Source organism: Salvelinus alpinus, chromosome 17 (assembly GCF_045679555.1).
Source record: "Salvelinus alpinus chromosome 17, SLU_Salpinus.1, whole genome shotgun sequence".
NCBI lineage: Eukaryota > Metazoa > Chordata > Actinopteri > Salmoniformes > Salmonidae > Salvelinus > Salvelinus alpinus.
The window spans coordinates 13,182,955-13,471,312 of record NC_092102.1 but is presented as its reverse complement, the minus strand read 5'-3'; the positions used below and the strand labels follow the sequence as shown (position 1 = coordinate 13,471,312).

General features: G+C 42.6%; 5 protein-coding genes across 9 annotated transcripts; 1 reads left to right on the top strand and 4 right to left on the bottom strand.

Annotated features, from left to right (window-relative positions):
• Positions 1-13,952: 13,952 nt before the first annotated feature.
• Positions 13,953-39,134, bottom strand: LOC139542184 (SLIT-ROBO Rho GTPase-activating protein 3-like). Of its 3 annotated transcripts, none has more exons than XM_071347293.1 (22): positions 38,887-39,134; positions 37,945-38,068; positions 29,513-29,596; positions 28,881-29,052; positions 28,443-28,608; positions 28,126-28,188; positions 27,598-27,936; positions 25,014-25,235; positions 24,819-24,920; positions 24,413-24,646; positions 24,150-24,234; positions 23,705-23,732; positions 23,494-23,593; positions 23,348-23,408; positions 23,156-23,233; positions 22,486-22,614; positions 22,236-22,341; positions 21,278-21,505; positions 21,133-21,170; positions 20,815-20,971; positions 15,412-15,460; positions 13,953-15,160 (listed from the first exon to the last, which is right to left on the bottom strand). In XM_071347293.1, the coding sequence occupies exons 3-22, from the start codon at positions 29,571-29,573 to the stop codon at positions 14,996-14,998; spliced, it is 2,583 nt and encodes an 860-aa protein (XP_071203394.1). In that variant the 5' UTR covers positions 29,574-29,596; positions 37,945-38,068; positions 38,887-39,134; the 3' UTR covers positions 13,953-14,995. The 3 variants fall into 3 exon arrangements, with proteins under 3 accessions (XP_071203394.1, XP_071203395.1, XP_071203393.1); XM_071347294.1 differs by lacking the exons at positions 37,945-38,068; positions 38,887-39,134 and adding an exon at positions 35,248-35,434 and having other exon boundaries at positions 27,598-27,726; positions 27,832-27,936; XM_071347292.1 differs by lacking the exons at positions 37,945-38,068; positions 38,887-39,134 and adding an exon at positions 35,248-35,435.
• An 895-nt stretch (positions 39,135-40,029) lies between these two features.
• LOC139542183 (N-alpha-acetyltransferase 10-like) lies at positions 40,030-43,112 on the bottom strand. The gene is made up of 8 exons (XM_071347291.1): positions 42,927-43,112; positions 42,434-42,532; positions 42,126-42,184; positions 41,996-42,041; positions 41,701-41,816; positions 41,379-41,423; positions 41,028-41,111; positions 40,030-40,644 (listed from the first exon to the last, which is right to left on the bottom strand). Exons 1-8 carry the CDS (start codon positions 42,945-42,947, stop codon positions 40,458-40,460), a joined length of 657 nt encoding a protein of 218 aa, XP_071203392.1. The 5' UTR covers positions 42,948-43,112; the 3' UTR covers positions 40,030-40,457.
• Positions 43,113-65,799: 22,687 nt separating this feature from the next.
• Positions 65,800-85,280, top strand: LOC139542181 (ceramide kinase-like). The gene is made up of 13 exons (XM_071347290.1): positions 65,800-66,292; positions 67,558-67,656; positions 68,784-68,921; positions 69,271-69,399; positions 69,606-69,669; positions 69,950-70,095; positions 70,319-70,393; positions 71,071-71,223; positions 74,687-74,792; positions 81,031-81,134; positions 81,422-81,618; positions 81,826-82,112; positions 84,802-85,280. The coding sequence occupies exons 1-13, from the start codon at positions 66,166-66,168 to the stop codon at positions 84,920-84,922; spliced, it is 1,746 nt and encodes a 581-aa protein (XP_071203391.1). The 5' UTR covers positions 65,800-66,165; the 3' UTR covers positions 84,923-85,280.
• A 23,514-nt stretch (positions 85,281-108,794) lies between these two features.
• On the bottom strand, positions 108,795-128,812 carry galnt6 (UDP-N-acetyl-alpha-D-galactosamine:polypeptide N-acetylgalactosaminyltransferase 6 (GalNAc-T6)). 2 transcript variants are annotated; one of them, XM_071347288.1, is made up of 12 exons: positions 128,597-128,812; positions 124,519-124,753; positions 122,787-123,070; positions 122,181-122,353; positions 118,719-118,868; positions 117,310-117,544; positions 116,924-117,041; positions 116,077-116,277; positions 113,364-113,495; positions 112,794-112,895; positions 112,223-112,381; positions 108,795-109,638 (listed from the first exon to the last, which is right to left on the bottom strand). In XM_071347288.1, exons 2-12 carry the CDS (start codon positions 124,723-124,725, stop codon positions 109,525-109,527), a joined length of 1,875 nt encoding a protein of 624 aa, XP_071203389.1. In that variant the 5' UTR covers positions 124,726-124,753; positions 128,597-128,812; the 3' UTR covers positions 108,795-109,524. The 2 variants fall into 2 exon arrangements, with proteins under 2 accessions (XP_071203389.1, XP_071203390.1); XM_071347289.1 differs by lacking the exon at positions 128,597-128,812 and adding an exon at positions 128,007-128,110.
• Positions 128,813-135,475: 6,663 nt separating this feature from the next.
• On the bottom strand, positions 135,476-223,209 carry LOC139542179 (adenylate cyclase type 6-like). Of its 2 annotated transcripts, none has more exons than XM_071347287.1 (23): positions 222,961-223,209; positions 216,183-216,322; positions 214,875-215,817; positions 157,140-157,289; positions 156,725-156,846; positions 155,604-155,715; positions 155,226-155,353; positions 154,816-154,974; positions 154,314-154,455; positions 153,842-153,979; positions 151,772-151,800; positions 150,704-150,851; positions 150,332-150,429; positions 149,944-150,031; positions 149,583-149,699; positions 149,159-149,317; positions 148,875-149,050; positions 148,481-148,549; positions 146,843-146,975; positions 145,345-145,608; positions 141,912-142,116; positions 141,410-141,534; positions 135,476-138,457 (listed from the first exon to the last, which is right to left on the bottom strand). In XM_071347287.1, exons 3-23 carry the CDS (start codon positions 215,814-215,816, stop codon positions 138,320-138,322), a joined length of 3,642 nt encoding a protein of 1,213 aa, XP_071203388.1. In that variant the 5' UTR covers position 215,817; positions 216,183-216,322; positions 222,961-223,209; the 3' UTR covers positions 135,476-138,319. The 2 variants fall into 2 exon arrangements, with proteins under 2 accessions (XP_071203388.1, XP_071203387.1); XM_071347286.1 differs by having other exon boundaries at positions 214,875-215,820; positions 222,961-223,155.
• Positions 223,210-288,358: the final 65,149 nt, after the last annotated feature.

The window sequence follows — 288,358 nt, the reverse complement described above, 5'->3', positions numbered from 1 at the left end:
TGTACTGTAGTAAGACAGATAGACTCAACATCAGGTATGTACTGTAGTAAGACAGATAGCCTCAACATCAGGTATGTACTGTAGTAAGACAGATAGACTCAACATCAGGTATGTACTGTAGTAAGACAGATAGCCTCAACATCAGGTATGTACTGTAGTAAGACAGATAGCCTCAACATCAGGTATGTACTGTAGTAAGACAGATAGACTCAACATCAGGTATGTACTGTAGTAAGACAGATAGCCTCAACATCAGGTATGTATTGTAGTAAGACAGATAGCCTCAACATCAGGTATGTACTGTAGTAAGACAGATAGGTAAGATGGATAGCCTTCACAGCAGGTAATGTTAATATAATAAGTGGTCTGAATCATCTTAGCACCAGATCACAGCAGGTGTGGACCAGAACTCCCCTTTTAAAGTGTCTCTCTACTACAATTACTACTGTACACTGCTATTCATTTAACCATGTACTGGCCTGGCTTGGCCTGGCTCCTCTTTGGTGCTGGGTCACAGCAGGTATGTGCTGTAGTAAAACAGATAGCCTGTCACAAGAAAGCTTTCTTTCTTTCTTTTTGTTTACAATACTTGAAAGTGTTCATTTGGAAAGTATTCAGACCTCATTCTAAAATTGATTTTAATATTTTTTCCCCTCATCAATCTACACACAATACCCCACAATGACAAAGCGAAATCTGCTTTTTTTTCTTCAAATTTATAAAAAATAGGCCCACAGTTCAATTTCAGAATAAGGCTGTAACGTAACAAAATGTGGAACAAACCAAGGGGTCTGAATAGTTTCAGAATGCACTGCATATACCACCTGTAAAGTATATATGGAGTGTTCAACCAACTCTCCCTCCAGAACCATTAGTCCACGTGTTGAAACTATTTCATATTGTGGTGTTCAAGTTATACTCACAACTGTTTTATTTGTACCTTTTTTCTTGCAGGCATTTGGTCCATCCTTGCCTATAGTGAAGCCAAAACAGTGTAATGTGTTATGCTGTATATATTTCTTTATTATGTGTTATGGACTTATTTACAGTGCCTTCGGAAAGTATTCAGACACCTTCACTTTTCCCACATTTTGTTACGTTACAGCCTTATTCCAAAATGTATTAAAAAAATAATAATTCTCATCCATCTACACCCAATACCCCATAATGAAAAAGCAAAAACATTTTGTATTTTTGCTAATATATATTAAAAACTTCTCTGCACTACGGATCCCTTTTACGGGATCATTTTCCTAACCAACCGCTGAATTGCAGGGCGCAAAATATTACTAAAAATATTTATAATCATGCAATCACAAGTGAAATATACCAAAACACAGCGTAGGTTGTTGTTAATCCACCTACCGTGTCAGATTTTGAAAATATGCTTTACAGAGAAAGAAATCCAAGCTTTTGTGAGTGTATCAATCAATGCTAGAACAGCTAGCCCCAAATTAGCATGGTCACGAAAGTCAGAAAAGCAATAAAATTAATCGCTTACCTTTGATAATCTTCGGATGTTTGCACTCACGAGACTCCCAGTTACACAATAAATGTTCTTTTTGTTCGATAAATATTACTTTTATAACAAAAAAACGCCATTTGGGTTGCGCGTTATGTTCAGAAAACTACAGCCTCGTTCCGGTGCTGAAAGGCAGAAGAAAATTTCCAAACGTATCAGATTCAAAAATATTACTAAAAATATTTATAATCATGCAATCACAAGTGAAATATACCAAAACACAGCTTAGCTTGTTGTTAATCCACCTATCGTGTCAGATTTTGAAAATATGCTTTGCAACGAAAGCAATCTAAGCTTTTGTGAGTGTATCAATCAATGCTAGAACAGTTAGCCTTATATTAGCTTGGTTAGCTTTTTCACGAAAGTCAGAAAAGCAATTAAATTAATCGCTTACCTTTGATAATCTTCAGATGTTTGCACTCACGAGACTCCCAGTTACACAACAAATGTTATTTTTGTTCGATAAATATTACTTTTATAACAAAAAAACGCCATTTGGGTTCAGAAAACCAAAGCCTCGTTCCGTTCGACGAAAATTCCAAAAAGTATCCGTAATGGTCGTAGAAACATGTCAAATGTTTTTTATAATCAATCCTCAGGTTGTTTTTAACAAACATAATCGATAATATTTAAACCGGACCGTAACCTATTCAATAAGAGAGATAAAGAAAATGGAGAGCTACCCTCTCACGCGCAGGAACTAATCAGAGGACACCTGACTAGTTTTGAAGAATCTCGCTAATTTTTCAAAATAAAAGCCTGAAACTATGTCTAAAGCCTGGTCACAGCCTGAGGAAGCCACTGGAAAAGGAATCTGGTTGATACCCCTTTAAATGGAAGAAAGACGGGCCAGGAAACACAGATTTAAATTTGAAAAAATCACTTCCGGGTTAGATTTTCTCAGGTTTTCGCCTGCAGAATCAGTTTTGTTATACTCACAGACAATATTTTGACAGTTTTGGAAACTTTGGAGTGTTTTCTATCCTAATCTGTAAATTATATGCATATTCTACGATCTGGACCTGAGAAATAGTCCGTTTATCTTGGGAACATTATTATTAAAAAAAATAAAAAAAGAATCTGACCCCTAGCGTCAAGAGGTTAAAAACCCTGAAATATCACATTTACATAAGTATTCAGACCCTTTACTCAGTACTTTGTCGAAGCACCTTTGGTAGCGATTACAGCCTCGAGTCTTCTTGGGTATGATGCTACAAGCTTGGCACACCTATATTTGGGGAGTTTCTCCCATTCTTCTCTGCAGATCCTCTCAAGCTCTGTCAGGTTGGATGGGGAGCGTCGCTGCACAGCTATTTTCAGGTCTCTCCAGAGATGTTAGATCGGGTTCAACTTCGGGCTCTGGCTGGGCAACTCAAAGACATTCAGAGACTTGTCCCGAAGCCACTCCTGCATTGTCTTGACTGTGTGCTTAGGGTCGTTGTCCTGTTGGAAGGTTAACCTTCTCCCCAGTCTGAAGTCCTGAGCGCTCTGGAGCAGGTTTTCATCAAGGATCTCTCTGTACTTTGTTCTGTTCATCTTTCCCTCAATCCTGACTAGTCTCCCAGTCCCTGCCGCTGAAAAACATCCCCACAGCATGATGCTGCCACGACCATGCTTCACCGTAGGGATGGTGCCAGGTTTCCTCCAGACGTGACACTTGACATTCAGGCCAAAGAGTTCAATCTTGGTTTCATCAGACCAGAGAATCTTGTTTCTCATGGTCTTGAGTTCTTTAGTTGACTTTTGGCAAACTCCAAGCGGGCTGTCATGTGCCTGGAAGGGCTTCCGTCTGGCCACTGTACCATAAAGGCCTGATTGATGGAGGGCTGCAGAGATGGTTGTCCTTCTGGAAGGTTCTCCCATCTACACAGAGGAACTGGAGCTCTGTCAGAGTGACCATCGGGTTTTTGGTCACCTCCCTGACCAAGGCCCTTCTCCTCCGATTGCTCAGTTTGGCCGGGCGGCCAGCTCTATGAAGAGTCTTGGTGGTTCTACACTTCTTACATTTAAGAATGATGGAGGCCACTGTGTTCTTGGGGACCTTCAATGCTGCAGACATTTTTTGGTACCCTTCCCCAGATCTGTACCTCGACACAATCCTGTCTCTAAGCTTTACGGACCTCATGGCTTGTTTTTTGCTCTGACATGCACTGTCAACTGTGGGACCTTATATAAACAGGTGTGTGCCTTTCCAAATCATGTCCAATCAATTGAATTTACCACAGGTGGACTCCAATCAAGTTGTAGAAACATCTCAAGGATGATCAATGGAAACAGGATGTACCTGAGCTAAATTTCAAGTCTAATAGCCAAGGGTATGAATACTTATGTAAATAAGGTATTTCTCTTTTTTAAAATTCTAATTCAGTAAAAAATCATTATGGGGTATTGTGTGTAGATTAATGAGGAAAACAATTAATTTAATACATTTTAGAATAAGGCTGTAACTCAACAAAATGTGGAAAAAGTCGAGGTCTGAATACTTTCCGAATGCACTGTATATTAGAGAGATGCTATGAAGATTCTCTTACTGAGATAAAAACTTCAAGCTGTAGTCATAGCAAGAGGAGAAAAATAATCAAAGCTGTGTTTTCAAACACCGGAATGTGAAACGTAATCTACACCTCGATTAGGATGATAGTAATCATCGTTATTTTGTTTAATGATTTTCTATTTGAGCGTAACTATTTCTATATAGCCTACACTTTCTCATTCTGAACTTCTAATGCAAGTGGGCCGGTGTGGCTTTGTGACAATGATCAAGAGCAGCTGCTCACCGATTTGACAGCTCAAACAGAGTTACACCTATGACACATCAGCTATGCGTGTGTCGGCTATCGCCGGTTAACGCTTGATCTGATTGAATCTAGACCTATAGCCTGATGCAATGGAACCAATAGAAAAGTTCAAACTGCAAACCCCGCCCACTCAAGGCAGGCTAAAGCAAACGTTAAAGTAATTACAAAGATTTTGAATAGTTTTTGAACCCAGGTCTGCTACCTTCTCCGTATGTGAGGTCTCATCCAGGTCTCGGGAGTAGCCTACCTCAGCCTACTCGCCTTGTCAGGGGCTTGTCTAGACTGCTATTAGGGAAGAAAATATTGTCACATTAAAAGACCCTTGCAATCCTTCTAATCCTCCCGAAATGAGAGGTTGGACATTTATAGATCAGATTTTCAAAACAAATTCTCAACCAAGTCCAGAATCTAGACATATTTCCACCTCTCCTCCTTTCCTCCTCTCCCTCTGTCTTTCCTCCTCTCCCTCTGTCTTTCCTCCTCTCCCCCTGTCTTTCCTCCTCTCCCTCTGTCTTTCCTCCTCTCCCTCTGTCTTTCCTCCTCTCCCTCTGTCTTTCCTCCTCTCCCTCTGTCTTTCCTCCTCTCCCTCTGTCTTTCCTCCTCTCCCTCTGTCTTTCCTCCCATGGTAGCTGTCTGCAACACAGACCATTCCCCTCACATCACATTCCCCTCTTCTTTTTGATATTTTCCGCTCTCATACTATCCTCCTGGACTCTCTGTCTGTCTTTCTCTCTCTCTCTCTTGCATGTCTGCCCTCCCTCCTCCCTCCCTCATTCTCTCCAGGTGCACCGTTTCTCAAGTGCTTTTGAAGAAAACAGATTTTTCCGTAAATCTACCAGCTGCTCTTGATCATTGTCACAAAGCCACACCGGCCCACTTGCATTAGTTCAGAATGAGAAAGTGTAGGCCATATAGAAATAGTTACGCTCAAATAGAAAATCATTAAACAAAATAACGATGATTACTATCATCCTAATCGAGGTGTAGATTACGTTTCACATTCCGGTGTTTGAAATTATCAACAAAGCTGCATGGGATTTCTCTTAATGGACTCCATGCAGCCAATGGCAATGTCCGGTTTAGGTATAATGACAGGAGACGCTTGTGGATTTGACAGCTCTAACACAGTTCCATCTCCGAACCACCAAAACAACCGCTATGTGGATGTCGGCTAAAGCGGATCTGATTGAATTGAGCCCTTCGTTCAAGCAAGCCCAGTTAAAGTATTTGAAATGATTTCACATAGTATTCGAACTTGGGTCTGCACGAGGTAGTAGATGGGAGACAAGATCATTTATCACAAGACATTTCATCAACGTCCCCAAGGAATGTGGTCTGTTGCTTTAGTAACACCTGGCAGTAAAAGAGTAAAATAAAAATATAACTGGGGGTTTGACTGAATAAGTGGGGGACTGATGGGAGGCGCGGAGCTGGCACCATGCCATGGGGTAATTATGTTGGGATGAAACCACGATGACATCACAGTCATGTTATGTAGGTCATCTCTGTGTGCATTTCTTGATGTAATGCAGCTTTGGCATTTTCCCCTGAATCAAGCCAAGAACCCAGGAGGTAGAACACTTGTGAGGGATGGAGGAGGAGGAAGAGGGAGGAATAGTTTGAAAGAAGGCATAATGGGTACAAATAGAACAAGCATCCCATCAATATCTAATCAATCACCCCCATGCTTCCTTTCGTCCCCCCCTCTCTCCCTCTCCTTCGCTTTCTCTATTTCTCTCTTATTCTCTCTCTCCCCCCTCCTCTCTTCCCCCTCTCTCTACCCTTCTCTTTCTTTTTAGTCTGTCTATACATCCTGCTAATGATCGCTGAAGTTTAACCCCTGATGATTAGCAGCTGCATTTCTCTGTGGTCCGCAGAGGTCTATCCCTTCTAAAGGAAAACAACTCCACCAATTTGACATTAAACCAAACAGAAATAGCACGTAGTTAGTCTAATGCCGCTCTCCCACCGGCTCGCAACCCTCTTAACCGGCCCAGCCAGGAGGCTTTCAGCCAGACATAAAAGCCCAGAGAGAGCTGACTGGGGAACGAGCGGGTGGGGGCGCCCACTCACCCTATGGACGTGATCCAATAACGCCCCAGCTGGTCCAAGCCACCCCCCCAGCTAGCCTCATCTGTTCCCCTAAAAGAACAATGATCACCTAAGTCCTCTGACAGCTCTGATTACCAGCGCCGGGGCACAAGAGGCCAGAGAGCACGGCCCAGTGTAGGATATACACGTGGGATACATTTCCCTGTGTGAGTGCGTGTGTGTGGGTAGGGGTGTGTATGTGTGTGTGTGCGTGTGTATGTGTGTCATCACAACACTGACATGATGATATCAAATTACACTGTGTGTGGCACCTAGATGCAATAGGCATGTAATGTATAGTATGTAGCTAATTACCAAGTTATGACTGTGTGTAATATCAGTGAGGGAACATATAGGATCACTATAGGGGGAAACGCCCGCTTGACCCTCTTGCTCCTGTCCCATAGGGGCTTCCATGGAGCTCAGGAGATAAGAGGAGAGATCTATCTACAGCCAGTGGAAAGAGTGTCCCTAGGTGGTAAGCCCTGGTGGTATCCCTGCTGACACACACACACACACACACACACACACACACACACACACACACACACACACACACACACACACACACACACACACACACACACACACACACACACACACACACACACACACACACACAGAGAGTAGAGAACAAACCCATAAACTCCCTCCCGATGACAACAGCAACAGATAAAGAATCAAACTTCAGTCAGCTGTTTCCTAATCCCATTACTGTACAGTTGATCTGGAGTGGAAGAGTAGTAAAAAGTTATATGTATATATGCCGGGATCCCGTTAACGGGATCGATATGACAACACCCAGTGAAAGTGCAGGGCGCCAAATTCAAAACAACAGAAATCTCATAATTAAAATTCCTCAGACATACAAGTATTTTACACCATTTTAAAGATAAACTTGTTGTTAATCCCACCACAGTGTCCGATTCCAAAAAGGCTTTATGACGAAAGCACAACATCTGATTATGTTAGGTCAGTACCTAGTCACAGAAAAACACAGACATTTTTCCAGCCAAAGAGAGGAGTCACAAAAAGCAGAAATAGAGATAAAATTAATTACTAACCTTTGATGATCTTCATCAGATGACACTCATAGGACTTCATGTTACACAATACATGTATGTTTTGTTCGATAAAGTTCATATTTATATCCAAAAATCTTAGTTTACATTGGCGCGTTATGTTCAGTGATGTTTTGCCTCCAAAACATCCGGTGATTTTGCAGAGAGCCACATCAATTTACAGAAATACTCATAATAAACATTGATAAAAGATACAAGTATTATACATGGAACTTTAGATAAACTTCTCCTTAATGCAACCGCTGTGTCAGATTTCAAAAAAGCTTAACGGAAAAAGCAAACCATGCAATAATCTGAGTACAGCGCTCAGAGCCCAAACAAGACAAAAAGATATCCGCCATATTGTGCAGTCAACAGAAGTCAAAAATAACATTATAAATATTCACTTACCTTTGATGATCTTCATCAGAATGCACTCCCAGGAATCCCAGTTCCACAATAAATGTTTGATTTGTTCCATAAAGTCCATCGTTTATGTCCAAATACCTCCTTTTTTTTGAGCGTTCAGTACACAATCCAAACTCACGACGCGCAGGCAAGTCCATGCGAAAGTTCAGACGAAAAGTCATATTACAGTTCGTAGAAACATGTCAAACGAAGTATAGAATCAATCTTTAGGATGTTTTTAACATAAATCTTCAATAATGTTCCAACCGGAGAATTCCTTTGTCTGTAGAAATGCGATGGAACGCAGGTCTAACTCTCACGCGAACGCGCTTGGTCAGCTCATGGCACTCTGCCAGATCCATGACTCAAAGAGCTCTCATTCCCCCCTCCTTCACAGTAGAAGCATCAAACAAGGTTCTAAAGACTGTTGACATCTAGTGGAAGTGCAATATGACCAATATCCCACTGTATATTCAATAGGCGATGAGTTGAAAAACTACAAACCTCAGATTTCCCACTTCCTGGTTGGATTTTTTCTCAGGTTTTTGCCTGCCATATGAGTTCTGTTATACTCACAGACATCATTCAAACAGTTTTAGAAACTTCAGAGTGTTTTCTATCCAAATCTACTAATAATATGCATATATTAGCAACTGGGTCTGAGTAAGAGGCAGTTTACTCTGGGCACCTTATTCATCCAAGCTACTCAATACTGCCCCCAGCCATAAGAAGTTAACAGACACTTTTATCATAAGCGACTTACAGTACAGCAAGTACATAATTAATTTGACAGCATTGCAGAAAAGTTATCCTGCAACAGTGTGATCGAATTAAAATCCTACATCTGTAGGGCCAAAAATAAAAACTGTACTGCAGCAGACACTAGGAGTTAAGTGATGGAGGGAATAGCTGACCCCTGACGTATTGTAATGTACCTAAACCATATGGCTCTGAACAGGCCTACTAACAGAGCAGCAAATGACTGGAGCCAGCTGTGGTGGGCAAAGGCCTGACCAGACAGCCCGATTGATTACTATCACCTGGAGAGCTGCGTTCTTTGAGTAGTGAGAGAAGATCAAAATTAGAACGAAGGAACACACACACACACACACACACACACACACACACACACACACACACACACACACACACACACACACACACACACACACACACACACACACACACACACACACACACACACACACACACACACACACACACACACACAGGAAGGGAAGAACTGGAACGCAATCACACACACACAGCCATGTGCACAAACAAACTCACACATTCACGCCTACTAATTTATGGCCTGAATATAAGGGAAATGACCTGTACGAACTTGGATTACGATAGATAAACAGAGGGAGAAATGAGGAGATATAGCCGGAGGGTGTCACAAGAGAGCAAGAGTTATGTCAACTAACATCATCATGTTGAATATCATTTCCATATCTCACTGTTAGGGTCAACCTCTAAAACCAACACTTAGTTTGTCATGGAAGAAAGGAGTCGGTTTTCAAATACAAGAGGATGACAGAGACAGGAGGGAGATATGAGGAGAGAGGACTGAGAGAGAGAGAGAGATTGAGAGAGACAGGATATAAATTTGCCACAAGGGTGGGAGAGGACAACGAAGGGTATTTGGGCCTCTGGTCAGACCAAGGAGATGGCCAGAAAGAGCTACAGAGGAGAGAAAGGAAAGCGACAGGAGAGAGCGATGGAAGGCAGAGAGAGAGCGACAAAGGAGAGAGAAAGGAAAGCGACAGGAGAGAGCGATGGAAGGCAGAGAGAGAGATCGACAGAGGGGAGGGAAAGAGTAGGGAAGTCTGTCTGTAATTAATAAAATGGCTGAAATGAAATCCACACTAACCTGCTTGATTTGTTTCCCAGGCAACTCCAGTGGCTCTGCTGAAGGGGTTATGGGCTCAATCCCTGTTGGTCTATTGAATGATAACACATGGAGAGAGCTCGCAACCTTTCCATCAGGTGTCTGTTCTCTTTTAAAGCTCTTTCTCTCTACAGATCATCAAGCATGAGTTCCGACCACATGAATCACATGCTAGCTCCGGCTCAACCACAGGGACATTAGGGGGGAAGATTTATGGGAGAGACAGAGGAAGAGATTGGGGAGAGAGGGTGGTTTAGGGGAAAGAGATGGGAATGAGGGAGGAGAAAGAGGGTAAGAGTGCAGGAGCACGAACCAGCATTAAGAGAGAGGGAGGTACGGGGAGAGAGGAAGGTATGGGGAGAGAGAAGGTATGGGGAGAGAGGGTGGTATAGGGGAAAGAGATAGGAGTGAGGGAGGAGAAAGAGGGAAAGAGTGTGGCAGCATGAACCATCATTAAGAGAGAGGGAGGTACGGGGAGAGAGGAAGGTATGGGGAGATAGAGGGGAGAGGTGGAGAAGGTATGGGGAAGATAGAGGGGAGAAGTGGAGAAGGTATGGGGAGAGGTTGAGAAGGTATGGGGGAGATAGAGGGGAGAAGTGGAGAAGGTATGGGGAGATAGAGGAGAGAGGTGGAGAAGGTATGGGGGAGATAGAGGGGAGGTATGGGGGAGATAGAGGGGAGAGATCGAGGAGGTATGGGGGAGATAGAGGGGAGAGGTCGAGAAGGTATTGGGGAGATAGAAGGGAGAGGTTGAGAAGGTATGGGGGAGATAGATGGGAGAGGCCGAGGAGGTATGGGGAGAGAGAGGGGAGAGGTCGAGAAGGTATTGCGGAGATAGAGGGGAGAGGTGGAGACGGTATGGGGGAGATAGATGGGAGAGGTTGAGAAGGCATGGGGGAGATAGAGGGGAGAGGTTGAGAAGGCATGGGGGAGATAGAGGGGAGAGGTTGAGAAGGCATGGGGGAGATAGAGGGGAGAGGTGGAGAAGGTATGGGGGAGATAGAGGGGAGAGGTGGAGAAGGTATGGGGGAGATAGAGGGGAGAGGTTGAGAAGGCATGGGGGAGATAGAGGGGAGAGGTTGAGAAGGCATGGGGGAGATAGAGGGGAGAGGTTGAGAAGGTATGGGGAGAGAGGGGAGAGGTTGAGAAGGCATGGGGGAGATAGAGGGGAGAGGTTGAGAAGGTATGGGGAGATAGAGGGGAGAGGTTGAGAAGGTATGGGGAGATAGAGGGGAGAGGTGGAGAAGGTATGGGGGAGATAAAGGAGAGAGGTGGAGAAGGTATGGGGGAGATAGAGGGGAGGTATGGGGGAGATAGAGGGGAGAGATCGAGGAGGTATGGGGGAGATAGAGGGGAGAGGTCGAGAAGGTATTGGGGAGATAGAAGGGAGAGATTGAGAAGGTATGGGGGAGATAGAGGGGAGAAGTGGAGAAGGTATGGGGAGAGAGAGGAGAGAGGTGGAGAAGGTATGGGGGAGATAGATGGGAGAGGCCGAGGAGGTATGGGGAGAGAGAGGGGAGAGGTCGAGAAGGTATTGGGGAGATAGAGGGGAGAGGTGGAGAAGGTATGGGGGAGATAGATGGGAGAGGTTGAGAAGGCATGGGGGAGATAGAGGGGAGAGGTTGAGAAGGCATGGGGGAGATAGAGGGGAGAGGTTGAGAAGGCATGGGGGAGATAGAGGGGAGTGGTGGAGAAGGTATGGGGGAGATAGAGGGGAGAGGTGGAGAAGGTATGGGGGAGATAGAGGGGAGAGGTTGAGAAGGCATGGGGGAGATAGAGGGGAGAGGTTGAGAAGGCATGGGGGAGATAGAGGGGAGAGGTTGAGAAGGTATGGGGAGATAGAGGGGAGAGGTGGAGAAGGTATGGGGGAGATAGAGGGGAGAGGTTGAGAAGGCATGGGGGAGATAGAGGGGAGAGGTTGAGAAGGCATGGGGGAGATAGAGGGGAGAGGTTGAGAAGGTATGGGGAGAGGGGAGAGGTTGAGAAGGCATGGGGGAGATAGAGGGGAGAGGTTGAGAAGGTATGGGGAGAGGGGAGAGGTTGAGAAGGTATGGGGAGAGGGGAGAGGTTGAGAAGGTATGGGGAGATAGAGGGGAGAGGTGGAGTTATGGGGGGGATCAGGGGATAGAGCTCAGCGCAGGGAGAACTGACCAGCATTAGGGAAAACAACATGGGAGGTATGGTGGAGAGAGAGCGATGGAGGAGAGGGGGAAGAGGGGGGACTGGGGGAAGGACCGCAGGGAGCATGATGCAGTGATTAAGAGCTTGAGGGAGAACATGGGGAATGTGTTGGGGTGAACAGTCAGAGGGGGGTGAGAGAGTATTGAGCAGAGACATCAATCTAAAATGAAGGAGAGAGAGCAAGAGAGAGAGAGTATTGAGTACATACACACACACACACACACACAAGGAAATTGAGTGGGGTAAGTTTGAGCAAACTGGCCTGGAGAGGATGTACTCATAACATCAATCTTAAACGACAAACGAAAGAAACGCAAAAGAGTGTATAAGCCAACTTCAGGTCTTTGCGGGCCAAATATGTGATGGAGATGGCGATAGAGCCAAAATTCACTGGAGGGTAATTCCCGACCCACTTCACACACCATATATCACTCATCCAGTCCTTCAGTCGCTCCCCAGCGCAGCGCTCCCTATGTACCTTACATTAAATCTTCTTACATGAAATCGCTCCATAAACACGTTTCTTCATTCAATATGCAGATGAATAAATCACAGAGAACAATCTTCCCACAGAATCCAAACAGTTGGGGAATTGGCCAACAGTGGATCTCAGGGGTCAGGGGTCTCTGTCCGTTCTGACTGCATGGAAGAGAAGGACCAAAGGGGCGGAGTGAAAGTGATTGTTTAGACAGTACGTCTGGCCCCGTTGTACACCTGATATACACCATGTTTCAAACAATGGTTGTGATACAACTGAGAGTTTGTCTGTGCAAAAATGATTACACAACCATTGTGCGGTGTCTCGGCGAAGCTTTTGTGAAAAACTCTCTGTTGTATCCCAACTGTTGTGTCGAATGTGTTGTACATCAGTTGTGCAATCTGAGTGTGTATGGAGCCATGATGAATTGGACAGGGGTCTCTGTCCTCTCGGACTGCAGGGCACGAAAGAACCACAGGGGCGGAGTGACTGTGATGGCTGGGACAGTACCTCTGTGTACATTGTGCCGGAAATGTAGCATCTTTCACCAGAACCCGATTTTTCCTGCGATCTAGAGCCATAATCATTATGATTATTCTATATATAAAAAAATATATATATGTCAATTTTTCGGTATAATGAGCTGTCTGTATCCTCCTGACTGGTGGTTCTTTAAAATAAATTTAAAAAAAATAATTATGTGTGTTCAGCTAGCTAGATATTTTTATTTAACTAGGCAAGTCAGTTGAGAACAAATTCTTATTTTCAATGACGGCCTAGGAACAGTGGGTTAACTGCCTTGTTCAGGGGCAGAACGACAGATTTGTACCTTGTCAGCTGGGGGATTTGAACTTGCACCTTTTCAGTTACTAGCCCAACACTCTAACCACTAGGCTACTATCTGCTGCAGATAGTGTTCTGCAGGTTTGCCACATGCCTTGTCTTGACGAAGACTTCCTGCAACGTTTCACAATGTGTTTGTCTTGACGAAGACTTCCTGCAACGTTTCACACTTTCTCTGCTGCTCAAAGTGTTTCAAGCCTGTGCCGTTTCCTAATCCCAAATGCAGATAATTACAGTGTAAGAGTCACAGTGATTACATCATGTCATTTCTCCTTGTCAAACAGCTAATAATGGGATGCATATGTTGTTGGAGCACAGTGTGCTGAAAACAGTGCAGGACATTTCAAGAATGGGACAGACTACAGCTGACCTTTCTGTCCAGCTTCCCATTGACAGCATGACTAGCCCAAACCTAAAAACGGAATCTTCCCAAACCCAAACCCTAACCTAATTTTAACCAATTCAGAAATGAAATATCAGTTGCACGTCAGCCACGTCCCATTAGTTTCCCCCATCTAGAACATACAGTACTCCTACAACATAGGACACAAACATACTGCATCCTCTCTGTGAGTTGGTGTTGCCATCTAGTGAGCAAATGTCTAACTGCAAATATCTTCTCAGTATCCAGTACAATGTGAAGTACAGACCTACAGTAACATGGGAAATTCTGAACTAATTCAACAAAAACATTTATTCAAACAATCATCAGATCCAGAAAACTATATAAAAATAGCAATACAACATTTAAAGGTTCATCGTTATCAGTAGCTCAATGACTCAATCACAGACAGGAGATCTTGCTGGTAAAATGTTAAAATGTACATCTCATCTGATAAAGGTTGTTAGAACATATGTCTTATAGGATCTCAAAGACCATATGGCCGTTGAATGTTCATAATTATAGGCCTACCCAAACATGAACCGTGAACTGACCAAATCAGATAGTGAGCGCTTGTCTTGGTGTTGGCATTGCACACATTGGGCATAGAGGGCCTCCATAGGCCCATAACCACAAGAGCATAGAATACAAACAGCACTGATAATAGTGTACATTCCAAGTCATTGTGGGTAAAATAAGTTATGATATAGCAACTCAAAACCTGCCATTGACTGTGTAGCATTGGCACTGGGGTCACTGGGGTTCTATCAAACACAGCCTGGTCCCAGATACAGATCTGGGATCAGGCTAACCAAAAAAAGGCTTCACAGTGGGAATCAAAACCTGTCTGTCCACTTGCAATAGCAAGAATCCCCTTAATGCATACCATCCAATGCTTTTCAAATCCATGGCGTGGAGTGTGCAAGTGCACACTTTGGGAAAAGTGTGGAGAATATGGACACAGCCCTACAGTGAAAATCAGAGTGGGGGTCATTGGGGTGTGTTGTATCAAACACACGAACAAAAGGCTTCACAGTAGGAGTCAAACCCTTTTGTCTGTGACTGTCCATTCACAGGCTTCACAATGAAGGCTGCTGTCTGAGCAGACTCATACAGTACAGTGAACTGACTGCGGTTCCTGTAACCCAGCCATCTGTAATCCCACTGTCAAAGGCTGCTGTCACAACCTGTCATCCTACACTGTGTCATCTCATCTAAGTCTCTCGTCTCTTTCGTCTCTCTCCTTCCTTTCATACCCTCTCATTCATTTATTCATCCATCTAGCCATTAATTCATTCTGGTCCCCTCTCTCTTTTTACCAGTCCAGTTGGTCAGATCTAAACAGGTCTTTCCCTTCTGCGCCCGACCCCTCCTTTCTTCTGCTCTGGAGGAGGTTGGGAAGAGCGGGATGAGGTGACCGAGGGGGTGGAGGAGGATGGAGGAGGGAATGATTGTCGAGCAATAAGCTCCTTGAAGACAGAGCTCATCTGGCGGCAGACCTCCTGTGAGATGAAAAGAGGGAATACGGGAGGAGAGGAGGGGGACAATGATGAAGGGAAGAAAAAAAGAGAAGAATAGAGGACAGAGATGTTTCTCTTCACTGGACTGGAGTGGACTCCCTCTAGCGTGGTCGCAAACCTCTTATTATGCACGCTTAGTGAGTTCAAAAATGACAACAGTAATTGCAACAGCTGCTGCCGGTAATTACAGAAATAAAATATTAAATATTAGCTTAATGAAAAACATGTCAGACCTTGTCAACCTGAACTGTTCTATCTTCACTGGATGACAGGTCCTGGGCTCTGTGAAAAACAGAGAGAAAGAGAGATGGGAGAGAGAATTTCAGAATTTCAGTTCCCCCGCTTAAGCTTATTTAGGTCACTACAATTTATGACAATGAGTGCTAAAACAATACAACAATAACAAGTCAAAATACCCTGTGAATATCAGAGTAGATGGTACATATTACTACCAAAGTTATGGCTACAGCAGTGGATGCTCCTAAGAGAAGGAAGGGGAGGACCATCCTCCTCAGTGAATTTCATACAAATACAACATTTAAACAGTTATCCTTTTTAGATAAAACTATACTAAATATAATCACATATATAGTCACCAAATAATTGATTAAAACACACTATTTTGCAATGAAGGTCTACAGTAGCCTCAACAGCACTCTGTAGGGTAGCACCATGGTGTAGCCGGTGGACAGCTATTTCCGTCCTCCTCTGGGTACATTGACTTCAATACAAAACCTAGGAGGCATGGTTCTCACCCCCTTCAATAGACTTACACAGTAATTATGATGACAACTTCCGGGGGACATCCTCTAACCGATCAGAGCTCTTGCACATTAATTTAAATGTTGTCCACCCAATCAAAGGATCAGAGAATGAATCTAGTACAGAAAGCATAAGCTACAGCTAGCTAGCACTGCAGTGCATAAAATGTGGTGAGAGGTTGAGTCAAAGAGAGAGAAAGACAATAGTTGAACAGTTAACAAATTAATTTCTTCCTAAATGAAGGAAAAGCGAGAGCGAAAGAGAGATTTCATGAATTTTTTTCACTTTCAGTTTCACTTACTTTGCAAATGCAGCTAGGTAGTTTAGCCTACTCAAACACCCTGCTCAAACAGAGGCTGCTATGAAAGCTAGCTGGCTATGACTATCCAACGCAACACTGTATCTCTTCAAAGTCAAGGTTTTCCTAATTTATTGCCTCTGGGGCCCGCCGTTGTAAGTGCTAAACTGCTTACTGACTGTACACTGTAACGTTACTGCATGATTGTAGCGAGTTTACTAACGAGTTAGTTCTATTATCTATGTTGACTAGGATGTTACTTTAGCTAACATGGTGACAATGATGTAGGCTGTGTGTAGCGGTTATGATATAGTTTGGCTTGGAAAGGTTTATTCGCCTGGTCACATACAGCTGATGTGTTGTGCATTGAAGTCCACAAGCGAAGGGAAAAGGTGAGAGGTGGAGATCACATAGATGCGAGAAGGAATACAATCTGGCTGCTATGAAAGTGAACTGGGTATTCATTCCGCTGATTCTGTTGAAAAACTTTTCTTAAACGGAAGCAAACGGGACAAAATTGGGATAAACATACCTGAATTTGTCCAATAGAAACTCTCGTTTATAATGGTTGGATTAATGATTACACCCTATATCATCTAGACGCAGGCAAGAGTGTGCAAGGCGGTATTGAATGTGTCACTGTCTGTCACCTCAAATTTCCCTCGACCTGTGTGCGACTACGTTGTAAACTTCATTCATAGGCTAGGTTATAGCAACCTCATGATGGGTATAGGGAAAATTTGAGTATCATATAGTAGCCTAAACGTATCACTGTTACATTGAACTGGGTGAATGGAATTTGAATGACAGTCATCCAATATGCTGTAATAGAAAAAAGGCCATGCTCATGAAAAAAATGATTCCTCCCTCATCTTAAACGGCACTGACCGCCACTGGGCTACAATGTGGTTTAAAGTCTCAGTGGTACAGGTACCACAGTAATAGGTGAAATATCTTTGATGGTACTTGTGGTGTTATTTGCATATTGCATCCTGATTGGCCATATACTGTGGGAATGTAGGGGTTCACGAGGAAAGCATATCTCTCTCTCATGTGGCTCGTAATGTGAAGCAACGTGAAGTTAGCAATAAATGTGCCTTCATAAAGATGCACCGTTAGTAGTTATTTTACTCACATACAGACACGTTTGATTACACGACATGGTGTTCGAAGTGGACTAGAACGAGTTACTAACAGAGTTTAGCTTACAGTACCTGGTTGAAAACTTTTGGGAAGAGAATCGAGGAGGCTAATCAGCATGGAAGACATTGCTGGAGAATCTTCACAAATCTATCGAGGAGAACCAGCTAAACACTCTCATGTACTGTATGAGAGAGGACGTTTTGAAGGGTCTAAACCTAAACGAACTCGAGCAAAAACAGTATGGACAAATAAGAGACAGATTTCATGCATTCTTTATTGTGAAAAATAATGTGATCTATGAGCGAGATCGCTTTAACATGTGGAGACCGGGGGAAAATTAAACAGTGGATTATTTTGTCACAGATATGCCCTAGCAGAATATTGCAACTATGGACTTTTGTATGATGAACTAATTAAAGACAGGCTAGTCATTGGGTTAGCAGACGTGCATCTGTCAGAACGTATGCAGCTAGATAAAGATCTCACACTAGAGAGAGTCATTGAGATGGCAAGACTGAAGAAGTGAAACAGCATCAAAGTTGCCTGCGAGGTGACACAGTAACAACAAAAGAGGCATGCTCAGTGGATAGAGTTATGCAGAAAGGCAGCCAGTGGACACAGAAATTCCAGCGTGAGAAAGCTAGCCATGAAAATGCTAATGACAAAAAGCAGTCAGTGTCAAAACTGTGGCAAAATCCCTGCACATCCAAGATCACAGTGTGCAGATAATGAAATAGTGTGTCACTCCTGTGGGGACGAAATGGCATTACCAACGTGTGTGTATGTCATCAAAAGCCCTAAACGAGATTCAAGAAGAAGATGATAGCATTTTCCTAGGAACAATAAAATCAGGAGGTGACCTATGGACGATTGACATTCAAGTGATGAACAGAAATGTGAAATTCAAAACAGACACTTGTGCCGGTGAGACTGTTATCCCATACAATGTGTTCAATCACATTTTCAACGGGAACCAGCAAGCCAGCTCTGCAAAAACCAACAAAACCTCTGCTAGGACCAGGAAGAGCGCCGCTGGATGTGATCAGCGTCACACGTCTGGTTCTAGGAAAGGGAGAAAAGGAGACACTGGAGGAGGTGTATGTCCTCAGAGATCTACACAGCTTTACTAGGCAGACCAGCGATCACAAAGCTTGAGCTAGTTGCTCGACTCCACAACATTGATTTACACACTGAAAAAAAGCTATCCAACGCTGTGCAGCGGTCTTGGCACAGTACAATAACCAAATAACATCAAGCTGAAACCCGGCTGACAAAATTCAAGAATGAGCTAGAGCGCAGGAAAGGTTTTCACCAGAGCGGAGGAGCACACGGACTGGTGCGCCGGCACGGTGGTTGTCCCAAAGAAGAAGAGGGACATGCGGATATGTGTTGATTTCACCAGTCTCAATGAGTCAGTGTGTAGAGAAAAATACATACTTCCAACTGTCGAGCAGAACTTTGGCTCACTAGCCGGGGCGAAGATCTTCCACACTCGAACCGAACATGGGCTTCTGGCAGATCCCGCTAGCCGAGGAGTCAGTTAAGCTAACAACCTTCATCACACCTTTCGTATGTTACTACTTCAACAGTCTGCCTTTTGGCATCGCTTCAGCACCTGAACACTTCCAGAACAGAATGGTGACCGAGGTCACTGAAGGCCAGGAAGGTGTGGTCTGTCACATGGATGATCTGTTGGTCTGGGGCCAAACTCAGGAAGCGCATGATGCAAGACTTCATGCTGCATTGCAGAAGATGGAAAAAGCCGGCTTAACTCTGAACATGGACAAATGTGACCAGTCAAAGGAGGAAGTGAAGTTCCTGGGCCACATTATCTCGGACTAAGGAGTACAGCCCGACCCAACAAAGACAGAGGCTGTCATGAAGTGCGGAGCCATCCAACATCAGCAAGCGACAGAGTTTTCTAGGATTTGTGAACCAACTGTTAAAGTTCATCCCTCTGCTAGCAAAAAAGGACAAACCTTTCAGAGACCTACTCTCAAAGAAAACCATTCAAAGAGCTGAAGGAGGAGCTGACATCCACACCCGTGCTAGCCCTGTACGACCCAAACAAAGAGATCAAAGTGTCAGTCGATGCGTCTTCCTACGGACTAGGAGCAGTGCTGCTGCAGAAGAAGAGCGAGGAATGGAGACCCGTTGCCTACGCTTCCTGGCCTCTCACAACGACCGAGCAGAGATACGCTCAAATGGAAAAAGAAGCCCTGGGGCTGACATTGACATGTGAAAGTTTCAGAGACCTTTTCATCGGTAAACACTTTCAGCTGGAAACTGATCACAAACCGCTCCTGAGCTTTCTGGGGAACCAACCCTTGGACACCCTTCCTCCACCAATCCAACGCTTCAGGATGAGATCTATGAGTTATTCCTACAAGATTGCTCATGTCAGTGGAAAGAGTCTGTGGACTGCAGACACGCTGTCACGTACGCCAGTCAAAGCAAAAGCTACTGCTGCAGAAAAGAAGCACATGGAGAGCACAAATACATATGTGGCTGCCATCATGGAACAGCTTCCAGCGAGTGTTTCCTACACGGACAATCTGAGAGAACAAATCTAAGCCGACAGTGTGTGCTTAAACATCATGACAATGTGTCAGGAAGGATGGTCTGAGTTCAGCGGATGCGAAGGACCGCTGAAACTGTACTGGGCAGAACGAGCTTTTCTCACAGTGCACGACGGTCTTGTGTTTAAAGGAACAAGACTTGTCATTCCATCAGCCTTACAAAATGATGTCCTCACTCCGCAGAAACAGACATCACCTCATCCCTATGGATGGACCTGAGTACCTGAGAACAACAACGCTACGCAGGAGAAGATTCAAGTGTCTTCACCACTCCGACACTCTGCATTGTACCTTTTACACCCAGAGCAAGGTCTGGGCGAGCAATAGGTAAACCTTAAGGACTGGATTTATAAGCCAGAGCATCAAGAACAAAAGACTGAGCTCAAAGTTAAAACAAATAAATCAGATAAAACAACAGCTGTCAAGTTGTTACAGTTCTAACTTACCTGTGGGGTAGATTTGTGTTTAAAGAAATTAGACATTTTGGGTTAAAGTTTACAGAAAATATTTGATGTTCATGACTATGTAGAAACGTTCTAGAATAACTAGGCAGTAACAGACCTACTGACATAAGAGCAAAAATAATCTCTTGAGGTCTATTGAGACAAAGGAAGTCTAATCTTTGTTCTCTGAAAAGGGAAGATGTGGTGTTCTGAATATTGCATCCTGATTGGGCATATGCTAATGAGGGCCTGTGGGAATGTAGCGGTTCGTGAGGAAAGCATCTTTCTCTCTCATGTGGCTTGTAATGTGAAGCAACTTGATGTAAGCAATACATGTGCCTTCATGAAGATACACCGTTAGTAGCTATTTTACTCACATACAGACAAGTTTGATTACACGACAGTACTTACTCTTTGCGTATGTAGCGGGGGGAGCGGGGCCTGCCATGTAGAGCCATGGGGATCTGTATGGTGAACTTTTCTCCAAGGGACACACTCCCACCTGCTGTGGATTGTCTGGAACTGCAGCTGCTATTGGATCGAGATCGCTCTCCCTTTGACTCTGACTCTGGATCACAAAGAGTTATTACATTTTTTTGACTGGGACAATGCACATCAATCAAGATTTCGGTTAATGTTTCTCATAAAGGATAGACGGAAAAACAATATCCCTGTGTCAAATGACTGATTCTCAAACACACATGAAGTTAGCAGCCGGGCCCTTCTCACCTTTACTGAGGATTTCTGAATCCCCTTCTCCCTCCTCACTGCAAAATAAACACAGACAATCAACATCAAGTGTATGTGCCTGAGTATGTGCTTGCGTGTATGTTTGTCTAGGTCGCTGTCCATTTATCTATGTGTTTTCTGTCACCAATCGTCTTGCTCCAGCGTCATGCATTTCTCATACACCGGTCCCTGTAGCTCGGCCGGGCTGGGGAAGATGCTCTCGTGCTGCAAAATGATGCCCTTCACCAGAGAGTTGATCTGAGGCTGCAGAGTAACAACATCCTCATCCTGCAACCCTCGCACCAGACTGGGGCCGAAGCACACGGCTAAGTTATAGGGCTGCATCATGTTCTCATCGCTGTACTGGGATACACTGGGGGAAGAGGGGGGAGATAGAAAGGAGAGCAAAGGGAAAGAGGGAGGGAGGTAGAGCGAGAGTGTGGGAGAGGGAAAAGAGAGAAAGAGACAGATAGAGAGAGAGGGGGAGTGAGGGGAGGGAGAGAGAGTGAGAGAAAGAGAGGTAGGGAGGGAAAGAGAGAAGAAGAGGGGGAAAGAGGGAAGGAGAGAGAAAGAGAGAAAGAGAGAAGAGGGCAAGAAGAATAAGAATAACATAATAAGACAGCTGAAATTTCACAGTTCAAGCTCTTAGTGCTGAACCAAATGGCTCGCTGACCCTTTGAAGAACTCTTTTTGGTTCCAGGTAGAATCCTTTTGGGGTCCATGAAAAATCCTTTCCACAGAGGGTTCTACCTGGAACCAAAAATAATTCTACCTGGAACCAAAAAGGGTTATCCTATGGGGACAGCCGAAGAACCCTTTTGGAACCCTTTTTTTGTAAGTGTAGTGCACAACTTTTGACCAGAGCCTATATAGGGAATAGGGTGCCATTTGGGACGCAACCTAACTGTGTTTTAGAAAAGCGCCTATCTCATCAAATGGCTGCTTCTCTCTTCTTTGAACAGAGGGTTTTCTTTGCAATACTGACATTTGCAAGGGCTTTGTGGTAAGTGTATGGTTAGTTCCTCTTGACAATGACAGTAAAGAAATCCCAAATAAGTGTTTGTTTGTGGACAATGTTTTAGAAATAGAACAAAGATACTTACTGATGGAGGAATGCAAAGAGGTATCTCATGACGATGATGACAGGTGGCGGATAGGAGGAGATGACCGATTTGAGTTTAGCTGCTCTCTCTGTCTCGTTGTCAATCTCTGGAAGGGTTGGGTGCAACAAGGAGAAAGATTAAGGAAAAGCATATGAAAAGCTACCCAATGCACACGCACACACTCAAACAACCCCCACTCCCCACCCTCACACATACATACATACACCCAACCCCCCATGCACACACTTACCTGCGTACTCCAGGAGCTGAGTGGTGCTGTCCTGAGGGAAGAGAGGGTTCTCCAGGGTTCTGAAGTAGAGCTTCAGTATTCCTGCAACTAAGTCCATGTCACACCTGCTGTCTGCCAGGGGGTCCTCTCCTACAGGGAACACCAAGGGCACATTGCCCAACATTATTAATGATCAATACTACAGCACTGGACTACGGCTTCCATAGACACCAGACCTAGGTTAAAATAATATTAACTTTCTATCTAAATACTCTGACTGTTCAATTGAGCCTGCCTGAGCTTGCAGTTTTGGGACTGTACCATTGGTTACATTTACCACAATGCCAGCTTAATCCAGTAAAGACAAATGATCTGAAACAGATACTTTGAACCCAGGTCTGTACTAGATGCAGCTAGAGCAGCAGGCAAGGAGCAGGTTGATGTTTATTGGGATGAATATTGTCCTGGAGGCAGCACTGAGCGGTTTCTGCCAGATGGGCTAGCCGCAAAGTCAAAATTGGCTATATCATATAAAAACAAACAATTAATGTTAGGGTTAGACAAGGTTAGCAGTGTGGTTAAGATTAGGGTTAGGTTTAAAATCCTAGTGACCACCCTGCAGAGCTGCCTCCCGGACAAGATTCATTCCAATAAATGCCAACGTGCAGACAGGGACAGCAGACAGGCCTACCTCTCTCAAACGCATCTCTCAGACTGTTGACCTCGGCCTGAGACCCTGGTACTCTGAAGATACCCTCATGGTGGAGACCTACAGTTTAGGATTGATTGACAGACAGACATGAATACCTTCATAGATACAGTCCATTAGCTGTTTGTAATATACAGTATCAATATGCACCAAACATGCACAATAATGGCTCACCATTGAGGTTGATGAAGCGAATGCAGCTTTCCACAACCACTGGGATCTCTTGGCCCGATGCCTGGGAATATTGGGAGAAGTTTATTGAAATCAGGATACTAAGGAGGAGAATGAGATGTTGACAGACAGCAACAGTAGGCTGGTACCTGTATGAACGAGAGCATGTCTCCAGTGAAGAGTTTGTGGGTGAAATGGATGCTAGGTTGACCCTTCATCCTTACACGAACACACTTCCTGGAGTTTTCTCTACAGGGGGGAGAAGACACACTAGTCAGTTGACTATAAGACAGTGCCCTAAACTGTTATGTTACTCTTATGAGGCAGTCATAAAGGTCTTACAGAGGAATGTAACTCTACCTGGCTTGATGACCATTGGTTGATTCAGCTAGGAAGGGAAGAAAAAGCAACAATTAGGATAGCTGTAACAGCTGTATTATAGGAAATGAAGAGCCAAAATGACACTTGGGCAATTAAGGAACAACAATGAGTGTACTGTATATGAGGCTATACTACAAAGTCATGCCGAACTGTTGTGTGTGTATTCGAGAGCTTGGAACTATAAGGTTCTATCTGAAAAAATAGGATTCTGCCTTTAATGTTCCGAACCCTCATTGGGTTTAAATGGTGTCCGCTATTTTTGTTCTTGTATTCTTTTGAACTTTACAACATAAATTGGGGCATTTAGAGTACTGTATAAGTAGAGACCATTGAACAGAACAAGGCTATGTCAATAACTACATTTGGACAAAAATGCAGATAGAAAGTTATTGTCCCAAGCTTGTAGAAGTGGTTAGTGCTGTACCTTTCTCTACAGCCACTTTAAGCAGATCATGTTTAGCCTGTAGTTTGGATACCAGAGAGCTTTTACAGAGATACTCCTTCACTTTCTGAGAGAAGAATCAAACACAATTCAAAAAAGTCATCATCATCGTCATTGTCATCATCATCATCACCTCCACCGTCATTTCCTTGTATTTCATTTTCATCATTACCGTAACCCCCACTATTATAGTGCACTCCTTTTGGCCTGACCCTTATGTGTAAGTCAGTTTAATAATGACTCACAGTACAGTAGAGGATCTCAGTCTCCTGCAGGTTGGCTCTGCGTCTGGCCAGATTAGGTCTGCTACTGCTGCTGGTCAGGCTTTCATTGCTTCCCCCCTGACCTTGGCTCTGAGACGGGGACTGAAGATGGACCTGGGAGCCCTGGGTCTGGCTGCTGGAGGGTGGAGGATCTAGGTCATCATCACTGATACCTTCCAGCAGGGTAACGCGGGCTGCCCGTAGAGTCTTATCTGCCTAGGAGGGAGAAAGTGTGTAGTGAATATATTGGAATCCATCTTATCCACTACAAGGTCGATTTTAAGCTTTTGAGGGAGTCATGGCCCGGTTACTGTAAAGCATTTTGTGTTGATAACAACAGTTGATAAAGGCTTTATACATTTGATTGATTGGGTGGACTGGACTTTACCTCCTCCGTTTCCTGGGTGAACCCGGTGAGTTTAGATTGTAGCTGTTGGAACCTGGTCTCCATCTCACCCTTAATCTCCTGCTCTGCACTCACCTCAAACACCTGAGAGGAACAGGGACAGGGAATAATCAGGGGATATCAGACAGGTGGGAGCAAAGACATGTGACGTTGAGATACACAACCCACACACCCTACCTGGTCTCCGTCGTGTGGCTGGTAGTGGAAGCGGAGTGGCAGACAGAAGGTGTTGGTGTGTGTCTGTAGCAGGTTGTCTCTGTCCTGACTCTGGTCCAGTCCAGACACAGCACTTTGGAGCTGCTGCAGCCCTACACTCAGGTTCTGCTGACCCCAGGACCGGCTGGACAGGTAGGCCGACAGCACACGGGACAGAGACAGGTGGTAGCCCACATCTGAACACTGAGAGAGACACAGAGAGATGACACTGGGATAAGATGATGTGTTTATGTCGTAGGCAGGGTTGGGGTCAAATCCATTTCAATAGTCAATTCAGGAAGCAAACTGAAAAATGCGAATTGGAATACGTCATGCAGGTCGTTTGAATGGACTTCAAGATTATTTCAAGAAATCCATGAAAATGCGGTCAAATAAGGTACACTACCGGTCAAAATTCTGAGAACACCTACGCATTCAAGGGTTTTTCTTTCTTTATACTAAGAGCGTCTGCTAAATGACTTAAATGTAAATGTAAATGTAGAATAATAGTGACGACATAAAAACTATGAAATGACACATATGGAATCATGTAGAAACCAAAAAAGCGTTAAACAAATCAAAATATATTTTATATTTAACATTCTTCAAACAGCCACCCTTTGCCTTGATGACAGCTTTGCACACTCTTGGCATTCTCTCGTCCAGCTTAACCTGGAATGCAGTCTTGAAGGAGTTCCCACATATGCTGAGCACTTGAGCACTTCGTGGTCCGACTCATCCCACACCATCTCAATTTGGTTGAGGTCGGGGGATTGTGGAGGCCAGGTCATCTGATGCAGCACTCCATCACTCTCCTTCTTAGTAAAATAGCCCTTACACAGCCTGGAGGTGTGTTGAGTCATTGTCCTGTTGAAAAACAAATGACAGCCCCACTAAGCCCAAACCAGATGGGATGGCGTATCGCTGCAGAAGGCTGTGGTAGCCATGCTGGTTAAGTGTGCCTTGAATTCTAAATCAATCACTGACAGGGTCACCAGCAAAGCACCCACACACCATCACACCTCCTCCTCCATGCTTCACGGTGGGAAATACACATGCGGAGATCATCCGTTCACCCACACCATGTCTCACAAAGACACGGCGGTTGTAACCAAAAATCTCCACCAGTCTAATGTCCATTGCTCGAGTTTCTTGGACCAAGCAAGTCTCTTCTTCTTATTGGTGTCCTTTAGTAGTGGTTTCTTTGCATCAATTCGACCATGAAGGCCTGATTCACACAGTCTCCTCTGAACAGTTGATGTTGAGATGTGTCTGTTACTTGGACTCTGTGAAGCATTTATTTGGGCAGTAATTTTGGAGGCTGGTAACACTAATGAACTTATCCTGCAGCAGAGGTAACTCTGGGTCTTCCATTCCTGTGGCGGTCCTCATGAGAGCCAGTTTCATCATAGCCCTTGATGGTTTCTGCGACTGCACCTGAAGAATCTTTCAAAGTTCTTGAAATGTTCTGTATTGACTGACCATGTCTTAAAGTAATGATGGACTGTCATTTCTATTTGCTTATTTGAGCTGTTCTTACCATAATATGGACGTGGTCTTTTATGAAATAGGGCTATCTTCTGGATACCCCCCTACCTTGTCACAACACAACTGATTGGCTCAAACGCATTAAGAAGGAAAGAAATTCCACAAATTAACTTTTAATTGAAATGCATTCCAGGTGACTGCCTCATGAAGCTGGTTGAGAGAATGCCAAGAGTGTGCAAAGCTGTCATCAAGGAAAAGGGGGACTATTTGAAGAATCTCAAATATAAAATATATTTTGTTTTACACTTTTTTGGTTACTACATGATTCCATATGTGTTATTTCATAGTTTTGTTGTCTTCACTATTATTCTACAATGTATAAAATATTAAAAAGAAAGAAAAACCCTTGAATGAGTAGGTGTTCTAAAACTTTGACCGGTAGCGTAAATCTAAAATTATATTTGTGTTTGTGGACAAATTTACTTCTGCCAGACATCTTTTTTGACATTTTTGTGCTGAAGAGCATTGCGTTACATTTTTGCCCATGAAAGGCTATTCAAAAAGCACCCAAAGGTTCAAAACTACTTGCCGGGTCACTTTCATGGCGTTTTTCAGTTTACTTCCTGAATTTAATTAAATTAAATGGACTTGACCCCAACCCTGCTTGTAGATAACATGTTGGATGCACATTGTATTGTAAAGTATTGTAGTAAACCTTGGCTTGTGTGAGCCAGAACGGCTCATAGAAGCAGGAGCCTATCTCTTGTTTCTGTAGTGTGATGTACAAGTACACCCCTTGTACAGGACGCTAGTCTATCGCAGGGCCTTACCCTTAATCTATCTCCTTAATGCTTAGTGCCAGGCCGAGACGCCTCGGATCCCATTTTTACAATCTTTGATATGACTCGGCCGTGGATCAAACTTCCATCTTTCCAATCTCAGGGCAGATACTCTTACCACAAGGCCGCTGAGTTTGCATCATTGCATTGCAGTCATTGTGTATTATGGCTGGTACTTTTCAGTACAATCCAGTGTCTTCCCTATTGGCGCCAGACAGCAGCTGTGAAGCACCACTCACATCTATGAGTGAGGAGATGTCCTGGAGATAGTACTTGTTCATGGAAGCGTTGGCTGCAGCCAGGTTGAGGAGGTAGTCGTTTCGAGCCTTGGTGCACTTCAGCTGAATCTCCTGCACTTTAGACTGTCTCTGGAAACACACATCGGAATGAGCCATTACATGCACGCACGCGCACGCACGCACACACGCGCACACACACACATTTTGAAAAAAGGGATGTGAGCTGTTCTTTACTTTCTCTATCTTCTTAGAAGCGCCTTGTTTCTGTTTCTCTGCTTCCTTCAGCTTTCCCTCTGCAGACACATAATCTGAATGGTACTGGTAGTAGGTCCTCCATGCCTGCAAGCCAGGAGAAACACACAAACATTGAAGCAGACACGCACACACACACACAGAGAACATTCATCAACACGTCATATCATGCAAATACCAAGACGACTACTTTACATCTCACCGTCTCCTATTTTAGAAAATATGCCATACTTTGTTTCATAACTGGTGTCTGTTTCCCACACATGTTGGACTTACTGTCTGTAGCTCTGTGGTGACTTTCAGTAGACCATCCTGTAACTGGGTACAGACATCTTTACTCTGGAAATAAAGAGATCAACCAATACATGTGTTAGATGACTAGAGAATGAAACAGAGGCCGAGGCAAAGATAGAGACAGATTAGAGATGGAGAGAGAGAGAGAGATTAGAGATGGAGATAAAGACAGATTAGAGATGGAGATAGATACAGATTAGACATAGGAATATGACTCCCCAGGACTCCCTGGAAAATAGTGCAAATGTTACTGAGCGGACTATCCTGGCTGAATGAATCAAATGAAGATGGAGCAGTACCCTCTTGGCCAGGCGCTGTGTGATGTCCAGACAGTGAGTAAGGGGCTCGGTTAGGGTGGTCCTACATATTTCACTCAGACCACTGTGGTCTCTGCTCTCCTGTCTGGTCTGAGCCAAGAGCACCAGCCAACACTGGGCCACAGACTGGCCACTACAGGGCTCCTTCCTGAAAGATAGAGGCACAGGGAACGGGCCATGGTTTAAACATAGACATGGTTTAACCATAGAGTTACAAGAATGGAAAATTAAAAAACACTGGTTTTTAGTTCTGGAATAGGCTTAATCTGTGTCTGGGAAACATGTAATTTGTAGAGTGGATTCAGAGACACAAAGACCATCTCAACTCTAGCCTGATCCCAGATCTGTTTGTGACGTCTTGCCAACTCAATGACCATAGGACTAACAGACATAGCACAAACAGAGCTTGGAGCAATTTACCTTTTGATTTTGGAGGTGAACCTCTCGGACAATTTGTCAAGCGAGCGTGCATACTCCCCTTCTATCTCACTGCGTCTACGCAGGTAGTCTGTCAGGTCCTGAAGCTGCTGAGATTTCTGCTCCAATTGCAGGTCCAACACCTTCAACTGGTCCAACAACTGACAACGCACCTCTTGGGGTGGGAGCAGGAGAGTGAGAGAGAGAGAGAGAGAGAGAGAGAGAGAGAGAGAGAGAGAGAGAGAGAGAGAGAGAGAGAGAGAGAGAGAGAGAGGGGAGAAAGAGAGCGTGAGAGCGGTAGAGAGAAAGAAAGAGGGAAGTTGAGAGTGATATACAGAGGGATGCCTCCATTTTGTTTACTGACTGTGAATAGTGAATGAGTTCTACACTTCCATGTCCTGTACATGTAGACCTTCAACCAAATGCTGAAGGTGACGGTTGTGTTGTACCATTGAGTCCAATGTGTTTACAGTCAATAAGCATTTAATATGGACTCAGTCTGTCACTAGACAGATATGCATGGAACTAGAACTATGTTGTACCAACCGGAGGGCGGTGAGAAGAGAAACATTAAAGATGAGCAGTACAGTAGAGTAATGTTAGAGAGTAAAAACAGTAACAAGGATTTCCCTTACCTTTGATTTGTGTGTCATAGTCTAGAACACCCACTTTTCTCAGCTTCACATTTGACGTCATTGTTGCTCTGACAGGGTGAAACCCTGTTGCAAAGAGATGTCAATAATTCCACAAGGTTTTCTGTGATAGTTCAACCTGAAACGTTACAACCAACCTGCTACCTAGTTCCTGGCAAAACCCCTCACTGTACCCATGGTTCTTAGAGAGTATATGTATGTGTGCAGCTAATGACCCCACTTCTGGGACAAAGTCCACTTGATTATTGACCTAACTCTTGAAAACCTTTCTGTCTATACTTGTAGTGTACACTACCCTGCTGCGTCTTGATACAATCTGTTCCAAACACTTTGGAACAACGCTCTGTGACACTCTGTGTTTACAATGCAGACTGACAGACTCCACAGTATCCACGTATTAGAGATAGACTGACTGAGATAGACTGACTGAAATAGAGTGACTGTAAACAGTATTCTCTTACTGCAACACATCTCCTAGTTCAAGCCAGCCTGCCTCTGAAGCGATAGATGCGTAGAAAGCCAGTTGGCATGTAACGCACCGCTCTGCTCGCGCTGCTGCATAACTGTAGTATGCTTTGCAAAAATAGCAGCAGAAACATTTCAGCTGCTCTATAAATAGTACTTTGCCACTGCCACATGGTACACAGCACTGTCACTGAGGGGATGTTTGTTTTACAAGCTACAGGTGGTTTCACTAATAGATTTAGTAACTGTAACCAATGTTCCCTCTAATTATTTTCGGCACTGAGCAAATTTCAGGTCTGCTGAGCGCAAATTGTGTGAAAATTCTATGCGTGAGTTTACTGTGAACACTGATGTACCCACTTTAAGTTACAGTTTTAACAGTGGCCTTGTAGGCTATTTGATCATAATGTAGGCCTACCAAAGTGGCCAACCATCAAAAACAATGGAGAAAATGCATCCCATAACATTTTAACATGGAAATAGCTGTTATTATTCCCATAACATTATAACAGAGGATCAGACACATCGTGCTACTGTACCCTCTGCCTATTGGCTACTTAGCTTAATCAAGTCTGTCTCAAAATACAAAAAAAAAGCTCTAACTGACTCGCTTTTCAAAGATGTCTAGAAATTTACACATTTGTGTTCTTGTAGGAAGCAATCACTCCCCTATTGCTGACTACAAGTGATCTATAACTGGGCTAATAACTCACTAACAAGTAAAGGATATTAACAAAATGTGCACACGCGGCTATATTCAGCTCTCACTTTGATCTCAAAACAAGCGCATCTACTCACGACTGATCTAAACACAGTCCAGTTCAATGTACAGTGCATTCGGAAAATGTTCAGACCCCTTGACTTTTTCTACATTTTGTTACGTTACAACCTTATTCTAAAATTGATTAAATCATTTTCTTCCTCTGTACTTTGCTCCGTTCATCTTTGCTTCGATCCTGACTAGTCTCCCAGTCCCTGCTGCTGAAAACATCCACACAGCATGATGCTGCCACGACCATGCTTCACCATTGGGATGGTTGAGGTTTCCTCCAGGCGTGACGCTTGGCATTCAGGCCAAATAGTTCAATCTTGGTTTCATCAAACCAGAGAATCTTGGTCTGAGTGTCTTAATGTGCCTTTTGGTAAACTCCAAGCGGGCTGTAATGTGTCTTTTACTGAGGAGTGGCTTCCGTCTGGCCAATCTACCATAAAGGCCTGATTGGTGGAGTGCTGCAGAGATGGTTTTCCTTCTGGAAGTTTCTCCCATCTACACAGAGGAACTCTAGAGCTCTGTCGGAGTGACAATGGGGTTACTGGTCACCTCCCTGTCCAAGGCCCTTCTCCCCCGATTGCTCAGTTTGGCTGGAGGGCCAGGTCTAGGAAGTGTCTTGGTGGTTCCAAACTTCTTCCATTTAAGAATGATGGAGGCCACTGTGTTCTTGGGGACATTCAATGTTGCAGAAATGTTTTGGTACGCTTCCCCAGATCTGTGCCTCGACACAATCCTGTCTTGGACCTCTACGGACAATTCCTTCAACCTCATGGCTTGGTTTTTGCTCTGACATGCACTGTTAACTATGGGACCTTATATAGACAGGTGTGTGCCTTTCCAAATCATGTCAAATCAATTGAATTTACCACAGGTGGACTTCAATCAAGTTGTAGAAACGTTCAAGGATGATTAATGGAAACAGGATGCAGCTGAGCTCAATTTCAAGTCTCATAGCAAAGGGTCTGAATACTTATATAAATAAGGTGTTTCTGTTTTTTATTTTTAATAAGTTTGCTAAAATAAAAATAAAAACAGTTTTTACTTTGTCGTTATGGGGTAGTGTGTGTACCCCATCATTTTAGAATAAGGCTGTAATGTAACAAAAAGTGGAAAAAGTCAAAGGGTCTGAATACTTTCTGAAGGCACTGTAAATGGCCACACAGGTCTATGGGCTGAGTAGTGTGTGTCAATGTAATAGAATCCTTCTCCGATGTGTTCTGCCTACAACAAAATCTCTTGCATAGTTTGTTTTGTTTCGGTATGTTGCGTTGAAAGTGGCTAATATTGCATCGATTCGATCACAATTGCCACAGTAAAAGGAAACGTTGATGGTGTTAACAGGGAAAACTTGAGAACAGTGGTCACCAACCTTTTCTGAGTCAAGATCACTTTAAATCAAAATGCAAGCTGAGATCTACTGCTGAGATTTTGTTTTATACATGACTTAAAAAATGTAAGCCTATGCAACATTAACCAATGAAAAACAGTTCTGTAGCAATGAGGTTTGTGAAGTGAGCTATAGGCCCAATATATTATCACCGCATACTGGCTTTGCTTGAATTGCCCTACCAATTGCTGTTCGGGCCATTTTTTCCAATTATTTTTCAAGATTTGAGGTAGACTATATGATCACAACGGTAATAGTGTGATCATATAGTGAGCATACATTTAAATAATTTGCTTTCTATTTTTATTGGGCTAATGGTGCCTGAATCTGATGGTCAGTCTCAGCTGATGGAGAGAGCAGCAGACTGAGGGTTCGCCTCTCATCATCCCTCCGCTCTCTCTTTCCTCCACTGACACTGACCAAAAAGGGACACAGTCTTCCAGCTGATGGAGAAACTCGAGTCACACAGCATTATTTCTGCCTCATGCACACATTCATGTTGTTACTCCTATGAACAGAGAAAGTGAAATATTCCTCAATATTAAAAACGACCCAAGCCTCTAATAATAACAACAACGCAAACATATTGATTCGCCTCCCTACTCATTCATTACTGCTGCAGTGCTTGTTGTAGTGCTGATTGGAAATAGGAAGAATGTGCATTTTATGGCTTATAAAAGTGTTGAATACAAAAGTGTTGACATTGCTGAGTAAGAACTTAAACATGAACTCACTCATAAAAACATCAGATCTTTGCTGTGTTCGTTGACAGTCGCTCTCTAGTCGTGGTTTTAAACGTTTTGACACCTCACAGCATCAACTTTGCTGTAGCTTTCTTTTATGCCTGCTACATTACTGCAGACACGGTCATCTGAGCCATCCTTTGGCCAGAGGAAGTCTTTTAGTGCTCTTGATTTGCTTTCTGGGCCCGCCGGGAAGGCAGCTTGTACCTTCAGACACATGACATGGTTCAAAATGGAACTATGTTTATTGTTGTGTTTTTTACAGAAATGTTTGCCGATCGACTAAGAATGCCTTGGAGATCGACTTTCGATCGTGATCGACCGGTTGGTGACCACTGCTCAAGAAAGTTGAGTGAAGTTCAATCTCCTGTTTCTCTCTGCGGGCTGATATTTCTGCGCGGCAGTCTCGGGGCTACTGCCGCGCACAGACAGACAAGACACAGCACACACAATCCTTCAATTCTAGTTGACATGATTTGCAGATTATATCCGTTTATAAACTATTAACTACAGTTACTGGTTTATGACTATATCATTTCATGACAGTCAGACCCAGCCAGCCAATGTTGCTTTTCTGTTCAATAGCATAGGCCTGGTGTTGTTGGCATAATAGTGATCTGATGATCCAACATCATTTTCCCTTCTTCCTCTTTACGTTGGATCCAGAGTCATTAACTTGTCCAGTGGATGAGAGAAAAGAGAAGTCTTTATGGATTTGTGTTGTTTGTTATTCCTTATGTTAAGTACTGTTAAAGGCCTGAGAGGGGGATCAATTAACTACACTTCAACCTCCATTTATGAAGTTAGTATTATTGGTAGACTAACAGTGAAATGTTTACTGAGAAGCCCTTCCCAACAATGCAGAGGAAAAAAAAAGAGAAATAGAAAAATAATAACATGGGGAATGCGGTTACCTTTAGGGGAATGATTGATTGAGAGCTTAACCAGTCAGTACATGATCACTGCCTGGACTTATGGTTATGAACTGCATTTGAATTGCCCTTCATGAAGTTAGTAGTTCAAATTATTGGCATCTGTCCTGCCTCTCTGTTTCTCTGTTGTCTGTCTATCACATAGAGACACCTCTAGTGATCTTTTGAAAGGGGAAGACAGGGGTGGTGTTTCCTGTGTCAGGGGCACACACACACACACACACACACACACACACACACACACACACACACACACACACACACACACACACACACACACACACACACACACACACACACACACACACACACACACACACACACACACACACACACACACACACACACACACACACACACACACACACACACACACACACACAAACACACACACACACACTGAGGAGCATATTAGGACTCACTTGACCTCCCTAACCAGTCACTTGACTTCTCTCTCTCCGTCCGTTTCATCACTCTCTCACTCTTCACTGGCAACTAACTTCCTCTTCTCTTTTCAAAAAGCATTCTCTTAACTTACAATTCACTTCTACATGTCACACAGCTGTTTTACAGTCTTCCCAATTTCACTCCCTTTCATTTCTTTTAAACAAAACAACTTTTGCCTGTGATTTCTTCAGTCCATCTAGATCGGCATGCCTATAGGTTAATCTATGTATGTGCCTGTAGGTTAGCTATAGGTCTATTGCATCTCCATTTGGAATTTGTAACACATTTCATCTATCTTAATAAAATGCATTTTAGAAAGCAGTTGTTTTTAGAGCTTTGTCACCCTTTCCTTTCTCCTTCTCTCCATTCCTTCACTATGTGATCATCATTGAATCACCCAACAGGAATTGGAGTTTATTGCCATCATCATCAGGACATAGGCAGGGTACCAATTCTTAACTGACATTCACTGGTCAGTTTTAACTGGAAGACCCTTTTGTAGTTGCTGTATCTGATCAAATTTGATTTGATCTAAGGCTCACACTTCGAACACACCGACAGCCTCATTGGGCAAAATGTTACGCAGCATCATCTGGATATGTATGCAACAGAAGTTCAACATTCACATTCTGCTACCATTTTTGTCAAGCCGTCTAAAATGTACGCACCACACCGAACACACTGCAACTGCCTCTGCAACGCAATGCTGCAAGGCAAACGCAGCGTTTCATTGGTAATGAATGTCATAGTTACATGTATTGCCATATGTACTAATTAGGTGTTTCCCAAGTTATGGTCCAACCCCAACCACACATAAAGGTCACAGTGGGGTGAGATACAAATTGAGAAATACAGTATTCATAACTGTCAAACAGTAAATAAACCACATTCACAGGAAGTAGAGAAAAAGTAACCTCACCAAATGTGAAATAAATGGCCTAGTTATTCTGTCATGAAAATGTGATTCTTACCTGGCTGAAATTAGTTTTAATACTCTTCTTTTCCACAGTGAGTAACATTTATCTCCAAACGATAACTTCTCTCCTCCTCCTCCTCCTCCTTACGTTACATACATAAACCTGGGTGCTCTCTCTCTCTGTCACAGACACACACACTCTGTTCTGTTGCCCTCTGACACACTCTCTGAGACATCCTGTGACAGCTTGTGAAAGAGTTGTGAAGAGTGAAAGCTTCTAATTCAAGCCACACCCTCTCCTCCTCATCATCCCCCTCTTCTCCCCTCCCTCGTCATCCATCCACTTTCCCCTATGAGTTCATGTGTATAGAAGTAACACACATAGGCTGAGTAAGAGTAAGCGCTGTCATCTATAATTACCGTATTAAGTCTTACCACCGATCTCTTACTCTGAGTAACTAATATACTTGATGAGAGCATTGCACTTAATTGTGTAACACGTCCTAAAATGGTGGTGCCAAATCCACCCACCATGTCATGACAAAACACATTCATATCATCTCACTGAACGAGTTCTCCACATATAACATGACATAATGCTGATACTATACATGACTAGAGAGCAGTAGTTAGCTAATATTGTTTACCAGAAACAACGGTGCAGAGTGAAGTGACTGTGTTGTCATGCCTTTGCAAGGTGTGAAGATACCAGATAATGAGTGAAAACAGAACTGTATGCTTGTGGTTAAGAGAAGGGAAGAGTTTTACTGAATGTATAAAAAATATTGCTGTACGAGCAGAGAACTTCTTTCTCACTTCTAACTTCCTGTGTATTTCCTTCCCTCCCTTCCAACTAAGACACATTAAATAGCTGACTGTTAACTGAAAGTGGCTTCTAACTGATCTATATTTTGTTTTGACTGTAGTTTTCGGTATAAATGTTATATGGTATAAATGTTGGTTTAAATGTTGACGCATTGCTAAGTTTATTTCTTCCCCTTTCTCAAGAAGTCCAACCTTCTTTAGAGTTTAATTCTAAAACTGTAAGCTATGCAACATTAAACCAATTTTTCCTTTTGTGCACAATTCCATTAATGAAACTTCTCAAAATGCTTTTTATTTCATGAAAGAGAGTAGAGAGTCTTTTTCCAGTTTTCTGAGAAAATGTACAGTACCAGTCAAAGGTTTGGACACACCTACTCATTCCATAGTTTTTATTTTTCTTTCTAAACAAATCAAAATGTATTTTATATTGGCCAGGGTTTCTCTCAACCAGCTTCATGAGGTAGTCACCTGGAATGCATTTCAATGAACAGGTGTGCCTTAATAAAAGTTAATTTGTGGAATTTCTTTCCTTCTTAATGCATTTGAGCCAATCAGTTGTGTGTGACATACTATATACACACATGTGTGTGACGGTGCTATACAGAAGATAACCTTATTTGGTAAAATACCAAGTCCATATTATGGCAAGAACAGCTCAAATAAGCAAAGAGAAATGACAGTCCATCATTACTTTAAGACATGAAGGTCAGTCAATTCGGAAAATTTCAAGAACTTTGAAAGATTCTTCAAGTGCAGTTGCAAAAACCATCAAGTGCTATGATGAAACTGGCTGTCATGAGGACCGCTACAGGAAAGGAAGACCCAGAGTTACCTCTACTGCAGAGGATAAGTTCATTAGAGTTAATAGCCTCAGAACTTGCAGCCCAAATAAATGTTTCACAGAGTTCAAGTAACAGACACATCTCAACATCAACTGTTCAGAGAAGACTGTGTGAATCAGGCCTTCATGGTCAAATTGCTGTAAAGAAACCACTACTAAAGGACACCAATAAGAAGAAGAGACTTTCTTGGGCCAAGAAACACGAGCAATGGACATTAGACCGGTGGAAATCTGTCCTTTCGTCTGATGAGTCCAAATTTGAGATTTTTGGTTCCAACCGCCATGTCTTTGTGAGATGCGGTGTGGGTGAACGGTATTTCCCACCATGAATCATGGAGGAGGAGGTGTGGGGGTGCTTTGCTGGTGACACTGTCAGTGATTTATTTAGAATTCAAGGCACACTTAACCAGCATGGCTACCACAGCATTCTGCAGCGATACGCCATCCCATCTGGTTTGGGCTTAGTGGGACTATCATTTGTTTTTCAACAGGACAATGACCCAACATACGTCCAGGCTGTGTAAGGGCTATTTGACCAAGAAGGAGAGTGATGGAGTGCTGCATCAGATGACCTGGCCTCCACAATCACCCAACCTCAACCCAATTGAGATGGTTTTGGAAGAGTCGGACCACAGAGTAAAGGAAAAGCAGCCAACAAGTGCTCAGCATATGTGGGAACTCATTCAAGACTGTTGGAAAGCATTCCAGGTGAAGCTGGTTGAGAGAATGCCAAGAGTGTCCAAAGCTGTCATCAAGGCAAAGGGTGGCTACTTTGAAGAATCTCAAATATAAAATATATTTCGATTTGTTTAACACTTTTTTGGTTACTTCATGATACCATATGTGCTATTTCATAGTTTTGATGTCTTCACTATTATTCTACTTTGTAGAAAAACCCTTGAATGAGTAGGTGTATCCAAACTTTTGACTGGTACTGTATCTGTTGTTAAAATGTATCTCAGGACATCCTGTTTAAGACATCATGTTGGTGTACTTCAACACCTTGTAGAATGTGAGAGAGATGGTACCACAAGGCAGGCTAAATACAACAGTGTGAGGGTGATAGATGCTTCGGGTATGTGTTACCTTGGTATCAGTTCAGTCTGTGATGTCAATTCTTCTAATGATGATAATGGTGTTACCATGGTATCAGTCCAGTCCTGGAGGTCAATTCTTCTGATGATGTTACCATGGTATCTATCAGTCTGTGCTGTCAATTGTAATGAAGACAGGAACAGAGTTACTGGCTCAGGGGCTCATTTATAAGATCGCAACATTACAGAAAATTCAGATAGAAATGTGTACAACAGAAATGACTGTCAGATAGAATAGTGAATTGTAAGCTCTATATATTACATTTCCATCTGCAACATTTAAAACAGCACTAGTGTGAATCAGGGTTTTCGTTAAGGAAATGTGGCCCTGGACAACAGATTTTAATTTAGCCTACTGGCCATTTGAGAAATTTGCATATCCCATTAGGGCGTCCACCCGCGGTGCTCAGAATGACAGAAATCACATTTAGATTATGGTAATGCATCTTAACAGAACATGCAACTCCCGTAAGGAAGCAGACAGTTTTCAAACTTTTGCCAAAATGCAATTTGCGGAAAAACACCATTCTAAAAAGTGCACCTGATAACGCGGTTCCATATGCGACGGAGATGAAAATCTCTGTTCGAAATTTAGGAAGAGGGAGTCTAAAGATGTCACAACGAGAATGGGTTGCTAATATGACTAGGACTGTGCATTTGGCTTCTGGAAAACGAAAGAAAGTTGATATGAAAAACAATAGAACAGGAGAGAAGTGGCATAGCTGTGGGTCCAATAGGGAACCACTTCTCTCCTGTTCTATTGTTTTTCATATCAACTTTCTTTCGTTTTCCAGAAGCCAAATGCACAGTCCTAGTCATATTAGCAACCCATTCTCGTTGTTGGAAATAAATTTGCCCAAATTATATAATCACTCCTATCTATCTTCTTATTTATGTCTGTGTGTGTGCAAGTAGAAAAAACATGTTGATTCACCCTAGGTCTGCTTCTAGAGAAATGCCAATGCCATCTTCCGCTCTTTCATCTTGATGAAACAAACGGTCTGCTACGGGTGGCAACAATGTCATACTCTTTTTGAGCAGACAGCATCAATCAGGGTGGCTACACACACAGAGACAGAGGGGTGCTGTTTTGCTCGCTCGGATGCTTTATCAGGTGATAAGCGTTCAGCCTCTTGCGAATTGAAAGAAAATTATGAAGCAGAGTTTTTTTCTTGGTCAAGTCTGGCTTCCCTTGGCATCCACGAACAAAAATGTTGAGACAAGAAGGGGAGGAGTATGTGGCGAAGACATAGGAGTCTCCCGCCAATGCTTTCACATTCATTGTTTAATTGTGTGTTTCGTTTACCCTTTCATTTTATTCATATCAATTCTCCATTACATATGTCCCCAGTAGTAAGTGTACCATTAATCACAGTCATTTGGTTACATACAGTACATTTCTGTTAATGCATGTATTAATTACAGTCCTTTACTGTTCTCATTCTGAGTGGAAACGTTGTTTGCAGAGGTCACAACCTGCTACATATGTGAGAAACAAGTTTTGGTTTATTTCATAACTATCATTTACAATATTTGTCAATTTGTTTCATTGTCTTTTGTTTGGAGTGATCCATGTGATTAATGAGTGTCTGTTTTTTTTATCATTTTAATTCATGACAATGATTTGAGAAACAAAAACATTATTGAAATGAAACTGTTCTATGAAAATGTGCATATGAAAATCATAAATGGTACAAGGATAAATTGTAAGCTTCCCCAAAATTGAAACTCGTGTTGCCTATGCAGTCGATAAAATAATTGCCTCCATGTTTAAATGGTCATATTTTGCCTATAGGCTACTTTGAAGCATGGGAAGAAATGCCTCATAACATGAAATAAATATTCAGGTTTCAAACAATTCCGTATGTTTTCGAAATGCATACTGCCTAATTTAGCCAGCTAACTGAAACCCTGGTCTGAATATGCCCCTAGTCTTATTACTAGTTGTAAAGTCTCACTACTGTAAGCGTTGTATGTATTCTACTCACAATAGTACTACCTAGTGGTCATTCTTAGAATTTCAACCTTAAATAGTTGCAATTTCAAACCTAGAAAAAAAGAATGATACTACAAAAAGTATTACTTGAAACTTTTATTTTCAGCATTTTGAAGAATACTTCACAGATCTCATTAAGTCACACCCAAAAACAGAGGTTATATTTTCAAAATGTATTGATTTCATGGGTGAGTGGGGGGTTGAAAACAGTAGTAGTGACAGCATCAAGCCCAAAACAACCTTTATAGAACCAGTTGTGAATTTGAGCTCAACATCAACTTTTCATTCCAGTTGCAAAATAATCTCTTTCAATCACAGTGTATCACTAATGTCGAGAAAGAAATTCTATTTTAGTAAAAAAAATCTATTTGACTTTACGCTGTAAAAGTAACAAAAGTGAATGGAGAAGCTGACTGCCACTGGGTATCATTTTTCCCTTTCTGTGAGATAAAAAGTGTAGTAAGTAACTTTGATGGCGAATTTAAAAATGGCTACTAAAGATGGCTGAGTCATTGTGAATCAGAGGATGAATCTTTGACGTCTGTGCTCTCTGTGGCCTCGCTAACTTCACTGAGGTCTTTGTTCTCTCCTCCGCTGTCCCCCTCTCCCTCTTTCTCCTGGTCACCAGGTGTGGTCGTAGTGGTAGGTGCCTCCTGACCCAGGGCCTTCATTCCTGGCTTCCTCAACTGTGGGACCCATAGACAGAAACAACAGACAAACGGTCAAAATGCAGTTGACAAAAAGGAAAGGTTGACCTTAACCCTCAGGTAAAGAGTGTCTTATGACTGCGTTACGATTCTCTACCCTTCATCCAGAAGTGTGCACTTGTTCACTACAGTTCATGCATTTAAAAGCAAGCACGGCGGGAGGGAGTTTGCACCATACTGCTCACACCAGTCTATTACTTTTAAATCCATGAGGGAGAATAGAATGTAGGACGCACCCCTCGGGAAAAGCGTAAAGAATTGGATCAAAGCGACTGTATGCAAAACACTGGGTGAGTCGAAGGTGGCTGGATTACGCCCATAAAAGCCATGCTGCTGGGTAAAGGGAAAGAGTAAAAAAAATAAAAATTCACCTCATCAGCCATGTGGGCTAGGTCTCTCTTCATGGCATAGGCATCCTCCCCATCTGCATAGTACTTGGGCTCTATTTCACTAATCCTATGAAAGAGAAAGGAAACGATTCACTCAAGTGAGTGAGTGAGAATAGGACCAACAACATATTATACATGTACATTGTATCACTGCAAACAATACCTGGTTAAATAAGGGCAAAAATAAATGCATTTGAATGCAAAGAGTATCATTAGGGAATATGACCCACAGTTCCTGAATAAACATCTGTTTGAATAGACATGGAACATCTATATTTACATATGCATTTGCTTTAAGAGGGTTTGTTTTCACAAGGATAGAAGGAGATCTTACTGGAATTTCAGTGTGTTTGAGTACAGGTGCAAGGCCGCTCGGTTACTGCAGTAGGAGAAAATTAGATGGATGCAATTCAAGTTATTTGTGAACAAACAAATACCATTCAATATACCATTTAAGAATGATCTGAAACGAACAACGTCTCCCTGTATTTAAATTATCTTCTGGCTACACTTCTAGAGAACAGAAGAGTGATATGTATTCAGCATTCCTTTACAACAACTAATGTAGAAATTCTTATCGAAGAGTCATATAAAAGCGACTCGAAATAGAACCATCTCATTGAAGTTCAACACAGATATCCAGCACACTGCACTACCTTTTCCGGACATGAAGTGAGACATATTTGGCGTTGAAGTTTTCAATCATAGCTCGACTGGCTTGGTCCATCAGCTTCTGAGCTAGTCCCAAACGTCTGTGAGAGCGCTTGACAGCCTGAGCGACAGAGACAATCCAAACAGTTGTTAATAATCCTTCCTCAAGCTCAACTAAACAACCTGACAAGTGCTGCAGATGATAGCGTGCGCGCACCCCCCCCCCCCCCCCCCCTCTTCTGCCTCTCCCATATTGATTCAATTAAGTACTACAATGAACAATACAGAACCAAGACTCACCAGGGATGTGATGTGGCCGTGGGGGACATCATCTGGATCCTCCTCCCTGCATACCACATAAAGAGTGAGGGCTTGATAGAGCCTGACAAACAATGGCATGAGATAAGATCTGTAGTTCAGGTATACTCACATCTTGGCCAAAACATATCCCACTATTTTGCCATTCTCATCCTCTGCGATGTAGGAGAGCTGAAAGACGAACAAAGACGAGGTGATGTTAGAGATAGATACACTGAGTCACACAGACATCAGGTAACAACTAACGCTCTGGATAAGAGCGTCTGCTAAATGACTTAAATGTATGTAAATGTAAACTAGGCCTAAATCTAACTCGTCATTCCTTTTGAGTTAGATAAAATTTGTGACGGATTGAATGCCAAACAAAGACTTGAGTCAAGTGGTGATGGAGATGTCTGCTGAAGAGGAAGCCATGTTAACCTGCGGCCAGGACAGTCCGTGGTAGAAGTAGTATTTCATCTGGTAGTTTTCTGGGAGACACAGCAGGTTGCAGTGTTGCATGTTCATAAGGTCCTCCGGCTGAGGAAACAGAACCAGGAATGTCATGTCAATGGTATGGATACTGACTGAAACAATTACATTAACGTTAGTTAGCTAGTACACGTCAGAAAACGGACTACAAGAAGAGATGTCTGGAGTGGAGACACTGATTCAGTCAAAATATCACTATTGACTATAGTAGGCTAACGTTAACTACACTTCAAGTGGCACTTCTCTTGTTTACTTTGTTACTAGTTACCATATAAGCAATCTAGTTAAATAGTAGCTAGCTAAATAGGCTAGTTGGCTCACAGTTGGACATGACATGCATAAGTGGAGCTATCAGGAATCCTTGGATTGTTATTATTAGCGATGGGTGGCTAAGATGGTAAACTAGCACAGTGTTGCATGGTCGACAGTGCTTCTCACTTACCCTTGCGTTGCGAATATTCATGTTTTCTTCGACCGTCACACGTTCAGATTATGACAATTATAAATAATGGAAGTAAAGTGTTCAAGCTATGAACTCCTAACGTTGTCTTAGATTCTGTTTCAGGAGTGTTAGTTAGCTAGTTAAACCGAAGAAGAAGCATGCGCTTAACCGGAAGTGAATGAAAGGTAAGTCCCGCCTCTAGGGTCATGGGTTGAAGGATCCAGCTTCATCTTCGGTAGGGTTTATCGGCGGTTGGCATCTAGCATTATGGTGCATTATCGTCACCTACTGTACTGGAGTGTGAGCCAGATACAAGGAGAAACTACTGTACATCCTTCCTGCCAGCCCCTTTTTACTCTTAAAAAATATAAAATATTTGGGACAATATCTAATGACGTTCTATTCAATATACTCTTTAAACTAATTTCCTGTATGCCCTCTCCCTCATATCAGTTTTTCCCTCTTTCCCTATGATATTGCCCAAGCAATACATGCTCCACGGTCTCGGTTTCCTGGCAATAATCACACTTTTCTGTTGGATGCTTTCCTATCACATTTAAGCACTTATTTAACCGGCTGTGTCCCACCCTTAATATTGTAAAAAATAGCCTCCCCTCTTCTGTCCCTTCCTGCCGTTCTCCCCTCCCCGACTTGCCTCTTTACTTTAAATAAATTAGTATTTATATTCCACTGCTCCTGCCATCTCTGCACCATCACTGTCCATATCAGGCTTTTTGCCTCTCCATTGCTCATTGAAACTACAACATCAACATCCCCACTACTCAGTGCTTGTTTAGCCAGTACATCAACTGCCTCGTTCCCCTCCACCCCCACATGGCTGTGTCCCAAGTAAATCTTATCTGTATACCCATGTGTTTAATCCTGCCATGGGTTTGTAGCACCTCATATAGCAGGTCTTGTCTGCTACGTGATCTAAAGGACTGGAGACTCATTAACACTGCACATGAATCAGAGCAAATAACTACTCTGTCTGGCTTGACTTCCTCCACCCACTGCAAGGCCAACAGTATGGCCATCACATACTTTTTCTTGCCACTGTACCTCCCCACCTGGATAGACTTTCCAAACCAGAAATCCTTTATCCAGTTGTACGTTCTTCCTCCTACCCCCATAATATCAAGCTTGATTAACAACCCCTCCTTCCACATCATATCATACGCCTTCTCCACATAAAAAAAGACAGCTACAAGTCTCCTTGTTCACCTGCGCCTTCCTGACCTCTGCTTCTAAGCAGAGCACTGGGTCCATAGTTCCCCTACCCTTCCTGAACCCACTTGATGTGGCGATACTAGCCCCCTGCTCTCCACGAAGTAAGTTAACCTGTCCGTAATCATACGTTCCATAATCTTACATACATGTGATGTTAAAGCTATTGGCCGATAGCTTGTTGGCCTCGTTGGGTCCTTTACTGGCTTCTGGATTGGTATCACTACTGCCTCCTTCCAACTGCCTGGTAGTTTCCCCTCCTCCCACACTCTGTTGTACAACACCAATACCTTATCCAGTGCCTCATCATTAAGATGGGCCAACATAACATAGCACACCTCATATTTCCAAGGTGAAGTTAACCCAGCCTTACCTATTTCCCTTTTCACCTCTGCCATGGTAAATGGTGCATTCAACGCATAATTTACTTCCTCCCTCCTATCCAGCTCTCCAGTATAATCCTCTCTCGTTCTCCTTCTCCCCCTCTGCCCCTCCTCTGACAAATTTGCCCGAGCTATGCACTTGAACAAATGCTTAGGCCATCACCTCTGCCTTCTCCTCATCTGTTACTACCACATCCTTCCCACTCGTCAACACTGGATAATCCCACTCCCTTCTGACCCCACTCATCCTCTTAATCATCCTCCATACTTCTCCTACAGGTGTCGCCCTTCAATGATGTCATAGACCCGATGCCAACTTTGACCTCTTTGCCTGACGAATAGTTCTCCTCACCAGGGCCTGTTTATACAGAATCAGATGTTGGAAGTTATGCGTCCTTTTCAGTACTCTAAATGCCGTGTTCCTACTCCTCACCATTGCCCCACACACATCCGTCCACCATGGGACTGCTTTCTTCCTCCCTGAACTCTTAGGTATAGTCTCAGTAGCTGCCACCACTAACGCTGTTCTCACCCAGTTATTCATACTATCCACATCCTCTCTCATATCCACCCAAGCCATCACCTGCTCACTCAGCTCCTGACACTGATCCCACTTTGCCCTTCCAAACACCCACCTGCCTCCTTGACCCATTGACACCTCCTCCTCCCTCTGGCCTGCTGTGCATACTATGGGGTAATGATCACTCCATACTGTCGACTCCTCCCATACCTCCCACTCACAGATTCCTGCCATCGCACTAGATACCAGAGTGAGTTCCGAGGCAGACTCTTTCCCTGTGGCTACATCAATCCTGGTCCCTCGGGCCATCATTCAGGCACACCATATCTTTCATTACTATCAGATTGTCCATCACTTGGCCAATTCCATCCATCTGTTTCCCCCCCAGAGCATATTGTGGGCATTGAAATCTCCACACCACATTACTGTACTTCTATCCTGGCCCTCCACCTTCTCCAGCACTTCCAGGTCCAATATCTGACAGGGATTATAGTAGTTCACTACCACTAGCATCCCTCCTCTCAACCACACCTCCACATATTCCTGTTCAATACCTTTGCCTAACATCCTATAGGGAAGTACTTGCTTTATGAGGGTGGCACTCCACCTCCCCACATATCCCTGTATGATAAACTCCACAGTCGGTTTGAGTCATGTTTCCTACACACAAATCACATCAACCTTAGCTGGCATATCTACAATGAACTGCTTGAATTCCTGCCCATTAGCCAACAGGCTTCGAACATTCCATTGTAGTATTACCATCATAACTAAGATCCAGTGATACATGACTCCACCCTCGGCTGATTGAGGTAGTCTCAAACCTCTTCCCATGTCAACCCTGTCATACTCAGACGTCTCCCAGCAGCTTTCACTATTAGCTGAATCCTCTCTGTTTTAGACTCTACTTTAGCAGTGCTATTGATAGCTCCTGCTATGAACGTCACCAGCTTTCTCTTATCAATGTATACCATATCGCCGCCCACCTGCCCCGTAATCCCCCGGTCTAGATGTTCCTACCCATCTCTCCCTTGAACCTGTATCTACCTGGACCAGCCTCACTGCCTCAGCATATGACACCCTTCTCTCCACTCTTACTTGTTGCACCTCCACTGCCTGCTTCATTGCCTCACACCCACAATATGCCACACTATGAGCACCTCCACAGCTGCAGCACTTTGGTTGTACACAATCCCCACATTTCCCATACTCATGCTCCCCTCCACATCTTGCACTTCTCTTTTTCTGTTTACAGGCTGTTGCCATATGCCCAAACCTCTGGCAGTTATAACATCTTAAAGGCGTTGGTACATAAGCCCTCACATAAGCCCTCACATAATAACTCATATATCCTATGGTTACTTTATTTGTCAGTACCCGGTCCTTGAAGTGTAACAAAATAGACGGGCTATCTACCCTAACTCCACCCCTTGTTGCTTGCAATCTTTGAACATCCACTAGAACACCTCCTCTCAAATTGTTGCTTACCTCTTTACTGCTGACACCCACAGGCCTGCTGACACCCATCACCCCTTTAATCCACTGCTTCCCTGCTTTTAAAAAATGTATTTTATTTCACCTTCATTAAAACCAGGTAGGCCAGTTGAGAACAAGTACTCATTTACAACTGCGACCTGGCCAAGATTAAGCAAAGCAGTTCGACACATACAACAACACAGAGTTACACATGGAATAAACAAATATACAGTCAATAATACAGTAGAGAAAAAAAGTCTATATACAGTGTGTGCAAATGAGGTAAGATAAGGGAGGTAAGGCAATAAATAGGCCATAGTGGCGAGGTAATTACGATATACAGTTGAAGTCGGAAGTTTACATATACCTTAGCCAAATACATTTCAACTCAGTTTTTCACAATTCCTGACATTTAATCCTAGTAAAAATTCCATGTCTTAGGTCAGTTAGGATCACCACTTTATTTTAAGAATCTGAAATGTCAGAATAATAGTAGAGAGAATTATTTATTTCAGCTTTCATTTCTTTCATTACATTCCCAATGGGTCAGAAGTTTACATACACTCAAATAGGATTTGGTAACATTGCCTTTAAATTGTTTAACTTGGGTCAAACGTTTCGGGTAGCCTTCCACAAGCTTCCCACAATAAGTTGGGTGAATTGTGGCCCATTCCTCCTGACAGAGCTGGTGTAACTTAGTCAGGTTTGTAGGTCTCCTTGCTCGCACACGCTTTTTCAGTTCTGCCCACACATTTTCTATGGGATTGAGGTCAGGGCTTTGTGATGGCCACTCCAATAACTTGACTTTGTTGTCCCTAAGCCATTTTGCCACAACTTTGGAAGTATGCTTGGGGTCATTGTCCATTTGGAAGACCCATTTGCGACCAAGCTTTAACTTCCTGACTGATCTCTTGAGATGTTGCTTCAATATAGCCACATCATTTTCCTCCCTCATGAAGCCATCTATTTTGTGAAGTGCACCAGTCCCTCCTGCAGCAAAGCACCCCCACAACATGATGCTGCCACCCCCGTGCTTCACGGCTGGGATGGTGTTCTTCGGCTTGCAAGCGTCCCCCTTTTTCCTCCAAACATAACGGTGGTCATTATGGCCCAACAGTTCTATTTTTGTTTCATCAGACCAGAGGACATTTCTCCAAAAAGTACAATCTTTGTCCCCATGTGCAGTTGCAAACCGTAGTCTGGCTTTTTTATGGTGGTTTTGAAGCAGTGGCTTCTTCCTTGCTGAGCGGCCTTTCAGGTTATGTCGATATAGGACTTGTTTTACTGTGAATATAGATACTTTGTACCTGTTTCCTCCAGCATCTTCACAAGGTCCTTTGCTGTTGTTCTGGGATTGATTTGCACTTTTCGCACCAAAGTACGTTAATCTCTAGGAGACAGAACGGCTGCGTGGTCCAATGGCGTTTATACTTGCGTACTATTGTTTGTACAGATGAACATGGTAACTTGAGGCCTTTGGAAATTGCTCCCAGGGATGAAACAGACTTTTGGAGGTCTACAACTTTTTTTCTGAAGTCTTTGCTGATTTCTTTTGATTTCCCAATGATGTCAAGCAAAGAGGCACTGAGTTTGTAGGCCTTGAAATACATCCACAGGTACACCTCCAATTGACTCAAATGATGTCAATTAGCCTATAAGAAGCTGCTAAAGCCATGACATAATTTTCTGGAATTTTCCAAGCTGTTTCAAGGCACAGTACATACACTAATAGTGTATGTAAACTTCTGACCCACTGGAATTGTGATACAGTGAATTATAAGTTAAATAATCTGTCTGTAAACAATTGTTGGAAAAATTACTTGTGTCATGCACAAAGTAGATATCTTAACTTGCCAAAACTATAGTTTGTTAACAAGAAATTTGTGGAATGGTTGAAAAAAATAGTTTTAATGACTTCAACCTAAGTGTATGTAAATGATGTGCAGAAGATGAATGTGCAAGTAGAGATACTGGGGTACAAAGGAGCAAGATAAATAAATAAATACAGTATGGGGATGAGGTAGTTGGATGGGCTATTTACAGATGGCCTATGTACAGGTGCAATGATCTGTGAGCTGCTCTGACAGCTGGTGCTTGAAGTTAGTGAGGGAGATATGAATCTCCAGCTTCAGTGATTTTTGCAGTTCGTTCCAGTCATTGGCAGCAGAGAACTGGAAGGAAAGGCGGCCAAACGAGGAATTGGCTTTGGGGGTGACCAGTGAAATATACCTGCTGGAGTGCGTTCGCGGGTGGGTGCTGCTATGGTGACCAGTGAACTGAGATAAGGTGGGGCTTTACCTAGCAAAGACTTGTAGATGACCTGGAGCCAGTGGGTTTGGCGACGAGTATGAAGTGAGGGCCAGCCAACGAGAGCGCACAGGTTGCAGTCGTTGGTAGTATATGGGGCTTTGGTGACAAAACGGATGGCACTGTGATAGACTGCATCCACTTTGTTGAGTAGAGTGTTGGAGGCTATTTTGTAAATGACATCGCCGAAGTCGAGGATCGGTAGGATAGTCACTTTTACGAGGGTATGTTTGGCAGCATGAGTGAAAGATGCTTTGTTGCGAAATAGGAAGCTGATTCAATATAGGGGGTGCTGTTTCAACGTTAGCATTTATCATCTCCAAATTAAACTGCCTCATACTCAATTCTTGCTCGTACAATATGCATATTATTATTACTATTGGATAGAAAACAATCTCTAGTTTCTAAAACCGTTTGAATTATGTCTGTGGGTGAACCAGAACTCTTTCTACAGCGAAACTCATGACAGGACATGCGAAGCTCTGAAAAATAGTCTCTGATCTCGGATCAGTTGAAAACTCTGTGTGTGCCCTATGGCTTGACATGAACTGCACCCGCCTTCCCCTGGATGTCAGTAACCAATGAGAAGTGGAATGGTGTCTCTACGTGTTTGTCAGAGTTTATAAAAGGGAGTGGAGTGAGATGACCCTTCCTTTTGACGCTCGCCAGGACGCAAGGGAGGACATCAGAATCGCATGCTCAAAAGCTCTCGTTATTGATCAAAGATCTATCCGTCTGTGATTTAGTTCGATATAGGTGTTAGAAACATCATAACGAAGTTATTTGAAACCGATTTATATCAGTTCATGCGAGTATATTGCTATTTTTCTGAATTTCCTTAGTATTGCGTTTGACGATTTGGGCATGTGTGTGCCGTGAAGCTATCGTTAGCTGCTAGTTCTGAAGTTGAGGAGGTCGTTTTACAACAAAGCAACGATACTTTTGGACAAAGGACACATTGCCCAAGATACTGATGGAAGCTCGTCCAAAAGTAAGAGTTATTTATGATTTTATTCCGTATTTATGTGAAAAAATTTAAACGCAGTTGTCGGCCATTTTTTGCGGCACTAGTCTGGCTGTAACTCACAATGTATGTCTTGTAACGTTAATTTTAAAAATCTAAATCAGCGGTTGCATTAATAACCAATGCATCTTTCATTAGCTGTCCAACCTGTATTTTTTTTGTCAATCTAATCGATAAATAATCGTAATCATAGGTGCCTTTCCAAGATGGCGCCGGCCCGAATGCATGCCATGTTTTGACAGATTACATTGCATAACCAAGATTTTTGATGCTAAATATGCACATTTTCGAACAAACTCTATATGCATTGTGTAATATGATGTTACAGGACTGTCATCTGAAGAATTCTGAGAAGGTTAGTGAAAAAATTAATATATTTTGGTGGCGATAACGTTATCGACCCTTTTGGCTTGATTCAATGCTGGGTGATGTTAGCTCATGTGGTATGCTAATATAACGATATATTGTGTTTTCGCTGTAAAACACTTAGAAAATCTGAAACATTGTCTGGATTCACAAGATCTGTGTCTTTCGATTGCTGTATGCTGTGTATTTTTCAGAAATGTTTTAGGATGAGTATTTTGGTAATTGACGTCGGTCTCTGTAATTATTCCGGCTGCTTCCAACGCTATTTCAGATTGCAGCTGCAATGTAGAAATGTGATTTATACCTGAAATATGCACATTTTTCTAAAAAAAACTACCCTATACCATGAATATGTTATCAGACTGTCATCTTATGAAGTTGTTTCTTGGTTAGTGGCTATATATATCTTTATTTAGTCGAATTAGTGATAGCTACTGATGCAGGAAAAAAATGGTGGAGAAAAAAAGTGGTGTCTTTTGCTATCGTGGTTAGCTAATAGATTTACATATTGTGTCTTCCCTGTAAAACATTTTAAAAATCAGAAATGATGGCTGGATTCACAAGATCTGTATCTTTCATCTGGTGTCTTGGACTTTTGATTTAATGATATTTAGATGCTTGTATTTACTTGTGACGCTATGCTAGGCTATGCTAGTCAGCTTTTTTACTGTGGGGGGTGCTCCCGGATCCGGGATGAGTACCAACTAAAAGTTAATGTGGGTCTGGAAGGAGAGTTTATAGTCTAACCAGACACCTAGGTATTTGTAGTTGTCCACATATTCTAAGTCAGAACCGTCCAGAGTAGTGATGCTGGACGTGCGGGCAGGTGCGGGCAGCGACCGGTTGAAGAGCTTGCAATTAAGAGCAGTTGGAGGCCACGGAAGGAGAGTTGTATGGCATTGAAGCTCGTCAGGTGGTTAGGTAGCACAGTGTCCAAAGAAGGGCCAGAAGTATACAGAATGGTGTCGTCTGCGTAGAGGTGGATCAGAGAATCACCAGCAGCAAGAGCGACTGAGGTGCACCCATGACCAGCTCGGAAACCAGATTGCATAGCGGAGAAGGGACGGTGGGATTCGAAATCGTCGGTGATCTGTTTGTTAACTTGGCTTTCGAAGACCATAGAAAGGCAGGGTAGGATAGATATAGGTCTGTAGCAGTTTGGGTCTAGAGTGTCTCCCTCTTTGAAGAGGAGGATGACTGCGGCAGCTTTCCAGTCTTTGGGGATCTCAGACGATACGAAAGAGAGGTTAATTTTTCTGCATCATTTTTGGACAGAAAGTTTCAGATTTTTGCAATGTTACGTAGATGGAAAAAAGCTGTCCTTGAAACAGTCTTGATATGTTCGTCAAAAGAGAGAGTCCTTCACAGTTTTATTTGAGACGAATGTACAACCATCAAGATTAATTGTCAGATTCAACAGAAGATCTCTTTGTTTCTTGGGACCTAGAACAAGCATCTCTGTAGACAATGTGCCACCATCCACTTCCTTATGTCTGAAACACAGGCTTGCAGGGACGGCAATTTTGGGGCTTCACCATTTTTCATCAAAATGTACAGCTGTGTGTCATCCGCATAGCAGTGAAAGTTAACATTATGTTTCTGAATGACATCACCAAGAGGTAAAATATATAGTAAAAACAATAGTGGTCCTAAAACGGAGCCTTGAGGAACACCGAAATTTACAGTTGATCTGTCAGAGGACAAACCATTCACAGAGACAAACTGATATCTTTCCGACAGATAAGATCTAAACCAGGCCAGAACTTGTACGTGTAGACCAATTTGGGTTTCCAATCTCTCCAAAAGAATGTGGTGATCGATGGTATCAAAAGCAGCACTAAGGTCTAGGAGCACGAGGACAGATGCAGAGCCTCGGTCTGACGCCATTAAAAGGTCATTTACCACCTTCACAAGTGCAGTCTCACTGCTATGATGGGGTCTAAAACCAGACTGAAGCGTTTCATATACATTGTTTGTATTCAGGGAGGCAGTGAGTTGCTGCGCAACAGCTTTTTCATTTGTTTTTTAGATGAATGGGAGATTCGATATAGGCCGAAAGTTTTTTATATATATAAGAGGAGTCCGTAATTTGCTTTCTAATGATCATGATCTTTTCCTCAAAGAATATCATGAATGTATCACTGCTGAAGTGAAAACCATCCTCTCTTGGGGAATGCTGCTTTTTAGTTAGCTTTGCGACAGTATCAAAAATAAATTTAGGATTGTTCTTATTTTCCTCAATTAAGTTGGAAAAATAGGATGATCGAGCAGCAGTGAGGGCTCTTCAATACTATACGGTACTGTCTTGCCAAGCTAGTCGGAAGACTTCCAGTTTGGTGTAGCGCCATTTCCGTTCCAATTTTCTGGAAGCTTGCTCTAGAGCTCGGGTATTTTCTGTATACCAGGGAGCTAGTTTCTTATGACAAATGTTTTTTGTTTTTAGGGGTGCCACTGCATCTAGGGTATTGCGCAAGGTTAAATTGAGTTCCTCAGTTAGGTGGTTAACTGATTTTTGTACTCTGACGTCCTTGGGTAGGTGGAGGGAGTCTGGAAGGGCATCTAGGAATCTTTAGGTTGTCCGAGAATTTATAGCTTGACTTTTGATGATCCTTGGTTGGGGTCTGAGTAGAATATTTGTTGCGATTGCAAATGTAATAAAATGGTGGTCCGATCGTCCAGGATTATGAGGAAAAACATTAAGATCCACAACATTTATTCCACGGGACAAAACTAGGTCCAGAGTATGACTGTGGCAGTGAATAGGTCCGGAGACATGTTGAACAAAACCCACTGAGTTGATGCCTCCGAAAGCCTTTTGTAGTGGGTCTGTGGACTTTTCCATGTGAATATTAAAGTCACCCCAAAAAATTATATTATCTGCCATGACTACAAGGTCCGATAGATATTCAGGGAACTCAGTGAGGAACGCTGTATATGGCCCCGGAGGCCTGTAAACAGTAGCTATAAAAAGTGATTGAGTAGGCTGCATAGATTTCATGACTAGAAGCTCAAAAGACAAAAACGTTATTTTTTTATTATCGTAAATGTTAGCAACACCTCCGCATTTTCGGGATGCGTGGGGGATATGGTCACTAGTGTAACCAGGAGGTGAGGCCTCATTTAACACAGTAAATTCATCAGGCTTAAGCCACGTTTCAGTCTGGCCAATCACATCAAGATTATGATCAGTGATTAGTTAATTGACTATAACTGCCTTGGAAGTGAGGGATCTAACATTAAGTAGCCCTATTTTGAGATGTGAGGTATCACAATCTCTTTCAATAATGGCAGGAATGGAGGAGGTCTTTATTCCAGTGAGATTGCTAAGGCGAACACCGCCATGTTTAGTTTTGCCCAACATCCCTTAGCCAATATACCATGGCTAAGGGATGTTCTTAAACACGACACATTGCGGAGTGCCTGGACACAGCCCTTAGCCGTGGTACTGTATGTTGGCCATATACCACAAATCCCCAAGGTGCCTTACCAACGTAATTAGAGCAGTAAAAATAAATGTTTTGTCATACCCGTGGTATACAGTCTGATATACCACGGCTGTTGGCCAATCAGCACTCGAACCAACCAGTTTATAATTTGGGTTAAGTGTCTTGCTCATGGACACAGCAACTATTTTCTCCTACCTTGTTGGCTCAGGTATTGAGTACCACAGTATGAGTCATAATACCCATTAAACCTAGCGGTAAAATCCGGAAATGGTTCCAATAATTTTTCCATCATAGATTTTTCCATAGGGGATTTTAGAACTACTTCATAAGGTCTGTGTTGTGTAGTCTTACCCTGGCTTGGCGTTTTGATAACCACACAAATCTCTCTCGGACTTTCACGTTGCAGGTAAGACCCAAATGCAGACGGTGTTGAAGTAACAATGTTAATTACAGCAACAGGGGCAGGCAAACGACAATCCACAATTGAAAATCCAGAGATAGTGGGGCAGGACGGCAGGCAGGCTCAGGCAGAGGTCGGTAATCCAGAGTAGGGGCAAAGGTACAGGATGTCAGGCAGGGTCAGGGGCAGGCAGAGAGGTCAGGCAGGCGGGCTCAGAGTCAGGACAGGCAAGGTTCAAAACCAGGAGGTTGAGAAAAAGAGAGTGGGGGGGGAAAAGCAGGAGCTGAGACAAAACGCTGGTTGACTTGACAAACAAGACGAACTGGCAACAGACAAACATAGAACACAGGTATAAGTACCCAGGGGAAGATGGGCAACACCTGGAGGGGGGTGGAGACAAGGACAAGGACAGGTGAAACAGATCAGGGCGTTACACAAACGAGTGTACTTTTATCAATATATTCACCAAAAATTAAATGCTAATTAGCCGCTCATGTGGCTGTCATACTCGCAAGCTTTGACGTAATTACTCAAGGCAGGGGGTGGGAAAAATCTCCGCATTTCTCTATGCAAACTCTCATCGACAAGTAGCAAGTAGATATTATAGCCTTTTTAATTTATCGTGTAAATAATTGATAGCTTTTATTTCTTGTGTGTATTCTTGTTTAGCATTTTTCAAATTATCTAACGAGTTACCTTAGCATTTTTTTAAATTATTAGAATGTTTTTAATTACACTGGCCTTTGTTGCTAACAAGCTAACTTCAGGTCTCGCCATCGATCAGAAGCGAGGATGGTTCTGTGCTATGTACTGATTTGTAAACAGTATTCCGATAAGCACACATGCATTTGATCATTTTCTGGCCTCTGTAAGTGACACGAGTCGCTGGAGCTGTGTGATAAAATAAGGCCTTTGCTAGTTGCTAACAAGCTATTTTGGTTAGGCCAAAGATCTGTGGTTAGCTAGATGCTTTTTAAAATTAGCTAGATAACCACCGACAGTAGTTACATGTACAATGCATGCTACCTTTCTTACAAGTAAAGGAAAACCAGCATAGGCTAGCATAATGACTTGTGACCTTTGTGAGCTAGCCAGCTAGTTAACGTTAGCTCACGGTTTGTAGTCATACTTTTTCACGTGGTGACATGCTAGCTAACGTTAGCCTACCAGGGCAAGGATATAGCTACTTAAATTTCACCTGGTGGGCTATCTGGTTAGGCAACTTGTTTGGCTAGTTGGCTACATTAGTTAACGTTAGCTAGCTAACATTGCACCTTCTCATACCGTGGTGTAGTTAGACTTTCCCTACAGGCGATAATCGACATCCACGTCTTCGGCGCCCGGGGAACTGTGGGTTAACTGCCTTGCTCAGGGGCGGAACGAGAGATTTTTACTTAGTTTGGGGATTCGATTCAGCAACCTGACTTGTGGGCTCAATGTTTTCCCATACAAAACAAGGTTTTGTTTCACGAGTGCATCTGTTGTACATGACTAATCAAATGACCTGTGAAGTTAGTTATATATGTCAGCAGGGATGGAAATGAAGCTATCCCAAGGCTAGTACTTTTCAGACTGGGCTAGTAGACAATGTGCAAAACTAGCCTGACACAGCAGTGAAATTTTGCCTTTACAAACATTGCATGCCACAGATTTATGACCTGAATGTTACCTGGGTTAGTATAAATAGTGGTCTGCTGTGCACAAAATCCTTATGTTCCATCCCTGCATGTCAGTCCCTTTCAAACGATCCCCCTATCACTGTTGGTTCTCCTCAGTGATCTGAAGGCTGACAGTTTTTACTTTCCTCTTGAGAATTAGAATCAGAAGTACAATCGTATAACTCCTTTCAATACTTCACCTCTTCAGGCAAATAGTACCTTAGACTGTCCTGATCATCTAGTTGAGCATTCCAGATAATTCTTCCATCCCAGCAGAAATGTCCCACTCACATCAGTGGAAGACCCTCATAGGAGGAAGGGGAGGATCATCCTTAGTGAATTTCATAAAAATTGAAATAGTGGAAAATTAAAAAAGTTATCCTTTTCAGATAAAACTATACTAAATATATTAATGTCACCAAATAATTGAAAACATACTATTTTGCAATGAAGGTATACAGTAGCCTCAACAGCACTCTCTATGGTGGCACCATGGTGTAGCTGGAGGACAGATAGTTTCCATCGTCCTCTGTGTACATTGGGTTCAAAACCTAGGAGGCTCATGGTTCTCACCACCTTCCGGAGAATGTCTATTGAGCTCTTGCAGCATGAACTGACATGTTGTCCACCCAATCAAAGGATCAGAGAATGAATCTAGTTCTGAAAGCATAAGATACAGTGCAGCTAGTTAACACTACAGAGGATAAAATGTGGTGAGTAGTTGACACAGAGAGAGAAAGATAATAGAATAACAGTTTTGAACAAATGTATTTATTTAAAAATGAAGGAGAAGCAAGAGAGAGAGAGAGCTAGCTATATTTTGTTGTATTTTTTTCACTTTCACTTAGCTAGTGAATGCAGCTAGCTAGTTTAGCCTACTCAAACACCCTGTTCAAACAGAGAGGTATGCTATGTTAGCTACCTGCATTCGCTGCTAGAGGGATTCTATGTTAGCTAGACATGGTAAGCTTTTGGTTTTATTAATATATTGCCACGTGGGCCCGCCGCTGTAACTGCTAAACTACTTGCTGACTGTACATGGTATTGCATGATTGTAGCATGTTTACTAACGCGTTAGTTATCGTAGCTATGTTGACTAGCTATGACTTTAGCTAATATGGTGACATTAACGATGTAAGCTGTGTGTAGTGGTTAGTGGTTATGATATGAAGTTTTGGCTTGGAAAAGTTTTTTCGCCTGGTCACAGGCAGCTGATGTGTTGTGGAGTGAAGTCCACAAGCAAAGGTAAAAGGTGAGAGGAGGAGAGCGCGTAGATGCAAGAAGCAATTCTACAATGACCAAAATGATCATGCTGTTTGTATGTGGCTGCTATGAAAGTGAACTGTTTGCATGTGATCAGGGGTGTATTCATTCTGACGATTCTGTTGAAAAACTTTTCTTAAACGGAAGCAAACCGAACAAAACGGGCATAAACATACCTGAATTTGTCCAACATCGAGCCTGTAGACGGTAACAGGTCAGTAACTCATCAAATATGATACAATATTGTGTAAAACATTGAATTTGTAGATGTATCGAAATGTTTACTTAATGTCCCTTTTTCTCCATGTTTTAGATATGAGGCGTGACATGCGGAACGTCAGGCTCACCCCACGAGAAGCAGTGCATGATCAACGCCACCCTCAGCAAGGAGATCTGCTGGAAGTGGTGTACTCTCTCTCTCTCTCTCTTACTCTGGGGGTAAGACGTCATTTAAACATCAAATATATAAATTCCCACTGTGCCCATGATAACATACAATGTGAATTGTGTTGTACTACTGAATGAAACTGTGACCAGCCTTTGTGATTTAACTTATGTTAACTACCGTTGAAGTCGGAAGTTTACAAACACTTAGGTTGGAGTCGTTAACTTGTTTTTCAACCACTCCACAAATTTCTTGTTAACAAACTACAGTTTTGGCAAGCCGGTTAGGACATCTACTTTGTGCATGACACAAGTAATTTTTCCAACAATTGTTTACAGACAGATTATTTCACTTAGAATTCACTGATTCACAATTCCAGTGGGTCAGAAGTTTACATACACTAAGTTGACTGTGCCTTTAAACAACTTGGAAAATTCCAGAAAATTATGTCATGGCTTTAGAAGCTTCTGATAGGCTAATTGACATAATTTGAGTCAATTGGAGGTGTACCTGTGGATGTATTTCAAGTCCTACCTTCAAACTCAGTGCCTCTTTGCTTGACATCATGGGGAAATCAAAAGAAATCAGCCAAGACCTCAAAAAAATAATTGTAGACCTCCACAAGTCTGGTTTATCCTTGGGAGCAATTTCTAAACGCCTGAAGGTACCACGTTCATCTGTACAAACAATAGTACGCAAGTATAAACACCATGGGACCATGCATCCGTCATATCGCTCAGGAAGGAGAAGCATTCTGTCTCCTAGAGATGAACGTGCTTTGGTGCGAAAAGTGCAAATCAATCCCAGAACAACAGCAAAGGACCTTGTGAAGATGCTGGAGGAAATAGGTACATAGGTATCTCTATTAACAGTAAAACGAGCCCTATATCGACATAACCTGAAAGGCCGCTCAGCATGGAAGAAGCCACTGCTCCAAAACCGCCATAAAAAAAGCCAGACTACGGTTTGCAACTGCACATGGGGACAAAGATCATACTTTTTGGAGAAATGTCCTCTGGTCTGATGAAACAAAAATAGAATTGTTTGGCCATAATGACCATCGTTATGTTTGGAGGAAAAAGGGGGAGGCTTGCAAGTCGAAGAACACCATCCCAACCGTGAAGCACGGGGTTGGGAGCATCATGTTGTAGGGGTGCTTTGCTGCAGGAGGGCTGGTGCACTTCACAAAATAGATGGCATCATGAGGAAAGGAACATTTTGTGGATATATTGAAGAAACATCTCAAGACATCAGTCAGGAAGTTAAAGCTTGGTCGCAAATGGGTCTTCCAAATAGACAATGACCCCGAGCATACTTCCTAAGTTTTGGCAAATGGTGTAAGGACAACAAAGTCAATCTATTGGAGTGGCCATCAGAAAGCCCTGACCTCAATCCTATAGAAAATGCGTGGGCAGAACTGAAAAGGTGTGTGCGAGCAAGGAGGCCAACAAACCTGACTCAGTTACACCAGCTCTGTCAGGAGGAATGGGCCAAAATTCACCCAACTTATTGTGGGAAGCTTATGGAAGGCTACCCGAAACGTTTGAATCAAGTTAAGCAATTTCTGGACTCCCCATCCCGGACTCCCCATTCGCGACAACGCCGGAAAAAAAATCCAAATTATATCCATAATGTCCACATAAACATGTCAAACGTTGTTTTTGATCCAACTTCAGCGTGTTTTTCAAATATCTATTCGATAATAAATCAACCGGGACAGTTGGCTTTTCACTAGGGCCGAGAGAAACAATGGCTGCCTTCCACTTTTGCGCAACAATCACTCGGAGAGCCCCCACCTATCCACTTACGCAATGTGTCCTTTCACGCTCATTCTTCAAAATAAAAGCCTGAAACTATGTCTAAAGGCTGTTGACACCTTAGGGAAGACATAGAAAAAGAAGTCTTATTGATATGACTTTACATGGGCAATAGGAATGCATTGGAACAGAGAGGTCTCAAAAAGAGGGCCACTTCTTGGTTGGATTTTTCTCAGGTTTTCGCCTACAATATCAGTTCTGTTTAACTCACAGACAAAATTCTTACAGTTTTGGAAACTTCAGAGTGTTTTATATCCTAATCTGACTATTATATGCATATTCTAGTTTCGGGGGCTGAGAAATAGGCAGTTTCAAATGCGTACGCCTTTTTAGCCAAAAGTGAAAACTGCGCCCCCTAGTTAGAAGAAGAATGCTACCAAAACATCCTAATTGAGTGTATGTAAACTTCTGACCCATTAGGAATGTGATGAAAGAAATAAAAGCTGAAATAAATCATTCTCTCTATTATTATTCAGACATTTCACATTCTTAAAATAATGTGGTGATCCTAACTGACCTAAGACAGGGAATTTGTACTTGGATTAAATGTCAGGAATTGTGAAAACTGAGTTTAAATGTATTTGGCTAAGGTGTATGTAAACTTCCGACTTCAACTGTACATTACTTTAGTTGGCTGTTTTGAGCAAAACTTAAATGTAATATAACCTATTCTAGAAGCCTATTGTTTGTGTATGACCTTTAGTCATTGTTCACTTGTTTTTCAATAATGTCAGGTACGGGCAGGGATGGCTGGGGCCTCAGCAAGTAAAACACAGGGGGTATAAGAAATCATTTGAACATCACACATATAAATTCCCACTGTGCCCATGGTAAAGTTAACAAAATTACTTTAGTTGGCTGCTTTGCGCAAAACTTGTATGTAATATGAACTATTCTAGGAGCCTAGTGTGTGTGTATGAACTATGTGGAATATTTTTGGGAACATTGGCTTCCATGAAAACAGATATTTTTCCTCCTGTCAGTACGAGTCTGTCAGAAGTCGTCACGCTGGATCGGGATGGTGATGGAGGCTTTGGTGGTCCACACAACAAAGAAGCAGGTGTCCCTTCCAATGATGTGGAGCTGACCTTGGACCTGGTGCCAGTAAGGATGGTCTTCACAGAGGCGGTAAGACACTCCCTCCTTGATAGAAATCCTTTGACTTCACTGCCTCTTCAATGGTAAGGTCCCTTGCACCATAGGGACACTTGACCTCCACCACTGCTGTGGTGGCCACCAGACCATCCGGTGAGGCACCAAGGATCCCGGACCCCGGACCCCGTGACCCAAAGCCCTGACTCCTGTACATCCTTCCCTGTAGCCGCTTTGAATGCCTTGATGCCCTCCTCTTCTTTATGTGTCCCACTTTACAGACAAAACCCCATCCAACGACTGTGATATGAGGACCCTTTGTAGCAGCGACGGAGTAACGCGCATGGCCCTAACCACTGATCCATAATTGCTGGCCATCAACCTCCCTCTCCTCATGATGGTGCACTGTCCAACTGTTGCCTGCCATATAGCCTCCTGCTGCTTCCTCCACTCGCATTCTACATTGCGGCCGATATTGTGAACCGCCAAAATAGGCTGCATGACTACACTGATGAGCTCCACAGAGGCATTCACATGTGGTAGAGAGAATCCCCTGGTCACCTATAGAGACCTGCCGAGAGGAAGGATGTTAAGTGCCACATGACTTTCCTTGCATGACTTTGAACACCTTGAAATGCATTTGTTGTAAGAAAGGCTCTATATAAATAAAGTTGGATTTGATTGATGACATTACAGCTGTAGAATATTTAATAAACTGTCATTTTCACACGAGGACAAGTGTAGTTTTTCCCTAAACTTTTAATTAATAACTTGACATATCAATCATATAGTGGGAAGGATCCTATAGATCAAGACTGAATGCATGTACCACTCAGAATAAATAAATACTCTGACTTTGAAGATTTGTCTTTGGTCATGAAACTATACTGAACAAAAATATAAAGGCAACATGTAAAGTGTTGGTTTCATGAGCTGAAACAAAAGATCCCAGAAATGTTCCATATACACAAAAAGCTTATTTCTCTTCTTTTTTTTGCACAAATGTGTATACTTTCCTTTGCCAAGATAATCTGTCCACCTGACAGGTGTGGCATATCAAGAAGCTGATTAAACAGCATGATCATTACACAGGTGCACCTTGTGCTGGGGGCAATAAGAGGCCACTCACTCTAAAATGTGCAGTTTTGTCACACAACAAAATGCAACAGATTTCTCAAGTTTTGAGGGAGCGTGCAATTGGCATGTTGACTGCAGGAATGTCCACCTGAGCTGTTTCCAGAGAATCGTATGTTCATTTCTCTACCATAAGCCGCCTCCAACGTCATTTTAGATAATTTGTCAGTACGTCCAACTGGGTCTCACAACCGCAGACCACGTGTAACCACTCCAGCCCAGGACCTTCACATCCGGCTTCTTTACCTACGGGATCTTCTGTGACCAGCCACCCAGACAGCTGATGAAACAGGAGTATTTCCGTCTGTAATAAAAAGCCATTTTGTTGGGAAAAACTAATTCTGTTTGGCTGGGCCTTGCCCTCAAGTGGGTGGGCCTGCCCAGTCATGTGAAATCCATAGATTAGGGCCTAATTCATTTATTTCAAAGTACTGATTTCCTGATATGAACTGTAACTCAGTAAAATCTGTGAAATTGTTCCATTTATATATATTTTTTAATATTTTGGTTCATTATACAATACTGGCTGGATGTCTAAACAAAGTCAATTCTGAATGTCAATAAAAAAAATTACAACATTCTAAAACAGTTATCACTCATCTATCTGGTATCCAGGGTAATCTGGTTAATGATTATATCATTGATTTAGTGGCTCTTTCCTTGTAGAATGTTGACAGCTGTATAGAACACATTGTAATGCTAAGATGCTCAAACTTACCTTAATAGCTACACTCACCGACACAGGATAAACTTTATCCCTCATGTTGGCCCTGACCAAACCAGCAAGTTGCCCCTCACTATAGCTGGTCTTCTCCACATAGCCAGACTTGTAGTGGTCTTCTCCCCTTTTAATGTTCTTATTCTCATCCGTGAAAAAATGTCATAAGGTCTGAAATAGACACCAAAGTCGACATCCTGTACAAACAATTATCTAGGCTAAGTAATACAAAATAAAAAAAATTATCTACCGCTCTGCTAACTAGCTAGCTAAAGTGTAGTCATTGGCTAGCTAAGACAGAGAAAGGGGACAGAAGAAGTTCAACACTTAATTCAATTAATTTCAATACAGCACATGGATTCATCATGGATTTGGCACTGGTCTCTGATCGCAGTGGTGAAAGAACGGTAGATGACAGTGACGGCTAGAGATGACATGCAGAGCTTCCTGCAGGATTTGTAGTCTTGCTGAGGTCTTCTCTGTTGCTAATTAGCATTTTACATTTTTGGGAGAAAATAAAGGAAAATATATTAATAAAACTCACCTTGTCCGAGAGAGAATTACACGGTTATCAAAACGTCAAACCAAGTTAAGCCTACACCAAACACATACTTCATTTGAAGTGTTTGTAAAATTCACGATGTGAAAAATGAATGGTGGAAAGATGATTGGAACCGTTTCTGTGTTTGACTGCTAGGTTTTATGGGTATTATGAGGTGCCCACTGTAGGGCTCTATTCGAAACAGCAACCTTTAAAGCATCAATACTTCCCACAGCCACAAAGTTAGAATTATGGCTAAACTTGCATATTTCTACAATTTCACTTCTTAAAGGTCGACTTTGGGCAGAAACAAAAAAATAACAACTTTAAACTCTTTACTGATCAACACATCATCATACCAGGTCATGTAAACAAATAAAATATTTAATAAGATAACCAGTTGTAGCTCAATCTTGGGTGCAATGATCACGTTCCCGCACTGACTGACTGTGTGGATGCTCCTTGATTTAACGTTACGTAAGCCAACATGCTACACTAGCAAAGTTATGAATGATATAGCTGTTGGCTATATCAGCACCTACTTAGCGTTCTATGTGCAGCTTCAAATGTCGAACAGAGTTGCACCTCCGTCTGTCATTTTCTTCCCACATGTTTTGCAAGTTGCAATCTGTTTTTTTGTTGATACAGCGTAGTCTTTATATCCGAAAATAATAATTTGGGGTATCATCTTTCCAAGGGCTCCATCTGAATTCACCCGATGACGTTCACTCGGCACTGCCACGCGCAACATTTTCTCAGCTGGCACAATTTGATTGGCTGCTGTTTGATTCAAACTGTAATCTGTTAAATGAAGAGTTGATGCGCTGCACACTTTTTTTAATAGCATAATTTTTCATATTTGGACATGGGGAGGGTATCAAGTTAATGCTCAAGTCCAAGTTAAGTCACGAGTCATTGGTGTTAAAGTCAAAGTCGAGTTGCAAGTCATCATATTTGTGACTCGAGTCTGACTCGAGTCCAAGTCATGTGACTCAAGTCCACACCTCTGCTCTTTCGGCATTTTTTTAAAACTAAGTCGACTAGAGTTCTATTGAACAATATTAATTCAAGCAAATATATGTTATTAGAAAGGCAAATGTTCCAAATGCCATGGAGTGTAAGCTAACAAAGTTTTGCCCTTATTTCTTTTTGTATTAGGCTACACCATTGCATTGATGATAACTGTCTTTTCCAAATGTGTTGTATCGTGTGTATTTGTCTGTCTGTTTATGTATTGTTAAGTACATTGTCCTCAGTTCTTATGGTTGTCTTGTCCTGTCATAAAATTATAATAATCATTAACAAAAATACTGAAATGACTTAAAAGTAACTGATGTTGGCACAAGATGGAGGAAAAGTTGGAGCATAACTAACGAAATTACAGTTAACGAAAATGTACGCTTAATCCAGTATAAACTAATGTATAGAATTTATAATGCAAGAGACAAAATTCACAAATTCTCCAGCACAAAGGCAGAGTCATGTCTTAAGTGTAAAACTAATAATGACTCAATAGTCCATGCTTTCTGGAAATGCTATATGATATAAATATAATCATCTGAACCCTCCTTCTATACAGTCCTTTCCTAAGACTCACTCATCCTTGTTGCACTGGCAGGCACATATGGTAGCAACAGTTGCTACACACTACTTAGGAACAGTAAGAGGAACTACAGAATTCACATGGTAGTCCGTGGTAGTACTAGAGTACAGACGGTCAAATATATTGGCATCAGGGCCGACTCCAGGCATAAGAAACATAACCGGCCCCAACCCCCAATTTTTTGTTTTGTTATTATTATTATCCTTTTGGGGGGAACTCCGTCAGGGTCTCAATTTACCGTTGAGAGTTAGAATAGTAGAATACACAAGTTAGAAATTTGGCTGTGCATCAGCAGTTTTTATCTTGTTTTGTCAATCACTGATAGTCACTCAATCAGCTAAGCAGTTAACAATATTTAGATTGGTAAGTTAGTCTAGCCTGTTATCTAAACTTGTAGTAATCATGGCCAAATACCGACCCTCCAGGGTTTTGTTAGTCACTCTCGCTCAGATAGCATGGCATAAGTCATGGCAAAATGGGTAGAATTGCAGGACATTTGCTTTAAGACTGCGCAAATGTCTCTCTGTCCCATTGCAAAATGAGTAGAATTGCATGAAATTCATTATAAAATTGCTAAATGTTTTCTCTGCCCAATGGCAAAATGTGTAGAATTGCAGAAAATTTTCATTAAAACGGAAAATTTCTCTCCGCTGTCAAGAGCGGGTGCACTAAAGGCTAGAGCAGGCCGTGATTGGTACCGTGGCCCTTTTCTAATGGAGTGCAATGGAGCCAAATGTTGTTTTCTCTTATCAAAACTGGTTGAATTGCTCTTTTTACCCTGTAGGCACCTACAACATTCCACAGGTGAGAAAAATTACACAGTAAACAAGAGAAAGTACAAACAAATTAATTATACTTTTTTGGGAGGGATAAAGAAAATATGCATGTTCCTGCCAGTGATGTGTTTCCACCCACAACAAAAAATCTGTGTGTGATGAAGTAATACACACAAAATGTAATTTTTTGCTTAAGTTTTCATGTACCGTGGTTAATGTAATGGAAATATAGCTATTGAATGTAACAGGGAAAACTGTGTTACCTGGCGCAAGCAGGATGAGCTACCATAAATCAAGTGCAAATCAAAATTCTCCGCAATCTATGCACAATGCTCATTCAAAAATGTTGCTAGCATTGGCAATAATCAGTGCAATACCAGAGTATTATGTTGATTAAAACATATAAATAGGCTTATTAAGTCAACATCATAGGCAACTTCTCAATTCAATGTGCATTCAAGTTCAGACAGTTTAGGCAATAAAGACTAGACCTGGCTTTAGAAAGAAAACAAGGCTTATGAAATGTATTAATTCATACAGAGCATTTAAAAGTGACTAAAGAGTCAAAGGAATCCAATATTTTGACATGACAATTTATGCGAATTAACCTGCAGCACAGGTTTCAACATCCAATCAGAGAGCCTCATGCAAATGTTGCAGACAGGTGAGAGATGGAGGGAGGGATATAAGGAAAACAACATATTTTTTAGAACAGCATTCTACCTGTCACTGACAAACATGTTACTGTAAAGGGAGGGACTTTACAGATACTGAAAAGTTTTGCTGGCGGGTCTAGTTCCCTATCTTTTTGGTCTTATCAGAGCTTTATGGTATCTGAACAACACTTAAGATGTAGGCCATCATTGTAAATAAGAATTTGTTCTTAACTGACTTGCCTAGTTAAATAGAGGTTACATTTAAATAAAAAAGACAACGAGACATTGTTCTCAGAATGGAGCTGTTATCTTGAGAGTTCATCAATTGCATGGAATTATTGGAGTAATGTGTAGAATACGTTGTTTTACCCTTGCCGACATTCTTCTGCGATAGTGAGATAGACAGGATTGTAGTTCTCTATATATGTTTATAGAGATACATGTAGTATGGACGTAGATCCAGTATGGTTGGAGTCCAGTCTATGGGTCGGTAAGAAACGTTACCGGGCAGCACTTACTGGCTGGCACCTCAACTGGACTGAGCTTGATAAGAAGAACCGCGATAAGAAGACCGGTGAGTGCCTTTTATCCTTTTATCGATCACTTTCATCATGCACGGCATCTATGCGACTCGCTCTCTTTTTTAATGCGCACATTTCATTATATACATTTCTTTAAAATAAAAATGTATATAGTGTGTGTCTGTGTTATATAAGTGTGTCTGTGTGTGTGTGTGTGTGTCTGGCTTATATAAGATTTATATAGGATTTTATCTTAAATTGCCTGGTAATAACTGCATAACAATCTCCTTCACTCTGAGATTAAAGGAAATAAAAGGAACACTTGAGTAGCCTCATATAGTATGATTCCATCACACCAGCGTTACCAGTGCTTGTAAGTAGAGCGAATTTGTTCTATGCGCCACTAACAGAAAGTCACCAAACCTGTCTTGGAGACAACATGCAAGTGGAGACTGATATAGACAGGCTACATGTTAGTGGTAAAATGTAAAGAGTTATTTAAACAAACAAAAATAATTAGATCAATTTTGTATGTAAGTTAGTAGGTTAGTAAGTAGTGCGTGTTTTTACCCAAATTTTTGCATAAAGAATTGTATAAACAGACATTATTAGTCACTGTACTCATGAAGAATGTTCCTTTTCCAGTAAAGGTGAATTACAAGTTATACAGCACCAACACGAAACACAACTTACAGATAACTTAACACAGTCAAAACAAAGAAAACACATGCACATGCACATGCACGCACACGCACACAAATCAAGAGTCACAAGAGCATTATTAGGTTAAAGCTTTTTGGGCGACCTGACCAAATGTACATAGAAATATGAGCTATAGATCTGTCATTTTCATTAAAAGCAAGTCTAAGAAGTGGTAGATATGTTCTATGTGCGATATTTCTATGCTTCCCATTCTTAAAGGTGCAATATGTAGAAATTGCTCTGCCATTTCCTGGTTGCTAATATACTAATAGTTTGCCTAATTTCAGTTCATTGTACCATCTAAACCATTGTGAAATATATTTTCAATAAGCACGTGAATTTGGTAGGGTCGCTCAAAAAGTTACCTATTGCAGTACGTTTCGTTTTTTGCTCTTTTACTTTCGGTTTTGTACACCAGCTTCAAACAGCTGAAAATACAACATTTTTGGTTATGTAAAAGTCATTTCACAGCGGTTTAGATGGTAAAATGATTCTCTACACAATTACTGCTTGTTTTGTCACAAATTAAAATTAGGCGAACTAGGCGATTTCTGCATATTGCACCTTTAAAGGCCAAATATCATAATGGTGTGTGTCTGTCTGTCTGTGATCACAGTTTCAGTACCAGTATCTGAGGTTATTGGTGTGGAGGAGGGGCGTGTGCAGGTTCTACCCCAGAGGTCAGTAGCTAAAGACACAGACAGAGAATTCACAGGTGAGTTATGTTACTACCCCAGGTCAGAGACATGAGCGGGGCCAATATTAAACACAATACAAAATCCAACTAAAACAAGTTATTTGTAGGGGGAAAAGTCAGTGAAATGTGCATATAAAGAGTCAATGGGATAATCAGTAACAACAATAATCAAGGGTAAAAAATAACCAGACAATGGACAATAACAATAATAATGGCATAGAGGACATGTGCAGGTTGGTCTGTCAGACACTGTCCCTCATTTTATGGCAGGCAGCAATGTAGGGCGCTGCCAATGCACAGCTCTCTGCGTCTTCCCCCAACAGGACAGGTAACCTATTCTCATCAGAGAGGTCTTTGAAACCTTGAATAAAGATTTCAAATTTGGGGAAATTACACTAATTGTTTTGTCAGGAAATGCAGCTCCATCTCAGGTTCTACTGTGGTGCAGTGGTTGCACAGCCTTTCTTCTACAGGGAGACAGGTTTTCCTGTGTCTATCCTTCTCAATGGCAAGGTTGTGCTCACTGAGCCTGTACTTTGTCAAGGTTTTTCTAAAGGTTCTGATCAGTCAAATGGTTTGCCATGGTGTACTGTCGATTTAGGGCCAGATAGCACAGCATTTTGCTTTGTGCTTGTGTCTCCCAATCGGTAAGGTACTTATATTTTGACTGTGTTGTAATTAGGTTTATTTTGATTGATCTTTCTCGCTCTCTCTCGCTGACTCTCTCAATCGAAAGGGCTTTATTGGCATGGGACACATACTGTATGTTTACATTGCCAAAGCAAGTGAAATAGATAATAAGCAAAAGTTAAATAAACAATCAGAAATGAACCGTAAACATTACACCCACAACATATTATGGCTATGTACAGTGTTGTAACAATGTGCAAATTGTTAAAGTACATAAGGGAAAATAAACATAAATATGGTTTTTATTTTTTCTTCACTGGTTGCCCTTTTCTTGTGACAACAGGTCACAAATCTTGCTGCTGTGATGTCACACTGTGGTATTTCACCTAATAGATATGGGAGTTTATCAAAATTGGATTTGTTTTTAAATTCATTGTGGGTCTATGTATTCTGAGGGAAATCTCTCTCTCTTTCTCCCCCTCTCTCCCCTCCTGACTGTGTGTCCTGTTCTGCAGTGTTCTATGTGAAACGCAGCAGCAGCAGTAGGTCCTATGGGTTGTTATGGCGCCTGGGCAGGACCCAGTTCTGCTGTCCCAGTAGGGACCTCAGAGACCAGTGGATGACCCAGCTGAGGATTGCCCTCAAAACACACAGTAAGGATAACTTCACTTGTCCTGAGATAAGACACCAATTAAATTAAATGTAACAATTCAACCGTATTTATTCCCTTAGGTTTAAAGGCAATGCAAGATCATGTCCTCCAGTATTAATATTGTAGTAGGATGTCCCTTGTGGGCATTCGTACTTATCCACTACATATAATATACTATACAGCCTGACTTTATGGCCCATAGACACAGGCATACTTTTATTTACACATGCTTATGTAGTGTGAATGTCTGCCTTCTGTCGTTTCTCATGTTTCCTCCTCTCTGCCTCTATTTTTCCTTTAAATTTGCTCTCTTACTACCGATCTGTCCATCCTCTCATCTCCTCTCCCAGGCCCCTCTCGTCCTCACAGGTTGTTGGTGTTCATCAACCCGTTTGGAGGAAAGAAACAAGGGAGGCAGATCTATCACTCTCTAGTGGCCCCACTGTTTGAGCTGGCAGGTATCAGCTCTCATGTTGTAGGTGAGACCCATGTGAGACAATAGTAATGCCGACAATCCTGTGACTTACTTAAACTGGTATAACTGGTAGTTAAGTGTATTTTGTCTATAGAAGGCGCATTGAAAGTGCATTGTGTGTTGATATTGGCATGATTATGCTCATACTAACATGGTCTATTGCTGTATTTCTAGTAGTAAAACAAATTCTGATTGTTTTTTGTCATTTAGTGACAGAACGGGCCAACCAGGCGAGAGACCACATACTGAAGAAAGACCTGACTGGTTTCGATGGGTACGTCAGACATTACAATGTTGTCATGTAAACAGTAACACTATGGCAGCCAGTCAGACCCACACAAAACAATCTGTTAATAATATTAAACTGGGGGTATGTCCCAAAAGTCTACTATTTGGCACCCTATTCACTATATAGTGCACTACTTTTGACAAGAGCCCTATGGTGGGTTCTAGTGAAAAGTGGTGCACTGTGTAAGCAATAGGAGGCCATTTCGCACATACCTGGGATTGGATTGAATCACATCACTGACTGTTAATGTTTGTCTCTACCTCAGTGTAGTGTGTGTGGGCGGGGACGGAATTTTCAGTGAGCTGCTGCACGGTGTGATTGGCCGAACACAGCAGGAGGCAGGGCTATCGGAGCATGACCCCTCCCTTAAGCTACAGTCATGTGATCTTCACATTGGCATCATTCCTGCAGGTGAGATAGACATTATTGGTTAAAAATTAAAGCCATTTGGGTGATATAAACATTTCTGACTCAATTTTTTGCATCTCTCCTCACATCTTCTCCCACCTTCTTCTCAAAATTTCAGAAGGAAGTGTATGTTCTCTTCGTGTCCTTCTGAAGTTTTGAGGAGGCGGTGAGGAGGGAGGACACTATAGAGTTGTGTCCGATATGAGTCTGTGTGTTCTCTCCTCAGGCTCTACAGACTGTGTGTGTTTCGCCACTGTGGGAGTCAACGACCCAGTGACCTCTGCTCTGCATATTATCATTGGTGAGATATGATCATAAATGAACACATTTATTAAAACATAATAGCACATTTTAGATGACATTGTAGTTGACTTTGTTATACAGTATCATCTACAACTCTGGTGTTGCTTAAAATCATTTTAGCCAACTTAACAGAATCGCTTTACTGGAGCCATATGCAACCACTTTGGCAGTCATAAGCAGCAACACAATTTTACAAAGGCAGGGTTGTGATGTTCATGCCAATATTCAAAATCATGATCTAAACCAGGGTTGTCAAACATAAGGCTCGCTGGCTGGATCCGGCCCACGAGGGGGTCCAAACCAGCCCGCGGTCGTTTGAGTAAAACATATTTTTTAATAAAATATTTTTTAGGGGAGGGGAAACAAACTCAATATCCTTTAAATTACTAAAACCAAATCGAATCTGTGCAGAAATGATAATTGACCTTACAGTTTGACTGTCCAGCTCGCTAATAATCTCTGAAAGGAAAGCTAGAGAGTCAGGGAATATAGAAAACTCTCAAAATGATGGATAGAGGACTAGTTTTATTTTATTGACTAATATAACGCAATATAACGCATTTTCAGTGCGGCCCTCTGGACCTCGTTGAAGAACAAATGCGGCCCCCAGGGCAAAATGAGTTTGACGCCCCTCTAAACCCTCCTTGTCCTTCACCTTCCCACAAACCATTGCAGGAGACTCTCAGCCTCTGGATGTGTGTTCTGTCCACCATCGCTCGTCTCTGGTGCGTTACTCTGTGTCTCTGGTGGGGTACGGGTTCTATGGTGACGTGCTGGCTGAGAGCGAGAGACACCGCTGGATGGGGCCTCTCAGATATGACTACTCAGGTACATATGTAATGGAAAATTAAAGCAATAATACCCGAGGAGGTTTGCATTCATGTGATTATTGGCACAATGTGATGCGGTCACTATGTATGAGGCGAATGGTCTAATATTGCAGACATATCATAGATGGTGCCTCACAGACAGGACTACTAAGTTAAACTGTATATGGAATGTGACTCAAGTATATGAAATGGAACCTAAAGCAGAGACATGTCATTATATTGAGTTGTTACTGCAATACTTCTTAAAGGGATTGGTAATTCGGGATTTCTTTGAATTGGCTCACGAAACTGCCTCTAACGTCCTTCATACTGGACACAGAGACATTAAAATAGAATCCATGAGTTCATCTGACTCTGGGGAAGTAGATAAAGGGACCCATTGCCAAAATCCATAAGTATCCCTTTAAACACTGTCTGCTAGACCAAGGTGGAGGTCAGAGGGTATTAACTCTCTTACCACAACCTACAAACTAATTACACCTTAAATCAATGTTCAGTCAGAAACAAATATCTCACATCACCTGTGTCCCACATAAACCTGAAATGTCTTTATATGTATCACTACTATCAAGCTCTAAGAAGTAAGTCACGTCTATTATGTCAAGCTGTATCAAGACATAATATTCAAATATATACAGTACCAGTCAAAAGTTAACACACCTACTCATTCCACGGTTTTTCTTTATTTGGACTATTTTCTACATTGTAGAATAATAGTGAAGACATCAAAACTATGAAATAAAATTGCCTTGATGGCAGCTTTGCACCCTCTTGGCATTCTCTCAACCAGCTTCATGAGGAATGCTTTTCCAACAGTCTTGAAGGAGTTCCCACATATGCTGAGCACTTGTTGGCTGCTTTCCCTTCACTCTGCGGTATAACATTTACATTTACATTTAAGTCATTTAGCAGACGCTCTTATCCAGAGCGACTTACAAATTGGTGCATTCACCTTATGATATCCAGTGGAACAACCACTTTACAATAGTGCATCTAACTCTTTTAAGGGGGGGGGGGGGGGGTTAGAGGGATTACTTTATCCTCTCCTAGGTCTTCCTTAAAGAGGTGGGGTTTCAGGTGTCTCCGGAAGGTGGTGATTGACTCCGCTGACCTGGCGTCGTGAGGGAGTTTGTTCCACCATTGGGGTGCCAGAGCAGCGAACAGTTTTGACTGGGCTGAGCGGGAACTGTACTTCCTCAGAGGTAGGGAGGCGAGCAGGCCAGAGGTGGATGAACGCAGTGCCCTTGTTTGGGTGTAGGGCCTGATCAGAGCCTGAAGGTACGGAGGTGCCGTTCCCCTCACAGCTCCGTAGGCAAGCACCATGGTCTTGTAGCGGATGCGAGCTTCAACTGGAAGCCAGTGGAGAGAGCGGAGGAGCGTGGTGACGTGAGAGAACTTGGGAAGGTTGAACACCAGACGGGCTGCGGCGTTCTGGATGAGTTGTAGGGGTTTAATGGCACAGGCAGGGAGCCCAGCCAACAGCGAGTTGCAGTAATCCAGACGGGAGATGACAAGTGCCTGGATTAGGACCTGCGCCGCTTCCTGTGTGAGGCAGGGTCGTACTCTGCGAATGTTGTAGAGCATGAACCTACAGGAACGGGTCACCGCCTTGATGTTAGTTGAGAACGACAGGGTGTTGTCCAGGATCACGCCAAGGTTCTTAGCACTCTGGGAGGAGGACACAATGGAGTTGTCAACCGTGATGGCGAGATCATGGAACGGGCAGTCCTTCCCCGGGAGGAAGAGCAGCTCCGTCTTGCCGAGGTTCAGCTTGATGTGGTGATCCGTCATCCACACTGATATGTCTGCCAGACATGCAGAGATGCGATTCGCCACCTGGTTATCAGAAGGGGGAAAGGAGAAGATTAATTGTGTGTCGTCTGCATAGCAATGATAGGAGAGACCATGTGAGGATATGACAGAGCCAAGTGACTTGGTGTATAGCGAGAATAGGAGAGGGCCTAGAACAGAGCCCTGGGGGACACCAGTGGTGAGAGCACGTGGTGCGGAGACAGATTCTCGCCACGCCACCTGGTAGGAGCGACCTGTCAGGTAGGACGCAATCCAAGCGTGGGCCGCGCCGGAGATGCCCAGCTCGGAGAGGGTGGAGAGGAGGATCTGATGGTTCACAGTATCAAAGGCAGCCGATAGGTCTAGAAGGATGAGAGCAGAGGAGAGAGAGTTAGCTTATAACTCATCCCACCCATCTCAATTGGGTGAGGTCAGGTGATTGTGGAGGCCAGGTCATCTGATGCAGCACTCCCTCACTCTCCTTCTTGATCAAATAACCTTTACACAGCCTGGAGGTGCGTTGGGTCATTGTCCTGTTGAAAAACAAATTATAGTCCCACTAAGCGCACACCAGATGGGATTGTGTATCGCTGCAAAATGCTGTGGTAGACATGTTGGTTAAATGTGCCTTGAAATCTAAATAAATCACTGAGAGTGTCACCAGCAAAGCACCATCACACCTCCTCCTCCATGCTTCACTGTAGGAACCACGCATGCGGAGATAATCCATTCACCTACTCTGCATCTCACAAAGACATGGCAACAAAAAATCTCAAATTTGGACTCATCAGACCAAAGGACAGATTTCCACAGGTCTAATGTCCATTGCTCATGTTTCTTGGTCCAAGCAAGTCTCTTCCTATTATTGGTGTCCTTTAGTAGTGGTTTCTTTGCAGAGATTTGACCATGAAGGCCTGATTCCCGCAGTCTCCTCTGAACACTTGATGTTTTGTCTGTTACTTGAACTCTGTGAAGCATTTATTTGGGCTGCAATCTGAGGTGCAGTTAACTCTAATGAACTTATCCTTTGCAGCAGAGGTAACTCTGGGTCTTCCTTTCCTGTGGCGGTCCTCATGAGAGCCAGTTTCATCATAGCGCTTGATGGTTTTTGCAAATGCACAAATTTTTCACATTGACTGACCTTCATGTCTTAAAGTAACAATGGACTGTCATTTCTCTTTGCTTATTTGAGCTATTCTTGCCATAATATGTACTTTTACCAAATAGAGTTATCTTCTGTGTACCACCCCTACCTTGTCACAAAACAACTGATTGGCTCAAACGCATTTAGAAGGAAAGAAATTCCACAAAGGAACTTTTAACAAGGCACACCTGTTAATTGAAATGCATTCCAGGTGACTACCTCATGAAGCTGGTTGAGAGAATGCCAAAGAGTGTATATTTTGATTTGTTTAACACTTTTTGGGTTACTACATGATTCTATATGTTTTACTTCACTATTAGTCAACAATGTAAAAAATAGTAAAAAAATAAAGAAAAATCCTGGAATGAGTAGGTGTGTCCAAACCTTTGACTGGTACTGTGTATACATGTTACATAATAATTATTAGAGAAAATACATCCTCTCTCCCTCTGTGTGTTTAGGTCTCCATGTGTTAACAGTATGAGTTCGAGACATATGATGGCTGCTAACACCACTCTTCCCCCAGGTGCTATGGTGTACCTAAGTAACAGGAGCTATGCAGGCGTAATTCAGTACCTACCAGCAGACTCCCAGCTCTCCAACCCCAGGGACAATACACGCTGCCTCTCTGGGTAACAACTAACTATATTTCTTAGAGAATAAAGACACTCACTGCCTGGTACAAAGATCCAAAACAACAAACTGGTAGTTACAGCAGATGAGGCTGATCAAGGGATGAAGGAAAGGATGGCCCTCTTTACCTGTTAAAGACGTAGCACATGCTCCTCTGATTGAGAGAGTGCATTCTTGACCGCATATTGATAAGCTCAGCATTAACAACTCACTGATGGTAACAGAGGGGGTTCTGATATCGCTACCTATCTCTGTCATGTTTTGTCTTTGATCATCATGTCTTGTCCCTGTGCTTCCCTCTGCTGGTCTTATTAGGTTCTTTTCCTCTTTCTCTCCTCCTCCCTCTCTCCCTCTCCCGCTCTCTCTCTCTATCGTTCCGTTCCTGCTCCCAGCTGTTTCTCATTCTCCTAACGACCTCATTTACTCTTTCACACCTGTCCCCTATTTTGCCCTCTGATTAGAGTCCCTATTTCTCCCTCTGTTTTCCGCTTCTGTCCTTGTCGGATTCTTGTTTGATGTTTGCTGTTCCTGTGTCCTTGTTCCGCCCTGTCGTGTTTTTGCCTTCTTCAGATGCTGCGTGTGAGCAGGTGTCTATGTCAGCTACGGCCTGTGCCTTCCTGAAGCGACCTGCAGTCTGTGGTCGCGTCTCCTGTCGTTCCTCTCTACTGACGAGAGGATTTCAGTTTCCTGTTTTGGATTTACCTTTGATATATCCAGGAGAATCATTGTTTGTTTGATACTGGAATAAAGACTCTGTTTCTATTACGTCGCTTTTGGGTCCTCATTCACCTGCATAACAGAAGAATCCGACCAAGAATGGACCCAGCGACTACGGATTCTCGCAACACTGCCGTCGAGATCCAGGGAGCAATGCTCGGCAGACACGAGCAGGAATTGTCTGCTGCTCGTCATGCCGTTGAGACCCTGTCCGCTCAGGTCTCCGATCTCTCAGGACAGTTTCAGAGTCTTCGTCTCGTGCCACCAGCTACTTCCTGGTCTTCCGAGTCTCCGGAACCTAGGGTTAATAACCCACCATGTTACTCTGGGCAGCCCACTGAGTGTCGCTCCTTTCTCACCCAGTGTGATATTGTGTTCTCTCTCCAGCCCAACACATACTCAAGAGAGAGAGCTCGGATCGCTTACGTCATATCACTCCTTACTGGTCGGGCTCGGGAGTGGGGCACAGCTATCTGGGAGGCAAGGGCTGAGTGTTCTAACGTTTATCAGAACTTTAAAGAGGAGATGATACGGGTTTTTGATCGTTCAGTTTTTGGGAAGGAGGCTTCCAGGGCCCTGGCTTCCCTATGTCAAGGTGATCGATCCATAACGGATTACTCTATAGAGTTTCGCACTCTTGCTGCATCCAGTGACTGGAACGAGCCGGCGTTGCTCGCTCGTTTTCTGGAGGGACTCCACGCTGAGGTTAAGGATGAGATTCTCTCCCGGGAGGTTCCTTCCAGCGTGGACTCTTTGATTGCACTCGCCATCCGCATAGAACGACGGGTAGATCTTCGTCACCGAGCTCGTGGAAGAGAGCTCGCGTTAACGGTGTTTCCCCTCTCCGCATCTCAACCATCTCCTCCCACCGGCTCAGAGACTGAGCCCATGCAGCTGGGAGGTATTCGCATCTCGACTAAGGAGAGGGAACGGAGAATCACCAACCGCCTTTGCCTTTATTGCGGTTCTGCTGGACATTTTGTCATGTCATGTCCAGTAAAAGCCAGAGCTCATCAGTAAGCGGAGGGCTACTGGTGAGCGCTACTACTCAGGTCTCTCCATCAAGATCCTGTACTACCTTGTCGGTCCATCTACGCTGGACCGGTTCGGCTGCTTCCTGCAGTGCCTTGATAGACTCTGGGGCTGAGGGTTGTTTTATGGACGAAGCATGGGCTCGGAAACATGACATTCCTCTCAGACAGTTAGGGAAGCCCACGCCCATGTTCGCCTTAGATGGTAGTCTTCTCCCCAGTATCAGATGTGAGACACTACCTTTAACCCTCACAGTATCTGGTAACCACAGTGAGACCATTTCCTTTTTGATTTTTCGTTCACCTTTTACACCTGTTGTTTTGGGTCATCCCTGGCTAGTATGTCATAATCCTTCTATTAATTGGGCTAGTAATTCTATCCTATCCTGGAACGTTTCTTGTCATGTGAAGTGTTTAATGTCTGCTATCCCTCCTGTGTCTTCTGTCCCCTCTACTCAGGAGGAACCTGGTGATTTGACAGGAGTGCCGGAGGAATATCATGATCTGCGCACGGTCTTCAGTCGGTCCAGAGCCAGCTCCCTTCCTCCTCACCGGTCGTATGATTGTTGTATTGATCTCCTTCCGGGGACCACTCCCCCTCGGGGTAGACTATACTCTCTGTCGGCTCCCGAACGTAAGGCTCTCGAGGATTATCTGTCTGTTTCTCTCGACGCCGGTACCGTGGTGCCTTCTTCCTCTCCCGCCGGAGCGGGGTTTTTCTTTGTTAAGAAGAAGGACGGTACTCTGCGCCCCTGCGTGGATTATCGAGGGCTGAATGACATAACGGTTAAGAATCGTTATCCGCTTCCCCTTATGTCGTCAGCCTTCGAGATTTTGCAGGGAGCCAGGTTCTTTACTAAGTTGGACCTTCGTAACGCTTACCATCTCGTACGCATCAGAGAGGGGGACGAGTGGAAAACGGCGTTTAACACTCCGTTAGGGCATTTTGAATACCGGGTTCTGCCGTTCGGTCTCGCTAATGCTCCAGCTGTCTTTCAGGCATTAGTTAATGATGTACTGAGAGACATGCTGAACATCTTTGTTTTCGTTTACCTTGACGATATCCTGATTTTTTCACCGTCACTCGAGATTCATGTTCAGCACGTTCGACGTGTACTCCAGCGCCTTTTAGAGAATTGTCTCTACGTGAAGGCTGAGAAGTGCGCCTTTCATGTCTCCTCTGTCACATTTCTCGGTTCTGTTATTTCCGCTGAAGGCATTCAGATGGATCCCGCTAAGGTCCAGGCTGTCAGCGATTGGCCCGTTCCTAAGTCACGTGTCGAGTTGCAGCGCTTTCTCGGTTTCGCTAATTTCTATCGGCGTTTCATTCGTAATTTCGGTCAAGTGGCTGCCCCTCTCACAGCTCTGACTTCTGTCAAGACTTGCTTTAAGTGGTCCGGTTCCGCCCAGGGAGCTTTTGATCTCCTCAAGAAGCGTTTTACATCCGCCCCTATCCTTGTTACTCCTGACGTCACTAGACAATTCATTGTCGAGGTTGACGCTTCAGAGGTGGGCGTGGGAGCCATTCTGTCTCAGTGCTTCCAGTCTGACGATAAGGTCCATCCTTGCGCTTACTTTTCTCATCGCCTGTCGCCATCGGAACGCAACTATGATGTGGGTAACCGCGAACTGCTCGCCATCCGCTTAGCCATAGGCGAATGGCGACAGTGGTTGGAGGGGGCGACCGTTCCTTTTGTCGTTTGGACTGACCATAAGAACCTTGAGTACATCCGTTCTGCCAAACGACTTAATGCACGTCAAGCTCGTTGGGCGTTGTTTTTCGCTCGTTTCGAGTTCGTGATTTCCTATCGTCCGGGAAATAAGAACACCAAGCCTGATGCCTTATCCCGTCTCTTTAGTTCTTCTGTGGCTTCTACCGACCCCGAGGGGATTCTCCCTGAAGGGCGTGTTGTCGGGTTGACTGTCTGGGGAATTGAGAGACAGGTAAAGCAAGCACTCACTCACACTGCGTCGCCGCGCGCTTGTCCTAGTAACCTTCTGTTCGTTCCTGTCTCTACTCGTCTGGCTGTTCTTCAGTGGGCTCACTCTGCCAAGTTAGCTGGCCACCCCGGCGTTCGGGGTACGCTTGCTTCTATTCGCCAGCGGTTTTGGTGGCCTACTCAGGAGCGGGACACGCGCCGTTTCGTGGCTGCTTGTTCGGACTGCGCGCAGACTAAGTCAGGTAACTCTCCTCCTGCCGGTCGTCTCAGACCGCTTCCCATTCCTTCTCGACCATGGTCTCACATCGCCTTAGACTTTATTACCGGTCTGCCTTCGTCTGCGGGGAAGACTGTGATTCTTACGGTTATCGATAGGTTCTCTAAGGCGGCACATTTCATTCCCCTCGCTAAGCTTCCTTCCGCTAAGGAGACGGCACAAATCATCATTGAGAATGTGTTCAGAATTCATGGCCTCCCGTTAGACGCCGTTTCAGACAGAGGTCCGCAATTCACGTCACAGTTTTGGAGGGAGTTCTGTCGTTTGATTGGTGCTTCCGTCAGTCTCTCTTCCGGGTTTCATCCCCAGTCCAACGGTCAAGCAGAAAGGGCCAATCAGTCGATTGGTCGCATATTACGCAGCCTTTCGTTTCGAAACCCTGCGTCTTGGGCAGAACAGCTCCCCTGGGCTGAGTACGCTCACAACTCGCTTCCTTCGTCTGCTACCGGGCTATCTCCGTTTCAGAGTAGTCTTGGGTACCAGCCTCCTCTGTTCTCGTCCCAGCTCGCCGAGTCCAGCGTTCCCTCCGCTCAGGCTTTTGTCCAACGTTGTGAGCGCACCTGGAGGAGGGTCAGGTCTGCACTTTGCCGTTACAGGGCGCAGACTGTGAGAGCCGCCAATAAACGTAGGATTAAGAGTCCTAGGTATTGTCGCGGTCAGAGAGTGTGGCTTTCCACTCGTAACCTTCCCCTTACGACAGCTTCTCGCAAGTTGACTCCGCGGTTCATTGGTCCGTTCCGTGTCTCTCAGGTCGTCAATCCTGTCGCTGTGCGACTGCTTCTTCCACGACATCTTCGTCGCGTCCACCCTGTCTTCCATGTCTCTTGTGTCAAGCCTTTTCTTCGCGCCCCCGTTCGTCTTCCCTCCCCCCCCCCCGTCCTTGTCGAGGGCGCTCCTATTTACAAGGTACGGAAGATCATGGACATGCGTTCTCGGGGACGTGGTCACCAGTACTTAGTGGATTGGGAGGGTTACGGTCCTGAGGAGAGGAGTTGGGTTCCATCTCGGGACGTGCTGGACCGTTCGTTGATTGATGATTTCCTTCGTTGCCGCCAGGGTTCCTCCTCGAGTGCGCCAGGAGGCGCTCGGTGAGTGGGGGGGTACTGTCATGTTTTGTCTTTGATCATCATGTCTTGTCCCTGTGCTTCCCTCTGCTGGTCTTATTAGGTTCTTTTCCTCTTTCTCTCCTCCTCCCTCTCTCCCTCTCCCGCTCTCTCTCTCTATCGTTCCGTTCCTGCTCCCAGCTGTTTCTCATTCTCCTAACGACCTCATTTACTCTTTCACACCTGTCCCCTATTTTGCCCTCTGATTAGAGTCCCTATTTCTCCCTCTGTTTTCCGCTTCTGTCCTTGTCGGATTCTTGTTTGATGTTTGCTGTTCCTGTGTCCTTGTTCCGCCCTGTCGTGTTTTTGCCTTCTTCAGATGCTGCGTGTGAGCAGGTGTCTATGTCAGCTACGGCCTGTGCCTTCCTGAAGCGACCTGCAGTCTGTGGTCGCGTCTCCTGTCGTTCCTCTCTACTGACGAGAGGATTTCAGTTTCCTGTTTTGGATTTACCTTTGATATATCCAGGAGAATCATTGTTTGTTTGATACTGGAATAAAGACTCTGTTTCTATTACGTCGCTTTTGGGTCCTCATTCACCTGCATAACAATCTCAAATATAAGGTCCTGAAAGAAAATAATTGCCTTCGATTTCATGGTACCTCAACCATCCCAGCCCAGTGGAGAGAAACTGTTCTGGGAGCTAGGTTAAATCATCAGAAGGCGAAAGTGACACAGCCTCAATTGCCTCAGTTACAGTCACTTCCACCTGCAACAGAGACCCAGGTGTTGGGTGTACATCTGTACCTTAAGGAGGGCAGTTCCCATGCCAACGTAGAGCAAGCTGATCCGGAAGAAAGGAGAGACAGCACCTCCTTGGGAGAGGATAGAGACGCTGGTGTCTGTGAAAGAAGAGTGTAGCCTACCTCTGTGAAAGACTATACCCAATGTCTTTTGTCTGAAATAACTGCCCCACGGTCTGTGAGGGAGTGTAAGGGACTGTGAGATGCTACAGTACAGGACGCTGGTGTCTTTGACAGACTGTACCTATCTTTTGTATGTGATGGATAGCTACCCCCAAGGGTCTACGAGGGAGTGCGAGTTGATGATACACATATGAATGGAATGTATGGCTGTCAGGAACATGTGCTGTTGTTACATCACTGGGTATATTACACTATACCTATATCATGTGTAAAACAAGTAATAGTTGGTAATCTGTGTGTTCCAGGTGCAGTGTGTGTTCTAATGGCACAGAGAGACTGTTCCCCCACTCTCCAAGTGCTAGTTCCCTCTACAGCTCCCACCTCAGTCAATTCAGCAGCGACACTGAGGGTAAGGCCCTTACAAACAGTCTATAAAAAGTCTACACAGACGACTGTAAAGTCTACACAGTGTACACCCAGTCTACACACATCCGATGTAATGCATGGAGGTGGTTCAATGAACCACACTGTGGTGGTGAGTAACTTTGCCTGAGACCGGAAGTCTTATGTTTGCTCTCAGAGTTAATGCCTAGGCTTTAGCTCAGTGGGCTAACAGTCTTGTGGCATGCAGGAGAGCAGAGTTCAAACCCTGGTGTGTCACAGAACTTCCTCTGCTCTCTCTGCCCCGTGCTGCAGGTGAGTGGGTGAGTGTGGAGGGCCGGTTCAGGGCTGTGTCGCTCACCTGTATGTCCAGCTCCTGTCCTCGCAGTCCCCTGGGCCTGTCCCCCTCCGCACACCTGGCCGATGGGACAGGTGACCTGATCATCGTACGGGACACACACCCCTTAGGGTTCCTCACCTTCCTACACAGACACACCAGCACACAGGACCAGGTGAAGACCACCTCAGCGAGGCCACAAGAAATGTAGCCAGACTAAAAATCCAAACCCTGCAGCCATGATTGCTAGCTACATTTCTATTGTACGTGGACTGGCTTGCCAGGCTTCAAGTACTGCACAGCAGTATAGAAATATCAGTTATCTGAGACAGAAATATTTCAGTAGATGCATAAATTATCTTTCCTATCTGCTGTATTTTAGTTTGACTTGCCGTTCGTGGACGTCCACCGAGTGAAGGCAGTACGCTTTTCTTTCCCTACCGGAGAAGAGAAGGACAAGGATGAAGAGAGGGAGAGAGTGAATGATGGAGGGATGACGGAGGAAGGAAAGAGACCAAGCCGAAGCAGTTCCCACAAGCACCTGGTAGAAAGAGGAGAGGAGCGAGGGCAGAAAGACTTCCTGTGTGGTTTATGCTGCAGTAAGGCTCCTACAGTGTCTGTGTGGAACTGTGACGGAGAGATACTGCCTCACACTGAGATCTCCTGCAGGTAAGGGATGACTCATCAGATCATGTCAATCACTACTTATTGGCTTACCTGACATTAAAGATTCAGTGTACATTTAGTAGTCTGCTTTAGGCATTATCTGGAGACTCTACTAACCCTTTAACCCTCTTGACTCAAAGTCTAGCTCAAACTGTTCAGACTAGACAGACAATTACGTGAAAAGTAACTATTTTGGCATCCTCTCATGTCTGACAAACACGGGGGGCTGACAATAGCCTATCTACCGCATATGTGAACGACCGATAAAGGAGTTATCAGTGGACTGTGACGCAGCCCATGCAAAAAAACAGGAAGTCTCTAGAGTAAACACACAGGGTTTTATAAAATGTGATCTATTATATTAACAAGATGGTAGACTGACCACTCTAAAACAAACAAAGCATTATAAAACTTCTATCCAATAAAATAAGCCTAACCTATCAAAATAGTAATTCACTTTTATCTTGACCAAATTCGACAGTCTCTCATTGGCCTAAAACTCGGAATTTGACCCCTTGCTTAAAATCAAATCAAATTTGATTTGGCTCTTGCTTCATAAACAACAGGTGTAGACTAAACAGTGAAATGCTTATTTACGGGCCCTTTCCAACAATGCATAGAAAGAAAATAGAGAAGTAATAGAAAAGTAGTAACACGTAATAATAAATACACGAGTAACGATAAATTGGCTATATACACGGGGTACTAGTACTGAGTTGACGTACAAGGGTACGATGTAACTTGAGGTAGATATGTACATAAAATTAGGAATAAAGTGACTAGGCAATGTAATGGGCCGTACGCATTACCCTCTGTAGTGCCTTGCAGTCGGATTCCAAGCAGTTGCCATACCAAGCGGTGATGCAGCCAGTCAAGATGCTCTCAATGGTGCAGCTGTAGAATTTTGAGGATCTGAGGGCCCATGCAGAATCTGGTCAGCCTCCTGAGGTTGTAGAGGAGTTGTCGTGCCCTCTTCACGACTGTGTTGGGGTGTGTGGACCGTGATAGATCCTAAGTGATGTGGACACCGAGGAACTTAAATCTCTCGACCCACTCCACCATCAGCTCCTTTGTCTTGCTGACATTGAGGGAAAGGTTGTTGTTCTCTGACCTCCTCCCTATAGGCTGTCTCATCGTCGTCAGTGATAAGGCCTACCACCGTTGTGTCGTCAGCAAACTTAATGATGGTACTCCCTGTTCACCCACCCAGTCATGGTTGAACAGGGTGTACAGGAGGGGACTAAGCACGCACCTCTGAGGGGCCCCCGTGTTAATGGTCAGGGTGGCGGATGTATTGTTGCCTACCCTCACCACCTGAGGGCGGCCCATCTGGAAGTCCAGGATCCAGTTGCAGAGGGAGGTATTCAGTCCCAGGATCCTTAGCATATGATGAGCTTAGAGGGCACTATAGTATTGAACGCTGAGCTGTAGTCAATGAACAGTATTCTCACACAGGTGTTCCTCTTGTCCAGGTGGGAGAGGGCAGTGTGGAATGCAATAGAGATTGCATCATCTGTGGATCTGTTGGGGCGGTATGCCAATTGGAGTGGGTCGAGGGTGTCTGGGTTGATGGTGTTGATGTGAGCCATGACCAGCCTTTCAAAGCATTTCATGGCTACAGATGTGAGTGCTGCAGGGCAAAAGTCATTTAGACAGGTTACCTTGGCGTTCCTGGGCACAGGGACAATGGCGGTCTGCTTGAAACATGTAGTTATTACAGACTGGGTCAGGGAGAGGTTGAAAATGTCAGTGAAGACACTTGCCAGCTGGTCAGCACTTGCTCTGAGTACGCGTCCTGATAATCCATCTGGCCCTGCAGCCCTGTGAATGTTAACCTGTTTAAAGGTCTTACTCACATCGGCTATGGAGAGCGTGATCACACAGTCCTCCGGAACAGCTGGTGCTCTCATGCATGGTTCAGTGTTGCTTGCCTCGAAGCAACAGAAGGAATTTAGCTCGTCTGGTATGTTCACATCACTGGGCAGCTCGCGGCTGGGTTTCCCTTTGCAATCTGTGATAGACAGCGTTGTAGGATTCGATTTTAGTCCTCTATTGATGCTTTGACAGTTTTATTGGCTCGTCAGAGGTCATAGCAGGATTTATTAGAAGCGTCCAGATTAGTGTCTCGCTCCTTGAAAGTAGCAGCTCTAGGGAAGGGATATACCTAGTCAGTTGCACAACTGAGTGCATTAAACCGAAATGTGTCTTCCACATTTAACCCAACCCCACTAGCCTTTAGCTCAGTGCGGATGTTGCCAATCCATGACTTCTGGTTGGGATATGTATGTATAGTCACTGTGGGGACTATGTTGTCGATGCACTTATTAATGAGTCCGGTGACTGATGTGGTAAACTCCTCAATGCCATCGGATGAATCCAGGAACATATTCCAGAATCGCCTCTCCCCTTCTAGTTTTATGTAATAAAACATTATTACGTCAGCACTCTATTGAGGGCACTACTGAGCTGAGCAGAGTTGTATTGCTCTGGCCTGGTAATACATACACCATAGTAGCTGAAATCGTGCTGGAAAGGACTTTGTGAGAAAAAAAATTGGAGCCAGCACAGTATTGTTAGGATCAGCACGATAGTTTGAAGTGTCAATGCCACGTTTTCCAACTCTGACCCTGTCCTCATTTCTCTTGTTGTCCTGTTCCTTCCTTCCTTCCCTCCCTCCCTCCCTCCCTCCCAGGGTTCATGGTCAGCTGGTACGTCTGTATGCCCGGGGCATTGAGGACAGATCAGCCACGCCCACCAGGAAGTGCCAAGACGGACACAGGAACTGCAAAGGGAGATGTGTCCTCAACTACTGAGGAAGGCTGAGTTAGGGTCCGTTCACACTACTTGCAGAGAAAAACACTATGCCAGAGATGACGACATTAATGATTGGTATCAATGATTTTGCCGACCAATGAAATGGCTTCCTTTCTGTTTCCAGTGTAAATATTTCAATACCAAAGTCTTAAGATGGAGATTTGAATTTGAAGGCAGTTCAAGGAATACTTTTTTCTACATAAAATGCCTTGATGCCAGTAGCCTATGACATCTTCTATGACATTGTCTTCTGTAAATGTGTTATGTTCACTTGAGCAGTTTTTTGCAGTTATGAAAATGTTGTACACACAACAATTGAAAACCTAATAAATGTACACACCTTTTTACTATGCAGAATGTTGAGCTTCCACATGATTTATTGTTTATGGTAGAACTGACATCCCTCTGGCTTAACAATGACATTTACCTGAGGAATTTGTGGCTTTGTATGTATACAATAGGACAAACCTGTTTTTCTTGAATCTTAAGATCATCTCCTTGAAGCACAGTGTTGATCTAAGTAGCAGAGAAGCAGGGCAGATGAACCAACAAACAAACATTCCACTCAGTGCGGCTTGATGAATCAGCTATTGTCATTGTTAAGTCAGTAACATACATTTGGGGTCTTTCAGTCCTTCTCCTTCCTCTGGCGCTTCCAGCCCCAGAAGTCAGTCAGTCTGTCTGTGTCTGTTTATTGGTGAAATGACTGGAGCAGTGTGTGTGTGTGTGTGTGTGTTTGCGTGTTGTGTGTGGGCTGTAGAGTGAAGGAATACTCAGAGCTGGGCCATATACCTGGAGAGAGAGGAACAGAAAATGGTGTCAGTCATCAGCCAATCACAGCGGAGCAACTTACGCCTAGACCAAGCCTGGACTGAGTGATAGAAAAATGATACAATGAAAAAAAAATTCAACCTGAGACCTGAGCCTTGGCTCATTTTCTGTGAAGAACGTGTAAAAGAACACATTTTCATTGAGTACACACTGTGCACCCCCTACACATTTATATTACATATGTGGTGTTCGGGTCCACTGTAGCTGAAAATAAGAAAAAAGTTTGTTGTGTGCCCTTGTCTTCCTCCTCCCTGGGCCTGCTGTTTCAACATAGCACCAAGAACCTGTCTGTGTCACGACTTCCTCTGAAGTCGGTCCCTCTCCTTGTTCGGGCGGCGTTCGGCGGTCAACGTCACCTGCCTTCTAGCCATCGCCGATCCACTTTTCATTTTCCATTTGTTTTGTCTTTGTTTTACACACCTGGTTTCAATTCCCCAATTACATGTTCATTATTTAACCCTCTGTTTTCCCCATGGTTTTTGTGCGTGTTTGTTTTATGTATTTCGGTCCTATTGTGTGGGCTTGGTATTACTACATGTATTTTGCCTGCAGAGTTCTGTTTTACTATCCAGGTCTGTTCCCAAACAATTTGAACTTCTACTTTTAAAAATCCACCTCTCTAAAAACAAGTCTCTCACCGTTGCCGCCTGCTATAGACCACCCTCTGCCCCCAGCTGTGCTCTGGACACCATATGTGAACTGATTGCCCCCCATCTATCTTCAGAGCTCGTGCTGCTAGGCGACCTAAATTGGAACATGCTTAACACCCCAGCCATCCTACAATCTAAGCTTGATGCCCTCAATCTCACACAAATTATCAATGAACCTAACAGGTACCACCCCAATTCCGTAAACACGGGTACCCTCATAGATATCATCCTAACCAACTTGCCCTCCAAATACACCTCTGCTGTTTTCAACCAAGATCTCAGCGATCACTGCCTCATTGCCTGCATCCGTAATGGATCAGTGGTCAAACGACCTTCACTCATCACTGTCAAACGCTCCCTGAAACACTACAGCGAGCAGGCCTTTCTAATCGACCTGGCCGAGGTATCCTGGAAGGATATTGATCTCATCCCGTCAGTAGAGGATGCCTGGATATTTTTTTTAAAATGCCTTCCTCACCATCTTGAATAAGCATGCCCCATTCAAGAAATTTAGAACCAGGAACAGATATAGCCCTTGGTTCTCTCCTGACCTGACTGCCCTTAACCAACAGAAAAACATCCTATGGCGTTCTGCATTAGCATCGAGGCTAGCTTTTTCAAGCAGAAATTTGCTTCCTGCAACACAAATTCAAAAAAGTTCTGGGACACTGTAAAGTCCATGGAGAATAAGAACACCTCCTCCCAGCTTCCAACTGCACTGAAGATAGGAAACACTGTCACCACCGACAAATCCACTATAATTGAGAATTTCAATAAGCATTTTTCTACGGCTGGCCATGCTTTCCACCTGGCTACCCCTACCCCGGTCAACAGCACTGCCCTCCCCTCTGCTACTCGCCCAAGCCTTCCCCATTTCTCTTTCTCCCAAATACAGTCAGCTGATGTTCTGAAAGAGCTGCAAAATCTGGACCCTTACAAATCAGCCGGGCTAGATAATCTGGACCCTTTCTTTCTAAAACTATCTGCTGAAATTGTTGCCACCCCTATTACTAGCCTTTTCAACCTCTCTTTCGTGTCGTCTGAGATTCCCAAAGATTGGAAAGCAGCTGCGGTTATCCCCCTCTTCAAAGGGGGGGACACTCTTGACCCTAACAGCTACAGACCTATATCTATCCTACCCTGCCTTTCTAAGGTCTTCGAAAGCCAAGTCAACAAACAGATTACCGACCATTTCGAATCCCACCATACCTTCTCCGCTATGCAATCTGGTTTCAGAGCTGGTCATGGGTGCACCTCAGCCACGCTCTGGTTTCTCTAATGATTGCCTCGCCTGGTTCACCAACTACTTCTCTGATCGAGTTCAGTGTGTCAAATCGGAGGGTCTGTTGTCCGGGCCTCTGGCAGTCTCTATGGGGGTGCCACAGGGTTCAATTCTTGGACCGACTCTCTTCTCTGTATACATCAATGATGTCGCTCTTGGTGCTGGTGATTCTCTGATCCATCTCTACGCAGACGACACTATTCTGTATACTTCTGGCCCTTCTTTTGACACTGTGTTAACAACCCTCCAGGCGAGCTTCAAGGCCATACAACTCTCCTTCCGTGGCCTCCATTTGCTCTTAAATACAAGTAAAACTAAATGCATGCTCTTCAACCGATCGCTGCCTGCACCTGCCCGCCTGTCCAACATCACTACTCTGGACGGCTCTGACTTAGAATATGTGGACAACTACAAATACCTAGGTGTCTGGTTAGACTGTAAACTCTCCTTCCAGACTCACATCAAACATCTCCAATCCAAAGTTAAATCTAGAATTGGCTTCCTATTCCGGAACAAAGCATCCTTCACTCATGCTGCCAAACATACCCTTGTAAAACTGACCATCCTACCAATCCTCGACTTCGGTGATGTCATTTACAAAATAGCCTCCAAAACCCTACTCAATAAATTGGATGCAGTCTATCACAGTGCCATCCGTTTTGTCACCAAAGCCCCATATACTACCCACCACTGCGACCTGTACACTCTCGTTGGCTGGCCCTCGCTTCATACTCGTCGCCAAACCCACTGGCTCCAGGTCATCTACAAGACCCTGCTAGGTAAAGTCCCCCCTTATCTCAGCTCGCTGGTCACCATAGCAGCACCTACCTGTAGCACGCGCTCCAGCAGGTATATCTCTCTGGTCACCCCCAAAACCAATTCTTCCTTTGGCCGCCTCTCCTTCCAGTTCTCTGCTGCCAATGACTGGAACGAACTACAAAAATCTCTGAAACTGGAAACACTTACCTCCCTCACTAGCTTTAAGCACCAGCTGTCAGAGCAGCTCATAGATTACTGCACCTGTACATAGCCCATCTATAATTTAGCCCAAACAACTACCTCTTTACCTACTGTATTTATTTATTTATTTTGCTCCTTTGCACCCCATTATTTTTATCTCTACTTTTTCTATCTCTACTATCTCTACTCTACTTTTTTTTTTTTACTTGCTATATTGTATTTACTTCGCCACCATGGCCTTTTTATATATTTATTTATTTATATATATATTTTGTTTGCCTTCACCTCCCTTATCTCACCTCACTTGCTCATATTGTATATAGACTTATTTTTCACTGTATTATTGACTGTATGTTTGTTTTACTCCATGTGTAACTATGTGTTGTTGTATGTGTCGAACTGCTTTGCTTTATCTTGGCCAGGTCGCAATTGTAAATGAGAACATGTTCTCAATTTGCCTACCTGGTTAAATAAAGGTGAAATAAAAAATAAAATAAATAAAACATTTGGTAATTTTGAGTAAAGTTACTTTTATTAATCATCTCTGCTGTCCTGCGCCTGACTCCTCTGCACCAGCTACACCCAGACCTTTTACAGTCTGTCTGCCTGTCTCCCGCTTTTCTCACACTCTTTATCCTTTGTAGTGTGTGAAACTACAAAATGTCTTGCGGGAACCTGCACAATGTTATTACAATACATTATTTTGTTACATTGTAAAAAATTCTGTATTTTCTCACACTCTACCCCAGCCAGATGCAAATTGGGCAAGGGACACAACAAATACATAGCTTTGCATGTGTGCCTCCTTACCACAATCAATCAGTATGGCAAAAATAATCTCTGCTCAGAGGGCCTTAGAAATAATTTTGTCAGAGAGAGAAGCTAGTGTGGAAGGAGCATCTTCCAATCTGGAAGATTAAGAATTTTCAGAATATGAGGATCATGTCTCTCAATTTGGAGTCTGACTGAGTTGGAAGAAGAGGATGAGATTGACCCTCAGCCAGCCCCAGGACCAGCCCGTCAGCAACCAGCTCATCAGCAGCCTGCAGGAGGAGAAATATGGATGTACATTTTTGGAGGGAAGACGTGTTTTTGGAAGGAGATGGACCAAACTCATTTACATGCATACTTTGGGGTTCTTATCCTTGCTGGTGTTTTTAGATTCAATGGAGAATCCACAGAATGCCTGTGGGATTCGCCAGCGAACTTTTTGCATCCCACAGGGGTTCCCCATTGGATCTAAAAATTGGCAGAGAAATTTTCTGTGCTACAATGTCTCTGTAAAACGTACACATTATTTCCAGGATTATCCGCTTCGATAACTGAGACACCAGACCAGCTCGGCGGCAGAGAGACAAGCTAGCTGCAATCAGGTCAGTGTGGGACAAGTGGTTGGACCGCCTTCCCCTGTTTTACAACCCTGGGCCCAACAGTACAAAAAAACAAGCCAGAGCTACCACTTCAGCTGTTTAATACACAGAACAAGCCTACCAATTACTTTATGTTTGTGTTCATGGCCAACATGCCTCTAGTGTCCTAAGTGCCAAAGAAAGTAAAAAATGTGGTACTCATGAGTATGCTGCATTGGGAAGGGAGAATCTGTGGCCAGGAACATCAAAAACCAGAAATCATAAAGGATTAAAATGCCACAAAAAGAGTGGTGGACAATTTAGACTAGCTGGTGACTGGCTACAGCTGCAAAATAACCACCCTACGCTGGCCACTTGTGATATTCTTCAACATCTTGGACATCTCGGTGTACAACGCGTTTGTCATCTGGATGGTGTTGAACCCAGATTGGAACAGACGGTATCTCCAGAGGAGACGGCTATTTCTCGAGGAGCTGGGCAAGGCATTGGTAAGACCTCAAATCCAGAGGCAACAAATCCCAAGGAGCCCAGCTTCTGCAGCCATTGTGAGGAGGATTCAGAAGGAGGATGCTGGTGCCCCAACCGCCTGACACACCGAACTAACTCCAATTCCGGAAGTAAGTGTGAGTGATGTTGTTGCATCTGTGTGTGTGTGACTCTCCTACCTTGGCCTGTTGTAACTATATATGTGAGTGAGTGAGATGTAAGTAAAATTGTAAGTATTTTCATCGTTCTAGATTGCAGCCAGTAGCAACAAGAAGAAGCGCTGAGATGTGTGTGGACCCAAGAAGGACAGGAAGACACAGTACACATGCATCAAGTCCAAGAAATACATTTGCAACACACACACAGTACAACTATGTCCCTCATGGGATGTGTAGACAAGCCTTAATATGTGTTCAATGGGGCACATTTATAATTTCAATAAAATACTGTATGTAAAATTTGTCCTTCCAATTTGTTCAGTTCAAAGCAATACACATCAATAGTGATAAAAATCTAGTTTCATTTATATTTGTTCAAGATTAAAATGATTTATTCCACCTATGTCTTGATTATTATTGATTTTTGTTTACACAAACAAATACTGCTTTTATTGATAAATGTGATCTAGCAGAGATAAATGGCAAATATTAACCATGTATGCTGTTTATATTGCTTGTAATTGATATGTCAAAAATCTAAGTATGAAGTATTTTTACGTAAATTGTTATGGCTGTATTGTTTTAAAACCCCAATAATGTTGTGGGTCCATCAGACCAGCGAACATTGGGTGAATAACAAAAACATGATCATCACACAAGGGTTAACATTGTCAATCAAACAATTTGTACTTCAGATCTGTACTTTAACTCCTCTCTGTGTTCAATCACTGTCATGGCAAACATGTATGATAATGATAGAATAGTTGGCTACAGCACAGCATGATATAATGCTTATGTGGTAGAGATGAGGGAATCAGTCAGGAGTGTGAGAAATGCATACTCCTGACTGTATAAATAACAGAAGGTACACAAAAGTAACACACATTTCAGATGATCACAGGTGTCTGTAATAATCTCTGGCCCTCTGTGTGGCCTTATCACATGTAAAATATATGAAATTATTGAATAAGATTATTTAAAAATAATAAAAAGAATGACAAAGTTGTAAAACATTGTCCTAAATATAAACAATCAACTTACTGAATACCATTGGTGTTTCATAGGAAGGTTTCATCATGAAATACAAACTTTTATTTATTTTACTATGTCAAGGGGCAGTTTACTATGTCTAGGGGCAGTTGTGAAAAACGTCAATAGTTTGAAGAATGGCAGAGTTAATTGAAAATTATAAAAAAAATGAAATGCTTTTTCATTGATTAGGCTGTTTCCTCTTGAACCATATGGTCTATCTACTAGAAACTCATGGACAATATTGACACAGATATAATAAATTAATACTACATATATATAATTTTTTAGTTATTCAAGTATATATTACCAACGTTACCATAGATTATGTTACTGAAGATTCCGGTAACTTTGGTAAATTACCTGTAGCTTTGCAACCCTAGTAAGTATTACTTATACACCTTACACCTTCCATAGGTGTATGGTATAGGAGGTGTCTTCTCTCCCTCTATGTGATGGAGGAGGGGAGTGAGGATCCTCCAGGCTTCCCTCAGCGGGAAAGGAAGAGGACACAAAAATACAGTTCCCAAAGCTGATGGACCGAGAGACAGACAAATCAAATAAATGTTATTGGTCGCGTTATCGCAGGTGCAGCGAAATCCTTGTGTGTCTAGCTCCAACAGTGAGTAATACCCAGCAATACAAAACAATACACACAAATACAAAAATAAAAAAATAAAGAAATATCAGAACGAGCAATGTCAGAGTCCGTAATATATGTGTCACGACTCCGACCGAAGGTGGCTCCCCTTCCCGATCAGGTGTCGCTCGGCGGTCGTCGTCGCCGGCCTACTAGCTGCCACGGTTTCTTTCTCCCCCTCCTTGTATGTTGATTGATTACACCTGTTATGAGTTGTGGTGATTGGTAGGGCTTTATTAGTCAGCCGGCCCGCCTGTTTCTTTGTGCGGGATTGTTTGGTGTAACATTTGTGTACGTTTGAGACGAACGTGTTTGTTCCTGTTCGTGGGTTTTTGCTATACTGTTTTAGTCCCTGTGTTTGGGGCGTTTGTTTTGTTCGGCACCCAGTGGTTTTGTGAGGTGGCCTGTGTCCGCCGTTTGTGCAATAAAGAGCACTATTTTGAACTCTCTGTTTCCTGCACCTGACTTCAGACCCACGACACCCAGATCGTTACAATATGCAGTATATACAGTGCATTTGGAAAGTATTCAGACACCATTGACTTTTTCCACATTTTGTATCGTTACAGCCTTATTTTAAAATTGATTAAATATTTTATCCCCTCTTCAATCTACACACAATACCCATAATGACCAAGTAAAAACAGGTTTTTCGATTTTTTTTGTTCAAATTTACTACAAATAAAAAACAGAAATACCTTATTTTCATAAGTATTCAGACCCATTGCTATGTGACTCGAAATTGAGCTCAGGTGCATCCTGTTTCCATTGATCATCCTTGAGATGTTTCTACAACTTGATTGGAGTCCACCTGCGGTAAATTCAATTGATTGGACATGATATGGAAAGGCACACACCTGTCTATATAAGGTTCCACGGTTGACAGTGCATGTCAAAGCAAAAACCAAGCCATGAGATTGAAGGAATTGTTTGGGGGCCCCGAGACAGAATTGTGTCGAGGCACAGATCGAGAGAAATCTCTGCAGCATTGAAGGTCTCCAAGAACACAGTGGCCTCCATCATTTTTAAATGGAATAAGTTTGGAACCTCCAAGACTCTTCCTAGAGCTGGCCGCCCGGCCAAACTGAGCAATCAGGGGAGAAGGGCCTTGGTCAGGGAGGAGACCAAGAATCCGATGGTCACTCGGACAGAACCTCAGAGTTCCTCTGTGGAGATGAGAGAAACTTCCAGAAGGACAACCATCACTGCAGCACTCCACCAATCAGGCCTTTATGGTAGAGTGGCCAGACGGAAGCCATTCCTCAGTAAAAGGCACATTACATCCCGACTGGAGTTTGCCAAAAGGCACCTAAAGACTCTCAGACCATGAGAAACAAGATTCTCTGGTCTGATGAGACCAAGATTGAACTCTTTGTCCTGAATGCCAAGCGTCAGGTCTGGAGGAAACGTGGCACCATCCATACGGTGAAGCATGGTGGTGGCAGCATCATACTGTGGGGATGTTTTTCAGCGGCAGGGACTGGGAGACTAGTCAGGATCGAGGGAAAGATGAACGGAGCAAAGCACATAGAGATCCTTGATGAAAACTTGCTCCAGAGCGGTCAGGACCGCAGACTTTATTTTGCCACTGTGTGATTTGTCTTTTTGTTGTCACGGCCTTAATATATATCACGGTGGCGTATGAACGAATGGGTTACAGAGCAAACAACGCAATTATCACAACAGGTTTTAATATGGCTTTTTACTGGCTTGGCTTCCCAGTGATTTTACCCACGCACCACTACTGCAGGGTGGGGTTCATACCTGGTGTTGAAAGCTGAGCTGTAGCTGATGAACAGCATTCTTACACATGCATTCTTCTTGTCCAGGTGGGATAGAGCACAGGGCCAGTGCCAGAACAAATCAGTTGGACGGGCCTTTGATATCTATAGGCGATTAGGGGTGCACGTTTTTTCACGGGATCTCCTATGTGTGCATATACTTTTTTTTTTTAAGACCATAGGCAGCTCGTGAGTTTTAAGTTTGGGGAAGCTTACAATTTATCCTACCATTTCTACCAATCTGCATGACAGTTATGATTATTTTTATGAGCATTTTTGTGAAACAGTTTCATTTCAATAATAACGTTTTAGTTTCTCAAAAGCATTGTCACGTGGTTAATCATAAAAATCTGAAGTAAAATGATACAAATCTTTGCTAAATTAAGGCGAGAACACCAGCCTCTGCCATATGGACACATGAATCCAATGGTGGCTAAAGAAAGGAGCGCAAAAAAACTCAGAGATGGCCTATAGGCCAATGCAACAGCAAGCTTATAACTTCCATCGTCAGCTAAGTAAAATACATAGGCCTAAAGCCAGCAAATAAAGACAGAAATTATCCTGATGAAACATTAATCTCTCTACTCCGCCTCCCTTTGACTTGACCTATTGCTAATGAAACATCAACTGGGTCGGCCAGAAGCTGATTGCCATCAATAAAATGCAATTGTTTTCATTGTCCATAGCTTATGCCTGCCCATACCATAACCCCACCATTGGGCACTCTGTTCACACGGTTGACATCAGAAAACCGCTCGCCCTCATGACGCCATACACGTGGTCTGAAGTTGTGAAACTGCACATTTTAGAATGGCCTTTTAGTGTCCCCAGCACAAGGTGCACCTGTGTAATGATCATGCTATTTAAGCAGTTTCTTGAAATGCCACACCTGTCAGGTGGATGGATTTTCTTGTGAAAGGAGAAATTCTCACCAACAGGGATGTAACCAAATTTGTGCACAAAAGTTGAGAGGAATATGTTTTTTGTGCATATGGAAACTTTCTGGGATCTTTTATCTTAGCTCATGAAACGTTACATGTTGCATTTATATTTCAGTTCAGTGTATATACATAACAGAAATGAATGTCACCAAATGACGGGGTTAACAATACATTTGCTTGGCCTACTGGTGACATATGACCTGAGTGCGTGCATTCTGGAGAGAGTTGCAAAAAAAAAAATTATACTTAAGACACATCATCTTCTCACATATGTTAGATGCTTTTCACTGACAGCCACAACTCAATCAGAATGTTGACATATTTTGAGTCACACAAAATCGTGTGTTCTCTACTCCGACAATTAATCCAAAAATAAAAGTGGAAACCTAATTAGTTTCAAGTAATCTCTCCTCCTTCAGTCGTCTTCTTCTTCAATGGGTTTTAACGGCGGTTGGCCGTACATTGCCTTCAGAAAGTATTCACACCACTTAACTTTTTCAACATTTTGTTGTGTTACAGCCTGAATTTACACAAAATACCCCATAATGTCAAAGTAGATTTAGTTTTTTTAACAAATTATTAAAAGCTAAAACTATTCAACATTTTTGTTATGGCAAGCCTAAATAAGTACAGGAGTAAGAATGTGCTTAACAAGTCACATAATAAGTTGCATGGACTCACTGTGTGCAAAAATAGTAGTTAACATGATTTTTGAATGACTACCCCATCTCTGTACCACACACACAATTATCTGTAAGGTCCATCAGTTGAGACCAGGGACGTTTTCCAATGCCATGCAAAGAGCACCTATTCGTAGATGGGTAAAAATACATCCTTTTCTGACTCAAATTAGATTCCTCCAAGGTTAGTCTGATGTTCAAAATATTTCAAATCGAAATGTTGTGAAATGTAACTTTTAAGTTGCATGTATTTGAAACATCTACATTGGTCATGACTTTCTAATTCTGTCATGGAAATAAATGCATTTCCTGTTACCAAGTCATTTACGGTTTCTATAGTTTTAATTTTCCATGTGGACCAATTTATTGGTGAATTTTGAAAAGCTTTCCAAGGATTGTTCCATAAGGTATTTAGGAAGTGATATTGGTTCTTGTAGAATAGGTTTCATTTTCTTCCATGTTGTTATAGTGTTCTTAATTATAAAGTTGTTCATGTTCTTAGCTTGAGCCTTTGAAAATAGACATGTAAAAAGATTCTGGGGATGAGCATGAGCATCTTCAGTATGTAACCATTGTTCTTCTTTTGTGCATTTAACTATATGCTGCAAGTAAAAGTCTTGCTACCAAAGTCTGGAAGGTTAAAACCATCCGCAGACTTAGGAAGATATAAAACTTTTCATTTTATTCTGTGAATTTTATTTGGCCATATAAAGTCTGTTATGAACGAGTGTACTTTTTTAAAAGAAAGTCTTTGGTGGGGCAATTGGTATTACTGAAAATAAATACAAAAACTTTGGCAGCCATGCCTTTCTTTGGGTCCTGTCTAATTCTTGCTGCAAGCGGTTCAATAGCCAGTGCAAACAGGAGGGGGAGAGGGGACATCCCTGTCTTGTGCCCCTTTCTAAAGCAATTTCCTCAGATAATGTATTATTTGTATATATTTTTGCTTTAGTACATTTATACAACATTTTCTAAAATGTATTATTTCAGATGGAAAGTTGAAAGCTCCCAAAGTTTTGAATAGAAAAGGCCATTCAAAACGGTCGAAAGCAGCTATTATTAATAAATGTACAGTACCAGTCAAAAGTTTGTAAACGCCTACACATTAAAGGGTTTTTCTTTATTTTGACAATTTTCTACATTGTAGAATAATAGTGAAGACATCAAAACTATGAAATAACACATATGGAATCATGTAGTAACCAAAAGAGTGTAAAAAAAAATCGAAATGTATTTTATATTGGGCAGGGTTTCTCTCAACCAGCTTCATGAGTTAGTCACCTGGAAGGCATTTCAATTAACAGGTGTGCCTTGTTAAAAGTTAATTTGTGGAATTTCTTTCTTTCTTAATGCGTTTGAGCCAATCAGTTGTGTTGTGACAAGGTAGGGGTGGTATACAGAAGATAACCCTATTTGGTAAATGACAGAGTCCATATTATGGCAAGAACAGCTCAAATAAGCAAAGAGAAATGACAGACCATCATTACTTTAAGACATGAAGGTCAGTCAATCCAGAAAATTTCATGAGCTTTGAAAGTTTCTTCAAATGCAGTCACAAAAACCATCAAGCGCTATGATGAAACTGGCTCTCATGAGCTCTCACCACAGGAAAGGAAGACCCAGAGTTACCTCTCCTGCAGAGGATAAGTTCATTAGAGTTACCAGCCTCAGAATTGCAGCCCAAATAAATGCTTCACAGAGTTCAAGTAACAGACACATGTCAACATCAACTGTTCAGAGGAGACTGTGTGAATCAGGCCTTCGTGGTCGATTTGATGCAAAGAAAACACTACTATAGGACACCAATAAGAAGAAGAGATGCACTTGGGCCAAGAAACACGGGCATTGGAGATTGGACTGGTGGAAATCTGTCCTTCAACCCAATTCAGATGGTTTGGGAAGAGTTGGACCGCAGAGTGAAAGAAAAGCAGCCAACAAGTGCTCAGCATATGTGGGAACTCCTTCAAGACGGTTGGAAAAGCATTCCAAGTCAAGCTGGTTGAGAGAATGGCAAGAGTGTGCAAAGCTGTTATCAAGGCAAAGGGTGGCTACTTTGAAGAATCTCAAATATAAATATATGTTTTGATTTGTTTAACACTTTTCTGGTCACTACATGATTCCTTATGTGTTATTTCATAGTTTTGATGTCTTCACTATCATTCTACGATGTAGAAAATAGTAAAAATAAAGAAAAACCCTTGAATGAGTGGGTGTCTAAACTTTTGACTGGTACTGGCGTGTCTTGTTTTGTTCTTCCATTTATTTGTGAGGGTCTATTTTTTATAAAAACAATTTGATTGATATGCATCACGTCTGGTAAGACTTCTGCCATTATATTGCTTATAAGCATTGTTATTATTTTGCTGCAATTTATTACATTTACGGGTCTTGTCAAGGCTGTTGGATGAACTGGACCAAGGTGCAACGTTGTGAGCGTACATGTTCTTTATTTAGACAAGATGCCGAACAAAACAATAAACACTACAAAACAAACCGTGAAGCTAAAGGCTATGTGCCCTAAACAAAGTCAACTTCCCACCAAGACAGTTGGAAAAAAGAGATACCTAAGTATGGTTCTCAATCAGAGACAACAATAGACAGCTGCCTCTGATTGAGAACCACACCCGGCCAAACACAAAGAAATAGAAAACATAGAACATAGAATACCCACTCCAACTCACACCCTGACCAAACCAAAATAGAGACATAAAAAGGATCTCTAAGGTCAGGGCGTGACAGCTCTATAATCAGCAGGGGACTCTTCAGATTTTCCTGGTTTTAATATAATTTAAATATCTGTTTGACACATGGAACTAGAAAGTACTGAATTGAGTGACATGTTGTCACGTTCCTGACCTTATTTCCTTTGTCTAGTCTTTGTTTAGTTGGTCAGGACGTGAGCTGGGTGGGTGTAGTCTATGTTATGTGTTTCTTTGTTTAGGTTTGTCTTATTGGCCTGATATGGTTCTCAATCAGAGACAGGTGTTTTACGTTGTCTCTGATTGGGAACCATATTAAGGTAGCCTGTTTTTACTGTTGGTTTGTGGGTGATTGTTCCTGTTCTTGCGTTCATCTGTTTTTGTGTTCTCTAGTTCGGGACTGTAGCTTCGTTGGGTTTTCGTCTGTTTATTGTTTTGTTCATTATTGAAAAAGTATTCTAATAAATATGGATACATACCACGCTGCGCTTTGGTCCTCCTCTCCTTCTACCGACGGAAGCCATTACAGAATCACCCAAAACAAAACGACCAAGCAGCGTGGTAACGGACAGCGGCAGCAGCAGCAATAGCGCTTTATGGAAGAATGGACATGGGAGGACGAGTTAGACGGCAAAGGACCCTGGGCAGAGCCAGGGGAATATCGCCGCCCCAAGGCAGAGCTGGAGGCAGCGAAAGCAGAGAGGCGGCATTATGAGGAGATAGCTCGGCAGCATGATCTGAACTGTGTTACAACTTGGGAAGAGATAGACAGGTGGTCGGTCGACCCAGGGAGCGTGCCGGAGCCCGCTTGGGATTCTATGGAGCAATGTGAGGAGGGATACCGGCGAATGGAGGCAGCACGAGAGACAGCCCAAGACAGCCCAAAACATTTCTTGGGGGGAGGGTAGAGGGGAGTGTGGCGAAGTCAGGTAGGAGACCTGCGCCAACTTCCCGGGCTTACCGTGGAGAGCGAGAGTACGGACAGACACCGTGTTATGCGGAAGAGCGCATGGTGTCTCCTGTACGTGTGCATAGCCCGGTGCGGTACATCCCAGCTCTTCGTATCGGCCGGGCTAGAGTGGGCATCGAGCCAGGTGCCATGAAGCCGGCTCAACGCATCTGGTCTCCAGTGCGTCTCCTCGGGCCAGTGTACATGGCACCAGCCTTACGCATGGTGTCCCCGGTTCGCCAGCACAACCCAGTACGGGTTATTCCACCTCCCCGCACTGGCCTGGCTACGGGGAGCATTCAACCAGGTAAGGTTGGGCAGGCTCGGTGCTCAAGAGCTCCAGTACGCCTTCACGGTCCAGTATATCCGGTGCCACCTCCTCGCCCCAGTCCAGTACCACCAGTGCCAACACCACGCACCAGGCTTCCTGTGCGTCTCCAGAGCCCTGTTCCTCCTCCACGCACTCGCCCTGTGGTGCGTCTCCAGCCCGGTACGACCAGTTCCGGCACCACGCACCAAGCCTCCTGTGCGTCTCCAGAGCCCTGTACGCCCTGTTGCTGCTCCCCGCACTAGCCTTGAGGTGCGTGTCCTTAGCCCGGTACCACCAGTTCCGGCACCACGCACCAGGCCTACTGTGCGCCTCAGCAGGCCAGAGTCTGCCGTCTGCCCAGCGCCGCCTGCGCCGCCTGTCTGCCCGGAGCCGCCAGAGCCGCCCGCCAGTCAGGAGCCGCCTGAGCCGCCCGCCAGTCAGGAGCCGCCTGAGCCGCCCGCCAGTCAGGAGCCGCCTGAGCCGCCCGCCAGTCAGGAGCCGCCTGAGCCGCCCGCCAGTCAGGAGCCGCCTGAGCCGCCCGCCAGTCAGGAGCCGCCTGAGCCGCCCGCCAGTCAGGAGCCGCCTGAGCCGCCCGCCAGTCAGGAGCCGCCTGAGCCGCCCGCCAGTCAGGAGCTGCCTGAGCCGCCATTCAGCCATGAGCTACCCCTCAGTAATGAGCTACCCCTCAGTCATGAGCTACCCCTCAGTCATGAGCTACCCCTCAGTCATGAGCTACCCCTCAGTCATGAGCTACCCCTCAGTCCGGAGCTGCCCCTCAGTCCGGAGCTGCCCCTCAGTCCGGAGCTGCCCCTCAGTCCGGAGCTGCCCCTCTGTCCAGAGGCGCCCATCAGTACAGCGGGGTTATTTTGGAAGGTCGCCATTCCGAGGAGGCCAGGGAAGCGGGGATTAACTATGGTGGGGTGGGGGCCACGTCCAGCGCCAGAGCCGCCACCGTGGATGCCCACCCAGACCCTCCCCTATAGGTTCAGGTTTTGCGGCCGGAGTCCACCCCTGGGGGGGGGGGGGGGGGGTGTACTGTCACGTTCCTGACCTTATTTCCTTTGTTTAGTCTTTGTTTAGTTGGTCAGGACGTGAGCTGGGTGGGTGTAGTCTATGTTATGTGTTTCTTTGTTTAGGTTTGTCTTATTGGCCTGATATGGTTCTCAATCAGAGGCAGGCGTTTTACGTTGTCTCTGATTGGGAACCATATTAAGGTAGCCTGTTTTCACTGTTGGTTTGTGGGTGATTGTTCCTGTTCTTGCGTTCATCTGTTTTTGTGTTCTCTAGTTCGGGACTGTAGCTTCGTTGGGTTTTCGTCTGTTTATTGTTTTGTTCATTATTGAAAAAGTATTCTAATAAATATGGATACATACCACGCTGCGCTTTGGTCCTCCTCTCCTTCTACCGACAGAAGCCATTACACATGTATTGTCATTTCTGTAAATAGGGGGGCTATTTTGTCCAAAAATGTTGAATAGAATTATATGGGAAAGCTATCCATTCCTGGTGCTTTTGTCGGTGCTAAGTTTTAACTATCTAATATTTATTCTTGGGTGATCTCTGTTTTTAGTGATTCTTTTTTGGGTGCTGATAATTGCTTCAGTTCTTCAGTCTAAGAAGGCTATAAGATCTGTCCACTGTTGTTTAATTCTCTTTATATACACTGCCATTCAAAAGTTTGGGGTCTCTTAGAAATGGTCTTGTTTTGGAAAGAAAAGCCAATTTTTGGTCCATTAAAATAACATCAAATTGATCAGAAATACAGTGTAGACATTGTTAATGTTGTTCGCAGCCTGTATCGCAGCCGGCCGCGACTTGGAAACCCAACAGGCGAAGCACTATTGGCCCAGCATCGTCTGGGTTAGGGGAGGGTTTGGCCGGCTGAGATGTTCTTGTCCCATCGCGCTCAAGCGACTCGTTGCGGCCGGGCATGCTGACTACGGTCGCCAGCCGTACGGTGTTTCCTCTAACACATTGGTGCGGCTGGCTTCTAGGTTAAGTGAGCAGTGTGTCAAGAAGCAGTGCGGCTTGGCGGGGTCGTGTTTCAGAGTACGCATTGCTCTCGACCTTCGCCTCTTCCGAGTCTGTATGGGAGTTGCAGCGATGGGACAAGACTGTAACTACCAATTGGATATCATGAAATTGGGGAGAAAAAAGGGGTAATCATTCCCCCTCATCATTCTAAACACAATACACCGTAATGACAAAGCAAAAACAGGTTTAGATTTTTTTGCTAATTTATAAAAAATAAAAAACAGAAATGTACACAAGTATTCAGGCCCTTTACACAGTACTTTGTTGAAGCACCTTTGGCAGCAATTACAGCCTCAAGTCTTCTTGGGTATGACACTTGGCACACCTGTATTTGGGGAGTTTCTCCCATTCTTCTCTGCAGATCCTCTCAAGCTCTGTCAGGTTGGATGGGGAGCGTTGCTGCACCAATATTTTCTGGTCTTTCCAGAGATGTTCGATCAGGTTCAAGTCCGGGCACTGGCTGGGCCACTCAAGGACATTCAGAGACTTTGTTCCCGAAGCCACTTCTGCATTATCTTGGCTGTGTGCTTAGGGTCATTGTCCTGTTGGAAGGAGAACCTTTGCCCCAGTCTGAGGTCCTGGAGCAGGTTTTCATCAAAAATCTCTGCCAGTCCCTGCCGCTGAAAAGTGTCCCCACCGCATAATGCTTCCACCACCATTCTTCACAGTAGGCATGGTCCCAGGTTTCCTCCAGGTGTGATGTTTGGCATTCAGGCAAAATAGTTCAATAATGGTTTCATCAGACCTGAGAATCTTGTTTCTCATGGTCTGAGAGTCTTTAGGTGCCTTTTGGCAAACTCTGAGCAGGTTGTCATGTACCTTTTACTGAGGAATGGTTTCCGTCTGGCCACTCTACCATAAAGGCCTGATTGGTGGAGTGCTGCAGAGATGGTTGTCCTTCTGGAAGGTTCTTCCATCTCCACAGAGGAACTCTGGAGCTCTTTCAGTGTGACCATTGGGTTCTTGGTCACCTCCCTGACCAAGGCCCTTCTCCCCCGATTGCTCAGTTTGGCCGGGCGGCCAGCTCTTGGTGGTTCCAAACGTATTCCATTTGAAGCCACTGTGCTCTTGGGGAGCTTCAATGCTGCAGAAATGTTTTGGTACCCTTCCCCAGATCTGTGCCTCGATGCAATCCTGTCTCGGAGCTCTACGGACAATTCCTTCAATCTCATGGCTTAGTTTTTGCTCTGACATGCACTGTCAACTGTGGGACCTTATAAACAGGTGTGTGCCTTTCTAAATCATGTTAAATCAATTGAAATTACCACAGGTGAACTCCAATCAAGTTGTATAAACATTTCAAGGATGTAAAAAAAATAATATTTAGAATAAGGCTGTAACGTAACAAAATGTGGAAAAAGTTAAGGGGTCTGAATACTTTCCGAATGCACTGTAAATCAAAACTGGATCGTGTTCGGAGATAGATGGGAGGGGTTGAGGGGAGCTGAAAGGTGGGACTAAAAATAACCAAAGAAACCAAGATAACTATTGTAAAATATACTTTGTCCGTAAAATGTATATAGGTTCAGATCTTTTGTGAAACATCACAGCACAGTTGAAAAATATATGAACACTGGTCAAAGAGCAGCCCAACCCCTTACCTCTGAATTTCTACCATCATTAGAATAAACTGCCCACTGGGCACACCACGTCATTTCAACGTAGAGAAGTAGATACGTTGATGAACGAGATTCCAACCTATTTTCAACCACTCAAAAAGACAGCCAAAAGTGTTTTGACATCCCAATGTGTTATCACTATGCTTTCAACCGTTTAAAAAGCACAACATAGTTCAAATAGGAAAACAATGTCTAATATTTTGTTCATACAACAACTTAATGTGTTATCACTGTGCTTCATCTAATAGCACAACCAAATGACCTGGATTGCAGTTAATTGAGATTACATTAAAGTACATGGTGCAAGTGCTCTATCTTATTTTTTATTTTTTATTTAACCTTTATTTAACTAGGCAAGTCAGTTAAGAACAAATTCTTATTTACAATGACGGCCTACCCCGGCCAAACCCTAACGACGCTGCCTTAGACCACTGCGCTACTCGAGAGCCCTGTGGATATTACGTTGAAGATCTGACGTTTCAAAGGTACAAATTCAACATAGACAAACCTTGTATAAAATATGTTGACAATTTGTTGCCGTGATGACAAAATTGTACCCTTAAAACAAGAGTTTACGTTGATTACTTTTTTCTAAATTAAAGGTATTTTCCACATAGATTCCACGGTAACACTTTACTTGACACCCATTGTCATAACCTGTCATAATATGGTCATAACACTGTCATGACCCATATAGTTACACTTGTTGTGATATACAGTGCATTGTGTTATTTTATGGCTGGTTATGACACCTACATAAGAGTGTCAAAACCTTTTTTTTCCTCTGACAAGAAGTTCACTTTCGTGTTATGATGCTGGGTGTCAAGTAAAGTGTTACCGGTTCCACATCACAATATGTTGACAAATTACGTTGAAACAACGCTGATTTAACCACTATGTGCCCGGTGGGTTGAGATGACAAACCTTGACCAGCATTTAGGGGCAGTCATAAATTAGAATGATGTTTCAGAGACTAGGGACATAGAGAAGCAGATTGCTAATAACTAACACAAAACATCTCACCCACCATAGTGTGGGATAAATACTCTCCTTGGCATGATCTCCCTGAATGGATAGAAGTTCAGACAAAAATGTGCTTATAATGTTGTGTTTGAAAGTACTCATATTTTCTGTCTCCTATTGGTGCAGTGAAAAGCATGTACATGACACTGAGTCTGTCACGTGAGCTCAGTCCAATATCCAGCCTACACACTACCTACCTACTGGAGTAAAACTATAAATTTACCTAGTCAACGTGGGGCATGTTGTGAGTAGTGGATATGTGGGTCATTTAGACACAACACTGACGACAGTCAAGAATTGCAGCATTGCAGCAGAGGTATTTTGAAAATGAACCTTTTAATGCACTCAACTGTAGTGAATGAGGATAATCATTTGTGATAGGCAGACTCACATAAGTGGACAAACATTTTAAGTCCTAAACTTCTCTCTTTTTCAGCGCTGGATAAAGGTAGATGCAGCACATTTCAGTCAGTGTGTGCTCACTCCCCCTTCTCCTCTTTACCCTCCCCATCCCCCACTCGGCTTCCTGGCTGTCACCACACTGTGCGGTTATATGTATTCACTGCCACCCACACACCCCCCAAGCAGAGTAGGTCATGCGGTTGCTCTTAAAGCATATCTCAAAGAAACCCTCTCATCAGACAGTGGAATTAGTTCAACAAGTCACTAACTTCCTTTTACATACTGTGAAACCACAGTTATGTTCCAACATTAACACTAGCATACTAGCATACTAGCAATGAAGCAAAATTCTGAGCAGGCAATCAAAGATGTGGTATGCTAATATGGACATTGAATTGTACTTAATGTATCCTATGTATCTGCACTTGCAGAACAGAAGTGAACAGAACATACAGTTGAAGTCAGAAGTTTACATACACCTTAGCCAAATACATTTAAACTCAGTTTTTCACAATTCTTGACATTTAATCCAAAAAATTCCCTGTTTTAGGTCAGTTAGGATCACCACTTTATTTTAAGAATTTGAAATGTCAGAATAATAGTACAGATAATGATTTATTTCAGCTTTTATTTCTTTCATCACATTCCCAGTGGGTCTGAAGTTTACATACACTCAATTAGTATTTGGTAGCATTGCATTTAAATTGTTGAACTTGGGTCAAACATTTCGGGTAGCCTTCCACAAGCTTCCCACAATAAGTTGGGTGAATTTTGGCCCATTTCTCCTGACAGAGCTGGTGTAACGGAATCAGGTTTTCAGGCCTCCTTGCTCGCACACGCTTTTTCAGTTCTGCCCACAAATTCCCAACAGGATTGAGGTCAGGGCTTTGTGATGGCCACTCCCAATACCTTGACTTTGTTGTCCTTAAGCCATTTTGTCCATTTGGAAGACCCATTTGCAACCAAGCTTTAACTTCCTGACTGATGTCTTGAGATGTTGCTTCAATATATCCACCACATTTTCCGTCCTCATGATGCCATCTATTTTGTGAAGTGCACCAGTCCCTCTTGCAGCAAGGCACCCCACAACATGATGCTGCCACCCCCGTGCTTCACGGTTTGGATGGTGTTCTTCGGCTTGCAAGCATCCCTCTTTTTCCTCCAAACATAACGATAGTCATTATGGCCAAACAGTTCTATTTTTGTTTCATCAGACCAGAGGACATTTCTCCAAAAAGTACGATCTTTGTCCCCATGTGCAGTTGCAAACTGTAGTCTGGCTTTTTTATGGTGGTTTTGGAGCAGTGGCTTCTTCCTTGCTGAGCGGCCTTTCAGGTTATGTCGATATAGGACTTGTTTTACTGTGGATATAGATACTTTTGTACCCATATCCTCCAGCATCTTCACAAGGTCCTTTGCTGTTGCTCTGGGATCGATTTGCACTTTTCGCACCAAAGTACATTCATCTCTAGGAGACAGAACGCGTCTCCTTCCTGAGCGGTATGACGGCTGCGTGCTCCCATGGTGTTTATACTTGCATACTATTGTTTGTACAGATGAACGTGGTACCTTCAGGCGTTTGGAAGGATGAACCAGACTTGTGGAGGTCAAATACATTTTTCTGAGGTCTTGGCTGATTTATTTTGATTTTCCCATGTCAAGCAAAGAGGCACTGAGTTTGAAGGTAGGCCTTGAAATACATCCACAGGTACACCTCCAATTGACTCAAATGATGTCAATTAGCCTATCAGAAGCTTCTAAAGCCATGACATAATTTTCTGGAGTTTTCCAATCTGTTTAAAGGCACAGTCAACTTAGTGTATGTAAACTTCTGACCCACTGGAATTGTGATACAGTGAGTCCTAACTGACTTGCCATAACTATAGTTTGTTAACAAGAAATGTGTGAAGTGGTAGAAAAACGAGTTTAATGACTCCAACCTAAGTGTAAGTAAACTTCTGACTTCAACTATACCACAGGAAAAAGGTTCAACATAAACACATGCCCAGACGGACTACTACTTCGCCTGAGTGGCAGTCTATTGTACTATCATACCAACTCTGTCACGCCAATATTGTTGGGAAGAGCACAGATCTGGGACCAGGCTAACTTCAACATTACTCACTGAGGCTCCCAGGATGATGAAGATGTGGGAGTCAGATGGATGGGAGAGCTCTCTTCTCAGCCGTCCAAATACCTCAGAAAGGGTGAGACACTCAGGAACACCACTCATCTCTCTCTCTTGTGTTGTTTCTGCATGGCAAGCTTGGTTCCATCAAACAATAGCAAAAGGAAGACATTTGAGTATGACTACTTTGTGTGTGAACGTACCCTCTTTTTCATTGCCGTCTCACTCTTTCCTCTGTGTTATCCCATTCACTCACAAAGGAGTGCAATTCTGTCATCACTGCACAGCAGAAATTGCAAAGTGAGGTTATGCAAAGAAAGAATGTCTGACTTTGTCACTCAACACATTTCCTTATGAATGTGGTTTCCATACAGTTCAGACTGTGCCAAATGCATTACTGTCATTCAGAGCTCTGCTATAACCTATTGTTATAAATACAGGATATCTTTCTTCTTGTCACTCAACACCCACATTTCCCCTCAGACAAATGTTCAGGGCGTAGCGAATGGAATAGACAGCACTCCATTGAAGATTGCCTTCAATAATTAATCTACTTGATGCGTTTCAGACTATGCTTTATTGTTTTGAAGTCATCTGTGAGGGAGCATGCTGTCATTGTTTATTACTCATTGATTAAATGTTCAGATTGTGACAGGCAAGGCATGAAAGACAACTCCCAATATCTCCACATTTCTACAGGCCTGGTTTGGCAACTATTTTTATTTTTTTAAAACCTTTATTTAACTAGGCAAGTCAGTTATTAAGAACAAAATCTTATTTTCAATGACGGCCTAGGAACAGTGGGTTAACTGCCATGTTCAGCGGCAGAATGACAGATTTTTACCTTGTCAGCTCTGGGATTCGATCTTGCAACCTTTCGGTTACTAGTCCAACGCTCTAACAACTAGGCTACCTGCCGGCCCTTTTCATTTCATCCCAGAAATACATAGGCCTACTCGGTCTTCAACTTCCTTTTTTCAAGCTTAGTTACAGTCGTGGTCTAACGCTTGTCATTTTTGTTGAGTTTACAATTACAGAAATAAATCCATAGCTTTTGTTGAACTTTTTCAAGATTAGTCTCAGTTTCTCATTTGTACTAAGTTTTCATTAACTATCTAAAGGAATGACCTTAACCAAACCACTCCTTGCATAAACATTAATATTGTGCAAAACAAATTGTGACCAAGATATTTATTGACTAGCCTATTCAACAGCTCACTCAGTCACACGGAGGAATGTTTATTATTGTCTTCACTATGTAGGGAATAGGGTGCCATTTGGGACGCCGACAGTCTCTTATCAGCATCTAGCTTCCGATATGAACCAGTGTCTTACCTCCAGAGTAATAAAGTTGGACCAATATCAAGCAGCACTAGCGTCATCGCTGGGGATACCTTAGGAGTGTGCACAACCACACATAATACATACCAGGTGGTGTCAGAGGACGACCCCAAAAAAATGGCAAAGACTCCAGCCACAGACCGTTCTCTCTGCTATCGCACGGCAAGCGGCACCAGTGCACCAAGTCTGGAACCTGAACAGCTTCTACTCCCAAGCCATAAGACTGCTAAATTGCTAATCAAATGGTTACCAGGACTACCTGCATTGACCCTTTTTTGAGTGCATGATGTTAATAAAAAACAAGATCTCTCAAAAGTACTAATTCCATTTCTATCATAAGTTTATAGTAATGCTTTTCATTATCTGAGAATATCTCTTAAAGGTAAAAGCTGAGACAAACATTTATATTTTTGTCATTTAGCAGATGCTCTCCAGAGCAACTTACAGTAAGGTGGTGAGTACATACATTTTTCTACTGGTCCCCCGTGGGAATAAAACCCACAACCCTTGGTGTTGCAAGAGCCATGCTCTACCAACTGAGACACACAGGACCAGTCATTTCACTCGTATGACAAATAAAACTTTATTTTAAAAAATGGACACCTTTCCCTTTGGCAGACATATGCATTGTCACAGAAACAACATTCACTATATCTACATTCATTACCTGACAAGATAAGTTAAGACAAAAAAAAGAGAACGCACTTCTGGGTTGAGGTCCTAGTTGTCTGGAAGAGACCTCCCGCCTGCCACTCCAGGGTCGTGTCCAGTAGGGCACACAGTGGCAAAACGTTTTGCAACAGAAAACTAAGATATGTGTTCTTACTGGATAAGTTTGGGTAGTAGGCCTAAGTTCTCTCTCCGTTTCACTCCATTCCAAAACATTTTCTCCCTACTGAACATGACCCAGGCTGCAGAGTCCACTGTCCACACACTCCACGAGAAGAAACCTTCATTCATGAGTCTCTATTATCATAAATATATAGTTAAAAGTGGTTATCCTGAGATCCTTCACTTAGGTGTGCACTGCCATAGCACAGTCAGCACTCTATATTCAACCTGTCCACTCCACTTAGGTCATCAATGGTCTCCAGTGCAGTATGACTCATGTCCTGTCAGGTTCAGCTAGTACTGGTGCTAGTACTGCCTGCTTGACCCAGAGTCTATAGGTAGATTGGTAGGGTCTATACGTTTGTTAATAGCATCTATGGGTGGGTGGGCTGGCGGGGGGGTCAACGTCTAGTGAAAGCTTCAGTTCTGCTTAAGGTCAGGGGTCGAAGGTTAGGGGTCAACTGAATGCCCAGTGCTGGTTGAGGTCAGCTGCTTCACAGTCGTTCATCACTATCTGGCCCCCTTTCAGGAGTAAGCACTTTCCACTTGGTGGGTTCTTGAGGAGATTCTCCTAGAGAGGGCAGAGGGTTAAAAGTACAGAGTAAGACCATGTACTGCAGTGGGATAACACTGGGTCAGGTATGGACAGATTCGATCTAGAGTGATAACTTCTCTTGTGCGTTGTGAAAGATCGTTAACAGATAGTTACCTAAGCAGATTAAATGTACTTCATTCCGTTTATTCCATCAGTCACACATGCTTTACAAAAGCACTCTTCAAGAATGAGGAGTCTAAAATATTTCTCCTAGCAGATCTAGAAATGTGTATGCGTGTGTGATATACAGTGCCTTCGGGAAAGTATTCGGACCCCTTCACTTTTCCCACATTTTGTTACGTTACAGCCTTATTCTAAAATGGATTAAATTGGGAAAAAAATCCTAATCTACACACAATGACCATTAATGACAAAGCGAAAACAGGTTTTCTAGAAATAAAATACCTTATTTACATAAGTATTCAGACCATTTGCACTCACACATCTGAGCAATCTTTTTTGCAGGTGCATGGTAACAGTTGAACAAGATGAAGGAAAAAGGAAACCGTACACTGCTCTTGATAGTATCACTGATCTTTAATAAGCTTACGTATCGGCCTCACGGCCTTCCTCAGAGCTTTTGTTGAGTTTTTAAAAAAGTGCACCCTTATGTAGACCTAGCCCCACCCACATCCGTTCCACGCATCGAAAGGGGTTGGAGGCGAAGGAAAAACAAATAAGTGCTACCAAATATAACAAAATGCATTAAATAAATATTTGAATAAAGTGTGTAAATAAGACGTATTAAACACGTCTGTAAAACCACAATGAGGACATAGCAAGTTTTCATTAATCATTGGGTACATCGTACGACAAACATCAGAGTAATCTGAAATAGGGACATAATTCATGTTCAAATTCACAACATAACATACATAGGCATTTCATCATTAAGTCCTTTAGGAAATAATGTCTGTAGGATGAAAATCCAAAAACATTCTCCTTTACTCAGAGTATTATTAATATCACCTCTCTGTCTGATATCTTAACTTTCTCTATACCACAAAATCTAAAAAAGGTAGAAATGTCATGCTTTAGGTCATTAAAATGTACTGCGACCCTTTCGATGCGTGGAGCGGATGTGGGTGGGGCTAGGTCTACATAAGGGTGCTCATTTTTTTAAAACTCAAAAGCTTTGACGAAGGCCGTGAGGCCGATCGTAAGCTTATTAAAGATCAGTGATACTCTCAAGAGCATTGTGTGGTTTCCTTTTTCCTTCATTGGTCATCCTTAAAACGTTTCTACAACTTGGGAGTCCACCTGTGGTAAATTCAATTGATTGGACATGATTTGGAAAGGCACACACCTGTCTATATACTGTAAGGTTCCACAGTTGACAGTGCATGTCAGAGCAAAAACAAAGCCATGAGGTCGAAGGAATTGTCCGTAGAACTCCGAGACAGGATTGTGTCAAGGCACAGATCTGGGGAAGTGTATCAAAAAATGCCTGCAGCATTGAAGGTCCCCAAGAACACAGTGGCCTCCATCATTCTTAAATGGAAGAAGTTTGGAACCACCAAGACTCTTCCTAGAGCAGGTCGCCCGGCCAAACTGAGCGATCGGAGGAGAAGGGCTTTGGTCAGGGAGGTGATAAAGAACCCGATGGTCACACTGACAGAGATCCAGAGTTCCTCTGTGGAGATAGGAGAACCATCCTTTATGGCCAAACGAAGCCACTCCTCAGTAAAAGGCACATGACAGCCCGCTTGGAGTTTGCCAAAAGGCACCTAAAGACTCTCAGGCCATGAGAAACAAGATTCTCTGGTCTGATGAAACCAAGATTAAACTCTTTGGCCTGAATGCCAAGCGTCGCATCTTGAGGAAACCTGGCACCATCCCTACAGTGAAGCATGGTGGTGGCAGCATCATGCTGCGAGGATGTTTTTCAGCAGCAGGGTCTGGGAGACTAGTCAGGATCGAGGGAAAGATGAACGGAGCAAAGTATAGAGAGATCCTTGATGAAAACCTGCTCCAGAGCGCTTAGGACCTCTGACTGGGGCAAATGTTTACCTTCCAACAGGACGACAACCCTAAGCACACAGCCAAGACAACACAGGAGTGGCTTCGGGACAAGTCTCTGAATGTCCTTCAGTGGCCCAGCCAGAGCCCGGACTTGAGCCCGATCGAACATCTCTGGAGAGACCTGAAAATAGCTGTGCAGCAACGTTCCCCATCCAACCTTACAGAGCTTGAGAGGATTTGCAGAGAAGAATGGGAGAAATTTCCCAAATTCAGGTGTGCCATGCTTGTAGTGTCATACCCAAGAAGACTCAAGGCTGTAATCACTGCCAAAGGTACTTCAACAAAGTACTGAATAAAGGGTCTGAATAATTACGTACATTTAATTTTAATTTTAATACATTTGCAAAAAATACTAAAAAACAGTTTTTGCTTTGTCATTATGGGTATTGTGTGTAGATTGATGAGGGAAAAAAACGATTTAATCCATTTTAGAATAAGGCTGTAACGTAACAAAATGTGGAAAGAGATGGGATCTGAATACTTCCTGAATGCACTATATATGCGTGCGTGCATGCTTGTCCAGGTGATGCTTCCTTACCTCTGTAAAGAGCCACTCCTGTTGTGGTGCCACGCTAGTCCCTAGTCCCTTTAGTGTACAGAGCTCAATCTTAACCTGGTCTGGCTGGGGGTTGGCCTGTAGACACAGCTGCTTCCCTATGTTGTGACGCAGTTCCTTATGAGACGTGTATTCAAAGTACTGGGGAAACAGCAGGAGAGATAAGCACATGTAGTCAAACATCACTTTCATATGGTGCTGGGGACTTATTATTGGAGATCGTCTAGGTTCACTTGAAAAATAGATGTCACTCTCAATGTGATTTAAATAAAAGTTAAACAAAACTTTGCCTATAAACCTGAATATGAAATTCCAAAATTGACTGAACATACTGTTGTTGAATGCGTATCAATATCAGAATATCCCTCCACACAACCATAGAGTGCAGAGGAGGCTGGTGAGAGGAGCTATAGGAGGACAGCCCATTGTAAGTCAAACATGTGTTTTTCATGTTTGATACCGTTCCATTTATTCCATGCCATTACAAGTGAGACAGTCCTCCTACATATCCTCCCACCAGCCTCCTCTGACAGTGTGAGTGAATGTACAGTACCTGGTTACCCCCCATATTGTGGCACGTGTACATGATCAGTGGCTTCCCTCCTTCATTTTTCTCTCCCACATCCAGACAGCTCTGGGCACCAGAGTTCTTAATCTGCGCGCACACACACTTAACAATGAACACTTATGCATCGCCATCATGTACAGTACTTTCCTAGTCACACTTTATGTAGATGCTCTACAGATGGTCATACTATCAACAAACCATCTGTCGATAAGCAACTGCTTGCTAAGCTTACGGTTAGGTTTAGAATAACGGGTTGGGTTAGGGTTAAGGTTAAGTTTAGGGTTAGTAGATATTTATTTGAAATGTTACTTATAGAGCATCTATCGATGGACTATCCAAAAAAGAAGTGTTACCTCAAATACTTGTAGAGTTTGTTTTGGACTGCCTGGCTAAACCCTGCATTCAGTGAGCAGGATTTGCACTTTTGAGACATTTCTATTATTTTCATGGCAACAGGCAAGCTCAATCATGCACAGCTAAAGAATTTCAAAATACTTAAAAAAGTATTTGAAACCAGGTCTGATAGTTTGTACACCTGAATGGAACAAAACGTACCGCTCCGAACTTGGTAGGGGTGAGGTCTGGCACGAACGCCTCGGGGTAAATAGTATTCAGATACCAGGTGAAGTTCTTACACTGCAGCCTCTCCCTCAGATTCACACGCTCCGAGATGTCACCAAATCCTTTCTGCAACACACACAGAGTAGTGGAAAGGAGTGAGACAGGAACAAGTGACTTGCTCAATCCTGTGCACTGATAGTTAACTTTAAAGTAACTGTCCAGTGAAAATCTGACATTTCTCTAACTCATAACCAAATAATGTTGTTGACTCGTCTGATACTCGTATTTGTGGCCAAAGCATACATTTGAGAAATATATATAAAAAAAAAATATATATATATTTTTTAAATACAAATTTGATGTGTTTTTTTAAAAAGTGTATCTCAAACAGACCATTTAAAAAATGCTTGCAATTTCCTCAGAGTATGATGTCATAATCCTGAGGAGGATGAGCTGGCCAATCAGCGGTCTACTTGCGTGAATATTTAATGACCGGTATACACCTACACCATTCTGTCGTTGGGGTACGTCCACACTATTCCAACACAGAAAAGCTGCTTTTCAACATACTTAATTACCATTTCTTGGAAGGAAAACTGTTATTTCACTCATATTATAAGTAATTAAAGGTCATATTTCATAGAAATCTGGAAAGACTGGACAGCTACTTTAACCCCATATAACGGTAGTCATATCAAATCAAAAAGTATTGGTCGTGTACATAGATTTGCAGATGTTATCACAGGTGCAGCGAAATGCCTGTGTTTCTAGCTCCAACAGTGCAATAATGTAAAAAAGAATACCTAAAAAAACAATGCCACAGATGTCTGAACTTTTGAGGGAGTATGCAATTGACATGCTGACTGCAGGAATGTCCACCAGAGCTGTTGCCAGAGCATTGAATGTTCATTTCTCTACCATAAGCCACCTCCAATGTTGTTTTAGAGAATTTGGCAGTACGTCCAACTGGTTTTACAACCGCAGACCACGTGCATGGGGTCGTGTGGGCGAGCGGTTTGCTGATGAACAGAGTGCCACATGGTGGCGGGGGGGTTATGGTATGGGCAGGCATAAGCTACGGACAATGAACACAATTGCATTTTATCCATGGTAATTTGAATACACAGAGATACTGTGACGAGATCCTGATGCCCATTATGAGGCCCATTTTTTAAAAAGGTATCTGAGACCAACAGATGCATATCTGTATTCCCAGTCATGTGAAATCCATAGAAACCCATGACTGATTTCCTTATATAAACTGTAACTCAGTAAAATCTTAGAAATTGTTGCAGGTTGTGTTTATATTTTTGTTCAGTATCCATGTAATTGATATACATATAATGGTGTGTAAAGACATTATGGACAGTATATGAATAGAAAAAGGTGTGCACAACAGTAGTTACATAGAATGAGCCATGACAAGAATACAGTATATACATACAAAGTGGGTAAAACGTTATTTAAACATTATTAAAAGTGACCAGCGTTCAATGACTATGTACATAGGGCAGTAGTCTCTAAGGTGCAGGGTAGAGTACCAGGTGGTAGCCGGCTAGAACAATGACTAAGGCTAGTGGTGACTGTTTAACAGTTTGATGGCCTGGAGATAGAAGCTGTTTCTTAGTCTCTCGGTCCCAGCTTTGATGTAGCTGTACTGTCTCCGCCTTCTAGATAGTGGCGGGGTGAACAGGCCTTGGCTCGGGTGCTTGATGAGCTTCTTGTCCTTCCTGTGACACCGGGTGCTGTAGATGTCCAGTGATGTGTTAGGCTGACCATACCACCCTCTGGAGAGCCCTAGGTTGGCGGACGGTGCAATTGCTGTACCAGGCGGTGATACAGCCCAACAGGATGCTCTCAATGGTGCATCTGTAGAAGTTTGTGAGGGTCTTAGGGGCCAAGCCAAATTTATTCAGCCTCCTGAGGTTGAAGAGGTATTGTTGCTCCTTCTTCACCACGCTGTCTGTGTGAAGGGACCATTTCAGGTAGTCAGTGATTTGCACGCCAAGGAACTTCAAGCTTTTGACCCTCCGCACTGCGACCCGTCAATGTGGATGGGGGCGTGCTCTCTCTGCTGTCACCTGTAGTCCACAACCAGCATTTTGTTAAGGAAGAGGTTCTTTTCCTGGCGCCACTCAGTCAGGGCTATCACTTCCTCCCTGTGGTCGGTCTCATCATTTTTGGTAATCAGGCCTACCACCGTTGTCGTCAGTAAACTTGATGATTAAGTTGGAGAGATGCATGGCAACGGAGGGGGCTGAGCACGCACCCATGTGGGGGGCCCTGTGTTAGGGATCAGCGTGGCACAAGTGTTGTTGCCTACAGTATATAGGCACTCATAAAAACATATTTATTGTAGTTTAGCCTATTCCAGATAAATAATAATATCTTATAATAAACAGATTGCAGTATGCGCAGGCCGACACATTTTGCACAGTAGTGTGTTGTCTAACAGTTAGCCTTCATTCAGCTTTTCCTTCTGTGTCGAATGAATGTGAGATTACCAAGTCTGGCAACACAAGATTATCTAAAATTATTATGGAACTTGGAGTGAACGAAAACATGCCATGGGCTTAACCCTCTTCTCTCACCACTTGTGACATTTTAGCAGCGTTCTGGTTGCGTCGGTTGTAGATGTTTAATGCACAGCACTATATCGAACAGTACAGTATATGAAACTGTGAGTTGATGGAGAACATAAGCCTACCTCCTTGGCCATCTTGGCAGCGTTGCTGTTGCGTCGGTAGTAGATGTGTTTGTAGTCGTCCATCCAGACCTCTGCGAGTCGTACTTGGTTCCTTGTGATGACCTCAGTACCTTTAGGGAAGGTGTGGGGTGACTTGGTACGGAACACGTGACCCACCACGGAACACGGAATGATCTCCAGCTGGCCGCCACACTGCCACACCTGGGAGAAAGTTTATTGAAGTTAGCTGGCTAACTTAGTGACCTGCTTTGTCAATGGAGGCACAAGGACACCGATTATTCACTGTTGAATTGTATTGATGACATTCTGTGAACACTGTGCGATTCTGTATCAGTTGACAAAGTTAGACAAAGTTGCTTTGACTTCCTAAAAGCCTTTTGGGCTGGTGTTTACATAACATTTGGTGCTGTCTGATTAGGATATATAGGGTCTGTCTCCAAGAGGCCAGATAGACATTTGCTCTGCTTCTGTGCTGGGTGCTGTCTCCTTGTTGCAACTTGTAATAAACCAGATAGATTATTGATTAACTTTACCTACGGCTGTGTTTGTTTTTGTTCACCTGGAAATTCCTACTACAGATATACATGCTCACAAAAACAGGTTAACAGGATTCCTAAGACCTTTTCTGAGATGCTTTGTGGATACAGGCCCAGAGCCATATACAACGTCGAGGTCACATGACACCATTCAACCAATTGAATTTAGGTAATAATCAACTGAATGTCTTTGAGAGAAACCATAATCAGCAAACTCTCTATATATGGCTCTGTTTTAGACTAACTTTAGTATTTGATAGATATTCCTTTATAATAACATTGTTAGAGGAAAGGGAAAAGGGGAAACTAACCCTAAAGGACATCTCCACATTCTCACCCCCCCAGATCTCCATCTTGTCATCGTACGTCCCGATGTGTTCAAAGTACTTCTTGGAGATGGAGAAGAGACCACCGGCAAACGTTGGAGTTCTGAATGAACAGACATGCAGAGGTGAGTAACAGATACTAGATGTCCAATGCAACATTATGGAATATACATAGTCTGATTGCCGACTGGTGATCTGATACATATTTCAAGTGCAGAAATATAACATATGCTGAAATGTAAGATGAAAAAAAATCTGAATATATTGCAAATAACTTCAGCAATCACAGCACTATATTCACTATGTACTCCACTAGCTGTCGGAAGGCAATGTACTCTATGAAACATGTTAGGTGGGTCCTTAGCCCTTACTTGACGGGGTAGGTCTCGTCTTTGCGTCTGTTGCTCTCATGCTCAGGGATGCCTTCCCAGCCAAAGCTGAGGCTCCAGTCAAAGTTCCCTCTGTTGCGGGCCTTAGCGGTGGCTACAGGCTTGTTGAAGGTAAAGTCATTCAGGCTGATGGTAGTGATCTCTGGGCTGACCACGGCTGTTGGCTCCTCTACGATACGAGCCAGCAGGGGCTCCAGCCAGCCATGGAAACACTCACCTGGGGACGGGAGAGGAGGGTAGAGTTCAGCAGGTGTAAAAATATTTCAAAGTACAAGAAGTTGGTAGTTGGTAGTTGGCCAACATTGTGAAGCGTTACAGATTGAGATACAATGAATGGAGCTTAGTTGGCAAACATTGCGGAGTTCAGTTGGCAAACATTTGTGGAGCTGACACCACTCCCAATTCTACACAACAGAAAATCCTGTCTATTCTACACAATACTTTTCTATGTGAACATTGTGTAACGCTGCATCCTCCTGGCCTCAACAGACCCCCAGGATGAGTCCTGAGCATTCTGTCAATGATATGTAATCTGTGGTCACAATTGCCTGACAACATCACATTATGCAAACGCCCTTGTCGGGATGACCCTGGGAATTCACAGTATTTGTGTATGTTTTTGTATATGTTTTATACATTACTGCAAAGCCTTTATCTCCAGTACATTAGTATCTATTGCCTTTCATCTGTATGTATAGCCCTTCATCACTCCACTACTTTGCATATCTCTAAGCATACGTGGGTGGAATGTGGTCATACATCTAGTTCTAGCAGGGAAACCTGAAGAGCAGGTTTCAACTGTTCACTACTTTAAAAAAGAACCGCAGGTAGTAAATATGTTCTAAACATTTATACAAATAAAGTTGTAACACTATGGTTGTAAATGGAATGATCACTTGGGAAACATTTTACCCATTCCACCTATCCTTCCTTGTGGGATAGCAAAAAGGGACGAGGGGGTCAATAAGGAGTTAGTTGTGTTGCTCTGGCCTTGTGAGCTAGCTATTCACAGTGCATCAATCCATCTCCTATCGTATTGTTTGTGCTTTTGAACAGAAAGTACAGTAAAGGTACAGTAGGAGATGGGAGAAGGTCGAGTCAAAGGGCAGAGGGCTGTATTCAAATACATATAGACTCTGGCATACATCTGTGCCATAGGCCACCATACATATATTCCTAGTTGGCTAGCTAGTCACATTGTGCATCCAGAAAGTTAGGTCTCTCCCTGGGTCCCCGAGTATTAATGAATGAATCCATCCATCCCTTGTGGGCTAGTTACTCAAAGTGTGCATTCAGGAAAGTGAGTATATTTCTCTATGTCCCCCTGGCCTCTAGGAGCTTGGCTGTTATCAGGCACTCATTTATTCATCCATCGTGGGCTAGCTACTCACAGTGAGCATCCAGGAAGGTGAGTATCTCTCCCAGGGCTCCCCGGGCCCCCAGGAGCCTGGCAGTGATCAGGCCCTTCCTCTCCTGCTGTCTCACCACCTTCACTATCTTTAGCTGCTTCACGTACTCATCCAGCTGAGTCCCCAGGTGTTCTGGTAGAAAGGAGAAAACACATACCTGTTATGACATTCTTTTCTTAAGGTGAGCTGGAGCATCGGAGGGAATCACTTAAAGGGATAGTTCACCTAAATTACATTGGTTTCCTAACCCTATACGCAGTCTATGGACAAGGTATGATCCTTGCTTTTGGTTTTTGTTTACCTGGCCACTCTTTCAAATCAAAATTGTTTGTATTTGTGGCACAATCCAATGCAAGTCAATGGTGGCATTTTTGTTCTTCATGTACAAACCTATAAGTAACTTAATTCAGTTATACAACCCATTTTCTTAAACCTAAGGATGATTTGGACATTAAGAGAGGAAATGCTAATATGGGTACCATTGACTTGCATTAGATTGTGTCACAAATTCTAAACAACATTTGAAACAGTGGTCAGGTAAACCACAACAAAGCATTGATTACAGTCATACCTTGTCCATAGACTGATTACAGTCATACCTTGTCCATAGACTGATTACAGTCATACCTTGTCCATAGACTGATTACAGTCATACCTTGTCCATAGACTGATTACAGTCATACCTTGTCCATAGACTGATTACAGTCAGACCTTGTCCATAGACTGATTACAGTCATACCTTGTCCATAGACTGATTACAGTCATACCTTGTCCATAGACTGATTACAGTCATACCTTGTCCATAGACTGATTACAGTCATACCTTGTCCATAGACTGATTACAGTCATACCTTGTCCATAGACTGATTACAGTCATACCTTGTCCATAGACTGATTACAGGGTAATGAAACCAATATGTCATTTTGTAATTTGGGTGAACTATGTAAAAACTAGACATCAATTAAACACAAACACGAAGCGTCATGTTTAGTTAGGAACTTGGCTGGCTCTTCAGGTAATACAACATTATTTTCATCAGGTGAGGGTGGAGCGGTTAATGACAGGAGGTCAAGACCAGCATCGCTAGGTAACTGACTAACAGAAAGCAGGGGTGTGTTCAGTGAATGTAATGAATAGAACTGACACAATTCCCAATACTGCCAGACAGTCATATCTGTTCTACATAATACATTGCTTTCTAAACGTGATGGGACAGGACGGTAACAATAGTATTCTCTCTGGTATGCAATCTGGTTTCCGCTCAGGTTATGGATGTGTCACTGCAACCTTAAATGTCCTCAATGATGTCACCATTGCCCTTGATTCTAAGCAATGTTGTGCTGCTATTTTTATTGACTTGGCCAAAGCTTTTGATACAGTAGACCATTCCATTCTTGTGGGCCGGCTAAGGAGTATTGGTGTCTCTGAGGGGTCTTTGGCCTGGTTTGCTAACTACCTCTCTCAAATAGTGCAGTGTATAAAGTCAGACAATCTGCTATCTCAGCCACTGCCTGACACCAAGGGAGTACCCCAAGGCTCAACCCAAGGCCCCGCGGTCTTCTCAATTTACATCAACAACATAGCTCAGGCAGTAGGAAGCTCTCATCCATTTATGTGCAGATGATACAGTCTTATACTCAGCTGGCCCCTCCCCGGATTTTGTGTTAACTGCTCTACCAAAAAGCTTTCTTAGTGTTCAACAAGCTTTCTCTACCCTTAACCTTGTTCTGAACACCTCTAAAACAAAGGTCACATAATTTATAGATCGGCAGGTAAGGAAAATTCTGTTAAAGGTCCCCAAAGCACACACATCCCTGGGTCGCTCGTCTTTTCAGTTCGCTGCAGCTAGCGACTGGAACGACCTGCAACAGACACTCAAACGGGACAGTTTTATCTCAATATCTTCATTCAAAGACTCAATCATGGACACTCTGACAGTTGTGGCTGCTTTGCGTGATGTGTTGTTGTCTCTACCTTCTTGCCCTTTGTGCTGTTGTCTGTGCCCAATAATGTTTGTAACATGTTTTGTGCTGCTACCATGTTGTTATGTTGTGTTGCTACCATGCTGTGTTGTCATGTGTTGCTGCCTTGCTATGTTGTCATCTTAGGTCTCTCTTTATATAGTGTTGTGTTCTCTTTCATGTTGTGATGTGTGTTTTGTCCTATAGTTATATATTTTTTTGTTTTACATTTTTAATCCCAGCCCCTGTCCCCACAGGAGGCCTTTTGCCTTTTGGTAGGCCATCATTATAAATAAGAATTTGTTCTTAACTGACTTGCCTAGGTAAATAAATGTTAAATAAAACCCCCAAAATACAAAAAACCCACATCCAGTTATATTTAGAACAGACAAGACCGTAGAGGTCTGAAATTGTATCACAAGTTTCAGTTTAGTATTAATAACACACACTGTATGCAATGCACTGGCCACAACAGACATTACACTTCTTACACCATGTGATAATGCAGCTAGCTAGTATACAGGCGATTGTTAGAACACAGCGAGAGATTAAACCAAACTATATGGCCAGGAGGTTCCAAGGTCCAGAAGTAGATTTTGAACTAGGTGTCAAAGCACATCCTCTTTTAGTCTTGATTAGTGAAGCAATGCAATTTCTTGTTTCTAAGAACAGTACCCTTAGTTTCAGAATGACTGACGAAACGTTTCGCTGTTGGTGTGCCCTAATGTACAGTTCCCCTTTGCTTTTCCCTTAGCCCATGGTTAGTATCAGGCTCCATTACCTAGACTGGTTGCGTCACCACCTGGTATGGCAACTGCTAGGCATCTGAACGTAAGGAGCTACAGAAGGTGCGTACGGCCCAGTACATCACCGGGGCCAAGCTTCCTGCCATCCAGGACCTATGTAATAGGCAGAGTCAGAGGAAAGCCCATAAAATTGTCAGAGACTCCAGTCACCCAAGTCATAGACTGTTTTCTCTGCTAACGCACGGCAAGCGGTACCGGAGCGCTTGTTTTGTACACCGCTGCTACTCGCTGTTTATTATCTATGCATAGTCACTTCACCCCTACCTACATGTACAAATTACCTCAACTAACCTATACCTTCGCACACTGACTAGGTACCAGTACCCCCTGTATATAGCCTCGTTATTGTGATTTTATTGTGTTACTGTTTATAATTTTTTACTTTAGTTTATTTGGTCAATATTTTCAACTCTTCTTGAACTGCACTGTTGGTTAAGGGCTTGTAATTAAGCATTTCACGGTAAGGTCTACACTTGTTGTATTCGGCGCATGTTTACCTCCCTAATCTTATTGCAAAAAATAAATAAATAAATAAATAAATAAAATACTTTATTTAGAGTCATCATGCCCACGGTACCCATAGAAATAGAATCCCCATTCAAGTCAATGATGCCACAATGGGTAGACTGGTGGCCATTTTGAGTGAACCCATAGAATTGATTTTCTCTGTGCCCACCTGCGGTGCTGGCGTCGTCCACCATGATGATCTCAGTGAGCAGGGCAGCAGGGGAGGTGTGGAGGACACTGTAGACGGTACGCAGCAAGGTGGACCAGGCCTCGTTGTGGAACACTATGATTACACTGGTGGTGGGGAGAGGGGGGCAGCGACGGAACTTACGCTCCACACACCTGGGAAGCAAAGGAAGAGCAAGACACTGTTCGTCATAATGTTGATTAAATAAAGAAAAAGAAACATCTGCAGTAATACAGTAGTAAACAATAGAGAATCTTGCTAATCTAGGACAAGTCTATTGAAAATGCATCTTTGAACAAGACTAGGAAACCACCCCCAAGAACAATACGCTACCCACCCCTCAACCCACCTTTCATCACCATGGTTACAGTTAAGACCGAAATTTTAGGGTGCATCCCAATAATATTTTGTTTCCCCTAAAAATGTGCACTTATTCACTACTTCCCACAAATCTAAAAGCATTATATTAAAATGCTTTTTAAAAAGCATTAAATCCACAATGTTCATTATACCAGTAATTTCCTTTCAAAAACAGTGAACAAGTGCACATTTTGGGATGAAGGAGAGATAATTGGGACATAGTCTTACTCTGGTGGCCGGGTGTCGTCTCCTAGGCTACGGCTGAGGGAGATCCTGTCGGAGGAGAACTGGTTGAAACAGTTAACGGTCATCCCCTTTTCCTTCTCTTTCTCCTCCTCTGGTGTCATGTTCTTTTTCTCGTAGCCCCTCCCGTCGGCCCCAGGCCCTTGGGTGTCCTGTGGGGGCCTCTCCAGGACCGGCTTCAGCTCTGCCTGACTGTAGTGACCTGGAGGACAGTGGCGGTCTGGGGTGGCCTGCTGCTCCTCTATCGAAGGGGGCTGGGGAGCTCCGATCTGGAATCCCAGGTTATTGTTTCTTTATTTTATAATTTTATATCGATTTCTTGTATACTTAACAAAAATATAAACGGAACATGTAAAGTGTTGGTCCCATGTTTCATGAGCTGAAATAAAAGATTCCAGAAATGTTCCATATGCACAAAAAGCTTATTTCTCTTATTTTTTATCTACACATTTGTTTACATCCCTGTTAGTGAGCATTTCTCCTTTGCCAAGATAATCCATCCACCTGACAGGTGTGGCATATCAAGAAGCTGATTAAACAGCATGATCATTACACAGGTGCACCTTGTGCTGGGGCCATTTTGTTTTTAAGTGCAGTTTTGTCACAATGCCACAGATGTCTCAAGTTGAGGGAGTGTGCAATTTGCATGCTGACTGCAGGAATGTCCACCAGAGCCGTTGGCAGAACATTTAAATGTTAATTTATCTACCATAAGCTGCCTCCAACGTCATTTTAGAGAATTTGGCAGTACGTCCAACCGGCCTCACAACTGCAGACCACGTGCAACCACGCGAGTCCAAACTCGGCTTCTTCACCTGCGAGATCGTCTGAGACCATCCACCCGGACAGCTCATGAAACTTTGGGTTTGAACAACCAAAGAATTTCTGCACAAATTGTCAGAAACTGTCTCAGGGAAGCTCATCTGCGTGCTCGTCGTGCTCACCAGGGTCTTGACCTGACTGAAGTTCGGCATTGTAACCGACTTCAGTGGGCAAATGCTCACCTTCGATGGCCACTGGCACGCCGGAGAAGTGTGCTCTTCACGGATTAATCCCGGTTTCATCTGTACTGGGCAGATGGCAGACAGCGTGTATGGCGTTGTGTGGGCGAGCGGTTTGCTGATGTCAACGTTGTGAACAGAGTGTCCCATGGTGGCGGTGGGGTTATGTTATGGGCAGGCATAAGCTACGGACAACGAGCACAATTGCATTTTATTGATGAAAATTTGAATGAGATCCTGAGGCCCATTGTCTTGCATGTTTGGGATGCTCTGGATCGACGTGTATGACAGCTTGTTCCAGTTCCCGACAATATCCACCAACTTCGCGAAGCCATTGAAGAATGAGACAACATTCCACAATCAACAGCCTGATCAAATCTATGCGAAGGAGATGTGTAGCGCTGCATGAGGCAAATGGTGGTTACACACCAGATACTGACTGGTTTTCTGATCCACCCCCCTTACTTATTCTTTTTTTGAAGGTATCTGAGACCAACAGATGCATATCTGTATTCCCAGTCATGTGAGATCCATAGATCAAGGCCTAATGAATACATTTTAATTCACTGATTTCCTTATATGAACTATAACTCAGTAAAATCTTGAATTTGGCATTTATTTTCTTGATCAGTGTATAGTTATAAAACAAACAAAAACAATAAAGGCTGTTCATTTACACCCCCCCCCCCCCACCCACCAAAAGGACCCAGGGGTACCTGGAAGCCTAGGTTGTTGACTGCTCCTCGAACCATCACCAGCACCCGATCCTTGCGTTCCACCAGATCCTGGAACCAGGGGTCCTGGGCAGAGTTGGAGCCGGAGCCCACATCCTTCTGTAGGACCACCAGGACCACCATGAACAGAGTTCCCCCAGCCAGGGCCAGCTTCAGGGGGGACAAGCGCCGACGCAGGAACAGACGCATGGTGGGTCACAATTCAAAATGGCCACCGCTGAGAGAGAGAGAAAGAGAGCGAGCGAAAAGAGAGTTCAGTGTTTCTCCTATATTAAATGTATGCAGCGGCACAACTCTCTATTGATAGGGTTAGCTACACTTCCAGGATTACAAGCTAGCTAGCTAGTTACCTTGGAGGATTTTTTTGTACATATCTTCCTTAGATTCTTATCAGGTACTGTAGTCCGAGAAAACTCCTAAAATGATTTTAAAGCTAGGGTAAAAACTATGGTGGAAAATGATTTAGGGGATATCAATGTTTTGACCCTTGTTGAAACACTCCTCCCAAAACCAATTAGCCTTTTCAATATGTAAACTGATATTTTTAAACTGCGGTGCTTTGTGTTTTATGTTGTAAATGTTTGAAACTGTATGCTGCTTTTTTTTGGCTAGGTCTCTCTTGCAAAATAGGTTTTGAGACTAACCTGGTAAAATAAATTGTCATCCTGGAAGTGTAGTCAACCCTATTACTAGACGTATGTAATAATTGTTAGTTAAGATACAGTAATGTAATGCTAGCTAAATAACTTCTGGCTAATATAGAATTGGCCGGTGATGTCATTTAGGTTTAGGGATCCTAGGGGAAACACTGGAGTTATAAATTAACTGGAGGCATTACATAGTAATAGCAGTGAAGAGCTGGAGTATTTCAGACTATCATTTTCTTAAATAGACACGGGACTCAAACCCTTTTCTGAATAGAACAAAACAAACAGAAAACAGACTCAAATACTTTCTTTACCTGATGCAAAGGTGAATCTATGGAGACTAAGGAGACATTTTAAAACGCTGTTCTACCCAAAACCAGATTACTATAATAACTACATGCCAAATGTCAAAAGATGTGATCCAGTCAGCTCTTCTAAACCAGCATGTACTGTCCCTGTGTACCTAGCCACTCCCATAACACTTCTCTGCTGTCATAGCTACTTTCCCTCCGTCTCCCTCCCTCTCTCCTGAGTCGAGGTGGAGCCCCAGAGGAATAGCCTCACACACACACACATACATACAGAGGGAGCAGAGTGAAAGAACAAACAGAACACACCTCTTGGTAAACAACCTGGAGTATTGCACCTGTATTCACCTTCTCTAGCCAAGAACACACCTGTCATATACCCACCTTTTCCCCTCCTTCCCGGATGCACATGTCAACAGGTTGGCCTTCCCCTGTTGGCTGACTTAGCAGCACCCACATTCACATTAATGAATGCCACCTTACATAGACACAAACACCAGTAGAATGAGTATGACTGGACGGATGACAAACACACCGGACATATTTCGCTCCACAACTAGCCTGAGTCCCAGATCTGTGTCCCACTCATTAGCGCACATTGAAATCAAATGTATCGAAACATTTCGCAATGGAAAACGAAATTAAGCATTTCTCATTTCTTAAGTTCAGGTGGTCCCTCCCCGTGTCAGCCCATTCGCGTCCAGTTAGTTCTTTGTGAATACAACCCAGTTTGTGCTGTCATGTGAACTACATTACGGTCATTCAATGGACCTGGACACACGTCACAAAACAGATCTGGGACTCAGGCTATTTAACAATGTCCTGCTTTATTAAGAGGGGTATCAAATCACAATAAATGATACCCTTAGGTGAACACTGCTTAGGGCCTCAAACTCTTAGTTTGTCATCATTAATTTAAGCCAGTCCTCTCAAGGAAATCCTACCTCCTTCATAATTGATCAAAGACACTCTCATGCTTCCAGAGCCCAACAATGGGCACACAGTTCACTCTCCTTGACTCAAATGTCATCTTAAGTTGACAACCTGTTTGGCTTGTTCCTATACTGGTAACAGACATTGGTAATGTGAAGAAAGGAAAACCGGCAGCTGAGAGGCTTGCTGCCTCAACTCTTTGTAGTTCTACCATATGATATGAAAAATGTTTTCAGAAGAACTTTGAATTAAACGCCTGCCCTTCAATTAAAAATGTCATTAATGTGTAATAATGCCAACAACAAAAAAATGTCCAATGCAGCCCTTCTTATCTCAATATAAAATCATTTCTGGGTAACAACTAAGTATCTTACTGCGATTGTTTTCAATTAAAATGGTCAAAAATAAACTTAATAGCTTCTTAGCAAAGATCAATTTCTGAAAGCAAGAATTTTACTAGGACTGCCTGGGAGTGGTCTGAGCAGGTAGGGAAAAACTGAAAACTAGCTATTATTAGCAGAAAGGTTTGGAAGTCTATTTCTTATTGGTCTATTAACTAATTTACCAGGCAGGCCAAAACTCCATCCCACCAAAACATGCTGAAATTTGAGGCGGTCTTTTCAAACAGCTCTTACACTAATTTGGGCATTATCATGTTTCACAATATTATTCTAACCTCACTGTTTACTTATTTATATAACACAGGAAAATAACATTTGACTGCACTGGGCCTTTAATATTTTGTTGAAAAGTTTATGGACAAACATTTCTATTAGCAAATAATGGATGGAATTTGTACCATAACAATACTCCACTTCAAAGTATTCCCTTTATGGCTATCAGTGAATGCAATGCCAAATATAATCGCACTATGCAGTGAGAATAGGAAGTCCACCCATAAAACTGGTTTACCAGGTGGAGTGACTGATATTTGTGCATCGAACTTTCTCACTCATTTCACGATTAATTAAGGACTATATGTAATCACGGTAGCATCCACATTAATGTAGAAGTGTTAAGAAACATTCTATTCTTATTTACATTTTTTTTTAAGTGACTCAAATGACCAATACATTATTTACCATTAATTTCTATTGGGCACAAAATAATCTGAAACAATCAAAAGAAACAGCAAATGCAGCTAACACATTTCTAGAGTCACAAGCTTGATGTAGGCATTGCGTGTTATGAATATTGGACCAACTACTTAACTTTCTACTACTTTAATACACATACTGTATAATTGAATTTGTCCCAATACTTTTGGTCCCCTAAAATGGGGGGACAATGTACAAAAAGTGATGTACTTTCTAAGCGGATGAAAATCATTTAAAATCCAAAAGTGCTGTCCCAATACTTTTGGAGCTCACTGTATAAGGTCCTTGGACCTTAAAGAGTAAGGGTAGGATATTACGTATGAGTACAATCTTGGGCTAGACAGAAACTACAGAGAGATACGAAGTGAACATCAAAACCGCAACAATGTAACACTACTATACTAAATAGGATTTTGAAAGTAACTAGCTACCGATTAATGGAAGGCAATGTATGCCACGAACTCTACTCCAATGAATTCAATTACCGAAGAAAACGTTGTAGTTTTTAAACGGTCCGTGCCAAAGCGGATCCTTGGAACGTCCTTACCCAATTGAAGCTTAAATGTAAAATGGTTAAGGTTAGGGTATGGGTTAGGGTAGGGACGTCCCAAGGACGCGCATTCCTTGAAACTACTGGCCGTTTAAAAAAAGGTTGCCTCATCAACTAAGAAGATCTTTTTCAGCTCGAGCGTGTAACATGGTGCAATTTAACAGGAAATTGTTTGTGACAAAAATATCAGGAAGTATGAGAGTATGGCCTATTATAAATGACTAGAGTTAGTAAATATAAAAAGTGTTAAAATACAGCTGTCCCTTTGATTTACACAATGACAAAATAACTAATGTATGACAGATAGGATAAAATAGAATCATAACATGTCACGATCTTTATCGTGTATCACAATTTACTTATCTTGATATCCAGTGCCTCACAGGAAATTACAGATAGTTATATGAAAACGTAAAGGCTACATTGTTGCAATATAAATTCACCCTATCTAGTGCAACAATAAATAACACAATTCCTGATAAGATACAAGAGGCACAATGATGCGTTGTCTCCCGAATTTCTTACCTGGGAACCTGTTCACAAATTTGAAGACTGCCTTGCTGTGTCTTTGCGACGCTCTTTATTTAGTAGCGCGAAGGCGATAGATGGACTTAAATATTAACTTCAAAAGGCTTTCACGCAGCGCAAAAAGGATACACTAACACCACCAATGATGTATATATACACCATAGCGCGCCACCATCGCGGCTTCCCCTTTGAACGTAACAGGTGACATTGCTTGAAAGTATTAACTGCAGTCTCCAGGGTCCTAAAGGGAACTGTTTTCGGTCCGACCATTTCAAACAAACATCCCGCTGGGCACAGTTATAACTTCAACGTCTGTTCCACGTTGGTTCAACATAATTTCATTGAAATGACGTGGAAACAACGTTGATTCAACCAGTGTTTTCCTAGTGGGATGGGTTACTCGTTTTTTGCCACCAAGAATATAATATAACATTTGGAGCATAGATTCATTTAAATCCACATCAAAATCACTTTGATTTTCAAGACAATTTCATTTGCTTTTGTCAATGGGAAAAATAATTCACATTGTTTAATTAATGCTCAGCACAGAGTAGTGTGGCCTAAGTTAACACAACCATTACCTCAACAGACTTACATTATTCATGTCAAGAAAGTAAATACTATCTCCACGACCGCTGTCTTGAAACCGTAGAGGGATTTATTCAGTGGCACCCTATTCCCTACATGGTGCAATACTTTTGACCAGGGCCCACAAGGTCAAAAGAAGTGTCCATATAGGGAACAGGGGACCATTTGGGATGCAACCCTCAGACATTGAAAAGATACTCTCAAAAAGAGACATGCTGGGCTCCATCTATCAGATATTGTCAGAAATCTAAATTTTGATCAGAGGCTATTGATTGTCAAGTTGCTTGTGGAAATATGACATCCCAGCAACAACACAATACCAAAACCATGCCCATGTCTCAAATAGCACCCGATTCAATATGAAGTGCACAACTTTCGACCAGAGCCCAATTGACACTGGTAAAAAATAGTGCACTATACAGGGAATAGGGTACCATTTCGGACACATCTAATGTGATATTTAATGTCTAAAATTCAATTGTTAAACAAATTGCTTATGTGGTCTGTCAAAATTATAAATAAATAAACATGGAAACAAATTGTTTTTTGAAAAAAGAACAAGAGACAAAAGTGAAAGTGTGGTCTTTTACTTCCCTCCAGTGGTGCTAGCTAGGTACTTCCGTATGGTGTGTTGAGAACAGAGAAATTGATAGAGATCATTAATTGGAGATAACTCGTTTTTGCTTTGAAATTACCACTGAGGACTTGCATACTTTTAAATTAGTCGACAGAGTTGGACTTCCTATGGGTTAAGGAAGGATCCAGGTCATCAGGAGGGATCAGCCGATTAATTATACTCGTGCGCAAACATTCCATATGTCACGCCTGACCTTAGAGAGCTTTTTATGTCTCTATTTTAGTTTGTCAGGGTGTGATTTGGGTGAGCATTCTATGTTCTTTTTTCTATGTTTTGTATTTCTTTGTTTTGGCCGGGTATGGTTCTCAATCAGGGACAGCTGACTATCGTTGTCTCTGATTGGGAACCATACTTAGGTAGCTTTTCCCCACCGATGCTTTGTTGGTAGTTGTTTTCTGTTTAGTGTTCTTCACCTGACAGGACTGTTTCGGTTTCGTGTATTCTCTTTGTTATTTCTGTTTAAGTGTTCAGTTTCAATAAAAGTCATGAACACTCACCACGCTGTGCTTTGGTCCGATTCCTCCTCATCTTCGTCAGACGAGCGTGACCTAACTACCCACCACCAATGGACCAAGCAGCGTGGTATGGAGGAGCAGAGGGTTCAGGACTCCTGGACATGGGAGGAGATATTGGACGGAAAGGGACCCTGGAGACAGGCTGGGGAATATCGCCGCCCGAAAAAGGAGCTGGAGGCAGCTAAAGCTGAGAGGCGGCGATATGAGGCAAGGCAGCGCAGCAGGCACGAGAGGCAGCCCCCCCAATTTTTTTGGGGGGGAGGCACACGGGGAGATTGGCGGAGTCAGGCGATAGACCTGAGCCAACTCCCCGTGCTTACCGGAAGCAGCGTGGTACTGGTCAGGCACCGTGTTATGCGGTAAAGCGCACGGTGTCTCCAGTGTGCGCTCATAGCCCGGAGCGCTATATGCCAGCCCCCCGCAAGTGCCATGCGAGAGTGGGCATCCAGCCAGGGCGGATTGTGGCAGCTCAGCGCGCTTGGTCTCCGGTGCGCCGTTTCGGCCCAGGGTATCCTGCGCCGGCTCTGCGTACTGTGTCTCCGGGGCGCTGGGACTGCTCAGTTCTTCTTATGCCTGCGCTCCACCCGTGCCGGGCTAAAGTGGGCATTGAGCCAAGTGGAGAGGTGCGAGTGGTAAGCACCAGATCTCCAGTGCTCCCCCACAGCCCGGTTCGACCTGTGCCTACACTCTGGAGGGGCCGGGCTAAAGTGGGCATTCAGCCTGGAGGAGTGGTGCCAAGGCTGCGCACCATAGCTCCAGTGCTCCCCCACAGCCCGGTTCATCCGGTGCCTCCTCTACGCACCAGGCCTCCTGTAGGTCTCTGCGTCTCCTCCCTCCAGAGTCGCCCTCCAGTCCGGACCCTCCAGCGACACCCTCCAGTCCGGAGCCTTCCGAGTCGCCCTCCAGTCCGGAGCCTCCAGCGACGCCCCCCAGTCCGGAGCCTCCAACAAGGGTGCCCAGTCCGGGGCCCACAACGAGGGTGCCCAGTCCGGGGCCTACAATGAGGGTGCCCAGTCCGGGGTCCGCTACGAGGATCCCCAGTCCGGGGCCCGCTACAAGGGTCCCCAGTTCGGTGTCGGCGGCGAGGGTCCCCGCTCTAGAGGCACTACCTAAGTGGGTCTACGTCCCTCACCAGAGCTGCCACCGCGGAGAAATGCCCACCCAGACCCTCCCCTATAGGTTCAGGTTTTGCGGCCGGAGTCCGCACCTTTGGGGGGGGGGGGGGTACTGTCACGCCCTGACCTTAGAGAGCTTTTTATTTCTCTATTTGTGTTTGGTCAGGGTGTGATTTGGGTGGGCATTCTATGTTCTTTTTTCTATGTTTTGTATTTCTTTGTTTTGGCCGGGTATGGTTCTCAATCAGGGACAGCTGACTATCGTTGTCTCTGATTGGGAACCATACTTAGGTAGCTTTTCCCCACCGATGCTTTGTGGGTAGTTGTTTTCTGTTTAGTGTTCTTCACCTGACAGGACTGTTTCGGTATCGTGTATTCTCTTTGTTATTTCTGTTTAAGTGTTCAGTTTCAATAAAAGTCATGAACACTTACCACGCTGCGCTCTGGTCCGATTCCTCCTCATCCGACGACGACACCCGTTACACCATAACATACAGTGCATTTGGAAAGTATTCAGACCTCTTGACTTTTTTCACATTTTGTTATGTTACAGGCTTATTCTAAAATTGATGAAATAGTTTGTTTTCCCCCTCATCAATCTACACATAATACCCCATAATGACAAAGCACAAATAGGTTTTGACATTTTTGCTAATAAATAAATAAATAATAATAAATAAACGGAAATATCACATTAAAATAACTATTCAGACCCTTTACTCAGTACTTTATTGAAGCACCTTTGGCAGCGATTACAGCCTTGAGTGTTCTTGTGTATGACACTACAAGCTTGGCACACCTGTATTTGGGGAGTTTCTCCCATTCTTCTCTGCAGATCCTCTCAAGGTCTGTCAGTTTGGATGGGGAAAGTTGCTGCACAGCTATTTTCAGGTCTCTCCAGTCGGGTTCAAGTCCGGGCTCTGGCTGGGCCACTCAAGGAAATTCAGAAACTTGTCCCGAAGCCACTCCTGCGTTGTCTTGGCTGTGTGCTTAGGGTTGTTGTGCTGTTGGAAGGTTAACCTTCTCCTCAGTCTGAGGTCCTGAGCGCTCTGGAGCAGGTTTTCATCAAGGATCTCTCTGTACTTTGCTCCGTTCATCTTTCCCTCGATCCTGACGAGTCTCCCTGTCCCTGCCTCTGAAAAACATCCCCACAGTATGATGCTGCCACCACCATGCTTCACCATAGGGATGGTGCCAGGTTTCCTCAAAACGTGACGCTTGGCATTCAGGCCAAAGAGTTCAATCTTGGTTTCATCAGACCATAGAATCTTGTTTCTCATGGTCATAGAGTCCTTCAGGTGCCTTTTGGCAAACTCCAAGCGGGCTGTCATGCGCCTTTTACAGAGGAGTGGCTTCCGTCTGGCCACTCTACCATAAAGGCCTGATTGGTGGAGAGCTGCAGAGATGGTTGTCCTTCTGGAAGGCTGTCCCATCTCAACAGAGGAACTCTGGAGTTCTGTCAGATTGACTATCGGGTTCTTGGTCATCTCCCTGACCAAGGCCCTTCTCTCCCAATCGCTCAGTTTGGCCGGGTGGCTAGCTCTAGGAAGAGTTTTGGTGGTTCCAAACTTCTTCCATTTAAGAATGATGGAGGCCACTGTGTTCTTTTGGACCTTCATTGCTGCAGAAATGTTTTGGTACCCTTCCCCAGATCTGTGCCTCGACACAATCATGTCTCAGAGTTCTAGGGACAATTCCTTCGATCTCATGGCTTGGTTTTTTGCTCTGACATGCACTGTCAACTGTGGGACCTTATATAGACAGGTGTGTGCCTTTCCAAATCATGTCCAATCAATTGAATTTACCACAGGTGGACTCCAATCAAGTTGTAGAAATATCTCAAGGATGATCAATGGAAACAGGAAGAACCTGAGCTCAATTTCGAGTCTCATAGCAAAGGGTCTGAATACTTATGTAAATAAGGTATCTGTTTTTTATTTTTAATACATTTGCAAACATTTCTAAAAACGTGTTTTCGCTTTGTCATTATGGTGTATTGTGTGTAGATTGACGAGGATTTCTTTCTTTTTTTAACCCCTTTTAGAATAAGGCTGTAACGTAACAAAATATGGAAAAAGTAAAGGGGTCTGAATACTTCAAACACACTCCCGGTGGTAGTATGCACCCTTTCCGTTTGTTTACCAACTCATTGAAGTAGTAGAAATTGACTACTTCAAAATGGAGATAATCTCAATGGCGCTGCCCATGCCCTCAAAGACGCAATAATGGGACAGATAGAAAGATGTGTCGTCTAACTAAGTCTATGGTTGAGAAATAAAAAGCATACATTATATATACAAAAGTATGTGGACACCACTTCAAATGACTGGATTTGGCTACTTCAGCCACACCCATTGCTGGCAAGTGTATAAAATCGAGCACACAGCCATGCAATTCTCCATAGACAAACATTGGCAGTAGAATGGCCTTACTGAAGAGCACAGTGACTTTCAACATACAGCACCATCATAGGATGCCACCTTTCCAACAAGTCAGTTCGTCAAATTTCTGCCCTGCTAGAGCTGACCCGGACAACTGTAAGTGCTGTTATTGTGAAGTGTAAACGTCTAGGAGCAAAAACGCTCAGCTGAAAAGTGGTAGACCACACAAGCTCACAGAACAGGACCGCCGAGTGCTGAAGTGTTTAAAAAATAGTCTGTCCTCGGTTGCAACACTCACTACCGAGTCCCAAATTGCCTCTGGAAGCAACGTCAGCACAATAACTGTTTGTCAGGAGCTTCATGAAATGGGTTTCCATGGCCGAGCAGCTGCACACAAGCCTAAGATCACAATGCGCAATGCCAAGCGTCGGCTGGAGTGGTGTAAAGCTCACCGCCATTGGACTCTAGAGCAGTGGAAATGTGTTCTCTGGAATGATGAATCACGCTTCACCATCTGGCAGTCCAACAGACTAATCTGGGTTTGGCGGATGCCAGGAGAACGCTTTGTGCCTAAATGCATATTGCCAATTCTAAAGTTTGGTGGAGGAGGAATAACGGTCTGAGGCTGTTCTTCATGGTTCGGGTTAGGCCCCTTAGTTCCAGGGAAGGGAAATCTTAACGCTACGAATGTTCCAACATCTAGTGGAAAGCCTTCCCAGAAGAGTGGAGGCTGTTATAGCAGCAAAGGGGGACCAACTCCATATTAATGCCCATGATTTTGGAATGAGATGTCCGACAAGCACATGTCCACATACTTTTGGCCATGTAGTGTACCTAGGTCTACACTATACCTTTAGGCCTACTCATATCTAGTCTCCATTGTTGGGGTCAATTCCATTTAAATTCCAGTGAATTTAGAAAGTAAACCTTAACTATAATTCCACATTTTCCTCATTGAAAAGTATTGAAGATAATTGGAATTGGATTTTCAGTATACTTCCTGAATTGACTGGAGTTGTAATGGAATTGACTCCCAACCCTACTAGCCCCTATCCACCATCCTGACCACTGTGCCCTCGTTTAGTTTCACTTTAAGGGACAAGTTCACTTTTGTTTGACCAAATCTGTATTTTGGATGTATATGAAATGTTAAAGGGAAAGAAAAGGGAAAGGTGAATACCTAGTCAGTTGTACAACTGAATGCATTCAACTGAAATGTGTCTTCCGCATTTAACCCAACCCCTCTGATTCAGAGAGGTGCGGGGGGCTGCCATAATCGACATCGAAGTGTCCAGACACTTTCTTTTTTTGCAATTTTCACTTGCTTTTAACTTAGCCCACCAGCAATAGACTTCCCATGCTTCTATAACATGCCATTTACATCCAAAACACAGATTGGTAAAAAAAAAAAAAGAAAAGTGAACTTGTCATTTAATCCATATAGTGAAACGGAATGTTAGCTCATGGGATCAGGATCGTGGAACGAGGCTAACTCCCATCCTAAAACCCATCTATTTACATAAAAATTCCTATACAGCTATAGTCTTGTTATTGCAGGTATTATTACTGTATAGTTACATAGGTATAGGGGCGATTTAAGGCATGGTACCCATTATTATGAACATGACATTACCAATAACTTATCCAACTTATTATTTTAATAAAATGTGCATTGCAATGAAACAGCAGAAAAACACACAGGCCTAGATTGCACATTGATTAGGGGAAGACACTGAATAGTAACATAATAATAAATAAATGATCATCAATAACACAAAACAGTAATGTATTGATGTAGTTTTAAGGGGAAATCAAACCATTTAATTTCTTCAATTCTGCTATATTGTTATTTTTGGAATGGAAAAACAAACAAACAGTATTTGTTGGCCTTTCAACTCAAATACAGTAAGAAACTAATGGGAAAAGGATGAAAAAAATGAAAAAAGGGGGAACAAAACAACTTCAATCAGAGAACCATTCCTTCCTACACACAGGTTGATCAGCATCAGCAGGCTCGTGTTCATTAGGCTCGTGTTCACAGTAGGAATCTGTTTTGCCACAAAAAACCTAAACAAGCCATTTCTTATTTGACAAGTTCAGGTACTGTAGTACCTCCCTGTTTCACTTATTTTCTTCCGTTCCTAATGAACATGACATAGGTCGAGGAAGAAGATAGATAGACAGAGACCACAAGTCACCACGGTAGGGCCTACATACTGTAACCTACTCCCTGGTACAGTACAGTGAGCCTCAGTATTGGGGGAATAAGTGGGATCAAGGGACATAAACCTTCATTTCTATTCAATAGCAATAGTACTTCACATAATACAGAAGTAGCTCTTTCCACGTCCCTGTCCTGACCTGGGAGCCTGTATTGGCACCATTAAAACTAGTTTTCTGGTCATTTCTTTCAATAATAAGTAGTAGTTTCACCATAGACATACAGTATATTTTGTACATTCATAAGATGAGTTTCAACTACTCCTTTGGGGGGTAAAGAGCATCTATGTGCCAAATACCAATACTATCGGATGGTGTCAAATACTATGGAGTACAGATACTACCATTACAGTATATGTACCTCTTATTTCAAGTTAACAGCTAGTGTTCAACCAGATAACTTTTGTGTATTCTCCTGTACATGTAACATTGTAGTGTAGGCTATAGGCCCACCGTGTGTAGATTACCACCTCCTTTAAACACAATCCAAAATCAATTTGTGGGTTTTTAGACATTAAGGGTTGGAATGGAATTGTGATCATAATCACAGTAAAATAAAAGGCATGAAGTAAAGGTGATTTAAATCAAATCAACAAACATAAAATCAGGAATGAACACACAACTCCAAAGTATAAGATATAAAAACTACACGCATAAGCCTTGCAGCATCAATTTGGCATTAGTGCGTCCAAAATGGCACCCTATTCCCTATGTAGTACACTACTTTGGACCAGGGGCCATAGGGCTCCGATCAAAAGTAGTGCACTATATAGGGAATAGGGTGTTATTTGGGATGCAAACCCACTTGTCATACAGAATCTTTAAAAACCTCACAGTGAAAAATTATGCCCCTTTAAAGATAAAGAACAGCATACACTTAGCCTCACACGCACACACTTATTTCATATAAAACATCTCACAGCAATGAAAACACTCACTCCGGTACCATGGTAGCAATGCAGTTGTTTGTTTGTCCGTCACTAAAGTTTCTGTTTTGGCTTGTACCAAAAAAATACATCTAGAGAGGGAATGTCATTGATGATACATAGAAAAGAGAAACCACAACCTTATGTGGGTTAGAATTAGCCTGCACACAATAGAGGCCCTGAAAGGAACACAGAAATCCAATCCAAGGCTGCTCTGCTTGTGTGTGGTCTCTCTTCGTTCACAGTGCACAATCAAAGACAAGATTTCTCAGCTCTCTTTTCATATTAGCAAGCATATCAAAGTCAAAAACAATAATGTGTTCGCCGCTATCAAAGACAATGACGTTGTTTTCCGTGGCCCTTGTTGTCAAAAGTGACAAGAAAGAAAAAGCTGAAAAAACAACAGGTTTGCAGTTGTTCCTTCTGCAGTCATGTCAGTTGTTCCATCCGCAGTCATGTCAGTTGTTCCATCCGCAGTCATGTCAGTTGTTCCATCCGCAGTCATGTCAGTTGTTCCATCTGCAGTCATGTCAGTTGTTCCATCCGCAGTCATGTCAGTTGTTCCATCCGCAGTCATGTCAGTTGTTCCATCCGCAGTCATGTCAGTTGTTCCATCCGCAGTCATGTCAGTTGTTCCATCCGCAGTCATGTCAGTTGTTCCATCCGCAGTCATTTCAAACAGAAATTGGTTGATGTGTGTAGAGTCAGTCCCTCATAATAAAACATTTGTTCTTTGGTCATTGTCATCCTTCTCATCCTTGAATATTTCATATAATACATATGTAGTTTTTGTTACAAGGTCGTCATGACAACAACAAAAAATCCTTCCATTTCAGTGAAAAATAAATAATAGCTCCGGATGTGAAGTATTTGTTGTGTAGCTCACAACAAAACAAATATAGCCTTTTGTTCAGTAATTTCCTTCTAAGGCAATAGGTCTTCACTATAATTCGTTAATTATATCTTTCAAGTAGCTTCGTGTCTAAAGCCTTGAAGTGAGAACAAAATTCCTGGTTTGCGTCCCATATGGCACCGTATTCCCTATACAGTGCACTAATTTTAACCAGGGCCCTGGGCCTATACAGGGAGCCATTTGAGACCCAAACCTAAAGTAGTGTGCATAAGAATACATGATTGCACACACACACACACACACACAAACACACACACACACACATTTCCTTCAGGGCTTTGAACTGTTTCTTTTTTTCCCTCATCTCTCTCCCTCCTCTCGCTCTCTTTTCTCACACACTCACTCCCCCCTCTCCCGCTCTCGCTCCCTGTCCATCTCTCTCCTCTTCATGTATTAGCAGCCAGCGGTAGTCCCGTGACCGTCCGTTAACTGCCCTGGGTACCATTGGGACCGCTGGTCAGGAAGTAGGTGGTCATCTCTCCTTTCCCCTTCACCTTGACCAGGCCTCTGTGGTCCAGCTGGTAGCCTTTGTTTACCAGGACATGGTACAGGTCTGTGGTCACCTGGGAAAAGACAACACAAGGACACGGTAAGTGTGTGTGTGCGCGCGCGTGTCATTCGTCACAGAGACACTCCACCTCGTCTCCACAGACAATGTCAGCCACAGCTACACAGCAGCTATCCTATTGTTTTCTGTTCTATCTAGGATGACCAAGGCGCTACACGATGGAAGGAAAAGTATATGATGACAATTGTAGCTGCGGTTGAAGTGGAGAACTTGATATCTGGTTACAATAAATCATAGTTGCAAAATACTGCGCTGCAGTAGGGTTTTATATACAGCAGGTGGCAGCACTGATCATAGAGGACGGAGGAGACACAATCTATATTGCTATATTGAGTTCATCATATACTATGTCATGACGTTGGCCTCTTTGGGTATAGCAAGCCCCATCCCCCTCTCCCTGCCTCCCCCTTGCCTCCTTCAACTAGGCTGCTGTGGTCAGAGAGAGGTCGTAAATTCCTGAGGAGAAGACCCTGCCACATGGCCACACAGTATAAGAGGCAGTGTAAATTTTCATAGAGAACAAAGGAATTTCTTCCACCTCACAGAACTTGAGGTACGAACAAATTTCATGTTCCGGAGAAAGTATAAAAGATCGGTGAAGAATCCAGCTACGAACTGGTCCGTTTGTTACAACTTGAGGAAGCTCATGGGAGACGGTGTGGCCACATTACCATAACGCTGTTTATATAAAAGCCTCAGATATGAGGTTTACATCTAATTGTTGTATAAGATGAATGAGTGAGTATGATACTGTTTGTAGAATTGTGTAATATGATTTTGGACTGTTTAATGAAGGAAAATCCAATTCCCTTTTGATTTGAACTAAATCAGAGGACCGCCCCTGAGCCCAGTTAGGGTCAGGCATCCTGGGACAGCCCCTTTTCTGCAATTCCGAATAAAACCCAACTTTGAGAAATTATCAGGAGACCATGTTTTTCTCCATTAGGAGGGGACGAAAGTTGCAGACCATTGCTGAATGTTTTAATCATACCACGTGGTTAAACTCTTAGACTATCGATACTGACAGAATAAGAACAAGTCTTTGATATTAATTACTAGTCTGCAGCTAGGAATTCGGTATCATTGAACGTGAAGAACGACAACCGCCGAAACATCCATTCTACAACAACATGAATGAATGTCACTCTGAACTATCCACTATAACCACGACAGAGAGAGAGAGACGGACAATTCTACAAAAGAAACAACTTTTCAACAGCGATCAAGAAGACACACTGAGCGTAAATATATATATTGATTGCAATTGTTCCCGAATGAGTGAGCGTTCATGTGCAAAGGATTAGCATTTCAATTGTTATAATTATCAACTCTGTAGTGACTTCTCAGCTGACCCCCACTCCCCGTTTTGTCCACCAAGCCGCGATGCCGGTTTAGCCCACTAGGGCACATTCCCTTATTATTTACTGTAACCATATTTACTTTGTTTGTTTTTTATGCATTTCTGTGAATTACTTAGTTAGTAATAAATAAATGATTTAAGACAATTGATGTATGGATGACTCATAGTGAAGACTGGGTTCGTGCAGATAACCAACAATTTACGACGTTTGGAATGAGACTAACGTGAGGTAAAGTAAATAATTCATTAATCAGAAGACTATGGATCAGATATGAAAATATCTGAAAAGTTATTTTAGGAAATTATAACTTTGTGATCTGAATATTTTCCTTGGTGCCCCGACTTCCTAGTTAATTACAGTTACATGATTATTCAGTTTAATCACGTAATACTAATTACAGGAATCTTTGATAAAAACTAAGTCTTCAATTTAATGATAGTAAAGACACGACAACTATATATACAAAAGTATGTGAACACCCATTCAAATTAGTGGATTCGGCTATTTCAGCCACACCCGTTGCTGACAGACAGGTGTATAAAATCGAGCACAGCCATGCAGTCTCCATAGACAAACATTGGCAGTACAATGGCCTTACTGAAGATCTCAGTGACTTTCAACGTAGCACCGTCATAGGATGCCACCTTTCCAACAAGTCAGTTTGTCCAATCTATGCCCTGCTAGCAACAACAGCAACAACAGTTCAGCCGCGAAGTGGTAGGCCCCAAGCTCACAGAACGGGACCACTGAGTGCTGAGGCGCGTAAAAAATGTTTTGCCTGTCCTCGGTTGCAACACTCACTACCGAGTTCCAAACTGCCTCTGAAAGCAACAACAGCACAAGAAATGTTTGTCGGGAGCTTTATGAAATGGGAATCCATGGCTAAGCAGCCGCACACAAGCCTAAGATCACCAAGCGCAATGCCAAGCTTCAGCTGGAGTGGTGTAAAGCTAACCACCATTGGACTCTTGAGCAGTGGAAACACGTTCTCTGGAGTGATGAATCACGCTTTACCATCTGGCAGTCCGATGGACGAATCTGGGTTTGGCGGATGACAGGAGAACGCTACCTGCCGAATGCATAGTGCCAACTGTAAAGTTTGGTGGATAGCGGTCTGGGGCTGTTTCATGGTTCGGGCTAGGCCCCTTAGTTCCAGTGAAGGGAAATCTTAACGCTCTAGCATACAGTAGAAATGGTTTGTCGAGATCGGTGTGGAAGAACTTGATTGGCCTGCACAGAACCCTGACCTCAACCACATCAAACACCTTTGTGATGAATTGGAACGCAGACGGCGAGCCAGGCCTAATCGCCCAACATCAGTGCTCGACTAATGCTCTTGTGGCTGAATGGAAGCAGGTTCCCCAATGTTCCAACATCTAGAGGAAAGCCTTCCCAGAAGAGTGGAGGCTATTATAGCAGCAAAGGGGGACCATCATCCAATGAATTTCATTGACAGATTAATATAGCATTTAAATAAGTTTTAAATGGGTGAACATTGTATGACTCTCAATGACATGTCTAACATACAGTGGATACCAAAGATATGTACAGTAATTCTTAATATCAGACAAAGTAGGTGTATCTACCTGTATGCAGTCTGGGACTCCTGTGCTGTCCATACGACTGGCCACGTTGACAGTGTTCCCCCAGATGTCATACTGGGGCTTCTTGGCCCCGATCACCCCTGCCACCACTGGACCCATGTTGAGACCTGCATGAGGAAACAAGACACAGTCAACCTGCCTGCCTGCATTGCACCACTTCACCCATCTAGAAGTAAACCTGTAAATTTTGTCCTAGAGGGCTGCAACATGTGCCGGCTTTTGTTCCAGTACAACACATCTGATTCAAATAGTCAACTAATGATAGACTACTGCAGCCCTAACCAGAATTGAATCTTACTCTGTGTGTTGTCTTTACAAAGGGACACTTTGCCACACATGTAATACCACTTCATCTGGAAGTTATTGAAGGAGTGTTTGTAGGTGTACTTCATCTGTTCCCTGAGTCTCATGGCTAGTCCTACTCCTAATACTACTACTACCATCCCACCCCACCCCCATCTCTACTATAGGTCCAGGGACTCACCTATCTTCATCTGGAAGTTATTGAAGGAGTGTTCGTTGATGTACTTCATCTGTTCCCTGAGTCTCATAGCATAGTCTGCCAGAGCCAGGATGTGTGATCGTCCCTCACGGTCGTAGGTAGAGTCGTTGAGGCCAGAGGCAGCCATGTAGGTACTACCGATGGTCTTTATCTTTTCCAGTTGACGGAAGTTGTCCTCACTGATGATCTGGGCAGTCGGGGGGTAGACAAAGGCGAGTCATCGGTGGAAAGGGAGAGAGTTACAAGCAGTGCCAAAACGCACACAATAACAAACCATACTATAATAGCTGGGTCGTTCCATAAATAGAGTACATTTTGCATCCCTTTGATACTTTAGGTAGAAATTGTGCACCAATATTGAACTTTAAAAGCCTGTTTTATTAAATTAATTCCTGTTTAAAATAGACCACATGAAACATTCAATAAATTCGATTTTTTTATATGAATATAGCGGCATTTTGTCCCTCGCCATGTTTTTCCGACTTCTAAGAAGATTTGAATCCACTTTACTCTAAAATTTGAAACTATTCCTTTAAAAAATAATTTAAAACATTGAACATTTAATATTCAAATCATAGTGTAGGTGAGCTGGTTCTACTCTTTCTGGCAATTTTCTGGTGTTTTGAGGTGGAAAACTGAGCACGTCGGGCATAACATGTCAAACCATAGATAGATAGCCTTAGGGCTGACCCCAATTAGTTGACTGGTCGATTGTCTGCTTGTTAGGCTGTTAGTCAACCGACATTGTTTTAGTCGAGCAGTAACAAATGTATATACAGTACCAGTCAAAAGTTTGGACACACCTACTCATTCAAGGGTTTTTCTTAATTTGTAAAAATTTTTACACTGTAGAATAATATTGAAGACATCAAAACTATGAAATAACACATGAAATCATATAGTATTTTATATTTGAGATTCTTCAAAGTAGCCACCCTTTGCCTTGATGACAGCTTTGCAAACTCTTGGCATTCTCGCAACCAGCTTTTCCAACAGTCTTGACGGAGTTCCCACATATGCTGAGCACTTGTTGGCTGCTTTTACTTCACGCTGCGGGCCAACTCATCCCAAACCATCTCAATTGGGTTGAGGTCGGGTGATTGTGGAGGCCTGGTCATCTGATGCAGCACTCCCTCACTCTCCTTCTTGGTCAAATAGCCCTTACACAGCCTGGAGGTGTGTTGGGTCATTGTCCTGTTGAAAAACAAATGATAGTCCCACTAAGCCCAAACCAGATGGGATGGCGTATCGCTGCAGAATGCTGTGGTAGCCATGCTGGTTAAGTGCACCTTGAATTCTAAATAAATCACCCACAGTGTCACCAGCAAAGCACCCCCACACGATCACACCTCCTCCTCCATGCTTCACGGTGGGAACTACATATGCGGAGATCATCCGTTCACCTACTCTGCGTCTCATGAAGACACGGCGGTTGGAACCAAAAATCTCAAATTTGGACTCATTAGACCACAGGACAGATTTTCACTGGTCTAATATCCATTGCTCGTGTTTCTTGGCCCAAGAAAGTCTCTTCTTCTTATTGGTGACCTTTAGTAGTGTTATTTTCCCAGCAATTCGACCATGAAGGCCTGATTCACGCAGTCTCCTCTGAACAGTTGATGTTGAGATGTGTCGGTTACTTGAACTCTGTGAAGCATTTATTTGGGCTGCAATCTGAGGTGCAGTTAACTCTAATGAACTTATCTTCTGCAGCAGAGGTAACTCTGGGTCTTTCTTTCCTGTGGCGGTCCTCATGAGAGCTAGTTTCATCATAGTGCTTGATGGTTTTTGCGACCGTACTTGAAGAAATGTAAACATTTCCGGATTGATGTTCCGTTAAATGTTCCGGATTGACTGACCTTCATGTCTTAAAGTAATGATGGACTCCTCGTCTTTTACCAAATAGGGTTATCTTCTGTATACCACCCCTACCTTGTCACAGCACAACTGATTGGCTCAAACGCATTAACACCTGTTAATTGAAATGCATTCCAGGTGATTACCTCATGAAGCTGGTTGAGAGAATGCCAAGAGTGTGCAAGCTGTCATCAAGGCAAAGGGCGGCTACTTTGAAGAATCTCAAATATAAAATACACACGTTTTTGGTTACTGCATGATACCATATGTGTTATTTCATAGTTTTGATGTCTTCACTATTATTCTACAATGTAGAAAATAGTAAAAAATAAAGAAAAACCCTGGATTGAGTATGTGTGTCCAAACTTTGACTGGTACTGTATGTATATTTGCGCACATCTCAGTGATCTAATCCATTGCAGAGGCCAAGACTAAAAGCACATTTGAGCTTAATCCGAAAATGTGGTCGGAGCCTCTGGAGCCTCCAGAGGCATGCAGAGGCCAAATCGAGCTCTGTACCGCCTCCCAAATGTTGTAACAATGCCGAGGGTTCTGTATAACTCAGCATTGACATGATTGGTTGACGGTAGGTGGGGGCGGTACATCCTGTAGAAAACACTTCCACTTCCTACAACTGCTCCACACTGCTCCACGAAGCTCAAGAAGTATGTATGCCCTGACTTCTGCTGAGGCCGTATCACCGTAAATGCTTTATGGCCAATGCAGACGTCGGATTGACCATGCGCCCACTTCTCTCTCCAGAATGCGCTCTTTCCCGCCAATTTGTGCTCATTCATTTTTTCATTACTTCATTAAACTGTTTAAACGAAAATGTGCATATGAAAACCATAACTGGCACATAGATTGGTATAAATGGTAAGATATATTGGAATTTCACATGAGAAAAGGTTGCCGACTCCTCGTGTAAACTATTACCGGCAACTTCAGGAGAGTGATGGCAGAATCTGATAAAGCCAGCAGGAGCAGAAGAGTTGGGTCAGGTTACATTTTTTTTATTCGATTGGTCGAAAGAACAGACAACTAGATAAGGCCAGATTTTTAAAATGTATTTAACATTTTTGGTGAAGCTTGCATACAATTGCCCCTTCCTGTTGCACACAGCAAGTTTCCATTCCCCCATCAGATTTATGGCTGATTTAAGATGAAAACCTCAACCCTGTTACGGTAAACCCTGTCAACACTTACTAGTCTTTTAAAAAATGATTGAGATGGGTAAATATGTTGGTTTTTTTTATGACAAAATGTTCAAAATTAGGTGCAAGTTACACTACCCAAAATGTACTCTATTCATAGAACGACTCAGCTATATCAATCGCTATTCTTTCTTTCTCTTGGTGACTTTGTGGATTTTATTCAAGACCACCCCTTTCTCCCCTCCCACCTCCTCCCATCTCCCACCTCGTAAAAGTCTGCGACAATCTCGTTCGGTAATCTCAAAGACTCCATCCCCTCGTTGTCTCTCCGCTCTCCCCCATTCCCCCTCTCCTCCCTCCCCGACCTTTCCCTTCCTTTATTTATACAGATTATTCTCTCTCACCTCGTCAAAGTCGGCGATGATCTCGTTGAGCAGCCTGAGACACTCCACTCCCTCATTGTTGGCCTCCAGCTCCACGTAGAACTCAGAGAAGTTGGAGATGGAGGCGAACATGACGGCCACACACTCACAGGACTGGTAGTAGAGCTCGTCGTTACGCCGCTCCCGCGCCAGGAAGTGGGCGGCCACGTCTTTAGGTAGGATGTTGTGGAGGAGGCGGCGGTTGTAGGCCTGAAGCTCCTCCATCTCCTCTTTCTCCTCTGTAGCCTGGAGGGGACAGACACCGGGGAATGGGGAAATGGTTTGTTAAAAGGGATGAGAAAGTGATTAAATGATTAATAGGGCAACCTCATTGCTGTCTGTCTATAGGTATTGAAAGGAACCGAAAATGCTGATTGGCGTTTAGTATTCCACTGAACGTAGACCAGAGTTGAGATTAAAAGTCACTCTGCTGCAACCACTATCTACAGAGAAAGGCTGAGGTCTGCTGAGTGATGTCACCAGATACAACAACCGAGGCATGTGGACTCTACCTGCTGGACGAGTGTGTGGGGGGGTGCCAGGTCCTACCTAGCTTCCAGAGGAAGTCGAGGCGTGTGTGTGTGTGTGAGGGATGTGAAAACATATTTTTTTCCTGCGTTTTTTCCAACTGTTAACGACGATGATGCAATGGTGGAGAGTCGACTCTCCAAAATAATTTATTCTTTGCACAGACCCCATTTCTGAGTGTCAAGATTCAGTATTTTTGAAACAGAGGAGACTGATTAGTTGCCGTACTTCAGAGAATACAAACACTTGTGTCTTTCATAGCAAGCTAGCGAGGGACGGAGAGAGAGAGGGGCACAGGGGCACAGTATAGACAGGTCAGCCACCAGGCAGACAGAATCAGAACCGTGCACTAGGCCTATCTATCAGCAATCAAAAGGTGTATCTCGCAATGGAATGCTGTATCTTGCAATTTCTTGGCTTGCAATGTCTCGCAACTTCAGTAAAGCAGAGCCTATTATCAATGAATAAGTTAGGATATTTTACACGCAACAGACCGAAGACTGAACACACACTCGCACCATTAGCATTAGTGGGAACCAAGACTGTTCTCACGGCAGGTCTGCCGGTTTTGACTAGCAGAAGTGACTTTTCGTAGCAGGTTAGGAGAATTTATAGAGCAGGTTAGGGAAATTAACGTGGCAGGTTAGGAGAATTAACATGCCAGGTTAGGAAAGGGTTAGCTAAAATTTCCCCAGACGATGCGACAACCAGGACATCCCTGAGAACTGTCTTGGTTTCTACTAATGCAATGCTGCCAGCACGAGGGAGAGAGGAGGGGGCAGGCAGAAAGAACCATGGTGTGCATAGGTCTTGGTAATCTGTATCTCTTGTCTTTTTCCCCCACAAAAAACTTTGTGGGAAAAAATAGAAAAATAAGCTTAACGTTAAGGATCCCAATTTCTAAACGTTCACAATCTTAGTGAGTGTGTATGTGTGTGGTGCCAGGTCCTACCTGCAGCTTCCACAGGAAGTCGAGGCGTGCAGTGGACTCAACCTGCTGAGCGTGTAGGTAAAGAGCCAGGACGAACACCGTCAGGATGACAGGGGTCATGACCTTTAGAGACACCTTGGTCACACTCTCCTGGCTGAGGGGAGGGAGACAGGACGACAATCAATCAATCAAGCAATGAATCAAGTAATACATCAGTGGAGGTTCCTTGGAGGAGGAAGGGGAGGACCATTTTCAGAAAAATACAAATAGTGAAACATTAAAAATAAGCTAATTTCCATCCTCCTCTGGGTACATTGACTTCAATACAAAATCTAGGAGGCTCATGGTTCTCACCCCCTTCCATAGACTTACACAGTAAGTATGACAACTTCTGGAGGACGTCCTCCAACCTATAAGATCTCTTGCAGTATGAACTAACATCTTGTCCATCCAATCAAAGGATCAGAGAATAAATCTAGTACTGAAAGCATACCGGTAAACTACAGCTAGCTAGCACTGCAGTGCATAAAATGTGGTGAGTACTTGACACAAAAAAGAGAGAATGAAAATATTTGAAGTTTAACAACAATATAACAATGTTTAAATAAGAAGCAGCAGAGAGAGAGAGCTAGCTATATTTCATGTTTTTTTTCTTTTTAGTTTACCTTTAGTTTAGCTAATGCAGATGATTTAGCCTACTCAACAACCTGACTCAAACAAAGAGGAATGCTGTTTATGTTAGCTAGCTGGCTAAAGCTATCCAACACCGCAACTCTTCTAAGTCAAGGTAAGCTTTCAGTTTTAGAAATGTATTGCCACCGCCGGTTTAACTGCTAAACTGCTTGTGCTACATGTACTGCGTGATTTGACACATGGATTGGATTGTGGGTGTACTAACGCGTTAGTTCTAGTTTGTTGACTATGACGTTAATATGGTGACAATGATGTATGCTCTAGCAGTAACCGTATGGTGTAAAGGTTTGGCTTGGAGAGGTTTTTTGATGGAAAAGTTAGAGGAGAGCGCGTAGATGCGATGATGCTGTATGTGGCTGCTATGAAAGTGAACTGTGTTTGCGGGTGATCAGGGGTGTATTCATTCCGACGATTCTGTTGCAAAAAGTTTCTTAATTAAACAGACCTACCTGAATTTGTCCAATAGAATCTCTTGTTTTAGTTGAAAATTGAATGTTTTGCAACTGTTTGGACTAATAATTACACCTGCTAGATGCAGGCAAGAGTGTGCAAGGCGGTATTGTTTGTGTCACTGTATGTCACCATGATTTCTCCAATTTGTCTATCGACCTGTTCACCTACGTTACAAATGTTCATTTGTAGGCTAGGTTGTAACAACCCCATGATTGGTAGGTATACTATAGGGGAACATTTAGTATCATGTACTGTAGTAGCCTAAACCTATCGCTGTTACACTGAGCTGGGTGAATGGAATATGAGGCCATGCTCATACAATTAAAATTGGTCTCTCTAATCTTGATGGGCATGAACTGCCACTGTAATCAATCAATCACACTTCTGGCTGAGGGGGAGACAGAGGGAGGATGGACTCAGTCTAAGAGTAGACACGCACACTAACATGGACATGGTAACAGTACACTGACCAAAATACTAAAAGAGAAGACCAAAAGATAACAATGAACTTACCACGTCTCTGTAACTGTTTCATTGAAACTAGGAAACCAATCTAGAGAGTCATTCAAAGGTGTGAAAGAGCTAAGGGAAAAAACATAACACATATTGATTAAATACCTTCAACACTTGACAAGACATTTGTGCTTTGCACACCAGAAAGGTAGACACAAGTTCACATTGACTAGAATTGTATACTTGCGCTCTTAAGCTTGTAATGTGGACTGATTCAACCTGCCTTGAGTACCATATGGTCAGGGTTTGCACTTTCGGGACTATTCCATGCAACTTTATCAACTAGTGCAGCTTAAGTATTTGAATGAAAACAAGTACTACTTGAACAAATACTGTGAGGTGGGCGAACAGTAGGCTCCAGTTAGTGACAGGGTGTGTGTGTGTGTTAACTCACAGGGTGTTGGCGGTGAGCAGCAGATCTGCATTGTCGAACAGGGCCACCTGGGGCCACTCCACGAGCAACAGGAAGGTGACCTGGATCAGCACCATAAGGGCCAGCTTGCCTATACTGCTGATGTGGAGGAACACACTGCAGGCCAGCAGGGTCAGGAGAACACTGTAGCAGAAATACTGGAGGAGGAGGAGGGGTGGGAGGGGTGTAGCAAGTTATAACAATGTTATTACATACAGTATTCACACCGCACTCACACCACCCACTAGCGTCCCTGCTGGGCTCACCTCAGGGAAGTGGCATGGCATGGGCTGGCTGGGGCACAGGGTCAGTCCGTCCTGTGCCGACTGTGTCAGGTTGTGTAGTAGACACAGAGTCACCAAACTGGAGGACAGGTTACGCTCACGCACCACACAGTCCACCAGGCCCTCTCTGTCACAGGTAAACTAAAGGGAGAGCTACACATGTCAACCAACAGAGAAACCCAAACACACGGATGTCAAACTGAACTACTACCGTTGCAGGCACTATTGGGAGAATTATTCACAATGTTCGCGCAGCACGGCGCTCTATCATCTTCTACTGATAGCTTGTCACAAAAAACCTATGCCACAGTACTGTACAACGTTTTAAAAAGGAAACGTTTAATTACCTGCAATTCTAACTACACTGTTATTGTACATGAACGGGAAAGCAAATAGTGGTCCCTACCATGTTAACGAAGGCAGACATGAAGAGGAGTATGATGGTGAGGACCCCCACCAGGGTACTATTGGTACGAGACTGGACGATCTTCTTCGTCAGCGTCTGCAATGCAGCCGGGAAGAGCTGGGAGGAGGAGGGGGGCAGAGAGACAGAGAGAGAAAGAAAGAGAATAATTCATCCTAGTCCTCCTCTTAGATTAAAAGATACAGCCTGGGATCTGGGGAATATGTTTACTGGTCATTTAAATTCTATTTCCACATGGATTCTTGAAGAATATAACGCATCATCACAACAAATGCCAACTTTTGGCTACATTGCTATGAAAGGGTGATAATACGATTAGAAAATGGTGGCCCTTGTCCCGTACCTTGATGCAGGAGTAGATGGCACAGATGAAGAGGATGTTGACGAGGAGGATGAAGATGCTGATGTAAAGACCCAGCATGAGGGGAGTGCTGCGGAGAAAAAGAAGAATACATCTTACCGGAAGTCCCATACTGCACCAAATTAAATGTACCATAGGCTACTATTCAGTACATTACTACATGAATTCAGTATATTGTCTTTGATAGGTTTAATACTGTTAAAAAGGCTGTCCTTTGAGCCGGCTACCCCGTAGTGGTTCAACCAGACCAACCAGCAGCCTAGTTTAGTTCCATGCAGGTACAATTAGAAAGGTTAATAAATACAAAATAATATATATATTAAAAAACAATGAGAAGAGAGGTTAGGTATAATTCAAGATATTGACTTACTGGGGGAAGATGATAATCTGGATGAAACAGATGAAGCAGAAGACTAACAGACCACAGGCCACGTAGCCTCCAAAACGATCATCCACCTTCTTAGAGTACTGAAAACATCATCGGGAGAAGGAATAATACAATTAGCAGTTGTGTAACTATTAGCTGCAGCAGCAAGCTGTTAACACAACAAGGAGGACCACAACGGGGGGGAAAAAATCCTTCAGGCTTTATTGTGCTTTCTTTATCATTTTGTAACGTATGTGATGTCTCCTGTTCTGGAGTGGGTTCATATGTATTTTAACAGTCCAATCAATCAATCAATGAATCATTAACTCAATCAACAAATCACAACGCATCATACTGAAATTAAACAGTGTTAACCTTCTTCTCCAGGTCTTTAGTCTGGAAGGTGAGAAGGAACTTCTTGACGTGGTCTTTACGGAGTTGGTCTATGCTGCGGGCGTCGATGGCTCGGCCCAGAAACTCATCCACCTCATCCTCAGGGTTCAGGGCCTCTTGGGCACAGCGGCTAAAAACAGACAGACAAGGACAATAGACGGGGTCATGGAGACAGACAGACAAGGACAATAGACGGGGTCATGGAGACAGACAGACAAGGACAATAGACGGGGTCATGGAGACAGACAGACAAGGACAATAGACGGGGTCATGGAGACAGACAGACAAGGACAATAGACGGGGTCATGGAGACAGACAGGCAAGGACAATAGACGGGGTCATGGAGACAGACAGACAAGGACAACAGACAGGGTCATGGAGACAGACAGACAAGGACAACAGACAGGGTCATGGAGACAGACAGACAAGGACAACAGACAGGGTCACGGGGACAGACAGACAAGGACAATAGACGGGGTCATGGAGACAGACAGACAAGGACAACAGACAGGGTCATGGAGACAGACAGACAAGGACAACAGACAGGGTCACGGGGACAGACAGACAAGGACAACAGACAGGGTCATGGAGACAGACAGACAAGGACAACAGACAGGGTCATGGAGATAGAAGCACAAATCAAACAGTATTTGAATTCTTAGCCTGTTTACAGATGTGCAGACTTTACACTTTTGAGACTATTCCATTCCATCCCAGGCATTGCTCAATCAAGAGTTTTATTGAAAGAAAACTAATACTATTTGACCCCAGGTCTACCTCTGTGACAGGCAGTGATTAAGAGTCAATAGGGAATTAGTGCTGGACTCACTCTGACCCTCTAAAACCAACAGTCTGCTCTAAACTTAGCTCCAACAATAACTAACAGTGTGCCAATCAGTCCCCAATGGGCCAATGCCTACACTACTACATTAAACACACACACACACACACACACACACACACACACACACAAACTGGCCAATGCCTACAACAACACAGAGTACACACACAGTAACCCGATAACAACTACTGGGCCAAAATAGGACTCACTTGTCTTGTCTGGATGTTTCATCGATACCCTGGGAAAAGTGAGAGGAAGACAAAGAGAGAGAGAGAGAGAGAGAGAGAGAGAAAGAGAGAGAGAAAGAGAGAGAGAGAGAGAGAGAGAGAGAGAGAGAGAGAGAGAGAGAGAGAGAGAGAGAGAGAGAGAGAGAGAGAGAGAGAGAGAGAGAGAGAGAGAGAGAGAGAGAGAGAGAGAAAGAGAGAGAGGGAGAGAAAGAGAGAGAGAGAAGAATGGATAAGAGAGAGAGAGAGAAAGAAAGAGGAGAGAGAGAAGAATGGATGAGAGAGAGCGATGTTTTAGACACGTAGCCAGTGAAAACCACAGTGTAACCAAGCCAGTGAAAATCACATACCACCAGACTCAGACATCTGCACAGTTAATCCCTGGGAGCCAGACTGATGTTTTAATTAATGCTGTAGGATTAAAGTTACACCCTCCTCCCCCTGGGCAATACCCCTCAGAAAAGAAGAGAGAGCGAGGGGAAGGGAGGTAATGAGAAGAGGAGAAAAGAGAAGAGAAGGAGAGGAACAAGATGACAGAAGTTGAGAAGGGGAAGGGAAGTGAGTTTGGAGAGAGGGTGAGAAGAAGAGGAGAGGAAAGAAGAGGAGAGAGAACAGGAGAAGACAGGTGAAGTGTAGGGTGTGAGGAAAGAGAGGGGAATGGAGAGAGGTTGAGAACAGGAAGAGAGGAGAAATGATAATGGAGATGCAGCCCTGCTAGACTGATCAGATCTGAAGCATTGTTGTTGTGAATCATATCAGAGTCAATAACAAGTGTTAGACTAGCTGTTTGCCACTGGCCACTAACTTCCATTGAGTGTTGGGTGTACATTAAAGGGGCAATCTGCGATTGAAACAATAACAAAGGGGACACCCTGCCTCTGTTTTGGTAAAAAGCTGAGGGATGGGCCTGGAGAAATGTAACCACATAAATTCGTAGACATTATGTTTTGATGCAAAGACTGACCATCCAAGATATCGAAATGATAGTTTTATGCATATTCTGAGGCTATACACAATGTTTGTTTACATTTAATTTGTTTACAAACATTGTGGTAAAACAAGCTTATATTTTGGGTTATGATGAGTATGAGAGTTGAACTGAGCTCATGAGGCATTTATAAGTTATATTCTTCAAGAAGAAATGCGTATATATAATTAATTTATAACTCAAAAAATGTATATAGCAACTGTGGATTACCCCTTTAACCACAGCGGAGCTGTGTAACTAACTAACTGTATTACGCACATGATTAAAGCTTAGGTTGCTAGACAAAATCATTAACCATTTTATGTGAGTAAAGTCATACCGTATAATTTAAAAAAATCACAATCGCTGTGATGGAAACAGGAAGTTTTGGTACAATTTCATAAATGTCGACAGATAATTTGTTTGTTCGACATGGTGGGAACTTTTTGTGTCGGTACAATTCATTAATTACGCAGAAAATGGTGGAGTCAAGTGATGTGGTCCTCCCACTAAAACTCGTGAAACCATGCAGTTTATTAGGCTACAGGTGAAATGAATGATGAACTTCATAGGGTGGTGAAAGTGCAAGGTGATGAGCTTGATGCTCCTTTCCATACATATCCAGGGTCTTATTCTGGTTAGACAAACAAAAACATTCACTCTCTTATCCATAATAATCTCATCATGTAGACTAGCCTACCCGCACTATCTGCAAGCTGTTAGCTAGAGTGCACATACTAAAACCAGAGTAGGCACATTTGCTATTTAACGCAACAGTTTTTTTGTGACAAAACTATCAGCGGAGTTGAAAATGCGATGGAAACACATTGAACTTTAGATTTTTTTTATTCGGTACATGTAAACTTAAGCCAAAAAGTACATTTTGTGTGCACCATGTAATCACGCACTGATTTTTTTTATCCGCAACAAGTCAGTTGGGTGGAAATACCTCTGGTAGGAAAATGCACATATTTTCTTGATGCAGATTTTAGAATATTCGCATGAAAATCTGTCGCCAATTGGATGGAATCCTAGCTATATAGAGCAATCCTTTGCTCTCAGACCATTTCAGGTCATCAGTTTCTCACCATCTGCCTGAAGACCTTGGAGTCCTTGGTCCTGGAGAACCTTGTATCGGGTACCCAGCGTGGCATCAGGCCCTCAGTGGAGTTGGCACGTACCCGCTGCATCATGGCACTCTTGGCCATCGCTGCCTTCTCCTCTTTCTGCAGGGAGGGAAATGACCACACCAATGGACCTTATTCACACTGGACATTTGAATGTTGTTACACAGTATTTCTTTATCCCCCCAAAATTCTATACTATTACCAACATAGATTCTGACAGAGATTTTGAACAATACACATTCTTTTTGATAATTCAATGAATAATTAACGATAAGTACCATCCAGGAGAAAAAGAGGAAACCAATGAATAAATGGATAACTAAAGGAAATGAAGAATTTCTGTGATCTGAAACTGACAATGGACAATAAACAATTATTTTTCCTAGTATAAATGGGAAAATGATTGATTTAACTCGTTAAATAAACAACAGACCCTTTTCTGGCTGCACCCCAGCACCAGGAACGTCTCGATGTTGTTCTCCTTGAGATAGACGTTCCTGTCCCCTCCGAACCCCGGCTCCACCTCATAGTCCCCATTCAGGTACTGTAGGGTGGCCTTGGTAATGTGGATACGCCTAGTAACACACACATACACACAAGGACCAGGGGTCACATTGACACAGTACATCAGAGGACATTTTGAATCTCGAGGACTGCAATACCAGCAAGAGTGTAATCAATACTAACAGTTTATTATGATGCCCCACATCTAGTTAGATGTATTGTATTATCAAGCGTGTGTTTTATCCTCTATTTGTTATTAATTGTGATGTGTCTGAGCCATATGCCTGTAAGCCAAAGACAAATGTTTACTTTTTAACCAAAAAATGGACAATAAAGGCTTGAACTTGCATGCTCAACTAAATGGTTAGCAGTAGATCAAGTGCAACCCTATAGGAGTTGTCTATGGTGTGTTGGTGGTGGGAGGGGCTTACCCTGCCGCACCCCCTGCCTCCATGTGATTGGCTAGAGTGACATCGTTGGACCACACGTCAAACTGCCACTTCCTCAGTCCCAGCACCCCACAGTGGACCCGGCCGCTATGGATACCCACACGCATGTTCACATTGACCCCTGTGACCTCTCTCACCAGCCTGCAGGGAGACACACACACACACACACACACACACACACACACACACACACACACACACACACACACACACACACACACACACACACACACACACACACACACACACACACACACACACACACACACACACACACACACACACACACACACACACACACAGAAAAACCCCTGTTACGATAGTTTCCAGACAAGCCAAAGTGTGCTTCTTACTAATTCAAAGTAGGTTATTCATTAGTGTGTGTGACTCACGAGATGGCCTCTATCATGTCCACTCCCATCTCCACACAGCAGTGTGCATGGTCGGCCCTGGGTTCAGGCAGTCCAGACACACAGTAGTAGCAGTCTCCAAGGATCTTGATCCTCAGACAGTGGTTCTCCTATAGGACACACAAACATGTGCCGCAAACAACCACAGGTTCAGGGTTAGGGAGTAGATTATACGTAAAATGTTAAATGTATTATGGAGCATTACACAACACAAATGTAAGTGGCCAGTAGCCAATGAATTACACGTCACTATGGGCGATGCAAAATCCACAATTTAAAAGTAAAGAGTACATCTATAATATGTTTGAAATCTGACGAACGGGGTTGAAGTGACTGATTATATGATGTCTAACTGCTCACCGAAGCTAGTTTGTCGAAGCGAGCGAAAAGTTCATTCAGTGTCATGACCAACTCTTGTGCGGTGCATTGTGATGCCAGGCTGGTGAATCCTTCGATGTCTGCAAACAGTATACTGTTGGATGGCGAGAGACGGAGAGAGAAAGAAAGACAGAGAGAGAGCGAGAGAGAGAAAGCGGGAGTAAGAAAGATTGTATGACAGAGGGAGAAAAAGAGAGGACGAAAGAGGGAGAGAGAGAGGGAAGAGGGAGAGACAGATCAATAACCCATCATTAGCATGGTCATGCGCCTACCAGCCTGTCTGCTCCCTTCCTCCATCTCTTGTTGAGATAGAGAGACATTTATTCTGTTCAGCTTTTCGTCTGGACTCATATAGGTCACCTTCAGTCCTCCCTCCCCAGTGAAGACATCTCAGCACGATTCTCATTTTCTAATTTGTCGTAATAATTACAAGGAAGAGGGAAAACAACTGGAACGTTGACACTTCTAGGGGAGAGATGACAGATGGCGCTGTTGCCCTCTTGATCAATGTTCTGACTCAGTAATAATAATAACATCAACAACAACATGATAGAAGACAGACCGATAGAGAGAGAACGTCTGGGGAGTTTCACAGTGTTAATTCAACACATCTTGATGGGGATTGAATAGAGTTTAGACTAATATCTGGGTCAAGAGGCTGGTGGTGTTAGATCAGGTAGTCCAGGGTCCACAAAACAACTCAGAGTAGGAGTGCTGACCTAGGATCAGTTTAGAGTTTTAGTTAATACTTAACAAGATAGCATGGACTGATCCTAGATCAGCATTCCTACCCAGTCACTTTGTGGATATGGGCCCAAGGCAGTGTCTGAAAACGTTACTGGCTTTCATATGCTTGCTTCCTCCATCCTTGTTTCCTCAATTCCTCTCAAAGTTCATTGGAGGAAGCAGTCCCAGGGAGGGACCTTGGATCCTTTCCTTTAATGTGCTTTAAGAGGATTTGAGTAACTGCGGCAGTTGTGTCATTTGAGCCAATACAGATGTGTCACATTTTGACCTCAGCACCACTTGTTGCGGAAGAGAGTGAAATGGTCAGTGTGTGTCCATGGTTACGGCAGAGGGACAGGGTGTGTGTCCATGGTTACCTGACGTTGTCATGTTTCTGGATGTAGATCTTGTGGAACATCATATCTTCCTTCTTGGCGTTGATATCTGCCTTCATCTCCATGGCAACGTGCCTCGGCAGCACCGACAGCAACAGGCGCTCCTGGAGAATGTGTATGATAGACAGAGAGACAGAGAGAGAGAGAGAGACAGAGAAGTGAGAGAAAAGCACTCAACCCATTCCCTTTCATGTGTTTCAACAGCTAGAAACCTCAATGAGTCACTGCCTTGAGTGCCAGTCATTCGTTGGAATACTGCGTGGGAACATGTTGGTAGAGTATAGAGGCATTCAGAAATACTCTATATTGTTGACCCACAATAATTTGAAAATATAGTTAGGTCAACAAGTGTAATGGCTTGTGTAAATGTGTGTGTGTGTGTGTGTGTGTAGCCTACCTGTTGCTGATTCTCTCTCTGTAGGTAGAGCCGGGCCTGGATGTACCCCCTGGTCTCCTGAAAGGCCTGTCTCTGCGATACCTCAGCAGGGTAGTGGGTACAGATACCTATCATGTTGGTGCACAGGAAGATCAACACGTTGGCACTCAGCTGGAGGGGAGGGAGAGAGAGCGAGCGACATGTAAGGTTACACATTTCATAATGTTATCACACGTTCCCACTGAGCTAGAGAAGAGAGGGAGAGAGATGTTGAATTATTATTGACACGTGGTGTGCTTTCTGGCACCACGTAACTGCCATAGTCATCCAAGTGGGTGCCCCTTCATTTTGATAGTAGCGAAGGAGTAGCTAGCTAGCTACCTACTACGGAGTCCACGGACCGCAGTGGCTTAGCTCAAACTTAATCCGAGGTCTACAACGGATAAACCAGAGACAGCGAGACACCTTGATGAGACCGCGCTTGCTGCCTGCCTGCCTCTGGACTTTTTCTTACCGCTTGACCACCTCCCTCAGATGAACTTTCTAATGACTGTCCATCCCATGATGTTATGTTGTTTTTTGCTTTGAAGCACTTTGAGATTCTTTGAAAAGCGCTATATTTGAATTTGAATAAATGTATTATTATTATTGTTATATGTTAATTAGCTATTCTAGTTCAGATTAATGTTTCTACATGTCATCTATGTCTTGTTGAATTGTTCAACATTGTTTTTCCTGACAAAGCAAGTACTTTTCCAATTACCGATAAAGCATTTTAGAATTTGAAAGAGCTAGAAGAGCGATGGAGAGAGAGCGAGAGAGAGGGAGACAAGAGAAATGAAGGTTGGAAGAGAGAGAGAGAGAGAGAAAGAAAAGAGAGAGAAATGTAAGTCTGTTGTGACAGAGTGAACCTGGTGTGACCTGGGTGAGGTTGAATACGACATTCACTATTACCATGTCATAAGATTTACAGCACGAAATCTAGACATCTAATCCAGAAATGTCTGGATACACAAATGAGGTATGATATACAGTATATGGTTAGAGAAGATGAGAAAAACCTTGTGTCTTTCCAAAAGTGGACTTTCTTGAGATGTCTTCGAGGCTATAATTGGGAAATCGGGATATCTACACATTTTTTTGAAAATCTATACATTTCCTGGAAAATCTATACATTCCCCTTCATACTGGTAAATGTACAGATTTACCGGGGAATCTATATATTTACAGGTGTTACTGGGAATTTATATTTCTGTAACTATACACAACCTGGAGTAGAGGGTTAAACCTACATTGACTGTAGGTTACAATACAACATTATAGACCAAGGGTGTGTACCAAATGGTGCCCTATCCCCTATATAGTCTCTGGTCTAGCTCTCCCTTCCTTTCTCATACTGTTAATAACCTTATTGTGACTGGCTCAGTGATTAAGTGGACATCAATAGGACAGCATTATGTTGCCTGTCTGTCTGTCTATCTGTCTGTCTGTCTGTCTGCTTCCCTTATTGGATCTGACAACGCATCAAAACACAACTCATAATCATAGACAATACAAAGAAATGGGGTCAGAGACAGAGAAGGCCCACGCTTCTTCCTTACTCCACTATTCCTCCGCACAGATAGACACTAGGAACTGACTGAGAGAGGAGGCTCACTATTTCTCGCACTGTGCAGATAGGCAAATGCTAGTCTGATTTGCTTAAATTCACGAACGCTTGTGTTGTCAGACACAGCGGCAGTGGGGAAGAGACTAGGCGAATGTGAATTGTATATGAGCACACTGCAGCAAAACACAACCGCATTGTAGGCTTATATGCATGGGCTGGCTCAAATGAAGTTTAGAAGTTTAGCCTACAGTTAGACTAGACCAACACAACAGCATTAGGCTAGCTAAGTGAAGTTTAGATAGCCTGCAGTTAGCTTAGTGAGGTCGTTGACCTCGAGAACATTCCTCTGCTGCGCACACACACCCTCTACAGGCAACAAGCCAGTGTCTGTAAGTGATTTTGTCCACATCCAATGGTTTACACTGAACACACATGACTACAACCTCTCTCTCTCTCTCTCTCTCTCTCTCTTAGCCTGGGAAAATAGCTTGACCCCTGACCAGGGGACAGACTATTTCATCAGTAATGAGAAAAAGACAGACAGCCTCAGACCCTGGATAAAGCAGACTGTATAACAGCCAGATGGCCATGTTGTCTGATGGAGATTAATGAAGGAAATGACTTAGAGACTGACTGGTGTGTTCTGCTGTTCTCAGAACAACATTCTAGACCAGTTCCATAGAAGTTCTAAGGCCATTCCAATTATGGACTCTGCTCTCCTCAAAGTGAACAATAGGGTCTTTTTTGGGGAGCGTATCTACTGGACAATCAGAACAACCAGTTCCATAGAAGTTGTATAGAACTTCTGCAACTAAATCAAATCCCACATGGATGGCAAAGTGGTGTGCTCTGTTCTCCTCAGAACATTCTGGAACAGTTGGTCTTAACAGACAAGATTCTAAAACAGCCAGGCTTTAAGCTTAAACTATTTCCACTAAATCAATCAAATGGCATTACCAAACATGGCAAGTATGCAGCACTTAAAAATGCAGCGCAGACTCTGCTCAAAGATCAGATTGTGAAGTGTAATACAATTCACTTCAAGTTTTTTCAATTGTATATTATAGCTGGAGGAGAGTGCGCCTTTACTGCCAGACTTGACATTTAATTATCTCCAACATCAGTACCAGCATATGTAAGTCGAAGCTGGTATGTGGCCAAACATGTTTGTTTGTCTGTGCATTCGTCTTGTGTATCTGTGCATTCGTACACCCACTGCATACTTCCTTGCATGTGCGTGCTTTGAAAAGGGCCATTCGCTTCATTGGATTCTACTGATAGTGTCTAGTACGTCTTCATCTATGATTACGAGGTAAAACAGACGTGTAGCTACTGTAGTGCGACTTTGCTCAAACATGACTTGTGAAGCACCCATGTCATCTTTATGAAGACTTAATAAATGTTTTATAAAGCCTGTAAGTTGTAGTTTGTTTATAGTGGGACCAGCAGATGTGTAGGAGCCATTGAGACTAGACAAAGAATAGAGAAGTATTGGACGTTGATCCAAGAATACATATGTTTTTAGTCATATGTACGGCTTACACATGGTGTACAGTGTATATGAACATAAAGTAAATGGCTCAGTACAATAGAATAAACACTTGAGCATAAGTATAATACATGAAGGCACAATTTATTGTCCAATATTTACAGTTGAAGTCGGAAGTTTACATACACTGAGGTTGGAGTCATTAAAACTCGTTTATCAACCACTCCACAAATTTCTTGTTAAAAAAACTATAGTTTTGGCAAGTTGGTTAGGACATCTACTTTGTGCATGACACAAGTAATTTTTCCAACAATTGATACACAACAAATGATTTCACTTATAATTCACTGTGTCACAATTCCAGTGGGTCAGAAGTTTACATACACTAAGTTGACTGTGCCGTTAAACAGCTTGGAAAATTCCAGAAAATGATGTCATGGCTTTAGAAGCTTCTGATAGGCTAATTGACATCATTTGAGTCAATTGGAGGTGTACCTGTGGATGTATTTCAAGGCCTACCTTCAAACTCAGTGCCTCTTTGCTTGACATCATGGGAAAATCAAAATAAATCAGCCAAGACCTCAGGGAAAGAATTGTAGACCTCCACAAGTCTGGTTCATCCTTGGGAGCAATTTCCAAATGCCTGAAGGTACCACGTTCATCTGTATAAACAATAGTATGCAAGTATAAACACCATGGTACCACGCAGCCGTCATACCGCTCAGGAAGGAGACGCGTTCTATCTCTTAGAGATGAACGTACTTTGGTGCGAAAAGTGCAAATCAATCCCAGAACAACAGCAAAGGACCTTGTGAAGATGCTGGAGGAAACAGGTACAAAAGTATCTATATCCATAGTAAAACGAGTCCTATGTCGACATAACCTGAAAGGCCGCTCAGCAAGTAAGAAGCCACTGCTCCAATACCGTCATAAAAAAAGCCAGACTACAGTTTGCAACTGCACATGGGGACAAATATCGTACTTTTTGGAGAATTGTCTCTGGTCTGAGGAAACAAAAATAGAACTGTTTGGCCATAATGACCATCATTATGTTTGGAGGAAAAAGGGGGACGCTTGCAAGCCGAAGAACACCATCCCAACCGTGAAGGACGGGGGTGGCAGCATCATGTTGTGGGGGTGCTTTGCTGCAGGAGGGACTGGTGCACTTCACAAAATAGATGGCATCATGAGGTAGGACAATCATGTGGATATATTGAAGCAACACCTCAAGACATCAGTCAGGAAGTTAAAGCTTGGTCACAAATGGGTCTTCCAAATGGACAATGACCCAAGCATACTTCCAAAGTTGTGGCAAAATGGCTTAAGGACAACAAAGTCAAGGTATTGGAGTGGCCATTACAAAGCCCTGACCTCAACCCTATAGAAAATTTTGTGGGCAGAACTGAAAAAGCGTGTGCGAGCAAGGAGGCCTACAAACCTGACACAGTTACACCAGCTCTGTCAGGAGGAATGGGCCAAAATTCACCCAACTTATTGTGGGAAGCTTGTGGAAGGCTACCCAAAACGTTTGACCCAAGTTCAACAATTTAAAGGCAATGCTACCAAATACTAATTGAGTGTATGTAAACTTCTGACCCACTGGGAATGTGATGAAAGTAATAAAAGTTGAAATAAATCATTCTCTCTACTATTATTCTGACATTTCACATTCTTAAAATAAAGTGGTGATCCTAACTGACCTAAGACAAGACATTTTTACTAGAATTAAATGTCAGGAATTGTGAAAAACAGAGTTTAAATGTATTTGGCTAAGGTGTATGTGAACTTCCGACTTCAACTGTACATGTGTTTTGGAGAAGGGGAGATTGGGGGAAAGTGATTAAAATGTGCACATACTAAGAGTCTGATAGCATCAGATGTGTGTGTGTAGCATGAATGTATGTACAGTATGTGTGTGTGTGTGTGTGTATGTGCGCTAAAGAGTGGAGAATCAGAACAGGTGGTCAGTCCAGTTCAAGTGTTCAGCAGTCTGATGGCTTGTAGATAGAAACTGTCTCTGAGACTGCTGGTACCAGACCTCATGCTCATGCCTTAGGAAGTAGAGACGCTGTTGTGTCGTCTTGACAAGAGTGCTGGTGTTGTTGGTCTAAGTCAAGCCCTCGGTGATGTGGAACATAACTCTACTGCAGTCCTGTTCCCTCCTCTGCTTCCGAAAGGTCGACAATCAACTCCTTTGTTATGCCGACGTTGAGGGAGAGGTTGTTGTGGTGGCACCGCAATGCCAGTTCACTTACCTCCTATAGGCTGACTCATCGTTGTTGGTTATCAGGCCTTCTTGATGATGGAGTTTGTGTCGTGCAAAGCAACACAGTCATGGTTGAACAGAGCTTATAAACTGAGTGGTTTGAATTCTGATTGGTTGAAAGCCGTGGTATATCAGACCGCATACCTCGGGTATAACACAACTTTCAGTTTTACTGTTCTCATTACGTTGGTAACCAGTTTATAATAGCAATAAGGCTCCTCTGGGATTTGTGATATATGGCCAATATACCACACCTCCTCGGGCCTTATTGCTTAAGTATAGCAGAGAGCTGAGGTCGCATCCCTGGGGGGCCCCTGTGTTAAGAGTCAGTGTCGAGGAGGTGTTGTTGCCAATCCTCACAGACTGGTCTGTCCGTCAGAAAGTCCAGGATCCAGTTGCAGGGGTTAGTGTCCAGACCCAGAGGTCTGAGCTTGGTGACGAGCTTGGAGGGTACTATAGTGTTGAATGCTGAACTGTAGTCAATGAACAGCATTCTCACATAGGTGTTCCTCTTGTCCAGATGTGTTAGGGCCGTGAGAATAGCAATGAACCACTTCTTTTGAAGTGGTTTACTCTAGTGAAGACCTTGTTTGTGTGAAGATGGCAGGTTGGAGTGCTCTCCTCTCCACAATATCACTAGACTTGAGAGGTTTACAGTGTATACAAAGAAACAGGCCAGGCTCTGTGTTGTTACAACAATACAGACAGAGGCAGGCTAACAACCTGACCCGGTACAAAGTGTGTGTGTGTTTGTACTCTGAACAAAATATCTATCTACCATCTCAAGACAGTGGCAGCAAAACCACTCAATATGTCATTGCTGTACTATGTGCTAATGTTGAACCAATCAATTTTCACTTATGACAATAAAAAGGTATCAATCAGCACTGTTTAACTGACCTGATAATAACACTACTGACTGTGTGGTTTGGGCTGTGTCCATTTGAAAATGAATTCAAGACCAACTGGGGTAAACACTAGACTAGACTACAGCAGTAAACAAACAAGTAAACAAATGGTTTACATGTGTCGGACAACAACAAGTCCTGAAGGGACATTACAGGAAATCCTTCAGATAAATAAAAGTGTCCCGAGTGGCGCAGCGGTCTAAGGCACTACATCACAGTGCTAGCTGTGCCACTAGAGTATCTGGGTTCGAGTCCACTAGAGTATCTGGGTTCGAGTCCACTAGAGTATCTGGGTTCGAGTCCACTAGAGTATCTGGGTTCGAGTCCACTAGAGTATCTGGGTTCGAGTCCAGTAGAGTATCTGGGTTCGAGTCCAGTAGAGTATCTGGGTTCGAGTCCACTAGAGTATCTGGGTTCGAGTCCACTAGAGTATCTGGGTTCGAGTCCACTAGAGTATCTGGGTTCGAGTCCACTAGAGTATCTGGGTTCGAGTCCAGTAGAGTATCTGGGTTCGAGTCCACTAGAGTATCTGGGTTCGAGTCCACTAGAGTATCTGGGTTCGAGTCCACTAGAGTATCTGGGTTCGAGTCCACTAGAGTATCTGGGTTCGAGTCCACTAGAGTATCTGGGTTCGAGTCCAGTAGAGTATCTGGGTTCGAGTCCACTAGAGTATCTGGGTTCGAGTCCACTAGAGTATCTGGGTTCGAGTCCACTAGAGTATCTGGGTTCGAGTCCACTAGAGTATCTGGGTTCGAGTCCACTAGAGTATCTGGGTTCGAGTCCACTAGAGTATCTGGGTTCGAGTCCACTAGAGTATCTGGGTTCGAGTCCACTAGAGTATCTGGGTTCGAGTCCACTAGAGTATCTGGGTTCGAGTCCACTAGAGTATCTGGGTTCGAGCTGACACGGTCGCCGGGTGCACGGTGTTTCCTCCGACACATTGGTGCGGAGGGCTTACATGTTAAGTGGGCATTGTGTCAAGAAGCAGCGCGGCTTGGTTGGGTTGTGTTTCGGAGTACGCACGGCTCTCGACCTTCGCCTCTCCCGAGTCCGTGTGGGAGTTGCAGCGATGAGACAAGACTAACTACCAATTGGGGTGAAAAAGGGGTAAAAGTAACAACAAAAAGTCATATTCTGAGGTGTCCAGGAAGGGAGAGCGCTCTACTTCTTCCTTGCAGCACTATGATGACACAGAACGGTTGATAAGAACCAGAGTATGTGAACGGAGAGGAGCAAGTATGTGAGCGGAGTTGAGCGGTCGGAAATCCGCTCATCACTCATGGAGCAGTGCTTGTGCGCCACTCCAGCACTCCATGTCCTTTCCAACCGCTCTGCTAAAAACCGCACAGCATTCACAGGGGGAAAAACTGCCTCTTCAAATTCAAGCCATTCATTAAAATCACAATTAAACCAATACCCATCTATTTTTGTGACTACCATTTAGGTTTTGAAGTACTGAAAACAAACCATATGATTTGAATTAAAAGTATTTGAATAAACATGAAAAGGTATCTGGTAAGGAGCACTAGTCATTTAAAATAGGCTACATGTCATATTAAACAGCATATAAACAGTCTAAATAGGTCAGGAGCCAGACAGGGAGCCTAAGAAGGAATGAAAAAGATTTTTTTTAGGCTATATTATTTAAATTATTTCAAGGCTATAGTCTACAAAGAAATACATGGTGAAGCATTTGCGAGTGCGACACACTAGGCTGGTAGGGAGTCAGGGACATTAAGTGCTCAGCATTTAAACAACATTTTGTTGTATTAAATCATTATCGTCCATAAATTGTGCATATAGGCTGTGACTTACTTAGAATGAAATACAAATTAAACAAAATGCCTTATTAGGCTCAGTATAAGGTGCCTTTGAATTCATTTTTAGAAACACGAGTTTGGCCAGAGTCTGTGGCTTCAGGCTCATGCGATGGTGCCTGGAAAGCAGTCTAGCAGTAGTGAATATCCTCTCCACACTTGCAGAGCCACTGGGGATGCTAAACACCCTTTTGGCCTCTCTTGCCAGACTGGGCACGGATAGAGTATTATTATTTTTTAATTCTGAAGGTTTTTAGGCAAAATAACCCAATCAAAACAGAAAGCTCCTTGAACGTGGGAATGTGCCAGGCCCATTGGGCCAAAATCAATTATGGCCTATTGTATAGATAATAGAACAAAATTAAGGAAACTTTTAAGAGACCTGATTTTTTGTTTATAGATACTTTACTACAATGACACACTTAATTAGCTAACCACTTCGTTCCTTTCTTTTAGCAAGTGCACGTAGTAAGTACATCATCATGCTTTCGGGATACATGTCTTTTCAGATCCCACAAGGATTCTTTACATCACCACTCTCCCTCTCTTGCTCTTCATCTTTGTAAGTCACCTTGATTTTGCACCTGTGTGTTTTATCAGCTGTTTCTTTATGAAAATATTTAGCAAACTTCACGACAGTAGATAAAGCAAGGGGCTACAGCAGCACACAAGTAAACTACAAATGCATGCTGGGCCGGGCATGCCCTAGGCTCGTGAAGTGAGCGCTACTGTAGCAAAATTGGAGCAGGTGAGAAGGACGAAGCTCCAGACATTGGGAATCTTGCTCCTTGCTCCAGTCAAATTGGGCACGCTATGCTCCTTGCTCCTCTCACCTTTTTCAAAGTGTTCATAATGCCAGGCTAGTCTAGTAACTGAAAAGGTCGCTGGTTCGAATACCTGAGCAGACAAGGGGAACATCCGTTGATTTGCCTTTGAGCTTAATCCTAATTGGCTCCAGGGTCACGGTATTACTATGGCTGACCCTGTAAAACAACACATTTCACTGCACCTATCTGGTTGATGTGACAATAAAACTTTTTTTTCTCTCTCGATTTTTTCAAAACAATCAACACGCATCCCCAAACTGAAATACGTTGGCCAGAATTACACATTTAATTTGCAAAATGTATTAAAACTTCTTATGGCTGCATCCCGATACCGGGATCGATATGACAACAGCCAGTGAAAGTGCAGGGCGCCAAATTCAAACAACAGAAATCTCATAATTAAAATTCCTCAAACATACATGTGTCTTATATCATTTTAAATGTAATCTTGTTGTTAATCCCACCAAAGTGTCCGATTTCAAATATGCTTTTCAGCGAAAGCACTACAAACGATTATGTTAGATCACCACCAAACCACAATAAGCACAGCCATTTTTCCAGCGAAATATAGCAGTCACAAAAAGCAGAAATAGAGATAAAATGAATCACTAACCTTTGATTATCTTCATCAGATGACACTCATAGGACTTCATGTTACACAATACATGCATGTTTTGTTTGATAAAGTTCATATTTATATAAAAAAATCGGAGTTTACATTGGCGCGTTACATTCACTAGTTCCAAAAACATCAAGTGATTTTGCATAGCAACATTGTTTCAACAGAAATACTCATCATAAATGTATATGATAAAGAAGTTATACACATGGAATTATAGATATACCTCTCCTTAATGCAACCGCTGTGTCAGATTTCAAAAAAACTTTACGGAAAAAGCAACCCATGCAATAATCTGAGACGGTGCTCAGAAATATAATAAAATTAGCCGCCATTTTGGACTCAACAGAAACCAGAAAATACATGATAAATGTTTCCTTACCTTTGATGAACTTCATCAGAATGCAGTCCTAGGAATCCCAGGTCCACAATAAATGCTTGATTTGTTCGATAATGTCCGTTATATATGTCCAAATGGCTACTGGGGTTAGCACGTTTGGTAAACAATTCCAAAGTCACAAAGCGCGTCCACTATAACGTGACGAAATGTCCAAAAGTTCCGTAAAAGTCAGTAGAAACATGTCAAACGATGTACTGAATCAATCTTTAGAATGTTGTTAACATACATCTTGAATAACGTTCCAACCCGAGAATTAGATTGACTTCAGATGAGCGTTGGAACGGAGGTCCTCCTCATGTGAACGCGCATGGTGAAAGCATGGTCAGCTCGTGGCAGTGGTGACTAATTCCTGTCTCCTTCGGCCCCCCTTCACATTAGTCATCAGACAAAGTTCTATTGACTGTTGACATCTAGTGGAAGCCGTAGGAAGTGAAAACTCATCAATATCTCGCTGTAATTTCAATGAGAGCTTGGTTGAAAATCTGCCACCTCAGAAAAAATCCAAACAGGAAGTGGAACTTCTCAGGTTTTTGCCTGCCATATGAGTTCTGTTATACTCACAGACATAATTGAAACAGTTTTAGAAACTTCAGAGTGTTTTCTATCCAATATGAATAATAATATGCATATATTAGCAACTGGGACTGAGGAGCAGGCCGTTTACTATGGGCACCTCTGTGCAACTTTCATCCAAGCTACTCAATACTGGCCCTGCAGCCATAAGAAGTTTTAAGACTCAAAACATTAAATACATGACACAAAATCAACTACCTCCATCAAAACATACAACTTGTTATCTAATGAAAAGTAATTTCAATCAATCGTTACATAATGGCCCAATATATACTAACTACAACTATCAATATACCATGGCTAACCTTTTATACAGTATGTCTGTGCCATTTGTTGGTACTATAATTATAGTATGACCATAAAAGGCAAGTAAACGTATTATCACATCATGGGCTGTATTATTGTTTCCTAAAATGATTTTACCAACGATGACCAAAGCATAGAGAATGTCACTCAAGAGCATGAATACCCAGAAACAAAAGGCTTCATTTCACCTTTTTCCATTTTGTACTTTACAGATTCACTGATGCTGTACAGTACACACGGAGAACAGAAATTAAATACACCGAGCCAACAAATCACTCCAAAAACAAAGCAATGTGAAAAAAGGCAACACAAACACAGATCATTCAATCCATTCTTTGTCGACCAGTTCACGTTTTCATCAACGTTACACTGGGTTTTTTCCCTCGCAATGCAGCGAGGGGAAAAAATCTCCTTGTATGGCGCATTCATGCTTGGCAGTCCTCTGCAGTGATGCCCAGACAACCGGCAATCATTGCGTCTAAGAGGGACATCTGGTCATGTGGACGCGGTAATCATAAACTTTCCACCTGCACGCAGAGAAGAATTCCTCGGTTGGATTGAGGAAGGGAGAGAATGGGGGGAGAAATTGCATCATCATTCGTGGGTGGGCTGCAAACCATTCAGTAACAAGACCGGAGTAGTGGAAAGCAAAATTGTCCCATATGACGACGAAGCGGACATGTCCGGCCTTACTCTATGGTGCAATGCATCAAGAAATGTGAGGAGACGTTGTGTATTGTATGGGCCAACTGAAGGTATGTGGCAAAGAACACCATCGCTGAAGATAGAGGCACACAGGGTGATGTTTGCATCCCTTTGCCCTGGCACGTTTACGGTGGCCCTCTTACCAATGAGGTTCCTCCCTCGTCTCCTTACTTTTGAAATGCTGAAGTCGGCTTCATCCACATAAATTAATGTATGGGGTGTTGCGTTTGGCTTCAAGCTCCATTATTCTCTAAAATAAAAATACAATAAAAGGAACAATATTTATGTACAGTGCCTTCGGAAAGTATTCAAAGCCCTTGACCTTTTCCACATTTTCTTACGCTACAGCTTTATTCTAAAATTGGTTCAAATAAATACAAATTATTCAGCAATCTATAAAAAATACCCCATACAATGACAAAGCAAAAACAGAAATACCTCATTTACATAAGTATTCAGACCCTATCCTATGAGACTCGAAATTGAGCTCAGGTGCATCCTGTTTCCATTGATCATCCTTGAGATGTTTCTACAATTTGATTGAAGTCCACCTGTGGTAAATTCAATTGATTGGACATGATTTGGAAAGGCACACACCTGTCTATATAAGGTCCCACTGTTGACAGTACACGCCAGAGCAAAAACCAAGCCATGAGGTCAAAGGAATTGTCCCTAGAACTCGGAGACAGGATTGTGTCGAGGCACAGATCTGGGGAAGGGTACCAAAACATTTCTGCAACATTGAATGTCCCCAAGAACACAGTGGCCAACATCATTCTTAAATGGAAGAAGTTTGGAAGCACCAAGATTCTTCCTAGACCTGGCCCCCCGGCTAAACTGAGCAATCGGGGGAGAAGGGCCTTGGTCAGTTTATTTTTATTTATATAAATTAGCAAACATTTTTACATTTGTTTTTCCTTTGTCATTATGGGGTATTGTGTGTAGATTGATGAGGGGAAAAAACTATTTAATCAATTTTAGAATAAGGCTGTAACATAAAATTAGGAAAAAGTCAAGGGGTCTGAATACTTTCCGCAGGCGCTGTATACGTAAATATATTGTAAAATATTCCGGCTGCATGCAATTGAATGTTTTACTGTAAGAAAAGGCATTACAGTTACAAAACCTTACCTGTACACACTGGAGTCTAGTCTCCTTCACGCTCCCACTGTTTCTTCGGAATGGGACCTTGCAAAGTTGTTTCATTCCCACTTTGTGTATTTTAAGGACCTGGTCAATAGTTGCTAAACTCATACTGTTAACATTTCTGAACATGTTATGATCTTGACTGACTGCTGTCTGGGTCTCTGACAATTTGGTCACATGAATGGCATTGACAGAACTGTTTTACACACATTTGACTGGATACAGTACAGTAATACCGAAATAGATTGTGGTTTAGCATTGCAACTTAAATAACATCATTCTTGAATATTCTCACTATTGATGCCAAAGTTGATCAACGGAGATTGGGCTAGACCCACTGCCCAGCCTCTCTCATGGAAAGGCCATGATTGACAACACTGTCAACAATTGTGGCATGAATTTCATCTAAAACATTAGCTCTTTGTGCAATGCCTTTGGAAAGTATTCAGACCCTTTGACTTTTATTAGGTTACAGCCTTAGGTTACAGCCTCATTCTAAAATTGACTAAATAGTTTTTTCCCCTCATAAATCTATACACAATACCCCATAATGACAAAGCAAAAACAATTTCTTTAGAAATGTTTGCTAATTTATATGAATAAAAAAACAGAAATATCACATTTACATAAGCATTCAGACACATTACTCAGTACTTTGTTGAAGCACCTTTGGGAGCGATTACAGCTTTGAGTCTTCTTGGGTATGACGCTACAAGCTTGGTACAACTGTATTTAGGAAGTTTCTCCCATTCTTCTCTGCAGATCCTCTCAAGATCTGTCAGGTTGGATGGGGAGCGTTGCTGCACAGCTATTTTCAGGTCTCTCCAGAGATGTTCGATCGGGTTCAAGTTTAGTCTCTGGCTAGTCCCGCTCCGCTCACCCCGCTCCTCCGCTCTCTCCACTGGCTTCCAGTTGAAGCTCGCATCCGCTACAAGACCATGGTGCTTGCCTACGGAGCTGTGAGGGGAACGGCACCTCCGTACCTTCAGGCTCTGATCAGGCCCTACACCCAAACAAGGGCACTGCGTTCATCCACCTCTGGCCTGCTCGCCTCCCTACCTCTGAGGAAGTACAGTTCCCGCTCAGCCCAGTCAAAACTGTTCGCTGCTCTGGCACCCCAATGGTGGAACAAACTCCCTCACGACGCCAGGTCAGCGGAGTCAATCACCACCTTCCGGAGACACCTGAAACCCCACCTCTTTAAGGAATACCTAGGATAGGATAAAGTAATCCTTCTAACCCCCCCCCCCTTAAAAGAGTTAGATGCACTATTGTAAAGTGGTTGTTCCACTGGATATCATAAGGTGAATGCAGCAATTTGTAAGTCGCTCTGGATAAGAGCGTCTGCTAAATGACTTAAATGTAAATGTAAATGTAGTCCACTCAGGGACATTCAGAGACTTGTCTCGAAGCCACTCCTGCATTGTCTTGGCTGTGTACTTAGGGTTGTTGTCCTGTTGGAAGGTGAACCTTCGCCAAGTCTGAGGTCCTGAGCACTCTGGAGCAGGTTAACATCAAGGATCTCTCTGTAGTTTGCTGCGTTCATCTTTCCCTCGATCCTGACTAGTCTCCCAGTCCCTGCCGCTGAAAAACATAGCCACAGCAGGATGCTGCCACCACCATGCTTCACCGTAGGGATGGTGCCAGGTTTCCTCCAGATGTGACGCTTGGCATTCAGGCCAAAGAGTTAAATCTTGATTTCATCAGACCAGATAATCTTGTTTCTCATGGTCTGAGTCTTTAGGTGCCTTTTGGCAAACTCCAAGTGGGCTGTCATGTGCCTTTTACAGAGGATTGGCTTCCATCTGGCCACTCTACCATAAAAGCCTGCTGTAGAGATGGTTGTCCTTCTGGAAGGTTCTCCCATCTGTCAGAGTGACCATCGGGTTCTTGGTCACCTCTCTGACCAAGGTCCTTCTCCCCTGATTGCTCAGTTTGGCCGGGCAGCCAGCTCTAGAAAGAGTCTTGGTGCTTCCAAACTTCTTCCATTTAAGAATGATGTTGGCCACTGTATTCTTGGGGACCTTCAATGCTGCAGAAATGTTTTGGTACCCTTCCCCAGATCTGTGCCTCGACACAATCCTGTCTCGGAACTCTACGGACAAATTCCTTCGACCTCATGGCTTGGTTTTTGCTCTGACATGCCCTGTCAACAGTGAGACCTTATATAGACAGGTGTGTGCCTTTCCAAATCATGCCCAATCAATTGAGTTTACTACAGGTGGACTCCAATCAAGTTGCAGAAACATCTCAAGGATGATCATTGGAAACAAGATGCAACTGAGCTCAATTTCAAGTCTCATAGCAAAGTGTCTGAATACTTATGTAAATAAGGTATGTTTTTTGGTTTAATAAATTTGCTAAAATTTAAATAAAATAAACTGTTTTCACTTTCTCATTATGGGGTATTGTGTGTAGATTGCTGAGGAAATTGTTTTATTTAATCAATTTTAGAATAAGGCTGTAACGTAACAAAATGTGGAAAAAGTCAAGGGGTCTGAATACTTTCCGAAGGCACTGTATTCCCCTTTGAGCTACTCTACCACCATACATTTGAATCCCAGTTCCTCTATGGGCCCCTCTACCTCACCTTTGGCCTTGCCCTGGGCCTCTTCCTTGGTCCATTCTGGCAAACAGCAACTCAGAGAGGTGACATCATGTATGCATGAATAAGGACTGATTGCGGATTGATCCACAGTGCAAATAAGTTTTGCGCCCATGCAGAAGAGGTTCACATTCATAGGAGTAATTTGTATCAGCCGTGACCAAATGTTTTAATTTTGTTTGCCATGATTTACTCAACTGAGTTTAGTGTCTTTTGTAGAGTTGCGTTTCCTGTTTTGCAAAAATGTGCTTAGGATTTGCATTGTGTGGGAAAGCAATGAGAAATGACAAAAATGTGTTGTACTCATTAGGTTATGATGGAGATCAAGTGGACCTCAGTTTCATTGATAGTGTCTTAGCATTTGAGAAAAACTTTATTCCCACACCAAACGGAACATTTACTTAAAGGCCTCCTCCTTAATTCCATTTAGTCTGTTCAAAACACCCCACTAAACGTTTTTCATGGAACGTTTATTTATACACATTAGTCTGATTGTGCTAAAATCTCTTGAGAAACACAGACCCTCTTTTGAAATGGAGTTAGCAGCTTTGTGGCAGACAGACTTGAACATAATCTAAACATTAGCTTATAAGGTGAGGACCTCCACAAGTTTAAGGAAAGAGAGACGGAGTGATGGAGAGAACACACCCAACAAAAAACACTTTCCCAGGCACGTGCGCGCACACACACGCACGCACCAGCTGCTAATAGACTTTATTATTGCTAAAAATACTGCACAATTTAAACACTTTGCTCTCCATATCCCCCTTCCCCGACATGTGTAAATATTGTACTGTCAATTTGTTGAGTGCCTTCGTGTATTTATACCTATGCTACACTACATGACCAAAAGTATGTAGAAACCTGCTCGTCAAACATCTCATTCCAAAATCCTGGTCTTTAATATGGAGTTGGTTCTCGCCTTTGCTGCTGTAACAGCCTCCACTCTTCTGGGAAGGCTTTCAACTAGATGTTGGAACATTGCTGCGGGGATTTGCTTCCATCCAGCCACAAGAGCATTAGAGAGGTCGGGCACGGATGTTGGGCAATTAGGCCTGGCTCGCAGTTGGTGTTCTAATTCATCCCAAATATGTTCGAAAGGGTGGAGGTCAGGGCTCTGTACAGGCCAGTGAAGTTCTTCCACACCGATCTCGACAAACCATTTCTGTATGGACTAGAGGTCGACCGATTATGATTTTTCAACGCCAATACCGATTATTGGAGGACCAAAAAGGCGATACCGATTAATCGGACGATTTTTATTTATTTATTTGTAATAATGACAATTACAACAATACTGAATGAACACTTATTTTAACTTAATATAATACATCAATAAAATCAATTTAGTCTCAAATAAATTTGGTTTAAATAATGCAAAAACAATGTGTTGGAGAAGAAAGTAAAAGTGCAATATGTGCCATGTAAGAAAGCTAACGTTTAAGTTCCTTGCCCAGAACATGAGAACATATGAAAGCTGGTGGTTCCTTTTAACATGAGTCTTCAATATTCCCAGGTAAGAAGTTTTAGGTTGTAGTTATTATAGGAATTATAGGACTATTTCTCTCTATACGATTTGTATTTCATATACCTTTGACTATTGGATGTTCTTATAGGCACTTTAGTATTGCCAGTGTAACAGTATAGCTTCCATCCCTCTCCCCGCTACCTGGGCTCGAACCAGGAACACATTGACGACAGCCACCCTCGAAGCAGCATTACCCATGCAGAGCAAGGGGAACAACTACTCCAAGTCTCAGAGCGAGTAACGTTTGAAACGCTATTAGCTCGCACCCCGCTAACTAGCTAGCCATTTCACATCGGTTACACCAGCTTAATCTGGGAGTTGATAGGCTTGAAGTCATAAACAGCGCAATGCTTGAAGCATTGCGAAGAGCTGCTGGCAAAACGCACTAAAGTGCTGTTTGAATGAATGCTTACGAGCCTGCTGGTGCCTACCATCGCTCAGTCAGACTGCTCTATCAAATCATAGACTTAATTATAACATAATAACACACAGAAATACGAGCCTTAAGTCATTAATATGGTCGAATCTGGAAACTATCATCTCGAAAACAAAACATTTTCTTTCAGTGAAATACGGAACCGTTACGTATTTTATCTAACGGGTGGCATCCCTAAGTCTAAATATTCCTGTTACATTGCACAACCTTCAATGTTATGTCATAATTACGTAAAATTCTGGCAATTAGTTCGCAATGAGCCAGGCGGTCCAAACTGTTGCATATACACTGACTCTGCGTGCAATGAACGCACGAGAAGTGACACAATTTCACCTGGTTAATATTGCCTGCTAACCTGGATTTCTTTTTCTATATGAAATACAAATGGTATAGAGAGAAATAGTCCTATAATAACTACAACCTAAAAGGAACCACCAGCTTTCATATGTTCTCATGTTCTGAGCAAGGAACTTAAACGTTAGCTTTCTTACATGGCACATATTGCACTTTTACATTCTTCTCCAACACTTTGTTTTTGCATTATTTAAACCAAATTGAACATGTTTCATTATTTATTTGAGGCTAAATTGATTTGATTGATGTATTATATTAAGTTAAAATAAAAGTGTTCATTCAGTATTGTTGTAATTGTCATTATTACAAATATATATATAAAAATCGGCCGATTAATACTTTTTTGGTCCTCCAATAATCGGTATTGGCGTTGAAAAATCATAAATCGGTCGACCTCTACTACAGAAAACATGTTTCCACTGCTCCAGAGTCCAATGGTGGCGAGGTTTACACCACTCCAACCGATGCGTGGCATTGCGCATGGTGATCTTCGACTTGTGTGTGGCTGCTCGGCCATGGAAACCCATTTCATGAAGCTCCCGACAAACAATTATTGTGCTTAAGTTGCTTCCAGAGGCAGTTTAGAACTCGGTAGTGAGTGTTACAACCGAGGAAAGAATGGGTTTACGCGCTACACGCTTCAGCGGTCCCGTGCTTCACAATAACAGCACTTACAGTTGACCATCCTCTTTCACCAGTTCACAAATCTTTCCCAAACATTACTTTTCTGGCCTACCAGAAATTTAACTCTCCATTTTAACTCTCCATTTTGAAGCTTTTCTCTTACCTAATTAAATTCCGACATTGTCCTTTTTGCTTCCGTGGATCACCGTTAACTTTTTCTGCCCGTTCCCAAAAGCATTTGGCGATTGGCGTGCATACAGTTAGGCCCGAAAGCCGGGGTGTCAAACTCTTTCCACGGGGGCCGAGTATATGCAGGTTTTTGGTTTTTCCTTTCAATTAAGACCTAGACAACCAGGTGAGGGGTGTTCCTTACTAATTAGTGACCTTAATTAATCAATCAAGTACATTTATGATGTGCTTCTAATGTTTCCCTTTTGTATCTCCCTTCCACACCACCACATCCTAATTGACACAGCCAATCCTTTCTCAAAGGCCTTACAAGCCCCAACATCCAACCTCATCCAAACCCTCCTCCGGATGTGCATCTCTGTTCGTGTTTCTGTGTGTAATAAATACCCCTAAACCTGGATTCCTCATCGCATACTCACCAATATGCCATGGTGGCAACAGATATCCTGAACAAGTCAGTCCTATAGAAAACATCCTCAAACAGTCCTTTCTTCGTTTTAGAATGAGAAATGGCTCATTATAAAGATGGAAAAGTTGCAATGTAGAGATGGGGAGTATATGGAGAGCGAGAGAGGGAACGAGAGACAGAGGGAGGATATAAAGAGAGACAAAGACCGAAAGAGGGCAGGAGGACGGAGAGAAAGGGAGCGAGGCCCATCCGTCTGTGCCAACTTGGACAGCTTCCATCTGGATGCTGGTCTCTGTTTGTGTAATGGCTTAAAACCAAAATTGGTTTTAAGCGACCTGCGAGCCCATGGAGTAATCTGGTGTGTGTGTGCGTGCACGTGTACATTCCACTAGACTCAGCAGATTTAGACTGGAGCCATACATCTGTCAGAACTAAAATTAACGCAAAACATGAACGCAAATCTTCCCCAGCTATTCAGGGATTTAATAAGTAAAACAAACATACTAAACGTCCTCCTCCACCAGGACCCCTCCCCCCTCCTTTTTTAATAGAATATACACAACTTTCAAATCAGAGGGATTACAGAGCTGTTTTCATATTGCTCTTTTCAGTGGGGGTTTTTGTGCTCGTGTCCAATATCACTCACCCTCACATTACCTCACTCTGCAACTCAGAGAATGTACCAGAAAATGTTTTCAAAGGTAGATTAGATTAGAGAATTTAATAGTCATATGTGCAAATGTAGTTGCAGGGTACAGTGAAATTCTTGAGCTCCAACAATGCAGGACAAAGTGAAATAAACCAATAAAAATACATAATAAAAATAATATATACTGTACATATTAACAACTGTGGAAATTATAAATAATAAAATATCCATTGGGGTGGGGTGGGGTAGGGGGGATAGTAGACTAGTGGTGGCTATTCAGCAGCCTGATGGGCGGGGAGTTGGCCAGTCTTCCAGTTTTTGCCATGATGCTCCTATACAGCCCACATCTGAGTGATGGAAAAAGGGAGAACAGACCATGGCTCGGGTGGCTGGGGTTCCTGATATTCTTGGCCTTCCTGTGACACCTGGTGTTGTAGGTATCCTGTAGGGCAGACAGTGTGCCCCCAATGGTGCGTTTGGCTGAGCGTATCACCATCTGTAGCGCCTTGTGGTTCGTGGCAGTGGAGTTGCCGTACCAGGCTGTGATGCAGCCCGACGGTATGCTCTCGATGGTGCTCCTGAATAACACAGAGGGCCCTCGGGGATAACTCAAATTTCTTCAGCATCCTGAGGATGAAGAGTCACTGTCATGTCTTCTTCACCACGGTGTCCGTGTGGTTTGACCATTTCAGCTCCTCGCAGATGTATACACCGAGGAATTTGAAGTTTTTGACAGTGGATCTGTCAGGGTGGTAGGCGAATTGGAGAGGGTCAAGTACGTCATGAAGACAGAAGTGAGTGCTACGGGTCGGTAGTCATTCAGTTCAGTTAATTTCCCTTTATTGGGCATGGGGATGATAGTGGACATATTGAAGCAGGTGGGGATAGCGGCCTGAGCTAGAGGGAGGTTGAAAATGTCCCAAAACACAACAGCCAGCTGCTCTGCACATGCTCTGAGGGCGCAGGTAGGGATGCAGTCTCGGCTGGCAGCCTTGCATGGGTTAACACGTCCTCCGTGGAGACCATAAGTACATAGCCCTCGTTTTAGCCCTTGTCCTGAGGGGCTCTCCTCGGCCGCTCAGAGTTGTTGCTGTGCTCTAAGAGTGAGAAAATATGTTTAGCTCGTCCGGTAGGGCGGAGTTGGTGTCCGCGACGTTCCTGGCTTGCTTTTTGTAATCCGTGATTGTTAGGAGCCCCTGCCTCGTGTCCAACCTTGTCCTCCACTTTGTCCGCATACTTGTGCTTCGCCATCTTGATCGATCTGCGTAGGTTGTATTTGTACTGTTTAACCATACTACTGTCCCCGGTCAACTTGCCGTGCTTATAAGCAGCATCTCTCTTTCAGTTTCCCTAAAAGGCTGCCATCAAGCTACGGTTCTTGATTCAGGTAAATTTTGAAAGACACTATCAGTATCACATCATCAATGTATTTTTTTATGAGTCCAGAGACTGAGTCTGCGTATTTATTGATGTTATCCCAGAGGCGACCCGGAACATATACCAGTTCATGTGAATCAAAATACTCTTGGAGCATTTATTCTGATTGGTTGGACCAGCGTTGTACAGACCTGACCACCGGAACATCCCTATTGAGTCTTTGTTTGTAGGCGGGGAGAAGCAAAATTGAGTCGTGGTCAGATGTGCGGAAAGGATGACGGGAGAGGGCCTCATCCCCGTGACGAAAAGGCATATACTGTAGCAGTGGTCAAGCGTCAAATTTCCATGAGATGGACAGTCAATGTGTTAATAATAATTCAGGAGCACAGTCCTCTCTATTACTTTTTGTTAAAGTCCCCGCTGACGACAACGAACGCTGCCTCCGGGTATGTGGTCTCCAGTTTGTTCAGGGTCCAATGAAGACCTTTGAGAGCATTTTTGGTGTCAGCTTGGGGCGGGATGTACAAAGCCATGCCGATAATCCCTCAAAACACAATGCGAAGTAAGACCCCTACCAACTAATAGACACATATTAGTTAAGTGTTTTTTGTTTATTATACTGAAAAAAAAAATAATACGCAACATGCAACAATTTCAAATATTTTGCTGAGTTACAGTTCATATAAGGAAATCAGTCAATTTAAATAAATTCATTAGGCTCTAATCTATGGATTGCACATGACTGGACAGAGACGCAGATAGCCTGACCGACCCACTGGGGAGCCAGGCCCAGCCAATCAGAATGAGTTTTTCTCCACAAAAAGGCTTTATTACAGACAGAATTACTCCTCCCCCTCAAAGAATCCCGCAGGTGAAGAAGCCAGATGTGGAGGTCCTGGGCTGGTGTGTACATGTGGTCTGCGGTTGTGAGACCTGTTGGATGAACTGCCAAATTCTCTAAAACGATGTTGGAGGTGGCTTATGGTGGAGAAATTAACATTATATTCTCTGGCAACAGCTCTGGTGTACATTCCTGCAGTCAGCATGCCAGTGCACACGCCCTCAAAACTTGAGACATCCGCGGCATTGTGTTGTGGCCTTATTGTCCCCAACACAAGGTGCACCTGTGTAATGATCATGCTGTTTAATCAGCTTCTTGATATGCCACACCTGTCAGGTGGATGGATTGTCTTGACAAAGGACAAAATGCTCACTAACAGGGATGTAAACAAATGTGTGCACAAACTTTGAGAGAAATTATATTTTGGTGCGTATGGAACATTTCTGGAATCTTTCATTTTGGCTCATGAAACATGGGACTTTACATGTTTCATTTATATTTTTGTTCAGTGTAATTATGAAGTGATTTAATAAGTAACAGAATCCCCCCACCCCCACCAATTAGTTTTATCGGTAAAGGAATTTCTGCAATTGAATTGGCTACAATAGGGAATCATAGAAGTCACACACCACAGTTGGGTCACCTGCTACTGTCCTCCACTGGCATTCTTATATTCAGCTGATAACTGTTTTTCTTTCTCTTTCTGTCGTCTGGTACTCAAAGCAAGAGCGCAACAAGTCTGGATAATCCCTCCCCACTGGGCACAGACATCAGTTCAACATCTAGTTTTGTTTTGCATTTGGTCGAGTTTTCAACTAACGTGAATTCAACAACAACAAAAATCACTATGACCACGTCATTGGATTTAGGTAAAAAGTTGTGCCAAAAATACGAAATGCCTTTACGATGACGACTTTTTGCAAATCCAATCAGTTTTGCACATTGATTCAACGTCATCACAATGATTTTTGGGGGTTTAAATGACGTGGAAACAATGTTGATTTAACCAGTTTTTGCCCAGCGGGCTCCCCTTCACTCTACTGTACTGAGAGAGTAGAATAAAGAAGTAGAGTTCAGTACAGTACACCAGAGTTGAGTACACTAATGTAGTACTGTACTGAATTATACTCTACTGTACTGAATTATACTCTACTGTGCTGAACTCTACTGAGCTCTACTGTGCTGTACTTTGATGTCCAAATTTGGTCTTGTTTAGTGGCAGAGCTCAATAAAATAATAGCCATTGTGTAGAACAGTGGTGTAAAGTACTTACGTAAAAATACTTTAAAGTACTACTTAAGTCGTTTTATGGGGTATCTGTACTTTACTATTCATATTTGACAACTTTTATTGTTATTCACTACATTCCTAAAGAAAATGATGTACTTTTTACTCCTTCCGTTTTTCCTGACACCTAAAAGGTGCTATTTACATTTTGAATGCTTAGCAGGACAGAACATTTTTCCTATTCAAACATTTATCAAGAGAACATCCCAGGTTATCCCTACTGCCTCTGATCTGGCAGACTCACTAAAGACATGCTTTGTTTGAAAATGATGTCTGAGTGTTGGTGTGCCCATGTGTATACGTAAATAAAAAAATAGAAAATGATGCAGTCTGGTTTGCTTAATATAAGGAATTTGAAATTATTTATACTTTTGATTCTTAAGTATATTTTAGCAATTACATTTACTTTTGATACATAAGTATATTTAAAACCAAATACTTTTAGACGTTTACTCAAGTAGTATTTTACTGGGTGACTTTCACTTGAGTCATTTTCTAATAAGGTATCTTTACTTTTACTCAAGTATGACAATTGGGTACTTTTCCCACCACTGGTGTAGAATAATAACCAAATATGCAGGATATTGCATATTTCTACTTTTGTACACATATTTAGGATGCATAAACAAGTCCAAAAGACTTCACAGCTTCTACCCCCAAGCCATAAGACTCCTGAACAGCTAATCAAATGGCTACCCAGACTATTTGCATTGAACCCCCCTTTTACGCTGCTGCTACTCTCTGTTTATTAACTATGCATAGTCACTTTAACAATACCTACATGTACATATTACCTCAATTACCTCGACTAACCGGTGCCCCCGCACATTGACTCTGTACCGGAACCCCCTGTATATAGCCTTGCTATTGTTATTTTTACTGCTGCTCCTACATATTATTGTTACTGTTATTTTTTACATAATACTTATTTTTTCTTAAAACTGAATTGTTGGTTAAGGGCTTGTAAGTAAGCATTTCACTTTGGTATTCAGCGCATGTGACAAATACAATTTGATTTGATTTGATTGACATTCATATCCATAATTATGCATTTCTGTGTAGTACAGATCTGGGACCTATGATTTAATTATCTTACCGCAATTCTGTTACTGGGTGTAAATCCACTTGGATTTAATGTAGTTTCAATAACCAAAATAGATTTTTTCAAACTCAAGTTGTCATTTCATAGCTAACACCCCATTATTTCAGCAGCCATCTTTGAATCTTAGTAGTCCTTGTACATAGAGTTGTATGGTTTGTTAAACTTTGAAATCAATGGGGGGTTTTTGGCATACATTTTAAGTGAAAAATCTGAGTCTCAGCACAATTCCATTACTGGGGAATTGCCCATAAAGCAAAAACTCCAATCTGTGCAAGTTGCAACTCTTGCAGAACCTAAAGAGGGAAATATCTGATATGTAATTTTCCCCTCACAGCTGTGGCATCATGCTGTGTGTGGACTCTTTATGTAGAAGTTAATTCCTAACCCTAACCCTTGCCCTACTGTGCTGAGCGATTAACCGAAATTACAGTAATTGACCGATGTCGGTTCAATTATGTGGACTCCATTTTTTTCCTGTGAGCTCAATGCGCATATTGCACAGTTTATCTGAAGTCAAATCAGATAAAGTCCGAACTGTGCGATGTAATAGGGAGTTGAAGTTTCCAATAGGCCAATATTCTACATAGTTTACCCAGAAAACTACAATGGCCATAATCCATTGCACGCCTACTTGTGTGTTTCTTTTACACCTGGGACTCGATTTTAGCAAACCTAACTCAATGGTAAATCTAAACAACAGGCGTTAGCCTTATAGCTTCAGGAGTATTTCAGAAATATGTTTGTTATTTTCACTATTATAATTATTGGCGGACTTGCTGCCATTGGCGCGAAAGGGATGGGTCTTGATGAAAAAACGAGTTATGGGTGTGTCGAGGCTTGACCCTCCCTTGTGTATTTACGGTCTTTTATGTATTGCCTTGGAATCAACTTCAATGTTAGTCAGTTATAGTTTGTTAAATGGCTTACAGAAACTACATCTAATGTAGACATATCTCTGATAAATACGTTAACTTGAACCCATTTGCAATCCACATTGTTCTAAGTAATTGCATGGCTTCAATAGCTTTCACACTGATATAGAGGCTAGGCCTACAATACATTGCATTTTGACTGAGCAGGGACATGCCAAACATTGTCAATAAGCAAGATTAAATTCATTATTGAAAAGGCCTAAAAAGAGAACGAATAATTCGAATCAAATTCTAAACGAAACTTATTTTAAAATAGGCTATGTCACAATTACAGGCACCATAATTTCTGCCCGTGGGCATATAATATTAAAACAACGCAGACTATGGAGGGTTTTACGCACATGCAAACGTTTCACAGTAGCTGGACAAAGATCCAATGTAAAGAGAAAGGGAGAATGTCCACTCACCGTTATACTGCTCCCTAACAGACCTGTTTTACGAAGATAATCGGAACCATTTTACAGATCAGATCGCATTCACACATCTACAGAAGTTACATTGCATTTGCGCCACGGACGCTTTAATCATAAAACCAGGAAGGTGAATCATTCGAATAAGATTGCTTGTTTCCCTTAAATTGTATTACAACCAAATCAGTTTTTTGTTGTTGTAAACAACAACAATAAATAAATGTACAAAATGTAATGATATCATAAAATCGCCTGGATAAAAAAAAGACACGCATTGCAGTTGAACTAGCCTTCGTTACAAAAGGCCCAAGGGGGGGGGGGGGGGGGGGCTTTGGGTTTTGAACATATGAAACGGAATACAAGTAATTGTTACAGATTATAGATAACTTCTAAATACGAGGTTTACCGGTATTCAACGAGGTTATCATCTCTAATTTCATGATGGGCATGGACACGTAGCCTACATCATGGTTTTACGCACGTCCAAAACGGGACCTGCATGGCTAAAATAATGTGGGCCCGCCTACAATACATAGATACATTAGGCTACTCTTGTTTCATGCGCATATGGGCAGTGTGCGTAACGGCTGGATAGGCAAAGTTTCAACTGTCCCAATTCATGCCATAACCAACTGTGTTACCGCTAAAACCAGGTTTTGGTTGGTCTTAAATATCCCGACCAGCGCTACCTGAAATTAGCACTTTGGATCACGTTAAGGACACGCCTAAAATATTTCCAACCCATCCCATCTGAGCGCAAGTGTGCGGATGTTTGACAGGTACATTGCTGAACCTGGCATTAGGGCTGGAAATGCCAGTGACAAAAATGAAAACTACGGTGCGTATGACACTACCGCCGCCTTAACGGCAGCCGAAAATGTTTTAGTCTGTGTTGTTACAGCATTCAACTCACATAATGCATAGTGCATTTAATTTTAATTTTTTTAATAGTCGAAACCGAAAACCGTGATTATTTTTAATAATCAAACCGAACAGTCCTAAAAAAGCACTAGTTGCTCAGCATTAACACATGCACGAAAGCAATTACGTGCATGCACACGAGCGGACACACTGAACTCAGGGTTCAGCTGCAATTGCAGTTCTGTACAGATGGCAGAAAACAAGCTTTCAATAATTATCCTGACAGACCTGATTAGTGATTAGATTCTCTGTTCTATTCACTGATCTTTACTGTCATAGGCGAGCTAGACCTTGAACTGTACAATGTCCCGGACCAGCCAGACCACAATGCTCCAAGGAATTGGCTTTTTCAATAGCAGTTGCCTACATTTTAAGTAGGGCTGTGCGATATTGCCAAAATATCATATCACGGTATTTAATTAAAATATATATATTGGACACTATGACGGTATTTTACGTTTTTGAAAAATAAAAGTTCTAAATTTGCTTTATGAGTAGTGCTGACCCTAGGGTGGCAACACATACACTATATATACAAAAGTATGTGGACACTCTTTCAAATTAGTTGATTCAGTTATTTCAGCCACACCCATTGCATAAAATCGAGCACACAGCCATGCAATCTCCATAGACAATCATTGGCAGTAGAATGGCCTTACTGAAGAGCCCAATGACTTTCAACGTGACACCGTCATAGGATGCCACCTTTCCAACAAGTCAGTTTGTCAAATTTCTGCCCTGCTAGAGCTGCCCGGACAACTGTAAGTGCTGCTATTGTGAAAAGGTCTAAGAGCAGCAATGGTAGGCCACACAAGCTCACAGAACTGGGCCGTTGAGTGCTAAAAGTGCTAAATATCGTCTGTCCTCGGTTGCAACACTCACTACCAAGTTTCAAACTGCCTCTGGAAGCAACGTCAGCAAAATAACTGTTCGTCGGGAGCTTCATGAAATGGGTTTCCATGGCTGAGCAGCCGCACACAAGCCTAAGATCACCATGAGCAATAAGAAGCGTTGGCTGGAGTGGTGTAAAGCTCGCCGCCATTGGTCTCTGGAGCAGTGGAAACATGTTCTCTGGAGTGATGAATTACACTTCACAATCCTGCAGTTCGACGGACTAATTCTAGACGATTCTGGGATTCCAACTTTGTGGCAACAGTTTGGGGAAGGCCCTATCCTGTTTCAGCATGACGATGCCCCGGTGCACAAAGCGAGGTCCATACAGAAATGGTTTGTCGAGATCGATGTGGAAGAACTGCACAGAGCCCTGGCCTCAACCCCATCGAACACCTATGGGATGAATTGGAACGCTGACTGTGAGCCAAGCCTAATCGCCCAACATCCGTGCCTGACCTCACTAATGCTCGTGGCTGAATGGAAGCAAGTCCAAGTCCAGCAATGTTCCAACATCTAGTGGATAGCCTTCCCAGAAGAGTGGAAGCTGTTATAGCAGCAAAGGGGGGACCAACTAAATATTAATAATCATGATTTTGGAATGAGATGTTCGACGAGCAGGTGTCCACATACTTTTGGTCATGTAGTGTATGTGGCTGAATTAATAAGGTGACGAGGCATCATATTGTGTTAGCTTTCTGCCATGTTTGAGAAGTCAAAGCCCTTTGGATGAGTTATTAGTACAGCTGCCACTGCTTTCTTGATTTCCTTGCATTTTTTCCCCCTCTCCGTTTTCAGTCCTTCAGCTCCTCCCCCCTCTTCTCCGAGCAGGCTGGCCCATTGCCCTAGAGACTCCAGACTCTACACAGACACAGCGTGTAGACCTGCTGCTGGAAAGCCCGTACTGCATGTGTCAAAACTTTGTTCATTTGCACAACGTCTCTCGTTCACATTAGCTTGTAAAATGTCCAAACTCACCAAAATGACATTCGGTAGCTCCAACATATATATGTATAACTTCATGAGCTGGACTGCCTGTCTTTGCAATTTGTTTATTTTCGTTTGCGCTCGTTAGCATATTTAGCTAGAAGCCTCCATGGAAATTCGCTATTACTTGTGCTAATTTTGTTAGCATTCTGATAATAGACGTCCAATGGGCTTTTTTGCAGGTCTTTGTTTGCGCCCCCTTGTGTACTAAGCCGGTAATACCGTAAATCCCGGGGTGAGAGAAGGACGGAATGACGATATGAACATCTGGATACCGCCCAACCCTACTATAGATGCGTAAGCTGGAGCATTGGTACATTGTGGGAGGCAACCTGTCTGTCGAGAGAAAATACTTAATAGGCAGTCAATAAGCAGTTCTCTTTTCAGTAAATTGTAAAATGACTTAGAAGTGCGGATAAAAACACAATTATTATGAATTAGGGGACGATTCCAACAATGGTCTGTTTGAGAGTGGAAGGCTCTAGGCAGGAGCGTTTTGAAAGGGGTAACAAGCAATGAAAGCCTGGCTAATCTGGATTAACCTTTTGTCAATAGGGGGAGCTGTTAGCATTATTATTTTTTTTACATTTCCAAATTAAACTGCCTCGTACTCAATTCTTGCTCGTACAATATGCATATTATTATTACTATTGGATAGAAAACAATCTCTAGTTTCTAAAACCGTTTGAATTATGTCTGTGGGTGAACCAGAACTCTTTCTACAGCAAAAATCATGACAGGAACTGCGAAGGTCTGAAAACTAGGCTCTGATCTCGGATCAGTTTAAAACTCTGTGTATGCCCTATGGATCGAAATTCCGATTATCTCCGATTATCTTCCCCTGGATGTCAGTAACCAATGAGAAGTGGAATGGTGTCTCTACGTGTTTCTCAGAGTTTATAAAAGGCAATGGAGTCAGATGTCCCTTCTTTTCGACGCTCGCCAAGGCGCAAGAGGGGACATCAGAATTGCATGTTGAATAGCTCTTGTTATCGGGCTAAGATATATCCGTCTGTGATTTAATTCGAAATAGGTGTTAGAAACATCATAACGAAGTTATTTGAAACCGATTTATATCAGTTTATGCGAGTATATTGCTAATTTTCGGAATTTCCTTAGTATTGCGTTTGAGGATTTGGACATGTGTGTGCCGTGTAGCTATCGTTAGCTGCTAGTTCCGAAGTTGAAGAGGTCGTTTTACAACAAAGCAACGATTCTTTTGGACAAAGGACACATTGCCCAAGATACTGATGGAAGCTCGTCCAAAAGTAAGAGTTATTTATGATTTTATTCCGTATTTATGTGGAAAAATGTAAACGCAGTTGTCGGCCATTTTTTGCGGCACTAGTCTGGCTGTAACTCACAATGTATGTCTTGTAACGTTAATTTTAAAAATCTAAATCAGCGGTTGCATTAATAACCAATGCATCTTTCATTAGCTGTCCAACCTGTATTTTTTTAGTCAATCTAATCGATAAATAATCGTAAACATAGGTGCCTTTCCAAGATGGCGCCGGCCAGAATGCATGCCATGTTTTGACAGATTACATTGCATAACCACGATTTGTGATGCTAAATATGCACATTTTCGAACAAACTCTATATGCATTGTGTAATATGATGTTACAGGACTGTCATCTGAAGAATTCTGAGAAGGTTAGTGAAAAAATGTATATATTTTGGTGGCGATAACGTTATCGCCCCTTTTGCATTGATTCAATGCTGGGGTGATGTTAGCTCATGTGGTATGCTAATATAACGATATATTGTGTTTTCGCTGTAAAACACTTAGAAAATCTGAAATATTGTCTGGATTCACAAGATCTGTGTCTTTCGATTGCTGTATGCTGTGTATTTTTCAGAAATGTTTTAGGATGAGTATTTTGGTAATTGACGTCGGTCTCTGTAATTATTCCAGCTGCTTCCAACGCTATTTCAGATTGCAGCTGCAATGTAGAACTGTGATTTATACCTGAAATATGCACATTTAAAAAAAATAACATATGCTATACCATAAATATGTTATCAGACTGTCATCTTATGAAGTTGTTTCTTGGTTAGTGGCTATATATATCTTTATTTAGTCGAATTAGTGATAGCTACTGATGGAGTAAAAAAAGTGGTGTCTTTTGCTAACGTGGTTAGCTAATAAATTTACATATTGTGTCTTCCCTGTAAAACATTTTAAAAATCAGAAATGATGGCTGGATTCACAAGATCTGTATCTTTCATCTGGTGTCTTGGACTTGTGATTTAATGATATTTAGATGCTTGTATTTACTTGTGACGCTATGCTAGGCTATGCTAGTCAGCTTTTTTACTGTGGGGGGTGCTCCCGGATCCGGGATGAGTACCAAGTAAAAGTTAAACCAGAACGAGACCGATGATATCATGACACTAGTGTCGTTAAAGGACAACTGACCCTAACCCTAATGTCTGTTTGTCAACATAGACCAAGAGACTTGTTTGTTTTCGTCATGACAAAGATGACAGTTGTTGATGTTCCAAACCCAGGGGCCCAAGCAAGGCACGCAACACTATCAAGTGAGGTCATTATTGGGGATGGCTCCTGCCTGTAAGAGGATAGGGCTACATCCAAAAGTGTCCTACTTCCTTATTTTAGTGTCCTACTTTTGACCAGAGCCCTATAGGCCCCGGTCAAAGGTACTGCACTACATAGAGAATAGGGTGCCATTGCAGACTGGGTAGTTTAGCCACACAGTCAGTCAGAGTGACATTTGACAAGAAGGTCAGTGCCATTGATTCACCCTCACTATAATCACCACAGACAGATCCGGATGGAACACAGCAGGAGACTAAAGTGAAAACTGTCTTCAAAAGCCTTGGGACTTAGCATCCCAAATGGTACCCTTATCCTTATATAGTGCATTACTTTTTTATCAGGGTCCATCCTGTTGGCCAACAGGCTCCGGCCAAAAGTAGAGCACTATATAGGGAATAGGTTGCCATTTGAAAAAGAGCCTTGGAGCTTGGCGTTCCATGATGGAGGATGTGGATCAACAGTTAACACAGCGCTAATGGAGCTCAGTCTCCCACTGCCATTCTCATCTAAATCCCTCTATTTACTTTAGTACAGGGGCCTGGACCGGTCTTTAGTGCAGTGTCCGTCAGACCTGGGTTCAAATACTATTCAAAATCGTTCAAATAAGTGGAGCATTGCTTTAGCTTGCCTGAAGTGCCAGATGGGACGGGTTTGCACTTAAGGGAGTGTTCTACTGGTTTCATTACACCAAGCTCAATCAAGACTATTTAAAGTATTTGAAAGAAAACAAATACTACTTTCTTTTCTTTACACTGCTGAATTTAGCTTCCAGGGAGGACTTGATTAATTATTGTGAAGATCTAGATTATAGACTACATTTCTTGCACATACCCTTTTCATATAAAATTGTTTACATAGTATAGAGCACATACAGTACATGCTTAATACAAATTGAGGGTACATTATGTTTAAAGAAATTTAGACAATGTTGCTAATAATAATGAGGATAATGGATCAAGAGCCTGTTTAGACTTGAATTTCTGTTATATTTAGCAAACTTTTTTCCCTTTTCCCCCACCCTAACTCATCAAGTCTGCAAACTTACACACAAGGGTAAAATGGTTACTTATTTTATGTTTTGCTTTCTTTCTTTCTCAGTACCTTAAGAAAAAAAAATATGCTGCTTAAGAGATTTTATATGTAAGGCTGCCACTCACCGTTACATGGCACCGCTAGGTATTTTCTCTTGGAATTTGAAAGACCTAAACTGTCCCATTAAACATTTCAGCTGTCTTGATAACCTAGCAAGAAATCATGTTGATATAGCAATTCTTCAAAACGACACACATAGAATAGAGAACCATTTGTACAAACGGACTGCTTTTTCATCAGCCCCGAACAAAACTAAAGGTGTAATCATAATGATGCATAAGAAACTAAAAATCACCATCTTGGGTAAAGTTGAAAACGAAAAAGGCAGAATCACTTTGTTTAAATGCATCCATAATGGAAAGAAAATCAAATCAAAGTTTATTTGTCATGTGCGCCGAATACAACAGGTGTAGACCTTACAGTGAAATGCTTACTTACAGGCTCTAACCAATTGTGCAATTTCTAAGTACAAAAAAGGTATTAGGTGAACAATAGACAAGTAAAGAAATAAAAACAACAGTAAAAAAGACAGAAAAATAACAGTAGTGAGGCTATATACAGTAGCGAGGCTATAACAGTAGCGAGGTTACAGTTGAAGTCGGAAGTTTACATATACTTAGTTTTGGCAAGTCGGTGAGGACATCTACTTTATGCAAGACACAAGTAATTTTTCCAACAACTGTTTACAGACAGATTATTTCACTTATAATGCACTGTACCACAACTCCAGTTGGTCAGAAGTTTACATACACTAAGTTGACTGTGGCTTTAAACAGCTTGGAAAATTCCAGAAAATGGTGTCATGGCTTTAGATTCTGATAGGCTAATTGACATCATTTGAGTCAATTGGAGGTGTACCTGTGTATGTATTTCAATGCCTACCTTCAAACTAAGTGCCTCTTTGCTTGACGTCATGGCAAAATCAAAGAAATCAGCCAAGACCTCAGAAAAAAAATTGTAGACCTCCACAAGTCTGGTTCATCCTTGGGAGCAATTTCCAAATGCCTGAAGGTACCACGTCCATCTGTACAAAGGTACGCAAGTATAAACACCATCGGACCACGCAGCAGTCATACCGCTCAGGAAGGAGATGTGTTCTGTCTCCTAGAGATGAACGTACTTTGTTGCGAAAAGTGTAAATCAATCCCAGAACAACAGCAAAGGACCTTGTGAAGATGCTGGAGGAAACCGGTACAAAAGTATCTATATCCACATTAAAACGAGTCCTATATCAACATAACCTGAAAGGCCGCTCAGCAAGGAAGAAGCCACTGCTCCAAAACCGCCATAAAAAAGCCAGTCTACGGTTTGCAACTGCACATGGGGACAAAGATTGTACTTTTTGGAGAAATGTCCTCTGGTCTGATGAAACAAAAATAGAACTGTTTGGCCATAATGACCATCGTTATGTTTGAAGGAAAATGGGTGGTGTTTGCAAGCCGAAGAACACCAAGATTAAGTGGATATATTGAAGCAACATCTCAAGACATCAGTCAGGAAGTTAAAGCTTGGTCACAAATGGGTCTTCCAAATGGACAATGACCCCAAGCATACTTCCAAAGTTGTGGCAAATGGCTTAAAGACAACAAAGTCAAGGTATTGGAGTGGCCATCACAAAGCCCTGACCTCAATCCTATAGAAAATTTGTGGGCAGAACTGAAAAAGCATGTGAGAGCAAGGAGGCTTACAAACCTGACTCAGTTACACCAGCTCTGTCAGGAGGAATGGGCCAAAATTTACTCAACTTATTGTGGGAAGCTTGTGGAAGGCTACCCGAAACATTTGACCCAAGTTCAGCAATTTGAAGGCAATGCTACCAAATACTAATTGAGTGTATGTAAACTTCTGACCCACTGGGAATGAGATGAAAGAAATAAAAGCTGAAATAAATCATTCTCTCTACTATTATTCTGACATTTCACATTCTTACAATAAGGTGGTGATCCCAACTGGCCTAAGATAGGGAATTTTTACTAGGATTAAATGTCAGGAATTGTGAAAAACTGAGTTCAAACGTATTTGGCTCAGGTGTATGGTAACTTCCGACTTCAACTATATATTTGCAATGAGGTAAAAAAAACTAATTTAATTCATTTTAGAATAAGGCTGTAACGTAACAAAATGTGGGAAAAGTCAAGGGGTCTGAATACTTTCCGAATGCACTGTATATCCTTCCTTAGATAAAACCATTGGCAGACATTAACAGAACGCTCAAATCAATTCAATCCGACCTCAGTAGATGGACTAACATACCAATTGCTGTAACCGGAAGAATATCTGTAGTCAAAATAAATATACTGCCACGGCTGAATTTCTGTAGTTCAATACTTCCCTGGGGTCCCCCTTCTGGCAGTAGGGATCAAATTCATGTATACGCTTTAAAATGTATATGGCAAGTAAGCAATCCCGGATTAAGTTACCAAATTTACAAAGAGGGAAAGACATAGGAGGACTAGCAATCAAATCAAAGTTTATTTGTCACGTGCGCCGAATACAACAGTGCATTCCCCCTATCTACCTATAAAATGATTGAAACATGATTCTTCCGCTCCCTGGCTGAGTATAGAGAAACATGGCATATTACTCTGGAAGAAGTGGCCTTTACTGATATCTCCCTTAAACAATGCAAACTACTCTTTGGTCCTATTATTGCTCACACAATTCCTATTTGGTACAATTTTGAAAAACAATGTAACTGGGAATCAAAATGGCATGCTCCAGTATTTCACAATAATGCCTTGCGATCTGGAGGGCGGCCTTTTGCATCCCCCCAATGGTTAAAATGTAGAATTCGTATCCTTTCTGATATCATGGACAGTAATTGTTTGAGAACATTTCAAGATTTGAAAGACACACACAGATTACCATGCAACTCATTTTGTCTATATTAACAACAACTTAGGCTATGCTGGCCTATGGAATCCCTTGGTAAACCCAACTACCAAACCATACAATGATGTGACTTATAAATAAATTATCTGGGCTTCCGAAAGGACTGATATATAAAATATAATATATAATATTATAATTCTATAATATATAAAATAACAAAAATGAAAGCTCATATTCTGAGCTAGCCATTAAAAAAGTATGTTCCACAGATCTAATTGAATATGAACAACCATTTAATTGGAACAGAATATTAAAAAATATGACCTTGGCATCCCGTAAACTCAACCATTAATTTATACATTTTAAGTTTGTTCACAGACTGTATTTAACACCAAGGAAACATTTTATGATGAAATTGTCTCCCAACTGTTCACCGTGTCCCATAAATCAGGTAGGCACATTCTTTCATATGATGTTGGATTGCCCTGCAGTTAAATGCTCCTGGGACAAAGCTACAAAATTAATTTAGAAGTGCATGAATGTAAATATTCAATGCTTTGCATCTACTATGTTACTTACCAATGCGAGCTCCTTGAATCTCTCAATCAGAGACGATAACTGTTGGCAGGCAGCACTGCCGCAAAAAATGATGTTGGCTCTTAGATGGCAATCCCCTCACTCTCTCCCAATTCACCAATGGATAAAGTTACTATTAGAAGTTAGAACATAACTATCGACAGTGAGAATGAATGATGCTAGTAAAGGATCAATTGAGGCCTGGCCAAATATACAGTGATGTAAACGTTTTCCGAGTTGACAAGCAACCTGGATGTCTTAAAGGGGTGGGAAAATAGCTATTTCCTGTGCTTGGCCCTCTTGGCTCCCTATCCTCTGGATGTGTACCGAAATCATTAAAAGTGGCAGTAATAAAGCCTCTCCCGAAATAGTTTTGAAAAATCTGGGTCAAAGTTTGGCTATCAGCCTATAATCAAATCTCCCATTCCTCTCAAATATTTTAGAAAAAGCAGTTGATCTGCAACTCACTGCCTTCCTGAAGACAAACAATGTATACGAAATGCTCCAGTCTGGTTCTAGACCCCATCATAGTAATGAGACCACACGGGAAGGTGGTAAATTACCTTTTAATGGCATCAGACCAAGGCTCTACGTCTGTCCTCGTTCTCCTTAGTGCCGCTTTCGACACCATCGGTCACCACATTATTTTGGAGAGATTGGAAACCCTAATTGGTCTACGTGGACAAGTTCTTGCCTGGTATAGATCTTATCTGTCAGAAAGATATCAGTTAATCTCTGTGGATGGTTTGTCCTCTGACAAATCAATGGTAAGTGTCGGTGTTCCTCAAGGTTCGGTTCTAGTACCACTATTGTTTTCACTATATATGCTACATACAGTGGGGAGAACAAGTATTTGATACACTGCCGATTTTGCAGGTTTTCATACTTACAACGCATGTAGAGGTCTGTAATTTTTATCATAGGTACACTTCAACTGTGAGAGACGGAATCTAAAACAAAAATCCAGAAAATCACATTGTATAATTTTTAAGTAATTAATTTGCATTTTATTGCATGACATAAGTATTTGATACATCAGAAAAGCAGATCTTAATATTTGGTACAGAAACCTTTGTTTGCAATTACAGAGATCATACGTTTCCTGTAGTTCTTGACCAGGTTTGCACACACTGCAGCAGGGATTTTGGCCCACTCCTCCATACAGACCTTCTCCAGATCCTTCAGGTTTTGGGGCTGTCGCTGGGCAATACGGACTTTCAGCTCCCTCCAAAGATGTTCTATTGGGTTCAGGTCTGGAGACTGGCTAGGCCACTCCAGGACCTTGAGATGCTTCTTACGGAGCCACTCCTTAGTTGCCCTGGCTGTGTGTTTCGGGTTGTTGTCATGCTGGAAGACCCAGACACGACCCATCTTCAATGCTCTTACTGAGGGAAGGAGGTTGTTGGCCAAGATCTCACGATACATGGCCCCATCCATCCTCCCTTCAATACGGTGCAGTCGTCCTGTCCCCTTTGCAGAAAAGCATCCCCAAAGAATGATGTTTCCACCTCCATGCTTCACGGTTGGGATGGTGCTCTTGGGGTTGTACTCATCCTTCTTCTTCCTCCAAACACGGCGAGTGGAGTTTAGACCAAAAAGCTCTATTTTTGTCTCATCAGACCACATGACCTTCTCCCATTCCTCCTCTGGATCATCCAGATGGTCATTGGCAAACTTCAGACGGGCCTGGACATGCGCTGGCTTGAGCAGGGGGACCTTGCGTGCGCTGCAGGATTTTAATCCATGACGGCGTAGTGTGTTACTAATGTTTTTCTTTGAGACTGTGGTCCCAGCTCTCTTCAGGTCATTGACCAGGTCCTGCCGTGTAGTTCTGGGCTGATCCCTCACCTTCATCATGATCATTGATGCCCCACGAGGTGAGATCTTGCATGGAGCCCCAGACCGACGGTGATAGACTGTCATCTTGAACTTCTTCCATTTTCTAATAATTGCGCCAACAGTTGTTGCCTTCTCACCAAGCTGCTTGCCTATTGTCCTGTTGCCCATCCCAGCCTTGTGCAGGTCTACAATTTTAACCCTGATGTCCTTACACAGCTCTCCGGTCTTGGCCATTGTGGAGAGGTTGGAGTCTGTTTGATTGAGTGTGTGGACAGGTGTCTTTTATACAGGTAACGAGTTCAAACAGGTGCAGTTAATACAGGTAATGAGTGGAGAACAGGAGGGCTTCTCAAAGAAAAACTAACAGGTCTGTGAGAGCCGGAATTCTTACTGGTTGGTAGGTGATCAAATACTTATGTCATGCAATAAAATGCAAATTAATTACTTAAAAATCATACAATGTGATTTTCTGGATTTTTGTTTTAGATTCCGTCTCTCATAGTTGAAGTGTACCTATGATAAAAATTACAGACCTCTACATGCTTTGTAAGTAGGAAAACCTGCAAAATCGGCAGTGTATCAAATACTTGTTCTCCCCACTGTATATATATGCTCTAGCTGATGTCATTCGGAAACACAATGTCAACTTTCACTGCTATGCAGACGACACACAGCTATACATTTTGATGAAACATAGTGAAGCCCCAAAATTACAGTCGTCTCACCTAGGCGTTACTCTAGACCCTGATATCTCTTTTTAGGAACATAAAAAAATATTTAAAGAATAGCTTTTTTCCATATTCATAACATTGCAAAAATCTGAAACTTTCTATCTAAAAATTATCCACAAAAGCTAATCCATGTTTTAGTCACTTCAAGATTAGACTACTGCAATGCGCTACTCTCCGGCTACCAAGATAAGGCACTAAATAAACTTCAGGTAGTGCTAAATACGGCTGCTAGAATCTTGACTAGAACCAAAAAAAAGATCATATTAGTCCAGTGCTAGCCTCTTTACACTGGCTTCCTATTAAGGCTAGGGCTGATTTCAAGGTTTTACTGCTAACCTACTAAGAATTACATTGACTTGGTTCTACTGTACCTCGCTCTGATTCGGTCCTAGAATTTCTAAGCAAACAGCTGGAGGCAAGGCTTTAACCTATAGAGCTCAATTTTTATGGAATGGTCTGCCGATCCATGTGAGAGAAGCAGACTCAGTCTCAACCTTTAAGTCTTTACTGAAGACTCATCTCATCAGTAGGTCCTATGGTTGTAGTCTGGCCCAGGGATGCAAGGTCAACGGCAGGGCACTGGAGTGACGAACCCCCCTTGCTGTCTCTGCCTGGCCAGCTCACCAAGACCAGGGCAACCCTGGCCTAAATTGTTTTGTATGTTTTTTTAGATTTTTTTAAACAGTGCCCCTTGTGTGCACTTCTGGTAATACCGTATACCCCGGTATGGTACAGAAACAGTACGACGGTATGAAAATGTGGATACCGCCCAACCTGGCTTTCAACTCCTGGCTATCCCTGTCCCCAGTCCACCTGGTCATGGTGCTGACCCAGTTTCTACTGTTCTGCAGGTCAGCACCTCAGGAGTAGATGTCAGTTGGCTTTTCATTGCCGAGCATTCAGAGGTCGAGAGAGAGAGTCTAAACAGCAGGTCCGGGACAAGGTAGCACGACCGGTGAACAGGTTAGAGTTCCATAACCGCACAGCCAGTTAACAGGTCCGGGTTCCATAGCATGCTATCTTGTCCCGGGCCTGCTGTTTTGACCCTGGCCCCCCCGCAGAGCCTGGTTCCTTCATATGTTCCTGCCTTTTTAGGGAGTTTTTTCTAGCCACCTTCTAGCCATCTACATCTGCTCTGGATGGAGACATGTTGAGTGGGTAGGGTTGAGGGTGGAGAACCAATTTTTAGGTTATTTTCCTTTTAATACTGAATGTACTATTACTTAATATGTGACCCGTTTCAGGAAACTAGGCGTATGTCACGAGTTCACAGGATTATTTATTTATGAGCCTTGTTGGTTAAGCCACAGAAAAGAACAGCAACCTTCCCACTGTTAGCTAGCTAGCTAATGTTATCTGGCTGGCTCCCTAGCTAACGTTACGTGTATGACGTTATTATTCATATCCCAGAACCGTTTGCCTTGCTCGTTAGAGCTAGCTAACATTGAACCTAGTTTTGTTAGCACCCAGCAGATTCATGCAGAGTAGTAACGACATGATTTGGCACTATGTTCATTGTTGTTTAACTAGCCAACGTTAGCTAGCTGGCTCGTTAGCTAACGTTACGCAACGTGTGTGATCTTACATGTTGTTTACCTAGCTAGGTTCATTGTTTACCTAGCTAGCTAGCTACATGTCTTAAGCTAAAGTGTACAACACTCGTTGAATATGGCCAGTGTCAGTAAACGTCGGCAAAAAAGCGTAATGAAATTGTTGCCAGCAGAGCTGGTTAGGCTGTTTATCCGTAGGTAAACAAATCATCGGCCAGAGCATCAAGTGTGCGCTCTGAATGCTCTGAGAGCGAAACGAGATGGGAGGAGCTAAAGCTTAAGAGGGTGTGAACGATGCTGAATGGGTGTAGACAAAGAAGAGCTCTTCACTAGATACCAAAACATTCAAAGGCCATTTCTCAAAAGTGAGTTTACAAGTTTATCAACTTTCGAAGCAGAATGACTTTCGCATTGTTCCTCAAAAATGCAGTGTATGATATACAATTTTGTAGCTCTGAGTCTCTACTTTTAACCAATGTAAAAAACACAATTTTAAATTTTGCTACATAATACCAAATCCAGGTGGTGAGTCATATATGAGCATTACTTTGAATTATGTAAACAAATAAATAACATGTTGTCCAAAGGTAAAAGAAAAATATGGAAAAGAATCAATGAAAATGTTATATGAACTGAATATATGAATTTGAAGATTTTACCTATAACCTCAAATGTGGTCCACCCAAAAACTACAAAAATACTACTTGAACCCAGGTCTGGTGTCTGTTATTAGAAGTTTCAGCAGTGTTAGCCTATCCTCACTCAAATTACTATTCTTAAGTCTCATCAGTGGTGTTATTTTATGTGCAATATTTATGTTATCGCTTATCCTGTGGTATGTCCCAAGTGACACCCTATTCCCTACTTTTGACCAGATTCCCTATATGGTGCACTACTTTTGACTAGAGCACTAAATAGGGAATAGGGTGCTATTTGGAACTCCTCCCACCCACTAGTATGGTGTACTGTAGAGTTATCCAGTGTTGTATCACTGTAGTATCACCCTTCTAGGCTGTAACACAATGACAGGATGAGTCACACGTGTGTGTGTGCGTGCATCTCTCTCTCTCTCACACACACACAGCTGGGCTCCTGCGTTTCCATAATCTGAGCCAGTGTATTGTAGGCCTCCAGGGTTGTCTTTCCCTATGGACTTGTTTGGCGCCCGTGAAATCTGACGAAGAATTCTCACCGCCATTAGCCAAGTCTGCTGTACTGTGTTAGGGACAGAGAGAGAGACAGATCACACAGTCCACTTTACTGAGCCAAACCAAGCTCTACTAAGCTGGCCTGGTTACGCATCCACCAGTTGCTGGAAAATACAATATCCAAGCCAACACAGTTCGGTCTGGTTCAGTACGATAGTGTAAAATGGGTACCAGTTTGCTGGGTTGATCAATGACCCCATAGCACAAAGGGCCCAGTAGGACCCTGAAGACCAGAGGAGTGAGCAAAACAATATTGATCTGCATTTAATGGAAATTAAGCTCTCCTGTGCATGCTAACTGCTAACTCTGTGAGGCTGCCCTCATTCCCTCTGACTGGGGTAAATGTCAGTGGGCCATGCGTCACAGATCGGTCTCCCTCATACAATTAGAATGAATAGAAGTACCAGTCCACCCATTATGGCATAATTTACTTGAATGGGTCCCCGTTCTACTAATTCTATGGTCTACCTAACACTTACCTCACAGTGCGAGCAATACATGCAGAAGTGAGGTATTTTCTGAGCAAAAAGTGTGGATAATCAGTCTAAGGTTAAGGTAGATAGTGTGGTGATGGCTGGTGGTTGGTTGTCGGGCCGTTTTCTTACGTAAGGAAAGAGTTCTGCCCCAAATGCATTATGTACACCTCTCAGACTGTGACAACTCATTGATTGGTATCTTGTTCACCACTGGTGTGCAGTACTGGGTGTACATACTATTCAAAATCTTTCAAATCCGTTAAGCATTTGCTTTAGACTGCCTGGAGTACCAGGTGGGCAGAGTTTGAACTTTTGGGACTTTTCTAGTGGGTTCCATTCAACAGGCAAGCTCAATAGAACACAGCTAAAGTATTTGAAATGTTTTGAACAGTATTTGAATCCAGGTGTGCTAATGTGCACCAGGAGGATCAGTATATTATCTTTCCACTGGGTTGACCTGCAGACAGCAAGTTGAGTGACTACACAACAAACTAATTCCACAGAAACAGGTTTTTCCACTAGCAGCAACTCCAGGTCTAAACAAACTGCAGACACAAATCCTGGTCTATATGTGCAGTCAAATATATTGGCACCCTTGCACAATTTCTTCTAAAATAATTTGAAATTTAAATAAAATGTAATAAAAAGGTGGATACTGGTTTGATTTACAATTGCACAGGACCAACAACAACAAAAACTAAACTGAAATCGAGATTTTTCACAAAGTCAAAAAAATGGCCTGAACTAAAAAATCTGATTAATATGTCAAGAGGAAAGTGATCTTGTTTACTGTGTAATTTATCTACCTGTGAAAATGTTTATGTGCCTACAGGGTAAAATGATAACAAATCAACCAGAACAGAACATCCTGCTCCGTTGCACTCCATTAAAAAAGGGCAAGGGTGCCAATATAATTGACCGTCTGTACTCTAGTACTACCACGGACTACCATGTGAATTCTGTAGTTCCTCTTACTGTTCCTAAGCAACACATATGAGTAAGTGAGTTGAAGGAAAGGTCAGTACAGAATGAGGGTTGAAATTAATATATTTATATCTAAATATATATTCTATATAGACTACTCCATAGTGCTTAAAACGCTCTAGAGACTAAGCCCTGTCTAAGCCGGGGGGGTTCTACTAAGCTATATGGAAAGGTTTTAAAGAAAGTCATACCAAGGATCATTTAGCTATTTGATTTTGAAATGTAAGACCCCTTGAACTATATAAAAAAAAATACGAATTATTTGATAAAACACCGGGGGACCATCAGACAAGTCTTGTGACGCTTCTGGTGGTCCTAGAGCAACATACATGTACGTGTTTGTGAGAGTCTCACCTTTCCACAGAGGGGTCATATTAGTGTGTAGCCCAAACTGTTCGGATGCTACAGACAATTTTGTGAGAAGACCGATTTTCGGGATGGTCTGAAAAACACCACTCTAGCTCTGTCACCTTTCACTGTAGATGCAGAAGTGCAACATTGGCAGATGCATCCAATGCAAAAAAAACTCGGATTTTTCATTGGGATGTTTTTATTATGCTAATTCGATTTCCAGGGGGCGCGGACATAGACTCTAAGGGGTTAAGTTCATGTTAATACTAATGTAGTAAACTGTGTCACCACAGCAACATGGAGAATAGCTACAGCTAAGCAATAACTGATGCAATATATCACAATAATTCATATAATCTCAATATAAAACACCATAGTCAATATATCCAGTGTGTCCAACTGCCAGGACTTTTCTTTTCTTTGAGAATCAAAACAAAAACGATCGGTCCACTTTCTAACTTTATAAAAGTTGGCCATATGTACTGTACTCCTGATTTGGATGTACTCCTGGTTTGGATATGTCTTGTCTTACCACTGTCACTAGGGACAATGACACAACAAACAGCCAAGGGGACAGGTGGTCCACTTCATGAGTTATTCCCTCAGAGCTGGTTGGTCTCTGCGGTGTCGGTCTGTCTGAGCGAGGAGTGTGCGTTCGTGCGCCTATCTGTCCCAGCCACAGTTTGAGCACACGGCGCCAGCCACCAGGCCAGGCAAGACCACAGCAGTCAATACTCAAAAATCCCCACATACACTCACAATGACCAGGCCACATCAGAGCCATATATATATATATCTCTCTATCTATAACCACATTTCCATCCATAGTTTTTATGCAAGTAAAGTCATACCGTATTTTTTTTAAATCACGACAGCTGACAGAAATAGGGCAAAATTGGTTACTGTTTCAGTCATGTCTTTGGTCACCTTTGCATGGGTCAAACAAAAACAGTCTAATGATTGGTTTACAATAGAGCCTCTCACAATGCAGGCGATGGCTGCAGGATGAAGTTGAAGAGCAACAGCAGAAACTTGCAGTCGAAACGTCATGACCTTTGATAACATGATTTTTGTACATTTCATGCAGTCGACATGTACTGTAGGCACAAGTCGGACTATTTTTATCTCCATAATGCAACACTCTTTGAAAAGTAAAATTGTATAAATGCCGACAGATCATTTTGGTCATTCGACATGGTGGATCTTTTTGTGTCGGTAAAATGTATTATGCGAGAAATGGTAGTGGAAACACCTTGATGTGCAAATATTGATATAATAACCATCATATCGAAGTAAACTTGGAGTCACGCGATGATATGGTGTGTGGTCCTCCCACTACGACTCAGGAAACCATGCAGTTTATAGGCTACAGATGAAATAAATGATGAACTTCACAGGGTGGTGAAAGTGCACGGTGATGAGCTTGAAGCGCCTTTCCAAATAATATTGAGGGTCTTATTCTGGTGTCATGATGATCGATGCTTGACTTCCGTTTGACAAATACAAATATTCTCATTATGTAGGCTAGCCTAGCCACACAGTCTACCCACACTTTATCTGCGAGCTGTTGACTAGAGCGCACGTGCCAAGAATTTAACACAACAGTTTGAGAAAAGTATCAGAACGGTTGAAAATGCAATAATGGAAACGCATTGAACTTTAGATTTTATTCAGTACATGAAAACGTAAGCGAAAAAGTAAATTTTGTGTGCACTACGTCATCACGCACTGATTTTTATACGCAACAATCTATTCTTGCTTGCAGATATTCCAAAGCTCTGTTAAGCTAGATGGGGAGCGGTGGTGAACAGAAATCTTCAATTCTTTCCACAGATTTTCAATGGGATTCAAGTCTGGGCTTTATCTGGGCCACTCAAGGACTTTCATATTCCTGTTCTGAAGCCATTCCAGCGTTGCTTTGGCTATATGCTTGGGGTCATTGTCATGTTGGAACTCTTTGCACTCTGAAGCATACCAGTCTCCCAGTCCCTGCCGCTGTAAATCATCCCCATAGCATGATGCTGCCACCACCATGCTTCACAGTAGGGACGGTGTTAGACGGGTGATGAGCTGTGCCTGGTTTTCTCTGGACATATAACTTTGCATTCAGGCCGAAGAGTTACATTTATGTCTCATCAGATCACAATCTTTTGCCTTATGATCTCAGTCTTTCACATGCTTTTTTACAAACTCCAGGCATGCTATCATGTGCCTTTTTCTCAGCTGTGGCTCCCGTCTGTCCATTTTCACATAAAGCCCAGATTGGTGAAGTGTTGTAGAGACTGTTGTCCTTCTGGCAGGTTCTCCCATCTCAGCCAAGGAACACCTCCCTGACCAAGGTCCTTCTTGCCCGGTTGCTCAGTTTGGTCAGACGGTCAGCTCTAGGCAGAATCTGGTTAGTTACATATTTTTTCAATTTCCCAACGATGGAAACCACTCTGCTCTTACAAACATTTAACACTCTAGAAATTGTTTTATACCTTTCCACAGATACATGGCTCATCGCAACTCTATCTCGGAAATTATGTCCAAACAATTGAATTGGCCACAGGTGGACTCTAATCAAGTTGTAGTGAGATCTCAGGGATGATCAAAGGAAATTGGATGCACCTGAGCTCAATTTGTAGTGTAGAAGCAAAGGGGTGTGAATACTAATGTAAATGAGATATTTCTGCATTTCATTTTCTAAAAACATGTTTTCACAGTTGTTATGGGGTATTGTGGGTAGATGGCGAGACAAAAATTATATTCAATCAATTTTGAATTCTTTCTGAAGGCGTATATATACAGTGGGGAGAACAAGTATTTGATACACTGCAGATTTTGCAGGTTTTCCTACTTACAAAGCATGTAGAGGTCTGTAATTTTTATCATAGGTACACTTCAACTGTGAGAGACGGAATCTAAAAGAAAGATCCAGAAAATCACATTGTATGATTTTTAAGTAATTAATTTGCATTCTATTGCATGACATAAGTATTTGATCACCTACCAACCAGTAAGAATTCCGGCTCTCACAGACCTGTTAGTTTTTCTTTAAGAAGCCCTCCTGTTCTCCACTCATTACCTGTATTAACTGCACCTGTTTGAACTCGTTACCTGTATAAAAGACACCTGTCCACACACTCAATCAAACAGACTCCAACCTCTCCACAATGGCCAAGACCAGAGAGCTGTGTAAGGACATCAGGGATAAAATTGTAGACCTGCACAAGGCTGGGATGGGCTACAGGACAATAGGCAAGCAGCTTGGTGAGAAGGCAACAACTGTTGGCACAATTATTAGAAAATGGAAGAAGTTCAAGATGACGGTCAATCACCCTTGGTCTGGGGCTCCATGCAAGATCTCACCTCGTGGGGCATCAATGATCATGAGGAAGGTGAGGGATCAGCCCAGAACTACACGGCAGGACCTGATCAATGACCTGAAGAGAGCTGGGACCACAGTCTCAAAGAAAACCATTAGTAACACACTACGCCGTCATGGATTAAAATCCTGCAGCGCACGCAAGGTCCCCCTGCACAAGCCAGCGCATGTCCAGGCCTGTCTGAAGTTTGCCAATGACCATCTGGATGATCCAGAGGAGGAATGGGAGAAGGTCATGTGGTCTGATGAGACAAAAATAGACAAACACTCGCCGTGTTTGGAAGAAGAAGTAGGATGAGTACAACCCCAAGAACACCATCCCAACCGTGAAGCATGGAGGTGGAAACATCATTCTTTGGGGATGCTTTTCTGCAAAGGGGACAGGACGACTGCACCGTATTGAGGGGAGGATGGCTCCTGTAGGTAGCGTTAGCTAGCGCTAGTAGGCAGTACCTGCGCAAAAACTCTGGTATGTTCATTCTATAACTTGTTCTCCATCTTCTTTTTAAATAGTGAGCAAACATGTTTTCAGCTATTTTATTTACCTGACTGATCAAAAAACACTTCTCATGCTCTATTTTGTGTCTGCAGCAGACACATAGTGAGCAATATGTTTGGAACAAAAATATCAAATCACCATATTAGAGGTCGACCAATTAATCGGAATGGCCGATTAATTAGGGCCAATTTCAAGTTTTCATAACAATCGGAAATCTGTATTTTTTTATACCTTTATTTCAATCTTTATTTAACTAGGCAAGTCAGTTAAGAACACATTCTTATTTTCAATGACGGCCTAGGAACAGATTTTTAACCTTGTCAGCTCGGGGGATCCAATCTTGCAACCTTACAGTTAGCTAGTCCAATGCTCTAACACCTGATTACATTGCACTCCACGAGGAGCCTGCCTGTTACGCGAATGCAGTAAGCTAAGGTAAGTTGCTAGCTAGCATTAAACTTATCTTATAAAAAACAATCAATCAATGACTGTCATTGTCATTATTACAAAAATGTGTGTGTGTGTGTATGATATATATATATATATATATAAATACATTTTCTTTTTTTAACATTTTTGTTTTGACCACAGCCCCTGGGCTGCCATTTGGGACACGGCTTATGGTTCTGGGACACATGACGGGTGCAGGTGACCTAAAACAATAATAAATTAAATATCCATGACGTCATGTGCCATCTTTAATACTGACATGCATGTAGGGCTTAGGTGTGATGTAATGAGATTAAATCAGATGTAGGCCTATAGATGAGGAAGGATATGTGTAAGCAAAGGCTTTACCACAGTCACATGCCTCACATTCAGCTTCTTTCTCCCTCCATGCGTCCTCACTGATCAGGTCAATATCATTTGGTGAGAAACGCACAGACAAATAGTAGCTACGTAGATATGATTAATATCCATTCAAGTTTTACACTTCAAACAATTGTTACCCACAACTATTCAGCGTGTAGCCTTCATTTTGTGGTCTGCATTTGTTGAATGGCACTAAAGTGTCCCGTTTCTGATCTCTCTAATCTCTCTAAAGAGTCCGCCCCCTAGAGAATTGGTATGTCAATTATGATGAAATGTCCATGTATTAGTTTCAGCCAAAGCTTTTCAGCCCATGGCCTTGCTTCTGTGGTCTCCATTACTAGCAACCGTTGTTTTGTATGACAGTAAAGTTTCCTGTTTCTGGTCCCTCCACTCTCTCTAAAAAATAGTTTTTTTCCAGAGCACCAGAACCTCTGAACCTCAGCTCTTATATGGCCCAAAGTGTGAATGAGGACCTTCTCATCCAGCTCTGTGACTGAGAGAAGACCAAGACTGACATCAAGGGACAGAATAAGTGTCTCTCTCGAGAGCCGGTTATCTATCAATCTTCATCGGTCTGCTTTCATCAGAGTGCCAGCCAGGCCAGAGCTCAGCCAGGGTGAATCAAGATGTAGCCCAGACCGAGCGAGGCAAGCCCAGAACAGAGAACGGGACACAGAGATCTATTGGAAATAATCATCAGAAGTTCCGTCAGCTCAATCTCATTCTCAGCCGAGCAAGAAATAAAAGGCCACTATGTTAAGGCAGTCTTTGTGGAGAATAGAATCGTGTTACACACACACAGAGAATGAAAAGATATATGTGCTGTCGTTTTTCAGCTGGATGAGTCAGCCTGGTGCTATTTCACACACTCTCCATCTCTGTCACCACCCTCTCCGAGTCTCTTTTTTGTCCCTCCTATCAACAGTCTCTCTCTGTCCCTGATACATCATGTCCATTTCCAGAGGGAAAATTCAAGGGGAAAAGCGAAAAACATAGAAGGGGGAGAGAGGTTTGTGTGTGTGTGTGGAGAGAGAGAGAGAGAGAGGTCTCAGAAGAGGAGAAGAGTTTCCCAGATTAGGGATGTCTGGCCATGTGATGCCAAGGGCCTCCCAGCCTCCCTCCCTCCATCCCTCTGGGCTGGCTAAACTGAATGGGGCTCTACTGTACATTCACAAAATCACTGGTGGCAAATACAGACAGAGACTGACTGGCAGATTGTTCCCCAGAGAGGGTGAACAATTGTGCACACTACTATCATTCACCACTGAATCAAAGGGAGTACGTACAATCATCATCACGCTCATTTTTTTCAATTTTAATAAAGTCACATAAAACCTTTTAGATATTATTTACTTTATGTAACTCAAGAATGTCAGAGAACTAGAGGAAGGAGCACTACAGCAGTGTCCTCCCTCCCTCCCACCACTAGAGCTCATGTCCCTGTCATTGATTGCTCATGGGACTGGAACTTATTCCCATGGATGGGATGGAGAAAGGGAGAGAAACCCTGTCCCTGCGCACCAAATGGCACACTATATAGGGACACAGGCACAGTCCCTGCCAGAACATTCCCCCGGGCCTGTTAACACCCATGCATGACCAGTCCCTACAGCCCCAGGCCAGTTCACAGTCTATCAGGAGGCCATGATCACCAGACCAGGCTGGCCAGCCACCCTTCTCTGCCAAAACCAATCAGGCAGCGAGCCTCACACAGCCAACCACTGAGCCCACAGACACACACTCCCTGGATCCCAAATCGACCCCCAGCCCCTACCCCCATAGGCACATGGAGATCTGACAGGATTGGATAGGTGTCTGCAATATGGCAGCAATCAGAAGGCAAATTGAAGCTTTATATTTCCAGAATACAGTACTTCATCTATCCAATCCTCCCAGATCTCCACAAGTACCTAGTGGGTAGGCGCTAGTGGTTGAATCAATGATGTACAGTGCCTTCAGAAAGTATTCATACCCTTTGACTTATTCCACATTTTGTTGTGTTACAGCCCGAATTCAAAATGAATGTAATATTTGTTTTCTTACCCATCTACACACTATACCTCATAATGATAAAGTGAAAACGAATTGAAAATGAAATACCTCATTTGCATAAGTATTCACACTTCTGAGTCAATACTTTGCAGAAGCACCTTTGGCAGCGATTACAGCCTTGGGTATGTCTATATCAGCATTGCACATCTGGATTTGGGGATTTTCTCCCATTCTTCCTTGCAGATTTTCTCAAGCTTTGTTAAGTTAGATGGGGAGCGGCGGTGAACAGCAATCTTCAAGTCTTTCCACATATTTTCAATGGGATTCAAGTCTGGGCTTTGGCTGGGCCACTCAAGGACTTTCACATTCTTGTCCTGAAGCCATTCCAGCACTGCTTTGGCTGTATGCTTGGGGTCATTGTCCTGTTGGAACATAAATCTTCGCCCCAGTCTAAAGTTGTTTGCACTCTGAAGCAGGTTCTCAACAAGAATTTGCCTGTATTTGGCTCCATTCAAAGTTCTATCCTTACCAGTCTTCCAGTCCCTGCTGCTGAAAAGCATCCCCACAGCATGATGCTGCCACCACCATGCTTCACGGTAGGGATGGTGTTAGACGGGTGATGAGCTGTGCCTGGTTCTCCAGACATTGCGCTTTGCATTCAGGCCAAAGAGTTAAACATTTTGTCTCTCCAAACCACATAATCTTTTACTTTATGCTCTTAGTCTTTTACCTGCCTTTTTGCAAACTCCAGGGGTGCTGTCATGTGCCTTTTTCTCAGGAGTGGCTTCTGTCTAGCCACTATCCCATAAAGCCCAGATTGGTGAAGTGTTGTAGAGACTATTGTCCTTCTGGCAGGTTCTTCCATCTCAGCCAAGGAACTCTAGTTCTGTCAGAGTGGTCATTGGGTTCTTGGTCACCTCCCTGACCAAGGTCCTTCTTGCCCGGTTGGCCAGCTCTAGGCAGAGTCCGGGTAGTTCCATATTTTTTCAATTTTCCAATGATGGAGACCACTGTGCTCTTGGGTTCAACACACTAGAAATTGTTTTATACCCTTCCCCAGATATATTCCTCATCACAATCTTGGAGATCTACGGACAGTTCCTTGAACTTAATGGTATAGTTTCTGCTCTGACATGCACGGTCAACTGTGGGACCTTATATAGACAGGTGTGTATCTTTCTAAATTATGTCCAGACAATTGAATTGGCCACAGGTGGACTCCAATCAAGTTGTAGTGACATCTCAGGGAGAATGATAGGAAAATGGATGCAATCTGAGCTCAATTTGGAGTGTCATTTTTTTCCCCTTCTAAAAACATGTTTTCATGTCATCAATATGGGGTACTGTGTGTAGATGCGTGAGAAAATAACATATTTAATCAATTTTGAATTCAGGCTGTAACAACAAAATATGGAAAAAGTCAAGGGGTATGAATACTTTCTGAAGGCACTGTATATAAAACACTAGATTGCTGATGCTATTTATTGGCCATTGAGAACCGGTCAGACATATTGGCACTCCCCAGTAAAAGCAGTCCTCCATAGGAATGAACGGAATTCTACAGTGCTTCAAGGACAAAATCACGTCTTTTTTTGTTGTAGTGGGGACAGTAACATTAGTCATCAATAATATAATTGAAAAGTATGCATTAAAGTGTCTGTAATAGAATAAACGTCACCCCAAAATGTATGTAGACATTAATAAATACATTTCTATAGCTTCCAAAATATATTTTTAGCAATGGTGGCGGAGTGCCAACATGGAGACATAGTGGCTTCAACATAGCGCCCCCTATCGGTCAACCAGTGTACATATAAATAATTGAGTTGAATGCTAAAGGGTCGATTTGGGATTTGGTGTCTGTCTAGGGAGGGAGTGGGGAGTGGACAAGCAAAGCACCAGACCACTGAACCAGTAGTAAACTATACCATGTCAATACGGTCCCATTCAGAGTGGTTGTATCTACAGATGTAGGATCTTACATTTGAGCCAATTTACTACAGCAGGAAAAGAATCCTGCAGCAACAGGAAATGTCAATTATTATGTGGATTATAATTAAATGTAAATTTTTGTATGGGTTAATACATTTTTCATTAGGGCAAATCGAGTCGGACATTTCAAAGTGGAAATTACTAACTTCAGAAGCCTTTTTAAAACTCAAATACAATACCAGTTTGAATTTCCTGCTTTCCAGGAACATTCTCAGCAACAAAAAGAGTGATAAAATTATGATCCCAAATCTGTATCATGTCATATCAAATAGTATCATAACTATAAATCGATATGTTTTGATAGACTCTGTGTACAGCAGAATCTACTGCTACTGGCAATTTGTCAAGAGCTCTTGATCTGAAGTGTTGGCTTATAGACTGTTTATAAAGTAATGTCAACAATTTGACATGACGTGGTCATGTATTTATCAACATTAGTAAGTAAAGTTTAGCAAACTATGTAATAACGTTTATAGGCAGTTTATATGCAATAATCATTCATTATGATAAAATAATGCATAAATCTAGTAAAAAAAAAAAGTTTGGGTCAATCTCTTCCTCTATTTTCAAGCAATGGATGTTCAGTTATGTTCCTTTGTCAAGTCCATTTGACTATCAGAATCCTCTCCAACGCCACCATCCGCAAAATATTCCCCCACCCCTTACACAAAACCACAATGGCGTCCTTGTCTCAGTGAATTGAGGCTTGAATATGAATGCTACTGGATTATGTTATCATGATATTCCTGCAAAACACAGCTAAACAGGCTCATTCAACCCAAATGACCTTCTACAAACTCCAAAGGAGCTTCTGATCGTCGCCCTGAAGCTGAAAACACACACGCACGCACACAAAGCTTCATTAAAAATAACATTTTAAGGCGGCCAACACTTCACGGTCCCATCTACTTTTAGTAAGGCACCTTTGACACCACGCCATGGGAGAATGGTGAAAGGAGTGTGGGTGTGTGTATGTGTGAAATATGGAGTCCGTACACAGTTTATCCTATATTATATTCATGCAGAGGGAAGAAAAAGTAGGTTGCTTCAGGTCATGGATAGTCGTGTGTAGTGGGGCCTGATTGTAAAAGGATAAATAGGTGCTAAGAAGGAAGAGGTGGAGTGATTTTGTATCTTTCTTCTCATGCCAAAAGTGTGTTCCCTGAAACGATCATTGAAGTTTAGCTACACTCGATCTAGCAAGAATTTGGATTAAGCAAGACTCCATGCATGGTCATGCATTGTTTTTTAAAAGTTAAACGTACAGTGACAAGAAAAAGTATGCAGAGCTTTTGGAATGACATGGATATATGCATAAATTGGTCCTCAAATTTGATCTGATCTTCATCTAAGCCACAACAATAGACAAGCATAGTGTGCGTAAACTAATAACACACAAATTATTGTATTTTTCTTGTCTATATTGAATACATCATGTAAACATTCACAGTGTAGGTTGGAAGAAGTATGTGAACCTCTGGGTTAATTGGAGTCAGGAGTCAGCTAACATGGAGTCCAATCAATGAGACGAGATTGGAGACGTTGGTTAGAGCTGCCCTGACCTATGCATTCTTTTTTTTTACTCACAAACTTTGAGTTTGCTATTCCCAAGAAGCACTGCCTGATGTGCATCCTTTGCCTCGAACAAAAGAGATCTCAGTAGACCTAAGATTAAGAATTGTTGACTTGCATAAAGCTGGAAAGGGTTACAAAAGTATCTCTAAAAAAGTCAGTCCACGGTGAGACAAATTGTCTATAAATGGAGAAAGTTCAGCACTGTTGCTACTCTCCCTAGGAGTGGCCATCCTGCAAAGATGACTGCAGAATGCTCAATGAGGTTAAGAAGAATCCTAGAGTGTCAGCTAAAGACTTACAGAAATCTCTGGAACACGCTAACATCTCTGTTGACGAGTCTACAATACGTAAAACACTAAACAAGAATGGTGTTCATGGGAGGACACCATGGAAGAAGCCACTACTGTCCAGAAAAAACATTGCTGCACGTCTGTAGTTTGCAAAAGTGCACCTGGATGTTCCACAGCACTACTCGCAAACTATTCTGTGGACAGATGAAACTACAGTTGAGTTGTTTGGAAGGAACACACAACACCATGTGTGGAGAAAAAAGGCACAGCACACCAACATCAAAACCTCATCCCAACTGTAAAGTATGGTGGAGAGATCATCATGGTTTGGGGCTGCTTTGCTGCCTCAGGGCCTGGACAGCTTGCTATCATCGACAGAAAAATGAATTCCCAAGTTTACCAAGACATTTTGCAGGAGAATGTTAGGCTACCTGTCCGCCAATTGAAGCTCAACAGAAGTTGGGTGATGCAACAGGACAACGACCCAAAACACAGAAGTAAATCAACAACAGAATGGTTTCAACAGAAGAAAATACACCTTCTGGAGTGGCCCAGACGGAGTCCTGACCTCAACCTGATTGAGATGCTGTGGCATGACCTCAAGACAGCAGTTCACCCCAGACATCCCAGGAATATTGCTGAAACAGTTTCGTAAAGAGGAATGGTCCAAAATTCCTCCTGACCGTTGTGCAGGTCTGATCCACAACTACAGAAAACGCTTGGTTGAGGTTATTGCTTCCAAAGGAGGGTCAACCAGTTATTAAATCCAAGGGTTCACATACTTTCCCCACCCTGCACTATGAATGTTTACACGGTGTGTTCAATAAAGACATGAAAACGTATAATTGTTTGTGTGTTATTAGTTTATGTTTGTCTACTGTTGTGACTTAGATGAAGATCAGATCAAATCAAATCAAATCAAATTTTATTAGTCACATACACATGGTTAGCAGATGTTAATGCGAGTGTAGCGAAATGCTTGTGCTTCTAGTTCCGACAATGCAGTAATAACCAACAGTAATCTAACCTAACAATTCCACACTACTACCTTACACACACACACAAGTGTAAGGGATAAAGAATATGTACATAAAGATATATGGATGAGTGGTGGTACAGAACGGCATGGCAGATGCAGTAGATGGTATAGAGTACGGTATATACATATGAGATGAGTACTGTAGGGTATGTAAACATAAAGTGGCATAGTTTAAAGTGGCTAGTGGTACATGTATTGCATAAAGATGGCAAGATGCAGTAGATGATATAGAGTACAGTATATATACATATGAGATGGGTAATGTAGGGTATGTAAACATTGTATTAAGTGGCATTGCTTAAAGTGGCTAGTGGTACATTTTTACATAATTTCCATCAATTCCCATTTTTAAAGTGGCTGGAGTTGAGTCAGTATGTTGGCAGCGGCCGCTAAATGTTAGTGGTGGCTGTTTAACAGTCTGATGGCCTTGAGATAGAAGCTGTTTTTCAGTCTCTCGGTCCCTGCTTTGATGCACCTGTACTGACCTCGCCTTCTGGATGATAGCGGGGTGAACAGGCAGTGGCTTGGGTGGTTGTTGTCCTTGATGATCTTTATGGCCTTCCTGTGACATCGGGTGGTGTAGGTGTCCTGGAGGGCAGGTAGTTTGCCCCTGGTGATGCGTTCTGCAGACCTCACTACCCTCTGGAGAGCCTTACGGTTGTGTGCGGAGCAGTTGCCGTACCAGGCGGTGATACAGCCCGACAGGATGCTCTCGATTGTGCATCTGTAGAAGTTTGTGAGTGCTTTTGGTGACAAGCCGAATTTCTTCAGCCTCCTGAGGTTGAAGAGGCGCTGCTGCGCCTTCTTCACAACGCTGTCTGTGTGGGTGGACCAGTTCAGTTTGTCCGTGATGTGTACACCGAGGAACTTAAAACTTTCCACCTTCTCCACTACTGACCCGTCGATGTGGATAGGGGGGTGCTCCCTCTGCTGTTTCCTGAAGTCCACAATCATCTCCTTTGTTTTGTTGACGTTGAGTATGAGGTTATTTTCCTGACACCACACTCCGAGGGCCCTCACCTCCTCCCTGTAGGCCGTCTCGTCGTTGTTGGTGATCAAGCCTACCACTGTAGTGTCATCCGCAAACTTGATGATTGAGTTGGAGGCGTGCATGGCCACGCAGTCGTGGGTGAACAGGGAGTACAGGAGAGGGCTCAGAACGCACCCTTGTGGGGCCCCAGTGTTGAGGATCAGCGGGGTGGAGATGTTGTTACCTACCCTCACCACCTGGGGGCGGCCCGTCAGGAAGTCCAGGACCCAGTTGCACAGGGCGGGGTCGAGACCCAGGGTCTCGAGCTTGATGACGAGTTTGGAGGGTACTATGGTGTTAAATGCTGAGCTGTAATCGATGAACAGCATTCTCACATGGGTATTCCTCTTGTCCAGATGGGTTAGGGCAGTGTGCAGTGTGGTTGCGATTGCGTCGTCTGTGGACCTATTGGGTCGGTAAGCAAATTGGAGTGGGTCTAGGGTGTCCGGTAGGGTGGAGGTGATATGGTCCTTGACTAGTCTCTCAAAGCACTTCATGATGACGGAAGTGAGTGCTACGGGGCGGTAGTCGTTTAGCTCAGTTACCTTAGCTTTCTTGGGAACAGGAACAATGGTGGCCCTCTTGAAGCATGTGGGAACAGCAGACTGGGATAAGGATTGATTGAATATGTCCGTAAACACACCAGCCAGCTGGTCTGCGCATGCTCTGAGGACGCGGCTGGGAATGCCGTCTGGGCCTGCAGCCTTGCGAGGGTTAACACGTTTAAATGTTTTACTCACCTCGGCTGCAGTGAAGGAGAGCCCGCAGGTTTTGGTAGGGGGCCGTGTCAGTGGCACTGTATTGTCCTCAAAGCGGGCAAAAAAGTTGTTTAGCCTGTCTGGGAGCAAGACATCCTGGTCCTCGACGGGGCTGGTTTTCTTTTTGTAATCCGTGATTGACTGTAGACCCTGCCACATACCTCTTGTGTCTGAGCTGTTGAATTTCGACTCGATTTTGTCTCTGTACTGAGACTTGGCCTGTTTGATTGCCTTGCGGAGAGAATAGCTACACTGTTTGTATTCGGTCATGCTTCCGGTCACCTTGCCCTGGTTAAAAGCAGTGGTTCGCGCTTTCAGTTTCACGCGAATGCTGCCGTCAATCCACGGTTTCTGGTTTGGGAATGTTTTTATCGTTGCTGTGGGTACGACATCGTCAATGCACTTCCTAATGAACTCGCTCACCGAATCAGCATATTCGTCAATATTGTTGTTGGACACGATGCGGAACATATTCCAATCTGCGTGATCGAAGCAGTCTTGAAGCGTGGATTCAGATTGGTCGGACCAGCGTTGAACAGACCTGAGCGCGGGAGCTTGTTGTTTGAGTTTTTGTTTGTAGGCTGGAATCAACAAAATGGAGTCGTGGTCAGCTTTTCCGAAAGGGGGGCGGGGGAGGGCCTTATAAGCGTCGCGGAAATTAGTGTAACAATGGTCTAGTGTTTTTCCAGCCCTGGTAGCACAATCGATATGCTGATAGAATTTAGGGAGTTTTGTTTTTAGATTAGCCTTGTTAAAATCAGATTAGCCTTGTTAAAATCAATGAAGATCAGTGAAAATCAGATCAAATTGTATGACCAATTTATGCAGAAATCCAGGTATTTCCAAAGAGTTCACATACTTTTTCTTGCCACTGTAAATATTTTTTACATATAGTTACCACAGTGTCAGATACATGAGCCGAGCCATATTCTACTTACCTGGTTTGTGGAGTTAGCAAGGTAATTTTGGTCAACTGAGTTTAACTCGGGATAACTGGTACCACGAAAATGGCTCACCTTTTAGCCAGGTAAATTTCTATGGCACCGAATGCTCCATTTATCCTGAATGAAGAGTCTGAGTCGCGAGTTGAGGCCCAATGAAATCAGATTCCGTCCCTATCGCAAAAGATTGCGCCATCATCCCCTTCATTTAAATAAAACAGACTAAATATTTTATCAATCAAATGTTTTTTTGTGTGGTAGAAAATAGTAGTTATTAAAATACCAATCACATTACACATTCAGTAATGACAGAATGCAATTGAAACTTCAAGCACAGTAAAACTTTTATATGACTTAATAAAATTATTCTAGTGATAGGAGTGGGAAAAAAGGTGTTTGGTGTGCTCATCAATGCACAAAGTCGGCATTAACGATAAGCAATAAAATAAATATGGCACTTCTAAAAGCCCATTTCACACCATAGCCTGCTGAATTTCAGTGGATGGATGGACAGATTCATGTTTCTCAATGAAGAGTTCGGCGTTCGACTAGCCATGTGCGACATGCACGCGCAGTTACAAGCCTGCTAGAGTTAGCAGCAGGCGGACTAGCAATATCCACAGTCATAATACAGTTGACGCCTGAGCAGGAATGTGAAGCTTACTGATGCTGGATAGCTCTAGAAAACCCTCAGTAGGTCTAGCTTGAATCGTAGTACACCCCTCCGGTCTTCAAGCTATTCTCAATAAAGCAATGCACAATTTCAACCAACGCACAGACAAAGTTGATTATTGTCATCAAAATCATACAGATACTGCTCAACAAAACTTGCTGAATAGAGTGTAAAGCCATGTAACGTCAACACTTTACTACAAGTGTGCAAATGGCAAGTGAATTTCCCCATGACGCATAATAAAATTAGACTGTGTATCAAGATGGCCACCAGCTGAATAAGATGAATTGCATTGTATTAAAAAGTGTTGATTGTATAATCCTACCCATTTCCAATAAAGTTGTATGGGATCATATCATGTTGACTGTAAAGCCCTACCTGTTTCCATAGGAAAACATCGTCCTGGTTGAGTTGCCATGCGGTGATGAGGTGTATGGTAGACAGTACCCCTCCACTCAGCACTGCAGCTCTCATCCTCACTGGCAACAGCGTATAGATTATGTATATAAAGAACACGGACCACCAGATCCCCTCAGAGGCGCTCCGGGGGGCAACCATCAACACCCCGAACACCTGGACCACCAGCAGCACCCCGATCACCAAGTAGCTGACGATCCACATGTAGTCCTGGTGGAAGCCGTTCCTGTTGCACACCACCATCATGGACAGGAAGAGGGCCATGGCCACGGAGAGCACCGAGGCGTAGGCTACGTCGGGCGGAGCGTGGACACAGTGGAATGCTAGCATGACGCCACAGACTATGACAAGGACACCCATCAGCATAGTCAGAGAGCTCTGGTTGAGCCTGAAGAAGTAGCGCTGGTACAGACGTTCCAGTTTCGCCGACGTGAACTTTTTCGACTGGAACACTCGTACGACGCGCATCCAGCACTCCGCGGCTGTGAAGGCTTTGCATGTTCCTCCGTCCTCCCCCGTTCCTTCCCCCAAATCCTCTTCCCCTGGACCTTTCCTCCCTGTCAGGTCTCCGTCATCGAACCCCAGATCCACGGCCTTCAACCCCAGGTCTCCCGCCGCCCCAGTCCGTTTCCCATAGTGGTCCTCCTGCCAGCCACAGCGCATCCCAAAGTTACCCCCTCCGCTGGGGCCGGACCCCCCTCCTCCACGGTGGTAGTGCTGGGGGGTGGGAGGGGTGGGATCCAGGTCCTCACCGTCCCGCAGGCAGCTCATGCAGCGGGGCTTGCAGAGAGATGACCCTGAGCAACCGTTCTTCCGCTTGTTGGACTTTCTGCCATTGCGCTCCCCCCACGCGGTCTTTCGCTCGTCCACTTTGGCTACGAAGAAGCCTCGGACCCACGACATCCTACTGGGGGGAGATAGCAGAGACAGATAGACAGGGATTAGACCAAGAGACCTCAGTACACAGTCAGAGACAGACGGGGGTTAGCAGGACTACAATAACACACAGTTAGGGACAGACATGAAATAACACTGTTTTTTGATCATGGTTTCAATATAGTTGACAATCGATCAAACTATAAAGTAGAAACAAACACAGGGCTCAACTGTTTATCATTCAGTTCATTCCTAGCATCTTCATACACATCCATAGTACAGCTTCTGTAAAAATCACTTGATTTACTTGACTCCGTAAAAGAGCATAAGTCCTCCTATGCTTCTTACAAAGTAAAAAGGTTCATGCGAGGTCTGAGAGTCCGGTTCCCTCACCTGTGTAGGCTTTGTGGTGTGTGCCAACGCTGCGATCCTCAGCCAGGCCACTCATTTATCCCACTGGTCCCAGATCAGCTCACACAAGGACTGGACAAGGACACATAGGAGGAGTGTGTCTGCCTTGGAGTGGCCCACTACTGTCAAAGAATTACAGTGTCAAACACCACTCATTTATCACATTTAGGTCACAGGTCCCATCACAACACAGCGGGCTCAGAGTCAGACTGGTCAGGGAAATATAAGATTCAGGAGGTGTGTATGTCTGCCTTGGAGCCGCCCACCTCTGTCAAACAACCAATCACAGTGTCTAACATGATTTCCTGAAACACAACCTCCATTACTATGCAATTCAAATGCATTTAATAAAGTAAAATGTAACATGGTAATCCATGTTGTTAGTGAAATTACAACACAGGTATAAGAGCTACTTATTACGAAAGGGTTTTCGGTTGTATGTTGTTCAGTTGTTGACTGTAGCCTAAATGTGAGGATAGCGTGTGCAGCCAGACAATACACAACTCTAACTCAAAAATGTGGCAGTGTGTTTGCTCTAATCAACAACAGATGAGCTAAATTGTCAACGTACATGTATAGCCCTGCATTCTCTTCTTTGTCACCACCACCCTTTTCTATTCCTCCCCCAATCCCCAACCCTACACTATGGAAGTTTCACCCAGAGAGAGGAACTTCAAATGTCCTTATGTTTTCTTTACTAATACTCAAGTGTGACTGCCCTATCATTGACGTCTTACACTTTCGGTGCACAATTTTGTATACAGATTAGGATGTCCACCCTCTCTGCCCAGAGTGGGTGAAAACGCACTTTGGTGATGACATTTTACTTCCTTATGTTATAAAATACTTTTTACCAAGACAAACATGATTATTCCTGTTCTGAATTGTTCAGTGGGGTCTTTCTCTAACACATAGTTAACATTATATTGCAAAAGTCAGACTTCTTAACCTAATACATTCGCTAAAAAGCACCGAGCTCTGTTGACATAGTGGTGCAGGTTTTTCTGAACAACTTTATAGGATTTCACATTTTGTGGTGGTCGTCGTCTTCAAAAGATCGCAAAAAAGCTAAAGCATGACGAGCTTAATTAAATGTAAAAGGCCAACTTGAGTAAGAGATTTAAGCTTGTTAACCCTCCCAAGGCTGCTGGCCACGCCGCATCCTCAGAGAATGCGCAGAGTATTTACGGACATATTCAATCTCTCACTATCCCAATCTGTTGTCCCCACTTGCTTCAAGAAGTCCACCATTGTTCCTGTACCCAAGAAAGCGAAGGTAACTGAACTAAATGAATATTGTCTTGTAGCACTCATTTCTATAATCATGAAGTGCTGTGAGAGGCTAGCTAAGGACCATATCACAGGGGTGAGTGCTCAGCACCCTCTTATACTCCCGGTTCAGCCATGACTGCGTGGACACGCACGTCTCCAACTCAATCATCAAGTTACTGACGCCACAACAGTGGTAGGCTTGATTACCAACAGCGATGAGACAGCCTACAGAGAGGAGGTGAGTGCCTTGGCGGAGTGGTGCCAGGACAATAAGCTCTCCCTCAATGTGGACTAGAGAAGACAGTAGAGAGAGCACACCCCCAACCACATCGACAGAGCCGGAGTGGAGAGGGTCAAAAGCTTGAAGTTCCTCAGCGTGCACATCACTGACTACCTGAAATGGTCCCTTCACACAGACAGTGTGGTGAAGGCGCAATAGCCCCTCTTCAACCTCAGGAGGCTCAGGCTATTAATCTTGGCCCCTAAGACCCTCACAAACTTGTACAGATGCATTATTGAGAGCATCCTGTTGGGCTGTATCACCGCCTGGTACGGCAATTGCACCGTCCGCAACAACAGGACTCTCCAGACGGCGGTCAGCCCACCGCATCATCAGGGGCACACCGCCTGCCCTCCAGGACAGCTACAGCACCCTGTGTCACAGGAAGGCCAAGAAGATCAAAGGATCCCCAGCCACCTGGAGACAGTACAGCTGCAGCAAAGCTGGGACCGAGAGACTGATAAACAGCTTCTATCTCCAGGCCATCAGACTGTTAAACAGTCACCACTAGCCGGCCTCCGCCCAGTACCTAAACCTCAGACACTGTCACTAGCCGGATACCACCTGGTACTCTACCCTGCACCATAGAGTGGTCACTTTAATAATGTTTATACTGTTTTACCCACTTTATACGTATGAAGTGTATTCTAGTCATGGCTCATCCTATATAACTACAAGTATACACATTTTTGCAATTGGATTTGTTCTGATATTTCTTAATTTCTTTCTTTTTACTTTTTGGATTATGTGTGTATTGTTTTGTATTGCTAAGGTATTACTGCACTGTTGGAGTTAAAAACACAAGCATTTCTCTGCACCTGTAAGAACATATGCAAATCTGTGTATGTGACCAATAAACTTTGATTTGTAATGAAAGCTTGGTTATCTACTATTTTACCATTTGGTCAAAAGATGTGTTCTGATTGGACACCTGATACAGATATACTGTATGTATATTTCTGGATTTCAATATGGTTCCTTGCATTCCAAATACACTTGGCCTAGACAGTTATACTGCTGTATGGATTACGTGAACATTTATATCATGCCTTGTTTAGGTAGATAACAACAACAACAACTGGAAAACCCAGACAATTGTAAATTTGTATAATGTAATTCAACTCTCACCAGCTGCTATTGGTATAATGCCTCCAACTAACCTCCACTAGTCCCATAGACTTACAGAGACAGAGACACAGAGAGAGAGAGAGAAGTTAGCTAGCTAATTACATTATATCAATCTCCACATAACATCGGGGAAGAGTTGGGTTTGCCCTATTAGACAACAAAGCTCCTATGAGTGGGCAGTTAGCAGTCATCACAGATGAAACACACACACAGAGATGAAGAGCCCTCCAATCCAGATTAAATTGTGCATGTTTCCTCTCCCCCATTAGCCCTGATGACTGCTTGTATCCCAAATGACACCCTATATAGTGCGCTACTTTTGACAAGGGCCTAGGCTGGCTTCCGGCTGCTTTCAGCACACGTCAAGGACATAGGTATATAACCTCTAAACTTAATAAAGACTAAATCTCTCAGTCAGGGAGAATCTGTAGAACAACAACATGGAGGAAAAATAATACAGAGATGCAGTGTTTCTGCGTGCGTGTGCCTCGACATTAGCGCTTGTCCAGGAGAACAACAAACAAAAAATGTTGGACAAAATTAATATATACTATACAAACAAAAGTATGTGGACACCCCTTCAAATTAGTGGATTTGGCTATTTCAGTCACATTCGTTGCTGACAGATGTATAAAATCGAGCACACAGCCATGTAATCTCCATATGGGTGGGGCAGGTAGGTAGCCTAGTGGTTAAAACGTTGGGCCAGTAACCGAAAGGATGCTGGATCGAATCCCCGAGCTGACAAGGTAAAAATCTGTCTTTCTGCCCCTGAACAAGGCAGTTAACCCACTGCTCCCAGGTAGGCCGTCACTGTAAATATGAATTTGTTCTTAACTGACTTGCCTGGTTAAAAAAAAATAATATTAAAACAATTGGCAGTAGAATGGCCGTACTGAAGAGCTCAGTGACTTTAAGTGCTGTTATTGTGAATTAGAAACATCTAGGAGCAACAATGGCTCAGACGCAAAGTGGTAGGCCACACAAACTCACAGAACAGGACCGCCAAGTGCTGAAGTGCGTAAAATTTCTCTGTCCTCAGTTGCAACACTCATTACCGAGTTCCAAACTACCTCTGAAAGCAACGTCAGCACAAGAACTGTTCGTTGGGAGCTTCATGAAATGGGTTTCCATGGTCGAGCAGCCGCACACAAGCCTAAGATCAACATGCGCAATGCCAAGCTTCGGCTGGAGTAATGGAAAGCTGGCACACATTGGACTCTGAGGCAGTGGAAACGCATTTTCTGGAGTGAGGAATCACGCTTCATCATATTTTTAAAGTCACTATTGGTATAATTTTTTACCCATCTACCAATACTTTCTTTGTGAGGCATTGGAAAACCTCCCTGGTCTTTTTAGTTGAATCTGACCATACAGATAATTGTATGTGTGGGGTAAAGAGATGAAGTAGTCATTCAAAAATCATGTGTGTAGGCCAGTGTGTGTAGGCCAGTGTGTGCAATATTTTAGCCTAACAAGGTTATAGATAAACATGTCTTAGTTATTTATCTTGCTTTGAAGTAGCCTACTTTAGCCAATTGTTCTCTGACTCATTGAATGAGGAAATTATTTTATAAAGACAAAAAGTATTTGGTTGTAATTTTGCTACTTTTTATAGCCTATGAAGGGTAGCCAACCATCCTCCAGGACAGCCTTAAAGGGACAGTGTTGTATTTTTAGACAGGCTTGAATATGCAAAGAAGTCAATAGGCAGAGAGTAGCCTACATTTTTTGTCTGATTCTCTGTATGGTAATAGGCCTAATATTCATAATAATTTGTTTTTTTTGGTAAAGTGGTTCCTTGCATCATATGACACTTTTAAGTCACCTTTTTGGCCCATAGTGTAACATACCTTTTTGGGGGGGACAAGTGACTTGGCAAAAAAGTTAATGTCAAACCCTGGTGTGTGTGTGTGTGTGTGTGTGTGTGTGTGTGTGTGTGTGGGGGGGGGGGGGGGGGGGTTGTTGTGGCAGAAAACAAATGTACATTTATCAAAATAGACAAAATAATCGATTATATTATTTTTGAATCTATTCAATTCTACAGTACATGCCTGGCATGCCTTTTTTTTTCTAATCAAGAACAGTAGCTATTGATAGAAGTTGCTTCATAAAATAAACCTTTGGAACTAACTGAGGGGCTGGCAAACAGAGAATCCTGTTCTGTGGTTTGTTATTTCAAATACAGTTAGTTAAAATCTGTACTGCCATTCTGCCAATACACAACATAGTCTTTCTTCTGTCTGACATACAGTAGCCTAGGTTGTATTTAGTGTATTCTTTAATAATGTAATTTCCAAAACATGTAGCATACCTTTACTTATTTTATCATTACTAAAACTTCACCTATAATAAGTGGTTTCTCTTTTTATTTTCCTTTCCCCCTATAACCATACCACAATATCTCTCCATTAATGTCAAAGCAGGTTTCAGGACAAATATTAACATTGAGTTGATGATTGGAACGTCGGATATTCTATTTTAAATACAAATATTAAAACAGCAAATAGCACGATATGCAAATTACATATATAGGTCTTGATTCGCAGATAAAAGCATCTGATCTATGCACTAATAGATTATTCAATGCTCCTCTAGGTCAGACTGGTAATCAAGCATGTATTCACCTCTGGTGCATGCACCGCCGGTCAGACACACAGCACGAGCACACAGCAGCATGCAGCGGTTATGTAACACAAACATAACAGCGCATGCATGCATCCGCTCGAGATATCATAAAAATAAAAATAAATACGTATTTCTATTCTTACTGACTCGGGATAAACCGGGAAAACAGTTGTCAACGTTGTAAATGAATATATATATAGGGTATAAATTGAGTTTGAATGTATATTATCTATATGCAGGACTAAAGACCACATCATTCTCAGGATGTTTGCGATAAATAGGCCTCTATGATATGAGACATGCAATCAACTATCTGCATATAGCCTATTTGGTTGCAAGAAGGCCAGCCGAACACACTGATTACATCGGACGCACCGTGTGTATGTGTAGCCTATGTTAACCAGCCTTTACCCTGCCAGACTGCTGACATTTCGTTGCAGTTACGGCAAGTATTCTATACTTCTCAAACATTGCTTAGGCCTATATAACGGGGTGTCTGTTTCCTTGCACTGACACGTTTGTTATCTATTTAAGACCCTATAGCCTTACCATTCGATGCCAGAATTTAGGTCAGAAGTAACGTTAATCATTTAAAATCTCTCTACCAACTTCTCTGATAAACTCTAGACAAGTAATATAGCAGGGTTCCCTAACTGGCGGCCTGAGCAAATAACAATATTTATATATATTTTTTACAATTTTCATTGTTGTACATCATACTTTAAAAAACACCAGAAAATCAGCTCCAAGTCATTTTAATTTAGGAAATCTGTTCCCAATTATTCCCACGCATTATGGAGAGACACCTGATCGTATACAAATGTAAACAAGGTTTGAAATTGTGATGTTTTAGCCAAATACATGTTTGTGCTTCCTGAGGTCAATTTGCAGTCTACAAATGATGTATAATTATGTTCCGGACCCCCGACCATCCACTCAAGAAAATCTTGTTAATGATCCCTGGCCTACAGTATTGACAAAGTCATGATACCGTGATGCACCTTCAAGCATATTTTTATGGTGAGGGAACATGATACATGTCCTAAACCGGGTTCTTCTTGGTAAGTCCCTTCTTGTAAATGCACCTAGAATGTCTCCTTATTTAGTAAAGGCCTCAACAAATGTATGAAGCTTTACACATAGCCTATAGGCATGTTACTAGCTACATGGTCGATAGTGCCAAGTAAAACAATGCAAATACTGTGCAAATACATTGCAAATACCTGCATAACATAACATGCCACCTTGAGACTAGGCTACAGGCTACTGCAACACTTTGCCTTAAGAGGCCGACTCTCAACATTGTAACCTCGGATGTTCTGTTGACATTTTGTAGCACTACTGTTTTCTATAACTACACTGATAATTGTCGACTTGCTACTATTGTAGCGTTGTTGTAGCCTACAAAACAGTTGGCCAGAAGCCTAGGACAGCGGGAGGGCTTGTACTTACCACATTGACTGACACCCTTCGAATAGCGCGCAATATGGACTACTTTTCTCCCTCTGTGTTGGTAGACATACTTCGCTGTCTTCTCGTTTCAGATGAAAACGTTTATCAATCGACGTCTGTAGGCGACAATCGAAGGGAATGGCTACAAATGTACAAATCTCTCGTTCGCGCTTTGCTCTTCTCAACGCTCTCTCACCCTCATACATTCTCATGAACTCAGTAAGCCCCCTAGAGGTAGCTCCAGTGTGTGTGTGTGTGTAGGGAAGTACTTCTCATGAACTAATAATAGGACAACAAATGGCAACACAAATACATTGGTGAAAAAAGTACTTGGGAAAAATCAAAGATACCATAATAGAAAATAAAAGTGAAAGTCACCCAGTAAAATACTACTTAAATATACTTAAGTATCAAAAGTACATGTATTTTCTAAAATATACTTAAGTAGGCCTATCAAAAGTAAGTAAAGGTATAAATAATTTCAAATACCTTATATTAAGCAAACCAAGCATAGTTTATTTTTTTTATTTTTTTTTATAGATAGCCAGGGGCATGCTCCAACACTCAGACATAATTTACAAGCATGTGTTTCGTGAGTCCACTAGATCAGAGGCAGTATGGATGACCAGGGATGTTCTCTTGATAAGTGTGTGAATTAGACAATTTTCCTGTCCTGAAAAACATTCCAAATGTAACGAGTAATTTTGGGTGTCAGGGAAAATGTATGGAGTAAAATGTACATAATTGTCTTTTGGAATGTAGTGAAGTAAAAGTACACGTTTTCAAACATTTAAATAGTAAAGTTCAGATACCCCCCAAAACGACTTAAGTAGTACTTTCAAGTTTTTACACTTGAGTACTTTACACCACTGCACAAATATGAGTGCTATTTTGAGTGGGACAAGCAATGAAGAATGTGATGGAGATTGAACTACTGAACTACTAAAAAGGTCAGTAAAAGGCCTACAAAGCCTTGTTTATACTTTGCGCTAATATGTTTTTTAATGATCTGATCAATATGATCCAATCAAAAGCTGATGTTGTGTCTGCACATTCTATTAAAATATGTCTATTATCCGTTCACTCTGTCCGCATTGGGAAAAGATTAGCTGGGGCCTCCCTCTATGCAAAATATTTGACAGATATTCTTTCAAAATAATATTTATTTAAAGACAATTTGATGCCATAAGTCAATGGTACTACCTGTCAAGGATTTTAGAGGCCAGTATAATGATGATTTAAATGGTTTGACCATCCAGATCTGTTTACACTTTGTAAACAGGATTGATATTGATATCCAGACACAATGCACACCAGACTACCTCCAGAAATGGTCAGGAAGGTTTCATCACAATCAGATCGAAATGTGTCTTTGAATCATCTCTACACGCCTATTAAAAAAATGTGGCCACAATGTAGAATGTGGACAAGTTGCAGGCAGCAGAACGTTCTCCACGGCGTCTCCACGGCGTCTCCAGACTCTGTCACGTCTGTCACATGTGCGTGTGAACCTGCTTTCATCTGTGAAGAGCACAGGGCGCCAGTGGCGAATTTGCCAATCTTGGTGTTCTCTGGCAAATGCCAAACGTCCTGCACGGTGTTGGGCTGTAAGCACAACCCCCACCTGTGGACGTCGGGCCCTCATACCACCCTCATGGAGTCTGTTTCTGACCGTTTGAGCAGACACATGCACATTTGTGGCCTGCTGGAGGTCATTTTGCAGGGCTCTGGCAGTGCTCCTCCTGCTCCTCCTTGCACAAAGGCGGAGGTAGCGGTACTGCTGCTGGGTTGTTGCCCTCCTACGGCCTCCTCCACGTCTCCTGATGTACTGGCCTGTCTCCTGGTAGCGCCTCCATGCTCTGGACACTACGCTGACAGACACAGCAAACCTTCTTGCCACAGCTCGCATTGATGTGCCATCCTGGATGAGCTGCACTACCTGAGCCACTTGTGTGGGTTGTAGACTCCGTCTCATGCTACCACTAGAGTGAAAGCACTGCAGCATTCAAAAGTGACCAAAACATCAGCCAGGAAGCATAGGAACTGAGAAGTGGTCTGTGGTCACCACCTGCAGAACCACTCCTTTATTGGGGGTGTCTTGCTTATTGCCTATAATTTCCACCTTTTGTCTATTCCATTTGCACAACAGCATGTGACATTTATTGTCAATCAGTGTTGCTTCCTAAGTGGACAGTTTGATTTCACAGAAGTGTGATTGACTTGGAGTTACATTGTGTTGTTTAAGTGTTCCCTTTATTTTTTTGAGCAGTGTATGTTTAGTAAGGGCAAATCAAGTCTGAAATTTCAAAATTACAAACTTTAAAAAAAAAAGTATACTACAAGTTTTCATTTCCTGCTGTGCAGGAAAATTGCATTGGTCCGGTAGACAAAAGTGATTTCATTGTGTACAGAAAATGAATAAATGTTAAGTGTGTGGTAGGGTGCAGTAATCAGCCCAGGGTTCAGCTGTTGGAACATTGTGGTTTAGGAGGCTGGCTTTGAGACAGGTAGAGGGAGACTTGATTTTGACCCTCACTGAAGCGGATCCCTCTCCCCTTCACAATCGGAGGCCTCTTTCAGGGTGACCTGAATCTGGAGCCCTTCATCAGTGGCATCCTGGGTTCTTTCGAATGGCTCCTATACACAAACAAAGAACATTGAGTTACATTTGAATCGCACATGGTCTTACACATTACAGGCAGAAACCTAAGCTACAAAATGCAAGAGAAGTATTATAAATTACACTGTTCACATATTTCTCTCCCCCACCCCCTATATTTTATATACATTTATTGTGACAGTCTGTAAAGAAAGACGGCAGATATTTCCAATAAGTATGTACATTTAAGTTGTTAACGGTTACTGTATGTTCTTACCTCATGTCTGCGGCCCAAACTTGGCACTGTTGCCCATTGTAGTGTCTCACTTCTGGTCCTGTTTGAAACAATAACTTCACATTTACACTTTACAAGCAGACCACCATAGTCCCTGTGCCCAAGAACAGTAAGGTAACTTGCCTAAATGACTACCGACACGTAGCACTCACGTCTGTAGCCATGAAATGCTTTGAAAGGCTGGTCATGGCTCACATCAACACCATCATCCCAGAAACCCTAGACCTACTCCAATTTGCATACCGCACCAACAGATCCACAGATGATGCAATCTCTATTGCTCTCCATACTGCCCTTTCACACCTGGAGAAAATCAACATCTATGTGAGAATGTTATTTACTGACTACAGCTCAGCGTTCAACACCATAGTGCCCTCAAAGCTCATCACTAAGCTAAGGACCATGGGACTAAACACCTCCCTCTGCAACTGGATCCTGGACTTCCTGACGGGCCGCCTCCAGGTGGTAAGGGTAGGTAACAACACATCCGCCACGCTGATCCTCAACACGGGGGCCACTCAGGGGTGCATGCTCAGGCCCCTCCTGTACCCCCTGTTCACTCATGACTGGACAGCCAGGCACGACTCCAACACCATCATTAAGTTTGCTGATGACATAACAGTGGTAGGCCTGATCACCAACAACGATGAGACAGCCTATAGGGAAGAGGTCAGAGACCTGGCCGTGTGGTGCAAGGTCAACAACCTCTCCCTCAACATGATCAAGACAAAGGAGATGATCATGGACTACAGGTAAAAGAGGACCGAGCACGCCCCCATTCTCATCGAAAGGGGCTGTAGTGGAGCAGGTTGAGAGCTTCAAGTTCCTTGGCGTCCACACCACCAACAAACTAACATGGTCCAAGAACACCAAGACAGTCATGAAGAGGCCACGGCAAAACCTATTCCCCCTTAGGAGACTGAAAAGATTTGGCATAGGTCCTCAGATCCTCAAAATGTTTTACAGCTGCACCATCAAGAGCATCCTGATGGGTTGCATCACTGCCTGGTATGGCAACTGCTCGGCCTCCGACCGCAAGGCACTACAGAGGGTAGTGCGTACGGCCCAGTACATCACCGGGGCCAAGCTTCCTGCCATCCAGTACCTCTATACCAGGCGGTGTCAGAGGAAGGCCCTAAAAATTGTAAAATTGTAAAACTCCAGCCACCCTAGTCATAGACTGTTCTCTCTGCTACCGCACAGCAAGCTGTACCAGAGCTCCAAGTCTAGGTCCAAGAGGCTTCTAAACAGCTTCTACCCCCAAGCCATAAGACTCCTGAACAGCTAATCATATGGCAACCCGGACTATTTGCATCCCCCCCCACCCTCTCCTACGCTGCTACTACTCTCTGTTATTATCTATGCGTGGTCACTTTAATAACTCTACCTACATGTACATATTACCTTAATTACCTCGACACCGGTGCCCCCGCACATTGACTCTGTACTGGTACCCACTGTATATAGCCCCGCTATTGTTATTTACTGCTGCTCTTTAATTATTTGTTATTCTTATCTCTTACTTTAAAAAATATATATTTTCTTAAAACTGCATTGTTGGTTAAGGGGGCATTTCACTGTAAGGTTGTATTCACCTGTTGTATTCGACGCGTGTGAGGAATAACATTTTATTTTATTTTATTTTGATGTGTGGTTGTATTGCATTTTTAAATTGGCAAATGAATCAAATCAAATTAAAATCACAACAAATGTAAGCTATTTAGAAACAACCAAACAGCTTGCAGCCTTTGGCTGGCTGTGGTTAGCTGGAAGGTGACAGGCCGAATTTGAGATAAGAGAAATTCCTTGCTATTGTCTATCAAATTAACTCATGACTAGATGGCTTGTAATAGCTGTCCTCTGAGGGGAGGCTAAACGCCAGCGATGCAAATCACACATTGAACGGCAAACTCCACTCTCCTGCTTGTTTTTGTACCTCACAGTAATCACACATAACATAGGCACTGCTATCACCCCATTGGGCATAGACGTCAGTTCAACATCTAGTTTTTATCAACTAACATGAATTCAATGTGAAATCAACAAAACAATTCACCATGTCATTTGATTTAGGTTAAAAGTTGGGTAAAAAAAAGACAAAATGCCCTTACATTGGTGACTTTTTGCAAATCCAATCAGTTTTTGGTAACACATTACTTGAGACCCAGCGTCAAAACACGTTATGACATGGTCAGAGCCATGTCATAATATCTCATAACAGCTGACATAACTTGTCATAATATGGTCATAACACTGTCACAACACATATTTAGACCTATTGTGACATATATTGCAGTATTTTATGGCTGGTTATGACACCTACATAACGTAAGACTGTCAAAACCCAGAAAACCTACCACGGTACTTATTTTATAGCTGGGTATGACACCTACATAACATAAGACTGTCAAAACCCAGAAAACCTACCACGGTACTTATTTTATAGCTGGGTATGACACCTACATAACATAAGACTGTCAAAACCCAGAAGACCTACCACTGTACCTTTTTATGGCTGTTATGACACTTACATAAGACTGTCAAAACCCACAAAACCTACCACGGTACTTATTTTATGGCTGGTTATGACACCTACATAAGACTGTCAAAACCCACAAAACCTACCACACAATGCAAAACATTCCATTACACCATAAACACACTGTTGACAAGAAGGCAAAAGACAAGAAGAGACTGCTCTTCTCTGTGTCACGGAGGCGCTCCGCACTGCTAAAGCTAACTCTCTCTCCTCTGCTCTCATCCTTCTAGACCTATCGGCTGCCTTTGATACTGTGAACCATCAGATCCTCCTCTCCACCCTCTCCGAGCTGGGCATCTCCGGCGCGGCCCACGCTTGGATTGCGTCCTACCTGACAGGTCGCTCCTACCAGGTGGCGTGGCGAGAATCTGTCTCCACACCACGTGCTCTCACCACTGGTGTCCCCCAGGGCTCTGTTCTAGGCCCTCTCCTATTCTCGCTATACACCAAGTCACTTGGCTCTGTCATATCCTCACATGGTCTCTCCTATCATTGCTATGCAGACGACACACAATTAATCTTCTCCTTTCCCCCCTCTGATAACCAGGTGGTGAATCGCATCTCTGCATGTCTGGCAGACATATCAGTGTGGATGACGGATCACCACCTCAAGCTGAACCTCGGCAAGACGGAGCTGCTCTTCCTCCCGGGGAAGGACTGCCCGTTCCATGATCTCGCCATCACGGTTGACAACTCCATTGTGTCCTCCTCCCAGAGTGCTAAGAACCTTGGCGTGATCCTGGACAACACCCTGTCGTTCTCAACTAACATCAAGGCGGTGACCCGTTCCTGTAGGTTCATGCTCTACAACATTCGCAGAGTACGACCCTGCCTCACGCAGGAAGCGGCGCAGGTCCTAATCCAGGCACTTGTCATCTCCCGTCTGGATTACTGCAACTCGCTGTTGGCTGGGCTCCCTGCCTGTGCCATTAAACCCCTACAACTCATCCAGAACGCCGCAGCCCGTCTGGTGTTCAACTTTCCCAAGTTCTCTCACGTCACCCCGCTCCTCCGCTCTCTCCACTGGCTTCCAGTTGAAGCTCGCATCCGCTACAAGACCATGGTGCTTGCCTACGGAGCTGTGAGGGGAACGGCACCTCCGTACCTTCAGGCTCTGATCAGGCCCTACACCCAAACAAGGGCACTGCGTTCATCCACCTCTGGCCTGCTCGCCTCCCTACCTCTGAGGAAGTACAGTTCCCGCTCAGCCCAGTCAAAACTGTTCGCTGCTCTGGCACCCCAATGGTGGAACAAACTCCCTCACGACGCCAGGTCAGCGGAGTCAATCACCACCTTCCGGAGACACCTGAAACCCCACCTCTTTAAGGAATACCTAGGATAGGATAAAGTAATCCTTCTAACCCCCCCCCCCCCCCCTTAAAAGAGTTAGATGCACTATTGTAAAGTGGTTGTTCCACTGGATATCATAAGGTGAATGCACCAATTTGTAAGTCGCTCTGGATAAGAGCGTCTGCTAAATGACTTAAATGTAAATGTAAATGTAAGGCTATGTTATATACAATATTCTGAAATTGACCATATTAAATTAGCATTGTAATTGCGCACAAATTGATGTCAGACATGCACCTCCCCCAATGCTCTGTTGCTGATGACTGGGATGCATGCAGGAGCAGATTTCAGGAGCAGGACAAGACACCCTCTTTTTGACTGATGACTGATATAAGGGCATGTACGTGATAGGCCTATCTGGCTTATATGATTATGATGGTCATAATGCTTCTTGGCAGTGTCATAAAGTGTATTTACTTAGTCCAAGTAAAGTGACACAGGACGGTCCTAATGCTTGTTGACAGTGTCATATTTTCTGCAAGTTATTTAAAATATGATGGAAAAAATCAGGACTGTAAATAATTAATCACAGCAACGACAAAGGACTTAAGAAACAAACTTTCAAACTAAAGGAAACTTCTTGGCAGGGAAAAAAACACATTTGAATAAATGTGGGTTTTGACACTCTTATGTAGGTGTCATAACCAGCCATAAAATAATGCAATATATGTCACAACAGGTGTAAATATATGGGTCATGACAGTGTTATGACCATATTATGACAGGTTATGACAAGTCATGTCAGCTGTTATGACATATTATAACATGGTTATGACCAGCGTCGTCCGGGGTTAGAGTTTGGCCAGGGTAGGCCTAGTTAAATAAAGGTGAAATAAAATAAAAAGTCAAGATTAAATGACGTGGTAATAACATTGATTCAACCAGTTTTTGCCCAGTGGTATCCTCTTTTACCACTTCCCAAACATTACACTTCTGGCACTCTTCTCTTTATTTTCAACTCTCCATTTCACAGCTCTTCTCTTATTGAAATAAACTCTGACATTGCCCTTTTTGCCTTAGTGGATCGACATTAACTTTTTCAGCCCAAGTTCCCAAAATCATTTGGCGATTGTCGTGTAATTGGCACGTGTACAGTTAGGTCCTAAAGCTTAGGCTTATGCACTTATGGCAGATAAACATAATGAAAAAAACCTCAATGTAGCCTATAGATATGGATTGCACAAGAATGATACATATATGGATTTTTAATGCATTGTTTTATTTTTATTCAACCCACCTGCCACTAAACCTGCCCGCCCGGGTTATTAGTCAACCCGTCATCACTAGTGTGTGTGTGTGTGTGTGTGTGTGTGTGTGTGTGTGTGTGTGTGTGTGTGTGTGTGTGTGTGTGTGTGTGTGTGTGTGTGTGTGTGTGTGTGTGTGTGTGTGTGTGTGTGTGTGTGTGTGTGTGTGTGTCTCAGTCACCAGGTCTCAACAAAATTGAAAACTTATGGGAGATTCTGGAGTGTCGCCTGAGACAGCATTTTCCACCACCATCAACAAACACAAAATTATGGAATTTCTCATAGAAGAATGGTGTCACATCCCTCCACTTGTAGAATCTAAGCCAAGACTCATTGAAGCTGTTCTGGCTTGTGGTGGCTCAAAGCCCTATTAAGACACTTATGTTTGTGTTTCCTTTATTTTGGCAGTTAACATGTACATGTTATTATGTTATATATCATGAGGTAACCTGGCTCTGGCAGCCAAAACAGCCAAATACTCAATCTAAAGGTGAATCGATCACTGAGCTTATAAATGAACTGGAGACAGTGTCCAAGGTGGATGCCCGTTATTTTCAACATAATCTACTCCCGTTCGCATACGCCGTTTTGTAGACATTGGCATCTTTCCAGATCCGGTTTTAGAGAGCCCATAACGCCTGTGCACTAGCACTCAGTGCGCACTGGAGCTCTGCTCAAGGAGCGACGATGCCATCCAGAAACATGACAGACAGTGGATGAATATAAGGTGGATTTACTTCTGGCTGACTCAGAAGAGCTAAGTAGCATTAAGTACCATCGCTTATATGCAAATTAAAATACAGAGGATGTCAGGAGTGTGTTGAAGGCTATTGGTTGCAATTCTCCAGAGAATCTATTGGAGCTTGTCGGTTTGACCTCCTTTTGACAGCAAAACACAAGCCAATCACCACAGAATGAGGGGCGTTCCCAAAGTACAGGTGTTCTGAGACGCTAGATAGCTAATTAGAGGTGGTCGCTGGAAATATGGCTGTGTGGGAATCGTGTTGAAAAGATGTGTAGTAATTTTACCTTTCGTATGTATAAAATAATTTTCTCAATGATATATGTTCCAAAGGTTTCCAAAACAGTATCGCAAGCAAGGATTCTTAAAGTGTAGACAGAGCGTCGGGACTGTTGTACACATTTGCTGCGCTGTCATCAGCGCTTCAACTGAGAACGAACAAGCACTAGACGGCACCTAGTTTCTAAACTCGCTAATTCTCCCACTCATAGACAAAAACATTTGTGCCTGAATATGACTTGTGAAGTAGAGCTGGGCGATATGGACTAAAAGTGAAATGTAACAAATCTATAAATACAATGTATTTGTTATTTTTTTGTAATGCACAGATACATTACATAAGTGGCAGGGCGCTAGACAATTTTTCACCCAGTTCCAAGTAAGAAAACTGAAATGGTGACCTATGAACCGCTAGAGTTGAAGTCCGCACCCCCGTGCGGAAATCTAATTAGTATAATACAAAAATTCCATCAAAATCTGTCGGTTTGAATTGCGACTGAACAAATATAGCAACTTCTCCTTCTTATGGCTGCAATCCCGGTAACGGGACGATATGACAACAGCCAGTGAAAGTGCAGGGCGCCAAAAACAAAACAACAGAAATCTCATAATTAAAATTCCTCAGACATGCATGTGTCTTATACCATTTTAAAGGTAATCTTGTTGTTAATCCCACCAAAGTGTCTGATTTCAAATATGCTTTTCAGCGAAAGCACTACAAACGATTATGTTAGGTCACACCAAACCACAATAAGCACAGCCATTTTTCCAGCGAAAGATAGCAGTCACAAAAAGCAGAAATATAGCTAAAATTCATCACTAACCTTTGATGATCTTCATCGGATGACACTCATAGTGTCACGCCCTGGCCTTAGTATTCTTTGTTTTCTTAATTATTTTGGTTAGGTCAGGGTGTGACATGGGGAATGTATGTGGTTTTTGTAGTGTCTAGGGTGGTTGTAAGGTTTAGGGGGTTTATTAGAGTAGTTGGGTTTATGTTTAGTATAGTAGTCTAGCTGTGTCTATGGTTGAGTGTAGGTATCTAGGAAAGTCTATGGTTGCCTGAATTGGGTCTCAATTAGAGACAGCTGGTTATTGTTGTCTCTGATTGGGAGCCATATTTAAGGCAACCATAGGCTTTAGCTGGTTGTGGGGAATTGTCTATGTTGAACGTTTGTAGCCTGTGTGTGTGTGTGCACTACGTTTATAGCTTCACGGTCGTTTGTTGTTTTTTGTATAGTTTGTAATAGTGTTTCGTTTCATGTTCATCTTCGTAGTAAAAATAAAAGAAGATGGCTTATTTTCCACATGCTGCGTTTTGGTCCGTCTCTCCTCCACATGATCGTGACACATAGGACTTCATGTTACACAATACATGCATGTTTTGTTTGATAAAGTTCATATTTATATAAAAAACAGAGTTTACATTGGCGCGTTACATTCACTAGTTCCAAAAACATCCTGTGATTAGAGCATAGCCATATCGTTTCAACAGAAATACACATCATAAATGTAGATGATAATACAAGTTACACACATGGAATTATAGATATACCTCTCCTTAATGCAACCGCTGTGTCAGATTTCAAAAAAACTTTACGGAAAAAGCAAACCATGGAATAACCTGAGACGGAGCTCAGAACAAGAGTCAAATTAGCCGCCATGTTGGAGTCAACAGAAACCAGAAATTACATGATAAATATTCCCTTACCTTTGATGATCTTCATCAGAATGCACTCCCAGGAATCCCAGGTCCACAATAAATGCTTGATTTGTTCGATAATGTCCGTTATTTATGTCCAATTAGCTACTTTGGTTAACGCGTTTGGTAAACAATTCCAAAGTCACAAAGCGCGTTCACTAAAACGTGACGAAATGTGCAAAAGTTCCGTAACAGTCAGTAGAAACATGTCAAACGATGTATTGAATCAATCTTTAGAATGTTGTTAACATACATCTTGAATAACGTTCCAACCCGAGAATTACATTGACTTCAGATGAGCGATGGAACGGAGCTGCCTCTCACGTGAACGCGCGTGGTCAAAGCATGGTCACCTCATGGCAGTGGTTACTCATTCCTGTCTCCTCTGGCCCCCCTTCACAGTAGAGTCATCAGACAAAGTTCTATTGACTGTTGACATCTAGTGGAAGCCGTAGGAAGTGAAAACTCATCCATATCTCGCTGTAATTTCAATGGGAGCTTGGTTGAAAATCTACCAGCCTCAGAAAAAATCCAAACAGGAAGTGGAACTTCTCAGGTGTTTGCCTGCTATATGAGTTCTGTTATACTCACAGACATAATTCAAACAGTTTTAGAAACTTCAGAGTGTTTTCTATGAATAATAATATGCATATATTAGCAACTATGACTGAGGAGCAGGCTGTTTACTCTGGGCACCTCTGTGCACCTTTCATCCAAGCTACTCAATACTGCCCCTGCAGCCATAAGAAGTAAAAAATGGCCTATGTGGCATCGATATGAGTCAGAAACATTTACTCTGATGTCAAAATTGACTACAAAGTGTAAATAGTGTAAATAATAATTTGGTTATAAAGTCAGTCGTCCAAAACTGAGATTTGCAAGATAATTAGAAACAAATTGTATGTCACAGAATGAAGGGTACCATAACAGTTTTCCTTGGGTTGGGTTTATTTCAATCCTGCCCACAGCTGGCAGCACCCAAGTAATCATACATTTGGAGCGCAGCTGCATGGCACCTGATCATAATGCCCATGGTCAATTTGGTTTGACATTCGATAACCCTATGGGGCTAGTTAGGGACCATCAGTAAATTACACAATGTACATGGGACAATATTTTGTAAATGCCAATAGCTCCAAATTTCAATGACTTAAAAACCTCAAACCAACTATAAATTGAAGAAATTCAGATATACAAATATTGAAACATTTAATGAGACAACTAAAAGGTGTGCAACATGAAAATATTGTCACATTTACATTGTGTAATTTATTGACGTCCCTAACTAGCCCCAAAGTCAAACCAACTTAGCCACGGGCCGGCTAAAGTTAATTGGTAAAAGAAGTTGGCTAGCTTTCTAGTTAGTCCAGGCTACTTCCAAACACAGAACCTGGTTAGACTGTTTCAAGTTCTAGAAAGCTGAGTGGCTGTAACTGTGCACTGTTTTAGCAGAGTGAAAGTACAAACGCTTCCCACTTTCGAACACACACATGAGATACCCACATCAAAGCATGCATCCGAGACCCAAATCTCATTCTCAGTTGCATTTCCTAATTAGGAGTATTGAAACCGAAGCTAAATCAGGAAGTGCAGCCCCCTTTAATTAAGCTAGAGACTTTTTTGCATGAGGTGCATCTCAATACACTGCATCCGCCGATGTCAGGAGACCAGGAGACATCCTGAAAATCGGTCTTCTCATGAAAAAGTATGAAGAGTCTGAACGGTTTGGGCTTGAAACTACTATGACCCCGCTATGGAAAGCTAACTCACACAAACATGTACATGTTGGTTGTTTTGCTCTACGAAGCCCACAAGCTTCACAAGACTCGGGCCGGAAAATGTATGGAAGTGAATAGGGCGTTACCACGTCAAAGGTATATGGGTCATTCCAAGGAAAACATATATCTTTTTAGATACAAACATGTTTGGCTAATGTTTACACATTCCTGACTCAATGCAATTCATAGGAAACACACACCATTGTTACTTACTTAAATTTAGGGAATACAATTGCAATGTAAAAGGTATTTCTGAGACTCGCACAAATACGTACATGTCAGTTGTTTTGCACTATGATGCCCACAAGCTTCACAAGACTGGTCTGAAGGTAACCCGGTACCGGACTAATAAATACAGTGCATTAGGAAAGTGTTCAGACCCATTCACTTTTTCCACATTTTGTTACATTACATCCTTATTCTAAAATGGATTACATTGTTTTGTTCCCTCGTCAATCTACACACAATACCCCATAATGACAAAGCAAAAACAGGCTTTTAGAAATTGTAGCAAATAAATTTAAAAAAATTAAAACGAAATATCACATTTATTTAAGTATTCAGACTCTTTACTCAGTACTTTGTTGAAAAACCTTTGGCAGTGATTACAGCCTCGAGTCTTCCTGGGTATGACGCTACAAGCTTGGCACACCTGTATTTGGGGAGTTTCTTCCATTCTTCTCTGCAGATCCTCTCAAGCTCTGTCCAGTTGGATGAGGAGCGTCGCTGCACAGCTATTTTCAGGTCTCTCCAGAGATGTTCGATCAGGTTCAAGTCCGGGCTCTGGCTGGGCTACTCAAGGACATTCGGAGACTTGTCCCGAAGCCACTCCTGCATTGTCTTGGCTGTGTGCTTCGGGTGGTTGTCCTGTTGAAGGTGAACCTTCGCCCCAATCTGAGGTCCTGTGCTCTCTGGAGAAGGTTTCCATCAAGGAACTCTCTGTACTTTTCTCTGTTCATCTTTGCCTCGATCCTGACGAGATTCCCAGCCCCTGCCGCTGAAACACATCCCCTCAGAATGATGCTGCCACCACCATGCTTCACCGTAGGGCTGGTGCAAGGTTTCATCCAGATGCGTTGCTTGGCATTCAGGCCAAAGAGTGAGAATCTTATTTCTCATGGTCTCAGAGTCTTTGGTGCCTTTAGGCAAACTCCAAGCGAGCTGTCATGTGCCTTTTACTGAGGAGTGGCTTCCGTCTGGCCACTCTACCATAAAGGCCTGTTTAGTGGAGTGCTGCAGAGATGGTTGTTCTTCTGGAATGTTCTGCCATCGCCACAGAGGAACTCCAGAGCTCTGTCAGAGTGACCATTGGATACTTGTTCACCTCCCTGAACCAAGGCCCTTCTCCCCTGATTGCTCAGTTTAGCTGGACGGCCAGCTTTAGTTAGAGTCTTGGTGGTTCCAAACTGCTTCCATTTAAGAATGATGGAGGCCACTGTGTTCTTGGGGACCTTCAATGTTGCAGACATTTTTTAGAACCCTTCCCCAGATCTGTGCCTCGACACAATCCTGTTTCGGAGCTCTACGGACAATTCCTTCAACCTCATGGCTTGGTTTCCATTGTGGGACCTTATATATACAGGTGTGTGCCTTTCCAAATCATGTCCAATCAATTGAATTTACCCCAGGTGAACTCCAATCAAGCTGTAGAAACATCTCAAGGATGATAACAGGATGCATCTGAGCTCAATTTCGAGTCTTATAGCAAATGGTCTGAAAACTTACGTAAATAAGGTATTTATGTTGTAAAGTTTCTATACATTTGCAAACATTTCTAATAACCTGTGGTCACTTTGCCATTATGGGGTACTGTGTGTAGATTGCTGAGGATTTTTATTTTATTTAATCCATTTTAGAATAAGGCTGTAACGTAACAAAATGTGGAAAAAGTCAAGGGGTCTGAATACTTTCTGAAGGCACAGCACATACAGTACTATGGACTGTCGTTTCTCTTTGCTTATTTGAGCTGTTCTTGCCATAATATGGACTTGGTCTTTTACCAAAATAGGGCTATCTTCTGTATACCAGCTCTACCTACTGATTGGCTCAAACGCACTAAGGAAAGAAATTCCACAGATTAACTTTTAACAAGGCAAATCTGTTAATTGAAATGCATTCCAGGTGACTACCTCATGAAGCTGGTGGAAAGAATGCCAAGAGTGTGCAAAGCTGTCATCAAGGCAAAGGGTGGCAACTTTGAAGAATCTCAAATATAAAATATATTTTTCATTTGTTTTTTGGTTACTACATGATTCCATATGTGTTATTTCATAGTTTTGATGTTTTCACTATTATTCTAAAATGTAGAAAATGGTAAAAATAAAGAAAAACCCTTGAATGAGTAGGTGTGTCCAAGTTAAATTGCATTTCATTTTCATGTCAGTCTACTTGTTTAAGTTCAACACCTTGTACTTGTTCTTTTGCAAAAGTTCTATTGAAATCTATTGAATTGTTTCTATTGAAAAGTTCTATTATAACTCCACTATAGGGAGTTTCTGCAAAGGAATTTGTGGTTGCCTTACAGAACAATTAAAGAGATCTTGCCACACCATCTAGTGTGTCTTATGTTATTGTTTGGTGTACATACAGGGAGAAGGAGTACAATTGTACACTGAAAAAGACTCAGTCATTGTCCTTAATATATTATGGGCCTACCCTACCTCATATTACAGTCAGAACCTATAGGTCTGTAGCTTCAAGGCATATTCACAGTCAGAAAATGGCAGTTACGAGCTTGGCTGTGCTTGTCATTGGCTCAACCAATGTGTAACAGTTAATACATCTGTAATAAACAATACATCCAAAATGAACAGATATTCAAATTAAACTATTTTATAAACCATGTTAAATAAAGGGTTTTAGAAGATCTTTATTAACATAGATAATTAGAAGAACTGAAATACATATGGAAGGGACTTGAAAATTGCACCCAAAACAGAGTTTAGGCAAGCTAGAAAACATTGATGATGAACTAATGCTCCTCACAGAGTAAATCAATAGTATAAAGTGGCATCCCCTCATCCCCTTTCTCTCTTCCACAGATCGGATCTGCTCAAATGCTATGCTCGCTTCTTTCTGGTGTTTTGAGGAGTAGGCAAGGAGAGAGTATGCAAGGAATGTAGGGACTTTTGAGATTCACAGCATTCCACCCACTTAGCAGAGCTGTGGTTCTGCATGTTGTAAGTCATAAATTCCAATAGAGGGCGCCTTTGTCAGACATTGCTCACATGCAAAGAAAAACCCACCAATATAATCTATTTTCTAGCCAGAAGTCTTGGCACATCCGAGAGTATTTAGATTGAATGTGGACATATCTTGAGAGAGAGAGAGAGAGAGAGCGAGAGAGAGAGAGCGAGAGAGAGAGATTCAAATGGACTTGTTCTTGTCTGTTTGACATTACCTGCCTTTATGGGTCGATACATGTGTGAAAATGGACAGTGTAGCAGGATTCCTACAAAGTGCAAGATCAGTGAAAACTGAGGCGACCTGTATCACATCCCCTCCTCCCACATTAACTTTGGTCAGAAGACACTGTTACACACTGTTCTCTCCCTCCTTGCATACAGAGAATACATCGATATAATACATCAGCATCCTTTCTATTCAAGCCATGTCTATCTGTGTAGAAATACAAAATGACAATAATAATAAGTAGACAACCGGCAGGTGGTTCAGAGATGTTTTGGTTCTGTTTGAAACAGTAAGATCAACAGCTTGTGCAATTTGCATATTCATCATCTTTTCTCTTTACTTTCAAGACAACAGATGGGAAACTGATGTATGGACAAACCTTAAAATACTGTGGCAATATTTGAGTTAGACTTTGTCTGTGTGGATGCATGTGCAGAGTATTTTGTTTCCGACATAATGTTCAGTTATAGTACAAATCTTTATTTGTAAGCAACTCTAATGCCTATTTCATTAGAAAATCTCCAAGCTCTGTCATTAAAACTATCCAATTAATGTATAGCCTACTTATATCAGCAGAAGAATCTTGCTGATTATAAATTTGCTTAGTTAGCAAATCTTCATTAATTGAGTCCACAACATAGGCAAATCAAAGGAAACAAGCCATAGATGTTAAAGTTATGTGATGATAACGCATTATGTTGTTACAGTCTAATCCTATCCTTATGATTACATTATGAGATGAATGAGGGCAATGCTGTGAATGCTGCTGTAGGGTTTACTTACACCAATAGTCATAAAATAAAATTTGGACTATTGAAATTAGAGATGTTTTTTATTATTATACAGTAGACCTAGCCTAAGCTATGATTTATAGCCTATAGTAAAAAGTGACTTTTGATCAAATATCTGGGGTGAGAAATGTCTGCTTATCCTGTCATTTGGTGTATCTACAGCCTACAGGACATATACCAGTAACTTGTGATGATATAGGTTATTGGCTACTGTCAGTTACCACACATGCACTGCTCCTGTTGCACCCGTAGCCTATGATAATGTGCGACTGTCATTCATTCGGCTTGAAATGAGTTGCGCGTTCCAGAATATACCCTCGCTGACAGGGGTGGAGTTCCCTTGGTGAACATCAGTCACCACTGCAGAAGAAGAAATCACATTCACACATTATAACAGTAAATATAATCTATTTAAATGCCCTTGTGTCCTGCCTGGCATTGACGTGAGAGCATTGTACCCTACTGATGTGAACGTAGATGTGGGCTATTTGTAGAGGATCCCTATATCACCTATAGATGGAATTGAACCCCACTCGTAAACGGAGACCGAATCCATCTCCATTGAATCCTTAAGGACGATGTGAAAAGTGCACTTCTTACATTATTTATTGACATAGAAGTAATGTAACTGTGCATCAGATCAGGTTTTATACAATAGCATTGATCATGATTCAATCATCAATATACAAGAATAGAGGAATTAGAACCGGTATAGACGAATTTCCCCCTACAAAGGATGTCCTCTAATGCATTGTCTGTTATTCTGGGAGAAAATGTATTGATGAGGGGAGACAGTTACCTTCTTAGTTGTTGCCATCAAACTGTAGCTTATTTTTTACTGAAGTTGGGCTGAGGTGACCGAGATTTCCCTCAATCTTCTTTACTGATGTTGGCTGAGGTGACCGAGATTCCCCTCAATCTTCTTTACTGATGTTGGCTGAGGTGACCGAGATTTCCCTCAATCTTCTTTACTGAAGTTGGCTGACGTGACCAAGATTCCCCTCAATTTCGGATGTCCCTGACCAATTGAAGCATCTTTCTGCTGAACGAGGTTAGTTAGTTATTTTCTTATGGGGCTTTTTTTAGGTGATTTGTTACGATGGGACGAAGGGAAGTAGCATCTACAAAAATATTGTACATTCTATACATTTATGACAAAAAGGAGTGCAGCAGTAAATCTGAAATTGCAGGTCCGTCTGTCATGCAATCCCAGAAAAAGTTTTGGGTATAATGTCATGGGGGAGACTTGATTTGTGCAGTTAAGCCTGCCTAGGCATCGTTATGGGAGTGTTGTTTCTTTATCATCACAGTGCATTTGATAATAGACTAGTGACCATGCATGCAGGGTCATGCCTAATGTACAAGGAGTACTCATGGCTGAACATTTTCACATAATAAAGTGCATTTTCTCTCATGCGTTAAACATAAACAAAGTGTTTATAGTTTGGTTATGGTTTGGAGGTTACCCAAACAGAAACATATGAAAAACAGTTTATATCCATTCATCTATTTGAAGAACAGCAAAGACAAGCAAAAATTACCCAGCCATTATCACCTTGGCCGCTGTAGCTTCATTCACTTCAGTTGAGCTACAAAAACATAGCCTATTAGCTATACAATTACACATTAACTCACATTAACTCAGCACCGGGATTTTAAAAATATTATTTAATACATACAGAGGGATCTGTTAGGAAATAAGTTTGCTTTCCAGATAGTTTTGTTGTTGCGGTTTTACAGCTAATTTCCTGCAATTATACACATTTTGCCATGGGGTTGGGAGAAATGTTTGCAGTTTTAAAGCAAATTTCCTGCATTTCTACACCTTTTGCCATGACTTATGCATATTAATATAATATCTGAGTGAGAGTGACTAACAAAGTCAATGGGCGCCCCCTGGAGGTCAGGGCACATGATTATTACAAGTTTATATAGCTGGCTCGACTGGCTAGGCTAATTTACTAATCTAGTATTGCTTCTTCATACTATGTAATGTATTTTCAGTGAATTTAGTGAAAAGAAATTCAGCTGTTCAGATAAATTAGCCACTGAAGTTGCTTGCATTTCCCCCCATAAATTAGTGTAAAAGTACCAGGTGTTGCCCACTAGAAGACGCTGTTCCTGCTGTTACTGACACATTTGATTCATGTTGCTGGTCTCTTGTGTTTATTAAATGGACCCTTTTTCAACTTTGGGTAGAAAATCAATAGCTTTTGCTCATGATGAAAATAAATGGTGTGGTCATCCTTACAATTCGAGCTAGTCCTCCATGAAAAAAGCATTTCAAACACACCTAAAGTGTCCTTTTCTTAGGCTTAATCTGTGTCCAGGAAACGGCCCCTGTGTTTGTAGTTTATTCCCTTCAATAAAGGTTTGTATTAGTTAGACCATTCCTTGTGACAAGCAAACCATTAGGCTACAGCAGTTCTAATGGTTTCAATGTTATGGTTTCTAAGGGTCTTCAACTGTAAAAGTTCCGAATACACATTGTATAGCGTTTTGCAGGGCTGGGCGGTAAATCGCATTTTACTATATACCGGTATTGATGCACAGACCGGTTTGGATTTTTACTTTACCTTACATAATGGTATTTCAATGTTAGGTTTGTTAAATGTAATATAAATGTAATAACTGAGTGATGAAACTCCCCAAAATATAGCAATCGTCAGTTCTTACCGCCAGTAATAGACTGTTAACAGTTGACAAATGCTAATTTGCTGGCAAGAGCTTCCGGTGTACACATGAATAGCAAGGTTTTTTATAACTGAACCTATCCGTGTGAATAGAGGCAGTGAGGGTGCCAAAAGCACCTCAGAAATCGGCACAATGCGCCTTGTGGCGAAAGTAAGAACTGCCAATGAATCCATAGAAAATACATGGTAATAGAATAATTATTCTGATAGAGGAAAAGTGACTTCACAAAATAGAGGCATACAAAGACAAAACAAATGTTTTACAGTGTGGAAATTATAACAAATGAGTGAAGGAAATACAGAAATGGATGAAAATTGTGAAAAAGATGTAACTGTTTAAAACTACTCATGAAGCATATCTAGAACTTTTATTATTCACAACACATAAAATACTGTCAAATACCATCATACCGTCCAAAATTATAAAAATGTTGTGATAAAATATTTTGTCTATATCACCCAGCCCTAGTGTTTTTTTCTTATGGCAATGGTATTGGGTTGGGTTTAATGGTAAATGTCACTAATCAAACATCATATGTAGATGTTTTCTAATCATTTTATTGAAAAACATACGACTGCTATGTTTGTAATCGTGTTATTGTATTTGGGTTGTCACAGCATTTTAGTCACTAGCCCAATTTTCTCCATCACATTTTTGGGCTTGTCGTCAAAAGTCTTCATGAGATTTGTACCATAGGGATAGCCCTCTCAGAGAGCTACCATTTGTTGGACTACTCGAGAAGAGTTGGGTTAAAGAATGAGGTTGCTAAGAGAAGGACGAACTTAATTGCTTTCATAGGATCCCCATTAGCTGTTTTGAAAGCAGCAGCTACTCTTCCTGGGGTCCACACAAAACATGAAATATGACATCATACAGAACATTAATGAACAAGAACAGCTCAAGGACAGAACTACATACATTTTAAAATGGCACACATAGCCAACATCAGTGTTGTGTTCAAGACCAAGACATGAGCAAATTGAGTCAGACTCAAGACCAAGACTGGGGGGGGGGTGAGACCGAATCAAGACCGAGACCAGAAACATGCAAGTCCAATTCAAGACCATGATTGTAATTTTATCAAATCACTACCCTCATAAGAGTTCAAAATGTCCAGTATTTCTGTGTTCATATTTCAGAACAACATATGGAATCTTTAGACATTCAGAATAGTTAAAAATACATTCTGAGGGAAAATAGAGCCACTCTACAAATGATTACTAACCCAAACACAGTGGGGAACAATGGGCTTTCTAGGATTTATGAAATTATTATAATAATATAATTGTACTTTTTTTACCCCCTTTTTCTCCCCAATTTCAATATTATTATTTTCAATGATGTTCTCATTTAATCTCTTCAGTTTATGTTGGAAAGGAAAGGGTTAACACTGAAGAGAAAAAAAGATCCAATCAGGATTTTTCTTTGCTGGTATCTGGGGAGATAAATCTAGCTAGCTAAATCAGCTATAGGCTAGCCCATCAGAAGCTAATAAAGGCATCTGCCATTCAACTGTATTATGGAAAAAATTGTGAGTGAGTGGAATCAACCAATCACATTTTAACTTAATAGGTGGGACTGTTTTAACAAAAACTTATGGAAACTTCTGCCTTCTTGAAGGCCAACAGATCACTGCGCAATAGCGAGCAGTTTTCCTTTGGTCTAGCTAGATAGTTTTTGTTGTTGGCTAGTTTGCAGCAACTACAGCAGGTGTTATCAAAGAAGATGTTGTTAATTTGTTAGCTTCTCCCTTTTCAAGAATAACTTTCAACAAAAAGTTAAGTTTCAAATGATCATCATCTGGTGAGTGGAACTGTGTTGTTTATTGCAGCTATCTTGCTGTTGTTAGCCATCTCTTTGAAAATAACCTGTGTGTGAAACATTGTTGCATTTAAAGTGGAACTGACAGCATTTTAGCAACCTGAAATCGTATTCAAATCTGTTCATATACACCCCAAGGAAGAAAATGACACTTAAAAAATCGGACAAGCACCAACTTAGATATGGTCATTTTCACGTTTTCATAAATTCTTAGAATGTTTGGGAATTGCATATACCAAGGCATTTGTGAAAATTCTATAGCAACATAGAGTGGGAAAGGTGTCACTCCTGCTTCCTCCCTCGACTTCGCCGGTTTACTAACCACCGGTTTTGGCAACCCATATTGCACACACTTGGCAACCATCATTGCGCACACCTGCTCCCCATCGTTAGGCACACCTGGATTTCATCACCACCCTGATTACTCTCCCTTCATATAGCCCTCAGTCATCAGGCAGTATTGGTTCTGTTTACATGTCCAGACGCTTCTCTTGTTTTGTAACGCTCTATGTTCGTTAATATTAAACTCACCATCTGCACCTGCTTCCTGACTCCCTGCGTCGTTGTTACAGAATACTGCCTCAGAAATTATGGAATCAGCAGATGATTACATCATCTTCCAGATGGTCGAGGAACAGAGTCATCTACCCAACCAACACCACGACCAGCTGGCTCTACTGGGTACCATCATGAATGAGGGCCTCCTCGTTCTCCACCGCGTCGACACCACTGGCGAGGTTCTCCATACCTCTGACGAAGGGCCTCCTACCACGGGTCGTCCCCCAGCCTACCCAGCCGTCCACCCAGGTCAGCGATGCCCGACTTTCTCTTCCGGAGAAGTATGATGGTACTCCATCAAAATTCCATGGCTTCCTACTCCAATGCACCCACTATTTTGCCTATCAGGCGAGAGCCCCCACCCCCAAGCGGTTGAAGTCTGCCACGGTCATTTCCCTGCTGACTGGACAGACGTTGGAGTGGGTTCCTATGAGAAGTTCATGGCTCTGTTCAGGGCAGTCTTCGATCATCCTCCAGAGGGCAGAGAGGGAGGTGAGTGACTTTTTCAACTCCAGCAGGGTGCCCAGACCGCTTTCGGACTGTGGCAGCCTCCAGCGGATGGAATGAGCTGGCGCTCCACACTCTATTCCGCAGTGGACTGCGCGAGGAGGTCCAGATGGAGTTGGCATGTCGAGATGACAACATATCCTTGGATGCTCATATCTCGATGGCCATCCGTCTGGATAACCTTCTACGGGAGCGCCTGTGTCCACCTCGCCACTCGCCTTACTCCTTTGGCTGTCCTGAGGCAGAGCCTGAACCCATGGAGGTGGGGGCCACACACATCTCCGCGGCAGAGCGGCGTCACCGGAGACAGCTGGGGCTCTGACCCTATTGTTGCCAGCAGGGACACCAGCTTCATCGGTGCCCGGTGCGTCAAAACCCGGGGTCCACTAGAGCAGAGGGGCGGCCCTGTGACCTTCCGTCTCCCAGGATAGGCGTGAGTATTCCATCATCTCTTTCCGCCAAACCCTTTCTGGGTTCAATTTTACTGACTGGCTGTCCCTCATCTGTTGTCTCTACAGCTCTAGTGGACTCTGGTGCCGCTGGGAACTTTGTTGACCAGGTCCTTGCCTCCGCCCTCAACATAACTTCATACCCGCTCTCCTCTCCTTTTCCTTTCGAAGCTCTGGATATGTGACCATTAGGATCCGGCAACAATACTCATGTCACAGCACCACTCACCATCACCGTGGGACCCAAGCACTAGGAAAGCCTTCCCTTCTTCATCATCACCACACACGTACACAAAGTAATCTTCGGCCTACCATGGCTCCAACTCCATAACCTCACCATCTCCTGGTCAACGGTGAGAATCACCGCCTGGGGACCAGGATGCCGGAGGACATTGTTTTCCAATTGTGGTCCCCAATTCACATTGCAGGTCTGGAAAGCCTTTACGGAAAAGCTGGTGGCCACGGTCAGCCTCACATCCAGGTACCAGCCTCAGTCTAACGGGCTGGTACCTGGGCAGGTGGAGAGGACCAACCAGGAGCTGGGAATTCTGGGAGCAGAATACGCCCAGAATTCACTTTGTCACTCTTCCACCGTGCTGACTCCCTTCCAGTGCGTCCTGGGATATCAGCTGGTCCTGGCTCCGAGCCAGACCCTGGCCCTGCAGTTGACGAGTGGTTTCAGAGGTGTGGAAGGCCGCCCACGTGAGGCTCCAGCGCGTCGTTCGCTGTCAGAAAGATCAGGTGGACCTCCACCGCAGTGAGGCTCCCGTGTTTCATCCTGGTGATGGTGTCTGGCTCTCCACCAGGAACCTCCCGCTCCGCCTGCCCTGTGTCATGACTGGCCTGTTCGGGTCAGGTTACCGTGGATCACAGTCCTACAGAGACATCTCTTACACCCACCAGCGGGGGTGAGATAGAGAAGCTCCAGCACCTCCAGGTGGGGGGTTTTATGACACCTCATGCCCATTGTAAATCTTAAGGCAGCAGAAAAAATCCCTTTGTCCTCTCAGTGTGGAGGAATGGAATGTATGATGGGCCTATGGAGAACCTACCTCAGAACAGTAACATACAATAACAGTACTTTGGGACAATATATTTAGTCAGCCAAAATGGTGGTAATGACGATAGATAGGATATGAAAATGAATGTAGTTTTTATGTTATTAAAAGTTAAATGATGATGTTATAATGAAAACATTGTAACTTGAAGAGTTTTCTGATGTTTGCATACTGTACGTTGTGTGGAAAATGTCCAGATCAAAGAGAATGTTTTTGTAAAGATGAAATGTGAAGTTAGTTGTCGAAATTGGATCTGAGTAAAATCCAGACCTTGCCTCGTAACTAGTTACTCCCAGAGAACTTGCCATAAAGACAGAAACGCCACTTTCTGACCCGAGGGTATAAAACATGTGAGTTAAGAATTTACATGCAGACTAGGTGACCATGCTCTGCAGCCCAGGTCCGAGTAGTCGCAACCCCAAAACGTAACATGAGGTTGAAGAAGACAAAGGAACCTTTTAATAATCTATGCTACTGATGAGTAGCTGTGTCTAAGAGGGTGAATTCAAGCAGGATCACCCAGTTACCATTCTCCAAGGAATCGTGTGTCTACACTGCTTTCATTCCTACGCTGGAGCCCTGAGCTACACGGCTGACCGTACTCAGAAGACCCCCTTTCAGAACAAGGGTGAGGAAACAGACCACTAAGAGAAAGGACACTGACATCGTGTGGACAATCAGAGAATTACACCCGGTAACCAAAGAAGTGCCGTCATCAGAGGAAAAGGTGAATCCGGTCCACGAAGAGACACCCCATCGGAGACCTTCGACAACTAATTACATAATTATATTCTGACCCATAAGAGCGGCAGTTCGGGGCAAGGTCTTAGGGCTAAACTAAGCATAGTTTACAAATGTATCCAAGTGTGATTTTCTCTCCTGCACTCTCTCTTTCTCTCTCTTTTTAAATCCCCATTTTGTGTAACACGTGTCATATTGTGTTGAACTGCTAGGGACCTGTTTCATTGTACTAAGTTCTAATCAATTGCCTAGACTGTGTGTTTGTGTATCTTATATTATCATTTTAGTTTGTTAGTAAATAAATAATCAACTAAATTGGTGTGGTACGGAATAATTTAGTGGGACTCGGGTTTGTGCAGATTCCCAGGTTTATGTGACGTTCAGGATGAGACTGTAGAGGAAATTAATTAATTAGCGATTGCTGCAAAATTGTTATTCTGATATTCTTTGAGTTAATTTGGGAAATGGAAACTCAATAAAAACAAACTCTTCCCATGGTGCCCCAGGTTACTGAGTTAATGATTACCTGATTAATTTAATCACATAATTATAAACGGTTAATCATTCGATGAACAGCAGTCGTCACATTAATCAATACGGATAAGAATAGGAAAAAAAAGTAATTAAGAGCAGCAGTAAAATAACAATAGCGAGACTATATACAGGGGGGTACCGGTACAGAGTCAATGTGCGGGGGCACCAGTTGGTTGAGGTAATATGTATATGTAGGTAGAGTTATTAAAGTGACTATGCATAGATGATAACAACAGAGAGTAGCAGTGGTGTAAAAGAGGGGGAGTCGGCTCCAGTACCTGGTGGACTGGTAGGGGTACGTCCTGAGGAGCGTTCTTGGGTCCCGGTGGTGGACATCCTGGACCCCAACATCATCCAGGATTTCCATCTCCGCCATCCGGACCGGCCCGCACCTCGCCCTTGGGGCCGTACTCCTGGCCGGTGTTGTCCTGCTGCTGGAGCCTCGCGTTGGGTGGAGGAGTACTGTAACTCCTGCTCCATCCCTCCGGTGCTTGATGTCGCTGGTCTACTAACAACCGGTTCTGGTAACCCACATTGCGCACACCTGGCAACCATCATTGTGCACACCTGCTCCCCATCGTTAAGCACACCTGGACATCATCACCACCCTGATTACTCTCCCTTAATAATAGGCCTCTTTGCTCGCACACGCTTTTTCAGTTCTGCCCACAAATTTTCTTTAGGATTGAGGTCAGGGCTTTGTGATGGCCACTCCAATACCTTGACTTTGTTGTCCTTAAGCCATTTTGCCACAACTTTGGAAGTATGCTTGGGGTCATTGTCCATTTGGAAGACCCATTTGCGACCAAGCTTTAACTTCTTGACTGATGTCTTGAGATGTTGCTTTAATATGTCCACATAATTTTCCTTCCTCATGTTGCCATTTATGTTGTGAAGTGCACAAGTCCCTCCTGCAGCAAAGCACTCCCACAACATTATGCTGCCACCCCCGTGCTTCATGGTTGGGATGGTGTGCCAGCAAAGCCACAACACAACACTAAACAATACATTAATTGCACTATAACGGTGACAAACGTTGCCCACACACTTTTAGGGCCTACATAAAGCTGTCCCAACCTCAGAGCTTTCTTTTCAGCACCATGGAGTGAATCCTTATCACTGCTACACCTGGCTATCAGCGGAGCCTTGTCTGGCAGCGAAACAGTTCATTCAGCCTCATTTACTGCCTTTTAAAAAAGCATAGCTGATATGGCTGACTTGCTTAAAAAAAATGTGTTTTCCAATGACAATTCAGATGTTCAAACTATGGCATAAGGGGACGACAAGCTGATAAGAGGCAATCCATAATTTAGATTAAGAAAATTAATGAGCGAGCTAGGATGGACATAGTCAATATAACTGTTTGTTTAGCACTTTTGAAATGTACAGCGACAGAATTCTGAACATGGGCTGTTCTTACAGTGTTCTCCCTGTACACCAAGTCAGAACCGTAGGATAAATAAAGCGGGCATATAAGCAGTGAATGCAATGAAAGCTCTTAGAAAATTTGATGATTGCATTTCTCTAAAACAGGTTATAGGCTACATGTGCACCACAGAACAGTAGGCAAAATTAAGAGGGGTAAATAGACCAAATTATTAGGGTGAGGCACATGGACTAACGGCGTACTACTCAACATACACTTAGTATTACTTTCTTAGCTACAGTATACATATCTCCGTGGCATTTATGCAGCAGCATACAATACATTCTTGTACTCACCTTGTTGTGCTGTGCTCACTTGAACAGGAAGGTGGCACGGTGGGCCTTTGTGGGCAAATTCTGTCATTAAAACTTCTCTGCGCTACGGATCCCTTTTACGGGACCATTTTCCTAAACAACCGCTGAATTGCAGGGCGCAAAATATTACTAAAAATATTTATAATCATGCAATCACAAGTGAAATATACCAAAACACAGCTTAGCTTGTTGTTAATCCACCTATCGTGTCAGATTTTGAAAATATGCTTTACAGAAAAAGAAATCCAAGCTTTTGTGAGTGTATCAATCAATGCTAGAACAGCTAGCCCCAAATTAGCATGGTCACGAAAGTCAGAAAGCAATAAAAGTAATCGCTTACCTTTGATAATCTTTGGATGTTTGCACTCACGAGACTCCCACTTACACAATACATTTTATTTTTGTTCGATAAATATTACTTTTATAACAAAAAAACGCCATTTGGGTTGCGTGTTATGTTCAGAAAACTACAGCCTCGTTCAGGTCCTGAAAGGCAGAAGACAATTCCCAAACGTATCAGATTCAAAAATATTACTAAAAATATTTATAATCATGCAATCACAAGTGAAATATATCAAAACACAGCTTAGCTTGTTGTTAATCCACCTATCGTGTCAGATTTTGAAAATAATGCTTTGCAGCGAAAGCAATCTAAGCTTTTGTGAGTGTATCAATCAATGCTAGAACAGTTAGCCTTATATTAGCTTGGTTAGCTTGGTCACGAAAGTCAGAAAAGCAATAAAATTAATCGCTTACCTTTGATAATCTTCGGATGTTTGCACTCACGAGACTCCCAGTTACACAACAAATGTTCTTTTTGTTAGATAAATATTACTTTTATAACAAAAAAACGCCATTTGGGTTGCGCGTTATGTTCAGAAAACCAAAGCCTCGTTCCGTTCGACGAAAATTCCAAAAAGTATCCGTAATGGTCGTAAAAACATGTCAAATGTTTTTTATAATCAATCCTCAGGTTGTTTTTAACAAACATAATCGATAATATTTAAACTGGACCGTAACCTATTTAATAAGAGAGAAAAAGAAAATGGAGAGCTACCCTTTCACGCGCAGGAACTAATCAGAGGACACCTGACTAGTTTTGAAAAATCTCGCTTATTTTTCAAAATAAAAGCCTGAAACTATGTCTAAAGCCTGGATACAGCCTGAGGAAGCCAGTGGAAAAGGAATCTGGTTGATACCCCTTTAAATGGAAGAAAGACGGGCCAGGAAACACAGATAAAAAAAAAAGAAAATCACTTCTGGGTTAGATTTTCTCAGATTTTCGCCTGCAGAATCAGTTTTGTTATACTCACAGACAATATTTTGACAGTTTTGGAAACTTTGGAGTGTTTTCTATCCTAATCTGTAAATGATATGCATATTCTACGATCTGGACCTGAGAAATAGTCAGTTTACCTTGGGAACGTTATTAAAATAATTAAAATAAATATGACCCCTAGCGTCAAGAGGTTTTAAAGTCTGGCATTCTCTGGATTTGGGAACTCTGGAAAAAAACAAAAAACAAGGTCGAATCATGATGACGTCATTGATCTTCAGGTCGTAGCTCTAGAAAGAGGCCCGAGTTCCCGACGAGTTGAATGACCGTTCAAAACACATTTCCCAGTCAGAGCAATTTTTTTTCTCGGAATTCCTAGTTGTCTTGAACTCACTGAAGTCAAGTTTCCGCTGTTCCGAGTTAACAGTTGTTTTGAGTGTGGCACAAATCATACTTCATTGACAGCATGGCCAATGTTGAATGTTTATTATTTTAAACTTGGAAAAAAGACACTTAATCACAGATTTGGGACCACACAGTCACTCCACTGAATAGCAGGCTAGTGATTGCTTTGCAATGCTAGCAGTTAGCCACTGTCACTGATTCCTTCCAATCCACTAATTGTTGAATTTGCAATTTCCAACTTATGTAATGTTTCCAATAGCCGATGAGCACCGATACATTTTATCTATAATTTCTCTTCATTATTTCTCTTCATATGACAAGGATTAAAAATAATTTGCCAGTAGATTGTCGACTTGATTCATGATGATGACTGCTAGCTAAGATTTTGAAAGTATGATGTTGACATGATCAGTCCAATCAAAGCTACTGCAGATATAATGTGATTTGATGTCATTTTATCTGTGGCCAATGACCTTGAGCCTTCTTGGATGGGCACTTCTAATGTAACTCTATAGCAGCACCCAAGGGGCGTGAATTTTCGAGGTCTACCCTTAGATTTGTGGTGACGTAGCATCCCCATGCGTGACAGAACACTGAGACAATCACGGCGCAACTAGAGAACATTACCAACCCCTAAGCTCCGTATTTTCTGCTGGCTGCCCCACCACCACAGAAAGCACTGAGCTAGGCTGAAACACCTGCATTTAAAAAAAAGTGCATTATACAAAAGAGGAAGAAAGAGGAGGTGGGGAGAGAGGTGTAGAAGACAGAAAAGGAAAGAGGTAAAACAGAGGAGCAGGGAAGACAGCATATGATTAATGAATTACAGTGCTACCCTAATTCTCTCAGTTCATCACAATTACATAGTGTCTCTAGCAGTGTCTCCTAACCAGCCTTGGGCTCCCAGTCGGCCCGATGGTTATCTTAAGAGCGGGTAAGGTGGAGATGACGGGACTGGCTTCCTCTCTCACGTCAAAACATACCTGCAGACGAGAGACAGATGGATAGAGAGAGCATGATTAAGCTTTGTTTTTGTTATTCTAACACGGTCAGTCATCATAATCATCAGGAGGTGAAATGCAAAACTGAACTTGGATCATCAACTCTGGGACTACTACATCTCTATCTGTATTTCAATGTAAAGCATCTCTTTAATAATACTTCCTGCATAATATAAGTATAATACCCCTTATAACAAATCATGATAACATTGGATAGATATGTGCATGTGTAGCATGTGACAATAGCAGCATCATATCAAGGAGAGCGTCACAAATGAATACATAAATACCACTTGAAGCTTGATGATGACTTGATCATTTGAATCAGCTGTGTAGTGCTAAGGCAAAAACAGAAATATGCACCTCTTTGAGTCCCCAGGACCAGGACTGAGAAGCGCTGCTATTCATTGGGACCTCTTGATCTACAGACAGCCTTTCACAGCTCTCTGCATCTGAGGACAGAAAACCTCACAAGAAATAGACTACACAAAAGTACCTGCTCTATCCATAATAGCCTACTCTCTCACTTTGACAGCTGGGCCTGCTATCCTTTCAAAAGGGTTCACTTGACGTTGCAACACAGCAAGGTTCTCAGTAGACAGGGGGCATGGGATGTCAGGAACAATGACCCCATTGTCAGTGTTTCCAGATTCCAGATTATCCTCCTGATAAAGCAGGTCTTCCACCTGCTGAATCTGGAATGCTCAAAAGAAACACATCTGTATTAGTGATGATAAATTTGGCAGCAACAGGGGCTTGATAGTCTAGTGAAAATGGCTGAGTGTTTATGTGGTGTATATCTTAAAATGAGCAGCTGACATCTTAAGGGTTTTTTAATTAATGCATGTGAGACAGGTTCCATGTACAACAAGACAGGCAGAGAGGACATCTGCACATCTGCATTGTTTGCTGTTTGGGGTTTTAGGCTGGGTTTCTGTATAGCACTGACATCAGCTGATGTGAAAAGGGCTTTATAAATACATTTGATTGATTATGCCAAAATAATATGCAAAACAGGCATCCTGAAAAAAAGGTTGCCACTGCTTGTTTGCATTTTCCTAGGATTCGAAGCCCATGTCGAGACTTGCCAGTGGCAATAAAGTGACTCGTCAGTGTAGCCTACTGATGGGTTGTTCGAGAACTGATCTGTGCTGGCTAGGCTGGTCAACCTGTTCTCATAGCATTTTGTATTATTCTGTATGCAATCCGAGACACTCCATCTAGTATGATATGTTACATTTCGTATGGTATGTATTAATTTGTGGATGTCCATCACCCATTTCGTATGATATGTTATGATTACAATGCATATTATATGCTATGACTTTGCAAAATGTACAATATGTTAAATTAAGACTTTGCAAAAAGTACTATATGTTAGGAATTTGCAAAATGTATGATATGTTACGAATTCTAGCTAGGTGGCTAACGTCAGTTAGCTGGTTAATGTTAGCTAGGCTAGGGGTTAGGGTTAAGGTTAGGGTTATGTTTAGGAATTAAGTTAAAGGGTTTTAAGGTTAAAGTTAGGAGAAGGGTTAGCTAAAAGGGTTATGGTTAGGGGAAGGGTTAGCTAACAGGCTAAGTAGTTGCAAAGTAGCTAAAAAGTAGTAAGTAGTGGGAAAGTTGTTACTTTTTGTGAACTCGCAACCCTATGGTTGCTAGACATTCACGATATACGCCTACCCATCCACCCCGACCAACCACCCTACTTTCGTTTTTGCCTTAAGTAACCATCTGTCTTATGTAACCATACCAAATGTAACATACTGTATTGTACTAATTTAATTATCTGCAGATAAATTGTTTCTTTTGAGGGGGTGGGGGGGGGGGGGGCTTGCCTGTTTTGCATGTTATTTTGGCATTAATACATGTCACTAATGTTGCACATTTTGGGAAATATTCAGAGGTGGAAACTTTCAATGGGAATTAATGGGAATATATGGGAATTCACGGAAATATTTGCAAATTAATATTAATACCATTTAAATGTAGATGTTTTTTGCATTGGATATATTTACCATATCATATGGAGACAGAAATATAAACCTTTTACCTTATCATAAGTAGACATAATTGCAAATGCTTAAATCCTTCCAATAGAAATTTTTAAACTATTTAGTTACGAATTGAACTTTAATTAAATGAGTTGACTCTTCACATGGGATGATTTCACTGAACAACAAAAGAAATGGAATATTGAATGATCCCCAATGATCCATCGCATCTCCCAAAAACGTTTTCAACATACATCTCTAAAATGATAGTCTAGAAACTAAAGCTTTGGTTGTCTTCCTCAGGCTTCCATGTCTTCTCCCTGGACCTCCTCAATGGCCTCATCTTCACTGTCACTTTCCAACCTTCAAATCAAATCAATTCAAATGTATTTATATAGCCCTTCTTACATCAGCTGATATCTCAAAGTGCTGTACAGAAACCCAGCCTACAACCCCAAACAGCAAGCAATGCAGGTGTAGAAGCACAGTGGCTAGGAAAAACTCCCTAGAAAGGCCAAAACCTAGGAAGAAACCTAGAGAGGAACAAGGCTATGAGGGGTGGCCAGTCCTCGTCTGGCTGTGCCGGGTGGAGATTATAACAGAACATGGCCAAGATGTTCAAATGTTCATAAATGACCAGCATGGTCAAATAATAATAATCACAGTAGTTGTCGAGGGTGCAACAAGTCAGAACCTCAGGAGTAAATGTCAGTTGGCTTTTCATAGCCGATCATTGAGAGTATCTCTACCGCTCCTGCTGTCTCTAGAGAGTTGAAAACAGCAGGTCTGGGACAGGTCCCACACATCATCGACATTGTCTCCACACATCAGATAGGGTCGTGGCATTTTCCTGTAAAGATTAGAAAAAAATTGTTAAAAAAACCCAAATACAATTTCATGTACAGATAGATGTTTTAAAATGAAACATGTATGGAAACAGGTGAATTAACACTCCTCAGTTAGCAGGCTCAAGCAAGCTAAAACCCACATGGTAGCAAAAACTAACTAGCAGAAATTGTTAAGTTAGAAATGATTTAAACACACTTTGTTGTAGGCTACTATTTACTAGTTAACAAAAAATCATGTATGTCATATAAAATATATTCACCCCACCCAGTATTGTAATCAAAACTTACCAGAAAGCATGTAGTCCTTGTGTAGTAGTGTGGGCTCAATAGCATCTCATTAGTGTGCAAGATCTTGAGAATCAGCTGTACATGTGATGGAAGAGCGCACTGCACATGTGATGGAAGAATGCACTGTGCATGCAGAGGGTTGCAATTCCATTGAATTGGGGATAGTTTAACCAAAATATGACACAAGACCTAGAATCGCCTTATGTGTATCCCACAAAAAAGGTTCACTGTTATAAGCTAACTTTTTTGATGAATTTAAGCAAAATTCCCCAAATTCCCGGGCTTAACTTCCCATTGAAAATTTCCCAGAAAGAATCTGGAAATTTACCGGAAAGTTTCCGACCCTTTGCAACCCTACGTGTCACATATCAGTTTACATCATTGAGTTAATAAAGCCGCATACAAACATGGTCTCTTTTTTTCAGCAGCTCCAAAATGCAGGTGTTTCAGCCTAAAGCTCAGTGCTTTCTGTGGTGTTGGGGCAAGCCAGCAGAAAATACGGAGCGTTGCGCCGTGAATGGCCCAGTGTTCTGTCACTCATGGGGACAGCACGTCACCTCCAAGTCTACGGGTAGAGCTCGAAAATTCAAGCCCTTTGGGTGCTGCCATAGAGTTACATTAGAAGTGCCAATCAAGTCATGTTATATCTACAGTAGCTTTGATTGGACTGATCATGTCAACATCATACTTTCAAAATCTTAGCTAGCAGTCATCATTATGAATCAAGTTGACAATCTACTGGCAAATCGTTTTTAATCCTTGTCCTACGAAGAGACATAATGAAGATAAATTATACATAAAACGTATCAGTGCTCATCGGCCATTGGATATAAACATTACACAAGTTGGAAATCGCAAATTCAACAATAAGTGGTTTGGAAGGAATCAGTGGCTAACTGCAAGCATTGCAAGGCAATCATTAGCCTGCTATTCAGTGGAGTTGCTGTGTGGTCCCACATCTAAGATTAAGGGTCTCTTTTCCAAGTTTAAAATGATAAACATTCAACATTGGCCATGCTGTCAATGAAGCATGATTTGTGCCGCGCTCAAAACAACTGTTAACTCGGAACTGCAAAATCTGACTTCAGTGAGTTCAAGACAACTGGGAACTCGGGAAAAACGAGCTACGACTGGGAAAATATGTTTTGAACTTTCATCCAACTCTGAATTTTAAATCCAGAACTCGGGCCTCTTTCTAGAGATACGACCTGAAAATCACTGGCGTCATCAAGATTCAACCTTTTTTTCCCTAGAGTTCCCAGTTATCTTGAAAGCGCCATAAATCCAGAGAATAGCAGACTTTGATGACAAAATTTGCCCACGAAGGGCCGCTGCGCCACCTTCCTGTTCAAGTGAGCACAGCACAACAAGGTGAATCCAAAAATGTCTTGTATGCTGCTGCATAAATGCTGTAATATGACAGGGAGATATGTATACTGCAACTAAGAAAGTAATACTAAGTGTATGTTGTGTAGTAAGCTGTTAGTAGCCCATGTGCCTCATCCTAATAATTTGGTCTATTTTCACCTCTTAATTTTGCCTACTGTTCTGACTTGGTGGTGCACATGCAGCCTATAATCTGTTTTTGAGAAATGTAATCATCGAAGAGCTTTCATTGTCTGCTTATCTGCCCTCTTTATTTATCCTACGGTTCTGACTTGGTGTATAGGGAGAACACTGTAAGAATGGCCCATGTTCTGAATTCTTTCACTGTACATTTCAAAAGTGCTGAACAAATAGTTATATTGACTACATTCGTCCTAGCTCGCTCATTAATGTCTTAATCGCTCATTAATGTCTTAATCGAAATTATGGATTGCCTCTTATCCGCTTGTCGTCCCCTTATGCCATAGTTTGTACATCTCAATTGTCAGTAGAAGCCACATTTGTTTAAGCAAGTCAGCCATATCAGCTATGTTTTTTTTAAAGGCAGTAAATGAGGCTGAATGAACTGTTTCGCCAGGTGTAGCAGTGGTAATGTGTTGGGACTGCTGTGTGGACTGCTGTTGGGGCAGCTTTATGTAGACCCTAACAGTTTCTGGGCACCGTTGTTCACCGTTATAGTGCAATTAATGTATTGTTTAGTGTTGTGTTGTGTAGTGGCTTTGCTGGCATGCATCCCCCATGTTTTGTTGTTGTTGCCCCAACAAGATTTACATGCTAAAATCGCCACTGAAAACATTAACGGAAGATCCTCAATGCAGGAACAATAGGTAGTGGAGACAGAGCTGCATTCTGGTCCAAAATATGATGAAAGAAAATAGATTGAAGGTTACAAAATCTAATGTTATGATACGTATATGTTAATATTAAAGATATTGATATAGGCCTTTCAATTTGATTAAAGTGTAATGGAGTAGTCAACTGCTGCGTTCTGTGTAGAAAAGCCCATGTTCAACAACTGCTTCATGCTTCAATCATACCTGTAGGTCTATTCAGGGAGCCTGACTATATAAAAGTGGGGGAGCAAAATCTGGCTGGTCTGGATGTCCTCCCCCTGGAAATGTTTATTTTTTATTTTTTTATTTGACCATTTCCTGCAATTGTATATTGTTTCTCAACAGGGAATCCATGTTTACTTGACAGAACACAACCCTTTTACTTAGGTTTTTGCCACAATAAAGTAAATTGAAAGAGTAGACTAGTCAAGTTTTTCTGACTAGATTACTAATCTATCCCCTTCTCTCAAAGTGATTGATTGACAGGTCTGAAACCCTGCCAACTCTGTAACTCACAAACATCCTGCCCATACTGCCCAACATCCTGCCCAAACTGAATCAAAATAATGATTGTGCCGTTTTACAATACATAGCCTACCGCATATTACCCATGGCAGAAAAACTTTTTTTTTTTTACGATTTAAGATGTATTTGGTACATAATTGGTCTAGCCTATAAGTAATTAGCAGTATTAGACTGAAATATATAGAGGTAATTTCGTCAAACTTGTGAGCCTCTCCAGTCTCTATGCTCATTAGTTGCTCTTTCAACATTTGCTACCACTTCACTCAAACCCATTTTAAATGTCTCCCATCCTAACTGTTTTATATTCCCTGAGACCAACAAGAAATGTTTCCTTGGGCACATATTCCCATACTTTTAGAAAACAGCCACACTTGTGGTCTCTGCCTCCTGCATCACCAAATTTTATGTGAGGAAAAAGAATAGGCTATACGCAGCTGGTGCGCTTACATTTGCTTGTTCAGTGCACGGGTGTAGCGCTGCCAGAGCATACCGGAGTGTCACTTCGCCACTTCTCACACTGGGGCGCCGCCAGGGATTTTGGGCCCCATGAAAAGATATCACATTGGGCCCCACCACTATAGGCCACACCAACCCTGCGCAATTGCTGTAACCACACACCTCCAAAACCCAATCGACCCATTCAAAGCTTTAAATAACTCTACCTTTGCAGGCTTGCAACTCTTGTAGTCTAATATTTACTGTACGATATTTACTGAGAGTGAGCTGTGAAAATATAACACTGTGCAGACATGCATGCAGCATTCTGCATACAGTGGAATTCACTATTTGATGCAGGACTGATACCCTCTATAAGAAATGTGCTAAAGGCCATCGTTTACAGTCTAAATGTAATTGTAATGGTAAAATTCTTGGATGGAAAATTCTCTTAACATTAATGAATAAATAAAAATAAATATAACTTAAACATAAATTAACCTCTTCAATTAGAATGAATTGACATTGTCATCTATAGAATGATATAACAAACAAAGTAATAAAATCATTCGCAGATTTTTTAACTAAGTATACATACCAACTAGAAAATAAGCAGCTGTAAAAGTGAAAATGGAAAACAAAATGGAAATGAAAAGGCCTGATGGTGGCGCTAGAGGAAAGGTCAAGTGGTCACCAAATCAATAGGTTTCTTCCACTTGGTGTCTTGATTGTGCACAACAAATGTTATGGCAATCCAGCCATTACTTTGATATATATCTTGTTCTCAGCTTGTGGGCATCATGTGTGTAGTGATCCAATATCCATAGCCATGCCATTTAACAGTTATCACTGGCCCTTGCTCAGCCTTACTCAGCCCAGCGCCGAGCCTTCTTGCTACAGGGGTTCCTCCTTTAAAAGTTGCGAGCTTACACCGCGGGACTTAGAGGTACCCAGCGTCACGGCTTCATTGCTCCAGACCACTGCAACGAGGAGTTAGAGCACTCATTATGCATTTGAGTACCAAGGTTTTTATGTGACCAATCATATCAAGTGGTTCCAATGACGAATTTGACGCGAGCCACCCGTAGCTTGTGACTTTCTTCAGCAAAGATGGCTGACAAAACATTATGGTGGAAGCTAATTTAAGCAATTATAACGTCATAACAAGTCAAGCAAAACATTTACAATTGAGAGGAATATGTTAGTTAATGTAGAAACAAACGGTTGTGCATATTTTTTTGTCATAAAGTTAATTTACCAAAATCACTATTTAGCAGTCATAACCAATACCAGGTGTATCAAACTCCATTATTTGAATGATGCTGTGTCTGCATGTACAGTTGAAGTCGGAAGTTTACATACACTTAGGTTGGAGTCATTAAAACTCGTTTTTCAACCACTCCACACATTTCTGGTTAACAAACTATAGTTTTGGCAAGTCGGTTAGGACATCTACTTTTTGCATGACACAAGCCATTTTTCCAACAATTGTTTACAGAGAGATTATTTCACTTATAATTCACTGCATCACAATTCCAGTGGATCAGAAGTTTACATACACTAAATTGACTGTGCCTTTAAACAGCTTGGAAAATTCCAGAAAATGATGTCATGGCTTTAGAAGCTTCCGATAGGCTAATTGACATAATTTGAGTCAATTGGAGGTGTACCTGTGGATGTATTTCAAGGCCTACCTTCAAACTCAGTGCCTCTTTGCTTGGCATCATTGGAAAATCTAAATAAATCAGCCAAGACCTCAGAAAAAAAATGGTAGACCTCCACAAGTCTGGTTCATCCTTGGGAGCAATTTCCAAATGCCTGAAGGTGCCACGTTCATCTGTACAAACAATAGTTTGCAAGTATAAACACCATGGGATCACGCAGCCATCATACCGCTCAAGAAGGAGACGTGTTCTGTCTCCTAGAGATTAACGTACTTTGGTGCAAAAAGTGCAAATCAATCCCAGAACAACAGCAAAGGACCTTGTGAAGATGCTGGAGGAAACAGGTACAAAAGTGTCTATATCCACAGTAAAACGAGTCCTATATCGACATAACCTGAAAGGCCGCTCAGCAAGGAAGAAGCCTCTGCTCCAAAACCGCCAGAAAAAAGCCAGACTATGGTTTGCAACTGCACATGGGGACAAAGATCGTACTTTTTGGAGAAATGTCCTCTGGTCTGATGAAACAAAAATAAAACTGTTTGGCCATAATGGCCATCATTATGTTTGGAGGAAAAAGGGGGAGGCTTGCAAGCAGAAGAACACCATCCCAACCGCGAAGCACGGGGGTGGCAGCATCATGTGGGGGTGCTTTGCTGCAGGAGGGACTGGTGCACTTCACAAAATAGATGGCATCATGAGTACGGAAAATGATGTGGATATATTGAAGCAACATCTCAAGACATCAGTCAGGAAGTTAAAGCTTGGTTGCAAATGGGTCTTCCAAATGGACAATGACCCCAAGCATACTTCCAAAGTTGTGGCAAACTGGCTTAAGGACAACAAAGTCAAGGTATTGGGAGTGGCCATCACAAATCCCTGACCTCAATCCTATAGAAAATGTGTGTGCAGAACTGAAAAAGCATGTGTGAGCAAGGAGGCCTACAAACCTGACTCAGTTACACCAGCTCTGTCAGGAGGAACGGGCCAAAATGCACCCAACTTATTGTGGGAAGCTTGTGGAAGGCTACCCGAAACGTTTGACCCAAGTTACACAATTTAAAGGCAATGCTACCAAATATTAATTGAGTTTATGTAAACTTCTGATCCACTGGGAATGTGATGAAAGAAATAAAAGCTGAAATAAATAATTCTCTACTATTATTCTGACATTTCAAATTCTTAAAATAAAGTGGTTATCCTAACTGACCTAAAACAGGGAATTTTTACAGGATTAAATATCAGGATTTGTGAAAAACTTCGACAACAACTGTATGTATTACAATTATACACTTCAACAGTGTTTACCACTTCTGCTCCTGGGACATCAATGATTACACATTGTAACTATGCAATAGACTAGGAACATGATTTAAGCAAAGGCTGATTTGTAATTCATATATACAGAATAAAAAACAGTACATCCTGCCAGCACGACCACAAGCGAGCTGAATGACGCGTGGAAGAGAGCGAGGAACGAGATGGGAGTAACAATCCGGCATAATAATGTAATGAAACAAGCAGGGAGCAGGTTTCGAACCCTCAACACTCTAGCCTGAAGTCCAGCACGCTATCGACTGTGCCCAAATGTATTAATTGGGGTTGGGGCCGATTGTGGCTAAAAACACTTTATCAATTGGAATTTTTAACATATGGGAAAATTATTATTATTAGTTTTTCACAAGCGTAGCAGGGTGGGCTATTAGCTGAACAATAGACTATTCAACCTTTACTAAAGAATTGTCTAATAGCCGAGCTAGGTGTGAACCCCCCCTCTCCCCAACTTGCAACAAATAATTTGTATCTATCTTTCCTACCTACATACGTATCTGCAGACGGTTAATGTTCTGAAAAATATACGTATATATATTGGTCATGGCTCCCGAGTGGCGCAGCGGTCTAAGGCACTGCATCTTGGTGCAAGAGGCTTTACTTCAGTCCCTGGTTCGAATTCAGGCTGTATCACATTCGACCGTGATTGGAAGTGCAAAAGTGCGGTGCACAATTGTCCCAGCGTCACGCGGGTTTGGCCGGGGTAGGCCTTCATTATAAATAAGAATTTGTTCTTACCTGACTTGCCTAGTTAAATAAAGGTTCAATTTAAAAAACAACTGGCGGCAACCGCAGCGCAATCAATAGGAGGTGAACAGTGGCTGGTGCTGAAAATATAGCTAACTTGTTATGCAAGTGTTACACACCAACAGATGGAGAAAACCTACACCAGTCGAGCAATTCATTTCAACATTAATCTTCGTTTTAATTTGACTTTACAAACAACAAGAGGGCTTAATTGGAGTCTATTTCTTCGGAGCCTAGACCTATATAAAATAACTTAACTGGCTGAGGTAGGCTATGAGGCTTGACAGCCTAATAGAAGCAGGATGTTTTTATTAGGCCTACTTACAATTGCAACTGGTCAAAAATGTAGCATCCTACATAAAACAATAATTTGAAGAAAAAAAGTCTGCACGTTCGAACTAAAACAATGTAACTAAAAATTAAAAGCACACATTTGTAAATCCCAAACTCTAGAAGTAATTTGAAAGGTAGATACAAATTATGTGTGACATTGTGGTTACAATAAAGAATGTAGCCCATCATGCAAATGTTTCCTATTGGCAGGACAATAGACTTTTTATAACCCGGCTACTGTTGTGAAATCCCTCAACTTGCAATTTATTCGATGCTTAAGTACTCTGAAGTGTTACATTTCTAACTCAAAACAACATTTCTTCATCAACATCTTTATGCTTTCGTTAATCTTCTTGATCTTCTTCCTTTTTTTCTGGTACGGTGGGAAGGTACGGTGGGATTCGAAATGGTCAGTGATCTGTTTGTTAACTTGGCTTTCGAAGACTTTAGAAAGGCAGGGCAGGATGGATATAGGTCTGTAACAGTTTGGGTCTAGAGTGTCTTCCCCTTTGAGGAGGGGGATGACCGCGGCAGCTTTCCAATCTTTGGGAATCTCAGACGATACGAAAGAGAGGTTGAATAGACTGGTAATAGGGGTTGCAACAATGGCGGTGGATAATTTTAGAAAGACAGGGTCCAGATTGTCTTGCCCAGCTGATTTGTACGGGTCCAGGTTTTGCAGCTCTTTCAGAACATCTGATATCTGAATTTGGGTGAAGGAGAAGCTGGGGAGGCTTGGACAAGTAGCTGCAGGGCAGGTAGATGAAGGGGATGCAGAGCAGTTGGCCGGGGTTGGGGTAGCCAGGAGGAAAGCATGGCCAGCCGTAGGGAAATGCTTATTGAAATTCTCAATTATCGTGGATTGGTCATTATTTATTATGAGGAAAAATTATTACATTGACAAGGATTTAATCTTTTTTTTTTTTATAATAATAGAAATTCTCACAGACCCCCTGCAATTATGCCAACTGACATGCCATTCAACACAATGCTGCCCACCTCCTTCAGTTGGTTCAGGGGTATGGGGAGACAGGGCTGCTGAGGCCGAAGCTGCATCTGTTGGGCCTGGCACCAGGCAGGGGGCAGGGACAACTGATTTAGTGTGAATAGCTTGCTAAAAGTTTGCCTGCATTGACTAAATGTCAGCTAAGATGAGTGAAATGCAAACACTCAGAATTTTCTGTGAAGATATTAAGTAAGTAACAGTTAATGTTAGGGGAGAAAAAGTAGCCTATTTCACTATGGACAAATCTAACAGGTTAATTTCCACCTCTCACATACTAGACCCACCTTCCTTTGTGAAAAACTTTATTTTCTCTCTCCTGTCTTTCTTTTCTTTCTTTTCATTTTTGGAAGCCATATTTGTCTTTAGGAAGCTGAGTCATGATGCTCTACTGCACTCCTCACTCGCAATTCACTGGTAGCAAGTACTGTTCATGCCTAGTTTGGGGCCAGGACCGAACCATTTCATGTAAATGTGGGTGGGGGGGGGGGGGGTTGGGGGGGGGGCAATGCACAGGCTCTCTGGATGTTTACTTTTTGCCAAAACCATTTTTTTTTAAAGAAACCGTCATTTTTATTAGTACATTTTAAATAAAATATTATATTAATGATAATAGGTTAATAATTTAATATTGAAAATGTTTACCTAATGTTCTAATAATTTCTTTAGCGCCCCTGTCAGTCACAGGCCCTTAGAATCGTCCTAACTTCCCCCCCATACGGCGCCCCTGGTGGTGATAATTTATTAAAGTTAGATCAAAGCTGAATCAATAGTTTCTTAACACCATCTGCTCTAATTTGCTCACAAAACAGTTTGAGTCATTCAAACACAAGAAGATCTAAATGCATATTCATGTAGGCTACGGTGTCCTGAAAAATCATCCTGTTGTCCCTCATTTGGGTATTTGGGTACCTGGCATGAGTGAGAAAAACGAACCTGCGGGAAAGTGGCCTCCATCAATTATTCGAATGCATACGATGACGTCTTTTTGTTGTTCCTGCCCATTTGATAACGGGCCATTCTAAATCGAAACTAATATTACATATAACTAAAGACAAATTTAGAATAGTCAGATGGTTGAAAAGCAACAGAGCGTGCAAGCTTTTTTTTAAACGTTCTCGTTCATCAATAGCCTATAGTCGCATCATTGCAGCCGATATGTTTTGATTTCTAAGACATTCTAAGGTTTGTATCATTCACAACTAAAGTTGCCAAATAACTCTGAATCTAGTGTAAAGGACCTGTTTCAAATGATCACTTTTATGCTCAACATAGCGACTTCATATGGTGCACAAATCAAATCAAAGTTTATTTGTCACGTAGGCTGAATACAACAGTGAAATGCTTACTTACAGGCTCTAAACAAAAGTGCAATTTCTAAGTTAAAAAAAAGGTATTAGGTGAACAATAGATAAGTAAAGAAATAAAAACAACAGTAAAAAAGACAGAGAAAAATAACAGTAGCGAGGCTATATACAGTAGCGAGGCTATATACAGGCACCGGTTATTCGGGCTGATTGAGGAAGTATGTACAGTTGAAGTCGGACGTTTACATACACCTTAGCCAAATACAATAAGTTTTTCACAATTCCTGACATTTAATCTTAGTAAAAGTTCCCTGTCTTAGGTCAGATAGGATCACCACTATATTTTATTAAGAATGTGAAATGTCAGAATAATAGTAGAGAGAATGATATATTTCAGCTTTTATTTCTTTTATCACATTCCCAGTGGGTCAGAAGTTTACATACACTCAATTAGTATTTGGTAGCATTGCCTTTAAATTGTTTAACTTCGGTCAAACGTTTCGGGTAGCCTTCCACAAGCTTCCAACAAATCTCGGGCCGACTCTTTTCTCTGAATATATCAATGATGTCGCTCTTGCTGAGAGTGATTCCTTGATCCACCTCTACACAGACGACACCATTCTGTATACATCTGGCCCTTCTTTGGACACTGTGTTAACAAACCTCGAAACGAGCTTCCATGCCATACAACACTCCTTCCGTGGCCTCCAACTGCTCTTAAACGCTAGTAAAACTAAATGCATGCTCTTCAACCGATCGCTGCCCACCTGCCCGACTAGCATCACTACTCTAGACGGTTCTGACTTAGAATATGTGGACAACTACAAATACATAGGTGTCTGGCTAGACTGTAAACTCTCCTTCCAGACTCATATTAAGCATCTCCAATCCAAAATTAAATCTACAATCGGCTTCCTATTTCGCAACAAAGCCTCCTTCACTCGCGCTGCCAAACATACCCTCGTAAAACTGACTATCCTACCGATCCTCGACTTCGGCGATGTCATTTACAAAATAGCCTCCAACACTCTACTCAGCAAACTGGATGCAGTCTATCACAGTGCCATCCGTTTTGTCACCAAGCCCCATATACCACCCACCACTGCAACCTGTATGCTCTCGTCGGTTGGCCCTCGCAACTTATTCGTCACCAGACCCACTGGCTCCGAATCATCTATAAGTCTTTGCTAGGTAAAGCTCCGCCTTATCTCAGCTCACTGGTCACCATAACAACACCCACCCGTAGCACGCGCTCCAGCAGGTATATCTCACTGGTCATCCCCAAAGCCAACACCTCCTTTGGCCGCCTTTCCTTCCAGTTCTCTGCTGCCAATGACTGGAACGAACTGCAAAAATTGCTGAAGTTGGAGACTTATATATCCCTCACTAACTTTAAGCATCAGCTATCTGAGCAGCTCACCGATCGCTGCAGCTGTACACAGCCCATCTGTAAATAGCCCATCCAACTACCTACCTCATCCCCATATTGTTTATATTTACTTTTTTGCTCTTTTGCCCACCAGTATTTCTACTTGCACATCCTCATCTGCACATCTATCACTCCAGTGTTAATTTACATCCAACTACCTACCTCATCCCCATATTGTTTATATTTACTTTTTTGCTCTTTTGCCCACCAGTATTTCTACTTGCACATCCTCATCTGCACATCTATCACTCCAGTGTTAATTTGCTAAATTGTAATTACTTCGCTACTATGGCCTATGTATTGCCTTACCTCCTTACTCCATTTACACACACTGTATATATATTTTTCTATTGTTATTGACTGTGTAACTCTGTGTTGTTTTTTTGTCACTGTCACGTTCTGACCTTAGTTCCTTTTTTATGTCTTTATTTTAGTTTGGTCAGGGCGTGAGTTGGGGTGGGCATTCTATGTTGTTATTCTATGTTTTGTTCTGTGTGTTATATTTCTATGTGTTTGGCCTAGTATTGTTCTCAATCAGAGGCAGGTGTCGATCGTTGTCTCTGATTGAGAATCATACTTAGGTAGCCTGTTTTCCCACTATGGGTTGTGGGTAGTTATTTTCTGTGTCTGTGTTTCACCATACAGAACTGTTTCGGTTGTTTGTTCGTGTTTTTTTGTTATTTTTGTTCCGTGTTCATGTTGATTTATTAAAAATCTAATTATGGACACTTACCACGCTGAACATTGGTCCGACTTTTCCTACTCCTCCTCAGACGAAGAGGAGAATCGTTACAGTCGCACTGCTTTTCTTAATCTTGGCAAGGTCGCAGTTGTAAATGAAAACTTGTTCTCAACTGGCCTACCTGGTTAAATAAATACAAAAAATAAGCTGGTGTAACTGAGTCAGGTTTGAAGGCCTCCTTGCTCGCACACGCTTTTTCAGTTCTGCACACACATTTTCTATAGGATTGAGGTCAGGGCTTTGTGATGGCCACTCCAATACCTTGACTTTGTTGTCCTTAAGCCAGTTTGCCACAACTTTGGAAGTATGCTTGGGGTCATTGTCCATTTGGAAGACCCATTTGCGTCCAAGCTTTAACTTCCTGACTGATGTCTTGAGATGTTGCTTCAATATATCCACATAATTTTCCTTCCTCGTGATGTCATCTATTTTGTGAAGTGCACCAGTACCTCCTGCAGCAATGCACCCCCACAACATGATGCTGCCAACCCGTGCTTCACGGTTGGGATGGTGTTTTTCGGCTTGCAAGCCTCCCCCTTTTTCTTCCAAACATAACAATGGTCATTATGCCAAACAGTTCCATTTTTGTTTCATCAGACCAGAGGACATTTCTCCAAAAAGTACGATCTTTGTCCCCATATGCAGTTGCAATCCGTAGTCTAGCTTTTTTCTGGCGGTTTTGGAGCAGTGGCTTCTTCCTTGCTGAGCGACCTTTCAGGTTATGTCGATATAGGACTCATTTTACTGTGGATATAGATACTTTTGTAGCTGTTTCCTCCAGCATCTTCACAAGGTCCTTTGCTGTTGTTCTGGGTTTGATTTGCACTTTTCGCACCAAAGTACGTTCATCTCTAGGAGACAGAACGCATCTCCTTCCTGAGCGGTATGACGACTGCGTGGTCCGTGGTGTTTATACTTGCGTACTTTTGTTTGTACAGATGAACATGATACCTTCAGGCTTTTGGAAATTGCTCCCAAGGATGAACCAGACTTGTGGAGGTCCTGGCTGATTTCTTTTGATTTTCCCATGATGTCAAGCAAAGAGGCACTGAGTTTGACGGTAGGCCTTGAAATACATCCACAGGTACACCTCCAATTGACTCAAATTATGTAAATTAGCCTATCAGAAGCTTCTAAAGCATAATTTTTTTGAATTTTCTTTTTATTGGCCAGACTGAGAAATCAGCCACTTACAGCTACAGTAGTCATTTACAACATTAACAATGTCTACACTGTATTTCTGAGCAATTTGATGTTATTTTAAAGGACAAAAAAAATGTTTTTCTTTCAGAAACAAGGACATTTCTAAGTGACCCCAAACTTTTGAACGGTTGAATGCATTTAGTTGTGCAACTGACTAGCGATCCCCTTTCCCTTCCTTTCCCAATCTGGGAGGTAAAAAGTTATTCAAAAATGAAATAATAATAAAGGCATTAGAATGTACCAGAAGCCACCAACAGAGAGATCGTTCGGTCATTACAGTGACATTCAACTTGGTACCATCATAGGATGCCACCTTTCCAACAACTCAGTTCGTCACATTTCTGCCCTGCTAGAGCTGCCACTGTAAACTGTAAGTGCTGTTATTGTGAAGTGGAAACGTCTACGAGCAATAACGGCTCAGCCGCGAAGTGGTAGGCCTCACAAGCTCACAGAACGGGACCTTTGAATGCTGAAGCACGTAGCGAGTAAAACTCATCTGTCCTTGGTTGCAACACTCACTTCCGAGCTCCAAACAGCTTCTGGAAGCAACGTCAGCACAAAAACTGTTGGTGGGGAGCTTCATGAAATGAGTTTCCATGGCCACTTCACCATCTGGCAGTCCGATGGACGAATATGGGTTTGGCGATTGCCAGCAGAACGTTAACTTCCACAATGCATAGTACCAGCTGTAAAGTTTGTTGGAGGAGGAATAATGGTCTGTGGCTGTTTTCCAGTGAAGGGAAATCTTAACGCTACAGTATACAATGATATTCTAGATGAATCTGTGCTTCCAACTTTGTGGCAACAGTTTGGGGAAGGCCGTTTCCTGTTTCAGTATGACAATGCCCCCGTGCACAAAGCGAGGTCCATACAGAAATGGTTTGTCGAGATCAGTGTGGAAGAACTTGACTGGCCTGCACAGAGCCCTTACCTCAACCACATCGAACGACTTTGGGATGAATTGGAACGCCGACTGCGAGCCAGGCCTAATCGCCCAACATCAGTGCCCGACCTCACTAATGCTCTTGTGACTGAATGGAAGCAAGTCCCCGCAGCAATGTTCCAACATCTAGTGGAAAGCCTTCCCAGAAGAGTGGAGGCTGTTATAGCAGCAAATGGGGAACCAACTCCATATTAATGCCCATGATTTTGGAATGAGATGTTTGATGAGCAGGTGTCCACGTACCTTTTGGTATGTTACCTCTTGGCAGCGTTATCAGAAAGCATGCCATTGATTTTCTCTGCTATGCAGACGAAACACAACTTTACATTTTTGTGTCACCAGAGGATTTTTGCTCCACAGATAAATTATCACACTGATTAAAGTGTAGTGATTTAAAAAATACTTGGATGGCTCACAACTTCCTCCAGCTTTTATCAAGACAAGACTGAGGTACTTATTATTGGAGCCAAGGCACAGAGCGAACCTGGCTGCACATTTATTTCAATAAAGGGTAAACATCAGGTAAAAATCTATGTGTCATTTTAGATTCTGAACTCAATTTCGAATCATACATTAGGAATGTGACCAAAATAGCTTTTTTACCACCTGAGGAACATTGCAGTTTATATCGCAGGCTGATACAGAGAGACTCATCCATGCTTTTATTACAAGCAAGCTTGACTACTGTAACGCTCTCCTGTCAAAGCCTAGGACCAAGAGGCATGGAAAGTCAGCCTTGAGTTACTATGCCCCCTGCCTCTAGAATAGCCTGCAAGAGAACCTGAGCGGGGCCAAAACTGTGGACATATTTAAAAGAGATCTTAAAAGCTTTTTAGCTTTGCTTTTCCTTAGGGTGCTTGTTTAGACTTTCAGTTTTTTGTATTATTATTTTGTTTTTGTCACGTTCTGACCTTTATTTTCCCTTGTTTTGTCTTTATTTAGTATGGTCAGGGCGTGAGTTGGGGTGGGCAGTCTATGTTATTTGTTTCTATGTTTAGGTTTGTTCATTTAGCCTGATATGGTTCTCAATCAGAGGCAGGTGTTTTGCATTGTCTCTGATTGGGAGCCATATTTAGGTTGCCTGTTTTCACTGTTGGTTTGTGGGTGTTTGTCTTCCGTGTCAGTGTTTGTTGCCACACGGGACTGTTTCGGTTAGTTCTTTTGTTATTTTGTATTGTGTCTTGTTTTCGTGGATTATATTAAATCATGGAAACTTACCACTCTGCGTATTGGTCCTCCGATCCTTCTCGCCTCTCCTCGTCAGATGAGGAGGAAGAGATAGACAGCCGTTACAGAAATACCCACCAACCAAGGACCAAGCAGCGTGGTAACAGGCAGCGGCAGCAGGAGCAGCGCAAGAAGGAGGAATGGACATGGGAAGACGTTTTGGACGGCAAGGGTTGCTACACAGGGGAGGAGATCCTGGCTGGAAAGGATCGCCTCCCATGGGAACATGGGAGGTTTGTTCATTTAGCCTGATATGGTTCTCAATCAGAGGCAGGTGTTTTGCATTGTCTCTGATTGGGAGCCATATTTAGGTTGCCTGTTTTCACTGTTGGTTTGTGGGTGTTTGTCTTCCGTGTCAGTGTTTGTTGCCACACGGGACTGTTTTGGTTAGTTCTTTTGTTATTTTGTATTATGTCTTGTTTTCGTGGATTATATTAAATCATGGAAACTTACCACTCTGCGTATTGGTCCTCCGATCCTTCTCGCCTCTCCTCGTCAGATGAGGAGGAGGAGATAGACAGCCGTTACAGTTTTTTATCCTCTTATGTTTGTCCCGTAGTAAATATTTCTGTTTTTATTTTCATAGTTTTTCATTTGTACTTTTTCCTGTGAAGCGCATTGCGTTGCATTCATGTCTGAAATGTGCTATATAAAAAAAGCTTGATTTGATGATTTAGTCATTGTTAAGAAGAGGTTTGGTCAAAATCAGATGTCGGGTACTATATTTATTGAGTATTATATGAATCCTATAAATTCAAATGGCCAATTTGTGTGCAAACAATTAGCTACATTTCTCAGAGATCAAATAATAACTTAAAAAGGTGCGTTACGAAACACTTCCACTTGCACATAGTCCTAAATGTCTGTGATATAGCGGTAGTAAAGAAATATATTTCACTTCAGATAAATATTTGTAAAACCAAATTTGAAGCTATATGAAGTGATTTGTTTGTTTACTGTCCGGTGAATGTTTACAAGCAGCACGGTCTTCCTGGTTCATTGGTTGTCGTTCCTGCACAGATCTACAGTATGTAGGTAATAAACATGAGAAGGTGCAATGTATTGCCCTGAAGTCACACGTTTTTCTTTTGCCAAATGCCCTTTTCTATCCTTTGATTGACAGATTCAATTAAATTCTATATTATATCTAATACGTGGTGTGTGTTTACAGTGACATATTGATCCATTAGTTTATTATTTTCTCCATAAAGCTCAATCCATGCAGACCTTTGATGCCGGCTGGTTGACTCAGTTTACACTGGTATCTCATCATTTATTTTAGTCTAATCTAACCTGAACACAATCTAACACACCCACTAAAACTGTCTGCTCTCTGTCACACACTCCTTTCCCTCCTCCCTCCCTCTCCCCTCATCCACTCATTCACCCAGTTGCTCTCCTCCTGCCACTCCACGCCACACCACTCCTCTGTGACTGACTGTAGTCTACAGTCACCAACACAAGCTGTATGTGTCTTGTAACATCTCAGTCTGCATCCCAAATGGCACCCTATTCCCAATGTAGTTCACAAATTTTGACCAGGGCCCATAGGGCTGTACCTGATATAACGTCTCAGTCTAATCTACTGTACTAGACGTCCTCCTGATCCTGAAGGGAGCTTGGCAGCCAGCCAGCAGGCGGGTTGGTGTCGTCTCCCTACCCTCAAACGTCAGAACGCAGCACCCTCAACCCTCCACCCTAGACTCTGCCTTGAAATAGATGTCTCATCCATAATGCACTAGTACCAGTTCTGCAGATGTGGTTCATGGGACAGACTGATGGACTGATGCACATGCAAGCATGTACGAGTACGCGTGCGTGGTACACACACACGGTTCATGGGATAGACAGACCGACAGACAGACTAACAGGGACAGACACAAAGGGACTAATTGATCTGGGTTCAAATACTATTTGAAATCTTTCAGATACATAGTGTTTGCTTTTGCCTGTCTGGAGTGCCAGATGAATAGGGTTTGCAGTTGTGTGACTATTCTATTGGTTCTGCTGCACCAGGCAAGCCCAATCAAGCCCAGTTTAAGAATTTGAGATGATATCAAAAAGTATTTGATCCCAGGTCTGCTGACAGATATCTGCACTGAAATGCTTGGGTGCAGCTCACAGGACAGGGCTTCACTGCCAACCCCAAGACAGGGAGTCATCTATTGCTATTGCTCTCTCTCTCTCTCTCTCTCTAACATTGTGGATGGAGTTTAGCTTTCAAGCCCTTTCTTCATGTTTTATTCACTTCATACTGCTCATACTGAATTCAAATTGATGTCCCTCTCCTCTCTCCTCCTTAGGCTGACTGTTTCCCGCAACCTGTGCTATAAATTATGAATCTTAACTTCACTGGAAATTTCTCATAGACTTCTTCAGTCTTAATTGTAGGCTATGACGTCAAATGGTGCAGTCTTGGTGCATACGTCACTATGAGCTTTTTAAAATATATATATATATAAAAATAAAAAAAACATTTATTTAACTAGGCAAGTCAGTTAAGAACAAATTCTTATTTACAATGACAGCCTACCTGGGAACAGTGGGTTAACTGCCTTGTTCAGGGGCAGAATGACAGATTTTTACCTTGTCAGCTCGGGATTCGATCCAGCAATCTTTCGGTTACTGGCCCAACGCTCTAACCGCTAGGCTAACTGCCGCCCCTTTGTTGTGGATTTTACACTATATGGAATTGTGTAGATGTTCAAAATGTGTGTGTGCGCATGTGTGTGTGTGATGCATCGCAGTGTGCCAACACCAGCAGGATCAGCGGGAGAGTTGAGTTGAGGGATTGACTGTTCTCGGTTGAAGTGTTCCCTAGAACACACACAACAAGGGCCCCTGACATGGTAGTGCAGTGGAGGGCCTGTCAGTGTACAGCCAGCCGTGACATCCAAAGAACAGCACACACACCCACAATCACACTGTGGAGCCTTCTACATGTCTAACTCCATGTCACCCTACCACCACCACACTGTCTCCTGTTTTGCTATTTTCTTCAAGGTTTGGCTGTTCTGACATGTTCAACTCCGTGGTGGTTAGGAGAGGGTGGTGATAAGAGTTTTATGACGTGGCTTTGGTGGTGGTTTGTTGGTAATTTGTGTCTTTAGTTCTTGTGTCTGGTACTCATGCATAGTGTGATGGAAGGGTAGGGCTGGCCCAGTGCACAATGTCACGTGCACAAGTTTTAATGTCACGTGCACAAGTACAGTGAAATGCCTTTCTTGCAAGCTCAAAACCCAGCAATGCAGTAATCAATATCAATTTAGCACTAAACCTAACATAAGGTAGAACAAAAACACACAAGAAATAAGAAATAAGTAGAACACGAGAAAGTAAGAAGTTATAACCAGGGTCAGTTCCAGTACCATATTGATAATGTGCAGGGATACTGGAGTGACAGAGGTATATCTGTACAGGGATAAGGCATCAGGATATGCAGCAGTGTACATTATGATTGTATATGAGTGTGTGTGTTAAATGTGTGTGCATGTTACAGTATAGGTGTGTACTGCTTGGGTTGGCGCCCCCCCCTTGTGTTGTGCCGTGGCGGAGATCTTTGTGGGCTATACTCGGCCTTGTCTCAGGATGGTAAGTTGGTGGTTGAAGTTATCCCTCTAGTGGTGTGGGGGCTGTGCTTTGGCAAAGTGGGTGGGGTTATATCCTGCCTGTTTGGCCCTGTCCGGTGGTATCATCGGATGGGGCCACAGTGTCTCCTGACCCCTCCTGTCTCAGCCTCCAGTATTTATGCTGCAGTAGTTTATGTGTCGGGGGGCTAGGGTCAGTCTGTTATATCTGGAGTACTTCTCCTGTCTTATCCGGTGTCCTGTGTGAATTTAAGTATGCTCTCTCTAATTCTCTCTTTCTCTCTTTCTTTCTCTCTCTCGGAGGACCTGAGCCCTAGGACCATGCCTCAGGACTACCTGGCATGATGACTCCTTGCTGTCCCCAGTCCACCTGGCCGTGCTGCTGCTCCAGTTTCAACTGTTCTGCCTGCAGCTATGGAACCCTGACCTGTTCACCGGACGTGCTACCTGTCCCAGACCTGCTGTCTCTCTAGAGACAGCAGGAGTGGTAGAGATACTCTCAATGATCGGCTATGAAAAGCCAACTGACATTTACTCCTGAGGTTCTGACTTGTTGCACCCTCGACAACTACTGTGATTATTATTATTTGACCATGCTGGTCATTTATGAACATTTGAACATCTTGGCCATGTTCTGTTATAATCTCCACCCGGCACAGCCAGAAGAGGACTGGCCACCCCTCATAGCCTTGTTCCTCTCTAGGTTTCTTCCTAGGTTTTGGCCTTTCTAGCGAGTTTTTCCTAGCCACCGTGCTTCTACACCTGCATTGCTTGCTGTTTGGGGTTTTAGGCTGGGTTTCTGTACAGCACTTTGAGATATCAGCTGATGTAAGAAGGGCTATATAAATACATTTGATTTGTGTTGGAGTGTCAGTGTCAGTGTGTGTGAATGTATAGAGTCCAGCGAGTGTGCATAGAAACAGTGCAAAAATCAAATACAAGGGTCAACTCAGATGTGCCGGTTGCCGTACGAAAGCAGAGAGAATAGTCTATGGCTTGGGTGGCTGGAGTCTTTAACGATTTTCCAGGCCATCTATTCACAGCGCTTGATATAGGGGTCCTGGATGGCAGGGAGCTTGGCCCCAGTGATGTACTGAGCTGTCTGCACCACCATCTGTAGCACCATGCGATCGAGGGCGGTGCTGTTGCCATACCAAGCGGTGATGCAGCCAGTCAAGATGCTCTCAATGGTGTAGCTGTATAACTTTTTGAGGGCCCAAGCAAAACCTTTTCAACTTCCTGAGGGGGAAGAGGTGCTATCGCGTCTTCTTTATGACTGTGTGTGTCAGTGGAGGCTGGTGGGAGGAGCTGTAGGAGGATAGGCTCATTGCAATGGCTGGAATGGAATTCATGGAACAGAGTCAAATATGTGATTTCCATATGTTTGATGTGTTTGATACCGTTCCATTTATTCCATTCAAGCCATTACAATGACAAGCCATTACAATGACATTGCAATGTTTTAGCTTCTGCTTGTAAACAGGAAATAGAAGAATGGAGTCATGATCTGATTTGACGAATGGCGTACGAGGGAGGGCCTTGTATGCTTGCTTGTGGGTAGAGTAACAGTGGTCTAGGACTTTATCACCTCGAGTGGCGAAGGAGACGTGCTGATGGAAGTTGGGCATCACGTGTCTTAATGACGTGGAATTAAAATCGCCGGCAACAAGAAAGGCACCCTACGGATGTGCGTTTTCCTGCCTCGTACAGGTTGAGTGCCAGCTTGTTCTATTTCTTGGTAAACATTGTGGAATATATACAACAGTCACGATAACAGCTGAAAACTCCTTCGGGAGGTAGAATGGTCAGCATTTGACCATCAGGTATTCCAAGATGGGTGAACAATGGATTGAGAATACCACTGCGCTCGAGTCAGCACACCATTTGTTGTTGATGAAAAGGCAAACCACTCTCTCTCTCGATTTCCTTGACTCTACTGTCCTGTCCGCTGGGTGAATGGAGAATCCATCGAGTTGGATAGCCATGGGGGGTTATCTTGTCCGAATGCCATGTTTTAGAAAAACAGAGAATATTGCAGTTACGAGAGTGCTGTTGGTAGCATCCATCTTATTATCAAGTGACTGTACATTGGCCAATACAATGGAAGGAAGGTGTCCGGTTTTCCCTTCACCTTAATCTTGCCAGGACTCCCCCTCTCCTGTCTCTGTAACGCTGGCATTTCCACTTGCATAGCCCGGAAATTGGGTCAGAATTTCAGAAATAGACGCAGATGAGTCGAAGTTGATGCCTGAATTGTAATTGGCAATCTGTTGTTCAAAAGTTCTTGTCAGTTATAATAAATTATAGTGTATACATTTAGTGAAAATGAAGTGAAGATAAACTAATATAATCCAAAAATAGCAAAGGTCGGAGCTCGCAAAACGGCGGTCATCCACTATGGCGCCATGTTCTTACTTGATTGTATTATTCCTTGGGGATACAGTACCTTCAGAAAGTATTCACACCCATTGACTTTTTCCAAATGTTGTTGTGTTACAAAGTGGGATTAAAATGGATTTTACTATAATTTTATGACAACTATCTACACAAAATACTCTATAATGTTGAAGTGGAAGAAAAATTCTAACATTGGTAAAAATAAATATGAAAAATATAACACTAATATAGTCAAAAACTAGACAACTTAACATTTACATACATTTCCACACACATTAATAATGGCATCACACTTGCTTAGACCCACATGTTCCCACCATATCCACACCAAATGTTGTTTATAATGCTCTAATGATTTTCTTTCAATATCTAAATAATAAAGCATTTGATTCTTCCATTCTCTTAACGTTGGAGTATCATTTGACTTCCAGTATTTAAGTAATAGCTTCTTGAATATAAGTGACGAAAATAATATTGTCCAACCCATTGGGTATCTCACCGCACTCCCATATGCCATGTCTCGAAATATGCAGTTAGATAGATTAAAAGTAAACTTATATTGTAATACTGACAGACAGCTTTCTAACACTGCCCATAACTTTTGGACTTTACAGCACTCCCAGAAGGCATGAATTATTGAGTCATTATTAGTTTTACACTTAGGACATGACTGCCGTTTTGCTGAATACTTTTTGTACAGTATAATAAATTCTATACATTCGTTTTAAACTGGATTAAGACTTAATTTTTGTTAACCATTATTTCGTTCATTATGTTCCAACACTTCCTCCATCTCATGCCAATATCAGATATTTTTCAGTCTTGATTCCAATAGTTTATGTTTTTTTCTAGACTAATATATCTTTATTAGATCACCTTTGGCAGTGATTACGGCTGTGAGTGTTTTGGGTAAGTCTCTCACACCTGTTAATTGAAATTAATTCCAGGTGACTACCTCATGAAGCTGGTTGAGAGAATGCCAAGAGTGTGCAAAGCTGTCATCAAGGCAAAGGGTGGCTACTTTGAAGAATGTCCAATATAAAATATATTTAGATTTGTTTAACACTTTTTTTTGGTTACTACATGATTCCATATCAAATCAAATGTTATTAGTCACACACACATGGTTAGCAGATGTTAATGCGAATGTAGCGAAATGCTTGTGCTTATAGTTCTGACAGAGCAGTAATATCTAACAAGTAATCTAACAATTCCCCAACAACTATCTTATACACACAAATCTAAAGGGATGGAATAAGTATATGGATATAATATATGGATGAGTGATGGCCGAGCGGCATAGGCAAGGTGCAATAGATTGTATAAGGTACAGTATATACATATGAGATGAGTAATGTAAGATATGTTAACATGATTAAAGTGGCATTGTTTAAAGTGACTAGTGATCCATTTGTTAAAGTGGCCAGTGATTTGAGTATCTATGTAGGCAGCAGCCTCACTGAATTAGTGATTGCTGTTTAGCAGTCTGATGGTCTTAAGATAGAAGCTGTTTTTCAGTCTTTCGGTCCCAGCTTTGATGGACCTGTATTGACCTTGCCTTCTGGATGGTAGCAGGGTGAACAGGCAGTGGCTTGGGTGGTTGTTGTCCTTGATGATCTTTTTGGCCTTCCTGTGACATCGGTTGCTGTAGGTGTCTGGGAGGGCAGGTAGTTTGCCCTCGGTGATGTGTTGTGCAGACCGCACCACCCTCTGGAGAGCCTTACGGTTGAGGGTGGTGCAGTTGCCGTACCAGGCGGTGATACAGCCTGACAGGATGCTCTCGATTGTGCATCTGTAAAAGTTTGTCAGGGTTTTAGGTGACAAGCCAAATTACTTCAGACTCTTGAGGTTGAAGAGGCGCTGTTACGCCTTCTTCACCACACTGTCTGTGTGGGTGGACCATTTCATTTTGTCTGTGATGTGTACGCAGAGGAACTTTAAACTTTCCACCTTCACCACTACTGTCCATTTGATGTGGATAGGGGGGTGCTCCCTATGCTGTTTCTTGAAGTCCACAATCTTCTCCTTTGTTTTGTTGTCATTGAGCGAGAGGTTGTTTTCCTGACACCACACTCCGAGTGCCCTGTTTGCTGTCTCGTTGTTGTTGGTAATCAAGCCCACTACTGTAGTGTCATCTGCAAACTTGATGATTGAGTTGGAGGCATGCATGGCCACGCAGTCATGGGTGAACAGGGAGTACAGGAGGGGGCTGAGCACTCACCCTTATGGGGCCCCAGTATTGAGGGTCAGCGAAGTGGAGATGTTGTTTCCTAGCTTCAACACCTGGGGGCGGCCCGTCAGAAAATCCAGAACCCAATTGCACAGGGAGGGGTTGAGATCCAGGGTCTCCAGCTTAATGATGAGCTTGAAGGGTACAATGGTGTTGAATGCTGAGCTGTAGTCAATGAACAGCATTCTTACATAGGTATTCCTCTTGTCCAGATGGGATAGGGCAGTGTGCAGTGTGATGGCAATTGCATCGTCTGTGGACCTGCATGCAAACTGAAGTGGTTCTAGGGTGGAAGGTAAGGTGGAGGTGATATGATCCTTGAGTGCTACGGGGCGGTAGTTATTTAGTTCAGTTATCTTTGCCTTCTTGGGTACAGGAACAATGGTGGCCATCTTGAAGCATTTGGGGACAGCAGACTGGTTTAGGGAGTGATTGAATATGTCCGTAAACACACCAGCCAGTTGGTTAGCGCATGCTCTGAGGACGCGGCTAGAGATACTGTCTAGGCCAGCAGCCTTGCGAAGGTTAACAAGTTTAAATGTCTTACTCACGTCGGCCATGGAGAAGAGAAGGAGAGGGGGGGGGGGGGGGCGCAGTCCTTGTTAGCGGGCCGCGACGGTGGCACTGTATTATCCTCAAAGTGGGCAAAGAAGGTGTTTAGTTTGTCTGGAAGCGAGACGTCGGTGTCTGTAACGTTTTAGATTATTTAATTTTCAAATAACCGAAAGTGAGAAGTTGTAATAAAGGGGAAAAGGCCATCATTGAACATGGGGTGAGCATTCTTACTAATCTGGTAGAGCAGGTATTCCCAAATGGAGGTACAATGCCGTCGGGGGTGCGCTAAATAAAAATGTGATTCACACATTGGTGGTTAAGATGTGTTGGTATCTGTACTGATGGCGCAAAAGCCATGACAGGGAGACACAGTAGAGTGGTAACGCACGTGCAAGCAGTTGCTCCCAATCCCACTTGGGTACACTGCAGCATCCACCGAGAGGCTCTTGCTGCCAAAGGAATGCCTGACAACTCGAAAACGTTTTGGACACTACATTGAAAAAGGTTAACTTTGTTAAAGCAAGGCCCCTGAACTCACGTGTGTATTTTCTGCACTATGCGATGATATGGGCAGTGGCCATGTAATGCGTTTACAACATACAGAAGCGTGCTGGTTATCAAGGGGCAAAGTATTGACACGTTTTTTTGAATTGAGAGACGAGCTTAAAGTTTTCTTTACTGACCATAATTTTCACTTGTCTGACTGCTTGCATGATGACAAATTTCTCACACGACTGGCCTATCTAGGATTACAGGGACTCTCCGCAACTATATTCAATGTGTGGGACAAAGTGAGGCTATGATTAAGAAGTTGGAGCTCCTCTCTGTCTTAAGGATCCGTCCCTTTTTTCAATATTCGCCTAAAATGACAGGTAACTGCATATTCTTGGTATCATTTAAAAGGAAACACTTTGAAGTTTGTGGAAATGAAAGTAATGTAGTAGAATATAACACATTAGATCTGGTAAAAGATAATACAAAGAAAAAAACAACAGTTTTTGTAAAAAAAATTGTATCATCTTTGAAATGCAAGAGAAAGGCCATAATGTATTATTCCAGCCCAGGTGCAATTTAGATTTTGGCCACTAAATGACAGCAGTGTATGTGCAAAGTTTTAGACTGATCCAATGAACCATTGTATTTCTGCAAAAAAATATTGTATCAAGACTGCCCAAATGTGCCTAATTTGTTTATTAATAATTTTTCATGTTCAAAACTGTGCACTCTGCTCAAACAATAGCATGGTATTATTTCACTGTAATGCAGTTAGATTAACAAGAATGTAAGCTTTCTGCCAATATCAGATATGTCTATGTCCTGGGAAATGTTCTTGTTACTTACAACCTCATGCTAATCGCATTAGCCTACGTTAGCTCAACCGTCCTGCAGGGCACCCACCGATCCTGAAGAAGTTTTAACAAGGACAACACACAGGTCTTTCCATCATTGTATGGTTTTTTGTGTGCAAATGAACTCAAGTTTACAGACAATGTCAAATGTGATATAGCGAAGCACCTGAGTGAGTTGGGTGCGCAATTAAGCAGGTGCTTTCCCGAAACGGACGACATCTGAACAAGAGAGCCTCATAGAAATTGCAACAAGCGGTTCTGTGAAAATTTAATTTAATCAGAAGCCACTGCCAGATTTCGGGATTGGGCTGCGCTCAGAGTATCCTGTCTTGGCAAATCGCGCTGTTGAGACACTGATGCCCTTTGCAACCACGTACCTACATGAGAGTGGATTCTCGGCCCTCACTAGCATGAAAACTAAATACAGGCACAGACTGTGTGTGGAAAATTATTTAAGACTGAGACTCTCTCCAATATAACCCAACATTTTAGAGTTATGTGCATCCTTTCAAGCACACCATTAACCTGTGGTGAGTTATTCACAATTTTCGATTAACAAATAAAGTTGTATTTGTAAGATGGCTAAATAAAGAGTAAAAGTATTTATTATTATTATTTTATTATTTTTGCCCTGGTCCTATAAGAGCTCTTTGTCACTTCCCACGAGCCGGGTTGTGATAAAAACGTACACTCATTCTTATGTTTAATAAACGTATCGTATAGTGTGTGTGTGTGTGTGGCAGGCTTACAATGATGGCAAAAAACAACATTTGAGAGTGTGCTGACCCTGGTAGAGGAGGTACGCAGCTGGAGGTTGAATGTTTGAAGGGGTATGGGACTATAAAAAGTTTGGGAATCACTGTGCTAGAGAACCAGTTTGGATTTAAATATTACTTTTGTATGACTGAAGCCTTTAGTGAGAAGTCTAATGCTTTAATATTTAATAATTTCTGCCCTCCAAATTCATATTCATTATATAAATAGGCCTGTTTAATTTTGTCTGGCTTACCGTTCCAAATACAATGGAATATTCTCTGCTCATACCATTTAAAAAACAAGTCGCTAGGTGTAGGCAAGGCCATAAGCAAATAGGTCAACTGGGATATGACTAAAGAGTTAATCAGGGTGATTCTTCCACAAATAGACAGGTATTTTCCTTTCGATGGTAGCAAGATCTTATCTATTTTTGCTAACTTTCTATTAAAATGTATTGTAGTGAGATCATTTATTTATTTCGGGGTGTCACGATCGTTATAATGAGTGGACCAAGATGCAACGTGGTATGGTTCCATCCTCTTTATTTTTGAAGTGAAACTCAAAGAAAACAATAAATGCAAAACTAAACGTGAAGCTGCTGTAGTGCTCACAGGCAACTATACATAGACAAGATCCCACAAAACACAAAGGGGAAATGGTTGCCTAAATATGATCCCCAATCAGAGACAACAATAAACGGCTGCCTCTGATTGGGAACCATACCAGGCCAACATAGAAATATAATCACCTAGATGTCCCACCCTAGTCACACCCCGACCTAACCAACATAGAAAATAAAAAGCTCTCTATGGTCAGGGCGTGACACGGGGTGTGAATACAGATTATGTCCACTTCACCGTCAGACCATTTTATTGGTAAACTACACGGTAATGTAAATATTTAATTTTTTTGTGATCCAATACGTAATATAGTACATTCATAATTTGGTTGTAATCTAGAGAGGTTAGAAAAAATATTTAGATCCTCTATGAGGCTGTGGAGGGATTCAAATTGTGGATTTAAAAGAAAACATTAATCATTAGTGTACAATGACACGTTTGTTTTTAAGCCATGGATTTCTAGCCCCTTGATATTGTTGTTTGATCTAATTTTAATAGCTAATATTTCAATGGCTATAATAAATAGATATGCTGATAGTTGACGGCCTGTTTTACTCCTCTTGACAGTTTAATACTTTCTGAGGAGTTGCCATTATTTACTATTTTACACCTAGGTATACTATACATATCTTTAACCCATTGGATAAGAGATTCTCCAAAATTGTAATATTCCAGGCATTTATATATAAATTCCAGTCATACTTTATCTAAAGCCTTTTCAAAGTCAGCAATGAGTACCAGGCCTAGTTTATCATTTTTTTCACAGTGTTCGATTGTTTCCAGTGCTTGTCTTATGTTATCTCCAATGTATCGTCCATGTAAAAAAAAACTGATTAGGATGAATAAAATCCGACAATACCTTTTTAATTCTATGCGCTTTGCATTTTGCTAGAGTTTTTGCAAGTATAAGTAGCCTCTAATTTTTGTAAATGGACTGAATCTTTATATTTACCACTTGGGTCCTGTTTCAGTAATAAATTAAAGCAGACCTTCTTGTTGAGTATCTGATAATCTAATTTTTTTTTAGGAGTGGTTAAAACATGAGAATAACAGTCCTCTGAGTACATTAAAAAAGGTTTGGTACACCTCAACTGGTATGCCATCCAGCCCTGGAGTTTTCCTGGACTTAAAGGCTTAAATTGCATCAAGAAGTTCCTCCTCTGTAATTTGGCCTTCACATGAGTGTTTCTGTACAGGTGTTAATTTTACATTATTAATTAAAACAAATCCTTACAATTAACTTTGGTTAGTGGAGATGGAGGAGACTGAAACGAAAACAAATGCTTAAAGTACTTTGCTTCCTCTTTCAAAATATTGTTTTGTGAATCATGTGTGACTACGTCAGTTAATTATTTTTGGTAGCATTTCTATGTTGACGATTAAAAAATTATTTGGTGCATTTTTCACCATATTCCATCCAGTTCGCTTTATTTTTATAAAAATATATTGCACTTGATGTTTCTTGAATATGTTCTTTCATTTCTTTTTGTTTTTCCTCTATGGTACAGTTTTTATTGCTATCTATCTGTACTGTTAGTCCCTCCTTTGTTAATATGAATTATTTTTCCCTAAATTGCTTTTGCTTTAAAGATGAGTATTGAATTGCATGGCCTCTAATGGCACATTTAAAAGTGTCCCATACAATAAGGAGAACTGCTGTACCTACTGTATATTATGTCGGAAAAAGTCAGTTATAAATTCAGGTTAAAACAACTTGTCATCCAATAGGCTTATAATTACATTTCCAATATCTTTGCCCATGTGGAAATTCTGTAAGAGTAATGTATATGCCAATTATCTGATGGTCCAACAGCATTCTGTCCTCTATCAACACTTTTTCTTTACATCTGGTGCTAGCGAGAATGACATAAAAAAAGTAGTCAAGAAGAAGAGCTTGATTGAACCTGTGCCACATATATATCACTAGGTCAGAATATTTAAGGCTCCATATATCCACTAGTTACAATATGTCCATGATATTCGTGATTTCCTTAAGTGCATAAGGGTGACAGTTTGTAGTGTGATTTCCTTTATGGTTCTTTGAGAGATTTAAAACTGTATTATAATCTCCATAATAATAATAATATTGCCGCCCCCCCCCCCCCCCCCCCCAGAACAGTCTCCAGAATGGCCTGAATTCTTCAGGGCATGAAAACATTTAAATGCAAAAATATAGTTACAGTGCCTTGCAAAAGTATTCACCCCCTTGGCATTTTTCCTATTTTGTTGCATTACAACCACCTGTAATTTAAATAGATTTTTATTTGGATTTCATGTAATGAACATACACAAAATTGTCCAAATTGGTGAAGTTAAATTTAAAAAATAACTTGTTTCAAAAAATAACATGTATATAAAAACGTGTGCATGTATTCACCGAAGCCCCTAAATAAGATCTGGTGCAACCAATTACCTTCAGAAGTCACATAATTAGTTAAATAAAGTCCACCTGTGTGCAATCTAAGTGTCACATGATCTCAGTAGACATACACCTGTTCTGAAAGGCCCCAGAGTCTGCAACACCACTAAGCAAGCGGCACTATGAAGACCAAGGAGCTTTCCAAACAGGTCAGAGACAAAGTTGTGGAGAAGTACAGATCAGGGTTGGGTTATAAAAAAATATCAGAAACTTTGAACATTCCACGCACCACCATTACATCCATTATTAAAGAATGGAAAGAATATGGCACCACAGCAAACCTGCCAAGAGAGGGCCGTCCACAAAAGCCCAGAAAGCCATCCGTTTCTGAGATTCTGGAACCAGCACATTTACATTACATTTACATTTAAGTAATTTAGCAGACGCTCTTATCCAGAGCGACTTAAAAATTGGTGCATTCACCTTATGATATCCAGTGGAACAACCACTTTACAATAGTGCATCTAACTCTTTTAAGGGGGGGGGGGTTAGAAGGATTACTTTATCCTATCCTAGGTATTCCTTAAAGAGGTGGGGTTTCAGGTGTCTCCGGAAGGTGGTGATTGACTCCGCTGACCTGGCGTCGTGAGGGAGTTTGTTCCACCATTGGGGTGCCAGAGCAGCGAACAGTTTTGACTGGGCTGAGCGGGAACTGTACTTCCTCAGAGGTAGGGAGGCGAGCAGGCCAGAGGTGGATGAACGCAGTGCCCTTGTTTGGGTGTAGGGCCTGATCAGAGCCTGAAGGTACGGAGGTGCCGTTCCCCTCACAGCTCCGTAGGCAAGCACCATGGTCTTGTAGCGGATGCGAGCTTCAACTGGAAGCCAGTGGAGAGAGCGGAGGAGCGGGGTGACGTGAGAGAACTTGGGAAGGTTGAACACCAGACGGGCTGCGGCGTTCAGCGAGTTACAGTAATCCAGACGGGAGATGACAAGTGCCTGGATTAGGACCTGCGCCGCTTCCTGTGTGAGGCAGGGTCGTACTCTGCGAATGTTGTAGAGCATGAACCTACAGGAACGGGTCACCGCCTTGATGTTAGTTGAGAACGACAGGGTGTTGTCCAGGATCACGCCAAGGTTCTTAGCACTCTGGGAGGAGGACACAATGGAGTTGTCAACCGTGATGGCGAGATCATGGAACGGGCAGTCCTTCCCCGGGAGGAAGAGCAGCTCCGTCTTGCCGAGGTTCAGCTTGAGGTGGTGATCCGTCATCCACACTGATATGTCTGCCAGACATGCAGAGATGCGATTCGCCACCTGGTTATCAGAAGGGGGAAAGGAGAAGATTAATTGTGTGTCGTCTGCATAGCAATGATAGGAGAGACCATGTGAGGATATGACAGAGCCAAGTGACTTGGTGTATAGCGAGAATAGGAGAGGGCCTAGAACAGAGCCCTGGGGGACACCAGTGGTGAGAGCACGTGGTGCGGAGACAGATTCTCGCCACGCCACCTGGTAGGAGCGACCTGTCAGGTAGGACGCAATCCAAGCGTGGGCCGCGCCGGAGATGCCCAACTCGGAGAGGGTGGAGAGGAGGATCTGATGGTTCACAGTATCAAAGGCAGCCGATAGGTCTAGAAGGATGAGAGCAGAGGAGAGAGAGTTAGCTTTAGCAGTGCGGAGCGCCTCCGTGACACAGAGAAGAGCAGTCTCAGTTGAATGACTAGTCTTGAAACCTGACTGATTTGGATCAAGAAGGTCATTCTGAGAGAGATAGCAGGAGAGCTGGCCAAGGACGGCACGTTCAAGAGTTTTGGAGAGAAAAGAAAGAAGGGATACTGGTCTGTAGTTGTTGACATCGGAGGGATCGAGTGTAGGTTTTTTCAGAAGGGGTGCAACTCTCGCTCTCTTGAAGACGGAAGGGACTTCTTCAAGAGCACGCCTGGCACCGACCATCATACCATGCTCAAAGTCGCTTAGGTCACTCGTTTTCCCATTCTAACGTTCAATCTAACAGTAACTGAATGCCTCGATGCCTGCTTTATATAGCAAGCCATGGCCACGTGACTCACTGTCTGTAGGAGAAAACCATTTTCGTGAATGGGGTGGTTTACCTAATAAACTAGCCACTGAGTGTATATGTAAATTGAAATCACGTAAAATCTACATTTCGTCATAACTTGTATGAATGATGGACAGAAATTCTGAGAAATCAACTAAGAAAATGGGACATGACTTTGGTGGTCTACAGAGGGTTACGGCCAGCACAGATGGTTGACATTTTAACAATACTGTCACGGCCGTTGTAAGGAGGAGACCAAGGTGCAGCGTGGTATGCGTACATTCTTCTTTATTTAAGAATGAACACTGAACAAACGAACAAAATAACAAAACGTACCGTGAAGCTAATATGAGTAGTGCAGACAGGCAACTAAACATAGAACAAGAACCCACAAACACCAAAGGGAAAATGGCTACCTAAATATGATCCCCAATCAGAGACAACGATAAACAGCTGCCTCTGATTGGGAACCATATCAGGCCACCATAGACATACAAATCACCTAGACCTACAAAAACCCCAGACATACAAAAAACCCTAGACAATACAAAAACTAGCATACCCACCCTAGTCACACCCTGACCTAACCAAAATATTTAAAAAACAGAGATATCTCAGGTCAGGGCGTGACAAATACAGCATGATGTTCAAAGGAACTGAAGTCAATGACAGATATGTCCCTTTCATTTACAGTCATTTATAGCATTAACACTGTAATGAACTCTGGTTATCTTACAGTAACAATTATCTAAATATAGATAAAAAAAATTGAATAACCAAATGATAGAATCAGAATCAGACTGACAATTCCTTTCTATCAGTCCCACACAATATGATATGGCTATATGAAAGTTAAATGTAACAGAGTAACCAAGAGAGTAACTAAGAAGAACAGTGGAGGTAAAATAATGACAATGAAGAGGGAGAGAAAGGGGGGTGAAGGAAAGAAAGAGTGCCGGATAGGATAGAAAGAAAGGAGCCCTAATGACGTGGCAAATGGTTGTGTATCGGAGAGGGAGGAGGGGGTAGAGTGAAACAGAAAGGGATAGACTGCTTATAAGCACGCTACAGTTCACTTCACCGCTACCCTGGAGAGAGAGAACACCACGACTGGTAGCAGAGCAAAAGAGCGAGAGAGAGAGATAGACAGAGAGGGGGAGAGAGCTTTCTCTTCCTACCTCCAACAGAGTAAGTACCCACCGTACATTCTATCTTTCTCAAGACTATTCAGCTGCTTCTGTTCTATTCTATTCTCTCTGCCTGCATAGGCATTCTTCAGAGAACAGAACATTTGTATTGTATTTTCTTAATGATGTGTTTTCTAGATTTAAATTTGGTGAATTTTCTTTGATCAAAATTAGATCAATCAAAACCTAAAAAAGAGTTGATCTTCCAGTACCTTGAGCTGAAAATAGAGTCTTATCAAGTTCATACAACAGCTACTGCTTCTGTTAAAATGTTTCACACTCTGGGACAACTCTCATGGGTAGCAGCTTTTTGCCTGGCTACCCAGACTCCTTGCTCTTGCCAAATGCTACGCCACGCCCACGGACGTTAGTTTCTTCTCCCAATGAGTCTGGATCTGAGTGCTTCCCCGAGCATACACCGTATGCAATCCCGCTCGGGGCCGTCTGATTGGTCCCAAAAACGGATGGGTTGGTCCAGAACCAGAACACACATGGGTATAGCGGTGATTTGAAACTTCCTCATTGGCTTTGATACTCTGATTGGTTAGA

Bases quoted from the DNA above. Each gene is read 5' to 3' on its own strand.
- LOC139542184 (XM_071347293.1), bottom strand. From the start codon at position 29,573: ATGACGTCAAATGTGAAGCTGAGAAAAGTGGGTGTTCTAGACTATGAC. The intron at 24,921-25,013 runs GTAGGGTGTGTG...TGTTCCTCTCAG, and splicing joins AGCCACACGACGGAGACCAG to GTGTTTGAGGTGAGTGCAGA. The intron at 23,594-23,704 runs GTAGAGTTACAT...TCCCCCCTGTAG, and splicing joins ACCAATGGTCATCAAGCCAG to AGAAAACTCCAGGAAGTGTG.
- LOC139542183 (XM_071347291.1), bottom strand. From the start codon at position 42,947: ATGAATATTCGCAACGCAAGG. The intron at 42,185-42,433 runs GTTAACATGGCT...TTCGTCTTTCAG, and splicing joins ACGGACTGTCCTGGCCGCAG to CTCTCCTACATCGCAGAGGA. The intron at 41,424-41,700 runs GTAGTGCAGTGT...CTCCTACTGCAG, and splicing joins TCACTTCATGTCCGGAAAAG to TAACCGAGCGGCCTTGCACC.
- LOC139542181 (XM_071347290.1), top strand. From the start codon at position 66,166: ATGGACGTAGATCCAGTATGGTTGGAGTCCAGTCTATGGGTCGGTAAG. The intron at 67,657-68,783 runs GTGAGTTATGTT...CCTGTTCTGCAG, and splicing joins CACAGACAGAGAATTCACAG to TGTTCTATGTGAAACGCAGC. The intron at 82,113-84,801 runs GTAAGGGATGAC...CCTCCCTCCCAG, and splicing joins CACACTGAGATCTCCTGCAG to GGTTCATGGTCAGCTGGTAC.
- galnt6 (XM_071347288.1), bottom strand. From the start codon at position 124,725: ATGCGTCTGTTCCTGCGTCGGCGCTTGTCCCCCCTGAAGCTGGCCCTG. The intron at 117,545-118,718 runs GTGAGTAGCTAG...TCCCGTCCCCAG, and splicing joins CACCTTCCTGGATGCTCACT to GTGAGTGTTTCCATGGCTGG. The intron at 112,896-113,363 runs GTACGTTTTGTT...GTGTGCGCGCAG, and splicing joins CCCCTACCAAGTTCGGAGCG to ATTAAGAACTCTGGTGCCCA.
- LOC139542179 (XM_071347287.1), bottom strand. From the start codon at position 215,816: ATGTCGTGGGTCCGAGGCTTCTTCGTAGCCAAAGTGGACGAGCGAAAG. The intron at 151,801-153,841 runs GTGAGAAACTGA...CACTTTTCCCAG, and splicing joins CCAAGGTCTTCAGGCAGATG to GGTATCGATGAAACATCCAG. The intron at 150,852-151,771 runs GTGAGTCCTATT...GTCTGTTTTTAG, and splicing joins GAAACATCCAGACAAGACAA to CCGCTGTGCCCAAGAGGCCC.